A 288,358-nucleotide genomic window follows, 5' to 3' on the forward strand; every position below is an offset into this window, starting at 1 on the left:
TGGGCCTGCTTGTGGGAGTAGGTGTCGTAGGTGTTTAAGTGGAAAACAGAGCAGGCGGCAAGGGAAATCTGCTGGAGTGTGTAGGGGCGCTGGAAGTGGTGGATGTTCTGCAAAACAATTGTGAGGAGCCAGATGATGTCTTCTGCTATAGGGGGAGGACGGAGGGAACTGTGAGGGTGGGTGGTTGAGTAGACAGGGCGAACAGGGACAGTGAGTTCAGGGTTGGTGGGAGGGGGTTTGGCTTTGCATTTGGAGGAATAGGTGTGTGAGGTTCATTGCAGGTGTTGCAGGAAAGGGGGAGGCGAGGTTGGGACACTGTTTAAGGAAGTGGGAGGCTTCACAATGGGGCAGGTCTGTCGGTTCTTGCGGTTTTGGGTGAGGTGGTCGTTGTACAGGAGACAGCGCTGGCAGCGGTAGGAATGAGGAGGGGAACGGGACAGGTCAACAGGGTGGCAGCAGTTGAAAATCAGGGCTCCCTTCGTGAGGAGGTGGTCAGTAGTGGAGGTGGACTCGGTAAATATACGCATGATGAAAGTAGGGCCAGAGGAGTTGTAAATATGGCGGGCCAAGCGGACTTCCAGGGCAGGGTGGGCGTTCAGTTCTGCCAACACCTCAGCCTCCGTGACCACAGCGCTGAGTTTTGTGATGGCGGCAGTGAGGGTCGGTGGACGACGAGGCGGTTGGGGCTGATGAGGAGAGGAGGATGTAAGGAAGGGGGTGAGGGAAGCATGGGGCCCAAAGGTGATGCAGGGAAGATGCTAGAGGAGATCAGTATGGAAAGAGGGAGAGGGAGACTTGATGAGAACAGAGTCTCTGCGAGGGATAAGTTGGGTGATGGGTGCAGTGGGGATGATATTCTGGATTTCAAGGGTGAGGGTGCGAGCATCCAGGAATTTCGGATCAGGGTTGGCTAGGACGAAGGTATACAGGGAGGGGGCTGGAGAGGAGGGAGGTGGTGTGGTATCCATGGTGGGGTCAGAGGGAGGTGGGGCAGGCAGTGGTTTTTTGGAAGATTTTTCTGCAGGTGTTGCCTGGGAGGAGGGATGAGGGACTGGATGGATGTGGAGATTGTGGAAGGCAGGGCCCTCCCGTGAGGCAATAGCACCAGGCGAGAGGGGAGGGCACTCTGTGGTGGCGACTGTGGTGTGGCGGGCAGCGGCTTGGGCAGGGGAAGCAGTGGTAGTTGCAGGGGGCAGAGGGGGAAAGTCGTCTCGGTGGGCGACAGGAGCAGAAGGGGGTTGGAGCAGGGACACGGGCAGGAGCAGGTGTAGGAGCAAGGGTAGGAGCAGGAGTGACATACAGGTGGGGATACAGTGATGAGGCAGAGATAGATGGGGAAGAGACTGTGAGTAGGGGAGGTGGATGAGACAGGTTAATCCCAGAGGAAGCACTCCATGATGTTACAGTGGGAGCAGGTGAATGGGAGATGATGGTGGTAGTTGGGGTGCCCATGATTGCAGGCAGTCCCCAAGGGCAACAGGAGACGCCGAAGTACAAAAGGAACTAAAAGGTGGGGTGGCGACGAGCACTGGGCGGCGGCGAGCACAGGGAGACGGCGACCCGGCGGCGGCGGTGGCGGCGGCGACCGGACGGCGGGCAGCAGTGACAGCGTGCAGACGGGCAACAACACGACAGGTGCGGTTGGGGATCTTCCACGTCGAAGATACACCCTGAGTGTAGCCCAGGCAGTGTGAGTCCTCGATCTGGAAGTGAGGGAATCCAACCCTCGAATCCGTCTAAGCACCTGTGCTCCAGGCTTTGTAGCACAGCTGCGGGCGCCGATAGGCTTCCCTATGGGGTGTGGCCAGCACACAGCGCCAAGCTGGCGGGAGCGGCGCTCGCGTATATCAGGAGTGCCGCCTGGCCGCTGTCATCTAGGCATGTGTGTTCTGGCAGGCTTCCGAACTTGACGTGTCGCGATGCCAGAGTTTGGAACTTTACTTGCTAATTAATACACATGAGGGAATAGTCACACTTGATATGTCGAAGTATGCTATGATTGTGTTTACCATTCGCAATAAACGTAATTTAAATTCTACGTGGCTAATTTCGGTTGCTGATACACTCCCTGGACTTACCTAAAAAGATCATCTGACATGTGGCTATTTGCTGGATTCACATTAGAAACTACAAGGAGGAAGGACACTCCTTGACCTCGCTACCTACCCGCTTTCACAGGTAGTGATTTGTGCACACGTGAGTAAGTGTAGCCTATGATTGTCTCAGAAGGGCTCATTTATCAGAAATGTTGCTCCAAGGCTTTGATAAAAACAGGAGCCACAATTCAATTTTTTGCAGCTATGGCTTTTAATTTCTGGTAAGTGTTATGGTACATGTTGTTAGTGACTGTGAAACATCCAAATGTTCAAATGTGTGTGAAATCTTATGGGACTTAACTGCTAAGGTCATCAGTCCCTAAGCTTACACACTACTTAACCCAAATTATCCTAAGGACAAACACACACACCCATGCCCGAGAGGGGACTCGAACCTCCGCCGGTACCAGCCATACAGTCGAGTGTTAGACCGCTCGGTTAATCCCACGCGGCTGTGAAACATCCCCTTAGAAAATTATGTATTACTGTGGTGATAAACCTCTTACGTTATTTGATTTTCAATCAGCTGAGCAAAACTGAACGTATTCACACTTTTATCTCTTTACTTATTCTCATCATCACTATACTGACACACAATTTTTTTAAGCACAACGCAATCTGACTTTCAATAAGCCCTACAAAAGTCCGCCCCCAGTAGCTGAGTGGTCAGCGCGACAGACTGTCAATCCTAAGGTCCTGGGTTCGATTCCCTGCTGCGTCGGAAATTTTCTCCGCTCACGGACTGGGTGTTGTGTTGTCCTAACCATCCTCATTTCATCCCCATCGACGCGCAAGTCGCCGAAGTGGCGTCAAATCGAAAGACTTGCACCAGTCGAGCGGTCTACCAGACGGGAGGCACTCGTCACACCACATTTTTTTTATCCCTACAAAAGAATGGCCCTGACTGACAGTAACCTATACCTTTCATGAACTTAACTCACAAAAATCTTCGTTACTTAAACTACTGTATTACAGCGTGCGCCAATACTTCAGCTGAATAAAAGATTCTAACTACTGAAGGCACAAACTACTGATAGGCATAGTTAGCAAACGAAAGATTTTGATAGTGAACAAACAATGTATATAACTTAATAATGTTGAAAAGTCATATATATATATATATATATATATATATATATATCAGTTCATGATATGCAGTATTAGGTATTTACTCTTTCTGATGGACACACGTCCAGATTTTCCGCTGTCAAAATTCTGCCATCTCTCTCCCCACATCCACCACTGCTGGCGGCTCACCTCCAACTGCGCAACGCTACGTGCGGTTCACAGCCAACTGCCCAACACTACAATAGCAAATATACCAACAATGCAAACCAGCCACAAACTGCACACAGTACAGTCAGTGATTTTCATACAGAGCGCTACGTGGCGTTACTAACATAGAAACCTAAACAGCCTACATACAACTGTAACTCGTGACATAACAACAGTCGTAAAAATATCCAGAGACGAGTAGTACGGATTGTCAATGACAATAATTTTCACATCTGACATGAAATTCACCTGTCAGAGAACTGAGGTCCATCTCAACCAGTTCCCAAGTGTACATTTCGTAAGGAGCTGTGTGCAGTGCAGGTGCGGAGTTGAATACCTCTAAGAGTGTTACAGCTGACATCGGCACATAATGCTGCACGCCTCCAGAGGGCCAAACAGCACAGGAACCGGACAGTAGGTGACTGGGTGTGTGTGTGGTGTTGGCTGAAGGGTCGCCATTTCCCCAAACTAAGTGTGGCGTCGAGGGTACGGTGGTCCAGTGAGCTGTGTGGAGGAGGTTACCATCAATATAAACAAGGAAGCTTACTTCAACGTATTCATGATGTGTGTGCTATGACCAATCACGTTTTCCCACAAGAGATTGTACATATCCACAAGACACATTCCTGGTTTCGCAGTCATTCACGCACTCTATCACCTCTCGAGTGGGCCACTAAGGAACCAGGTCCTAAACAGCGGAGCTGTTGATAACTACTTTTCATCTGTTATAGTCCAGTCGTCACCTGTAATGTCTGGACTACACCAGATGAAACTTAGCAATCAACAGCACCACTGTTTTGTTAATCTGACAGATATGACCATCAACAATGAACTCTTACTGGATATGACACATCTGAAGGAACTCGTGGATCTTCTTCGTAGACGAACTAAGGCTATTATCTAGGCTAGAGTCGGTGTTACAAGGTTTCACGGTCATGTCCTCCAGGAACGACAGATTTTTTGTTCGTGGTGCTTAAAATTGGCGGCCTGTCGTAGTTTGCGCTAGTTTCAACATATGAATTGTGTAGCCTTTAATGGCATTCGCTTGGCTCCACGGAGAACATAGGGCGAGGGTTTTTCTGCTAACTAAAATGGTGTCCCTTTATCCCGAGATCTTCATTGAAATCTGACCATCATTATTTATTAGTGGTCAACGGAGATTGAACGATTCTGATTTATTTGATCGGACTATGATGAAGCTTTCGCGCTATTGCTTCACACCAGGCGATAGTTCAGTACAGATAGTAAAATACTCACATACCTTGAAGCTTTAAACACAGCAGTGTTACGTATGTGGTTTCATAGTTTACCGCAGTTATAGATTCAGAGGTAGCTTTTGACAATACTGACTGTAACAACATCTTTTCAGTTATCTACAGTTCACACATAAACCAGAAACAATACTGACGTTTCAAGATCGAATGAGATGAAGAGAGTGAAGCATAGTTGTAGCGTACCCCTATGCTATTCAGTCTGTACATCCAGAGAAACGTAAAGGAGTAGGAAGAGGAGATTAGTGAGGAAATGAAAGTTCAGCGTCCAGAAGTAAATCTTGATGATCTGTATATGACATTGTAATTCCGCCAGAGACGCCAAAAGTCATGGGACAGCAGCTGAACGGTGTAGAGCCGTGTACTGCAAGGAAGCAAGAGAGAAATGGTTCAAATGGCTCTGAGCACTATGGGACTTAACATCTTAGGTCATCAGTCCCCTAGAACTTAGAACTACTTAAACCTAACTAACCTAAGGACAACACACACATCCATGCCCGAGGCAGGATTCGAACCTGCGAACGTAACAGTCGCGCGGTTCCAGACTGTAGCGCCTTTAACCGCATGGCCACCCCGGCCGGCAAGCAAGAGAGAGGATGTTGTTGTGGGTACCCAGTCTCCTCTTTCTACAACGCAACTGCACACATGGTATTAAAAGAGTTATTTATCTACATGAGATGGAAACATTTACGTAACTTGAATGCTGTTGTGGACTTCATTCGTTTGATGCAGCTCTCTATTCTACTCTATCCTGTGCAAGGTTCTTCATCTCCCAGTACCAACTGCAACCTACATTCTCCTCAATCTGTTTAGTGTATTCATCTCTTGGGCTCACTACGATTTTTACCCTCCACGCTGCCCTTCAATACTAAATTGCTGATCCCTTGATGCCCTAAAATATGCCCTACCAACTGATCCCTTCTTCTAGTCAAGTTGTGCCACAACTTTCTCTTCTCTCCAATTCTATTCTGTACTTCCTCAGTATTTGTGTGATTTACCCATATAATCTTCAGCATTTTTACGTAGCACCACATTTCTAAATCTCCTATTCCCTTCTTGTCTAAGCTATTTATCGTCCACGTTTCACTTCCATACATGCCTAAACTCCATACAAATACTTTCAGAAACGACGTTCTGACACTTAAATCTATTCTCGATGTTAACAAATTTCTCTTCTTTAGAAACGCTTTCCTTGCCATTACCACTCTACATTTTATATCCTCTCTACTTCGACCATCATCAGTTATTTTGCTCCCCAAATAGCGAATCTCATTTACTACTTTAAGCGTCTCATTTCCTAATCTAATTCCCGCAACATCACCCGATTTAATTCGACTACATTCCATTATCCTCGTTTAGCTTTTGTTGATTTCTATCTTATATCCCCCTTTCAAGACACTGTCCATTCCGTTCAACTGCTCTTCCAAGTCCGTTGCTGTCTCTGACAGAATTAAAATGTCATCGGATAACCGCAAAGTTTTTATTTCTTCTACGTACATTTTAATTCCTACTCCGAATTTTTCTTTTGTTTCCTTTACTGCTTGCTCAATATACAGATTGAATAACATTGGGGATAGGCTACAACCCTGTCTCACTCCCTTCCCAACCACTGATTCCCTTTCATGCCCCTTGACTGTTATAACTGCCATCTGGTTTCTGTACAAATTGTGAATAGCTTTTCGCTCCCTGTATTTTACCACTGCCAGCTTCAGAATTTGAAAGGGAATATTCCAGTCAACATTGTCAAAAGCTTTCTGTAAGTCTGCATATGCTAGAAACGTAGTTTTGCCTTTCCGTAATCTATTTTCTAAGATGCGTTGTAGGGTCAGTATTGCCTCACGTGTTCCAAAATTTCTTCGGAATCCAAACTGATCTTCTCGGAAGTCGACTTCTACCAGTCTTTCCATTCGTCTGTACAGAGTTCGTGTTAGTATTTTGCAGCTGTGGCTTATTAAACTGATAGTTCGGTAATTTTCACATCTGTCAACACTGGAATTATTATATTCTCCTTGAAGTCTGAGGGTATTTCGCCTGTCTCACACATCTTGCTCACTACATGGTAGAGTTTTGTTAGGCCTAGCTCTCCCAAGACAGTCAGTAGTTCTAATGGAATGTTGTCTACTCCCAGGGCCTTGTTTCGACTTAGGTGTTTCAGTGCTCTGTCAAACTCTTCACGCAATATCATATCTCCCATTTCATCTTCATCTACATCCTCTTCCATTTCCATAATATTGTCCTCAAGTACATCGCCCTTGTTTAAAACCTTTATATACTCCTTCCACCTTTCTGCCTTCCCTTCTTTGCTTAGAACTGGGTTGCCATCTGAGCTCTTGATATTCATAAAAGTGGTTCTCTTCTCTCCAAAGGTCTCTTTAATTTTCCTGTAGGCAGTATCTATCTTACCCCTAGTGAGACAAGCCTCTACATCCTTACATTTGTCCTCTAGCCATCCCTGCTTAGCCATTTTGCACTTCCTGTCGATATCATTTTTGAGACGTTTGTATTCCTTTTTGCCTGATTCATTTACTGCATTTTTATATTTTCTCCTTTCATCAATTAAATTCAATATTTCTTCTGTTACCCAAGGATTTCTATTAGCCCTCGTCTTTTTACCTACTTGATCGTCTGCTGCCTTCACTACTTCATCCCTCAGAGCTACCCATTCTTCTTCTACTGTATTTCTTTCCCCCATTCCTGTCAATTGTTCCTTTATGCTCTCCCTGAAACATTGTACAATCTCTGGTTCTTTCAGTTTATCCAGGTTCCATCTCCTTAAATTCCAACCTTTTTGCAGTTTCTTCAGTTTGAATCTGCAGTTCATAACCAATAGATTGTGGTCAGAATCCACATCTGCGCCAGGAAATGTCTTACAATTTAAAACCTGGTTCCTAAATCTCTGTCTTACCATTATATAATCTATCTGATACCTTTTAGTATCTCGAGGATTCTTCCAGGTATACAACCTCCTTTTATGATTCTTGAACCAAGTGTTAGCTATGATTAAGTTATGCTCTGTGCAAAATTCTACAAGGCGGCTTCCTCTTTGATTCCTTCTCCCCAATCCATATTCCCCTACTATGTTTCCTTCTCTCCCTTTTCCTACTGACGAATTCCAGTCACTCATGACTATTAAATTTTCGTCTCCCTTCACTACCGGAATAATTTCTTTTATCTCGCCATACATTTCATCTATTTCTTCATCATCTGCAGAGCTAGTTGGCATATAAACTTGTACTACTGTAGTAGGCATGGCTTTGTGTCTATCTTGGCCACAATAATGCGTTCACTATGCTGTTTGTAGTAGCTAACCCGCATTCCTATTTTTTTATTCATTATTAAATCTACTCCTGCATTACCCCTATTTGATTTTGTATTTATAATCCTGTAATCACCTGACCAAAAGTTTTGTGCGTCCTGCCACCGAACTTCACTAATTTCCACTATATCTAACTTTAACCTATCCATTTCCCTTTTTAAATTTTCTATCCTACCTGCCCGATTAAGGGATCTGACATTCCACATTCCGAACCGTAGAACGCCAGTTTTCTTTCTCCTGATAATGACGTCCTCCTGAGTAGTCCCCGCCTGGAGATCCGAATGGGGGACTATTTTACCTCCGGAATATTTTACCTAAGAGGACACCATCATCATTTAATCATGCAGTAAAGTTGACCAAATACCCGAGCATAACCATCTCTAGCCAACGATTGATTCAGCTGGGCCAGAGAACCCAGCCTGTTTCATGGAAGACAGCCCACACCAAGATGGAGCCACCATTTCTATTGGTGGACGGCCGAAATGCCACTCAGCTGCTCTGTTTCCATGTTCTTCTGCATACGGTATTACTTTCAGTTTATAGCGCACATCATATGAATACCTTTTATTTTTTCCATTAAGAAACTATCTGAACACCTGGCTGAAAATGATTCACAAGTTCGTGGCACCCTCCATCGGTAATGCTGGAATTCAATATGGTATCAGCCCATCCTTAGCCTTGATGACACCTCTCGCAGACATACGTTCAATCATGTTCTGGAAAGTTTCTTGGGGAATGGCAGCCCATTCTTCAAGGAGTGCTGCACTGAGGAGAGGTATCGATGTTGGTCGGTGAGGCCTGGCACGAAGTTGGGCTCCAAAACATCCCAAAGGTGTTCTATATGAATTAGGTCAGGAATCTGTGCAGGCCTGTCCGTTACAGGGATGATGTGTTAGTCCAACCACTCCGCCAAAGGCCGTGCATTATGAACAGGTGATCGTGTTGAAAGATGCGATCACCATCCCCGAATTGCTCTTCAACATTGGGAAGCAAGAAGGTGCTTAAAAGATTAATGTAGGCCTGTGCTATGATAGTACCAGGCAAAAGAAGAAGACGTGCAAGCCCCATTCATGAAAAACACGACCGCACCATAACACTACTGCCTCCGAATTTTACTGTTGGCACCACACACGCCGGCCTATGACGTTCACCGGCCATACGCCATACCCACACCCTGCCATCGGATCGCCACATTCTGTACCGTGATTCGTCACTCCATACAGCGTGCTTCCACTGTTCAATCATCCAATGTTTACTTGACGGGATTCGTGGCAGAACAGTCTTCTTTTGACTGTAGTAAATCAGCTGGAGGACGTAGTCTAGACTTCCTTCCCTAATTCTAAAATTTCAGATGCTACTCAACTGCGTTGAACTGAATGTTTCCAGATCGTAAACAATGTGTTACGAGAGAGCCATAACAACGCAGAGCGAAGTTCCATGAAAACTGAGACACACTAAATTCAGTGTTCTCACTGATGAGTCAACAGATGTAGAATATGTTAAAACCTCGTGTATCTGGTTTGATATTTTGATAAGGACACAAATAAAACTGAAAGTAATTTTGGAACCTTTGTGAAATTTTAAAACATGGCGAATATGATAAGGTGAGACAAGTAAAAATCTTTATAGTAATATAATGCTTCCATTTTCTGAGTACAATGTTTCTCAAAACAATCTTATAAGATTTACTTCTGCTGAGTGCAATTGTATGATGCGATCAACTGAACTACTCACTTAACTGAACAATGTCCTGGACTAATTATACTCAGATGGATATTTCACATATGTGTCAGTGAAGCTGGTAAATGACTTTCCAAACCTAGCTAGGAATATTCGTAACAATTTTAAAACTAGTGTTAAGTGCCAGGACGTGCTACACACAGGCTTCCATACAGTATAGACGCACTTGCCTTCTAAAGACATGTTTATCCTTTAGTGGGAAGCCACTGACGCAGGAACGCGTATTTGCGTAACGAGATCATTGCAAATGTGCGCCAGTAGTACTCCAGCTTCTTACGTGCGTGTGTGCGGGAAGAGCAGGCAAGAGTGCTGGCGTCATATCCCAGCTGTGACCGCAGGCGGCTAGCGGTTTGCGGTCAGCTGAAATCCTGTTTGTGCTCCAAACTGAGTCCCGGTTGCGACAGCGCGGCTGTGGGCGTTATAATGCAGGGCGTGCGAGGCCAGCGACACGGACCGAGACCGTACAGTTTGGGGCCCACCGTACGGGCCAACCCAAAATCACTACAGCGGTGACACATGACTGCAGCTAACACTTATCAGTACATTGATAAGCATTACAGAGAATGTAAAATTAACTTCAGAATTTCCATCGTTATGCAAGAGCTGCGAATCGGAAGCCGCTGCACACTTTAGAATCATCACCTCCCAAAACGTTGAATCCGTCGTCCTTGCCACGACGGTACTGCGTTCCCTGCCCGCTAGACTTCTGGCCCTGACACCAACTCATTTCTTTTCCAGCGGTTATGTGAAATACCTATGTCTAAAACCATTACACAACACAAATCGCTCATTTCTGATGCGACAATTCATCCACAGATGCATCTAAATGTATGATACGAAATGTTCTCGCTTACATACTGTCTGTGTCGACAAGGGCTTCATACAAAATATCTATAAAGAATTTAAAATAAATTTGCTCCGTACGGAATATCTACAGCCACTGGCAATCGCTTCATTCTGTTTTATCTGTATACCGAGAGATACAAATACGTAATTTATAAATTTTACATAAGAATATGAAGAAAGACTCAAAGACTAAAAGGATTCAGTAGACGTCTAGACAATCTTACCCGGCGATTATCAGTGCAAGGGACAATATAGAGAGCCTGTGATATCCTCATGTCATTTATGAACCAAGGAAAATATTGGACAGCATAGGCTACAATAGTCTAGTCCCACCTCCACCTCCACTGTTTAGCAGCAAGTCTATGCAGGAGTGGGGTGGCCTGCGTGCCTCAGTGATGCAGACAGCCATACTACAGGTGCAACAACGTGGAAGAGGCGTCTATACAGCAGCCAGACCAACATATGGTTCACGAAGAGGAGGGCAGCCTGTTCTTTAGTTAGAGGGGGCCAGTCCAGATGAGTGTCAGAAGGTCTGGCCCTGCAACATTAGCCCACCGGCCCTCCATACGTTGGTGTTATGGGCGGATGATGGCAAGCAGAAAATACAACTGTCATGCTCCCATCGTAGCAAAATCTGAAATGTGATACAGAATAATTCTGAAGATAAGATGACGAAATAGAATATATAATGAAGAGGTACAGGATCAAACTGATAGGAAACGATAGAGGCACTGTCCGACTAATAGAAGGAATCGATTGACAGGATACATCCTCAGATATCAAGGAATCGTTAAGTAGGTAACCGAAGGAAGTGTGAGCTAATGCAAAAAAATCGGAAAAGCAAGCAATGAATGGTTGGAGGTATCAGAAATTCCTTACATCACTATGTACACCTGAAAGCATTACATACAGATATTAGCGTCCATACGTTACATCCTGGTGCGCAAGTCAATTTGCGACACATTGTTCATAATTTCCAGTCCTGCTGATGACAAGGAACTATACAGACTTTCCCTCAGACCACAACTCAAACATGTCCTACGGACGTAAACAAACTAAAGAGTGTGACTAAAATATTGGTCAATATTTTTGTTTCGCACGAGAGCTGTTCGTGGGCCAGTACTATACTGCTCTACCTGTGTTCTTCAGAAGTACACTGTAATGTTCTTTCGGACATGCATGCAAATACGGACGCATGCATGTCCGAGGAAACATTCCATCGTATTTATGAACAACACAGGAATTGCAGTATTGCATTTATCCGCCAATACCGGACAATTAACATGTCTCACCTGTTGGGGAATATGTTTAGTCTAAGCACGAGTGCAAGGGGTTGCAGACATATGGTTGACGACATATGGAAATCATGGTCTGGTCTTGAAGAAAAGCAAGTGAATTTACGCTAGTGGACAAGATTTTATGCGCCATATCGTTACATAAGTATTTGAATGTCAATTAAATAGTTGGTAGAACACTGGCATTTATTCCCGTGTTTGATTGTGACTGAAGCTTCACATTTTTTTCATTTCTTTCTCTGTGCGACTAGTTCGTACTTCCTGTTCCACTTTCTCCTGAACGTGAATGTGGCGTTCCACGTTCGCTCCAAAAACAAAACGCAAGTACACACTCTCAGATGAGAACAGCAGACAGTTAAGCGGTGTACCATCTGCAGTTCGATAGAAATACAACACAGTGACAAAGAAAGAAATAAAGAATTATTTACTCATTGCGTGATAATGTAATGACTACTGGAGCGATGAAAATTTATACATTGCGCTGGGTGAGAGCAGTAACAGGCGGTAGTGTTCTGTCTATGCTAGTGGTACAGACACTAGTCCCTGCCCCTCTACATACACACACTCACACACACACACATAGTCAGAAGGTTAACAGCTGCAAAGACGAAAAATTTGTTCTTATTGAGGTAGTGGATAAGTTGCAGAACACAGTCAATGATGGAGAAGTTCCAAGTGAACCCTACTCTTATTGACAAGAAGATGTACTGTTTATGGAAACATTAGGAGCGGCTGGGTTCTCACATCCTGTCCATTTCCTCCAATGTGTTGACCATCACACCTCAACCATGCTAACCAGACAAACCTTGAATCTAGCCATTCCAAAAGCCAGGCAATTGTATAAGAGAAACAACCACTCTTCATCCTCATAACTACTGCCTCTTGGAAATATGCTGTCCAAATTACTAACTCACTAAAATACACAGAGCCGGCCGGTGTGGCTGTGTGGTTCTAGGCGCTTCAGTCTGGAACCGCCTGACCACTACGGTCGCAGGTTCGAATCCTGCCTTGGGCGTGGTTGTATGTGATGTCCTTAGGTTAGTTAGGTTTAAGTAGTTCTAAGTTCTAGGGGACTGATGACCACAGATGTTAAGTCCCATAGTGCTCAGAGCCATTTGAACCATTTTTTTAAAATACACAGAACTACGCCTCGACTGTAAAGATACGTGAAAACTGCAAGTACAAATCATACAAGAAAAGTGTACAACAGAAGGATACTTCTGTAGCTACTTACTGACCAAACATGGGAACTGTATCCCTCTACTGTACTCCACACCTTCAAGCCTGGGAATTGACTTGTCTCGTTTTCCAGAGCTTGTATTTCCTATGAACGCTCCCTGTGAACATCAAATGAATGACTACTGTCGAATAATGTTCAGAGAAATTTGTTGCCAACGCATTCGTCTGCCGCATTCTATAGACAAGTGGCGTAAATAGTCACTCAGAAATTCGTGAACAGTTCCAGTGCAACACACTGACCAGAGAAATCTGATTTGCAAATACGACGTCATAAGGTATAGATTCTTCTATGATATTTCTGCAGCCGTGGTCCAAGGGTAGTTCCGCATCGAGCACCAGGTGGGAGGGTCGCCAGTTTAGTGCCTCACCACAGAATGTGCATACCTGGACAGCTTTCCCTCAGCGTTTTCGTGTCCTTGTGTGTAACAACAGTTTACTTTGGTCTCTTAGAGTGATGTGAGGGGTATACGATGTGAACGCTAATCCACTCAATATCCTTCACAGAGTTACAGTAGGATCCGTTCAGTGGAGATGGTAGTAAAGAACAACACTCCTTCCCATCTACAATTTTGTGAGTACCGCATTCATACGACATATAATGGGGAAGTAGCGACGTTCTTTCTCATCACCTAAAGTGGCCACCTCTGATCTAATATGGTAGTGGAGGGTATTTGTGTTGAAGTCCTCCTTGGAACAGCGTCGAAATTGGCGTTAGCTGATCTCGTTTCTACTGCCCACGAGATTGTTGCCACGTCTTGGCCAGGTGCAATGGAGCAACAGATGAATGCGCATCTACCTGCTCCTGACTCTTCAGTTTGAACTTCGTTGCAGGGTCGTGAAACTGTTGTTAGCAGACTGGCTGTGTCCGCAGTGCAACACAAGAGATGTCGTATACAGGACAGAGAGCAGTTGGGTACATCTACTCCTCACACAGCGCTCCCTGAAGAGAGTCTGTTGGTTGTTATATACTGTATTGCTGACTTCTGCTCTACTGGTGGGATCGATGGTGCGAAAAAGGAAGCTGAGATAACTGGTGTGTGTCCTAGCATCTTCCATAAACATACAGGCGTGGGGAAGTCGTTGGGATTTCTGGTGTAATGATTAACAAAAGAAAAACTGAAACGCTTCTAAATTTGTCGGTTCCATTTAAGTCACCCTTTCCGATGACCTCTTAACGACCTCCTCCTGTTACTGCCATTAAGCCGATTGGTGGCCAGGATGTCCTACCTCTTTATCCAGATATGATGCCTGATTCCTCTCACGTGTGCCGATCAGAATCGCCTCTGGTTCTAACTGTTTTTCATATAATCTGGCTAACGTTCAAGAACAACCTACGTACCTGACAGCAGTCGCTCTATTGCCTCATAGTCGCTATAAGCAACGCATCTACCCTGAGCGGGTGGCAACTCGTAAAAGGAAGATAATGGGGTCCTGGCTCCAAACTAGCTATCAAGTGAATAAAAAAGTGAAATGTGCCACATTGTACTGATATTTTGTTTAAGCCAGTATGTTGCTTCCAGGAAGCCGAAGACCTCGCATCTAATGACTTAACTAGTGTCATAAACTTAGTATTATCAACCAAAGAAAATGAAAGGTAAGAGTTGTATCGAGCGGATGGATGTGTATAGGTATAGAAGCAACCTCATGAATCCGAGGACTCTGCATGTCAGCAGGGGCTGTTCATGCTGGTGGAGGCTCTGTAATGGTGTTGGGTGTGTGCCGTTTTTGGCTGATATGGGACCCCTCATACGTCTAGATTCGACTGTGACAGGTGACAAGTACATACGAATCCTGTCTGATCACCTCATTCATGTCCATTGTGCATTCCGACGGATTTGGACAATTCCAGCAGGGCAATGCGACACCATACACGTCCAAAATTGCTACAGAGTGGCTCCAGGAACACTCTTCTGAGTTTAAACACCTTCGCTGGCCCAAATGTCTCACGAACATTATTGAGCATATGTGGTGTGCCTTGCAACGTGCTGTTCAGAAGAGATCTCCAGCCGCTCGTACTCTCACAGATTTATGGACAGCCCTGCAGGATTCATAGTGTTATTTCCTCCAGAACTCATTCAGACATGAGTCGTGTTGCGGCACTTCTGTGAGATCACGGGGGCCCAACATGATATTAGGCCGGTGTAGTAGTTTCTTTGGCTCTTCAGTGTATAACGTAACAATTCATATATGATGATACAGAAATGCACGACGTTTCAATGTATAGATATGCTGATTTTGAACGACATGAAGAACCTGAACCTGGATGTGTACGCCGACCTACATATGAAGAAACGATCACCATAATAAAATGAGGGAAATCAGAGGTCGCACGGAAATGTATAAGCGCTGTTTTTTCCACGCGCTATACTTGATTGAAATAGCAGAGAATTGTGAAGGTGGTTCCATGAACCCTCTCACAGGCACTTACATGGGACTTGCAGAGTATCCATGTAAATGTAGATGTAGATGTAGACTTCTGCTGCAGCACCTGGAGACCTGGTCAAGTCGGCATAACAGCGGGTATGGAGCAAAATCAGAAGGAGTGCTAGGACTGAGCATACGCAGAAGTAACAGAGGTGGTTGTGGCATTCAAACCGGAGTGTTTGGCAGAAGGGCGAAGTTGTTTTCGTGAAATTCTCAAAAAAATGGTTCAAATGGCTCTCAGCACTATGCGACAACATCTGAGGTCATCAGTCCCCTAGACTGAGAACTATTTAAACCTAACCAACTTAAGGACATCACACACATCCATGCCCGAGACAGGATTCGAACCTGCGACCGTAGCAGCACCGCGGTTCGGGAGTGAAGCGGCTAGAATAGCTCGGCCACAGCGGCTGGCGTGAAATTCAATTAGGTAAATTTACAGAAAAGGAATTCGAGGCAAAATGTGCTACATTTACATTGAAACTATTGCATGTCTCCAGTAGGAACCTCGAGAACGAAGTAAGAGAGCTGTCATCATCCAACACAGCCCAGTATTAGACAACAGCCCACATGCTAGTACAACAAACAGTGTCATGCCCATACAATAAGGTCTTTCATAACAAATACTACAGGAAAGCACTGCTACCAGCGCGATGCAGCTGCAGGCAGCACAAAGAGCTGTGGGAGCAGACCCAAGAAGAGTGTACCCAAACTTAGAACTTGACATGCACGTCGTATGCATAGGGTACAAGTATGGTAGAAAGGTCACCCTCTCAGCAGTGGAGTCTATGGACAGGATACAACTCAAGTCGATGAATCTCCCCATTGACTTCAGAGCCCTGCGTGACCTCATTGAAAAGGTTGTTGAAAGACGAGATGAAAGATTTGATTTGGAGGAAATTTAAATACAGTGTGTTCTAGCAAATGGACACATTGCGTTACACTGGGAAAAGATCTGACCTGATTATAACGTACATACTTACTTTCCATAATGTCAAGTGAAATAATGATTGGACAGATAAACACACACAATAGTCGCTAGGTCATTCAGGAAGTGCCAAGGGCAGTAGAGGAGTGGAGGCTGGATATAATCTCTTTGTAGGAGCCATACTCCAAAGCTGGACAAATCACCTTTATGGCTGCCACTTGCCACGTAATGTACACTGGGGAGGAGCCAAAAGCAACTATAATTGTAGCAAATAAGGCCTTACGAGTTGCTACCATAGCACAATTATCAAATATCCACTGCAACATCGTGGAATTACAATCACCTGTAGGACTAGTGTACAACATTAACATGTACTTCCAATATAGAGGTAATTTTGACGACATCTTGGATCATCTCACTCGAGTCACCACGGCATTGTGGGGGCAAAAGGTTATTGTAACCGCCCCTATGGTACGGCAGCACTAGAGATGCAAATGGGGAGAAGGCTGAAGAGTTAATCATGGCCTCGGAACTAGCTGTGGCAAACAGATGAGGGAATCCCCACACCTATAGAGTTGGAGGTGGATTTGGAAAAAAAAATAGATGTCATCCTGTCAACACCCAGTTCGATCAGCAACATCGAACTGGAGAGTCCTAGACCAAGTCACAACGACCATAATCTGATTGTGTTTAGCCTTAGTGACAAGGAGTGCCACTGGGACCTGGGGTGTCAGATTAAATACAACTTCAATAAGACATGTTGGTAATGCCTAGCTCTGGAGTGTGACATTCATGTGTTGCCTGAGGGTGATGTAGACACTGATAGGTATGCTGAAACGTTGGTGGAGTCTGTAGTTAGAGTGGTGAAAGCTGCTGTACCACCCAGGAGGAGAGCCATTGCGGCCTCCCCATCACCATGGATTGCCAAACTACAACGTATGCACCAGTCTGTGAGACAGGCAAGGAAGTATTACCAGCGAAGTGTCGTCTGGCAAGAAAAACAGTTCTGGCTGCAGCGGTACAGGGCAGCCAAAGAGGTCTTCCAGAAAGAACTGAGGAGGTTAGGGTTAAAAGCCAGGAAAGATATGTGCTGCACCAAATGACCACTGCTCCTTGGGGAGTGCCCTATAAGTTGATCAGAGAAAACAAATAAGATCTCTCAAGGTTCTCTCGACAATTAGAGATGGCGGCCAAATGACAGAGTCCTGACAGGAGTCTGCCAAGGTCCTCCTACAGATTCTGTTACCAGATTATGAGGAGAATGAGAACAATGAGATTCAGTGCCAGATCTGTAGGGAACATCATGTAGAGTAGAGCAACAACACCATTGTGTACCCCTTTTAGAAGGAAGAAGTGGAAGTACAAATTAAATCTTCTGAAGGGGGAAGGCTCCAAAGCCAGATGGCATAGTAGCAGAGGTAGTACAATTCCTCGCCCCTCAGCTAATAGGACCTCTTACAGGGCTCTTCAATGAATGCCTAAGGCTTGGTAAATTTCCGAAAATTGGAAAAAGGGCAAATTTGGTAATTATAAGGAAAAGATAAGGACCATAAGGAAGCCAATTCCTGCAGGCCGATATGTCTCCTAGATATCCTGGGGAAATTAATAGAGAAGTTTTTGGCTGACAGTCTGGCGATAAACAGGATGCTGCGCGGGATGAGTGACAGGCTGTTTAGCTTTTGGCTGGGGCAATCAGTGTCTGACGCAACTGTCCTGGTGGCTGAAGTCTGCAGCTCAGCCCCACGCAAGTATGTGCCAGGCATCTTGGTAGACATCAGTGGCGCCCTCGACAACCTGTGGTGGCCTTCGCTCTTCTCCCCCTTGTGTGAGAAGGAGTGCTCAGGGCCCCTCTGTGGCTGAGGAGCTGTTAAGAGGACAGGGAGGTTTGGTTATCATCACCCAGCGGAAAAATAAGTAAAAACATCACGAAGGGTTGCCCCATGGATCTGTTCTGCGGACACTCTCTTGGAATGTAAATATAGAACCGTTGCTAGAGAAATTATATCTCAGCTAGGACGTACTAGACGTGACAGCCTACGCAGGTGACCTCCTGCTGGTTGTGGCCATAGCCGTGAGGACCTAGGACCGAAAGTGGAAAAAACAATAACATCACTTTTGGAATGGTGCCACGAAGCGAAAATAAGGATTGTACCACACAGATCCACGTATCTATTGCTGAAAGGTAGCCTGATTAGAAATCCAACCGTTAGAATCAAAGGAACACCAGTTCTACGGCGCTGTGAGGCCAGATATCTAGGGGTTGTAATTGATGAAAAGTGGAATTATACATCAGATATAGATACTATATCTCAATGAGCCCTACAAGTTTTAAACAATCTCATCAACATAGGTCATAAAAGATTCCATCTGAAACCCAATCTCATTAAACTGTATCACAATAGTATTTCAACATCAATAGTAGGATACATGTGTGGGGTCTGGACACACAAGCTCACGAGGCCTGCCATAACCGTGAAAAGGGTGCAGAGGAATATGCTGTTACGCTCTGTTGGGGCATATCGAACTCCTCCTGGGGGGGGGGGGGGCATTGTTGGTGTTAATGGGGCTGTATCCATTAGACATCAATATACAGGAGCAGCCAGCATGGTACTGGATAAAGAAACGAAAGATCAAAAAGACCAGGGAAATCATGGGGGTACAGTTAGGTGACAAGTTTGCTATCAGAGGAAGAGGGGAGGAGCTATGGCAGGAATCACGGGAAAATGAAGAAAAGGGGAGAAGGGTATTTCAACTGCTCACTGATAACAAGGAAAGATTAGAGAGGGGTTACTTTGAGCCAAGTAGAGGACTGCTGCACTTTGTTACAGGGCATGGGCCATATCCGATATACTTACGTCGATTTGGTAGACGGGCTCCACCCGCGTGTGACTGTGGTGTTCGTCGGGACGGCACACCTGAACATATCATCTATTACTGTCCAACATATGACGAAGTAGCGTGTGATTTAAGACAACAATTACAGAACAGAGACATCTTCTCCATAATATGACGTGCTGACACCTATCATATCCTAAATAGTTTGGTAAACGAGGTATCACGCAAGATTATGAGGGAATTTATTAGGGACCAAAATAGTCAATAAACAAACCAACAAAGGCTGAGTGGCACCTACCTAATACCGCCGGACGCGGAATGGGCGCGCTCCAGGATCAGGCAGGCAGGTGTATCAAATCTCATCACCAGTAACAGCACTTCCAATTTAGAATGTAGATTCACTAACAATACTAACAAGATTAGGGACTCCAGCGAAACGCAGTCTTTGGTTCCTTTTCCGACAACATTTTCTGTAACATCGTTCAAATTCGAATAGTTCGTAATTCCTAGGTATTTAGTTGAACTGACAGTTTTTATATTTGTGTGATTTATTACATATCCGGTACGTGAAGGATTTCTTTTCGTATTCATGTGCATGACCTACCTCTGTGCATTGTTTGGAGTCAGTTATCACTTTTGGCTAAATAAATTGGCATTTGGCGAATGGTTTTGATCTTATGCCAACTTTACCATAGGGTTAACGGCAGAATAATGTGCAAACACTCTGACAAAGCTGTTCAAATTGTCTCCTAAATCGTTTATACAGATTAGGGACAGCAGACGGTTTATAACCCTTCCCATCCGTACCCCTAATGCCATTTCTGTTTTACTCGATGACTTTCGGTCAGTTAGTACGCCCAGTGACCCTTCCGCCAGGAAATGACGGATCCAGTCGCACAACTAGGACAAAATTCAATGGGTTTACAAAATGATTACAAGCCGTTTCTGAGAAATGGTATCAAAAGCCTTCTGTAAATCAAGAAAAGAACCAGTTCAAAGTCCGTTGTCGATAGCACTCGCTACTATGAAAGCTAGGTGTGCCTCACAAGAACGATATTTACTGAATCGGTGGTGAGTATATCTCAATAGACCGTTTTCCCCGAGACAATTCATAATGTTCGAGCCCAGTGAATGTTCCAAATCCTACTGCAGATCAACGTTACTAGTATGGGGCAATAATACAGGGAATTACTCCTGACTGTTGGTGTGACGTGTCGGACCTTCCAGTCACTAGGGGCTGATATTTTGTCGAGTTAGCGGTTGTAGATGATTTCTAAATATATGCCACCATAGTCGTAAGGGGACGTGACTGGTATCCAATTCGGCCGGAAAAGTTGCGTTTATTAAGTGGTTTAAGTTGCTCCTCTACATCGAGGATATCTACTTCTAACTTACTGAAGTCGGCTGCTGTTATTGACCGAATTTTGTAATATTTACCGCATTTCGTGACTCCACTTATGCGGCACTTTGATCAGTAACATAACCACTGTCATCATACTGAGGTGGCACAGATTGTGTATTGCCTCTGATGTACTTTACATACGACCAGAATCTCTTTGGGTTTTTCTACCAGATGTGTAGGCAAAACTCCGTTGTGGACACTATTGAAAGCATCTCGCACTAAAGTCCGCGCAAAATTTTGAGTTTTTATAAAATATTGCCAATCTTGGTGATATTCCATTGTTTTAAGTTTCCCGTGATTTTTTTCCTTTCTTCATGAATAGTGGCCTGTCCTGTGCGCAATAGGAGATTAATACCGTCGCTTATTAATATATTTGGTATAAATCTCTCGATCTGCGGGAAGCTACTAAAGCAGGATCGCGATTTCTCGCCTCCAAGTAGTATTTGCGTATTTGGACCATTACGGATGTGCGCCAGGAATACTCGACGCGTTTACGTGTGTGTGTGTGTGTGTGTGTGTGTGTGTGTGTGTGTGTGTGTGTGTGGGAAGTGCGTCATGTCTTCACTGCGATTGCATGCGGTTAGCGGTCAGTGGGCAGCTAACATCCCGTTTGCGGTCTGAGCCGCTTCCAGTTTCCGACAGCCCGGCTGTGGGCGTCACAGCAACACATGGCGAGGGAGGCCAGCGGGGGACACGGGCCGCGTCCACACAGTAGGGGGTGCAGCGTACGGCCCAACCCAAAATCACTGTAGTGGTGATAAGTTACTACAGGCGACTCTTGCCGGTACGTCGATAAGCAGTACAGAAAACGAAAAATAAAATTCAGAAATTTCATCGTTGTGGAGGAGTAGGGAATCGGAAGGCACTGCACACTTTTGAATCAGCACCCCCCCAAAACGTTGAATCCGTCGTCCTTCCCATGGCGGCACTGTGTTCTCTGCCACCTAGACCTCTGCGCCGGTCACCCAAGGATTTCTTTTCGTGGGGTTATGCGAAATACCTTGTGTATATGCCACATTCGCCGAAAACTATTCGCCCATTTCTGAAGCGTCGGTTACTTTACACACACTCCTAATTGTATGGCGTGACATGGTTTGTCGCTTACATGTTACACGTGTCATCATGTGCTTCGTGGAAAATACCTATAAACAATCTAAAATAAATTTGCTGTGTTTCAAATAGCTACACCTATTGGTAACCGCTTCATTAAGTTTTAACGCTACATCTACAAATACAAATACATAATTCAACAAATTTATACAGGAATATGCTAAATAATAAGGAGAAGATAAATGGAATCAAGTAGACATATAGATACCAGAGTTGCAAATCTTACCTGGAGATTATCACTGCAAGGGAGAGCCTGAGAAACTGTCGTACCCCAATGTCATTTGTGCACTAAGTAAAATATTCAACGTTGTAAACTAAATTAGACCAACCCCGCCTCCACCTGCATTGTTTAGCGAAAAGACCGCCGTGGGGTGGCGTGATTACCTCAGTGATGCAGTGTAGATGCAACAACATGGAAGAGGCGTCTATGCAGGAGCCAGACCAACATGGGGTTCCCATGAGGGGCAGCAGCCTATGGTGAACAACACTGAAGATGGGTACATCGAGTACTTAATGAGCAGATGCTGAATCGACACATATAGAAGGAATCGATTTTCAGTACATGACCGGAAGTATCAAGGAATAGTGAATCAGGTAATGGAACGAAGTGCGTGGTACATCAAAAGGGAAGACGCTAAACACTGAATGGTTGGAGTTATCAGGAATTCTTTACGTCATTAGCTACAATTTAAACAATTACTTGTAGATAGTAGCATCCATATATTTAATCCTGATACGCAATGCAATTTACAACACATCGTTCATTATTTCCAGTCCTGTTGATTACAAACAAATAAACAAACTTTACCTCAGACCTCAACCCAAATGTGTCCTACGGACGTAACCAAACCAAAGAGTGTGCCTAAAATATTGGTTTTCCTCATCAGGATCGACAGCAAACCAACACCTACAACGATAGCTCAGGTATACTTGCCAATGTTTCAAGCGGAAGATGAAGATATGGAGATCACATATGAGGGTTTTGAACTGGTAATTCAGTATGGAAGGGGAGGGGAAACAAAATAGTCATGAGGAACTGGAATTCGGTTGTAGGGGAGGGAGTAGAACGAAATGTTAAAGACCAATATGGGCTTGGCAGTAACAATGAGAGAGGACAAAGACTAATTGAGCTCTTCAGTAGATTTCAGGTAGTAATAGCGAATGCTCTGTTCAGTATTTACAAGTGGTAGGGGTAGGCCTGTACTAGGAAAAGACTCGGAAATATGGGAAAAGTCCAGTTAGATGACATCATGGTCAGGCAGAGATTCCGAAATCAAAAGAGATATGGAATCCAGTACTAGAATCAGGTACACGCAGAAGCTGATGTAGACTTAGATCACAATTTAGTAATGACGAAGAGTAGACTGAAGTTTAACAATTTGGGCAGGGAGAAATAATGCGCTAAGGACTGGGATGCAGAAATACTCATGAATAAAGATATATGGTTGAAGATCTCTGAGGCTATAATTACAGCGCCGATGAATAGCTCAGAAGGAAATTAAATTGAGGAGGAATGGACATTTATAAAAAGAAGGACTACACAATTTGGAAAGGGAAACATAGCTAAAAAGAAGGTAATTGAGAGGAAACAGAAAAACGGTAACAGAAGAAATACTTCAGCTGGCTGACGAAAGGAGGAAGTACAGAAACGTGCAGGCAAAATCAGGAATAAGGTAATACAAGTCATTTAGGAATGAAATAAAAAGGAAATGCATGAAAGCTAAAGTGGAATGGCTACATGAAATGTGATGAAATCGAAAAAGAGATAAATAATTTGCAGAAGGAGTGACCCAGGAAATAGAAAAGTCAAAACAGCCTTCGGTGAAATTAAAAGGAAGGGCGGTAAAATTACGAGTCCAATGGGTATTCCACTGTTAAATGCAGAGGAGACAGCTGAATACAGTAATAGAATCACAAACAGCTATGGAAGATGTAAGTTTGATCTCCCATTTTCGCCAACTAATCTATTTCAGAATTTCGCTACCAGAATGAAGATGATGGTCTCAGATTAGTGTTTGGAGTAGCAAAACAGAGGATGTAGACAGACTGAATGTCAAGAAATGTAATTTCCAGGTCGCTGTTCGGTAATCGCTCTATGGTGAACGATTGGTTTGAAAAAACTAAGACCTCTTTTTTGAACGATTGGAGGAGCTGCTCATGTAATCTATAAGAAAGAACATTTTAAATTAGGAATAAAATCACGCCAATATCGGATGAGTACCACATTGAAATGTGGCGTCTTCCCAGCTAGATATGCTGAAAATTAAAATTGGTGACACAGTGAATAATGAAATTAAACATGTGGACTGGAGTACTTAAGTAACTCAAGATAAGCTAGTATATTTTAATATCACTACAATTGCAGGCCGTAAAGATTACGTTATGGAAGTAGACTGCAGAAAGACAAGAGTGAACACCCAGGTTTTTACTATCTGCTCTTAAAAATTTTAGGAGGACACAAATAAAGGTGAACGTAGATTTTGGAACCTTTGTGAAATCTCTAGGCACGGTGAATATGATAAGGTGCAACAAGTAAAACGTTTTATTCTAATCTTATTCTTTCATTTTTTAATACAACTTTTCTGAAAACAATATTATAAGATTTGCTTCTGCTGACTGTGATCGCTGCTGCTACTCGGTTAACTGAAAAACTTCCTGAACTAATTATTTCCTAATTCATATTTTACTCTCTTCACAAATATGCTAGTGAAGGTTGTAAGCCGGCCGCGGTGGTCTAGCGGTTCTAGGCGCTCAGTCGGGAACCGCGCTACTGCTACGGTCGCAGGTTGGAATCCTGCCTCGGGTATGGATGTGTGTGATGTCCTTAGGTTAGTTAGGTTTAAGTAGTTCTAAGTTCTAGGGGACTGATGACCACAGATATTAAGTCCCATAGTGCTCAGAGCCATTTGAACCTATTTTGAAGTTTTTAAATGTTTCCCAGAGATTGGGCTACCTGGCTAGGAACATTCATAAACATTTTAAGACCAGTATTAGGTGACAGGAGCAACTGCATGAATTTATAAAGTTTTTAGATATCAAAATTCATAAATTGTTGCATCCATCATAGACAAGATGGCTATCTTTGCAGGGCATGGTAGTGAGAATTTTAGAAGAGTGGAATACGTTGGAGGTGTCTCCTTTGATTCTAAGTACAACAGTTCTCTGCCAGTCAATCGAGGTCCAAGTCAACCAGTTTCCAAGCGAACATCTTGTATAATAGCTGCACATAGAGAGGAGATGTGGAGCTCGGTACCTGTAAGAAGGCCATCGCTCACAGTGGCACATAACGCTGCACGTCTCCAGTGGGCCAAACAGCACAGGAGAGTGTGTGTCTGGGTGATGGGGTGGGGGGAGGGGAGGGGGAGGCGAGTGCAGTGTGCTCTGAGCGGTCGCGTCCTTCAGATGATGTGAGGTGTCAAGGCCACTGACAGTCCAGTGAGTTGTTTAACTCGCCCTGTGTTGAGGGCACTGCTCAGGTTGCAGACGCTTCTGTGATGTTATAATAATGTACCATGAATATCCCGAATATAAATCAGGTCGTTTATTTCAACATTCTTGGTGACCAATTGTTGTCCTTCATCCTACCCATTCTTGACGAGTGTGCTGTGGACAGTTACATCTTCCAGGTCTGTACACAAACGTTCCTGATAAGGAACCTTCAAGCACTCTATCGCGCCTTGAATTGTTCACTGAGCAAACAGATCCTAATCCTGCAGATCATGCAGGGGTCATTTGGAATGCCACACCAAACTAGAAACAATACTGAAATGGAAAGTTGCAGCCTATCTCCACGTTGAACTATCCGTTTACTAAGCAACAAGTAAAGGAACAGGAAGAGAAGTTTCGTGAGGAAATGAAAGTTCTGTGGCGAGAAGCAAAACCCTTAAGCATTCTGCATGACACAGTTCCGCCAGCGACGCCGAAACTCATGGGACTGCAATAGAACTGAATGGATAATATCTTGAAAACCGGTTGTAAATGATTTTCTACCAAAGTAAAACAGTGATAATGGAATGTAGTGAAATTAGATGAGGCGCTGCTGATCGAATTAATTTACGAAATTATGTAGGCATGAGCTTTGCTCTATGGGCAACAGAAAAACTGAAGATGGAGGAAACAAAGGGCGACAAAATAAAAAAGTAATAGCAGGAAACGGGATTCTGAAGAGCAGAAAAGCGTATCTGAAAAGGAGGAATATACTACCATTGAATGTAAATAGAAATCTTACGAACTTCTCGCGAAGCTATTTGTCTTATGTTGAACAGCAGTTTAGGCAAGAAGGGAACAGAAGCTTTTAAAAAGTGGCGCTACAAAATACTGTTGAATATTTAATGCGTAGATCGAGTAACTAATGTGGAAGTACTACATTGGCATGGGAAAAACGGAAACTTAGCGGTAACTTGCTTAAAAGATTGGTTGGGTTGAGAGGTCAGACTGAGACTTCAAGGAATTGTAGAGTTTCTAATGAGGGAATTACTGATGGTTGAAATTGCAGAGTGGGACCAACGCTCGACTACCGTAAGAAGGCTGAAATTCATATCACGGCAGTGGCTGTACAGAAGTGCAAAGGACATACCAGCCGGTAAAGTACCATCAGACCACTGCCTGTACCACAAACAAGTGTTGACCAGATAAAGTGTGTAGGTGGACAACACGTGTACATGGCCACTGCGTAATTGACTCTAAAGTGCCTGGCATAGGGTCTGTCGAACCACCTCCAGCCTATTTCTATACACTTCCGCTCTCGAACATCGTGCATGAGAAATGACACTTGTATCTTCCCATGCTACGTCCGATTTCTTGTACTTTATTACGACCATCGTTCCTCGCTATGTGGATGGACATCCACAAATTATTTTTATATTCGCAGGAGAAAGTATTTGACTGAATTTGTCTCGCCGCAACGAAAAACATCTTTGTCTGACTTATTGCCACCCCAAACCCGCAGATCATATGCGTGACAGTCCTTCCTCTACATCGCGCTGGTACAAAACGAACTGGTTTTGAGCTTATGTTGACTTTACTGGCCGAAACACGATAGCATAATGTGCATACACACTCAGAGGGCTGCTCAGATAGACTCCTAAATCGTATATACGGATCAGAAACAGCAGACGGTTTCTAACACTTCCGTTCCGTACACCAAATATAATTTCTGTTTTACTCGATGACTTTCCGTCAGTTATTATTAACTGTGTCATTTCCAACAGGAATACACGATTACAGACGAACAACTGGGACGATACTCCTTAGGCACGCAATGTGACTACAAGCCTTTTGTGAGCAACAGTTTCAAAAGCCGTCCAGAAATGTGGAAAGGAATCCGTTTAAGGTACCTTGTCGATAGCACTCATTACTTTGAGTGAGTGAAGAGCTGGTAGTGTTTCAGAGGAGCGGTATTAACTGACTGAATCGGTGCTGAGTAAGTGTCGGTAAGCCCGCCCGGCTAGCCGCTCGCTCTAACTCGGAAGTGGACCCTGACACAATCTGGTCACGTAATTAAGTCAGCCATGAGATCGAATTTATCCTCTTGTTTGTTAAAGTGTGCTGGCTCATACGCTTCTTCCTTTGAATATTGATAGGGTTGTGTCGGATTTGTGGCTAGCTTCTTCATGTAAATTGTTCTGTGTTTCCTTTGCAGGTACCGTACTCCTGCAAGAAGTCGAGTCTACATCTTTTTCTGTCTCGGTTTTTAGCATGTGTTTAATGTGGTTCCCGTGTGTTCTATATGTTTTTTTGTGGAGGACATTTCCATTGAAGGAATTGAAATCCTTTATAATGGTAAAGGGATAAGATGGACTTTTCTTCACGTGACCATTCTCCTTTATGCGTCATCCAGTACGTGACGCACTTTAGATCTATCCGAATTTTTTAAGGAACAGGTGATTCATTTGTTACACAAATGTTTGGATACTATTTTGACAGGTGGTTGTTCTAACTGTGTGTTGCGTCCTGTAGACCAGTTTCCTGATTTTAATTCTGTCGGTAGTAGTTAAACTCCAGAATGAGATTTTCACTGTGCAGCGGAGAGTACGCTGATATGAAACTTCCTGGCAGATTAAAAGTGTGTGCCGGACCGAGAGTCGAACTCAGTCCGGCACAGTTTTAATCTGCCAGGAAGTTTCACTAGTTAAATTGTCCGTTCTTTGCGTCTGTAAATATCCGACTATTGTTAGTTTTACTTATTTTACTGTTGCAACAGGTGTCACATATGTCAGGCGTGTAAAGGCGCGATCATTAGGAGTGAAGCGGCGTCAAGTGGGAGGGTTGAGGTGGTGTTCCGTACCACGTCCGCTGGGCTGTCGACCAACTGACTCCTCTGTATCATCTGATTCGGCATCAGACTCGTCTTCCTCATGCGTGTAACACGTCTCTCGAGATCGACGGGGGCAGTGTTGTGACGGCACAAAAGGACATGCTGCATGCTCTTCACCATTTCTGCGTTTGGCTGAATGATGTACCCATTAACTTTTTTTCTTTAAAGTCAGTACCGCCATTAGACTGTTGTTTATTTACAGTGTTACATTTACACTTACACAATCATGATATCGTCTTCAAAGTGCCATTATCAAGTGTCTTTTGAAAGTAGGTTAGACAATAACAGTGAAATACATAACAAATGACATGACCATATAAGAATCTATATTTGTAATGATTACTTACAAGTGTTGTAAATTTCGTAAGATGGCATACTGTCGAATTAAAATGCACTATTAGACACAGAGTCTACTGCTTTGCTTCATTACTGAGTACACCATCTTGACTGAATGACAGTTGGCTAAGTGTCAAATTGTCTTGGTCAAAGAAATTGGTGTTACAAGCAGGTGACTTTTTTTAAATGTTTGGACTCAGTGTCCGGTAGGATAGGAAAGGTTAGGAGCAATTTATTTTCTTTTGTAGCTGTTACATCTTTGCAGTACCTGTTTATCTCAGTATACCATGAAGTTGCCTGCTCATAAACATAAACAGTAACATACCTGTCGATAACATACGCTGCATCCATAAATATAGCAGTCCAGCTAGTCATTGATGTTGTTTGAAGTACCCTTTCCTCCCTCTGAGATATACTACTTTAATGAGGAATCAATATACCTCACCTCAAACATCAGTCAATAACCAAAGGACAAACTAACTGTCTCTATAAAAACTTTTATTTTATTAAATTTACGGAATAAATTTTAGTATCACAACTATTTAACACATAAAATACTATGATACACGAATCCACACAGAGAATATACCGATACACACTCAAGGCATACCTTCACTTTGGACACATCATTCCCACACAATGACCTAACATATGCTATATTTGATCCTAGCTTTAACATTTAAAAGTGCCCATTTACCATAGATGTATCTTAATTTTAAAAAAGTCAGTCACTTCCCATTTTTATTCTTATTCCTTTATTAGTTACCCTTTTGTCCCCCCCCCCCCCCCCCACTATAATAGCTTCTTCATTTTATTAGTCATTTTATAACCCGCCCCCAATCCATCCTTCTATACCCTCCTCCTTTACATTTACACTCCATATGCCTACAAAGTCAATGAATGATTCGTAGTATTCTTGACCTTGTGTTTCTTCTCAATTGTTTATTACCTCTCTAAGAAGTAATTATGATCAATAATGTTACATTTGTCTTTGTTGTTAAGAAATACGAATTAACCCATTTGTTCGGTATTCTGTGTTCACTCAATCCACAGTTCATGTCTCTGTTATTGTGCTGCCTGCAGCTGGGGGAGTGTTGATCCGTCTGTCGATGTTGGTCTATTGTCGATACTCCATAGGCACGTAATGTGAGTGCAAGCAGTTTGTGAAACACGGTATCAAAAGGCTCCCAGAAATCTGGAAATTAATCGGTTTAAGATTGCTTGTAGATAGCTCTCATTACTTAGACTGAGAGAGGACCTGGTTGTGTTTCATAGGAATTATGTGCGCTGAATCGGTCCAGAGTAAGTGTCGATATATCGTTTTCTTCGAGATAATTCATAATGTTAGAACACAGTGGGTGTTCAAGGTCATAGTGAAAATCGATGTTACTCGTATCGGTTTCCTTTCTTCACTGTAGGTGTGGTGTGTGGAATATTTCAATCTTTAGGTGCGGACATTTTGTCGAGCCAGCGGCTGTACATGATTCCTAAATATGGAGATATTTGACCAGCGTCCTCTGTAGTTGATCCAACAGGTATACTTATTAGGTAGTTTCAGTTGCTTCTCTACATCGACGGTATCTACTGCTAATTTACTCATGTTGGCAGCTGTTGCTGATTCGAATTCTGTAATATTTACTCCGTCTTATTTGGTGAAGGACTTTCGGAAAACCGTGTTTAGTGACTCCGCCGTAGCCGCACTTTGATTAGTAACATTACCACTGCCATCGTGCAGAGATGGTATTGATTATGTCTTGCCACTGGCGTACTTTACATACGACCAGAATCTCTCTTGGTTTGCTGCCAGATGTAGAGACAAAGATTCATTGTGGGAAATATTAGAAGCTTCTCACACTGAAACCTACTCTAAATTTTGTGTTACTTTAAAACATCGCCAGTCTTGGAGATACTATATTCTTTTAAATTTCACAACGTTTCCTGTTGTTTCTTCTTCGAAAGTGACCTGTTTTGTGCGCCATGGGAGAGCAGTTTCGTGTCATACTCATCTATTGCTATAAATCTCTCGAATGCTGTCGATAATATCTTTTCTTTTAAATTGAAGTGACAACCGGTCTAAGCCTGCATAGGTTTGAAAGCTTATGAAGTCATGAAGCTAACGTTTGTCTCCTTTTTTTTAATAGATATATTTTTCTTTGATTATCAGTGAATTTGGGTGTTAAGTTGTTCAGTCTAGCTGCAACAATCCGTGTAAGCGTCATGATGCTCCCAATGTTGTCAGAATTATTTGTTACTGAATGGTCACTGAATGTTTTCGCAGACGTTGGCTCCGGAACCAATTCCTTGAAATAAATTTCGGAAAAAGCATTTAGTGGATTTTCGGGCAGTATTTTATGCCTATCACCGACTTTAATATGCACTGTCGCAAACATATCGAGGGTAGACTGGAGTCACCACCATTTACAATGGCTCTGCGGAGAGTAGGGTGCGATCGGCCTCGAAATGGAAACCACAGTGATAATATGAAGTGTTTTGTTTGTAACAGTTAGCTACGCGATCGCGATACTTCACTACACACTCGGCACCCCGACTTAGATATTTGTCGTTGCGTTGTACCAACTTTCCGACATCCTTGTCACAGAAAGCAGCCACCTGTGCTCTCCGCCAATTCTCCAAGCTCGTCTGAAGCTCTCTGTGTGTTCCAACTGGGTGTACTGAAAGCGAGCAGGTCTTATGAGCAGAGATAAAATTCAGAGGGAATCAAGTCCGGGATGTATGGTGGCCGATCAAAACTGCCCATCCAAAACGCTGCTGGAGCGTCTTCGTTGCTACAGCAGAAGGAAACGCACGACAGGTACGTTAGGCAGGGTTGCATGAAATCAGGCGAAACACAGGGCACGCACCCATACTTGACGGCAGACACTATATTCGAGTCATCTTTACGTGCTCACTGTGCTGTCAGAACTGGAAAGAGTGACATGACGCGATCGATTACCATACTAGACTCACTGCCAATCACATACGTGCAAAGCATCATCGGATTTTCGCTGTGCTTTCCATTTTACACCTGATCGGATCTTACTTCCCAAATAGGGCTTTACGTGATTGTGTTAGTGGGGTACCTGTCTGACATGAGGATCAAAATTTCCTTGAACCTTTTAAAAACTATAGATTCTCTATTCGGAGGTCGATGTGAAAATGTATTTTAGGCATAAACTATTAAATAGTATTAGGAGCTTGTGACACATGGCCTTGGTGGCTATCGACAGTTGTGAGTAACCATTACACATTACAATTCAGTTTGCGTAAATCACGTGGGAGAGAACAGCACACTAGTCCACCACAGACAGGTCTCCACACAGTATCGATGCAGTTGCCATTTAAGGACATGTTATGTCTTATTTGCGTAACGAGATCACTGCGGATGTGCACCAAGAATACTCCACATGCTTACGTGTGTGTGTGGGAAGTGCGGCCACGAGTGCTGGCGTCGTATCCTAGCTGTGACCACAGGCGGTTAGCGATTTGCGTGAGCTGAAATCCTGATTGTGCTCAAACGGTTCCTAATTTTGACAGCGGGGATGTGAGCGTCATAAGCATTATAGGCTATGTAAAATAAACTTTAGAATTTCCATCGTTGTGCAAGAGCAGAGAATCCAAAGCCGCTCCACATTTTTGAAGCTGCACCTCCCAAAACGACGAATCCGTCGACCTTGCCATGGCGGCGTTGCGTTCTCTGACTCCTATATCTTTGGGCGTGACACCCAAGGTTTTCTTTTCGTGGGGTTATGCGAAATACCTTGCGTGTACGCCAGCTTTGCCGGAAACCATTGCAGAACACAAAACACACATTTATGCTACGCCACAAACTCCACATACGCATCTAAATGTGTGGCGTGAAATGGTTGGAGGCTTAAATGTTGTACATGTCACCAAGGGCTGCATACAAAACACCTATAAAGAATCAAAAATTAATTTCCTCTCTGTTTTATATCTACAGTCACTGGTAATCGCTTCATTCAGTTTTAGCTGTATATCCTCAGATACAAGCATCAAATAAAAAAATTTTATATAAGAATCTCAAAAAAAAAAAAGATTCAGTAGACATATAGACGTCTGAGCAGCCAGTCTTACCTGGCCATTATCAGTGCAAGGGAGAATACAGAGAACCTGTGATACCCTCATGTCTTTTATGAACCAAGATTAATATTCCACACTGTTGACTACAATACTGCAATCCCACCTCCACCTCCACTGTTTAGCAACAAGGCCATACAGAGGTGGGGTGGTGTATGTGCCTCAGTGATGCAAACAGCCATACTGCAGATGCTACAATGTGCAAGGGGCGCCTACGCAGGAGCCAGACCAACATATGGTTCCCAATGAGGGGCAGCAGCCTATTCCTTAGTTAGAGGGGACCAGTCCAGGTGACTGGCAGAAGGTCTGGACTTGCAACATTAGCCCACATACGTTGGCAAGCGGAAAAAAAGCTGTCATGCTCTCATCGATTCAGCATCTGAAATGATATGCAGAACAAAGCTGAAGATAAGATGGCTAAATCGAATACGTAATGAAGAAGTATTGGGTCGAACTGATAGAAATCAGTACTGGTACAATCTGACTAATAGGAGGAATCTATTTGTAAGATATATCCTCAAGTATCCAGAAATCGTAACGGAAGGAATTGTGTGGTATTACATAAAAATCGGAAAAGCTAAGCACTGAACGGTTGTAGGTACCAAAAATTCCTTATGTCATTAAGTACACCTAAAAGCATTACTTACAGATATTAGCATCTATAGGTTACATTCTGATGCACAAGTTAATTTGTTTATGATTTCTAGGCCTGTTGATTACAAAGGACTATACAAACTTTCCCTCAGACAACCCGGACGTGTCACACAGGATCTACACAAAGTAAAGAGTGTGACTAAAGTTTTGGTCAAAGTTTTTTCCTTGGACGAGAGTATAAAATTACACTTGCTGTGTTCTTCAGAAGTACAATACAATATCGTTCTGGACATACATGCATATATGCATGCATGCATGTTCGAACATCACGCCACCACTCGGCTGATAACCCGTGAAGAATTCATCAGTGGAATACGCCAAGAAAGACTGAAATCACATATACGTCTGGATCAGTGTTAGCCCAGCACCTGACCACGTTATACACCATCACACCGACGCTAGCAGACCACACTGAGAGCGCAGTGAGAGGGCTTGTGAGCTGGCCACGTGGCAGTCAAGAAAATTAGTCGAGAAGAAGCTGACGGCAGCGCGACGGCACTGTCGTAGCGGCTGCGCGGAGCGCAGGGACGCTGTCTTGTTGTCAGCACGGAAACAGTGGGCCGGCTGAGTAACGCCTGTCGGTGCTGCAATATCCTCCTGGAAAGGGTGCAGGCCAGTACACAGTTGTTGCAGTTTAGTATTTCTAGCCACGTGCTACTTCAAAAGAATGGCGCTGAGCACTATGGGGCTCAACTGCTGAGGTCATTAGTCCTGCAGATGAGGAACTGTGCAATGCTGTTCTAGGGGCACAGACACTAGTCCCTCACCCTCTACGCACACACACACAGAATGGTAAGAGCTGCAGAGATGACGAATTTGCTAATATTGAGTTAGTGGATAAGCTGACAAGAAAATGTACTCTTTATGGAAATGGTAGGAGTGTGTGGGTTCAATCGCCCTGCCCGTTTCCTCCAATCTGTTGACGACCCTACCTCAACCAGGTGCGACCAAAGACACCTTGAAACCAGACATACCAAGATCCGTACAATTGAATATGACAAATCGCCGCTTTTTACCCCCGCAACTACTGCCTCATGAAACCATCCTATCCAGTTTAGTAACTCACTAAAATTCACAGGACTAACCATTGACTGGAAACTAACATGAAATCTGCACATACAAATCTTACAGGAAAATTATACAACAGAAGAATACTTCTGTAGCCATTTACCAATCAAACATGAGAACTTGATCTCTTTAGTGTACTCCACACCTGAAAAGCTGGAAATTGCCTTGTCTCATTTTCCAGGGCCTGGAGTGTCGCCGATATTCCTATGACACCCCCTCCAAACATCAGATGAATGACTACTGTCGATTGCTCAGCACCATAAGATGTGCCTCAGTCCTACTGGAACTACAAATTCTTGATGTTGACACAGATTAGGCCAATAGGGGCTGTCTAAGGAAAGTGGCAGACGTAAATTAACGGTTACGGCCGAGATGAACATTCTTGGGCACTAATATATATTTTTAGAAAACTGGGGTCGTCTGCATCAGCCGACATGTCTCCACAGGCCCTTACATAATCTAAGCACTCGTATACTTAGTTTGAGCAGGACCCTCAGCTGATATCACGATTACTAAGTGCAGCTACCTCAGCGAAACCGTATTGCCTGTGACAGGTATCGAACGAAACAACGAGACGTGTTCCTGAAGAAAAGGAGGAAAGTTTGAACTTTAAAGTTCTCTTGTCATCAAGACCATTCGAACAGTGACATGGGCTCTCACTAGACAAGGATGGGGGCAAGAATCAAGAGAACCCGCGTTCAAGGAATAGCCACGCTGGTTGTCTACAGTGGTTTGCCGAAACCACAAAAATTTAAATCTGGTAAGGTGGACCGCGATTTCATCGTTACCTCTCGTAAACGCGGCGCCGAGTATACCACGGCTATTGGTCCACATTTGTGGTCTCTGTCGACATTCCGTGTATGGTCATAGTATGGGAATGTCAGGCGCCCTAGCTGTATACCTCGCTTGGAACATGCACACAAACGCGCACAAAAGAAATATTTGTGGAATAATGTTTGGAGAAACTGTTTGCCAAAGCATGAGGTTGCCACATTCTACAGGCTAGTAGTGTAATTAGTCATCCAGGAACTCGTGGAAGCTTCAATGCAACAGTGTGACCAGAGAAATCTGAGTTTAAAATGTGATGTCATAAGATACAGAATCTTCTACGATATTTCTGCAGCCTTGGTCCAGGGGTAGTTCCGCATCGAGCGCCGACTGGGAGGGTCGCCAGTTTACTGCCTCACCACAGTACGCGCGCACCTGGACAGCTTTCTCTCGGTGTTTTTCGTGTCGTCGTGTGAAGCAGATCGTCGTTAGGACGTTAGTGTCAGTTGTGTGAGTCCACTGATAGCAGAGTAGTCCGCTCATAATAACGGCCATGGGTGTTCTGGGAAAAGGTAAAGACACCTTCAGTTTCGACAAAGCCACTGGTTCCTTCCAGCCTGGGTCTTTGGAGATTCACAACTGGCTCTTTGATACAATTCATGAAAGATCTGATCACGTTCATACTGTCTATTTTCATTCTGATAGGTTGCTTTAGCCTTCATGTTTTCAGGTTCCGTTTAAGCACTGAGATGGTTCCAGAAGTATGCTGCTTCCTGGTAACGAGGAACTGAAGTATACTAATGTCTGAGTGTTTAATCTCCCGCCAGAAGCTAACAACAGTCGACATTTCTCTCTTATAGTCATGTGAGGGGTATACGCTGCGAAGCTAGTCCATTCAATACCGGTTGTAATGTTCTAGAAGGATCCGTTCAGTGGTCATGGTAGTCAAACAAAACATTCCTTCTCATTTACAGATCTCTGATTACCGCACTCATGCAACGCATAAGGGCTAGTAGGGACGCGCTTTCTCTGCAACGAACCTTAGACCTAACGTTCAGGGGGAGGTATTTTTGTTGAAGGTCTCCTCTGAACAGCTTCGGAAACTGGGGTTGGCTGGTCTAGATTCTACCGCTCGCGAGGTTGGTGCCACCTGTTCTCCGTGGGCAATGGAACAACACTTTGCAGCCTCACCATCACAGCACAGCCCTGAAATTGCTGTGGCCAAACTGGCAGTGCAGAGAGTGAACACGAGAGATGTCGTGTGCAGTACAGTGAGGAGTCGGACACATCTACCCCTCACACACCGCCCCCTCAACTGAGTCTGTTGGTTGCTGCATCCTGTAGTGCTGAGTCCTGCACTACTAACAGGGTCGATGGTGTGAGAATGGAAGCTGAGGTGGCTAGCGTCTCTCCTAGTATCCCTCCCACAACTGCAGTAACTCCTGCAGAAACATACAAAGGTGGGGAAGTCGTTCAGCCTTCTGGTGTTGCAATGACTAAACAGCAGAAAACTCAGGCGCCCCTAGATTTATCTGTTCCGTTGACGTCCCCCATTCAGGCGACGTGGGAACGACCTTCTGTTGTTACTCCCATCGAGGGTATTTGTTTACAGGAAGTCCTGCCTGTCGACCAAGATGTACCCTCTCTTGTGCGTTGATCAGAATTTCAAGCCATTCTAATTGTTTTTCACCTACTTTGGTTAATGTTAAACAACTATAAATCAATGAGAAGGCGTTATATATCGTGATACCGTTTCCTTCTTTCTCGTCTCAACATGTACCTATGGCACAAGAGTAACATAATCTGCCTGACGTTGTCGTCTACTTCCAGCAATGATAAGGATAATGCGCCGGGACAAATAGGTGCTAACAGTTTCTTATCACCAAAAGACAACGGATATGACACGCTCTCGTACATGAAGTCAGTGTATTGAACAGAAAGTAAAGTTTATAATAGTAGACAGTAGTTGTAGCATAGCAATTGTCATTGCCCTAATTTTGTCATGGTTTTCAAAGATTAGGTTCACTTCAGTTCCTAGTAGTTTTCTATCATGTAGAATTCAAACGCGCACATCATATTCCCCTTGAGTAGCTACTAATGACAGATTTCTCCTCTGTCGTCATCAAGTCTACTCCGGTGCTGCTTAAGTACGAGGCCGAAGGGTGAACGATGTCGCAGTCCTACTTCACTGAGGAAGAAACAACTAGAAAGAAAACACTTTGGCAACAGAGGTTGCTCGATTCGAATGCCGAGCAAAAAATAAAGCGAAGGAAATCCCAACGTTTGTCGCTTGTAAACCACCCTGCCCCTAACGATCGATTAAATGTTCACCATTTAAATGTTTTAATTGCGTATTAGGGCTTGTTTCAGTGAGAAGGGTGTAAGGAAAAGCTCTGTCAATTGTAGGGGCCACGTATGTGGCGTTGCAGAGTCGGTCGTACTAAACACGACGACAGCGTCCATCTTATGACGACTCGGCTTTGTATCACACGACGAGATCTGCCGCGTAGTGTGGAGTTGTATGTGTAAATGTTCTAAGGTAGGTGACTGCATCTCCATACGCGTTTCCGGGGCTGGGTTTACAGGGGTGAGTTGTCGACACTGCTAAAGGTGCGAGTGCTTGCCGACCATCAGAAGCACCCGTGTATCATAAGTGATTACAGTTTGCCCAGTGACGAAGCACTGGGGAAAAATTTGGTCACTCTCTTTCAAAAGGGAGAATTTCGAGCTAAATGACTGCACGAGCTACGCAGCCACCATATTCCAAAATCCTTGCTTCGATGAAAGTAGGGATCTAGGCTACGTCGGTCGTCGGAACTAAAACTCTACGAAAGGCGAAAATTTTTGACACAACAGAACGTTAATCTCTAACCCAGTATTATGAATTCCCTCTACAAGTAACGTATCCTGGCACATCTTTCTTATCTCGATATTATATCGTTAGCCGTATTCGATTAAGGAGAAGTCATAGCCTTTTATTCCCCGTAAAAATAGGAGATTACGGATATTACTTCACAAAGCATAATAAAACACATCACACGTGCTCCTCAGTAAATGGCCAGAAAACTACGTGCTTCCCGTCAAACCGATATTCAGTCTCCTGTGAAAACGGCCAGCTAAATGAGCCACAGCTCAACAAGAACAGAAAATCGTCGAATTACTGCAATTCTATCGTTTGTGTAAAAAACGAATTGTCGGGACAGTGTTTGAAACGTTTGCTGTCGTTACACCTAGGCAAACGTAACAAGGATAGTTATCGGACTAATACTGCGACTCTTGGGGAAATTCGGTTAACTGAATTACTACATGTGTGACACTAATACAACGACGAGATCAGTTGTCGAAATCAGTTCTTGATTCCAGGTACAGAGACTACAACTGTCTGATCTATTTGCTTTCAGATACCATCAAGCAGTGATTGAAGCATGCGCCGTCTGTTTCTGTATCTCTATGGTCCATGGCATGAAGGGTGGTGTTTGTCCACATACGAGAACGCAGTCAAGCACCGTAAAATAAAGCTTTGGTGGCCTTCGTTCTCGCGACCGCTGCTGCCCAGCTATACGACCGAATAATATCGCTGACACAAGTTTCTTTTTCTTTTCATCGCCTTTTCAGTGAATTAATTCTCGACTTGGATGCGGTCCTCCTCCATTGTGTAAAGGCCCTCGACGCATCGTTTTTATCTGTTGCCCTTCGACGAATGCTGTTTATAGAATCAGAGGGAGAATAGCGGGACATATTGCCACGAAGTGAAACTGGTTCTCACACTGAGTTTATATTTCGCATCGATAAAAAACAGACGATACTGTTATCTTTTTTGTTGTGTCTAGACAAGCGTTAGCTGGTGACAACATATCCACTAATTCTACATACTTGATTAAGATATTGGCTTGAATCGAGAGGGATATTTCTAGCCACTTCAAACATCAAAACCATGGAGTGTGAACACGTTCCCCCTTTTACCGCTTCGCACAACGCATGTCATCCAGGTGCGCATTATAAAACAGTATCACGTGAGTTAACTGGCTTGGATAAAAACGTTTTAAAGGTAGTGTTGACGATTTATTTACGTGTTTTCCGTAAGGTTTTCGCATACAATCGCCTCCTTCTCATGAAAGTTAACATCAGCAGGAGGCAGCTGTGTCAGAAAGCTATCCATGAATGTGTGGAGTACGAAACAGCACCCTCCGGATCCATTAAAATGGTACAACTGGCCAGCGACTAGGAGTGTGATTCCGTGTGGAAACGGACACGCATCTCGCAACTGTAGGGATACGGGAGCTTCTCATATGGGAAGATATTAAAAATTAAGTCGCTGCACCATGTAGGGATTCACTCTCATTTCGATGATGAACACCTGCATGTGAACTATATTTCCGTTTTTCTTTAGTTCAGAAAACTGCCATTACTCACGAGAAAATTAAAAACTGCCATCATTCCGCGGTGCTTGTAGCAACAATCAGTCGCTGAGGCAGCAACAATGCTGTGTCAGTTGAAGGAGACATAAGATTAACTAAAACTAAATTCAGCATCTACATTATTGCTATCGGCTTTCGTGATTAACGTATAAATGTGCTCAGTCAGTACAGTGTAATTATGCGGATCAGATGGTGCTTTCGTGATTCTGAATTTCGCGTGCTGGCTTTGCAGTGACGCTGCGAAATATAGGCGGAGGACCGGGCTGGAAGACATTCAATGACGTATGTGTACCGTACGAAAAAAGTGTATAATTTAGGCAGTGGTGGTGGAGCAAGGTTTGCCATCCAGCATCGTTATACCGGGTGCTAAAAATCAATCTGCCCAAAAGAGTAGGGAGGAAAGACAGTATGAAAGACATGAATTCGAGTGCAGCAACTCGCGGTTGGAAATCCATATTTACGGCGCTACAGGAACGCAATTAAAATCTGACGTACTGACGTCTTTTCTCAAAATGAAAGTTAATTCACAAAAAATATATGTGTAAACACACTCTAACCAGTCTCCAGGATTATATCAAGAAAAACTTGAAACATCACATACTCAGCCGACGTTCCAGACAGCACTTCTTTAGAAACAACCACATGTCCATGTTTTATGTTTCAAGATGTCTTAAAAAGCTCGAAGTAAATAATAATTAAGCGGCTACCTAACTATGTTGTAACAAAGGTTGATACAGACTACCACTTTCTTGCTGGCATAGCGCTGTAAATATTCAACTGCGACATCTAGTTCCCATACTCAGATTATTATTATTATTTTTGATGCCATCTTTCTGCCTACTCCTTTGGTCACATTGTTTTTCCGCACACTGCATATCCCAGACAAGATCTTACAGAATGACAGTCGAATGGTCAGGAGTCCATAGAAAGTGCTGGAAACGGCAAAATGACAGAATGCGTTCGGGCCGATTTATAACTTTGAAATTTACCAGATGGTAACTACGTGACAGAAAATGAGATACTTTTAACCAAGGTGCTACGATGTAAGATGTAAAATATGTTTCTTCATTACAGAAAGTTATCAGCTGAAATTGTGAATGTATAAATGTCGTGTCAAAAGTGTGCGTTATGCTACTATGGGGCAACATATGAGACCCTAAAGCATCGATATTAATGAAGGGAAGGACTATGCACCGTTGGTCAGTTATCAAAGCATTGAAAATGAAACACAATTTGTGTTGGTAGCATTGCTGCTGTGATTCCGAGTAAAGACGAAATAATTTTATTGCATCTGTGATGTGGAAGTGATGACGCAGAGACTGATGCATAGTGTGATATCAACTCCTCAACTCCTCTTTGTATCTGGATATCTATCTGGGATACAGCAACCTAGTGAGTAAGCCTTGTGTGCGTAGTCATCCTTGTGCACAATGACTCTTGGACATGCAGTAACTCTTGTGGATGTAGTAACTCTTGCATGCACAATAATTGTACTCTTGTGTGTGCAGTAACTCCCATGGGTGCAGTAACTCTTGCATGTACAGTAACGCTCGTGCATGTAGTAAATCTTGTACATACGGAAAGTCTTGTATGTGCAACAACTGTTGTGCATGCAGTAGCTCTCATACATAGTTACTCTTTCACATGCCATAACTATAACGAAATCAGTAACTGTTGTGTGTGCAGTAACTGTCGTATTTGCAGCAACTTATCTGTACACAGTAACACTTACATGTAGAAATACACTGGAATGTGCAGCAACTCTTGCACATTCAGCAATTCTAGCTAGTGTAGCAACCATAGTGTGTGCAGGATCTCTTGCATGCACAGTATTTCTAATGTGCAGTGTAAGCCACACTTGTGCAGTAGCTCCTGCATACACAGTAACTCCTTCATGCACAGTGACTCTTGCATGTACAGTAACTCTCTTTTTTCAGCAAATGTGTGTGCAGTAACTGAGGAGCTTGCATTAATTGCTTTGCATGCTGTAATGCATAAAGAAATAGATGGAGAGCGAGAAAAGTAGTAGTTAGAAAGAATGAGGGAGGGTGGGAGGGAGGAGGGCGTGATGGAGGGTGGGAGGGAGGGAGGTAGGGAGGGTGGGAAGGAGGGAGGTAGGTAGGGAGGAAGGGAGAGAGGAAGAAGAGGTGGGAGGTTTGAGACAGGGAAAGTGACAGAGCACAGAAATAAGGGGAGGAGGAGGGGAGGAGGATGGAGATATGGTGAGAAGATGGTGGAAGGGCACAGGGCTCAGGGCAAATCCATTTTATACTGTATTTCTTTTCCATTGTCTATAATTACAAGGTGTTTCCAAACTTATGGAGAGTAGTATGGAGGGTTATATATATATATATATATATATATATATATATATATATATATATATATATATACTACCCTCCATTACTTTGGAAACTTCGAAACACCTAGTAATTATAGACAATGGTAAGAAAAAACAGTATAAACAAGCAATTTGTTGTTTCCCAAATGTGTATTAAGCTCAAATAATACACAGGAAAGTGCAACCATTAAATTTTCGTTTCCTCCAATTAGCCGCCCTTTGCTTTCATCACTGCACGCTCTCGGCATATGCTGCATCAGTTTTGGCAAGATTTCAATTGGAATTAATCTCCATTCTTTCTGCAGGACCTCCCACAATTGTGACCCACTCATGATTTCCTATTTTAGGCTCCTCCTGTCCAATTCATCCCATAGCAGTTTATTGGATTACAATAAGGGGATTGTGGTGGCATTTCCATGTTCTTCAATGTTTTATGAACCCCTAGAGACTTCACATAGTTCTGACACAAGCGAAACGTATGTTTTGGATCGTTGTCTTGCTGCAAGTCAAACCCTTTCACAGACGCAAACCAGATGTCTTAGCATGTCGCTGGTAAATGGCATGATGATCCTTTTGGTTCATTTTTTCCATATATTTTCACCAAATATCCCACTTTATTCCCTCCATAGGATCCCCATACCATCACAGAACCCCCTCCATGCTTTACAGTTGGAACTACGCACCGTGGATTCAAGGACCTAATACATAAATTGGACCTATTTCCATTGCTGTCATAACGCCTAGGGGCTGTGTCTTCATGTGACTGGCCAATCACTGAGCATGTGGTTTTTATGTGAGGGTTAAGCGACGAACATAATATGCGAAAGTTTCAACACTGCTAGCTAGTAGGGGGCTTCAGTACTTAATGTGACTGGTATTGCCTTCTTCGTCCAGTTCCCCTGCAATAATGTTTCATGGTAACTGTTTTATTTATCTTTTGGAAGAGTGAGGTGTTATTAAACAATTGTGTGAATTTACTCATGCTTACCTTACATGACAATAAATGTAACGTTTGTATCATACATTCAATTCAAAGTTCAGTAACTATTAGACTATCGGAATTCGAAGATAACGTCACCAGGAGAAAAAAACTGCTGGACATGTCATTACAGGGGATATGCTTATTATCTCTTGGTACCTTGGGTTTGCTTTTAATTATTTTAAGCCATGATTTATTAATACATTCATCTACATAAAAATATCTTAGTGGGAATGTCATTAATACTTCATACAATTCTTCTAATTGTTAGTCCTATGTCTTTCAGAAAGGCTAATGATCAGGCAATACTGACCTTACGACTTATCTTAGAAGAAAGATTAAGGAAAGGCAAACCTACGTTTCTAGCATTTGTAGACTTAGAGAAAGCTTTTGACAATGTTGACTGGAATACTCTCTTTCAAATTCTGAAGGTGGCAGGGGTAAAATACAGGGAGCGAAAGGCTATTTACAATTTGTACAGAAACCAGATGGCAGTTATAAGAGTCGAGGGACATGAAAGGGAAGCAGTGGTTGGGAATGGAGTAAGACAGGGTTGTAGCCTCTCCCCGATGTTATTCAATCTGTATATTGAGCAAGCAGTAAAGGAAACAAAAGATAAATTCGGAGTAGGTATTAAAATCCATGGCGAAGAAATAAAAACTTTGAGGTTCGCCGATGACATTGTAATTCTGTCGGAGACAGCAAAGGACTTGGAAGAGCAGTTGAACGGAATGGATGGTGTCTTGAAGGGAGGATATAAGATGAACATCAACAAAAGCAAAATGAGGATAATGGAATGTAGTCGAATTAAGTCGGGTGATGCTGAGAGAATTAGATTAGGAAATGAGACACTTAAAGCAATAAAGGAGTATTGCTATTTGGGATGCAAAATAACTGATGATGGTCGAAGTAGAGAAGATATAAAATTTAGACTGGCAATGGCAAGGAAAACGTTTCTGAGGAAGAGAAATTTGTTAACATCGAATATAGATTTAAGTGTCAGGAAGTCATTTCTGAAAGTATTTGTATGGAGTGTAGCTATGTATGGAAGTGAAACATGGACGGTAAATAGTTTGGACAAGAAGAGAATAGAAGCTTTCGAAATGTGGTGCTTCAGAAGAATGCTGAAGATTAGATGGGTAGATCACATAACTAATGAGGAGGTACTGAATAGGATTGGGGAGAAGAGGAGTTTGTGGCACAACTTGACCAGAAGAAGGGATCGGTTGGTAGGACATATTCTGAGGCATCAAGGGATCACCAATTTAGTATTGGAGGGCAGCGTGGAGGGTAAAAATCGTAGGGGGAGACCAAGAGATGAATACACTAAGCAGATTCAGAAGGATGTAGGTTGCAGTAGGTACTGGGAGATGAAGAAGCTTGCACAGGATAGAGTAGCATGGAGAGCTGCATCAAACCAGTCTCAGGACTGAAGACCACAACAACAACAACAATGATCAGGCTGACTAATGATTTGCCCATTTACTCAGATGTGTGCCATGTTTTGCATAGTGCTTTCTTTCAGATAAACTACTCTGGGAAAGGAAACATTTGAAATGAATTTTTGAGTAATTTACAGTTTATGGATGGTAAATATTCGCGATTTACATCAAAATCAATACACTTCACAATTTTTCTACTGTAGTGCTGTCATCTCCATTCCTGTGTATCTGTGTCCATCATGACAGTGAGCTATTTTGAACATCTGCCAGATGGCTGTGGCGCATTGGGGAACTGTACAGTACGACCTCTCTGCAACTGCTGTGTTTAATTAAGTAACAGGTTTCGGCATGAAGGCATTTAAAGGTAATAAGGCACCTTGAGTACAGGTGCTACTTAAGGCGTTGCAAGAATCGACATCGATCACGGATGGGTATGGCGATGGCTATGCTTTACCATGGGACCAACTGGTGGCAAAATGGGCCCGTTGAGTGACAATGCCGTCGGCATCATTAATTAAATTGGAGATGTCACTAAAAACTTTGTAAATACAACCTGAAAAAGACGTGGTAAACACGCCCTAGGAGGTATACAGCCACCAATGAGCATGATGGAAACCCAACACGGTAACCTGGCCATCGGGAGTTGGTAAAGGAATAAGAGAATCAATGGGATGCGGTCGCTATTGCAGAGGTCACCGTGCAGCGACCAGTATAATGAAGGGAGAAGCGGAGTGGGATTGAACAAAACATCAATCACACAATAAATTCCATTATAGGCACCAAAATGGGACGGGGGACCATAATTAAGAAGATGCAGATCGTAGGCTGTAAGGAACTTCTATGAGGAGAGCCTGTGTAGATAAAACAGCACCTCCCTACAAGTGATGAATGGCTTTAAAATCCTCAAGCTGAAGGAAGGGAGTGTGGAGTTACTAAGGGAGGGCGGTTAGGACAGTGGACATAGACACCACTGTCAACCATCTGTTACTAACAAGGCCAGAGCGACGTCAATAAACAAGAGGTCAGACTGTTTGAGAAGGGATTCAGCGTCTTTGGGGCACTATAGGGGCTTTGTTCTTGGAACTTAAGTTTCCTCTTTTTATCCTTCTTCGTATTTTCCTCCTAAACCTCCTCTCTAATAGGGTAAAGATCGCTGGACCTGAAAACAGAGCAGGCTTCAATGAGATCTGGAACTGAGTGGGGGGGGGGGGGGGACACTTCTCCAGCCAGGTAGAGGGCAGCACCCAGAGGTAAGGGCGTGGGATTCACAGGGATGTGGGAGAGAAGTGGTGGCAGGACTGGGATAAGGAGGTGGGGAAGGGGAAAGGGTGTCCAAAAGACAAAGTTGGATATCATAGACACTGGCCATCTTTCTGATGAGGCACAGCACAGGAAGAACATTGAAGGGATTTACATTACAGTATCTTCTTCTCCTACTTATAAACTGGGCAAAGCAGTGAGTGTGGAGGGTTATGATCATGGAAATTAACACACATGGGCGGTGCACACAGGGGCTTCCCCCATGGAGTGAGTGTCCACATTCCCTGCATAAAGGATCTCCTGTACAGTGGGATGACAACTTGGCAAAACACAATCACCAAAAACAGGTGGTCGCATGTAAGGCTTCACACTGATAAACCATAACCTTGACACTCACTTGAAGGGTATCCCCTCAAATGACAAAGTAAATGTGCCAGTATCAATGTTATTGTCCTTATGGCTTTTGTTAACACTCTGAACAAAACGCATACCACGCTCTTCCAGATTGACCTGGAGGAACGAGTTCCCTGTGAAAAATGGTTAGTTGACTATATTCAAAGACTGGTAAGGAGTAATGGGCTCTGGGCTGACATCAAGGTGGTCACAATCTTGAATGGCCACAGAATGGATGGCAGAAGAAGTTTTGATCAACAATGAACCAGACTACATGTTACTCAAAGACTCCAAGTCACAGGACTTGTCTTTGATAATTCTCATGGAAAATAATTGTTTGGTGGCAGTAAAAGTGTCCCCATCAGTCCTGGTACAGACCAGGTAAGAGTTAAAGTGTTTCACCCCATGCTGACATACTTGGCACTCCTCCCAGAGGGTAGCCAGGGACAGTAAGCCCTCAAGAAGCATCATGAAAACTCCATTGGCAATAAAGAAATGACCTCACAAGAATGGCAAGCTTTTTTTGAAAAGTTAATGTCTCTCATACCTAGAGTGTCCACCTCTATACACCCACTCCAATGATGGGCTCTGCCCATTTGTGCCACACAACCACAGCAAGAGCCACCTTGCACAGTGGACATTATTGTCAGGTGCCCAACCAAACTGCAATAGAAATGTACCACTACATGGCCTGGCTACTATGCTGGCTATATAGCATTATAGACAATGGAGTCAGGGGAATGATGGGAGAGGTGGTAAAGTCATGTGACAAAGACGCTAACTAGGGTGTTCTTCCCCAGTTGTCTCACATTATGGTGACAAAATTTAGAAATAATGGTAAAACCCCAAAGGGGACCAAAACCGCCAAAAATGGAAAGTGATAGTAGATATGTGATAGTAGAAACCAGGAGGATAGCTAGGCCAATCTACATGAGGACACCAAGAGAGAGGAAGGGGAATTGAGAGGGGAAGGAGTGACAGCAGAGAGATAGACATTCAGGGAAGGAAATGCAGCTTCGGAAGAAAGAAAGGGCTGCATTATCTTGAGGCCCCATGTGCATCAGACACAAACTCAAGAAATCGGTTCAAGCCCTCTGGATGAATGGGTTTATGTAAAATCAGAAAATAAAAAACGGTGATAAACACCAGCCAGAGTCCTGATAATCTTCTTCCTTTTCCTCTTCTCAGATAACCTTCTAAGCAGCTACCTGAAGGTTCACCTCTGATGGTGCCTTCATCGTGCTGTCAGTTTCCATTGCAGAATGTCTCTTGCACTACATGGAGCGTCTCCTTTGCAGTTTCAACAGTGCGATGCCAAAAGATGGCCCTGGCACTGATTAACTTGGTAGATGCAAAGGAAAGGATTTTGAGCATTGTTTCTTGCTGCACAGGGGTGAAAGGGTAGGTAGGGATGAAGGTGAAAAGTGGTCTTGGTTGATTGGGAGGGTGAAAGCGTGGGGACTGAGGAGAGGGGGATAAATGCCACCATGCAGGCATGAGAAAATCTGGTCAAGCACTGGTCCCACACTTCTGATGCCAGGAAGAAGGAGGAAGGTGGATGGTGCTGCTGCAGGCCATACTCCGGAGAGTGAGAATAAAGCTTTGTGGCTCCACGAGTGGTTTTTGGTGATGTTGTTGGCTCATGGATGCAGACAGAACATCAGGGCAGCCAGCTGAGTGGTCACTGGCCTCTACTTCGGAAGGTGTGAGTGGCCCCCTCCAGTACTCTCTCTTCACGGCAACTAATGCTCCATGTGGATAATACCAAGCTGTTAGCATGTAGTATGTGGGTGCAACTGATGTGGCGGTGCTTGCAATTGGCCTGCAGCAAGGTGGGAACTTGGACATTGGGCTACCAAGATAATACAACCAAGAGATTGAAAGGGTCCTGTAGCCACCTTTCATTAGTCCGGTAGCCCATTTTCATTACCATTTCTCTTTCTTTTCCTTGTTTATCTATTCTCTTTACTCTCATAGTAGTGTGATTGAATGAATGTGGTTGTGTGTCACGTTGCTAGACGGTGGCGTAGTCTGCTGCAGAAAGTCTGCGATAGTCGTACAGATTCAGCAGCAGTTGCGCAGAATAGCCAACTCTCGTAGTGGTCAAGTCGGCAAAGAGGATTCCGTTACTTGTGAGAAATCCACCTGCCTTAGGTTGGTGGCGGAAATGGCATATTGGGGTTTTCCGGTCCACGCAGAGCGTGGAAGAGGCTGGAGAAGCGGGAGGCAGTCTGCCGCCAGTACGGGAAGCGTCCACAGCTGTGCTCCAGTCGAAGAAGGGTGAGTTAGACTGACTGCGTGGCGCGTTGTTACTTGGCGAGGGGAGAGCTGTTAGCCTTTGGTCTCGCTTTTCAAATCTGGAAGATTGCTTTGCCTTGTCGCAGCAAGGAATGCAAAACTTTGGCAGATTTTTCTTTTATCAAATTTCTGTAGCAGACATGGATCCGCCGGAAGAGCGCCACACAAAGGTGTCGATAAGGAGTGAGCACTCGCTTCTGTATGAATGTCTGTTTGCCTTCAGCTGTGCCTGTATAAGCTTTCACCTTTCTAAATATGTAGAGCCTTGCCTTCTCGTAAATTTTCCTTACTTTCCATGTCTTTCGTCTGTGGAGAGCCAACCACGTGGTAGAATATTATCGTTGTTGGGCTACCGGCATCACTAACTGTCCGATAGCATGTTTATTTTAGAAAATGTTAACATGATTGTATGATGTGATATTGTTGGAATTTGGCACTATACCTAGAAATTGTGCCTCCACAAACCACGTGTTATCAGGAATCGTGTACATGCCTCACATCCTTAGTTTAGGAATAAATGATTTTATCTACAATTTTCTCTTGTGTTCCGAGATTACGTTTTTGTGCCTAATCCACTCACCTCATAGCTTTCCCATTAGCACATCCAATGCGTTTCCTTATGTACAGGTCCAGTGATTAGTCTCCTCTTGTACTTTATAACAAATGCCTTACATTAAGTCATATTTTCAGGTGTGTTGCTGGGAGCTGATCTTATGCAGTGTTCATGCATTTTCTATTTTATTTTAAATGTTTGATTGTCGTGAACATCGCATGGGCAATACTATTAATTACATCGTATCCGCTGTGAGCGACCTCACAACGTATGCATTTTTGTGAGTTTTTGGTCTGTGATCAAATTAATTTATTTTCCGACTCGACCAAATCTTTGATTAGTTGTATGGTTTGAGTCGGTGGCGACCCTATTCTTCTTACGTTGATTTCATAAGCAATAAGTATTTCCATTCCCAATAATAAGGAATAACCCGTAGTAACGTGGTTAGTTACACATGGCGACCCTGCCAGGATTTCGGTAAACCAGAGATCTTCTGATGCGCAGTGAGGATTAGTTATTTTCGGTTGGATGTGCTAATTGGTATATTGTCTTTCTGTGATACAGAATTTACGTGAATTTATGATATAGGTGTGCATTTTTTTACATGTTTTATCTTGTATATGTACTACTGTATAGACATTGTATTTTGGATTCAATTGTGTTACAAGTTTGGGTTGATTCTTGTCCTGTGGCGGGTACCAGTGTCATATAGTAAATCTTGGGTGCTTTGTGGGGATTGTGAGTCCATTAGGAGACTTTGGCAATATTCTTGTTGTATTTTGGAGCACGGAGTAACTATCCTTATGATGGAGATGTGTAGCTGTTCAGGGAGCCGTGATCAGAGAAACCTGCCAGACAATAACCCTGAACAAGGACGAGGTCAAAACGTCGAGTCCGACCAGGAACGAAACGCGGAAAATGCAAGTACAAGTGTTGTCCATCCTGAGCCCGCTGTAGTGATTTCGAATCATTCAATAGATGCAAATTCATTACAGGCTATGCTACGATAATTACTAGACAGTAATAGGAGACATATCGAGGAAGTGAATAAAAAACAAGCCGAAGAAAATAGGAGGCATATCGGGGAAACGAATAAAAGATTGACTAGTGAAATAGTACAGGGTGTTGGGGAGAAACTGGCGATCATTGACCAACGCATCTCCGCCTTAGAAGAGGGGCAGCAAGTCATTAGCAAGCAGGTGATGGAGCAAGAAGAAAGATTTGCTGGGAATATACGTATACTAGCAGAACAACGCCAGAGTGAACAAGCGGCTCTTGAGTCCCGAGTAGGACAAAATTCCGCCAGGGATCTCCGCGCGTTAGCAGAACAATGCCAGAGTGACCACGCGGCTCTTGTGTCCCGAATAGAGGACACTGTGGCTAAGTGCCCGGTCCACCTTAGCGCGCAGGTAGAAACCCTCAGCCAGGCGATAATAGCTCTCGAGCGAGAGCAAGGGCTTACGCAAACAAAACAAGACACGGCCCACCGAGAGATGCGAGAAAAAATAGCCAGGATCTGAGACGCAGTGGCGCGTAAGTCTGACAATAATAGGGAAACGATTACCTCGTCATCAGCGGATGCAGACGAAATACGGTCGATAACGAAATGTCCGTGTGGACAGTGTGAAATAAAAATACAACAAAGAGGGGTTACCGAGAGAATATGTGAGCACATTGCCCGTTTAGAACTTCACCTAAAAGGGTTAAAGGCCCATGAAGTTGAAAGAAATGAACGAAAGGGCCATTATTCCGACGATGATTCCGGGAACGATGGCGAATTAGATCATCGTCATGATCACGGATCTCGTACCAGGTGGGAACGGCGCGGATCCCCTCAGGAACGTTCGCCAAGGGAAACTTACGAATTTGACTTTAAACATTATCTGACGGTGAGGAAGTTTGAAGTCTTCCGTAACTCGGCTATGGGGATTCACCCGTGGGCCTCCCTTCCTCCTACGTGGCCCAGTGCGCACAAGATGGAGTATATGTGCGGCTACCTCGAAGGTGAGCCAGCGGCGCGGATGAGGTCAATTGCACGCAATTGCTACACTGTTGGGGAGTTTCGACAACACTTCCTGTCGATCAATTGGTCAGTGGCAGCGCAAAGTCGTGTAAAACACGGACTCATTATGCTACCAGAGTTAAACAGGTCAAAATTCTCCAGCCCTGTGCAGATGTTCGAGCACATGCTGCAGGCGAATGATCATCTTGACGATCCTTATGGACGTGCGGAAATTATTCGTATTTGCCTGGGAAAGTTTCCAATGCAGTTGCGGCACGTTATCCTTGCAGGGCGATGTAAGGATGACGTAGAGGGCTTTCGCAATTTCCTTTTAGAGCTTGAGTGCGATGCGAATGGCACCACGCAGAATTACGGTCAGAGCGCCTACGAGCAGCGGCCGCGCGAGCGAAGCCGCAGCCGTAGAGACAGGTGGCACTCCAGACGTAACGGGTCGCCTCAGAGTTACAGGGCGCGCGAGCGTTGGCAGCGTCGTGACTCCTCACGGAACGCGGGCAGAACAAACGATACCAATGGTCATCATTCGCCGAGAGTAAATCAGAGACACCCCGAGGTGTTTAGAAGATACGGTAATGGGCAGAGATTTAGGCGCAATTATAGTGGAGCTAGGAACGGTAGTCGTGATCGACCACAGAATAATTATCGAACAAGCAACAACAGGGGTGCCGTAAACAGTACGGGTGGTCCGCCAGTGGGTGTTGAAATTCGTCCCGCAAACCCGCGTCACAATCCGCCACATGACCCTAATCAAAGGGATCAATGACTAGCGGCTGACTCGGTTGGCGTCAACTTAATGAGGACCAGTGATATTGATGTGCATTTGATAGAGGATGGCGATATTAGGGAAGATTTGTTGAGGGAGGGCCACAGTATTGGTGTGCCCGCGGTAAACCCAGTCGCCTCTGTTTCGTAAAATTACAGTGTATATTTTCCAATGTTTTGATTCACTCTGGTGTGATTGAAATTAAAGTTTATATTTTCTATGAATTGTAAAGGGTCCCCCAATATGTGTGTAGTTATTTCTTCCTGTCAGCAGAAAGGATTAGTGTTGTGCAGCTTCAAAACATCTGAATGTGAATGATTATGAGGCTCATATGAAGCGTTTCCTATTACAGTAAGATGGCTTTCGTTCTTTGATGACTAAAAAGGTATCGGGTGTGTTGGCGTGGCGAGTCAATGGTAGTAAGGTAATTCTTGATGATAAATTACAGTTTTAGTGTTCTTATTCCCCTTAGGTGAGCATGATTCAGTGAGATTTTTCAAATGTACTGCGATGTTGATGAAGCGACTTGGTGACTTGTAGGTGAAGGATTTGTGTACGAAGGGAGATTAATAGTGTTTGATTTTCAGAGTTGCCATCTTATAAGATATTTGGAAAGTGTAACTTGCCGCCACATACTACTAGGTACGGCACCAGAATGTGAAACCCCAGAGGGCGTATATGGAAACAGCTTATAAACTCAAGCAGCTTGATATTTAATAGAGAATCAATGCGACTACCTCCAAGCTGAAATAACATGACGGTAGGTGAGGACCCCTGGGGACATGTGGTAAGTAAGTGTGTAATCATTATGAGTATCTTATGACAGCAGTAAGTTGGGTACTCATGGCCCTGGACAATGGATTTCTTTTGACAGTATTTTATGTACTTATAGGACGAAGTGTTTATGTGTTTGCTAATAGGATAGGATGATTTTTATTTCCATTTTTATGCCCACTGACCTTTTGCATTAGTCTGATGAATAGATGTTGAAACATTTACCATTCCAGATGTGACTTGAATGAACCTTGTGTCTCATTAATCATAACTTTTATTATGCAATGTCCATAGAAAAGAAGTCTCGGAAATTTTTCACAGATCAGCAAACATGTTCTGCAAACCTTGGAGGAGCAGTCAATGAACAACGATATGGGTATTGGTGTTGAAAGGAATATTTTGTTTATATGTGGGAATTGTAGTCGGGCTATATGGTGATGGTGACTAGTACGAGCTGTGTAGATTGTGTGTGAGAGCGTAGTTAGGAGTACGTAGAGTTTTGTGTCTGTAGCTAGCAGCGGCGCCAAATCCTATCCAAATCCTGACCAAACCTTGTACAAGATCTACCCTGAATGATTGACAGCAGATGTAATGCTAAAACTATATTTTATAAAAAGGATATTTTTGTTTGAATATTGGTTACTTAATTTTCTTCATTTTTTTTTATTAGTAATGTTAAGAAGGCCCTTTTTGTCAAGTTAATTTTGGGCACTATTCCATGTATTGATCAGGAGTGAGAAACTCCGATGATTTTGTGGTAATCTGTACACATGATATTTTGTAACGATCTCTGTGAGCGCAGTTCTCAAGTGGGTGCAAGGCCGCCTAGGGAGCCTCCGCATCAGAAAGCACAGGGCTTGGTCCACCGGCAGGCGTTGCAGAACGCTGCTATCAACGGCGAGGCAGTGGTGCGGCGAGCGGTCACAGTTGTTTCTCCATCAGAGGGGAGGGGATGCTGGTCTTCCCCCAGGCACAGGCTCACACCGGAGCCCGCAGACGTGTCACCACGGCAGCGCCAGCTGATGGCCGGCGTTCCACCCCATGCGCTAGTCATCTGACAAGCGAAAGGGAAAGTATGACGCACACCAGGCGAGGCCGCCGATCCCTGAGCGCCGCTAGTCCAGACGGCTGCTGCGGTGAGGTAACGCCCACTGCCCGGAGGGACACGGGTCCCACCACTGACGCATCAGCTGAGACGGTGCAAAGAGGTGATAAGCGGGTCTCAAGCCCGACACCCGCACGAGTTTACGTCGACCTCGATGCGACGCAGAAAAGCGCGTGTCTCCCCATTGACACGACAGGAGACGGGGGCGCGTGTCGGTAAAACACATTCCTCCACAACACACGGACGACGACCGCCAATCCGCCTTCTCGATGATGAGGCAGGGCCCACAAGTGGCGATGTCCTGCAAATCTGCAACGCCGAACCATCCCACAGTATGGACGCAGAGGGTGGAAACGGGCACGAGGCAACGTCGCGGGGTGCTGTCTAGGATGAACAACCTGGGTTACAACGGACGTTACAATCTATGCCGCCGCGAACTCCCCAATTCAGTGTTGTGGTCCCCTAGTAGCTTATTCTCCAAGTCGCCTTTAGAAGAGACGCCCACCCCAGCACCTAAAGAGAATACCCAGTGAAAATACCATGTGACGAAACTGCAAAATGACAGCGTGTCAACGAGCTGGTTTCTGGGTGTGTTTTTGTACTCATGTCTTATTTTCCATAGGTGGTTATTTACCAGCTGTCATTCCATTGGGTACATTAATGATTTTGTATCACTGTATTTGTTGTGAAAATTGTATTTTGCACTTTCACTTACATGTTTTTATTTATGTCAGCACCAGCTGATACTGCTTTGGTTCGTGATAATGATTTTGCAACATTGAATTTGTTTATATATGTATATATTTTGTGTACCTGTTCATGTCTCCATGTTAACTTTTGATAATAGGTTTAAGTAATTTTAAGATAATATCTCATGTTTGTTGTCGTTGTAGGTCAGATGACATGATTTTAGCGTACAGTATACACTTAATTTAATTTGTTTTGCTAGCCTTGCGGACCGCATGAGGTCACAATTATTGACTAAGGTCAGATAAAACTCATTTGGATCTAAGAGATCAATCAATTCTTTTGTGCTGCTGTTTGCCTGTTGCAATTGTTGCTCGTTAGGGTATGTTTGTTTTGAAGACTGTTGGCGAATCTCCTAGCATGGCGAGAAAATTCGCGGCACAGTCTTCTCTGGGACGTTTCGAGTGATGAAAGGGTCCTGTAGCCACCTTTCATTAGTCCGGTAGCCCATTTTCATTACCATTTCTCTTTCTTTTCCTTGTTTATCTATTCTCTTTACTCTCATAGTAGTGTGATTGAATGAATGTGGTTGTGTGTCACGTTGCTAGACGGTGGCGTAGTCTGCTGCAGAAAGTCTGCGATAGTCGTACAGATTCAGCAGCAGTTGCACAGAATAGCCAACTCTCGTAGTGGTCAAGTCGGCAAAGAGGATTCCGTTACTTGTGAGAAATCCACCTGCCTTAGGTTGGTGGCGGGAATGGCATCTTGGGGTTTTCCGGTCCACGCAGAGCGTGGAAGAGGCTGGAGAAGCGGGAGGCAGTCTGCCGCCGGTACGGGAAGCGTCCACAGCTGTGCTCCAGTCGAAGAAGGGTGAGTTAGACTGACTGCGTGGCGCGTTGTTACTTGGCGAGGGGAGAGCTGTTAGCCTTTGGTCTCGCTTTTCAAATCTGGAAGATTGCTTTGCCTTGTCGCAGCAAGGAATGCAAAACTTTGGCAGATTTTTCTTTTATCAAATTTCTGTAGCAGACTTGGATCCGCCGGAAGAGCGCCACACAAAGGTGTCGATAAGGAGTGAGCACTCGCTTCTGTATGAATGTCTGTTTGCCTTCAGCTGTGCCTGTATAAGCTTTCACCTTTCTAAATATTTAGAGCCTTGCCTTCTCGTAAATTTTCCTTACTTTCCGTGTCTTTCGTCTGTGGGGAGCCAACCACGTGGTAGAACATTATAGTTGTTGGGCTACCGGCATCACTAACTGTCCGATAGCATGTTTATTTTAGAAAATGTTAACATGATTGTATGATGTGATATTGTTAGAATTTGGCACTATACCTAGAAATTGTGCCTCCACAAACCACGTGTTATCAGGAATCGTGTACATGCCTCACATCCTTATCTTAGGAATAAATGATTTTATCTACAATTTTCTCTTATGTGTTCCGAGATTACGTTTTTGCACCTAAGCCACTCCCCTCGTAGCTTTCCCATTAGCACATCCAATGCGTTTCCTTATGCACAGGTCCAGTGATTAGTCTCCTCTTGTACTTTATAACAAATGCTTTACATTAAGTCATAATTTCAGGTGTGTTGCTGGGAGCTGATCTTATGCAGTGATCATGCATTTTCTATTTTATTTTAAATGTTTGATTGTCGTGATCATCGCATGGGCAATACTATTAATTACATCGTATCCGCTGTGAGCGACCTCACAACGTATGCATTTTTGTGAGTTTTTGGTCTGTGATCAAATTAATTTATTTTCCGACTCGACCAAATCTTTGATTAGTTGTATGGTTTGAGTCGGTGGCGACCCTATTCTTCTCACGTTGATTTCATTAGCAATAAGTATTTCCATTCCCAATAATAAGGAATAACCCGTAGTAACGTGTTTAGTTACAAGATATTTTGCGATATTTACGAGAAAGAAGATTCCAACGAATCCCCATTCAGTGCAGATAATGGGAGGTCTCATATACTGGTCCCACACTGGAAAGTACCTCGGTATCGCCTTGGACAGCAACCTAGCTTGGAAGGCACACATCTGGAGGAAAGCGCTAAAGCACTGGGCAGGATGCACTTGCTACACCCCCCCCCCCCTTTCTCTCTCTAGTTAAATGTGATGATGATGCTGCCCGCACACTGTGGCATTACGCTGTACTCTGCTACTTATCAGACCACTGATGGAGCATATCACCATAATGTGGGAAAAGTTCCCCGATATGTCACTGAAAAAACTGTAGGTAATTCACAGCATGCACTGCACCTCCCCTGAGCTGCACCAGATTACGAGAATTCCGATACCAAAAGATCAGAACCAGCAATCAGCAACTGCTACAAGTAGCATGAGATCAGAAGAAACGAAACGAGATGTCACAGCAAAATAAGTCTGGAGGATGTAAGCGAAGCAGTAAAGCTGCTCATCCTACGAAACAGCAAAGCCAGGGATCCTTGAGAACAAGTCACGGTGGGATGGTGCTGTTGGAGCTGGTGTATTTTCTCCGTGTTCTTCTTCTTATGGGATCACCTCCATGGCCTCTTGTATCTCTGCAGTGTCCAGGGGGGATCCATCTGTGTGGTGACGTCCACCCTCAGCCCCTCGTGGGAAATTATGGAGCTAGGCAACTCTCGTTTCACAGCTCAGCATACACCAGAAAATTTCTGTTTATGATGGCGAACTTCTGCTAGGCTCTCAGAGCTGCGCCTTCTCCCATAGTGCTTTCGAGACTGCTCCCCCATCAGCAGTGGCAGCACACAGCGTACCATCCTTGACATCGCCAGTGTTTTGATAGTGGCCTCCCTCCTCATCTCCTGCCAGAGACATTGAAGTGTGGTGTGGCCCTGCACCACAAGGCTGCATGTCTCCTCATGACGTCACAGACAGGTGACTGAGTCTCTATCAGAACTGCACATTGATGCACACTGCAGCTAGAGTATATGGACTTCAAGAGTTTCAGATCTAAAACTGCTACTGTTTTTCTATGCTTTCTTCTCCTAGATAGCATTGTGATTTAACTAAAGAAATTCATGCCATTACATAACACAATGGTACGAAACTGCTCGATGATTTTTGAGCATTCAAAATAGTCTTGTCAATGTACTGCAAATATGCATCTGTAGGTCTAAGGACAAACTATAATTTTAATTTCGTTACTGCTCCCTCACCTTGGAGTTTACCTTTTCTTGGATATAAAAACATTCATATGAACAATAGCAACAGGACTCCTAAAGAATATAAGAATTTATTTTCCAGATTATTTCAGTAAATTTTGATCTCCACTTATACTTCATAACGTGCTGTATGCACATTAGAGCCATAATATTTAACAGAGTAATATCCTGAGAAACTGTTCATTAAATCAGGAAACATGACAAACATCTTTTATTTACCTGACGTTCCCCGTCTGTAGGACTTCAAAATAGAAAATTTATGTGGTTTTTATATTCTTCAGTGAAAATGCTGCCAGATATGCTATCTATTTAATCAAAAGGCACTTATTTCCTATTTTTTCTTTCCACACTGCTTAATGTGTGAAATACAGAGTCCATGGAAACAAGTTTCAGTAGGTCGTTTAAGTTCAAAATCTTTTCAGAATTAACTATATTTGTATAAATCACCAAAATTATTGTGTAGTTAGTTGTGTAATTCACCAGCACTAGCGTGTATCGCACTGAAATAAAAATCTAAATATGTATCGAAAATGATAAAAAGAATAATAAATATTTTTATATTTTCGAGCCACAGAGTGCATGAAAATTTATTCTTCAGCACAGAAAAGTTGTATGACAATATGCATCAGTAAAAGATTACAAAAGACAGACAAATAAACAGAAAACACTACAGTACAAGATTTTGAGATGTTTGTCCCACTATAGAAAGAAAGTTAATTTTTTGTATCAGCTGAAGAGATTTGTGCACGAATTACAACCGAAGGTAAACTGTCTTGACTGTTAACTATGTGTTAATTCTCTCGGAAGTCATAGCTTGTGCCTATTTCAATATTTTTTATTTTATTTTGGATAATACCGATTGTACTGAAGGTACTGGTTGACGTCATTGTTGTCCAACTTTGGTTTATTACCCATAGCAACAGTCCCAACTAAGAAAGGGCATAGAATAATTTATTCATCGTTGCACTAATTCCTGTTATTTGTCACGAAACTGATGTGAACTCCATAGCAAATGGTTTATTTGCCTATAATGGTTATAGGGCAGAGATAAAATAATTTCATTGGTGATGTTTAGTTAAAGGAGAAGAAAGTACAGTTATTAGAATCATGAGTGCAGACTCAGCTTCACCATTCAAAGAGAATTTACTACATGAATAACAGGAGAAACTTTACTGAGGGCACACAGAAGATGAGAAATCTCTCTCCACAAAAATATTCTTACAATTCCAGAGATAAATTAATCGGAAAAATATAAAAAATTTCCAGCATACTTTCACTAAGAAATCTATCTTGCCACTGAAAGACATCAGGCAGAAAATCAGAAATCTCAAGATATTCAGAACAAACCAAATGATTACCTCACTAGCCACTTCAGTACTTTATCAGAATCCTTGTACTCAGGTGCGTAACTTCCAGTTCAAGCTATTCTTCGTATTAACTAGGCTTTTATTCCAGGATCTAGGCTGATGATGATCTCTAAAATTAATAGTGCAACATAAATGCTTAGCATAAAGTACAAGGATAAAAGCGGCAACTGGATATTATAACAGGAAAGCCAAAACTATTTTTCTATTTCTCTCCTGCCACAATTTATTGTTTGAATATGTCACATGTTATTCTATAGCGCCACCTTCTGGGTGTTAACATATACCTCGACATGTTCAGCGGAATGGGATTTATAGAATGTGATGCATCAATGAATGAATAAAGAAAATAGCAAAGAGCACACAGAAAAACACTTAATGCACAGTAGTACAAGAAAACCAATCAGGAAAACCAACCATTCCTCCCTCAGTTTATTTTCATCACAGCAAGGTCTGTATTAGCTGCAGTTGACCCAATGAATTCTGACTAGTTCTGGAACTTTATACTTTACACTTTATAGCATATGCTTTATACTTCATTGCTCTCAGTTATTTCCTGACATTATGATTATGTACTTACAAAAAGCTTGTAAATAAGGAAATGTTAGGTAATTTTCAAACATTGCTATCTGCAGTTGAATGGCAGCCTGGGTTACAATAAATGGCAGCACCTGATGAATGTAAAGGTTTATTCCAGACCATAAAATACATATTTGATTATATCTACCCGCATAAGACCAAAAAATGTCCTGCAAACATGCCATAACACAGGCAAAACTGGTGAGAGAAAAATATAGTGTATTTGTGAAGTAAAAAAATTAAAATGCTTCCTAAGAGAATTACATGATCTCTTCAGAGCTCGAACAGGTCCCAGCTCAAGGGGAATGTTTTACTGCAGATATTTAAAGGTAACAAGAATTATTAGAACAGATGTAGAAGAAGTCAAAAAGAAGAACAATGATAGCTTCTTTGAAGGAACTCAGAAACCATACAAAGCAGTCAGTTCCATAGCAGCATTACGGCGAGAGGCAGATGAAAAGGAATAGTGTTTTTATGGGACATTAAGCACAAAGTTTTCAGATTGTATCACGAACCTCCAGAGGGCTGGAGAAATAATTTGCACAAGAGAGAAAATCTTTAGGTCGTGAATTAGCTAATGTAACTAAAAGATCCTTCAGGATAGTGGGTGGCAAATGAAAATACGGTTTCTCCAAGAAGGCATAGTTGACAGTGCAGGCAGAGGATATCCTGAGAAAATTGTAACTTTCGTGAGAAATAGTGTGCTAAGTATTCGACATGGAAATGTCCTTTGATTCGTGGAAACCGCTTTACTTTCTGTAAGAAAGACCTGATTTTAGTGGATGATAATACATTGTTCAGCATTCGATTAATTTAACGAAACACAAGTGTATTCCTTTTACATTTTTCATTGTGCAGGTGTTGTTTCGCTAATGACAATAGAGTTCAAAGACCTTTATTATATGTTCCCAATTTCATTCACAGGATGTTTAAATGAGTAGTTTTCCACTGTAATTCCACTAAGTAATTCTGTGAAGTGGTTTCATCTGAATCATTACAAACAACATCATCTGGGACGGAAGTTTTTTAATGTCTCTGTGTTTCTTCAACGGACTTTACGTTCTGTTGCATGTGGCGTGCTATCACTGGCGCTACTACCACAATGAAAATTACGCGACGGAAATTCGTTGCTTTTAAGCGCCCGTTTGCGCAGTAAATTAAGCGATACCGAACGCAAGTTTCTAACATAATCAGTTGCTTTGAAATGGCGGGAGCATATTCTAGCATTTGCAACAGTCGCAGCGTCTTTTCTACAGCACTTCGACAGGCAAATCCTCTGCAGACGTGCATCGCGAGGGAAACCGTGAAGCACTACTTCAGTCGCTTTAGTATTGCGATTGTGACAGTTAGAGCCAACAACATCACAACCTGGCACTCCTTGAACACACTCAGAACACTTATAGTTGGACATCATTCACTACACAAAAGAAACTAAGCGAAAACGAAAACACGCAGCCTACAAATATGGCCACCAAGTGGTCCTGTCTGACTTCATGCACATACAGGGTGTTTCAAAAATGACCGGTATATTTGAAACGGCAATACAAACTAAACGAGCAGCGATAGAAATACACCGTTTGTTGCAATATGCTTGGGACAACAGTACATTTTCAGGCAGACAAACTTTCGAAATTACAGTAGTTACAATTGTCAACAACAGATGGCGCTGCGGTCTGGGAAACTCTATAGTACGATATTTTCCACATATCCACCATGTGTAGCAATAATATGGCGTAGTCTCTGAATGAAATTACCCGAAACCTTTGACAACGTGTCTGGCGGAATGGCTTCACATGCAGATGAGATGTACTGCTTCAGCTGTTCAATTGTTTCTGGATTCTGGCGGTACACCTGGTCTTTCAAGTGTCCCCACAGAGAGAAGTCACAGGGGTTCATGTCTGGCGAATAGGGAGGCCAATCCACGCCGCCTCCTGTATGTTTCGGATAGCCCAATGCAATCACACGATCATCGAAATATTCATTTAGGGAATTAAAGACGCCGGCCGTGCGATGTGGCCGGGCACCATCCTGCATAAGCCACGAGGTGTTCGCAGTGTCGTCTAAGGCAGATTGTACCGCCACAAATTCACGAAGAATGTCCAGATAGCGCGATGCAGTAATCGTTTCGGATCTGAAAAATGGGCCAATGATTCCTTTGGAAGAAATGGCGGCCCAGACCAGTACTTTTTGAGGATGCAGGGACGATGGGACTGCAACATGGGGCTTTTCCGTTCCACATATGCGCCAGTTCTGTTTATTGACGAAGCCGTCCAGGTAAAAATAAGCTTCGTCAGTAAACCAAATGCTGCCCACATGCATATCGCCGTCATCAATCCTGTGCACTATATCGTTAGCGAATGTCTCTCGTGCAGCAATGGTAGCGGCGCTGAAGGGTTGCCGCGTTTGAATTTTGTATGGATAGAGGTGTAAACTCTGGCGCATGAGACGATGCGTGGACGTTGGCGTCATTTGGACCGCAGCTGCAACACGGCGAACGGAAACCCGAGGCCGCTGTTGGATCAACTGCTGCATTAGATGCGCGTTGCCCTCTGTGGTTGCCGTACGCGGTCGCCCTACCTTTCCAGCACGTTCATCCGTCACGTTCCCAGTCCGTTGAAATTTTTCAAACAGATCCTTTATTGTATCGCTTTTCGGTCCTTTGGTTACATTAAACCTCCGTTGAAAACTTCGTCTTGTTGCAACAACACTGTGTTCTAGGCGGTGGAATTCCAACACCAGAAAAATCCTCTGTTCTAAGGAATAAACCATGTTGTCCACAACACACTTGCACGTTGTGAACAGCACACGCTTACAGCAGAAAGACGACGTACAGAATGGCGCACCCACAGACTGCGTTGTCTTCTATATCTTTCACATCGCTTGCAGCGCCATCTGTTGTTGAAAATTGTAACTAATGTAATTTCGAAAGTTTGTCCGCCTGAAAATGTACTGTTGTCCCAAGCATATTGCAACAAACGGTGTATTTCTATCGCTGCTCGTTTAGTTTTTATTGCCGTTTCAAATATACCGGTCATTTTTGAAACACCTTGTAGCAGCAGTAACGCGTTTGGTTCTGCACAGCGCTTAGTGAAGCCCCTGGCCCGAAACAGGAAAAACCAATTGGATTTCACGACATTCAGGTCTGTTCACATGACGTTGTTTGTTTTCAAATGCAGAAAATTTCATGCTAGATTTCATCGTATTCTGTCTCTTCCTTCCTTATAACTTGCATTTCATAATCGTATGGCATCTGAAGACATTTTCACATCAAAGATTCTTGGTTAAATTTGTTACAGTTCAACAGCTGAGTAGAAAAAGGATAACATACTTTTTACCAAGTTTTTGAGAGTACGAGAAAAACTTTTTATTGCCCAAACCACACATCATACTGAAACCTTCACTATTAAACAATTGTAGTAGTTTTAACAATGGTTATGCCTCAATTCAATTCAATTTATTGCTCGTAATACGTAATTTTACAGGCATGTGGGTTTCCAACAAGTATAAAGTTTTTACAGTTACAATTATTCAGTTTACATTATTTCTTATTACATTTTAATTAATGATGAATTCAAGTTATAAGAGCATTTTTGGATAAGCCACTGCTTGACTCGCTTTTTAAAAGCATCCCCTGTCAGTATCTTAACTTCATCTGGTAACAAGTTATTAAAAGCAGCTCCTTTGGCACAGGGGCTTTTCAGTGGTAATCTTCTGTTAACCATCTGAAAATCTTTTCTATAACTTGTTTCGTAGCTAAGAATATTCATGTTCCTTTTTGTGATCTCAGTGTCTTCTTTCGCTAGCATTGTAGTTTCTAAAATATACATGGCATAAACTGTGAGAATATCGTGTCTAATGAATAGGGGTTTGCTTTTGCTTTTGCTGCGATCCTCAAGGCTTGCTTCTGCAGTATGAAAACTCATTCCATATTAGTTTGCCATGCCGCACCCCACAATACTGTTTTATAAGACAAGAAAGGATGCACTAATCCATAATATACAGTCCTTAGAGCTTCAGAATTAAGATATGGTGATAATCTTAATACAAATAGACTGGGTGTTATTTTGTTACAGACATAATCAGCTTGCTGCTTCCATGAAAGTCGGTGATCTATGCATACACCCAAGAATTTACCATCTGTACAGGTTTCTGGTAGAATTTCATCGATCACAGTATTTTCTGTTTGGACCATTTGGTTTAAAAGGAATAATATTAGATTTTTATGTTTACTTTTTGGTTCTCTCTTTCAATGTTCTCTTGCCTTCTCAATAAAGTTATTTGTCTGTTCAGCTAGGATGGGCTCATCATCTACATAGCAGACACCAGATGTATCATCTGCATACATAGTGATCAATTGCTTATTGTCAAGAGAACTTGGGAAATCATTTACATAGCATATGAATAGGACTGTACCTAATATAGAGCCCCGAGGAACACCAAAAATGTATGTTTCCTTACTTGACCTTCTCTGCTCCAGTATTTCTCCATTAAACAATCTCCATACACTGTTGTCTACCCTTTAAATATGTTTCTAGCAACTGTATGCGTGTTCTAGTGACACCATTCTTCGCAATTTTTGATAAGAGCACATCATGATGTTCTCTATCAAAAGCCCTTGGGAAGTCCAGGAATACTGCTGCTGCTTGGGATTTTTTGTTTATTTTTTCGAGTACATTATGGGCAATTTGTAGTGTTGCTGAAGTGGTACTTCAACTTCTTCTGAAACCATGCTGGAGATCATTTAATATGTCAGCATTGTAGTAATGTTCCAAGATTTTTTTTTTATTATTTTCTCTATCAGTTCGCTGAAAGTTGAGATTAGGGCAATGGGTCTGTAGTGCTGTACATGCTTTATTTCCCCCTTTTTGTGTATTGGTTTCACTACAGATAGTTTAAAATTGTCATGGAACACAATGTCTTCAGGAACACAGTTTATTAGATGAACTAGTGGTTTCATTAGTTGATGTTCACATTTCTTCGATAGATATGGAGAAATTTCATCTAATCCTGGTGATTTTTTCTTTCTGAGGTTATCAATAAGCTGCATAATGTCATATGAGCTTGCTGCATGTAGTGTACAGCAGTTTTGTTTGTTACAGGACTCATATGAGTGCTGTATATCCTGTTTCATAGAGACATCGTTTTTGACAGAATCTATGAAGTAATTATTAAGGACATTGCCGACTAGAAGGGGATCAGACATATCTTCATTATTCACAGTTAATAGTGTATTATTAATTTTGGTTTTTGTTTCATTGTTTCTGATTTTATTTGCAATTGACAAGCAAATCTTTGAATTGTTATCTGAATCACATATCTGTTGGCTTATTGTTTCTGATTTTAATCTCTTGACTTCTTTGTGATACTGATATTTCTATTGATTGTAGAGTTGTTTATGTAACTGTGACTTAGTCTTTGTACACTATACATGTTTCCCATTTTTTCTTTCAGATCTGTTGTTTTAAAATCTAATGGCACAGGTTTTGTTTTGAAGGCTGATTTTTTTGGACGCTCACTTTTTTTAATGGCATGGCTTTATTTAAGTGTTCAGTCATAATTTCTGTGAATATGTTCCATTTATTGTTGACCCCAATGGTACTTATAAATGATTCCCATGATTACCAGCCTAAACTGTGTCTTAGCGTAGCAATGTTGTTTACAGATAATATTTTCCTGTACTCGTACATTTTTATTGGTTTGATTTTTGTATTACATTTTAATACTAGTGTTTGGCGTAAATGATCTGAGGGGTGACCATTTATTATGTCTGGTGAGATGATGTGGTCATAATTTGCGATAACATGATCAACTGAACTACTATGTGTGTTAGCTATTCTGGTGGGTATAGTCCAAGAAGATCTTTAGCCCCTTAAGACAGATTACAATCTGTAAAACGTTTGTTTTCCTATCATGTAAAGTGTTGATGTTCACATCTCCCCAGTACAACAAGATTTACTCTTCTACAGCCTGACATTAATTTCCTTAAAAATCTATCAAGTGATTTCAGAAAAGCATCTTAGTTTCCATGGGGGGATCTATATACAAGTATGACGTGGAAAGGAATAGCGCAAAATGTGATTTTCAGAATTGCAATTTCGAAATGTTTGTCAACACAGAAATTGTTCCCCCATAGCACTTTATCCGAGGTAGTTAAGGTCTTACATTTTTTTTGAGTAGTTGGCAACACCACCACCTTTCTTGTGTCTTCTGCAATACAACATAGCTAGGTTGTAGCCTTCTAATTTTCAATACTGAATGTTGTTCACTGTTTTCTGGTGTTCTGCCACTATTTCTACATGTGGAGATAGTCTTGTGATAAATGATTCAAAAGCATCTGTTGTGTTTCCTAAGCCCTGTTCATTATAATGCAAAAGCGATAAATTATTCTCGTGTTGACTGACGTCTGCTTGAGGCACATATGAAACACATACACTTGCATCTGGTGTTGCGCTGGTGGAAGGTTTTATTGTCTTAAAAAAATATCACTCTTCTCCTGCCGATGTATTGTTTTACTGACTTAGTGTTTCGTGGTTGATTCTCCCAAGTATTCGTTAGTTTTGTTCTTGCGAGGGATGGCCTCTGTAGCACAACACTGCACATTCAATTTGCTGGTCACTATTTCTTGGATCCGTTATATAACTAAGTACTTCCCTAGTCTGTTGAGATGTAAGCCATGGAATGTGTGGAATCTTCTTCCTTCACAGCTTATGTCTACAAATGTTTGAATCTCATGCATATGTTTAGCATATGTTTATTTGTGCTTCGCTCTTCTTTATTAACACATGACCAGGCACGTCATGTCGATGTGAAACAGAGAAGACCATCACGTTTGAACTTCTCTGCTTATGTAGCCTTCTTTTAAGTGAGATCACTATGTCTTTCGTTTCATTTTTTGCTAAGTTATTTGTTCCCCCTAAGAACACGAAAGAGTCGTTATTTGTTGTTGCCGTTTTCATGTCATGATTCATGGAAGCGACTGCCAGAAATTTCTGCACCTGGCTTCACTATGCCAGTAATTTTGTTACTGCTTCTAGACTGAAATTTGGCTGCTAGGTTCCGTCCTTCAGTATGTGCAAATAGGTTTATTTTATAATTTTTTGCTGGTTGATGATAATAGTTTTTAGGCCTGCCAGTACTTGGATGTTGCGTGGCGGAACTGCTTGTTTTGTCTTTTTTGTCCATATTAGTCGATAATCCAACTACAGGGAAACTTGATTTTGATTCACTGTCGGTGACTATACTCACTGTTGCATTGTTTTTTTTTTCCTGTGATTGAAAGCGACTCTGTCGTTCTTTGTCTCTGATGTCCATTTTCTTACCATTTGGTTCGACACAGCTCGTTGGGATATCAGTCTACAGCTGAAAGTACTTCAAAAGGGTTCTCGTGCACAAAGATTATTTCACCAGTATCTTTACTGTTTACACGATTTTGTATCTCTTGCGTGCTGTTTTTGTAAGTGACTTCAATCAATTTTTTGCTAGCAGGGGCGACGCTTTGCGGAATTTGTCGACTATTAGGCTCACTTTTTCCAAGCTGAAAATTCGAAATTTCCACTTTCAGAGCACTGATTATACATTGTAAGCTGGACACATATTCGTTTAACTTTGTGATTTCGTATTTACAACTTGCACATGCCTCCTTTTTAATGGCAAAATTAACACTTTTCCTCGAAGAACCACATCTAACTTTCACGTTGATCGCCATGTTGAAAATCAAAATGTCGTAATAGGAGTGTCAAAAGTTAGTTAGTAATTAATGATTAAACATGACAGAATACTTTCCTTTTTCCAATTACTGTTTAAACACCTCTTTCAATAATGATAAGGAAGGCTATTGAGAAGGCCTAAAAATCATTCTTTTGATTATAAATTTGAAGGTTATTACTTAACTTTTCCTTTAATTATAAATTTGAAGGTTATTAGTTTAATTAAGTTAAGTCAGAAAATAGTACAAAACAAAACACTCAAGACAATAGCTATTATTTACAGCTGTTAATGGACAATATATTTTCTGATAGAACAAAATGTGGACCTACTAAAATTTACAGAATCATTTCGAGATGCTTCACTCATCAATGTCACTGATCCTTGTGACAGAAGTATTTCGCAGAACGATCTCATCACAAAATGTCCTGTCTTTTTCAGGCACATTGTGTTTGAACCTGTAGACATCCTCCAGCTTCTTAGAACTGATCGTGTTTTTTTATTACATACGTTATGTGGTGTCACCGCCAGACACCACACTTGCTAGGTGGTAGCTTAAATCGGCCGCGGTCCATTTAGTACATGTCGGACCCGCGTGTCGCCACTGTGTGATCGCAGACCGAGCGCCACCACAAGGCAGGTCTCGAGATACGGGATAGCACTCGCCCCAGTTGTACGACAACTTTGCTAGCGACTACACTGACGAAGCCTTTCTCTCATCTGCCGAGAGACTGTTAGAATAGCCTTCAGCTAAGTCCATGGCTACGACCCAGCAAGGCGCCATTAACTGTATCTGAAGATAGTCTTATTTGTATTATCAAAAGCGATGTACCACATCAAAGAATAAAAGATAAGTATTCGAGGAGCTGCATACTTTTCTTATTAGAATTCACTACTTATCCTGTTCCAGAATTCACGCTCGTCTGCGTTAGATAGCGTGCATTTCGGCCCCGTATATCTACAAGGTGTTGGCACATTTACCAACACATCATGTTATTTCTTTCAGGAGCTCTACATCCTCTTCCTTCTTCAGTTCAGATGTCCCCCCATCTAGGCCATCGATGGATGAATATGTGGTAAGAATGGAAGTATATTACGACTCTTGTTTGGGAAATGAATAGATATGTTCATAAATTTTAGCTGTAGTCGTTGCAAGAGTATTTCCACGGTTTGAATGTTTTTCTCTCATGTCAATAGACGACTGAATACTCTATAAAACCTTGTTTAAACGTTGTACCACTTTATTTTTACCAGCATGCAAACTAACATACGCCTTACAACAAGTTTCCACCTGATTTCTTTCAACACGAAGTATCAGCAGTATGACGTGTTTTGTTTGGATTTTCTGTGGTTGGCCTCTGTCTAACAATATCGTGTGTTTCTATCACTTCTAACAGATATGTGTCTCCTACATTTTTCGGGCATCGACTGTACAAATTTTCGATCACACTCCGTTTTTATGCAGCTTTCAAACCAGCCATGCACTTGTTACAACATAAACAATTTAAACCAGTTCTTTTAGCCTCCCCCAAATAATTCTTTCTTGTGACAAATTCTTCACCCCTTTCTCCAGCTGGTTTCTCCATTTACTTTGAATGATTATCTTATTTCAATTTACTTAGCTTTCGTCTACACTACTTTCTCACCTAATCCAGTAATTTTTCACAGAACACAAAAGAATGCTTCACTCACTGTGAAATATCTACTACCTGCTGAATATAAACACACCCATGCAATAAGCAGTTCGAACTTACATTGTTACAGAAGCTGTCAATAGATCTAGCTCTCATTGTCAACCTATTGTTCCACAATTTCTAAACATCTATAACAATTATGCACCTATGAGTGAAAAAGGATAACATTCCTGGAATATAATCTCTATTCCACTCAACTAAATTTGGAATTTCTATTATATCATTGAAATTCGACTGTAATATTCCCCTTCGTTCATTCACTGGAGAGCATTTGGCCACAAAATGTCTACCACAATCTAGCTTCCCTTTTCTTGTCACTACAGTATAAAGATATAACCTTGCCCTAATTGATCCCAACAGCCTATTTGAGAAAGGGCCCACCACTCCCACCAGCGATTGAATGAAAAAAAAAAGCTTTGGTTAGTACCAATCAGCTAGTGTACGCTCTACCACTAATTCAGTTGTGCTAATTTGGCGTGGTATAGGCAAAGCCCCTAGGCTTTGGATCTGTTCAGCAGCTCTTCTGTGTGTGTGCCCGTTCATCGTCAGTCTATTCTGCCTTCAAGATTGCCTGTTCATCGGCACTCTGTTTTGTGCACCATTCTCATTACTGTCCCCATCTCCATTTCACTGCTGTTTATTCACTATTCTAACATCGTTACTACCATCACTGCTACCATCACCGCTGCCTTCACGCTGCTACCATCGCTAATGCTGCAGAATACGTCAGCCATGTCAAATGATAACCCTACTGCCACCATACCTTTTCCAACCACTACCTTAATAGTAGGAAAAAAGGAGTGTCATCCCAAAGTACTGTTATCGAAGATGGCGGCCGTGACATCAGCTGTTATCCAAATACACCCTGCTGATGGCTGTAGCTCTCGAAATACAAATATCTTTACCATTCTTATGACTTGACATATGCCTCCCCTCGTCATCACAGTATTGCACGTCAAACCCATACCTTCATTATGACTGGACATAGGCATTTCCGTTGCAAATTTCGGAACACAAACACATAGTTTATGAGCCTCAGGCTCAAGGAGAACCTATCAGACATCCCCTACTACTAAGTATAATACATTGTCAATAACTGATTGCCTTCGATACGAAGTAATACTGCCCAAAAATCAATCATGTGTCGACATGTCTAATACGTTTTCTCGCGAATGGTTCCACTGTGTCCTACAAAGAGAGACTTAATCGTCTTACAAGCAGCTAAATGTGGAAAAAAAGCACAACCAGCACAAAAGTCTTGGTTCTACATGGAATATACACAGTGTACGCTGGAGCATACTGGGATTTGGAATTGAGTCCTCCCATTCAAGCACATACGTGCGTAGGATCCTGTGGAGAAGACATTTATTGATTACAACGACTACCGAATCATATTTCTAACACCCTCATATCTCAAAACGAATCACCTTTCTCGAACCTATCTGCTACAGTAAAATTCGATCCTTGTTTTAGTTAGCTCCCATGCATCTTGCAACTGCTGTGATTTCTTCAGCTTTAAGAAATTGATTGTTGCAATTTAAGTCGGAACTGAGTAGGAGTTGGGGGAAAATATATTTACCACCTTCTGCAACCCAGTAGAAACAAGCTTAGCTGGGTTACTGTGAGAGGACTGTGTTTTGACCAACATCCCTGTTTGGCCATAATCCCTCTACACTACTCCTACCAAACACCTTACTCTCACTCTCTTCATCAAAATGACTGTTACCTGTGCCACTATCTTTATCCACGCAAATAACCCCATTCTATACCACTTCCTACCACACACAGGCCATACCTTTTCAAACCGTATTAGTGTTGACCTTAAGATCCATAACTGGTCCCCCGTTGAACTCCAGTGGTGGCATCGTTTTACTGACTACCTCCATGGTGATATAATCCCTCTCCCACTGCGTCCTCACCCTGAAAGCAGTTCCACTCCGGATGTTGTCCTCATGCCCCCTAACCTCCATGAGTGCATTACTGAGGCAGTCCTGATCTGTCACAGCTTCAAGTTGCAGTTCACGAATTCACAACTTGTGTCCTTCAACACCCTACCAAATTTAAAATGAAGTTTACTATTGTAGATATTACATCATAAATAGTTACAGGTAGCAACTAACAGGCACAGGCAAGTATGTGTTCTAACAGCTACTTCTGGTCAGGTGACCTTTTTCCATGTAATGGAAGTGACATGTTGTCGCCTGTAATGGGTGCAAATTGATTATTTCATTGCTGTAGCTTTCAAGTGGTTGCACGTTTCATACCAATGATAATTAAATGTAAACTCTGAGTACACAATGAAATTTCCACTCTCCCCTTGTTAAGGCCCTCCTATAGACGAAAATTCTCCGCCAGGTTATTATACATGAAGACTTGGTTATGTCTTTAGGGTTGATGTTATGCAAGCAAAACGAATCAGAAGTGCAGATATATTAAAAGCTGAAATCGGGAATGTTTTAACTTCAGTACCTGATGACACATGCAAAAAGTATTCATGTAGTGTTGAAGAAAGTATTCATAAGTGGGTCTCTCCCCTCCCCCCTTGCAGTTTTGCAGTTTATGTACTATATATTCGTATAGTACACGTCGAAATACTTGTGGGAACGTTGTCCATTACCCAAAACACATTTTCTGAATTTACCTTGCACTTTCAATTTGTATGATGAAAAGTGAATCGCTTGTATTTAAATGTGGCACAAATGAAAATATAAGGTTAACTATAGGTCCGTCTGTTACCATTACCTTTATTAGGCATTCGTCGATTCTCAACTGAATTATCATCTTTCACCCTAAACTAGACCTCGAGCTACGCTACCGATCAGTCTGTCGCCTCAACCAAGATTACAAAAGTGTGTGTGTGTGTATGTGTGTGTGTGTGTGTGTGTGTGTGTGTGTGTGTGTGTGGGAGGGGGGGGGGATAGTCCAACATCACCCTACCCAACAGTGGTACAATCCTATGTACCTTCGCCAACGCAATTGACAGTCATTTGGAGAATAATTGCATCTACATCTACATGAGTAGTCTGCAGTTCACAATCCCGCCTGATGGAGGATTCATCGAATTACTTTGCTACCCTTTCTCTACCGTTCCATTCTCGAAGAGCGCTAGGAGAAAACCAACACTTAAATCTTTCTGAAACATCTCTGCTTTCTTATTATAACGCTCCTTTTTCGCTGACAAAATATTTTCGCATTCAGAGGAGAAAGTTGACGATTGAATTTTCATGAAAAGATACAGCCACAACGGAAATGACGTTGCTTTGATGAGTGTCACAGTCCCTTGCGTATCAAATCTATGACAGTCTGTACTATCATTTTACGATAACACAGAACGAGCTGCTTTTCTCTGAACTTTTTCGATGTCCTTCGTCAATTCTGTCACATAATAATCCCAAACTGCACAGCAACATTCCATATGAGGACCAACAACTACAGTGTAGGTAGTCTCTTTAATAAACTTGTTGAAGGGGTTATTCTGCTTGATGTACTCCCTCATGATGCAAAGATCAGTTCTGGAGTGTATTATGCTACCCTCAGCAAACTGAAGAATTGTTGTTCCATCATCTTTCGGGCGTGCACTCGGGACAGTGACAATTCTTCTTGCGATATTTCGGCTAGAAACCTCCCAGCCATTTTCAAGGCGAGTCAGAGAATGAGTTCATAGCGTTTGCGCGTGCCTATTTATACGGAGAGTCCTGGAATCTATCCTCACCCGCCGCATCCACCAGCATCTCCACCAGCACCGCCTCCTACCCAGTGTGGCTTTCGGCCGTCCTTCTCTTCCGACGACCTTCTCCTTCACCTCACTCATTTCCTTTCCGAACAGCTTAATTCCCGTCACTCGGCAATCTTCGTCTCCCTGGACCTCGAACGTGCTTATGACCGCGTATGGGATTCCGGTCTCCTCTTCAAGCTCCAAACCTTCGCCCTTCCCATTAACTACGTCCGTCTGACCGGCTCCTTTCTCTCCCACCGTCCTTCCTACGTCACCATCCATAACACGGATTCCTACACTTCCTTTCCCTCCGCCGGTGTGCCCCAAGGCTCTGTCCTCCCCCACCCTTCTGTACCTTTTGTATACGGCGGACATGCCGCCGCCGTCACCCCCCGTCCACCTTCTCCAGTTTGCCGATGACACGGCCTTCCTTGCCCTTGCCCCCATCCTGCAGCGCTCCCAACACCTTCTCCAATCCCATCTTGGCCGGTTCACTGCTTGGTGCAACCAGTGGTTGCTCAAGGTCAATCCCTCCAAAACTCAGGCGATCATTTTAAGCAAAACCACCCCTTCCTTCCGCCTCCTTGATTTCTACCTCACTATGGCCGTCATATCGCCCTCACCCCCACCCTCAACTACCTTGGCATCACTCTCGACCGTCGCCTCTCCTGGGCCCCCCATCTCCGGACAATCCAAGCCAAGGCACACTCCCGACTCTGTCTCCTCAAGCTCCTTTCCGGCCGTACGTGGGGTCTGGACCCCTCCACCATTCTCCACACCTATAAATCCCTCATCCGTCCCATCCTTTGTTACGCCCATCCACCCTGGATCTCTGCCCCGCCTTTTATAAATCCCTCCAAATCCTCGAACGCCATGCTCTCCGCCTCGCCTATCGCATCCATCTCCCCTCCCCCACGTGGATCCTGTATGATCTCATTCCATTCCCCCACCTCCTCCTTTTCCTTCAAAGGATACGGATCCGGTACACCTCCTGTACTCGATTCACCTCACCCACTTGTCTCGCCCATCCTCTCCCAGCCCACCTGCTGCCACACCTGTATTCCCACGTCCCACCCAGTCTCCATCTCTCCACCTTCCTTACCAAGGTGGCTTCCGCCAGCTCCCTCTCCCTGATGATATCCTCCTCCCCTCCATCTATCCCTCCTATCAACTTTGATCCTCCCCCCCCACTTTCTTTGTCTTTTCCTTTAGGCACCATCCCTCCCTTCTTTCTTTTCCCCCGATGCCCCTTCCACCACCCTTCTTCACCTGGGCTTCCCCTTCCTCCCTTCCCCCTATCTCCCCTGCCTGTGGCATCTCTGCTCTCCCCTCTCCCTCTCCTACCCCCTCCCCTCATCTCTTGGCAGGTCCCCGGAGTCGTACACGTTCACTGGACTTTCGCGCGCCGCAGCTCATCGCCATCAGTGTCTCGTGTTTGTGCCTTCGTTTTGTGTTTAGTGTTCTTTCGCCGTGGCAAAACCACTGTTCACGTGTGCCGTCCCCGTCATCCGTGTTCTGTGCGCCGTGTCAACAAATGTTAGTGTTTTTTCTTGTCCAGCGTGAATGGCTTCATGTTTATTGTTTTTCGTATCTACATTTTTTGCCCGCTGTTTTTATTGTATTATCTGTGCCACCTATATGTCATGTTATTGTACCACTCAACGCTGAAGAGCAGTGTAATATGCTGCTGCCAGCCCGCCTTGTATGAGGTGATTAAAATTATAATAAAGACAAAAAAAATAGAAAGTGGTAGGTTGTGTGAGAGGTATCGGTAATTTTAGAAGGGCTTGCTTTGCAGGTTGGCAATTACTGGATGCTCTCGCGATTAATCGTAACTTTGTATTTAAAAGATCAGTATGTTGAGAATTGGAAGTTGGCAATTACCGGATGCTCTTGTGATTAATTGTAACTATGATTTAAAAGATCAGTATGTTAAAAATTGGTCAGTTATACTTGCAATTTTACAAAATTTTATACTGTGAGATGACCCTTTGAAATATATTTTGTATTTAGTTATTTATTTAGAAAAATAGAAGTTTGAAGTTTTAACCATTAATTGAACATATTTCATACAAAAAAGGTTTTATAAAATTGTAGGTTGAGAAAGTACTGTTCATATATGGTACTTCAAAATATTGTTTGTATCAGTGTTCTTGCATATAAGCGCATGTTTTAGGTAAAATTTTAACTTTAACTGTACAAAAAAAATATTTTAAAATTTAATTGTTTTTGAGGTACTATATTTAACTCATTTTCTAAAGGTATGGTGTTCGCGTACGCAATTACTGCAGTAAATATTAGCATGCTCTTGGCAGAGGAATGACAACTGTCACACTTGCGCGTGGGGGCTCACTTGCGCAAACTAAAGCAGACATTAAGATCCGAGAAGCTTAGTGATGGTAAGACCCTTGGAGGAAGAGGAAGATTGACAGATGATGCAATTGATAGATTGCAGAGGTATTATGGGTGTGCAATTAGGCAAAATACAAGAAGCATTGAGCATATGAGGACAGCAGTATGGGCATTATTTTTTCATACTGCATCAACAAATGAGTACCCACAACATGCGCTGTGCCCCACAGGGAGTGACTCATGGTGTAACTACCAATCAGGAAAGGAATATGCCCATAAAAACAGTCTACCAAATGCTGTAATTGATGTAATTAAGTCCATATTCATAGATTTATCACCGCCAAGTTTATTGAGAAAGTGTTTACATGGGAAAACACAAAATCCAAATGAAAGTGTAAATTATTTAATTTGGATTAGGATTCCCAAAATAGTATTTGTACAGACAAAAACATTGAATTTTGGAGTGTATGATGCAGTGGCAACATACAATGAAGGAAACATTATCAAATGAAGGGATACCAGTTCTATTTTACACAGAGTACGCAAAGGAACTTGCCCCCTTCTTGCAGCGGTGTACCGTAGGTCTCTAGAAGAGCGTAGCATTCCAAAGTATTGGAAAAGGGCATAGGTCATCCCCGTTTTCAAGAAGGGACGTCGAACAGATGTGCAGAACTATAGACCTATATCTCTAACGTCTATCAGTTGTAGAATTTTGGAACACATATTATGTTCGAGTATAATGACTTTTCTGGAGACTAGAAATCTACTCTGTAGGAATCAGCATGGGTTTCGAAAAAGACGGTCGTGTGAAACCCAGCTCGCGCTATTCGTCCACGAGACTCAGAGGGCCATAGACACAGGTTCCCAGATAGATGCCGTGTTTCTTGACTTCCACAACGCGTTCGATACAGTTCCCCACAGTCATTTAATGAACAAAGTAAGAGCATATGGACTATCAGACCAACTGTGTGATTGGATTGAGGAGTTCCTAGATAACAGAACGCAGCATGTCATTCTCAAGGAAAGAAGTTTTCCGAAGTAAGTGTGATTTCAGGTGTGCCACAGGGGAGTGTCATCGGAACGTTGCTGTTCACAATATGCATAAATGACCTGGTGGATGACATCGGAAGTTCACTGAGGCTTTTTGCAGATGATGCTGTGGTGTATCGAAAGGTTGTAACAATGGAAAATTGTACTGAAATGCAGGAGGATATGCAGCGAATTGACGCATGGTGCACGGAATGGCAATTGAATCTCAATATAGACAAGTGTAATGTGCTGCGAATACATAGAAAGATAGATCCCTTATCATTTAGCTACAAAATAGTAGGTCAGCAACTGGAAGCAGTTAATTCCATAAATTATCTGGGAGTACACATTAAGAGTGATTTAAAATGGAATGATCATATAAAGTTGATCGTTGGTAAAGCAGATGCCAGACTGAGAATCATCAGAAGAATCCTAAGGAAATGCAATCCGGAAACAAAGGAAGTAGGTTACAGTACACTCGTTCGCCCACTGCTTGAATACTGCTCAGCGGTGTGGGATCCATACCAGATAGGGTCGATAGAAGAGATAGAGAAGATCCAACGAAGAGCAGCGCGCTTCGTTACAGGATCATTTAGTAATCGCGAAAGCATTACGAAGATGATAGATAAACTCCAGTGGAAGACTCTACTGGAGAGACGCTCAGTAGCTCGGTACGGGCTTTTGTTAAAGTTTCGAGAACACACCTTCACCAAAGAGTCCAGCAGTATATTGCTCCCTCCTACATATATCTCGCGAAGAGACCATGAGGATAAAATCAGAGTGATTAGAGCCCACACAGAAGCATACAGACAATCCTCCTTTCCACGAACAATACAAGACTGGAATAGAAGGGAGAACCGATAGAGGTACTCAAGGTACCCTCCGCCACACACCGTCAGGTGGCTTGCGGAGTATGGATGTAGATGTAGATGTAGAAATGTGATGTACTGAAACATTTAGGTTTCCAATCAGAACACAACACCATTTCCACAATGCGTCTAATTGATGAAGAAAGACTAAAAGGTGCAGGAAGAAGAGACAAAAGCCTACAACATGTGGAAAAAGGGAAGAAAAGACCAGTGAAAAGGAAATTAACACTGAAAAAAGAAGAGGATGCTGATAATCCATCATATGGGGCAGGTATGTATTAAAAACTTTAGAAGCCATTTCCTGCGACTTTAAAATTTTCATCTTCAAGGAACATTTCCTCAAAAAGTGCTAACAGTATATCAATGAAATTTATACTAATATTGTTTACTTCTTTTCCTTCATTTTTATAACAAATTGTAAAAAAATATTGTTTAATTAAAGAGTTATAGAAGAAAAAGTGCAAAATTTTAGAGAAAAAATAAGCATATGTTTAAAAGAATTGTAAAACAAAAACCAATAAATATTTCTTAACATGGAACTATAACTTTGTAGAGAAATATTCACTGAACATGTAGTCCAAATTGGAGAGTAATATGTTTAATGGTTTTAGAAAAAATGTTCCTTCTATTTGCTAAAATTAACATGGAGGACATGGATCGTTCTGGGTCTCCTTAAGGGAGAGGCATGTGTTAACAATGTCCATATGGACCAACATGCAAACGCCACCAGAAGCCATCAAAGGGCCAACTGGGTTTTGACAGACGAAATAGAACCCTGAAGGGTTAGAGAATGACCATCAGTAAAATGAGATTCCTGGAGAATAAAACAAGTTCCAAAATAAAAGAAATTAAGGGACTGGAAGACAGGAAGGTGAGAGCAGTAGCTACTAAAGTCCCATTGAATAAGTACAGAACAGGAATAAAAATGAGAGGCAGACAGACCAGAGCCAGTCACGCCACTGGGTCAACATCCATCACTAACAAGGGCAGGGTGACATCAATAAACAAGAGGTCAGACTCAGGTTGCGAAGGGAGAGTCAGCTCCTCTGAGGGCAGAGGAGGGGCCTTGTTCTGGGACTTAAATTGCTACACCTTCTCCTCTGACCCTCCTCCTCCTCCTCCTCCTCCTCCTCCACCACCACCTCTTTCATAATCCAAAGAGGGTAGGGCCTGGAGAGAGAGCAGGCATCAACGAGATCTGGAACTGAGAGTGAGCAAGCAGAATGCGGGTCCTTCAGCTAACTTGTGGCAGCAGGCCTCTAGTCTAGGAGACACCGGTAGAACAAGTCCCAGGAGCAGACCCAATCACCATTAGGTGCCAAAGAAGAGGGACACTTCTCCAAACATGTAAGGGAAATGGCAACTAGAGTGAACGGTGTGGGAACCACAGGGAAGGGGGAGAGGAGAGGTGGTGAGGGAAAGGCGAACTTAGATGTTGTAGATGCAGGGTGAAGATTATTTCTGACAAGATTTGCTGTAGGACAAATGAGCAAGGGACTTGCACTGCTGGATTTTCTTTACCTTCTTATAAACAAGGAAATCCAGTGAGCATGGAGAGTGATGATCATGACAATTAACACACATGGGCAGCAGCACACGGGAGCTACTCTCATAGAGTGGGTGTGCATGTTCACAACATGGAAAGTCTGCTGTACAGCGGGAAGACGGGGATAAAACGCAATCGCCAAAAACACCTTAAATGGTGGATAATGTATGACTTCACATCACACCAATAAACCATAATCTTGACCCTCTCTCAGAGGGTATCCTCTCAAATGACAGAAGAAATGGTTCCAGTTCTGATGCCATTGTCCTTTCTGAATTCACTGAATAAAACGAATGCCTCTCTGTTCCAGATTGGCCCAGAGTTCTACATCAGTTTGAAGGATGAGTACCCTCGAAAAATTACTATGCGAACCATATTCAAAGACAAGTGACGAGTAACGGACTTTGGGATGTTGCCAAGATGAACAGAGTCGTGGAAGCGCATAGATTGGACGGCAGAAGAAGTTTTTATCAACAGTGAACCCAACTGTATCTTACCCAAAGTATTCATATGTCACTGAGAAAACTGTAGACAATTCAAAACAAGGCACTGCGCCTCCCCTGAGCTGCACCAGATTAACGGAATTCCGATGCTAAAAGATCGGAACCAACAAGGTTTGGAGCATGTAAGTAAAGCAGTCAAGCTGCTCATCCTACAAAAGAGCAAGGCCAGGAAGTCACGTCGAGAAGAAGTCGTGGCGGAATGTTGCTGCTGAAGCTGGTGTATTTTCTCCGTCTTCTTATGGAATCCCCTCCATGGCCTCCAGCATCTCTGCAGTGTCGAGGGAGGGTCCATCTGGGTGGTGGCATCCACCCTCACCCTCAGCCCCTCGGGTGAAATTATGGTGCTGGGCTACTCTCGTTTCACACCTCAGCATACACCAGCCAGTTTCTGTTTATGATGGTCTGCTTCTTTAGCTGGGCTCTCAGAGCTGCGCCTTCTCCCATCATGCTTTCAGGACTGCATCCCCGTCAGCAGTGGCAGCACACAGCGTACCATCCTTGTCATCACCAGTGTTTTCATACTGGACTCCCTCCCCATCTCTTGCCAGAGACGATGATGTGTGGTGTGGCCCAGTACCACATGCACCACGGGGCTGCGTGTATCCCCGTGACGTCACAGGCTTATCAGAACTGCGCTGTGATGAACATTGCAGCTAGAGTGTTTGGACCTAAAGACTTTCAGATCTAAAAAAGCCGCGGTTTTTCAATGCTTTCTTCTCCTAAATAGCCTTGTGATTTAACTAAAGAAATTCATGCCATTACATAAAACAATGGTACGAAACTGCTCGATGATTTATGAACATTCAAAATAGTCTTGTCAATGTACTGCAAATATGCATCTATAGGCCTGAATACAAACTATAATTATAATTTCTTTATTTCTCCCCCACCTTGGAGTTTACCTTTTCTTGCATATAAAAACAGGACCATAAGAATTTATTTTCCAGATTATTTTAGTACATTTTCATCTCCACTTATATTTCACAACGTGCTGGGTACACATCAGAGTCATAATATTTGAGAGAATAGAGTATTTCCTGATACACTGTTCATTAAATCAGAAAATATGACCAACATCTTTCATTTCCCTGATTTTCCAGGTCTGTAGGGCTTTAAGTGCCAAACATTTATGTGACATTATATTCTTCAGTGAAAATTCTGCAGATGTGCTATCCATTTAATCAAAAGACACTTATTTCCTATTTTTCTTTCTACACTGCTTAATATGTGAAACACATAATCCATGCCCACCTGCGGGTTCGGGGGTTAGAATAGGCCCGCGGTATTCCTGCCTGTCGTAAGAGGTGACTAAAAGGAGTCTCAAACGATTTGGCCTCATGTGATGGTCCCCTCTCGGATTTGACCTCCATATCTCAAAATTTTTCTGAAGAGCGAGGCGGGGTAGGGCGCCTTACTTGGTGCATTGTGTCCTTCTTGCGTTGAGAACTTTCACCAGCTTATTCTTCGTTGCATTGCAGTCCTGCCCGCTCTCCATCTCTTGGGCATGGACCCGTTCCTGCGTGCACTTTCCGCCATGCGATGAGCAGTGCCAGTTTCTGCACAGATGAAAACCTTGGACGACATGTCACCTAAAATCCAGCACGTTAGCCAGTCCGTTGTGGTGGGGCTGCCATGTACCCTTTTGGTTGTAGCCCCCTGACAACACAGGGATCGCTCTACTGATGCCTGCGCCGTTAACTCTCCACGTATGCCAAGGAGTAGATGCCCATCTCCCTGGGGCATTGGGACTCCCGGCGATGGCCATCCTGCCTGGTGGCCTTTGCTGTGGCTGGGTGGCGCCCGTGGGGAGGGCCCTTGGTCGGAGTAGGTGGCATCAGGGCGGATGACCCGCAATGAAGCTTGGTACATCATCTCTCGCTGGCAGCCAGCCGTCAGCAGTCTCTAAGCGTTCCAAAGCTCACTTTAAGGCTAATGTGTATGACCCCAAATCGTTCCCCTCCCTGGCCACACCATGGGAGCAACGACAGGCTATGAATGACAGCGAAAGGTATTCGCCTCGGTATCTCGTCTGTACCAGAGCTGACGGGGAATCGTTTGAGTCTGTGAAGCCTCAGTTCTTTGTAGAACATTCGGAGGACAAGTTCAGGGATGTGGAGGGCTTGTCCAAAATGCGGTCAGGGTCGATCTTAATAAAAACAGCATCCTCTGCCCAGTCACGAGCCTTGCTCGCTTGTACGAAGCTGGGGGATGTTTCTGTTACTATCACCCCACATAAATGCTTAAATATGGTTCAGGGCATTATTTTTCACAGAGATCTCCTATTACAGTCCGATGCCGAGCTGCACGCCAACTTAGAGTGACGAGGGGTCCATTTCGTCTGGCGCGTCCACCGGGGTCCGAGGGATCGCCTAGTTGCCACCAGTGCCTTCATCTTGGCCTTTGAGGGTGACACGTTACCTGAGAAGGTCAAGGTGATGGTATACCGTTGTGATGTCAAGCCATATATCCCTCCCCTGATGTGGTGCTTTCAATTGTTGGAAGTTCAGCCATATGTCTTCTCGCTGTGCTTCCAGCCTCATCTGTCGCGATTGTGGTCGACTGTCCCATCCTGACACTCCATGTGCCCCACCTCCCATCTGTGTCAACTGCGGGGAGCACCATCCCCCTTGCTCGCCGGACTGTAAGATTCTCCAGAAGGAGCGGAAAATAATGGAATACGAGACCCTGGATAGGCTGACCTACACTGAGGCTAAGCATAAGTTTGAACGACTGCATCCAGTACTAATGACATCCACTAATGCCGCCACTGTCGCTCCTGTTACAGTTCCTATAGCTGCATCACACACCATTAGCTCTCAGAGCCAGAGAACCACGCCTGCCCCCTTGATGGTGGGGGGCACGCCACTCCCTGTTGCTCCTGCTCCATCTACTTCATGAGCAACGCCCCCTCAACCATCAGGGACATCAGTTCCCCCTTCTCAGCCGAAGATACGTAAGACTTCTTCGGCTCCTCTCGCCAGGAAGGGGTCCCTTGGGGACCTCCATTCACAAGTTCCGACCGATAGAAAAGCAGACAGCAACAAGTGGCTCAAACAACCACCGGCGTCACATGCCCTCCCAGCCTGAACCACCAAAGGCAGAGCGAATTAAGCTGACAAAGAAAAAGGTACCCAAGAATCCCGACATTGCGGTGGCACCCGTCCCACCGCTTCCAACAAGCTCAGTGTCTGAGGACGAGGTCGAGATTCTGGCGTCTGCTGAAGACCTGTATCTCGCCGGTCCCTCCGACGCCATGAATGTCACTCGTGCGGGTTCTGAATCGGTGGCAGCGAGTGAAAAAGCGGCGTGTATTGCCTTCCTAGTCCCTGCACGCCTTCTCCGCCACAGACAATTTCATACTCCTGTGGAACTGCAGCGGTTTCTTCCACCATGTAGATGAGCTCCGCCAACTTATCAGCCTTCACCCTTTCTTCTGCATTGCAATGCGAACCCCCACCCTCCGTGGCTATCGGGGTTATTATAAGAACCGGGCAGCTTATGAAAGGGTGTCTGGTGGCATCTTCATATATGTCCTTAACTCTCTTCACAGCGAGTCTGTCCCTCTACAAACACATATAGAGGCTGTCGCTGTTTGGGTGTGGATGCCACAGGCTGTTACCATCTGCAGTCTTTACTTTCCGCAGGATGATGATGTTGTGCAGCATGTCCTGGCTGCGCTGATAGCCCAATTGCCGCCCCCTTTCCTGTTACTGGGCGACTTCAACGCTCCTAACCCTATGTGGGGTGGGTCGGTGGGGACAGGTCGAGGCGCCACCATTGAGCATTTATTAGCACAGCTCGATCTTTCGCTTTTAAATGATGGTTCCTTCACACACTTCAGCGTGGCGCATGTCACGTACTCCGCCATTGACCTTTCGATCTGCAGCCCTAGCCTCTTACTGTCTGTCGACTGGAGTGTGTATGACGACCTGTGTGGTAGTGACCAGTTTCCGATTTTTCTGTCACTACCACAACGTCAGTCTTCTGGGCGGCCTTGCAGGTGGGCCATGAATAAGGCTGACTGGGACTTGTTTTCCTCCACTGCCGCTATTGAGCCTCTCTCTAGTGATGATATTGATGCGGTGGTTCAATCGGTCACCACCGGCATCGTTACTGCCGCAGAATCTTCCATTCCCGGTTCTTCTGGGTCCCCTCGAAGGAGGACTGTGCCTTGGTGGTCGCCTGAGATCTCTGAGGCGATTAAAGATCGCCGGCGGGCGCTACAGCGTCACAAGCGACATCCCTGCATTGAACACCTCATCATCTTCAAACGACTACGTGCGCGGGCCCGCCGCCTTATCCGCCAAAGCAAGCAGGAGTGCTGGGAGCGGTATGTGTCCACCATTGGCCTCCATGTCTCTCCATCGCAGGTCTGGGCCAAGATCCGACGCCTCTATGGCTATCGGACCCCTGTCAGCGTCCCTGCGCTCTCACTGAATGGAGCAGTTTGTACAGACTCCAACGAAATTGCCAACAGCTTGGCAGAGCATTTTGCTCTGAGTTCCGCTTCTTCCCATTACCCACTGGCCTTCCGCTCCATTAAAGAGCGGAGCCTTTCTCTTCGTACCCACCATCCTGAATCGTACAATGTTCCATTCAGTGAGTGGGAATTTCACAGTGCCCTCGCCGATTGTCCTGATACCGCTCCTGGGCCAGATAGCATCCACTGTCAGATGTTGAAACACCTTTCAGTGGACTACCAGCGACGGCTCCTCGACCTTTACAATCGCATTTGGGTAGACGGTGAGTTTCCGTCGCAATGGCGGGAAAGTATTGTTATCCCCATTCTGAAACCTGGGAAGAAACCTTTGGAGGTGGTCAGCTACCATCCCATTAGCCTCACCAACGTTCTTTGCAAGTTGCTTGAACGGATGGTGAGCCGGCGGTTGAACTGGGTACTGGAGTCACGGGGCCTTCTGGCTCCATCTCAGGGTGGGTTCCGTAAAGGCCGCTCCGCCGCCGACAATCTGGTGAGCCTGGAGTCGGCCATCCGTACTGCCTTTGCCCGCCGTCAGCACCTGGTCGCCGCCTTTTTCGACATGCGGAAGGCGTACGATACGACATGGCGTCATCACATCGTTTCTACGCTTCATGGATGGGGTCTTGGGGGCCTGTGCCGATCTTTATCCACAATTTTCTGTCATATCGTACCTTTCGCGTGCAAGTCGCGGCCTCCCATAGTTTCTCCCGAGTACAGGAGAATGGGGTACCACTGGGATCTGTCCTCAGAGTCTGCCTGTTTTTAATTGCAATAAACGGGCTCGCTGCAGCGGTGGGAAATTCTGTTTCCGCATCCCTGTATGCTGACGACTTCTGCCTTTACTACAGCTCTATTGGCATTGCAGCTGCTGAACGTCAGGTACAGGGCGCTATCCGTAAGGCACAGTCTTGGGCTGTAGCTCATGGGTTCCAGTTTTTGGCAGCCAAGACCTGCGTTATGCATTTCTGCCGGCGACGCACTGTTCACCTGGAGCCGCGGCTTTATCTTGACGGCGAACTTCTTGCTGTGGTGGCGACACGCAGGTTTTTGGGTGCAGTTTTTGATGCCCGGTTGACTTGGTTGCCTCATATTTGGCAGCTTAAACAGATGTGTTGGCGGCATCTAAATGCTCTGAGATGCTTGAGCCACACCAGCTGGGGCACTGACCGATCTACCCTGTTACGGCTCTATCAGGCGTTAATCCAGTCCCGTCTGGATTATGGGAGCCTGGCTTATGGCTCAGCATCCCCATCTGTGTTGCGGGTGCTGGACCAAATACTACACAGCGGGATACGACTTGCCACTGATGCCTTTCGCACCAGCCCTGTGGAAAGCATACTTGTGGAGGCAGGTGTCCCTCCACTGCGATCGAGGAGCCAACATTTATTGGCCGCTTATGCTGCCCATGTTTCTAGCTTGCCCGGGCATCCTAACTATCGTCTACTATTCCCAGAGTCACACGTCCATCTTCCAGGGATCGTGGATGTAAGATCGTGGTCCGCGTCCGAGTGCTTCTCTCTGGGCTTGGGGCTTTACCTCTTCCGCCTCCTTTTAGGGCATCTCTGCGTACACCCCCATGGTGTGTGCCTTGCCCTGGCCTTCAGCTGGAATTGGCACAGGGCCCGAAGGACTCAGTCTCTCCGGAGGCCTTCCGCTGCCGCCTGCTTTCCCTCCTCGCAACGTATCAGGGCTCTGGCATTGTTTACACTGACAGCTCGATGTTTGCTGATCGTGTCGGTTATGCACTAACTCTAGGGGACCATTCTGAACAATGTTCATTGCCGGCTGGCTGCAACATTTACACTGCTGAGCTGGTCGCCATCTTTCGTACCCTAGAGTATATCCGCTCCTGCTCAAGTGAGTCCTTCATCGTCTGTAGCGATTCCCTGAGCGGTTTATGAGCTCCCGACCAGTGTTTCCCTCGTTCTCGTCTGGTGATGGCTATCCAGGAGTCCCTGCATACTGTTGCCCGTTGCGGCCGCTCTGTGGTCTTTGTGTGGACCCCCGGTCATGTTGGTATCCCGGGCAATGAACATGTTGACCCCCTGGCGAAAGAGGCCACGAGTAAACCATCTGTGGACGTTGGCCTCCCAGAGACTGATATGAGGGCAGTCTTACACCGCAAAGTTTTTGTGCTATGGGACGTTGAATGGCGGGAACTGGCCACGCGTAATAAACTCCGTGCTGTCAAGGAGATGACAGCTGCGTGGCGGTCATCCCTGTGAGCCACTCGCAGGGAATCAGTAGTCCTTTGCCGTCTCCGCATTGACCACTCCCGACTGACACACAGATATTTACTGTGGCGGGAGGACCCTCCTCTATGTCGCTGCGGGGTGGCTTTGACCGTGGCCCACATTTTGTTGGCCTTCCCCCTTTTAGCTGTGGTCAGGCAGGTATTTCCGCTGCCTGATACGCTCCCTGCCCTTTTATCTGATGACCCTGCTATAGTTGGCTTAGTTTTACGTTTTATTCGGGCAGGGGGTTTTTATCGTTTAATTTGAGTGTTCGTTACGTTCTTTTGTGTTGATTCTAGCCATTGGCCTACGATTTTAATCTGAGTTTTTCATGTGTTTCTTGGTGGTTGGCTTTTCCTTTTTTGTTTCTATGGTCGGCCAACCACCGTCACACTCTGTGTGATTTTAGTTCGTCTTGTCTGGTCTTTGTCTAAGTCTCTCTTGTTCTGTGTCGTCTGTGATCTATTCTGTTAATCGCTTTTATTCTCTGTGGGTGTTTTTAGTATTTGGAAAAAGGGACTGATGACCGTAGCGGTCTAGTCCCTTTACTCCCACAAACCAACCAACAACAGAATCCATGAAAACTAGTTTCAGTAGGTTGTTTAAGTTCAAAATGATTTCAGAAATAGCTATATTTGTATAAATCACCATAGTTATTCTGTAGATAGTTGTATAGTTCAATAACATTAGCATGTATCACATTGGAATAAAGATCAAAATATATATCAAGAATGATTAAAAAAAATAGTAAATATTATCGAGCCACAGAGTAAATGAAAACTTATTTTTCAGCACAGAAAAGTTGTATGACAGTATCCATCAGTAAACTATTACAAAAGACAGTCAAATAAACAGCACACACAGCAGTACAATAGAAGATACTGCGATGCTTGTCTCACTATTGAAACAAAGCTATTTCCTTGTATCAGTGGAAGGAAGCTGTGCACAGATTACTATGAAAACTTCACTGAGGTAAACCTATGTTCGATCTTTGTATCAGCTGAAGAAAATTGCACACGAATTGCAATGCAAATTTCCTGAAAGTACACTGTGTTCGCTGTTAACTATGTGGAATACCTTATCGAAATAAGTATGATTTTTCATTAATACATACCAAGCATGAGACATAAGAAATACGGGCTCCTCATACAACTACACGTAAGTGATGAACCTGAAAGTAGTTGTACAGCTGCCTTGTGTGCAACATAACATCATTTGGAAGTCACAGATATTGAACAAGTGCACTAAAACGATGATAGTCATTATCAAATTACTGGATGCATATTATAAGGAAAGGGGAATTGGCTGCATATATGAAAATTGGAACAAAACTGCAGGCCACAGTTATAATTGAGTATCACAGTTAAGTTATTTTCGCTCTCACAGAAATTTTTTAAACTTTATCGAGTAATTAGAGTGCTAATATTTAGTAGAAATAGTTAGGATGTCATTGTTTGTGACTATTTCAATATTTATTTCATTTTGTATAATACTGACTGTACTGAAGGTACTGGTTGAGGTAACTGCTGTCCAACTTCGGTTTTTCCCCATAATAACAGTCCCAACTAAAAATGGCATAGAGTAAATTAAGCATCATTACACTAGTTCCTGCTATTTTTCATGAAACGAATGTGAACTCAATGGTAAACGGTTTATCTGCCTATAATGGTCATAGGGCAGAGATAAACTATCTTCATTGGTGATGTTTAGTTAAAGGAGAGAGAAAGTTCAGATATTAGAATCATAAGTGGTGACTCAGCTTCACCATTCAAAGAGAATTTACTATATGAGTAACAGGAGAAAGTTTACTGAGGGCAGACAGAATAAGATAAATCTCTCTCCAAGAAGATATTCTTATAATTCTATGAATCCACTTATCCTTTAAAACATTCCAGAGATAAATGAAGTGGAAACAGATAAACATTGCCAGAATACTTTCACTAGGAAATCTAGTTTGCCAATTAAAGACATCAGGCAGAAAATCAGAAATCTCAAGATATTCAGAAGAAACAAAAGACTATGTCACTACCCACTTGAGTATTTTATGAGAATTCTTGTACTTTCAGTTAACGCTATTCTTCATATTAATCAGTTTTTTTAATTCCAGGGAGTAGACAGATAATCTCTGAAACGAATAATGCAACATAAATGCTTAGCATAAAGTAGTAGACAAAAACGGCAACTGGATATTACAAAGGAATGCATAAACTTTTTTCTACTTTTCTCCTGACATAATTTATTATTTGAATACCTCACATGATATGCCTTCTGGTTGTTAATACATATCTTGACTTCTTCAGCAGCATTGGATTTATGGGACGTGATGCATCAATGAATAAATAAAGACAATAGCATAAAACAAACAGAAAATTATATTTAACCCAGCAATAGAAGAACATAGTCAGGAAATCCAACCTTTCCTCCTCCAATTTGTTCTCATCACGGCATTGTTTCTAAGAGCTGCAGTTAATCCAATGAACGCCGGTTACTTGTGGAACTTTATACAAGGTTAGTTTATAGTCAATCAGCTGTTTCCTGGGATTGTAACTATGTATGTAAAAAGAGGTCATAAGTAAGGAAATGTTGTGTGATTTTCAGACAATACTATCTACATTAAAATGGCGCCCTGGATTACAGTAATTGGCATTAAAACCAAATTTGATTACATCTATCCACAGAATACCAAAAAATATCAAAACATAAGTAAAAGTACCGATAGGAAAAATTGAACTGAGAAAGTAAAATGTGTTTTATGGCAATTGCAAGAACTCTTCAAAGTAGCGACACATCCCAGCTCAAAGGAAATGTGGAACAGCAAATATTTACAGGTAACAATAATTTTTAGAATGGATGTAGAAGTAAGCATGAAGAAAGTCAATGGTAGCTACATTGAAGGAACTCACAAACCATACAAAGTAGGCAGTTCTGTTACAGCATTACAGGAAAAGGTAGATCAAAAGGAACTGTGCATGGATGGCAGATTATGTAGCGGGTTTCCAGATTCCATCATGAACCTGTAAGCAGCTGGATAAATAATTTCCGTATGAGAGAAAACCTGCAAGTTGTCTTGTTTGTATGTTAGTCTGTGCCTGTTACACACAAGATGTATTTGAAGCTTTACAAACTTGAATAAAAGCCTTTATCATCAGCGTCTTCAATAAGCATATATAAAGTACCAAGTATTATCTCACATAAGTGCTCCATATCTTCAAAATCTGGAGATGCGCAGTTTTCAACAGAGTTCAGAATACTTTTGGTATCGTGTAAACAATTTACTTTCATAGGAAATTTATACACTACAGCACCAAAGAAACTGGTATAGGCATGCGTATTCAAATACAGAGGTAATGAAACCAGGCAGAACACGGCGCTGCGATCGGCAACGCCTATATAAGACAACAGGTGTCTGGCGCAATTGTTAGATGTGTTACTGATGCTTCAATGGGAGGTTACCAAAGATTTAAGTGAGTTTGAACGTGGTATTATAGTCGGCACACAAGCAATGGGACGCAGCATCTCAGAGGTAGCGATGAAGTGTGGATTTTCCCGTGCGAGTATTTCACGAGTGTACTGTGAATATCGTGAATTCGCTAAATCATCAAATCTCCAACCGCTGCGGCAGGAAAAAGATCCTGCAAGAAAGGGACCAACGACGACTGAAGATAATCGTTCAATGTGACCAAAGTGCAACCCTCCCGCAAATTGCTGCAGATTACAATGCTGAGACAGCAACAAGTGTCGACATGTGAACCACTCAATGAAATATCATTTATAATGGCTTTCAGAGCCACTCGTGTATCCTTGGTGACTGCATGACATAAAGCTTTACACCTTGCCAGGGCCCGTCAACAGTGACATTGGACTGTTGATGACTGGAAAGCTGTTGCCTGGTCGGACGAGTCTCCTTTCAAATTGTATTGAGCGGACAGACATGTTCAGGTATGGAGACAACCTCAGGTATCCATGGACAATGCATGACAGCAGGGGACTATTCAAGCTGGTGGAGGCTCTGTAATGGTGGGCTTGTGCAGCTGGAGTGATATGGCACCCCTGATAAGTCTTGATACGATTCTTACAAGTGACAAATCTGACCACCTGCATCCATTCATATCCACCATGCATTCCGACGGACTTGAGCTATTCCAGCAGGACAACGCAACACATCACACGTCCAGAATTGCAACAGAGTGGCTCCAGGAACACTCTTCTGAGTTTAAACACTTCTACTGGCCACCAAATTCCCCATACACGAACATTTATTGAGCATACCTGGGATGCTTTGCCACATGGAGTAGCAGCGCCATCTTGGGCGCCTTGTCACAGTCAGTGCGGCTCCAGCCGTCGGAGGTTCGAGTCCTTCCTCGGGCATGGGTGTGTGTGTTGTTCACAACGTAAATTAGTTTAAGTTGGATTAAGAAGTGTGTAGGTTCAGGGACCGACGACCTCAGCAGTTTGGTCCCATAAGACCATACCATAAATTTCCAAATGGGATGCCTTGCAATGTGCTGTTCAGGAGAGATCCTCACCCCCTCATACTGTTACGGATTTATGGACAACCCTGCAGGATTCATGATGTCAATTTCCTTCAGCACTACTTCAGTTATTAGTCGAGTCTATGCCACGTCGTGTTGTAATAGCACTATCCTTTGACAATGCTTTTACTCTAAAGCCTAACATTCTACAGCCAGCATGGTATTAATCTTTTAGGCTATGGAGTTAAATTAAGAAGATATAAAGATATGACACAATTGTTTTTAAAAACAGCTGACATATGTGATGTGATGGAAACAAATAACACATTACAAATTTATCGTCATTTACTCACATGATGTGCATGCACAAAATCCTTTCTGGGTACTACAGCTAGCCAGCGATTTCTCATTTTCTCGCATTTGGGAAATCGGTACATGTACACTTTCATTTCGTATACATGTTGTCCTCTTTCTTTCTCGGCCTCATTTTTCTGCAGGTGCAGATACGCAAATTTTATAGATTAATTGCTGTTTTTTGCAGCTGCAGTGAAGTCTATTTAAGACAGACGCATTTCGCTTTATTCTAAACCATCTTCAGTTGCCACTGTGACAATATGGCTTTTTTTCTTTACAATTTTGTTTGCTAGGATAATGAACAGTTCCTATGGTTTACTTACTACTAAAACAGTTTCAATTCTTATGGTTACTAACGGTTTTTGTTATTGTTAACTTTATTCTTGTTGTTCATCCACGTGTATATTTTCGGTATTTAGTACCCAGCGCTTTCACTATACTAAATATTCACGTTTCTGTGTTGAGAAGTACTAGTGTCGTCTCACCATTTTGTGTGTTTTGTTTTGTTATTAGGAGATGCGTTCTTCTTTTGTTTGTTTTGGTAACGGTGGGAGTATCTGCTATCGCGCTGTTAGTGTTTATATTTTACGACTAGTGTGTGTGTGTGTGTGTGTGTGTGTGTGTGTGTGTGTGTGAAGGTATCATGTCTCGACTACTGAGTGTGTAAATTATTGCTTTATTATGGCACAGTGGTGTATGATCCAGGGTGGGGGTATTGTCTAGTTTGTGGTATTATTTTGTGGTGTCTAGTGGGTTGTTCTTTCCCTACAATATGTTTTATCCGTTTAAATACAGCCTGGTTGCTGATGTTTGTCTGGTCATTTATTATGTATTTCTTCTCTATTTGAGATGTAAGCTTATGTGAGAAATAAAGTTCTTTTTTTGAAAAATATAAGCTAGTAGTTAAAAAATCTTTAATAATAAGCCTTTAATTGCTATATGTGGTGATTTCAACGCAGAAATGGCAAGCACAGAGGGGCTAGTTACAAGAACATTTCTGAATAAGCTAGTATCATTGGACCTATATTATACAAATCCACACATCAAAAAAAGGTTTGCATCACCCCAGTTCCCAGAATTCCTGTTGACGGTGGATATTTTGTCACAGACACAGTCCCTTTGACTGTTTGGAGATATCACTAACCCTGCCCAAAGATGTAAACAACCGTGCATGAGCACCACCTATTAGACAGATGGGGATCTGACAGCTGATCAGTTCCTGTCATTCCATCAGGAAGGAGGTACACAGCTCATGTTGTCAGTAGTTCAACCATACCTAGATGGCCGCGTCTGCATTGTTACTTCGTGCCAGGAAGGGCTCTCAACAAGGAGAGTGTCCAGCTGTCTCAGAGTGAACCAAAGCGATGTTGTTCGGACATGGCCGAGATACAGAGAGACAGGAACTGTTAATAAGCCTTGCTCAGGCCGCTCAAAGGCTATTATTCCAGTGGATGACCGTTACCTACGGGTTATAGCTCGGAGGAACCCTGACAGCAACGCCACCATGTTGAATACTGCATTTCATGCAGCCACAGGACGTCGTGCACAATAGGTTGCATGATGCGCAACTTCACCCCCGACGTCCATGGCGAGGTCCATCTTTGCAAACACGACACCATGCAGCGTAGTACAGATGGAACCAACAACATGCCAAATGGACCTCTCAGGATTGGCATCATGTTCTCTTCACCAATGAGTGTCGCATATCCCTCCACCAGACAATCAGATACGTGTTTGGAAGCAACCCAGTCAGGCAGAACGCCTTAGAAACACTGTCCAGCTAGTGCAACAACTTGAAGGTTCCCTGCTGTTTTGAAGTGGCATTACGTGGGGCCGACGTACGCCGCTAGTGATCATGAAAAATACGATAACGTACGATACGTGAATACCTTCCTCCGACCGATAGTACAACCATATTGGCAGCATATTTGGGAGGCGTTCTTTTTCATGGACGACAATTCGCGGCTCCATCTAGCACATCTTGTGAATGACTTCCTTCAGGATTACTACATCGCTCGACTAGAGTGGGCAGCATGTTCTCCAGACATGAACCCTATCGAACATGCCTGGGACAGATTGAAAAGTGCTGTATATGGACGATGTGACTCTCCAACCTCTCTGAGGGATCTACGCCGAATCGCCATTGAGGAGTGGGACAATCTGGACCAACAATGCCTTGATGAACTTGTGGATAGTATGCAACAATGAATACAGGCATGCATCAATGCAAGAGGACGTGCTACTGGGTATTAGAGTCACTGGTGTGTACAGCAATCTGGACATCCACCTCTGAAGGTCTCGCCGCATGGTGGTACAATATGCAATGTGTGGTTTTCATGAGCAATAAAAAGAGCAGAAATGATGTTTATGTTAACTCTATTCCAATTTTGTGTACAGGTTTTGGAACTCTCTGAACTGACTTGATGCAAAACATTTTTTTATGTGTGTAATTGTACAACACATAAGAATGTGTGCATAGACATTATTGTAGTGAATTTCCATAGGGGAGACCTCACACTCAGGCTTCCAGGAGAGGGTCTGGCAGATCATGAGCCTATGCTCCTCACACCATATAACATGTAACCAATTCAAATCGAGCAACTTGAAGTGGTACTGGTAAGAGGTCAAAAGGAAGAGTACATAACAGAGTTTATTGAAAGTCTAGGTAGTGCAAAGTAGGACTTGATAAGTAATAGTCAATAGGGGAAGAGGGGAGCTGAATTGAGCTTTGATAACTTTCTAAATAAATGTACAGATTTATGGTATTCTTAGTCTCCAGAAAAAAAGTCCAAGTGCACCTAAAAATAAAAGGCTGAACAAGCTTTCTCAAGAACTTTTGAAAACCAGAGAAAGCATACTCATTCTGTACAAGGCGCATAAGAATGTCTGTACCCAAAGGACAGAACAGAGGTAGAATATTTATAGGACCTGTCTTAAATGCAAAAAATTCTGCAAAGCTAAGCTCCTCATGGCTAAAAGTGGGAGTGGAAAACTAAATGGAAATGGTCCCAAATAAATGCAAGGCAGCATGGCAAATAATAAAACAAGGGCACACTAAAATGCACACAAGCAACTCCGATAGAAGCAGAGGAGTGAAATCACTACTTTTTAAACTCTATTTAAGAAATAGAAAACAATATTAAAGCAACAAGTTCATGAGCAATGTACCTGATTAAAGCCCCACTGTCAGGTGATCAGGTATTTCAATGGAATATTATCACATTTGCTGATATTATAAAAACTATCCCCAAATTTTCACATTCTAAAAGTACGAATTGCTATTGGTTGTCAAATTACATCATTAAAAAGACATTACTCTCAGTCTCTACACCATTAGCTTTTATTTTTAATAAATGTGTACAATTTGGAGTATTTCTGAATCATTCAAGGTATCAAAAGTTATTCCAGTGGACAAAGAGTATCCCCATAGCTACAGAGAAGTCTGAATTGTGCCAATATTTTCAAAGATATTTGAAGTACTGCAACACGCACACAAATAAGCAGCTACTTTGAAAAACCCACTCTCCTGTGTAACAATCAGTTTGGTTTTCACAAGGTGAGAAACACAGCAGAAACCTTTTTGAAAACTGAGACAAGAGATTAAGACACAGATTCAACATGTTAAAATCCAGATGGAAGAAAGGACCGCCAGAATTGGTAGTCAGATCACTCAGATAAATGAAGACGCGAAAAAATCTACGGAAAGAATCCAGGTACTAACACAAAGTCAGCTGCAATTACGCACTGACGTGGATAAGGTCCAATTGGACATTGTCAACGTTGACAAAAAGATGGAAAAGGCGAAAAAGGCCACTCGAACAGCAATACAAATTTCGGAAGAACAAGTGATTCAAAGCAAGGTCGCACAAGTTGCACTGAAAAAGTGTGACCAGCGGATCAATAAAATAAAACTTAAAAACAAAGATTAGTTTGAAAAGCTTCGAACGAAGTTGATACAAACTATCGAAGAAAAGATCGAAACCGATTACACCTGTAGCGAAACAACCGATACGTCAAGCATTTATTCAGTACAGTTCTAACAAAGTTCAAGTAGAACAAAGACCAGAAGTAACAGTTCCACAGAAGTCGAAACAGAAGGCCCCGACTAAAGTGACGCATGACACGCCACAGAACCAGGCACAGCGTCTAGAAAAACGGGACACATACAGTCAGCCGATACCAATGGAAAGACAAGCGACTGAACCAGTAAACCCGATGACACAATATAACAGTAGCGCAGGTACAGTACCGCGAACGACGAGAGTAGAGACAAACGAACAACATTGTTCACCAGTGCTACGATATAATGCGAATATGGGTCAGGAAATTGAGAATAGGCAGACAGGAAGTGGATTGCCTGAGAATAGGCAAGACAACACAAGGAATGGCAGATTATTTGAGTCTATGAATCAGGGAAAACCCGGATTTATGAGTAGATACAATACAGATCACTTTCTGACATAAAATTCCAACATTTCAAGGAACAAGGCGGTAGCTTGCATGCACGCAAATTGATCGATCAGTTCCAGGTAGGCTATTTTTTTTTTAAATTCTTTATTGACATAACAATAATACAATAATAATTATACATATGTGGCCCACCTCCTAACATGATTAGTGGACCATTAATTGTTACATGAGACTGAGTTTTTTGCAGCTTAGATTACAGTTTTGTTGTTAGTGAGCTACTATTAAGTTCCTAAGTTAGTGTTAGATTCCTACAACAAAAATGGGCAGTTTAGTTTTACCTACTTCTAACCTAGAAATGACTACTAACTGCAGCGTCACAGGTGTGCCAGTAAAATACAAACCTACTTGGAGTGGCCAGGCTCCTCGAGCTAACCCCGAGGAGCATGCCCCTGGCACCGGGCCGGCCAAGGTTAGTAATCGCTGCAGTTTCCTATGTTAATATTCTAAACTACGTCCTACTACTACTAGCTTAACCTACGTCATAGTTGGTGCTTGTCGTAATCGGTGTGATTGATCCCACCCCCCTAACCCCATGCGTGGCGGTTTCCAACTAATGGAAGTCGGCCATTCCACGCACAGGCGGAATGGGATTGGGATCAGGTCATAATCGGTTGATTAAAGAGTTCGGTGTTTATTCTTGATCCCTCAGGTATTCTATTAAGACCTTTCGTGATACCTCTTCTGCCAGAGCGTTTAGGGTGTGGAATGTGTCTTGTCTGAGAAGATTGTATGTCTCGTGGTTTGGTAGTCTCTCTCTGAGTGTCATTGCCACGTCATTGAAGAGAGGGCACTCGAAAACCACATGATCAGGAGTTCCCTCTGCCGCGCCACAGTCACACTCGGGGGTTGCCCTTTTCCCAAACCTACTTAAATACACTCCTGGAAATTGAAATAAGAACACCGTGAATTCATTGTCCCAGGAAGGGAAAACTTTATTGACACATTCCTGGGGCCAGATACATCACATGATCACACCGACAGAACCACAGGCACATAGACACAGGCAACAGAGCATGCACAATGTCGGCACTAGTACAGTGTATATCCACCTTTCGCAGCAATGCAGGCTGCTATTCTCCCATGGAGACGATCGTAGAGATGCTGGATGTAGTCCTGTGGAACGGCTTGCCATGCCATTTCCACCTGGCGCCTCAGTTGGACCAGCGTTCGTGCTGGACGTGCAGACCGCGTGAGACGACGCTTCATCCAGTCCCAAACATGCTCAATGGGGGACAGATCCGGAGATCTTGCTGGCCAGGGTAGTTGACTTATACCTTCTAGAGCACGTTGGGTGGCACGGGATACATGCGGACGTGCATTGTCCTGTTGGAACAGCAAGTTCCCTTGCCGGTCTAGGAATGGTAGAACGATGGGTTCGATGACGGTTTGGATGTACCGTGCACTATTCAGTGTCCCCTCGACGATCACCAGTGGTGTACGGCCAGTGTAGGAGATCGCTCCCCACACCATGATGCCGGGTGTTGGCCCTGTGTGCCTCAGTCGTATGCAGTCCTGATTGTCGCGCTCACCTGCACGGCGCCAAACATGCATACGACCATCATTGGCACCAAGGCAGAAGCGACTCTCATCGCTGAAGACGACACGTCTCCATTCGTCCCTCCATTCACGCCTGTCGCGACACCACTGGAGGCAGGCTGCACGATGTTGGGGCGTGAGCGGAAGACGGCCTAACGGTGTGCAGGACCGTAGCCCAGCTTCATGGAGACGGTTGCGAATGGTCCTCGCTGATACCCCAGGAGCAACGGTGTCCCTAATTTGCTGGGAAGTGGCGGTGCGGTCCCCTACGGCACTGTGTAGGATCCTACGGTCTTGGCGTGCATCCGTGCGTCGCTGCGGTCCGGTCCCAGGTCGACGGGCACGTGCACCTTCCACCGACCACTGGCGACAACATCGATGTACTGTGGAGACCTCACGCCCCACGTGTTGAGCAATTCGGCGGTACGTCCACCCGGCCTCCCGCATGCCCACTATACGCCCTCACTCAAAGTCCGTCAACTGCACATACGGTTCACGTCCACGCTGTCGCGGCATGCTACCAGTGTTAAAGACTGCGATGGAGCTCCGTATGCCACGGCAAACTGGCTGACACTGACGGCGGCGGTACACAAATGCTGCGCAGTAGCGCCATTCGACGGCCAACACCGCGGTTCCTGGTGTGTCCGCTGTGCCGTGCGTGTGATCATTGCTTGTACAGCCCTCTCGCAGTGTCCGGAGCATGTATGGTGGGTCTGACACACCGGTGTCAATGTGTTCTTTTTTCCATTTCCAGGAGTGTATGTCGGATAGGGCCCATGACCAGTGAGAAAGTGGATGAGTCCTCGTGTGGGTTCAAAATATTTCATGGTCCCGCGTTCTTTAACATCAGGTAGAAACTGAAATGTTCTTCTCCCCGTTTCATCTTCCTCCCATATCCTCTGCCACAATTCCTCCCCTCTGTTTCTTATTCCCCTTTTATCCTCTACTCTCACACCCATGATATCTGTTATTTTTTCCCCATTCCCTTTTTTGGCCCAATACCATGCCGCTTGCTCACGTATTTTAATGTCTAATGGGCAGAGCCCCATTATGACTAACAGGGCTCCCCCTGGTGATGTCCTGTAGGCCCCTACTGATCTTAGAATCATATTTCTTTGGACTCTTCTCACTATCATGGCGGGCACGACCCGCGTGAGCCTGTGCACCCAGACTCCCGAGCCGTAACCCACTACTGAAGTCAAGATGCTATTGTGATATAGTCTGATGAGATGAGGGGGGAGATGAAATCGCTTATGTCCAATGGAAATGAGATTATTTAGTAGCTGGAGGGCTCTCTGAGTCACGGCTTCTATGTGTTTTCCAAAGTTCCATCTCTCGTCAATTATAACTCCCAGACATCGCGCCTCTCGTCGCCGAAGAACTGGTGAGCCTTCAATTCTGACCGTGGGATTCCTGACAAGCTGACCTTTTAGCAGTAAGTACGTGGATTTGGTAGGAGATATTTTCATTTTCGTTTTTAGGCACCATTGGTGCAGTTTTTCAATGGCCCTTTCGATCTTTGGCTCGATGTCCTCTCGGCTACGACCGCCGACCAGCAGGAGGAGGTCGTCTGCGTAGGCTATCACCTCTAGCACTTCCTCACTTTGTTGCAGTTCGTCCAGTAGTGGTTCCATGTGGATATCCCGGAACAGGGGCCCCAGAACAGAGCCTTGGGGACATCCCTTTGTGATTACTTTTCCAATTCTCCCGCTAGGGGATGATAGCCAAACCTCCCTGTCTTTACAATAGCTCCTCAGACATCCAAAAAGCGGCCCTGGACACTCTTTCTCCCGTAAACAGGAGAAGAGCGAAGGCCACCACAGGTTGTCAAAGGCACCACTAATATCCACCACGATGCCGGCGACGTACTTATGCGGGGTCGAGCCACAGACCTCAGCTGCCAGTGCGATGGCATCAGATGCCGACCGCCCCGGCCTAAAGCCGAACTGCCTGCTGCTCATCCCCCACAGTACCCGGTGGGCCGTCAATCTGTCAGCCAGCAGTTTCTCTAGGAGCTTCCCGAATAGGTCCAATAGGCAGATTGGCCTGTAAGATTTAGCTTCGGTTGGATCTTTCTCCGGTCCTTTTTTAATTATTATCACGTTCGCGGTTTTCCACCTCATGGAAAACTGTCTTAGACATTCGTTGAATAGGTGGGTCAACGGCGCGACTAACTGGGGTGCCAGGAATTGCACCACCTCAGCCACAATGCCGTCTGGTCCTGGAGCTTTCCCTCTTATTTGTGCAGCTACCTCCTCTTCCGAGAATGGGTAGACTGCCTTGTTGTTGTTATAGTCCACTAGATATGCGTCACGCAGTTGCTTCTGGACTTCAGTTTCTTCATCCGCACTGTCGTCAGGCAGCAGGGACTGGAGAAGGACCTCAGCAGTTTCCTGCCAAGACTCCGTCATCCCGTCCCCTCGCCTGACTGTTGATAACTCCAGGAGAGAGCGGATTTTTTCCCTTACTAATTTATAAGGGAGACCCCATGGATCTAAGGCTAACTGGTTCAGCACGTAGGTTTCCCAGCTACGCATTCTCACTTCGCGTAACTCCTTCTGGAATCTTTGTTTGGCCTCCCTGTATTGCAACTGCCATCTTTGTCTTTCCAGCCAGACGACACTGCGCTGGTAGTTTCTCCTTATCCTTCTGACAGATTGCCGTAACTCCGCTAATTCGGGCGACCATGGTGATGGCGAGGCCGCCACGGCCTTCCTCCTGGTTGGTACAGTGACCCTCACCGCTCTATGTACTGCACCCACCAGTTCCTCGGCTCTGTCGTCTACGTCTAGGTCTTGATATGCGTCACCTTCTGGTAAGGCAGGAATGTCGCACTCCCTTGCTAAGAGTTCCCAATTTGCTTTGTTATAGTTAAATTGCACCTCCCATCCCATGGTCCAGCGGCACTCTCTTTCACTTAGAGTGAAGGTTATCAAGTTGTGGTCACTCGTGGTGGCATTGCTTACGACTATCCAATTTTTTATTAGGTTAGCTGCATTGTGTGATGTAAGGGTCACATCTATATTCGTGCCTTGTCCTCCTGCTGTGTATGTAGGAGGATTGCCCGGCCTGTTGGCCACCACGAGCTGCAAAGCCATAAGAAATTCTTCCACTTTTTCGCCGTTTGCGTCTCTGGTGCCACTGTACCACAGGGGGGATTTTGCATTTATATCAGCTGTTATGATTATCTTTCGTCCTCGCAACGCCGTGGTAACTCTTGCTAGATGTTCTAAGTGTTGTTCTATCTCATCTCCGTATTGAAAATACATATTTATGAGAATAATTACTCCCATCGGGGACTGAAGCTCAACGACGTTGCAGTGACGATTTGCAAATTGTGTGAGCGTAGTTACCCTCAAAAGTTTGTTTGTTACTACTATTGCTGCTCTTGGGTCCTCACCTCTGCTGATAATTTGCCAAGTAGTGGCAACAAAAGATATTTTCCCAGCTTGGGAGTACGGCTCCTGTAGGCAGAGCACTTCCAGTCTCCTCTCCTCCACCTCTTTACGGAGCTCCTGCATAACAAGTCGACTGTTGTGCGTATTTAGCTGTCCAATTATTATCTCATTCGTCATGGGAAGTATGTATGTATGTGGTCGTCCGGCCAGGTCTTACTCCAGTCAAAAGCAATTCGTCCGTTTGCCAGTACGGCCTGTTCGTAAATGTTCTGGAGGTCAAACTTTTCGCCACGTCTCTCAAAAACTTTTTTCAGTAAGTCCCGCAGGGCTCCGAAATCAGTGGGGAGATTCACTGACTTGAGCTGTATTCTGTCCACAGCCTCCATTACCGAGAAGGTTACCTTTTTACCCTCTTCGTGTCCTACACGGACCACATGCTGTAAGGCAGTGGCCAGGGTGATCGGCTCTTCCAGCCTGGCCAGTTGCATCGTGTACTCGATGTTGGGATATACCCTTACCGGGTCCACGGGTGGCAATCTGACCACTGGAGTATTCTGCGTTGTGGACTTTAGGCTTGTACTGGTAACAGCACTTTATTGGATGGGTCGGTTTTCTTTGGGTTTTGTCTGGGATATTGCAGTCATAGGATTCCCTTGCCGTTTCAGGTGGATTGTCGGCTTTGTCTCCCAGCGTTGAGGGGCGGGATCTGTGTTCTGTACGGGAAAATCTGTTTGTATGCTTATGTCAACCATGTAAGGCTCTGTTTGTATGGCCTTGTCTATTATTTCTGTTTTAGTGGCACCCGAAAGCGCCAGCAGGAAGTTCTTGAACCTGGTTGCCCTCATAGCGTCCCACCTCCTATTACTTGGGGATTTATGTTTTGGCATCCTGTTTGGTGGGCTGTGATCAGCCATAGTTGATTTTAGAAATTAGTCGTTGCTCCAACATTCTGTATGTTGGGCAATTGCGTCCTGAGGCTCCGCATGACTTTTTCCCGCAGTTTTGCAGGGAATGCAGACCGCTGCTGCTTTGCAGTCTTTGCGGTTGTGTCCACTTGTGCCACACTTCGTGCAGGCCGACTCCCTGGTACACAGCCTTAGGATGTGATCCAAGTCACCGCAATTGTGGCAGCAAGGTACCACGATGTAGTCTCTGACGTTAATAGAATGAAATCCTACATATAGTCTGCCCATTGCTGTGATTTTCCTTCACATTGGCGCCGCGACCTCAGCAACGTGATGAACCACATCACGCCCCCGAGGCCCCGTCCTGAATCTCAATTTGAAACTCTTTCGAAATTCCTCCTCATTTATGTCATCAAAATTTTGCTCTTTTATTGTGTTTGTCAGTTCTTCATCCGTCATAACAGTTGGCACGTCATAGAGGATTACTAAGGGATTCCTCTTCTTTGGTGGTTCACATTTGATTAGCGCGTTTAGTTTCTGATTGTTTAATATTTTATCCTTGTCTTCCTCTGAGGCTACTTCCACAATTACAGAATTTTTGCTGGGTTTTATTCTCTTTATTTTAATTTTGTCTTTAGCTGGGTTGACAGTTTTTGTAAACAATTCCTGGATTTTCTTCACACTGGTGTCTTGCCCAGGTAGTGTCCTGAGAAAGACCGCAGTGTCTGTTCTTTTGGCTGCTTTATCTATTGTTTCCTTTGTTGTGTGCGGCTTGGTTGGCGCTTGCGCAGCCACCGCCGCCCAGGTCTTGGTCGGTTGGTTTCTCAATCTGTTGTTTTCTTTTTCTAACTCCTCCACTCTGCCTTCAAGTTTTGCGTGGGCAATGGCCCATGCAGTAAGTTCATTTTTTATAATTGTTAAGGCTGCTTGGCTTATTTTGCCGTTTTTGACGTTCTGCTCTAAGAGCAGTGAGATTCTACCATGCCTTTGTGTCACGGATTCACCTTCTGCCTATCCCAGCTCGTCCTGGGGAGAGGAATCAGTCGCAATAGAAGCGCGTTTAGACGCGCAAGAATCACTCGTTTCGGTTGCCGCCATGATGAGTAACGAGTGAAAAGAAATGGGAGCCCGTCTCTTGCCCTGGACCGGCTCCTCTGGCATGGGGGGGGGGGGGGTGGGTCATGAGGCAGCTCGTCCACCGGCCTTGCCCCAAGACCAAGGGCACTCTTCGAACTGCAGGGTTCAGCGCGCCGTTGCCAGCGCACTGGTCCCCATCGGTGGCTCCGTCATCGTCGATTTCACTCGACGCTCCTCGGCAAGTGCACCCCGCACTCCGGAGAGGCGGATGCACCTCTCGCCCTTCGCCGCCTACTAGCCCGAGCTTCCACCTGTCGGCCAAGGACCCACTCCTACTCAGGTGGTGGGTCGGTCACCCAGTCGTTCAGCGGTCTGGACCCATCTAACCTGGCCCAGGCGATGTCACCACCTCCTGGGTTTGGCAGAACACGCCCCGGTTACCCAGGGGCGCGGCGAAGCACCCTTGCCGAGTCGCGCCTCGATCCCACGCCGACGAACGAGGTCTCCGACATGCAGGACACCTGATGGTCTGTGCCCTGCGAACAGAAAGGGACTGGTGTTCGGTCGCTTGACACAGCTCCCCTTGTGCCACGCACCCTTCGCTTTCACATCGGGTTGGGTCGCAGCTCTCCCTTTTGTCGCAAGGCAGAATGCCAAGCTTAACATCTGGCACCACGGGAAGGCGGAAAGAGCCATTTGGGAAGGAGAGGCTATAAGAGACGCTTCACTTCCCCTGTGAGGACTGCCGCGGCACACCCGACTGGGAGGCGATACGCCCCAGTGCGAGCCTCCGTGCCTTACGGCGCGCCGGCAACGGGCGGGCCCGCGCCGAAACGCGCCGTCAAGCGACTGACCTCACGCCAAAGGTAGGCTTGCCAAATCATAGGAGCTTGGCTCACACACTTCATTTTATTTGTGCACACATGTCAGGGACAGTAGCGGAGGTGATGCAAAAGATCGCTGCTACCTATACGTCTTACCTACAATTCAGAACAGCGTTTCTCGAAAGATATTGGTCTAAGGAGGCGCAAAACAAAATGAAATACGAGTTACTGCAGATGACACCATATGAAAACTCAGGGAAAAAAAGCGTTGTAAAATTCTTTGACACAATGGACAGAAAGAATCAATGCTTAGATAAACCATACAGTAACGGAGAGATGATACGTCTATGTAGAATGAAGTTACCGATAAAGTATCAACAGGCGACTGTAGGAAAAAATGAAAATACCGAGGAATTCAAAGAGGTCTTAAGGGAGCTCGAACTCATGTTTAAAGAAAACGAGATGAAAGAAAAAAGAAAGGAAAGGGAACAGCAAAAGGAGAGGACTAGGAACGAATATTATAATAATAATAATCGTAATCCTAGTAATACTAATTTCAGGCAATTTAACAGCTCAGGACAGTGGCATAATGGAGGTAATTAGCATAGAAACGGGAACCAGAATAATTAGTACCGGAATAGGAATGGTAATGGATACTCATACAGTGGTGAATATGGGTTTAGGAACCAAATGCCAACGGTCAAGGGTACTTTGAAAGCGGTCACGATGCCAGAAACAGCATCTGGCAAGACCAGGGTGCGAATAATTACAGACATAATCATGGTGCACAGAGACAAGAACAACACAGCAAAGGGAAACCAGAAGTAAGGCCACAGAATCCTGAAAATCGTAAAGACTGACAGGAAAATACGGAAGAGGTTAGGCAAACTAACGTCCACCCATTAACACAATCAAAACAGAAATTCGTTTCCTCCAAGTAGATAAATCAAAATTAGAAAAGACTGACAATAGCCACAATACAGATAAACAGGGACTTACGAAAATTTCCGATAAAGAGTCAGCACCAGATACACTCGAATTACGCTACAGAGCCTGGGAAAACAGCATAGAGTGGGAAAATTCTGAAAGTGAGGATGAACTGCCACCACTTCCGTCTGCTGAAGAATTGGGTGATGAAGAACTGTTGACGGGACTTAGCGATATATTTGACGAGAATCAAGGGAAAGATCATGATGGAACAGAGCAGAATATCGCAAATGAAAACAAAACACAGACAAATCATCGTTTCTGCCTTACGGAACATTCGCTCAGCAGCAATGAGACGTAAGATCACCCAAGGCAAGTTTGCACAAAGAAACGCTTCACCTTGGGTCAGAAAGTATTCGTAAAGACTCATTACCTTTCACACAAGAGCCAAAATAAATGCCGTAAATTTTTTCCAGACTATAAAAAGCTGATGGTAATTTCCAGAATCGCTCACGAAAATGCCGTGGAGCTAATGAACCCAAAAACAGGTAAGTGTATTGGCATCTACCACGTGAGTCATTTAAAAGCATGCGAATGGAAAGAACGATAAAAGAAAAGAAAAGACACAAAGGGGCAAAAGAAACCTCATATCTTATACTAATCACTAAATAAAAGATAATTAAGTAATCAACAAATTACCACATTAATTAAAAGAAAGAAAGAGAGATAGAAAACTGGCTAACAATTTTCTTGTATCATTGAGTACACTGCAACATGCACACAAACAATAAATGATGCACAACTAATAAAAGAAGGAAGGAGTGGTAGGCTACAAAAAAAATACACACACACACACACACACACACACACACACATATATATATATATATATATATATATATATATATATATATATATGTGTGTGTGTGTGTGTGTGTGTGTGTGTGTGTGTGTGTGTGTGTGTGAAACCACAGTGAAACTAGGAACAATACTATAATTAAATAATTACAAAAATTGTTAAGAATGGCTGAGAAAGTTAATTGGAAAATCCGAAAGAACAATTTTTGCCTGACTTTGTCAATGTTTTCCTTGGCATTGACAAATCGCAGACAAAAATTTTGTCACAACGGGGGGATATGTAACGTGGCATGGTCTCCTGACCTTCATTTCTTGCATATTCCGACCTTACCATCGTGTTCTGCATATCAAGATGTTTCATTCGAGCCCAAACTCGATAGGGCTGAGTCAATTTTACATATTTCCATTTAATCAATACTCAAATCTAATAAATAAATCGCAAGTGCGCACCGAGATTAAAAATTCGAGGCTGGCATACACAGACATTCAAGACACAATGGCCACAGGAGTTGGGGTTCAGCGGAAGCAACCAGCCCTCTGGAAAGTCCATAGGAGGGTGAGTTAGCACACTTCTATGCCTGCCGGCCGACTGCCCATGGCCCAAACAGTTTTTGCCAGAGAAAAGGAATAATGGCCTGCATGTTCACCTTAAAAGCAAAACCCACTGTATTGCTTAGGAGAGCCCCAGCATACGATTTTTTTGATGGACCTAATGCGCAGTTTCAGAGTTCTCATAAGTGGACAGTAAATGCCTAACACAGATGCTATATATTTCCGGATTGTTCGGCTTAGCCATTCTCCCATTTGTAAGAGTAACGCTGATTGGCGGACTATTTCTGACGCAATGAGCTGCAGGAGTGAGGGAAAGACAGTAGATGATTTTTGTGTGCACGGAAGTCTGTTCGGTGACGCCCTTGTAGCGGGAACACGTAGCGGGAACGACTGCGCTCGTGCGTGTACGGAGAGCGAGGAACAAAGTGTCTGCTCAGTACTGCACTGGGACAGCACCTCTGTCGCTAGCGAATCGGAGTGATACTCTATACTGAGTCACTCGCGATTAAGAATTTGTTCACTGTGTTGGCCGTGACATTTAATGTGCAGTGTGAACACAGACAGAGTATTAGTTAGCGCCTGCGAGCAAACATTGAGTGGCATCACAGTGGACTGGTTATCTGACTGGTGCACCACGCCAATAGCTAGACTGGGGCCAGATAGGAATCCTTGACTTCATGAAGGCGTAGTGAGAGTTCGATTGGCGAAGAGCAAACCAGATAGAAAGAGATAGTTTTGTTATTTTTCAGTGGCAAACGACGCAGGAAGCAGTCGTCGCAGCTCACGGTATTCTGCGCGACAGCGTAGGTGAGACCCATCTTTCCTCCACTAGATATAGCATACTTCATTCATGTCACTCCATTACATTTCTGGAGCGACAGCCTCGACTGTACTTAGAAAAATTCAATCGGATAATTATTCAAGTTGAGTAGGTGCAGTTCTCAGCCATTCTGCCAAGTAAATAAGATTCTTAAGGAAAAGGGATAATAGAGCTTTCCCACACTTTGTATATAAATGTCATTAACAGGTTTCCTATCCATAAGAGGTAACCTCCTGTTCCGAAAAGAACCCGGAAATTTGTCTATCAGTTTATAAATGAAAGTTTCATTTGATTTTTCTTAAGTTCTTGCAATAAATAATATTTTCCGTTCATTTAATGTTTTCTTACACTAACTATCAATACTCTAGTACCCAAGTATCCCACTAGTTACGTTAGAAAATAGAAAATGTTTGTGTCTTTTCCTTACAGTGGACGACTCCAGAAAATATTTATTGCTGAAAGTTTTTCTGGCATTTCTTTTTGGTACATTAGGAGCGTCTGTCTGACTTCTGTAGTAGTGTGGGGTGAAAATTGCTTCTTGCAGGAGCCAAAGGGTACTTGTCAGATCAATCCGTTGTGCAACTCGTCAACACAACACCGACACACTGACACAGTTTGGTTGACTATTCACATAAAGCTTTGATATGTTATTACATTCATTAGACAGATATGCTGTCGGTCCAGAAGCGTTCTTAACACTGAAACAAACTAACAGATTTTCTATGGGAGTCTAGTTGTACACACTCTCGACCATATCCTTTATTGGCACTTCTCAACGTCGCCTTTTCTGGGGGTCCCCTCATGCAGTTGGAATCTCTGTGTGGCAATTGCTGTGACATAAAAGCCTCTGATAGCGAACTTCAGCCGCTTCTCGTCGCCCAAGAATTAGCTCAATAAATGATAATAATACAGCACAAACAAATATTTGTACTAGCACATAATATGGTTCGCAATAATACGCCATCCACGAAGTCTGCAACTGTGATTTATTAAAAAAGAAACACAGTGTTAACTGACTACAAGTTTTCTTATTTATAGACGACCAGGGTACAGAGAACTTCGCACCTCTAATTGTTATTGGAAATAGTCTCGCGCTTAACTACAAAGAAATCTGTGCCCTCGCAAGGCTCACAGACGTGGGACAGAGCTGCTCACGCATGACATAGCATGCATTCGACTCGTATGCCGCCATGTGTCCTGTATTTGCTTTAAAGCACTGTCTACTTGCGATCGTTAATGGTAATCCTGTCGGTCATCATAGTACTTCCATCTCGTGTGCGATGAAACGTGGCACATTCCTCTAAACGAGCTATGATTTATGTGATGAACTCCATCCCCCTGTCGCATCTTGAGTGTATAATGGTGACTTCAGCTTTAGAACTAAGTTAGTCATAGGTGCTTTTGAGGCGCTGCAATCACTGTGTATACATTTGCCTGGCAGATGTGCTGCTTACAGAGTTAGTGAGGGAATGACTTGTAATTTCCACATGTCGGACGCTGCTGCTATGTGTTTATCTGTTTCCTTGTAGGAGGTATCCCCTGCTACTAACGATCATTTTATATAGGCCTGATGCAGGCATCATATAATTTTTGAACCGTGATCGGATGTGAACAGCAGACACTATACGTCTCCGGAAAGGTACATTGTGTTCGTATTACACAGAGCTAATGTTTTACGGAAGTAGTTTTTTCGGTTTACGGTTCGATAACATAGTTTATTGTAAAGAAACCGGAAAGAAGGATGTATGTCATCCGCTTGAAATATATTTCTTACACTGGAATATTAACAGCGCTACATTCCATACGACTGATAGGTCGGAAACGCAAGCAATCTAACATTATAGCCCTTTTAAGTGCAGTACGTTTTTGCCTTAAGAATGTGTGTGTTTATGTTCTCTCTTGCTAATACCTTCCAGATCCTGATCCTAGACTCTGGAATAATATTACGGTATATTAATAATCTTTACTTATGGACCGTCTGACAGCAACTGAATAAAACACAATTTTAGTGCCATACGCGTTTCGCCTTTATTTTCTGCAAGGCATCATCAGTGCCTGGGAATATGTACATATGTTAGCTATTTTATATACGTTTTTGTCATTGTGCCTATAGGTTATAAACAGTTCTGGTGGTTGGTATTTCCTATTAAGTAGTTATATTTTGAACTGTACTTACAGGTTGCGTGGACAAATTCCTACATATTACGTTCCTGTTGCATTTTTGGTGTTGTTCTTCTTCTTGTGAACGCCAATTTGCGGTTTTTTTCCCCATTCCACAACACTATGCACTGAACGCTTGTTTTAAAGCAATGTTTTGGTTTCTGTTGCCGACTGTCAAATGTTTTTGCCAAAGATCGAATGTTATTGCCAAACTTATGAGTGTAACTATTGAAGTATCTGTGGTCTGTTCGTGTATGCATTTGTGCGTGCGTTTGTGTATGTGTGTGTGTGTGTGTGTGTGTGTGTGTGTGTGTGTGTGTGTGTATGTGTGTGTGTGTGTGTGTGTGTTTTGCTGTGATATATATTTTTTGTGCTGTGTGTGTGTGTGTGCGTGCGTGTGTGTGTGTGTGTGTGTGTGTGTGTGTGTGTGTGCGTCTCCAGATTATGTGGGGAGGAGTTTTCTTTTTTTTATTATTTTTTGTTTTATGTTATCATTTCCTTTATTAAGTGTAGTAGGGAGCCTGTGCTGATGTGTGTTTGTTCATTTATTACATGTTTATTTTCTGCTATGGCTTTCTGGATGTGGAAGTTTTCTTACATTTGTATAAGATGTTTGTCATGGTTGCTTATTCTCATTATTTTCATTTCTTGATCCATGTTTGTAGGATGATGGTTGTTGTGTTTTAAATGCTCTGCAAATGTGGAATGGTTTGTTTCATACTTCCAACATCTGATATGTTCTTTGTATCTTGTTTGAAAATTCCTGCATGTCATACCTATGTATACTGCATCACAACTTTGACATTCAAGTTTATATATTCCTGATTGTTGGAATTTGTCTCTCTTGGTAGCTGGCTGGCTTAGGTGTGATTGAATGGTTTGCCCAGGCTTATATGCTATTTTGAAGCCCTGTCTCTTTAGGATGTTTGCAACTCTGTGTGTTAGTTTATGTGTGTAGGTCATGGTGTACCATCTGGTTCTTTTCTGTGTGGTGTTGTCATTGTGTGTGTTTATAAGTTTTCAGCTTGTGAGTTCTTTTGTATTGTGGAACTGTTGTGTTTGTTTTTTATTTGTGTTTTTATTTTTTGATTGAGCTTGTGTACCACATGTGTGTCATACCCGTTGTTCCTAGCTATTTGTATGATTGTACTCATTTCTTGTTCATAGTTTCTCTTGCTGAGTGGGATCCTGTTTAATCTATGTAACATGTGTCTTAGTGCTGCAAGTTTCTGGCTGTGGGGGTGGTTGGATGTGGAATGTATTATTGTGTCTGTGGCTGTTGGTTTTCTAAAGATGTTAAATATATGTTTACCATTTTCTTTTTTAATTGTAATGTCAAGAAAATTTATTTGATTTTCTTTTTCTTTTTCAAGTGCGAATTTTATGTTCTGATGAGCTTTGTTTATTTCTGAATGGAGTTCATCTATTTTTTCACTTGGCTCATCTACCAGACAAATAATGTCATCCACATATCTGTACCAATAAATGATTTTGAAACTTTCATTTGTGGTTATCTTATCAAATATCTGATTTTCTAGGTGACTGATGAAAATGTTTGCTAGTGTTACTGATATTGGGGATCCAATGGGCAGTCCATCAGTTTGCAGATAATATTCTTCCTCAAACTGAAAGTAGTTTTGTTCAGTTGTCAGTCTGAGCATATCTGTTATTTCTTTTATTGCATCTGTGGTGAGGTTGCTGTGGGATGAGAGATTTTGTTCTATGATTTCTATTGTTTCTGTGGTAGGGATGGAGGTATACATATTTTCTATATCGAATGAAATCAGTGATGCTGTGTGTGGTACCTGTATGTTCTGTATTTTTTCTATTAGGTTTCCTGTGTTTATCACTGTTCTGGTGTTTTCTACTTTATAGTGTTTTGTAACTAACTTTTGGAGGTGTTTGGCTATGTGGTATGTTGGGGCTTTCTTGAAGTTGATAACAGCTCTCATTGGCATTCCGTCTTTATGTACTTTCGGTTGACTGCGAGTGTCGGTGCTTGTGGGTTTTTCTGTGTTAAATAGTATTTCTGTTTGTCTGTGAATGTGTGTTCAATGTTTTTCAGTGTTCGTTTCACATTTGCCTGGAATCGTGTAGTTGGATCTGACTTCAGTTTTTGTATGGCGTTGGTGTTTATGTATTCCTTGGTTTTTGTGATGTATTGCTCTTTATCCATGAGTACTGTTACATTTCCCTTGTCTGCTCTTGTTATTAATACGTTATTGTCTTTTGACTTTTGTTTTAACCTTTTCATAGTAGCTGCTTCTGTTTGGTTGTTCTTATTGTGCGTCTGCTGTGTTTGTTTTATTATGCCTTTTATTTCTTCTTTTACTAGTTCTCTTGTCAGTCCTATGTTTATTTCACAATTATTTTGTTGTTCTTCACGTGTAAGGATGTGTTCGGTTTCTACTATGAGATTTTCTATGTATTGATTGTTCACTTTGCTATTGGTGCTGTGTTTCAAACCTTTTTCCAAGGGCATTTTTTCGTTTTCGTGTAGTTCTGTCTCTGTTGGGTTAACTAAGCGTGGATGGAATGTGTGTTGGTGTTCATGTGGTTACACATATAAAATGTAAATGTGTTTTAGCGTCTTTTTTACTGTTAGTTTCATTATCTTCTGTTTATGTTTGGTTTGTAAATGTTTCATTGCTGTGTATGTATTGTGTTCAGTTTTTTCTACTAGTGCCATGAAAACTGCGGCGTTTCCTACGTTTTTTGCCAATTCTAGATGAGTCTCATAGAGCATCATGTTTAGGTGCTGTTTTTTCGAATAGAGCATCTTAATTTCATGTAGTAACCAATATCGTTCTGCAAATGATTTCGACTTTTGTGCCACTGTAGAACTGTTTTTAACATTTACATTAATGTAACTTGGAATTAAATCGTTCTTTTTGCGTGTTTTGTTGAATTTTATATGCTGTATCGTCGTATGGAGTCTCAGATGTATTTTCTCGAACCTGTTGTACACGTTGACAGGGAATGCTTGACATAGCTGTATTGACATCTTCAAGTTTTATAGTCCTGTCTTCCTCAGTTGCGTGTAATATTACGGTATATTAATAATTTTTACTTATGGACCGTCTGACAGCAAATGAATAAAACGCAATTTTAGTGCCATACACCAAACGCGTATGGCACTAAAATTGTGTTTTATTCAGTTGCTGTCAGACGGTTCATAATTAAAAACTATTAATATACCGTAATATTACACGCAACTGAGGAAGACAGGACTATAAAAGTTGAAGATGTCTGGAATAATATTTTAGAGTTGATAGTTTGGTTTATTTACATAAAAATGCTTCGAACTCCATCTGTCTGGAGCTCTATTGCGCATAAAAATCATCCGTTTCTTGTTCTTCTTAACGATCTGCTATTACATCACAACACTTTGAAATCTGTTATTGTACTACGATAAGGAGTTCTGACCTTTTCAAGATGGGTGCATCTCGATAAATCTTGTGCACTTAAATGGGTGAGCACTCGGCGAGCTCCATTCCTTCATGAGACGTGGAATGTGGTGGTCTTCATCTGGTCGGTTGCAGATTAAATTGGTAACGGTGCTGCAGGGCGGGTTGGTCAATGACGGTGTGATGTGGACGTTTCACTGTCTAATTTTAACCTAAAACAGCGAGATTGCTCTGTGACTCCCATACACAGAGAGACAGAGAGATAGATCATAAATTAAGCACTATGCTCAATGTGTTAGAAATATGTATAGTACAGTCTGATGTACTTTGACAGTTTATGTGTTCGAGAATTAACAATGAATGGATGTACTGCACAGTCATCTATCCATGTTCGCAATGATACTCGCAAAGTGGAGAAGGGGTGGTTTAGCTATGGTATTGAAATTGAGAAACGTGCTGTCACATCATTGGTCGGTGTTGAAATTACTGTAAGAGTGTTTGCACTGTCAGCTGCGATGCTTATTATTGGAGTACATCGATGGTGTCTTTTCCATCCCATCCATGAACTGGCACGCTGTTGGTTACTACATAACGATTGACTGATATCACTTGTTTGAGTTTGAGAAAGAGCATTGGTGGATGGACAGCACCTTCTGGGGTGGATAGCACCCAAACATTGATCGCATACATGACTGCAATATGATGAATTATTCGAATGGAACATAGAGTCATTAGCTAGTCTGTGACTATGGAAGATGAGTTTAAATAAAGAGCTCATGAATCAATTTCGGACTGTAGTTTGGAAACTCTCCACAACGCCGCAAAAACTCCGCTAGTTTGCTTATGTTGTAACTCGCTTTTATTTAAAATCATCCAGTGTGTGTGGCGTGTTATGGTAGCCTCAATAGCAATATGATTTACCCTGTGCGAAGTCTAGTTTTCTGTGAGAGGCTGTGGATCAGAAAGTCTTAATGTCAGTTTAGAACCTGATCAGACCTTGAATTAGTGGCAGAAAAACAAAATGTAAGGCAGTGTACAAAGTGCGCTACAGCTGAAAAAAATATTGTTTCAAGCAACGAGACAGGGCCACAGGTAGCGTCTCTTGCGATTTACAGTAGAGTCCATGGGATACAATCTTCGTCCTACAGTGCAAGTGACGAAACTTTAAACCCGCCTCTGGAGTGGATCAGTACCTGCATATTTAATAGGATCGTCCCACACCAGCAGCAGGTGTAAATTCAGTGAGGGATGGAGTGTTCCATTAGAAATGCTAGGAGGGATGCACGCTGGGCAATTCTGGGAAGCATAGCGAAATCTCTCTCTCCGTGCTGGAGCACACCACAGCTATGCGTCATCGTGCTAGTAACGGTGGCTATGTGAGCTCTATATCAGATGTGGTTAGTGGAGCTTCTATGTTCGCGGGTGGAGAATAACGACGATAGCATGTCGGGCTGATAGATTTGAATGGACACAGATCTGATTTGGCTGCAGTATCTGTATCCAGTTTGGAGAAGCACCACAATGCGCGCATTTCCACCAAATGGTCAAAACACCGTCCTGTTGCACTAATTCAGGTCGTTCTGTTTCTAGACGGGTTGCAGAAGGTGATGGATATGTCTTTCTCCGACTTCTGCTCAGTTCCGACTCAAATTGGAACGATCACATGCGCAAAGCTGTAGAAATGAGAGCAGTCGCAAGATGCGTAGTGGGTGACTAAAACCAAGCCAGGCTCGAGAAAGGTGACTCGTTTCAAGATATGAAAGTGCCAGGAATGAGATTGAGTAGCGGTTGTAATCATTAAAAGAGTTGTCAATAGGATCCACTGCAGGTATGTACTTGAATGGAAAGACTTGATTCCAAACCATGGATATCATTTCTAGCAGGTAGCGAACACTAGAGATCTGATAAGCTAGTGTACATTTCCTTATGACCTCAATCAGCACATCATCTAGTACTTCTGTTTTTGATCTTTCTCAATCAGTCATCGCCTATAACTCAGTGAATATATTGCAGAACCTCTGACATGGTATCGAGACAGAACACGTTACAAGTACTATATAAATATCTAGCTGGGGTGGCGTGCGGGAGTCGCAAATACCGCTTACATACCACGTTCCTTAGCCGAATCACTTTCAAAATTCAGCGATTTTATCCCGAGGTTGCATCGTGGGCTACGTTTAACCTGACTGCTGGTCTGATAATACACGTTCCTATGATCACCGTCTCGGTATTTGTCCGGAAAGACCACCTCATTCCGAGGTAATGTCGTACCTCGATTTATAAAGCCCACATAGCTTTTCACGTGGATACTTGTGTGCGCCTTATGAACTAAGACCGTTTGTGACAGTAACATACAGCAGTTGTTGCGATCGGGTTTTTTAACATCTGACCGACTATGTCTCTCTTTCTAAGACACAATGGTAGCAGTCGCAAGAAAAACTTATGAGACATGTCCACCCATTGCTGATTTTCTCTCAGTATTATTTCGTAGCGTAGGCAATCAGTTAGTAGTAGTGGGGGATGCATGGTAGATTCGCCTTGAGCATCAGGCTTATAAAGGATGTGTTTGTGTTCCTACATCTGCAAAGGAGATGACTGTGGAATACTCTGATAGCAGAGGAAAGAGTATGTCAAGTCATACGAATGGTACAGATATTTCCATTTCCAGAGCCACAGCCGTCATGAGGGTGTATTTCCGATACTTCGCTCATTGTCAAATGCCATTCAATTGAGACTGTGGTTGAAACATTTAATTGTAAGTACAATGATAAAACATATATGTGACTGGTTTTCTAGGATGATTCCGTGTATGCATGGACTGTGGTGGGAATGATTCATGTTTCCCGTTACTGGTAGGAGTTGTCAGAATGGAGAGGCATATTGGAGTGTAGGAATGTAGATGCATTAACTGTGTTGTCCTCTAGACGAGTGAATAGCCAACTAATACTTAGTATGTGTTGGACGGCTTTCGTGATCAAGTGGAAATCTGAGAGGATTGAATATGGAGGTGCATTTGCGCTGGACCGTTATTCCCTCCCGTGTAAATTGTTTGGTTGACTGCTTCTGCACATTTCGCGCCATTATTTAGTTGAGAGATGATCGATTGTGGTGTGGGAATCTAGCACGTGGAAGACTCATTTGCCGGTTCTCTAGACATGAGAAACACCTTAGTTGACCTTGTAAGTTACAGGGATGATTTGGAATCTGTTACATCACCGACATCAGTATTCGAGAGTGGAAATATTAGTTTCCTGTGAGTTCTCACGTAAAGGTGCTTGCAAATTGGATAAGTGCTAAGATTTCGGATTCGTAGATAAATACTTTCCAGTCTGTATCTTCGGAATTATGTTCCGCAAGCGATCGGAAGGCTACTTCTGTGTGCTTGATATCGAGAAGTACCACGAAAATATGGACAGATGATTAGTTAATTATCTAACACGAAAAAATATCTTTTCTCTTTTTCATCAGTTATTTGGTTTGTGTGTACGTCTTATGAACTGTTTTTCCCTGGAACAATTTGGTGTATCAAGCTCAAATTTATGTCACAAACTGAAGTTGATGGTCTGTTGGCGGTGTAAAAGTTTCATGCTCCTAAGTGAAGTCAATCAGATGTGACTGCCACTTACGTTACATGTTTTAAAACACGAAGAGACGCGCCATCGACGCCAGTAGTGTGTGAATGAGACATGGATAGAATCAAGTGTTCACATTAAGGCAAATAATGGAAAGTTGTTAGCTTGCAATTATAGAAGACACAAAAGCCGAGTGTGGGCATGTCGCATACTTTGTCATTAAAAGTTGTGGTGAATAGTCTCTACGGAATGCAACGTAGAGTTGAGATTGTGTTGTGAAGTGCACTAGCTGCGAGGTGTTTGAGACATGAGTTCCCCTCGCAGTCAGTTGCTTTTGGCGATTACATTGTTAGGGGGCTGGTATCAAGCAGAGCACAGGGGACAAGTCGCATGACAACTCGAGAATCTGTGAAAGGAACACTTCCTGTGCTGGGTAGCATGGAGTGCAACTATGAGCAGGCAGCACAATACACACACTGAAGGCCGGAGGGACCACCACACATCCTGCCACACACATACTGTTGGCTGCAAAACTCTATTATGCTTATATAGCAGAGCTGGCATATTGTGCTCATTGTTGGACACACAATACCATTAGGCGTATCTAGCAGGGCTGGTATGTCTCGTGGACTGTTGGACACACAACATCATTAGGCGTATCTAGAAGGACTGCTATGCCATGCAGACTGTTGGACACACAATACCATTCGGCATATCTAGCAGGGCTGGTATGTCAAACACACTGTTGGACAAACAATGCCATTAGGCACATCTAGCAGGGCTGGTATCTCATGTGCACTGTTGGATGCACAATGCATTAGGCGTATCTAGTGGGGCTGGTACACCTCTCGCTCACATCCCACATTAGAGCAAATTGCTTACCATCGATTCTCTTCTGAAAACTTCTCCACTGGCGTCACACAGCAGTGCATGTGGTTTAAATATTGTAATGCTCCAATCTACGGCGATTTGTGCGTGTTTGATCTGTAAATTTCTGTTGCTGTTGTGACAGATAGCAGTTTCCAGTTTGGCACAGCTCCTATTCTACAACTTGGTGTCAACACTTTGTTAATCGATGTCTCCCAACTTCATGGAAGATAATACTTTCGTATCACCAGAGAATTGGTGTCTGTTTGCTCCTCATCAGTCTCCATTTAATTGCCTGAAAAACATGTTGGCGTGATCGCAATTATAGTAAACATATTATTATTTACACTATATAAAAATATATATAGAAACACAATGTGAGTTATTTTTTAGAATACGGAATAGCAATCTCATATAACGGTTAATAATGGCATGTACAGTATTGTACACTTAATCATTGTACATATACATACATTTTGCAACATACTAGTATCGTTCCTATTTATGTAAACCAACGTTACCTGTCGAAGCAGTCCTACTAAACACCCCAGGTGGCGCGAGTAGACCGCATGGCTATGGAGAGGTACGTTGTTTATATTTCTGTTCACTTGTAGATGTGTTTGCATAAAGGTATAACACGCTGCGAAAGTAATGACCACAAAGTGCCAGATTCCTCATGAGCCGGAGTGACCGAGCGGTTCTACGCGTTACAGTCTGGACCTGCACAATGGCTATGGTCGCAGGTTCGAATCCTGCCTCGGGCATGGATGTGTGTGATATCCTTAGGTTAGTTAGGTTTAAGTAGGGACTGATGACGTCAGAATTTAAGTCCCATAGTGCTCAGAGCCATCTGAACCATTTGCACCTTATGAATAATGGGTAATGATTATCACATTCCACCAAGATGTCAATCGTGTTCGGCAAATAGCAAAGAAACTGATGATTTCCATCACCGGAGTTGTCAAACCCATACACCAGCGTCAAGAAACAGGCTCCTATGGAGAACGTCCTCGCACACGAGCACCCAGGAAGATATCAGAAAGCCAAGGAAAGTATTTGGTAGTGACCAGTAAACGTAACAGATTAGAAACTGTCCCTGAATTGACTGCTGAATAAACGTAACGAGAGATACTCCAGTAGATGAGTCAACAGTGAGACGACAACTGGCAGGTGACAAGGTTATGTAGCAACAAGGAAACCACTGTTGCGCCCTGTTAACAAGAAGAAAAGGCTTCAGTGGGCTAAGACACCCCAACATTGGACAGCGGAGGATTGGGAAAGAGTCTCACTAACTGATGAATCCAAGTTCCAAATATTTGAAAGTAAACTCCGTCAGTTTTTAAGCCATTTACCCCATGAACGCTTGAATCCACAGTGCGTAATTCCAACTGTAAAGCATGGAGGGGATTCTGTGATGGTATGGGGATCCTATGGAGGGAATAAAGTCGGATATTTGGTGAAAATAGATGGAAAAGATGAACCAAAAGGATCATCATGCCATTTACCAGCGACATGCTAAGAAATCTGGTTTGAGTCTGATTGTGCAAGGGTTATCCTCCAGCAAGACAACGACCCAAAACATGCGTCTCGCTTGTGTCAGAACTATGTGAAGTCTCTATGGGTTCATAAAATATTGAAAAATATGGAAATGCCGCCACAATCGCCTGATTGTAATGCAATCGAACTGCCATGGGATGAATTGGACAGGAGGAGCCTAAAATGGGAAATCATGAGTGGATCACAATTGTGGGAGTTCCTATAGAAAGAACGGAGATTAATTCCAACTGAAATCTTGGTAAAACTGATGCAGCACATACCGAGAGTGTGCAAGGCAGTGATGAAACCAAAGGGTGGATAATTTGAGGAAACGAAAATTTAATGGTTGCACCTTCCTGTGTATTATTTGAGCTTAATAAACATTTGCAAAACAACAAAATGAATTTTATACTGTTTTTTCTTTATGTTGTCTATAATTACTAGGTGTTTCCAAGTTTCTCAACTAATGGAGGGTAGTATATATATACACATACTCCCTCCCTAAGTTCGGAAACACCTAATAATTATAGACAACAGAAAGGAAATACGGTACAAAATGCATTTGGTTATTTTTTTCTCTATATCCCTCCATTCTGTCCCCCATCTGTCTTCCTGCTTCTTTTCCTCGCCCATTCCCTCCTCTACATCTACATCTACATGATTATTCTGCAATTCACATTTAAGCGCTTGGCAGAGGGTTCATCGAACCACAATCATACAATCTCTCTACCACTCCACTCCCGAACAGCGCGCGGGAAAACCGAACACCTAAACCCTTCTGTTCGAGCTCTCTTATTTTATTTTGATGATCATTCCTACCTATGTAGGTTGGGCTCAACAAAATATTTTCGCATTCGGAAGAGAAAGTTGGTGACTGAAATTTCGTAAATAGATATCACCGCGACGAAAAAGTCTTTGCTTTAATGACTTCCATCCCAACTCGCGTATCATATCTGCCACACTCTCTCCCCTATTACGTGATAATACAAAACGAGCTGCCCTTTTTTGCACCTTTTCGATGTCCTCCGTCAGTCCCACCTGGTAAGGATTCCACACCACGCAGCAATGTTCTAACAGAGGACGAACGAGTGTGGTGTAAGCCGTCTCTTTAGTGGACTTGTTGCATCGTCTAAGTGTCCATCCAATGAAACGCAACCTTTGGCTCGCCTTCCCCTCAATATTATCTATGTATTCTTTCCAGCTGAAGTTGTTCGTAATTTTAACACCCAGGTACTTAGTTGAATTGACAGCCTCGAGAACTGTACTATTTATCGATTAATCGAATTCTAACGGATTCCTTTTGGAACTCATGTGGATCACCTCACACTTTTCGTTATTTAGCGTCAACTGCCACCTGCCACACCATACAGCAATCTTTTCTAAATCGCTTTGCAACTGATACTGGTCTTCGGATGACCTTACTAGACGATAAATTACAGCATCATCTGCGAACAACCTAAGAGAACTGCTCAGGTTGTCACCCAGGTCATTTATATAGATCAGGAACAGCAGAGGTCCCAGGACGCTTCCCTGGGGAACACCTGATATGACTTCAGTTTTACTCGATGATTTGCCGTCTATTACTACCAACTGCGACCTTCCTGACAGGAAATCACGAATCCAGTCGCACAACTGAGACGATACCCCATAGGCCCGCAGCTTGATTAAAAGTCGCTTGTGAGGAACGGTGTCAAAAGCTTCCGGAAATCTAGAAATACGGAATCAACCTGAGATCCCCCGTCGATAGCGGCCATTAATTCGTGCGAATAAAGAGGTAGCTGCGTTGCACAAGAACGATGTTTTCTGAAACCATGCTGATTACGAATCAATAGATCGTTCCCTTCGAGGTGATTCATAATGTTTGAATACACTATATGCTCCGGAACCCCACTGCAAACCGACGTCAATGATATAGGTCTGTAGTTCGATGGATCACTCCTACTACCCCTCTTAAACACTGGTGCGACCTGCGCAATTTTCCAATCTGTAGGTACAGATCTATCGGTGAGCGAGCGGTTGTATATGATTGCTAAGTAGGGAGCTATTGTATCAGCGTAATCTGAAAGAAACCTAATCGGTATACAATCTGGACCTCAAGACTTGCCCATATCAAGCGATATGAGTTGCTTCGCAACCCCTAAGGTATCTACTTCTAAGAAACTCATGCTAGCAGCTGTTCCTGTTTCAAATTATGGAATATTCCATTCATCTTCCCTGGTGAAGGAATTTCGGAAAACTGCGTTCAATAACCCCGCTTTAGCGGCACAGTCGTCGGTAACAGTACCATCAGCACTGCGCAGCGAAGGTATTGACTGCGTCTTGCCGCTTGTGTACTTTACATACGACCAGAATTTCTTCGGATTTTCTACCAAATTTCGAGACAACATTTCGTTGTGGAACCTATTAAAGGCATCTCGCATTGAAGTCCATGTCAAATTTCGCGCGTCTGTAAATTTTAGCCAATCTTCGGGATTTCGCGTTCTGAACATCCCATGGTTTTTCCGTTGCCTCTGCAACAGCGTTCGGACCTGTTTTGTGTACCATGGGGGATCAGTTCCATCTCTTACCAATTTATGAGGTGTGAATCTCTCAATTGCTGTTGCTACTATATCTTTGAATTTGAGCCCCTCCCTTCCTATCATCCTCTTTGCCCTGTACCCTTCCTCCATCTTCTCACCATACCTCCGTCCTCATCCCCTCCTCCTCCCCTTATCTGTCCTCTATCACTTTCCCTCTCTCAAACCTCTCACCTCCCTCTCTCCCTTTCTTCCTACCTCCCTCCTCACCCTCCCTTCCTCCCTCCCTCCCACCCTCCTTCACGCCTTCCTACCCTCCCACCCTCCCTCCATTCTTTCTACTTCCTACTTTTCTCTCTCTCCATCTATTTCTTTCTGCATTACAGCATGCAAAGCAATTAATGCAAGTTCCACAGTTATTGCACACACATTAGCTGAAAACAAGAGACTTACTGTACATGCAAGAGTCACTGTGCATGAAGGAGTTACTGTGTATCCAGGAGCTACTGCACAAGTGTGACTTACACTGCACATTAGAAATACTGTGCATGCAAGAGATCCTGCACACGCTATGGTTGCTACACTAGCTAGAATTGTTGAATGTGTAAGAGTTCCTGCACATTCCAGTGTAATTCTACATGCAAGTGTTACTGTGTACAGAAACGTTGTTGCAAATGCAACAGTTACTGCACACCCAACAGTTACTGACTGCATTACAGTTATGGCATGCAAAAGAGTAACTATGTATGAGAGTTACTGCATGCACAATAGTTGTTGCACACACAAGACTTTCTGTAAGTAAATGATTTACTGCATGCACAAGAGTTACTGCAAATGCAAGAGTTACTGCACCCATGAGAGTTACTGCACACACAACAGTACAATTATTGTGCATGCAAGAGTTACTACATCCACAAGAGTTACTGCATGTCCGAGTCATTGTGCACAAGAATTACTATGCACACAAGGCTTACTCCCTAGGTTACTGTATACCAGATAGATATCCAGATACAAAGAGGAGTTGAGGAGTTGATATCACACTATGCATCAGTCTCTGAGTCATCACTTCCACATCACAGAAGCAATAAAATTATTTCGTCTTTACTCAGAATCACAGCAGCAATGCTACCAACACTAATTGTGTTTCATTTTCAATACCTTGAGAACTGACCAACGGTGCATAGTCCTTCGCGCTTCATTAATACCGATGCTGTAGGGTCTCATATGTTGCCCATAGTAACTGGACTTACCCTTTTGTCGCGACATTTATACATTCACTATTTCAGCTGATAACTTTCTGTAATGAAGAAACATATTTTACATCTTACATCGTAGCACCTTTGTTAAACGTATCTCATTTTCTGTCACGTAGTTACCATCTGGTAAATTTCTAAGCTATAAATCGCCATGAACGCATTCTGTCATTTTGCCATTTCCAGCACTTTCTTTGGTCTCCCGACAATTCGCCCATCATTCTGTAACATCTTGTCTGGGATATGCAGTGTGCAGAAAAACAATATGACCAAAGGTGTAGCCAGAAAGACGGCATCAAAAATAATTCTAATAGTCTGAGTATGGGAACTAGAGATCGTAGTTGAATATTTATGGCGCTATGCCAGCATAAAGTGGTAGTCTGTTTCAACCTTTGTTACAACATACTTAGTTAGGTGGACGCTTAATTATTATTTACTTCGAGCTCGTTAAGACATCTTGAAACATAAAGCATGGACATGTGGTTGTTTCTAAAGAAGTGCTGTCTGGAACGCCAGCTGAGTATGTGGTGTTTCAAGTTTTTCTTGATATCATCCTGGAGACTGGTTAGAGTGTGTTTACGCACACATTTTTTGTGAATTAACTTTCATTTTGAGTAAAGACGTCAGTATGTCAGATTTTAATTGCGTTACTGTAGCGCCGTAAATATGGACTTGCAACCGCGAGTTGCTGTACTCGAATTCATGTCTTTCATACTGTCTTTCCTCCCTACTCTTTTGGGCAGATTTATTTTTCGCACTCTGTATAACTTTGCCAGATGGCAAACCTTGCTCAACCACCACTGCTTAAATTATACATTTTTTACGTACAGTACACATACGTCATTGAATGACTTCCAGCCCGGTCATCTGGCTATTCGTCACTGCAAAGCCAGCACGCGAAACACAAAATCACGAAAGCGCCATCTGATCCGCATAATTACACTACTGACTGTGAGCACATTTAGACGTTAATCACAAAAGCCGATAGCAATAATGTAGAAGATGAATTTGTTGTTGTTGTTGTGGTCTTCAGTCCTGAGACTGGTTTGGTGCACCTCACCATGCTACTCTATCCTGTGCAAGCTTCATCTCCCAGTACCTACTGCAGCCTACATCCTTCTGAATCTGCTTAATGTATTCATCTCTTGGTGTTCCTCTACGATTTTTACTCTCCACGCTGCCCTCCAATACTAAATTGGTGATCCCTCGATGTCTCAGAACATGTCCTACCAACCGATCCCTTCTTCTAGTCAAGTTGTGCCACAAGCTCCTCTTCTCCCCAATTCTATTCAATACCTCCTCATTAGTTATGTGATCTATCTATCTAATCTTCATAATTCTTCTGTAGGACCACATTTCGAAAGCTTCTATTCTCTTCTTGTCTAAACTATTTATCATCCATGTTTCACTTCCATACATGGCTACACTCCATACAAATACTTTCAGAAACGACTTCCTGACATTTAAATCTATACTCGATGTTAACAAATTCCTCTTCTTCAGAAACGCTTTCCTTGCCATTGCCAGTCTACATTTTATATCCTCTCTACTTCGACCATCATCAGTAATTTTGCTCCCCAAATAGCAAAACTCCTTTACTACTTTAAGTGTCTCATTTCCTAATCTAATTCCCTCAGCATCACCCGACTTAATTTGACCACATTCCATTATCCTAGTTTTGCTTTTGTTGATGTTCATCTTATACCCTCCTTTCAAGACACTGTCCATTCCGTTCAACTGCTCTTCCAAGTCCCTTGCTGTCTCTGACAGAATTACAATGTCATCAGCGAACCTCAAAGTTTTTATTTCTTCTCCATGGATTTTAATACCTACACCGAACTTTTCTTTTGTTTCCTCTATTGCTTGCTCAATATAGAGACTGAATAACATCGGGGATAGGCTACAACCCCGTCTCACTCCCTTCCCAACCACTGCTTCCCTTTCATACCCCTCGACTCTTATAACTGCCATCTGCTTTCTGTACAAATTGTAAATAGCCTTTCGCTCCCTGTGTTTTACCCCCGCCACCTCCCAAATTTGAAAGAGAGTATTCCAATCATTATTGTCAAAAGCTTTCTCTAAGTCTACAATTGCTAGAAACGTAGGTTTTCCTTTCCTTAATTTTCTTCTAAGATAAGTCGTAGGTTCAGTATTGCCTCACGCGTTCCAACATTCCTACGGAATGCAAACTGATGTTCCACAAGGTTGGCTTCTACCAGTTTTTCCATTTGTCTGTGAAGTATTTTGCCGCTGTGGCTTATTAAACTGATAGATCGCTAATTTTCACATCTGTGAACACCTGCTTTCTTTGGAATTGGTATTATTATATTCTTCTTGAAGTCTGAGGGTGTTTCGCCTGTGTCATACATCTTGCTCACCAGACGGTAGAATTTTGTCAGGACTGGCTCTCCCAAGGCTGCCAGTAGTTCTAATGGAATGTTGTCTACTCCGGGGGCCTTGTTTCGACTCAGGTCTTTCAGTGCTATGTCAAACTCTTCACACAGTATCGTATCTCCCATTTCATCTTCATCTACATCCTCTTCCATTTCCATAATATTGTCATCAAGTACATCACCCTTGTATAGACCCTCTATATACTCCTTGCACCTTTCTGCTTTCCCTTCTTTGCTTAGAACTGGGTTTACATCTGAGCTCTTGATATTCATACAAGTGGTTCTCTTTTCTCCAAAGGTCTCTTTAATTTTCCTGTAGGCAGTATCTATCTTACCCCTAGTGAGATAAGCCTCTACATACTTACATTTGTCCGCTAGCCATCCCTGCTTAGCCGTTTTGCACTTCCTTTCGATATAATTTTTGAGACGTTTGTATTCCTTTTTGCCTGCTTCATTTACTGCATTTTTATATTTTCTCCTTTCATCAATTAAATTCAATATTTCGTCTGTTACCCAAGGGTTTCTACTAGCCCTCGTCTTTTTACCTATTTGATCCTCTGCTGCCTTCACTATTTCATCCCTCAAAGCTACCCATTCTTCTTCTACTGTATTTCTTTCAACCACTCCTGTGAATTGTTCCCTTATGGTCTCCCTGTAACTCTGTACAACCTCTGGTTCTTTCAGTTTATCCATGTCCCATCTCATTAAATTCCCACCTTTTTGCAGTTTCTTCAGTTTTAATCTACAGTTCATAACCAATACATTGTGGTCAGAGTCCACATCTGCACCTGGAAATGTCTTACAATTTAAAACTTCGTTCCTAAATCTCTGTCTTACCATTATATAATCTTTCTGGTACCTTTTAGTATCTCCAGTATTCTTCCAGGTATACAACCTTCTTTTATGATTCTTGAACCAAGTGTTGGCTATGATTAAGTTATGCTCTGTGCAAAATTCTATCAGGCGGCTTCCTCTTTCATTTCTTAGCCCCAATCCATATTCACCTACTACGTTTCCTTCTCTCCCTTTCCCTACACTCGAATTCCAGTCACCCATGACTATTAAATTTTCGTCTCCCTTCACTATCTGAATAATTTCTTTTATCTCATCATACATTTCATCAATTTCTTCGTCATCTGCAGAGCTAGTTGGCATATAAACTTGTACTACTGTAATACGCAATTAAAACATTTAAATGGTGAACATTTAATCGATCGTTAGGGACAGGGTGGTTTACAAGCGACAAACGTTGGGATTTCCTTCGCTTTATTTTCTGCTCGGCATTCGAATCGAGCAACCTCTGTTGCCAAAGTGTTTTCTTTCTAGTTGTTTCTTCCTCAGTGAAGTAGGACTGCGACATCGTTCACCCTTCGGCCTCGTACTTAAGCAGCACCGGAGTAGACTTGATGACGACAGAGGAGAATTCTGTCATTAGGAGCTACTCAAGGGGAATATGATGTGCGCGTTTGAATTCTACATGATAGAAAACTACTAGGAACTGAAGTGAACCTAATCTTTGAAAACCATGACAAAATTAGGGCAATGACAATTGCTATGCTACAACTACTGTCTACTATTATAAACTTTACTTTCTGTTCAATACACTGACTTCATGTACGAGAGCGTGTCATATACGTTCCCTTTTGGTGAGAAGAAACTATTAGCACCTATTTGTCCCGGCGCATTATCCTTATCATTGCTGGAAGTAGACGACAACGTCAGGCAGATTATGTTACTCTTGTGCCATAGGTATATGTTGAGACGAGAAAGAAGGAAACGGTATCACGATATATAACGCCTTCTCATTGATTTTTAGTTGTTTAACATTAACCAAAGTAGGTGAAAAACAATTAGAATGAAAGACTTGAAATTCTGATCAACGCACAAGAGAGGGTACATCTTGGTCGACAGGCAGGACTTCCTGGAAACAAATACCCTCGATGGGAGTAACAGTAGAAGGTCGTTACCACGTCGCCTGAATGGGGGACGTCAACGGAACAGATAAATTTAGGGGCGCCTCAGTTTTCTGCTGTTTAGTCATTGCAACACCAGAAGGCTCAACGACTTCCCCACCTTTGTATGTTTCTGCCGGAGTTACTGCAGCTGTGGGAGGGATACTAGGAGAGACACTAGCCACCTCAGCTTCCACTTCCGCACCATCGACCCTGTTAGTAGTGCAGGACTCAGCACTACAGGATGCAGCAACCAACAGACTCACTTGAGGGGGCGGTGTGTGAGGGGTAGATGTGTCCGACTCCTCACTGTCCTGTATACGACATTTCTCGTGTTCACTCTCTGCACTGCCAGTTTGCCCACAGCAATTTCAGGGCTGTGCTGTGATGGTGAGACTGCAAAGTGTTGTTCCATTGCGCACGGAGAACAGGTGGCACCAACCTCGCCAGCGGTAGAATCGAGACCAGCCAACCCCAGTTTCCGAAGCTGTTCAGAGGAGACCTTCAACAAAAATACCTTCCTCTGAACGTTAGGTCTAAGGTTCGTTGCAGAGAAAGCGCGTCCCTACTAGCCCTTATGCGTTGCATGAGTGCGGTAATCAGAGATCTGTAAATGAGAAGGAATGTTTTGTTTGACTACCATGACCACTGAACGGATCCTTCTAGAACATTACAACCGGTATTGAATGGACTAGCTTCGCAGCGTATACCCCTCACATGACTATAAGAGAGAAATGTCGACTGTTGTTAGCTTCTGACATTAGTATACTTCAGTTCCTCGTTACCAGGAAGCAGCATACTTCTGGAACCATCTCAGTGCTTAAACGGAACCTGAAAACATGGAGGCTAAAGCAACCTATCAGAATGAAAATAGACAGTATGAACGTGATCAGATCTTTCATGAATTGTATCAAAGAGCCAGTTGTGAATCTCCAAAGACCCAGGCTGGAAGGAACCAGTGGCTTTGTCGAAACTGAAGGTGTCTTTACCTTTTCCCAGAACACCCATGGCCGTTATTATGAGCGGACTACTCTGCTATCAGTGGACTCACACAACAACTGACACTAACGTCCTAACGACGATCTGCTTCACACGACGACACGAAAAACACCGAGAGAAAGCTGTCCAGGTGCGCGCGTACTGTGGTGAGACAGTAAACTGGCGACCCTCCCAGTCGGCGCTCGATGCGGAACTACCCCTGGACCAAGGCTGCAGAAATATCGCGGAAGAATCTGTATCTTATGACATCACATTTGAAACTCAGATTTCTCTGGTCACACTTGCATTGAAGCTTCCACGAGTTCCTGGATGACTAATTACACTACTAGCCTGTAGAATGTGGCAACCTCATGCTTTGGCAAACAGTTTCTCCAAACATTATTCCACAAATATTTCTTTTGTGCGCGTTTGTGTGCATGTTCCAAGCGAGGTATACAGCTAGGGCGCCTGACATTCCCATACTATGACCATACACGGAATGTCGACAGAAACCACAAATGTGTAGCAATAGCTGTGGTATATTCGGCGCCGCGTTTACGAGAGGTAACGATGAAATCGCGGTCCATCTTACCAGATTTAAATTTTTGTGGTTTCCGCAAACCACTGCAGACAACCAGCGTGGCTTTTCCTTGAACACAGGTTCTGTTGATTCTTGCCCCCATCCTTGTCTAGTGAGAGGCCATGTCACTGTTCAAATGGGTTGATGACAAGAGAACTTTAAAGTTCAAACTTTCCTACTTTTCTTCAGGAACAGGTCTCGTTGTTTCGTTCGATACCTGTCACAGGCAATATGGTTTCGCTGAGGTAGTTACACTTAGTAATCGTGATATCAGCTGAGGGTCCTGCTCGAACTAAGTTTACAAGTGCTTAGATTATGTAAGGGCCTGTGGAGACATGTCGGCTGATGCAGACGACCCCAGTTTTCTAAAAATATATATTAGTGCCCAAGAATGTTCATCTCCGCCGTAACCGTTAATTTACGTCTGCCACTTTCCTTAGACAGCCCCTATTGGCCTATTCTGTGTCAACATCAAGAATTTGTAGTTCCAGTAGGACTGAGGCACATCTTACGGTGCTGAGCAATCGACAGTAGTCATTCATCTGATGTTTGGAGGGGGTGTCATAGGAATATCGGCGACACTCCAGACCCTGGAAAATGAGACAAGGCAATTTCCAGCTTTTCAGGTGTGGAGTACACTACAGAGATCAAGTTCTCATGTTTGATTGGTAAATGGCTACAGAAGTATTCTTCTGTTGTATAATTTTCCTGTAAGATTTGTATGTGCAGATTTCATGTTAGTTTCCAGTCAGTGGTTACTCCTGTGCATTTTAGTGAGTTACTAAACTGGATAGGATGGTTTCACGAGGCAGTAGTTGCGGGGGTGAAAAGCGGCGATTTGTCATATTCAATTGTACGGATCTTGGTATGGCTGGTTTCAAGGTGTCTTTGGTTGCACCTGGTTGAGGTGGGGTCATCAACAGATTGGAGGAAACGGGCAGGGTGATTGAACCCACCCACTCCTACCATTTCCATAAAGAGTACATTTTTTTGTCAGCTTATCCACTAACTCAATATTAGCAAATTCGTCATCTCTGCAGCTCTTACCATTCTGTGTGTGAGTGCGTAGAGGGTGAGGGACTAGAGTCTGTGCCCCTAGAACAGCATTGCACAGTTCCTCGTCTGCAGCATAGCGACGTGCAGATGCATGTGCCTCAATGACTCCCCATCACGTGTTGTCAGGTGTGGTGGGGTCATGACTTCTTGGTGGCCATTTCAAGGGAGCAACTGTTGCTGATGAGCCACGACCTGTCCAACCAACTGAGAAATTGTTCTATATACACTTGTACTCGCAAGAGTAGCACGTGGCTAGAAATACTAAACAGCAACAACTGTGCACTGGCCTGCACCCTTTCCAGGGGGATATTGCAGCACCGACAGGCGTTACTCAGCCGGCCCACTGTTTCTGTGCTGACAACAAGACAGCGTCCCCGCACTCCACGCAGCCGCTGCGACAGTGCCGCCGCGCTGCCGTCAGCTTCTTCTCGACTAATTTTCTTGACTGCCACGTGGCAAGCTCACAAGCCCTCTCACTGCGCTCTCAGTGTGGTCTGCTAGCGTCGGTGTGATGGTGTATAACGTGGCCAGGTGCTGGGCTAACACTGATTCAGACGTATCTGTGATTTCAGTCTTTCTTGGCGTATTCCACTGATGAATTCTTCACGGGTTATCAGCCGAGTGGTGGCGTGATGTTCGAACATGCATGCATGCATATATGCGTGTATGTCCAGAACAACATTGCATTGTACTTCTGAAGAACACAACAAGTGCAATTTTATACTCTCGTCCAAGGAAAAAACTTTGACCAAAACTTTAGTCACACTCTTTACTTTGTGTAGATCCTGTGTGACACATCCGGGTTGTCTGAGGGAAAGTTTGTATAGTCCTTTGTAATCAACAGGCCTAGAAATAATTAACAAATTAACTTGTGCATCAGAATGTAAGCTATAGATGCTAATAACTGTAAGTAATGCTTTTAGGTGTACTTAATGACATAAAGAATTTTTGGTACCTCCAACCGTTCAGTGCTTAGCTTTTCCGATTTTTATGTAATACCACACAATTCCTTCCGTTAAGATTCCTTGATACTCGAGGATATATCCTACAAATCGATTCCTCCTATTAGTCAGATTGTACCAGTACTGATTTCTATCAGTTCGGCCCAATACTTCTTCATTACGTATTCGATTTAGCCATCTTATCTTCAGCTTTGTTCTGTATATTATTTCAGATGCTGAATCGATGAGAGGATGACAGCTTTTTTTCCGCTTGCCAACGCATGGAGGGCATGTGGGCTAATGTTGCAGGGCCAGACCTTCTGCCAGTCACCTGGACTGGTCCCCTCTAACTAAGGAACAGGCTGATGCCCCTCATCGGGAACCATATGCTGGTCTGGCTCCTGCATAGACGCCCCTTGCACGTTGTAGCATCTACAGTATGGGCACATACACCACCCCACCTCTGTATGGCCTTGTTGCTAAACAGTGTAGGTGGAGGTGGGATTGGAGTATTGTAGTCTACAGTGTGGAATATCTTTCTTGGTTCATAAAAGACATGAGGGTATCACAGGTTCTCTGTATTCTCCCTTGCACTGATAACAGTCAGGTAAGACTGGCTGCTCTGACGTCTATATGTCTACTGAATCTTTTTTTTTTTTTTTTTTGAGATTCTTATATAAAATTTTTTAATTTGATGCTTGTATCTGAGGATATACAGTTAAAACTGAATGAAGCGATTACCAGTGACTGTAGATATAAAACAGAGAGGAAATCAATTTTTGATTCTTTATAGGTGTTTTGTATGAAGCCCTTGGTGACACGTACAACATTTAAGGCTGCAACCATTTCACGCCACACATTTAGAAGCGTATGTGGAGTTTGTGGCGTAGCATAAATGTGTGCTTTGTGTTCTGCAATGGTTTCTGGCAAAGCTGGCGTACACGCAAGGTATTTCGCATAACCCCACGAAAAGAAAACATTGGGTGTCACGCCCAAAGATATAGGAGGCAGAGAACGCAACGCCGGCATGGCAAGGTCGACGGATTCGTCGTTTTGGGAGGTGTAGCTTCAAAAATGTGGAGCGGCTTTGGAGTCTCTGCTCTTGCACAACGATGGAAATTCTAAAGTTTATTTTACATTGCCTATAATGCTTGTGACGCTCACATCCCCGCTGTCAAAATAAGGAACAGTTTGAGCACAAACAGGATTTCAGCTCACGCAAATCGCTAACCGCCTGCGGTCACAGCTAGGATACGACGCCAGCACTCGTGGTCGCACTTCCCACACACACACGTAAGCATGTGGAGTATTCTTGGCGCACATCCGCAGTGATCTCGTTACGCAAATAAGACATAACATGTCCTTAAACGGCAAGTGCATCGATACTGTGTGGAGACCTGTCTGTGGTGGACTAGTGTGCTGTTCTCTGCCACGTGATTTACGCAATGTAATGTGTAATGGTTACTCACAAGTATGGGTGCGTGCAGTGTTTTTCACCTGATTTCATGCAACCCTGCCTAACGTACCTGTCGTGCGTTTCCTTCTGCTGTGGCAACGAAGACGCTCCAGCAGCGTTTTGGATGGGCGGTTTAGATTGATTCGGGACTTGATTCCCTCTGAGTTTTTATCTTTGCTCATATGACCTGCTCGCTTTCAGGACACCCTCTTGCAGAGAGAGAGCTGCAGACCAGCTCAGAGAATTGGCGGACAGCACAGGTGGCTGCTTTCTGTGACAAGGATGTCGGAAAGTTGGTACAACGCAACGACAAATATCTAAGTCGGGGTGCCGAGTGTGTAGAGAAGTATCGCGATCGCGTAGCTAACTGTTACAAACAAAACACTTTATAATATCACTGTGGTTTCCATTTCGCGGCCGATCGCACCCTACTCTCCGAATAACCATTGTAAATGGTGGTGACTCCAGTCTACCCTCGATATGTTTGCGACAGTGCATATTTAAGTCGGTGATAGGCATAAAATACTGCCCGAAAATCCACTAAATGCTTTTTCCGAAATTTATTTCAAGGAATTGGTTCCGGAGATAACGTCTGCGAAAACATTCAGTGACCATTCAGTAACAAATAATTCTGAGCACACTGGGAGCATCATGACGCTTACACGGATTGTTGCAGCTAGACTGAACAACTTAACACCCAAATTCGCTGAGAATCAAAGTAAAATATATCTATTAAAAAAAAGGAGACAAACGTTAGCTTCATGACTTCATAAGCTTTCAAAGCTATGCAGGCTTAGACCGGTTTTCATTTCATTTTAAAAGAAAAGTAGTATCGACAGCATTCGAGAGATTTATAACAACAGATGAGTATGACACAAAACTGCTCTCCCATGGCGCACAAAACAGGTCACTTTCGAAGAAGAAACAACAGGAAACGTTGTGAAATTTAAAACAATACAATATCTCCAAGACTGGCGATGTTTTATAGAAACTCAAAATTTAAAGTAGGCTTCCGTGTGAGAAGCTTTTAATATTTCCCACAATAGAATCATTGTCTCTACATCTGGCATCAGACCAAGAGAGATTCTGGTCGTATGTAAAGTACGCCAGTGGCAAGACACAGTCAGTACCACTCTGCACGATGACAGTGGTAATGTTACTAATCAAAGTGCCGCTACGGCGGCGTCACTAAAAACGGTTTTCCGAAAGTCCTTCACCAAATAAGACGGAGTAAATATTACAGAATTCTAATCAGCAATAGCCGCCAACATGAGTAAATTATCAGTAGATACCGTCGATGTAGAGAAGCAACTGATACTACCTAATAAGTATACCTGTTGGATCAACTACGGAGGATGCTGGTCAAATATCTCCATATTTAGGAATCATGTACAGTCGCTGGCTCGACAAAATGTCCTAAAGATTGAAATGTTCCACACACCACACCTACAGTGAAGAAAGGAAACCAATACGAGTAACATCGATTTTCACTATGACCTTGAACAACCACTGTGTTCGAACATTATGAATTATCTCGAAGAAAACGATATATCGACACTTACTCTGGACCGATTCAGAGCACATGGTTCCTACGAAACACAACCAGCTCGTCACTCAGTCTAAGTAACGAGAGCTATCTACAAGGAACCTTAAACCGATTAATTTCCAGATTTCTGGGAGCCTTTTGATACCGTTCTTCACAAACTGCTTGCAGTCACATTACGCGCCTATGGAGTATCGTCAATAGACCAACATCGACAGACGGATCAGCTCTCCTCAGCCGCAGGCAGCACAATAACAGAGACATGAACTGTGGATTGAGTGAACACAGAATACCGAACAAATGGGTTAATTCTATTTCTTAACAACAAAGACAAATGTAACATTATTGATCATAATTACTTCTTGGAGAGGTAATAAACAATTGAGAAGACACACAAGGTCAAGAATACTACGAATCATTCATTGACTTCTGTAGGCATATGGAGTGTAAATGTAAGGGAGGAGGGTATAGAAGGATGGATTGGGGGCGGGTTATAAAATTACTAATAAAATGAAGAAGCCATTATAGTGGGGGGGGGGGGGGACAAAAGGGTAACTAATAAAGGAATAAGAATAAAATTGCGAAGTGACTGACTTTTTTAAAATTAAGATACACCTATGGTAAATGGGCGCTTTTAAATGTTAAAGCTAGTATCAAATATAGCATATGTTGGGTCATTGTGTGGGAATGATGCGTCCAAAGTGGAGGTATGGCTTAAGTGTGTATCGGTATATTCTCTGTGTGTCATAGTATTTTATGTGTTAAATAGTTGTGATACTAAAATTTATTCCATAAATTTAATAAAATTAAAGGTTTTATTGAGACAGTCAGTTTGGTTATTGACAGAAGTTTGGGGTGAGGTATACTGATTCCTCATTAAAGTAGTATATCTCAGAGGGAGGAAAGGGTACTTCAAACAACGTCAATGACTAACGGGACTGCTATTTTTATGGATGCAGCGGATGTTATCGACATGTTTGTTACAGTATATGTTTATGAGCAGGCAACTTCATGGTATACTGAGATAAACAGGTGCTGCAAAGTTGTAACAGCTACCAAAGAAAATAAATTGCTCCTAACCTTTCCTATCCTACCGGACACTGAGTCCAAAGATTAAAAAAAAGTGACCTGCTTGTAACACCAATTTCTTTGACCAAGACAATTTGACACTTAGCCAACTGTCATTCAGTCAAGATGGTGTACTCAGTAATGAAGCAAAGCAGTAGGCTCTGCCAGAACCATCGACTCTGTGTCTAATAGTGCATTTTAATTCGACAGTATGCCATCTTAGGAAATTTATAACACTTGTAAGTAAGCATCACAAATATAGATTCTTATATGGTCATATCATTTGTTATGTATTTCACTGTAATTGTCTAACCTACTTTCAAAAGACACGTGAAAATGGCACTTTGAAGACGATATCATGATTGTGTAAGTGTAAATGTAACACTGTAAATAAACAACAGTCTAATGGCGGTACTGACTTTAAAGAAAAAAATTGATGAGTACATCATTTAGCTTAACGTATAAATGGTGCAGAGCATGCAGCACGTCCTTTTGTGCCGTCACAACATTGCCCTCGTCGATATTGAGCGATGTGATACACGCATGAGGGAGACGAGTCTGATGTCGAATCAGATGATACAGAGGAGTCAGTTGGTCCACAACCCAGCGGACGTGGTTTGGAACGCCACCTCAACCCTCCCACTTGACGCCCCTCCACTCCTAATGATCGCACCTTTACACGCCTGACGTCTGCAATACGTAGCAGAGCCTGATGCGCACTTTCTTAAAGGCCACATAAGAGAGAGTTGTAAAATTCTTGCCTGCTCCGAAATTTCCGCGCTCTATCAGCGCACAGTCGTGTCAACGCTTGTCAGAACCTCGTGTTTGCCCTCTGAACTCAGCATTCCAAAATGGAGGCTTATAACGCAGCTGACCAGAGACTATGGTACAACACTTCTGGGTTCACCTCATATGGTAAGGATCTCCATTTGGGCCGTATTCAACACCCAAGGGAATCAAAACATTTTCATCGACTGTCGTTCATGACTTAATGTGACAGTCACTACACTGTGGTCCATGAAGTCGGCGGCGTTAGCATCGATTGCCAAAGTCCTTTCACACGTCCGGCCAGACTAAATATGTGACACCTGTTGCTAGAAGAAGCAGTAAAACAAGTAATACTGACAAAAGTCGGAAATTTACAGACGGACTGAATTTTACTACTACCGACAGAAATAAAAATTAGGAAACTGGTCTACAGGACGCAACACACAGTTAGAACAACCACTTATCAAAATAGTATACAAACATTTCTGTAACAAATGAATCACCAGTTCCTTAAAAAAATTATGATAGATCTAGAGTGCGTCACGTACTGGATGGCGCATAAAGGAGAATGGTCACGTGAAGAAAAGTCCATCTTATTCATTTACCATTATCAAGGATTTCAATTCCTTCAATGGAAATGTCCTCCCCAAAACCACATGTAGTACACACGGGAGCCACATTAAACACATGCAAAAAAAGAGACAGAAAAATTTACATCAAGAAGCTAGCCGCAAATCCGATACAACCTTATCAATATTCAGAGGAAGAAGCGTATGAGCCAGCACACTTTAACAAACAAGAAGCTAAATTCGATCTCATGGCTGGCTTAATTACGTGACCAGATTGTGTCAGGGTCCATTTCCGAGTCCGGTGACGCGTCCACGTTAGACCGAGCGGCTAGCCGGGCGGGCTTATCATCACTTACTCAGCACCGATTCAGTCAGTTAATATCGCTCCTCTGGAACACTACCAGCTCTTCACTCACTCGAAGTAATGAGTGCTATCGACAAGGTACCTTAAACGGATTCCTTTCCACATTTCTGGACGCCTTTTGATACCGTTGCTCACAAAAGGCTTGTAGTCACAGTGCGTGCATATGGAGTATCCTCCCAGTTGTTCGTCTGTAATCGTGTATCCCTGTCAGAAACGACACAGTTAATAATAACTGACGGAAAGTCATCGAGTAAAACAGAAATTATATTTGGCACGCGGAACGGAAGTGTTAGAAACCGTCTGCTGTTTCTGATCTGTATATACGATTTAGGAGCCTATCTGAGCAGCCCTCTGAGTCCGTATGCACATGATGCTATCGTGTTTCGGCCAGTAAAGTCAACATAAGCTCAAAACCAGTTCGTTTTGTACCAGCGAGTTGTAGAGGAAGGAATGTCACGCATATGATCTGCGGGTTTGGGGTGGCAATAAGTCAGACAAAGATGTTTTTCGTTGCGGCGAGACAAATTCAGTCAAAAACTTTCTCCTGCGAATATAAAAATACACTCCTGGAAATGGAAAAAAGAACACATTGACACCGGTGTGTCAGACCCACCATACTTGCTCCGGACACTGCGAGAGGGCTGTACAAGCAATGATCACACGCACGGCACAGCGGACACACCAGGAACCGCGGTGTTGGCCGTCGAATGGCGCTAGCTGCGCAGCATTTGTGCACCGCCGCCGTCAGTGTCAGTCAGTTTGCCGTGGCACACGGAGCTCCATCGCAGTCTTTAACACTGGTAGCATGCCGCGACAGCGTGGACGTGAACCGTATGTGCAGTTGACGGACTTTGAGCGAGGGCATATAGTGAGCATGCGGGAGGCCGGGTGGACGTACCGCCGAATTGCTCAACACGTCGGGCGTGAGGTCTCCGCAGTACATCGATGTTGTCGCCAGTGGTCGGCGGAAGGTGCACGTGCCCGTCGACCTGGGACCGGACCGCAGCGACGCACGGATGCACGCCAAGACCGTAGGATCCTACGCAGTGCCGTAGGGGACCGCACCGCCACTTTCCAGCAAATTAGGGACACTGTTGCTCCTGGGGTATCAGCGAGGACCATTCGCAACCGTCTCCATGAAGCTGGGCTACGGTCCCGCACACCGTTAGGCCGTCTTCCGCTCACGCCCCAACATCGTGCAGCCCGCCTCCAGTGGTGTCGCGACAGGCGTGAATGGAGGGACGAATGGAGACGTGTCGTCTTCAGCGATGAGAGTCGCTTCTGCCTTGGTGCGAATGATGGTCGTATGCGTGTTTGGCGCCGTGCAGGTGAGCGCCACAATCAGGACTGCATACGACCGAGGCACACAGGGCCAACACCCGGCATCATGGTGTGGGGAGCGATCTCCTACACTGGCCGTACACCACTGGTGATCGTCGAGGGGACACTGAATAGTGCACGGTACATCCAAACCGTCATCGAACCCATCGTTCTACCATTCCTATACCGGCAAGGGAACTTGCTGTTCCAACAGGACAATGCACGTCCGCATGTATCCCGTGCCACCCAACGTGCTCTAGAAGGTGTAAGTCAACTACCCTGGCCAGCAAGATCTCCGGATCTGTCCCCCATTGAGCATGTTTGGGACTGGATGAAGCGTCGTCTCACACGGTCTGCACGTCCAGCACGAACGCTGGTCCAACTGAGGCGCCAGGTGGAAATGGCATGGCAAGCCGTTCCACAGGACTACATCCAGCATCTCTACGATCGTCTCCATGGGAGAATAGCAGCCTGCATTGCTGCGAAAGGTGGATATACACTGTACTAGTGCCGACATTGTGCATGCTCTGTTGCCTGTGTCTATGTGCCTGTGGTTCTGTCAGTGTGATCATGTGATGTATCTGACCCCAGGAATGTGTCAATAAAGTTTCCCCTTCCTGGGACAATGAATTCACGGTGTTCTTATTTCAATTTCCAGGAGTGTAATTTGTGGATGTCCATCTACATAGGAAGGAACGAGGGTCGTAATAAAGTACAAGAAATCGAACGTAGCATGGGAAGAGACAAGTGTCATTTCTCATGCACGATGTTCGAGAACGGAAGTGTACAGACATAGGCTGGAGGTGGTTCGACAGACCCTCTGCCAGGCACTTTAGAGTCAATTACGGAGCGGCCATGTACACGTGTTGTCCGCCTACACACTATATCTGGTCAACACTTGTTTGTGGTACAGACACTGGTCTGATGGTACTTTACTGGCTGGTATATCCTTTGCACTTCTGTACAACCACTGCCGTGATATGAATTTCAGCCTTCTTACGGCAGTCGAGCGTTGGTCCCACTCTGCAATTTCAACCTTCAGTAATTCCCTCATTAGAAACTCTACAATTCCTTGAAGTCTCAGTCTGACCTCTCAACCCAACCAATCTTTTAAGCAAGTTACAGCTTAAGTTTCCGTTTTTCCCATGTCAATGTAGTACTTCCACATTAGTTACTCGATCTACGCATTAAGTATTCAGCAGTATTTTGTAGCGCCACTTTTTAAAAGCTTCTGTTCCCTTCTTGCCTAAACTGCTGTTCGACATACGACAAATAGCTTCGGGAGAAGTTCGTAAAATTTCTATTTACATTCAATGGTAGTATATTCCTCCTTTTCAGATACGCTTTTCTCCTCTTCAGAATCTCGTTTCCTGCTATTACTTTTTTATTTTGTCGCCCTTTGTTTCGTCCATCTTAAGTTATTCTGTTGCCCATAGAGCAAAGCTCATACCTACATAATTTCGTAAATTAATTCGTTCAGCAGCGCCTCATCTACTTTCATTACATTCCATTATCACTGTTTTACTTTGGTAGAAAATCATTTACAACCGGTTTTCAAGATATTATCCATTCAGTTCTATTGCAGTCCCATGAGTTTCGGCGTCGCTGGCGGAACTGTGTCATGCAGAATGCTTAAGGGTTTTGCTTCTCGCCACAGAACTTTCATTTCCTCACAAAACTTCTCTTCCTGTTCCTTTACTTGTTGCTTAGTAAACAGATAGTTCAACGTAGAGATAGGCTGCAACTTTCCATTTCAGTATTGTTTCTAGTTTGATGTGGCATTCCAAATGACCCCTGCATGATCTGCACGATTAGGATCTGTTTGCTTAGTGAACCATTCAAGGCGCGATAGAGTGCTTGAAGGTTCCTTAGCAGGAACGTTTGTGTACAGACCTGGAAGATGTAACTGTCCATAGCACACTCGTCATGAATGGGTAGGATGAAGGACAACAAATGGTCACCAAGAATGTTGAAATAAACGACCTGATTTATATTCACGATATTCATGGTACATTATCATAATATCACAGAAGCGTCTGCAACCTGAACAGTGCCCTCGACACAGGGCGAGTTAAACAACTCACAGGACTGTCAGTGGCCTTGACACCTCACATCATCTGAAGGACGCGACCCCTCAGGGCACACTGCACTCGCCTCCCCCTCCCCTCCCACCCCCCCCCCCCCACCACCACACACACACACTCCAGTCAGCCCCCGGACAGTTCCTGTGCTGTTTGGCCCACTGGAGACGTGCAGCGTTGTGTGCCACTGTGAGCGATGGCCTTCTTACAGGTACCGAGCTCCACATCTCCTCTCTGTGTTCGCTTGGAAACTGATTGACTTGGACCTCGATTGACTGGCAGAGAACTGTTGTACTTAGAATCAAAGGAGACCCCTCCAACGTATTCCACTCTTCTAAATTTCTCACTACCATGACCTGCAAAGATAGCCATCTTATCTATGATGGATGCAACAATTTATGAATTCTGATATCTAAAAACTTTTTAAATTCATGCAGTTGCTCCTGTCACCTAACACTGGTCTTAAAATGTTTATGAATGTTCCTAGCCAGGTAGCCCAATCTCTGGGAAACATTTACAACCTTCAAAATTGGTTCAAATGGCTCTGAGCACTATGGGACTTAACATCTGTGGTCATCAGTCCCCTAGAACTTAGAACTACTTAAACCCGACTAACCTAAGGACATGACACACATCCATACACGAGGCAGGATTCGAACCTGCGACCGTAGCAGTCGCGCGGTTCCGTACTGTGCGCCTAGAACCGCTAGACCACCGCGGCCGGCTTGCAACCTTCACTAGCATATTTGTGAAGAGAGTAAAATATGAATTAGGAAATAATTAGTTCAGGAAGTTTTTCAGTTAACCGAGTAGCAGCAGCGATTCTTGGACGCTTCATATAATTACAGTCAGCAGAAGCAAATCTTATAATATTGTTTTCAGAAAAGTTGTATTAAAAAATGAAAGAATAAGATTAGAATAAAACGTTTTACTCGTTGCACCTTATCATATTCACCGTGCCTAGAGATTTCACGAAGGTTCCAAAATCTACGTTCACCTTTATTTGTGTTCTCGTAAAGTTTTTAAGAGCAGATAGTAAAAACCTGGGTGTTCACTCTCGTCTTTCTGCAGTCTACTTCCATAACGTAATCTTTACGGCCTGCAATTGTAGTGATATTAAAATATACCAGCTTATCTTGAGTTACTTAAGTACTCCAGTCCACATGTTTAATTTCATTATTCACTGTGTCACCAATTTTAATTTTCAGCATATCTAGCTGGGAAGACGCCACATTTCAATGTGGTACTCATCCAACACTGGCGTGATCTTATTCCTAATTTAAAATGTTCTTTCTTATAGATTACATGAGCAGCTCCTCCAATCGTTCAAAAAAGAGGTCTTAGTTTTTTCAAACCAATCGTTAACCATAGAGCGATTACCGAACAGCGACCTGGAAATTACATTTCCTGAAATTCAGTCTGTCTACATCCTCTGTTTTGCTACTCCAAACACCAATCTGAGACCATCATCTTCATTCTGGTAGCGAAATTCTGAAATAGATTAGTTGGCGAAAATGGGAGATCAAACTTACATCTTCCATAGCTGTTTGTGATTCTATTACTGTATTCAGCTGTCTCCTGTGCATTTAACAGTGGAATTCCCAGTGGATTCGTAATTTTACCACCCTTCCATTTAATTTCACCGAAGGCTGTTTTGACTTTTCTGTTTCCTGGGTCACTCCTTCTGTCAATTATTTATCTCTTTTTCGATTTCATCACATTTCATGCCGCCATTCCACTTTAGCTTTCATGCATTTCCTGTTTATTTCATTCCTAAATGACTTGTATTACCTTATTCCTGATTTTGCCTGCACGTTTCTGTACTTCCTCCTTTCGTCAGCCAGCTGAAGTATTTCTTCTGTTACCTTTTTTCTGTTTCCTCTCAGTTACCTTCTTTTTAGCTATGTTTCTCTTTCCAAATTGTGTAGTCCTTCTTTTTATAAATGTCCATTCCCCCTCAATTTAATTACCTTCTGAGCTATTTATCGGCGCTGTAATTATAGCCTCAGAGATCTTCAACCATCTATCTTTATTCATGAATATTTCTGTATCCCCCTTCTTAGCGCATTATTTCTTCCTGCCAAATTGTTAAACTTCAGTCTACTCTCCGTCATTACTAAATTGTGATCTGAGTCTACATCAGCTTCTGCGTGTACCTGATTCTAGTACTGAATTCAATATCTTTTTTGATTTCGGAATCTCTGCCTGACCATGATGTCATCTAACTGTACTTTTCCCATATTGTCGAGTCTTTTCCTAGTACAGGCCTACCCCTACCACTTGTAAATACTGAACAGAGCATTCGCTATTACTACCTGAAATCTACTGAAGAGCTCAATTAGTCTTTGTCCTCTCTCATTGTTACTGCCAAGCCCATATTGTCCTTTAACATTTTCTTCTACTCCCTCCCCTACAACCGAATTCCAGTTCCTCATGACTATTTTGTTTCCCCTCCCCTTCCATACTGAATTATCCGTTCAAAACCCTCATATATGATCTCCATATCTTCATCTTCCGCTTGAGACATTGGCAATCATACCTGAACCATCGTTGTAGGTGTTGGTTTGCTGTCGATCCTGATGAGGAAAACCAATATTTTAGGCACACTCTTTGGTTTGGTTATGTCCGTAAGACACCTTTGAGTTGAGGTCTGAGGTAAAGTTTGTATAGTTGTTTGTAATCAACAGGATTGGAAATCATGAACGATGTGTTGTAAATTGCATTGTGTATCAGGATTAAATATATGGATGCTACTATCTAGAAGTAATGGTTTAAATTGCAGCTAATGACGTAAAGAATTCCTGATAACTCCAACCATTCAGTGTTTAGCGTCTTCCCTTTTTATGTACCACGCACTTCGTTCCATTACCTGATTCACTATTCCTTGATACTTCCGGTCATGTACTGAAAATCGATTCCTTCTATATGTTGCATCACTTCGATTCAGCACCTGTTCATTAAATACTCGATGTACCCATCTTCAGCGTAATTCACCATAGGCTGCTGCCCCTCTTGGGAACCCCATGTTGGTCTGGCTCCTTTATAGACGCCTTTTCCATGTTGTTGCATCTACACTATGACTGTCTGCATCACTGAGGTACGCACGCCTCCCCACGGCGGTCTTTTCGCTAAACAATGCAGGTGGAGGCGGGATTGGACTAATTTAGTTTACAACGTCGAATATTTTACTTAGTGCACAAATGACATGGGGGTACGACAGTTTCTCTGGCTCTCCCTTGCAGTGATAATCTCCAGGTAAGATTTGCTACTCTGATATCTATATGTCTACTTAATCCCATTAATATTTTCCTTACTCTTTTGCATTTTGTTGTTATATAAATTTGTCGAATTATGTATATGTATTTGTAGATGTAGAGTTCAAACTGAATGAAGCGGTTACCAATAGGTGTAGCTATTCGGAACACAGCAAATTTATTTTAGATTGTTTATAGGTATTTTACATGAAGCCCATGATGACAAAAAATGGTTCAAATGGCTCTGAGCACTATCGGACTTAACAGCCGTGGTCATCAGTCCCCTAGAACTTAGAACTACTTAAACCTAACTAACCTAAGGACATCACACACATCCATGCCCGAGGCAGGATTCGAACCTGCGACCGTAGCAGTCGCGCGGTTCCGGACTGCGCGCCTAGAACCGCGAGACCACCGCGACCGGCTCCATGATGACACGTGTAACATGTAAGTGACAACGCCATACAATTAGTAGTGTGTGTAAAGTAACCGACGCTTCAGAAATGGGCGAATAGTTTTCGGCGAATGTGGTATATACACAAGGTATTTCGCATAACCCCACGACAAGAAATCCTTGGGTGTCAGACACATAGGTCTAGGTGGCAGAGAACGTAGTGCCGCCATGCAAGGACGACGGATTCAACGTTTTGGGGGGTGCTGATTCAAAAGTGTGCAGTGCCTTCCGATTCACTACTCTTCCACAACGATGAAAATTCTGAATTTTATTTTTCGTTTTCTGTACTGCTTATCGACGCACTGGCAAGAGTCGCCTGCAGTAACGTATCACCACTACAGTGATTTAGGGTTGGGCCGTACGCTGCACCCCCTACTGTGTGGACGCGGCCCGTGTCTCTCGCTGGCCTCCCTCGCCCTGTGTTGCTGTGACGCCCACAGCCAGGTTGTCGGAAGCGCGAAGCAGCTCAGACCGCAAACGGGATGTTAGCTGCCCGCTGACCGCTAACCGCATGCAATCGCAGTGAAGACATGACGCACTTCCCCCCCCCCCCCCCCCCACACACACACGTAAACGCGTCGAGTATTCCTGGCGCACATCCGCAATGGTCCACTTACGCAAATACTACTTGGAGGCGAGAAATCACGATCCTGCGTTAGTAGCTTCCCGCAGATCTAGAGATTTATACCAAATATATTTATAAGCGACGGTACTAATCTCCTATTGCGCACAGAACATGCCACTATTCAAGAAGAAAGGAAAAAAGCATGGGAAACTTAAAACAACGGAATATCACCAAGATTGGCAATGTTTTATAAAAGCTAAAAATTTTGCGCGGACTTTAATGCGAGATGCTTTTAATAGTTTCCACAACGGAGCTTTGCCTACACATCTGGTAGAAAACTCCAAAGAGATTCTGGTCGTATGTAAAGTACATCAGTGGCAATACACAATCAGTGCCGTCTCAGTGTGATGACAGTCGTTATGTTACTGATCAAATTGCCGCTAAAGCGAAGTCACGAAATGCGGTAAATATTAGAAAATTCGGTCAATAACAGCAGCCGACTTCAGTAAGTTAGAAGTAGATATCCTCGATGTAGAGGAGCAACTTAAACCACTTAATAAAGGCAACTTTTCCGGCCGAATTGTATACCAGTCACGTCCCCTACGAGTATGGTGGTATATATTTAGAAATCATCTGCAACCACTAATCCGACAAAGTCTCAGCCCCTAATGAATGGAAAGTTCGACACGTCACACCAACAGTCACGAAACACGAGTATTTCCCTGAATTAGTGGCCCATACCAGTAACGTCGATCTGCAGTAAGATTTGGAACATACACTGGGTTCGATCATTATGAACTGTCTCGAAGAAAACGGTCTATTGAGACATACTCACCACCGATTCAGTAAATATAGTTCTTGTGAGGCACACCTAGCTCTTTACTCATTCAAAGTAACGAGTGCTATCGACAAAGGACTTTAAACTGGTTCTTTTCTTGATTTCCAGAAGGCTTTTGATACCATTTCTCAGAAACGGCTTGTAATCATTTTGCAAACCCATTGCATTTTGTCCTAGTTGTGCGACTGGATCCGTCATTTCCTGGCGGAAGGGTCACTGGGCGTAGTAACTGACGGAAATTCATCGAGTAAAACAGAAATGGCATAAGGGGTACGAAAGGGAAGGGTTATAAACCGTCTGCTGTCCCTAATCTGTATAAACGATTTAGGAGACAATTTGAACAGCTTTGTCAGAGTGTTTGCACATTATTCTCCCGTTAACCCTCTAGTAAAGTTGGCATAAGATCAAAACTAATAGCCAAATGCCAATTTATTTAGCCAAAAGTGACAACTGCCTCTAAACAATGCACAGAGGTAGGTCATGCACATGAATTCGAAAAGAAATCCTTCACGTACCGGATACGTAATAAATCACACAAATATAAAAACTGTCAGTTCAACTTAATACCTAGGAATTACAGTTACGAACTATTCGAATGTGAACGATGTTACAGAAAATGTTGTCGGAAAAGGAACCAAAGACTGCGTTTCGCTGGAGTCCCTAATCTTGTTACTATTGTTAGTTCATCTACATTCTAACTTATATTTCTAATACCCAGTGTCATAGATGATATGTTCAGGTGTGCCGTCCCGAACACCACAGTCCCACGCTGGTGTAGCCCGTTCACCAAATCGACGTAAGTATATGGGATATTGCCCATGCCCTGTAAGAAAGTGGAGCAGTCCTCTACTTGGCTCAAAGAACCTATCTCTAATCTTTCCTTGTTATCAGTGAGCAGTTGAAATACCCTTCTCCCCGTTTCTTCATTTTCCTATAATTACTCCCATTGCTCCCCCCCCCCCCCCCCCCCTTCCACTGATAGCAAACTTGTCACCTAACTGTACCCACATGATTTCCCTGGTCTTTCCTTTGGTTATCCTGTACCATGCTGCCTGCTCCCGTATATTGATGTCTAATGGATACAGCGCCATTGACACCAACAACGCCACCCCCCCCCCCCCCTCCCCAGGAGGAGTTCGATATGCCCCAACAGAGCGTAACAGCATATTCCTCTGCACCCTTCTCACGGTCATGGCAGGCCTCGTGAGCCTGTGTGCCCAGACCCCACACCTGTATCCTACTATTGATGTTGAAATACACTCCTGGAAATGGAAAAAAGAACACATTGACACCGGTGTGTCAGACCCACCATACTTGCTCTGGACACTGCGAGAGGGCTGTACAAGCAATGATCACACGCACGGCACAGCGGACACACCAGGAACCGCGGTGTTGGCCGTCGAATGGCGCTAGCTGCGCAGCATTTGTGCACCGCCGCCGTCAGTGTCAGCCAGTTTGCCGTGGCATACGGAGCTCCATCGCAGTCTTTAACACTGGTAGCATGCCGCGACAGCGTGGACGTGAACCGTATGTGCAGTTGACGGACTTTGAGCGAGGGCGTATAGTGGGCATGCGGGAGGCCGGGTGGACGTACTGCCGAATTGCTCAACACGTGGGGCGTGAGGTCTCCACAGTACATCGATGTTGTCGCCAGTGGTCGGCGGAAGGTGCACGTGCCCATCGACCTGGGACCGGACCGCAGCGACGCACGGATGCACGCCAAGACCGTAGGATCCTACGCAGTGCCGTAGGGGACCGCACCGCCACTTCCCAGCAAATTAGGGACACTGTTGCTCCTGGGGTATCGGCGAGGACCATTCGCAACCGTCTCCATGAAGCTGGGCTACGGTCCGGCACACCGTTAGGCCGTCTTCCGCTGACGCCCCAACATCGTGCAGCCCGCCTCCAGTGGTGTCGCGACAGGCGTGAATTGAGGGACGAATGGAGACGTGTCGTCTTCAACAATGAGAGTCGCTTCTGCCTTGGTGCCAATGATGATCGTATGCGTGTTTGGCGCCGTGCAGGTGAGCTCCACAATCAGGACTGCATACGACCGAGGCACACAGGACCAACACCCGGCATCATGGTGTGGGGAGCGATATCCTACACTGGCCGTACACCACTGGTGATCGTCGAGGGGACACTGAATAGTGCACGGTACATCCAAACCGTCATCGAACCCATCGTTCTACCATTCCTAGACCGGCAAGGGAACTTGCTGTTCCAACAGGACAATGCACGTCCGCATGTATCCCGTGCCACCCAACGTGCTCTAGAAGGTGTAAGTCAACTACCCTGGCCAGCAAGATCTCCGGATCTGTCCCCCATTGAGCATGTTTGGGACTGGATGAAGCGTCGTCTCAAGCGGTCTGCACGTCCAGCACGAACGCTGGTCCAACTGAGGCGCCAGGTGGAAATGGCATGGCAAGCCGTTCCACAGGACTACATCCAGCATCTCTACGATCGTCTCCATGGGAGAATAGCAGCCTTCATTGCTGCGAAAGGTGTATATACACTGTACTAGTGCCGACATTGTGCATGCTCTGTTGCCTGTGTCTATGTGCCTGTGGTTCTGTCAGTGTGATCATGTGATGTATCTGACCTCAGGAATGTGTCAATAAAGTTTCCCCTTCCTGGCACAATGAATTCACGGTGTTCTTATTTCAATTTCCAGGAGTGTACTATTGTGATAGAGTTTAATGAGATTGGGTTTCAGATGGAATCTTTTATGACCTATGTTGATGAGATTGTTTAAATCTTGTAGGGCTCATTGAGATATGGTGTCTATATCTGATGTATAATTCCACTTTTCATCAATTACAACCCCTAGATATCTGGCCTCGCGGCGCAGAAGAACTGGTGATTCTTTCATTCTAACGGTTGGATTTCTAATCAGGCTACCTTTCAGCAACAGATACGTGGATCTGTGTGGTACAATCCTTATTTTCGCTTCGTGGCACCATTCTAAAAGTGATGTTATTGTTTTTCCACTTTCGGTTCTAGGTCTTCACGGCTATGGCCACCAACCAGCAGGAGGTCATCTGCGTAGGCTGTCACGTCTAGTACGTCCTAGCTAAGATATAATTTCTCTAGCAGCGGTTCTATATTTACATTCCAAGAGAGTGTCCCCAGAACAGATCCATGGGCAATCCTTCATGATGGTTTTACTTATTTTCCCGATGATAACCAAACCTCCCTGTCCTCTTAACAGCTCCTCAGAGAGCCACAGCGGGGCCCTGAGCACTCCTTCTCACACAAGGGGGAGAAGAGCGAGAGCCACCACAGGTTGTCGAATGTGCCACTGATGTCCACCATGATGCCTACCACATACTTGCGTGGGGCTGAGCTGCAGACCTCAACCGCCAGGGCAGTTGCGTCAGACACTTATTGCCCCAGCCAAAAGCTAAACTGCCTGTTACTCATCCCGCGCAGTATCCTGTGTATCGCCAGACTGTCAGCCAAAAACTTCTCTATTAATTTCCCCTGGATATCTAGGAGACATATTGGCCTCTAGGAATTGGTTTCCTTATGGTCCTTATCTTTTCCTTTCTTTATAATTACCAAATTTGCCCTTTTCCCAATGTTCGGAAATTTACCAAGCTTAGGCATTCATTGAAGAGCCCTGTCAGAGGTCCTATTAGCTGAGGGGCGAGGAATTGTACAACCTCTGCTACTATGCCATCTGGCTTTGGAGCCTTCCCCCTTCTGAAAGGTCCACATCTCGTGGTCGTGCGGTAGCGTTCTCGCTTCCCACGCCCGGGTTCCCGGGTTCGATTCCCGGCGGGTTCAGGGATTTTCTCTGCCTCGTGATGGCTGGGTGTTGTGTGCTGTCCTTAGGCTAGTTAGGTTTAAGTAGTTCTAAGTTCTAGGGGACTGATGACCATAGATGTTAAGTCCCATAGTGCTCAGAGCCATTTGAACCATTTTTAGCCTTCTGAAAGATTTAGTATGTACTGCCTCTTCTTCCTTCTAAAAGGGATACACCATGGTGTCGTTGCTCTACTCTACATCATGTTCCCTACAGATATGGCATTGAATCTCATTGTCCTCATTCTCCTAATCATCTGGTAACAGAATCTGTAGAAGGACCTCGGCAGACTCATGCCAGGACTCTGTCATTTGGTCGCCTTCTCTGATTGTCGAGAGAACCTTGAGAGATCTTATTTTTTCTCTCTGACTAACTTATAGGGGCCTCCCCTACGGGTAGTGGCCAGTTGGTGCAGCACATATCTCTCCCAGCTTTTAACCCTAACCCCCTCAGTTCTTTATGGGAGACCTTTCTGGCTGCCCTGTATCGCTGCAGCCAGAACTGTTTTTCTTGCCAGATGACACATTGCTGGTAATATTTCCTCGTCTGTCTCACAGACTGGCGCATACGTTGTAGTTCGGCAGTCCATGGTGATGGGGAGGCTGCAATGGCTCTCCTCCTGGGTGATACAGCAGCTTTCACTGCTCTAACTACAGACTCCACCATTTTTTCAGCATACCTATCAACGTCTACATCATCCTCAGGCAACAGATGAATGTCGCACTCCTGAACTAGGCATTACAAATATGTCTTATTGAAGTTGTATTGGATCTCCCACCCCAGGTCCCAGTGGCACTCCTTGACACTAAGGCTAAACACAATCAGATTATGGTCGTTGTGACTTGATCTAGGACTCTCCAGTTCGATGTTGCTGATGGAACTGGGTGCTGACAGGATGACATCTATGTTTTTTCCAAACCCACCTCCACCTCTATAGGTGTGGGGATTCCCTCATGTGTTTGCCACAACTAGTTCTGAGGCCATGATTAACTCTTCAGCCTTCTTCCCATTTGCATCTCTAGTGCCGCCCTACCATAGGGGCGATTTGGCATTCATATCGGCGGTTACAATAATCTTTTGCCCCCACAATGCCGTGGTGACTCGAGTGAGATGATCCAAGAAGTCGTCAAAACTACCTCTATATTGGATGTTAATGATGTACACTAGTCCTACAGGTGATTGTAATTCCACGATGTTGCAGTGGCTATTTGATAATTGTGCTATGGTAGCAACTCGTAAGGCCTTATTTGCTACAATTATAGCTGCTTTTGGCTCCTTCCCAGTGTATATTACGTGCCAAGTGGCAGCCATATAGGAGATTTGTCCAGCTTGGGAGTATGGTTCCTACAAGCAGATTATATCCAGCCTCCATTCCTCCACTGCCCTTGGCACTTCCTGAATGACCTAGCGACTATTATCTGTCCAATCATTATTTCACTTGACATTATGGAAAGTAAGTATGTACGTTACAATCAGGTCAGGTCTTTTTCCAATCTAACGCAATGTGTCCGTTTGCTAGGACACACTGTATTTAAATTTCCTCCAAATCAAATCTTTCATCTTGTCTTTCAAAAACCTTTTCAATGAGGTCACGCAGGGCTCTGAAGTCAGTGGGGAGATTCATCGACTTGAGTTGTATCCTGTCTACAGACTCCATTGCCGAGAGGGTGACCTTTCTACCATATTTGTACCCTATGCATACGACGTGCATGTCAAGCTCTAAGTTTGGGTACACTCTTCTTGGGTCTGCTCCCATAGCTCTTTGTGCAGCCTGCAGCTGCATCGTGCTGGTAGTAGTGCTTTCCTGTAGTATTTGTTATGAAAGTCCTTCTTGTATGGGCATGGCACTGTTTATTGTACTAGCATGTGGGCTGTTGTCTAATACTGGGCTGCATTGGATTATGTCTGGTCAGCCTACTGCCACTGGTTGCCCACCATATCTTTCCACTTCATCAGTTTGAGTAGGCCCCCAGATGAGGGAGGAGGAGAAACCAATAGGAGCCTGAGAGACTTTCTATTTTTGGCTCTCCTGGTCTCAGTGACACCATCAGCCATAATCTATTCTGGAAATTAGGTGCTGTTCCAACATTTTATATGTTGGGCAATTTGTACCAAATGCACCACAGGTCTTTTTGCCCCTATGCATGCATGGTATACAGATGCCTGGTTTATTGTAGTTTTTTCTTAAGTGGTCCTCAGCTTTGACTTTGAGCATGCAGGCTCCCTGCTACAGTATTTGTGTATATGATCTATGTCTCCGCAATTGTGGCAATGAGGTACCACGAGGTATACCAAGAGGTAATTTCTGACGTGTATGGCATGGAACCCTACCCAATCCAGAGCTGTCAGTTTCTTCCACAGGGCCCCTGAGACCTCCGTGACACGATGGACTACATCTCGGTCCCTAGGTCCTGTCCTCAATCTTAGCTTGAAATCTTTCATAAAGGTATTTATGCCCATGTCAGCTAATAACTTGTTTTTATCATCTTTTGTATCAACATCAACAATGATTACATTTTTAGTTGCCTTATTAATTTTAAATTTTTCTCTGACCAGATTTACTGTAGTGGCGAATATCTCCTGAACTTTCTTGACATCTTGGCCAGGCATTGGTCTTAAAAAGACTGCCGTGTCTGGCCATTTGCAGACCTTGACCATGGTGTCCTCCATTAACTGGGCCTTTGGTCCTGCTTGTGCAACCATGCCAGCCCATGTTTTGACTGGTTGAGTTTTTAGTCTTTCATTTTCCTCTTCTAGCTCCTCAAATCTGCCTTCAAACTTGCATTGACAATTGCCCTTGCTGCCAGCCCATTTTTGATGGACTGCGTCCTGAGTAATTTGACGTTTTTAATATTTTGATCTAGGAACTGAGTCTTCCTTGTATGCCTATCCGTGATGCTATCCTCCGTCACCTGACCCAGGCCATCTTGTGGCGAGGTAGGGGCTAGCATTGAAACCCTTAAGGAAGCACCAGAATCCCTTCTCTCTTCAGTAGCCATCATATCTTGGCAAGTGAAAAAGATTGGGAACCACTTCTCTTAACCTGGAACGACTCCTCTGGCACGGCCGGGGGGGGGGGGGAGACTAAACTGCAGCTCCACCGCCGGCCTCGCCCCTAGACCGAGGACCCCTCAGCTGCCGGGTTCAATGCCTCATTACCAGCACACTTGTCCCTTCAGTACTTGGTCACCGTCGATTTCACTCGTCCTGTATCGGCAAGTACAGCCCGTAGTCCGTAGAGGCGGACGCACCTCATGCCCTTCGACCCCTACTGGTCTGAGCTTCCACCTTGCGGCCAACGACCCACTCCTACTCAGATGGTGGGCTGGTCACGCAGTTGTCCGGGGGTGTGGACCCATTTAGCCTAACCCTGGCTGTGTTACCACCCCGTGGGCTTGGCAGAACACGCCTGGGGACAGAGGAGTGGCGAGGCACACTTTCCGACTTGGGGTAAGATTTCACGACAGCAAACCAGGCCACCAGCAGCAGGGACACAGATGGTGGCACGTCCCTGCGTTCTGTGGAGCAGCAGCGCCTGGGAGGCGCAGCACGCCGCAGCCAAGGTCAGCAATGTGCTGCACCCGCCACTCAGCCCAGAACCCAGAAATGACAGATGTTGTGTCCCTTTTCGCAGCTCCCTCTCCTCCATGCACCCTTTGCTTTCGCCTCAGGTTGGGGGCGCTTAACGTCCCACCATGACAGGAGTTTTACATCCTTCCTTGATATCTCCTGAAATTTTGCTTTGCGGTATGGGAGCATCTGCTGACTGAGTTGGTGGAAGACATCGTAAAAGTTCAATGAAGGACAGTTAGTGTTGTACTGTCGCAAAATAGTGGAGAGTGTCGTGGATATGATCTAAGAGTTGGGATGCCAGTAATTTGTATAAAGATGATTTTTCTTATGGCGAGAACTTCTTAGAAAATTTCAGTCACCACCTTCCTCCTCTGAATATAAAAATATGTGTATGATGCAGCTGTCTGCAAAACCACAGAATTACACTAGGAAAAAGTAAAGAACGTTACAAAACTAAAATATATTTAATACAGATGAAGAGAAAGAAACAGACAATTCTCAGAAAACGGACGTAGATGTTCTACATAATGATAAATGCGACACACCATTCATGTCTTACATTCTCTGCTGTGTAAGAGGCTGTAGACATCAGAATGCAGAGCAATAACTTTCACCAGAATGACGGTTATTATCTTATCCGTAGGAGACAATAAAGGAATTCGCCAAATTACTGCCGGCCGCTTTGGCTGGCCGGTTCTAGGCGTTTAAGTCTGAAACCGCGTGATCGCTACGGTCGCAGGTTCGAATTCTGCCTCGGGCAAGAATGTGTGTGATGTCTTTAGGTTAGTTATAAGTTGTAGGGGACTGATGACCTCAGATGTTAAGTCTCATAATGCTCAGAGTTATTTAAACCATTTTTGAGCCAAATTATTAACATCTCAACTTCTGGAAACAGCATTCGAGATTGGTCGTCAATGTACAGGGTGGGGCAGCCATCGACCCCTTGTCTAGTAGCGCAGTGGTAGTCAGTTGTTTCTGAAAACGACGATGGAGATATTTCTTGTGAACTGGAACTTTTTTTTTCCAAAAATGAACATGTACGGAATGTCGAGAACGTATGACACAAGAACGTCATCGTCAGGAACTTGGTTGCACGTTGTAACGGAGTTTGAGGCCCAGAGCAGTTTTCGTGGCACAGCATCAACTTTCTATCACTTTAATTGTTAGGCATGTCATGCTGTTGGGCTAGAAACTAGTGATCTGAGGATAAATGTGGTTACGATGAGACTCGATGAAGAATTTAGCCTCCAAGATAGTTCAGCAGTTTACATGGTGGGGCAAATAAAAGTGGTCCACAGAACGGAGTTCCAGGGTAAAAAGAAACACAGCAGGTGAAAGGAAATACAGCACTAACCAGACTGTAGTAGATACCACGAGTGACCACCGTCCACCTCTTGGCACTTGTGGGTCCTCGTCATTCAGTTGCTGAAGGTGGACCGAAGCTGGACGGCTGGGATTGCTGCAGTATCACCTCAAATGCTATCCTGCAGTTCTTGAAGGCTATGAGGGTTGTTGCGACACACCCTAGACTTGAGGGCTCCCCACACAAAATGACTGCACAGTGACAGATCAGGTGAAATGGCTGACCTCCGCTAACAACTCTTTCACACGTGACTCCTAGAATTGGATGGCTGTATGGGCAGCTGATCCATCCTGTTGAAACTATTTGTATGTGTTTACCTCCTCCGTTAGTGCTGCCTGAAATGATTTCAAAATGTTGGCAATGTAACGCCCCGAAGTGAGACCCTGATGAAAGCAGATGGGGGAATAACGTGGCGTGCAGACACTGCACACCTAACCCCATCGTTGTGATAAGGCGGCTGTGTTTTGTGGACATTGTGCGGATTCTCCGCTGCCCAGAACCTGTGATTCTGTGAGTTGACATAACCACTCGAGTGAAACTCGGCTTCGTCAGACATAAAGAACGGATCCATGTCCAAGCCATTCATTGTTATCTCATCCAGTGACAAAACTGTAGGCACTAAGGAACGAGTGCTGGTTATCATGCGCGACAAACAGATACTTAGTAAGGATGCATGTGCCGAGACAGGTAGAATATTCGTCAGCATGGTCGATGTGTCATTCCAGTCTCTTGCAACAGACGCCGTATTAATTTGCTAGATTATTAAAGTATTTTCTGGTGCATTACAATCACATTTCCAGGTGTCCAGGCATGTTTCAGACTGTTTTTGATACTGTCTGACGCCATTTTTGGACTACGCTTAGCGTGGCGTTTCTTGCTGGCACTTTGACACTATTAAAGTTCTCGACAAACAACTGACCACACCATTCCGCCGCCTTTTATGTCACGTAACTTTCCACAACGGACACCAGCTGCTCTTCTGTGAGCACCGTCGTCTCTTTTGCACTGCTCCACTCTCACTGACACAGCTCGCACTGCGCTCTTAACTGGTCTGGATCACGTGGCCGGCATATACGTCACAGGGTGTTGTTATGTTTACACATTCACGTCCAATCGTATCCATTTGTCCTTGCTATTTTAATTTGCCCCTGCCTGTATATTACTGTGCCTGCTAGCATTTCACGTGTGATGCCCAGACTGGAATGGAATGACGTTAACTCGCGGCTTGAGGATGAAGAGAGATGGAACAGCTGGAAATTCACGGCCAGTGATTGAGAGAAGGACATATGGAGACCGCAGTTTTATGTCGATTTCCTCCTCCAGTTTCCAGTTCTGGAAGTCACGCCGTATTACTCTGTCTCCCCCCATCCCAGACACAGATTTCTTACTTGCCGTACTTTTCCTATTGTGTGGGACATTATTGACAATATTCGTTGCAAGAGTCTGATATGAAAGATAACTTTAAAGGTGAGAGTGAATATTATTAGTTTTTTTTTAAATTTACTATCAGATCAAGGGCAGTACTGCTATTGGATAAAGTAAATGAAACAAATTTTACTTCTGTTTACGTATTGAATGGAAAGAACTTGCGTCCTCATGCGTTACCTTTTGTGTGACAGTATCGTGGTGCTGTTTTCCAACAGGACAATGCTCGCCCACAAGTTGCACGTGTCCCTCTGAACGGGCAGTGTCGTGTTGAAGTATTCCCCGACCCTGACGGAATGTGTGTGGGGCAGCCTCGGACGCCGGCTTCGTCCCAGTGTCAGCTTCAACAGCTGTGCACCTGCTGGCCCCAGGTGGGTACAGAGCGACTCCATGACACCCATCCCAGCAGAGGCGGTGGAACGTCACACTGATAACTGGGCTCATATGCCCACATCCCTGTAAATCGGACTCGATCTTGCAATTACGTAAGTTACACCGATTATCTCCCTCTACCGCTGAAGTTTCAATTCGTTTTCTCCTCCCCTTCTCGACATTTAATGTTTTTTTGTCAGGTAGTGTATTTTATTATAATTATCATTATTAAAAGTGCAGGCTTCTGTGGCACATTAAAGGTGAGCACAGATACGGTGTGATGCTAATGGCAAGTAATATATCCAGGGCTGTGGAGGGGGCTAGAGACAGTAGTAGGGTACGACCTTTAGAACTGCAACCTGGGGGATGTAATCGATATAAATTTGTTGTGGGAAAGAGAAGGAATAGTTAAGGTAATAGCGCAAGTTATCGCCTTATTTATTTAACTATCAAGAAACTGGGCATGGTGTATTTTAAAGTACTAATTAGACCTTAAGTCTTAGATATAATTGATTTGCATATTCAGGAAAAATTAGTAAGGTTAGCGACATGTGGTGACATCTACAACTACATGTACATCTATACTGCAGAAGCCGGCTTGCGGTGTGTGGCGGAGGGTACTTTGCGCAAAGCTGTCACCTCCCCCTTTTCTGTTCCAGCCGTGTATGGTTCGCAGGAAGAGCGACCACTAGTTACCCTCCTTCTGTGCTAAGATCTCTCTACTTTTATCTTCGTAGTCTTTTCGCGAGATGTATGTAGGAGGAAACAGTACGTTGGCTTCCAGCCAGTCTCACTCTGGCGTCTCCCTCACCCGAAAACTATTTTGTGTGCTGTTCCACTTCAAATCACTCCATAAACATAGCTCCTAGATATATTACGGAAATAACTACTTCCGGTTATTGTTTCGCGCTCATGTCGTCATACGATAAAGAGTCTTTCTGTTTACGTATTGCCAGTACACTACATTCGTTTATGTTGAGCGTCAGCTGCCACTCCCTGCACCAGGCGTCGATCCTCTCCAGGTCTTCCAGCACTTCCCAGTAATTGTTTGATTAGCGACTTCTCTGTATACAACAGCATCATCCTTGGAAATGTCATGGAAATTCTGACGTTATCTACTAGGTCATTTATGTGATAAAAAATAAGTTATTTAGCACTCTTTTCGACCATACTCGAAATTACTTTAACGTCTGATGATTTCTCTGCGTTTAGAGTTTTTGTCATGTTGTATTATGTTTGCTAGAAACTCTTCAGTCCAGACACACAGTTGGTCTGATAGTCTGTACGAACGTAAAGCGTGGTTATAACTACAGTGCAATTACTCGTAGAGGTCCAGTGTGGGATGTAATTACCGTATGGTCACGAAAGTTGGTAGACATTTTAATGCCTTAACGCAGAAATGATTTACGCTGGCAAAAAAAAGTAGTTCCAGTTTTGGCCATCAGGTGCAGCTCTGGTGCTGTGAATGCTAGAAAGAAGTATAGAAGTTTTTCTTTTATTTTCTTTAGGGCTAGCAGCATAACGAATGTCTGATAACGACATGATTATTAGAGCAGATGCACCGAATAGCTGCTAAAAATCAGTAATCTTTATTTACGATAGTCTGTTTCGGCCCTGTCGCATTTTCAAGTACGTCTAGATTGACGTGACGTCCATATTGCGTCGTTAGTGAACTGTTTTAACTGCAACTGTTTTATTAAGGTAATAAATGATGTCAACACGTTGAAAATAAAATGTTAATAGAGATGACAGTGGTTTGACATTTCCACTCTTACGCTGATATATTAGCCTCATACAAACCATGTAAAGCTGATTTGCACCGGGTGGGCAAAATCGGAATTCCGGAGACAGCGTTAAGCAGATCTTTCATGGGTTCAACGACTTGAGTTGTTGTCCCATCTTGCATGAAAAGAGTGGTTTCCGCATTAATGGATTAGCATATCTACCAAATTTCGCTGCCATGGCATAATTACAGCCAGTACTCGCCTCCATGAGCAGATGCACGTCAATTATAATCCCCTGGGATATTAATTTCTACTGACACCCACTGTGCAGAACTGTGGTGCTGGAGCCAAGTGTGAAGTTTACAGGTTGTAATAAAAACCGCGAAATTATTATCGTCAAACCAAAACGTTAAGAAAAGCTGTTACGATGTTTGTTATTGTAATATATACTCTGAAACCATAAAAACTAAGTGATATGCATTACAAATTCATTCTTTTATATCAAAAAATAGTCGACCCACCATATCCGTGCGGTACCCAAATGGCGAAAAATGCAAACAATTATAGAACACGCACGTGTTTGTAACTTCATATGGTACTGATTATATATAACATAGAAATAAAAAATCACATTGGCAAGAAAGAACAAAATTAAGTATTTCACTTGTAATGCAGTATTATTGTGTTACATACTGTGGTGTTGCGTCACAAGTGGCACGTGTTTCTCCAGCAGCACAACGCTCGATCACTCACTGAACACATCACACAGCTCCAACCTTCCGCTGGTTATTCAGTTTCCTGGACAATGTACAAAACATAGAGGGGACACCACAAGCAAACGTAACCCAAAACAAGCCTTATCGTCTGTTGAGGGATCCTTATGGTGCAGGATGAAACAAAGTCCATTCAGTTTCCTCATCTACTACGTCGTCGCTGGATCGTATGCTTCCAGCAAGACATCGCGACTGTACTCACTGCTTTCCACCTCTGCTCTCACAAGTGTTCATTACTTCGGCTGGCGGTGACATACCCAACCAAGACTGAGTACCGTGCTGTGCGAAATCACAACCTAAAATTGCACCAGGCTAATGTTGAAATGATACGGTAGTGTGCTGTATACATCCTGTCGATTCCGCTGAAGATTCTGCAACACGTTTACTTTCAGCAAGACAACGCGCTTTTACTAACATACTGCGTGAAACTGATTCTCCCTCCCACAAATTCCGAAGATTTTATGGCACAGAGATAAAAGATCAGTCTTTGGAATCAAATAGTCAGCACCTCCTAACATAATATGTATACGTACTGATTGTGGATGAGACGGCAGGAACCTTACTGAGTATATCTGTAACCGACAGTCACATATCGTGGTTGTTGAGGTAAAACGGAAGTCAGTATGAGCATCCAGCCTGCTCTGCTGCCGTTGGTACATTATCAGCTTTACCTCATCTCCCATACTCTGTTGCAGTGATACAGCCGACGTAATGCTCATTGTGCCCCACCCTGAAGATATGCAATGCCAGTTTAATATATCCTGCTGTGCGTAAACGTAAGGTGAAACGAAGGCTGGCGTTTGTTAAGGAGGCGCTGAACTGTGGAGAACATAAGCGTTAGCCTGTACAGACCCTGCCACACTGGTATCTACCAGCACGACAATGCGCCTCACTCATAGGTCCAGTCGTGCTGAAGTAGCTCAACCAACCTGGTTGTGACATCTAAGAGCTAATCCAGGTAGCATGTCTTGTTCAGTTGTAGCCACAGGTAACCCATGAGGCTTGTTCATGGCACCCAGAAGAGAGCAGGATACACCAGACCTGTTCCGACTCCATTCCTACAAAACCAGCTGATTTAATCTTTGAACGGGACGACACCCATCTACACAGTTATTGTGTTACACAGATACGTTCAGCAAGGCGTTCACCTGACCCAGACATACTGATATATTGGCGTTTCATGCTGACAGAATCATAAGCCAAAATAACCAGTGGTGTTTGGTCGGGAATCACAGAATTCGCAAAGTACAACAAGCCTGGTCTGCTGCCTTTTGCTCAACTTTACTGGGATGTGTTGATCCAGCAAGACAGCGCTTACTGACTAACTTCATGAAGACACACGTTCCTCATATCCTGTGTTACTGGTTAAAGGGTCAGTTTCTAAATATCCTTTGTGGCCAACTGCTACTTTAAATATCCCATGCTGTTCTGTGAGGGAAAACTAAACTGTGCTGGATTCCTCCAGGCTGTAGTACTGTGCTGCTTTGCGCGTGACCTTTCAACAGCACAAGACATTTATTCACTTTTACCACAGGGTCACTCTCCAATACGTACCACAGTTCCCTCGGAAGTGACGAGTCAGATACACTCTCAGTCGCATGGCTTGGGGAACTTTAACATGAAACGATCCTCCTGTGTCTGAGGAGTTACTGAACTCTGCAGGTGTCCAGAGTGTTGTCCTGCCTCTGCTGGGTGAGTAGGAGACGATGTTCCACAAGAACACCGCCCTTTCAGTCCCATTCTGTGATAAGTGGCACAAGTTGTTCTGAGGTTAATCAGTTCCCCTGGAAGTGACATACAACCTCACTTTTCACTCTCAAGTTTTAGGGGAACCATTAAGGAAACAATCCCTGATGATTGAACAATGAATAATAAAGCATGGTCAATGACACTTGGCAACAACGATATTTCTTTGCCATCTTTACCGGCTGTATGTGACTGATTAGATACCATTGTACGCACATTAATCTCTCTTACTTCGTCGTCGATGTTCCTGCTTGAGACATGCAATAGTTTCAACATAAATGTAGCACACTGTGCCTCGAATTCCGTTTCTGTAAATTTACCGAATGGAATTTCACGGAAACAACTTCGTCCCTCTAAATACTCCCGTTTGAATTCCACAACCACCGCTGTTACTTCTGCGTGTGCTCAGTCCCAGCAGTCCTTCTGATTTTGCTCCATGCCCGCAGTCAAGCCGTCTTGACCAGGTCTCCAGCCTCTGCAGCAGAAGTCTAGATCTGCATCTGCATGGATAGACTGCAAATAACATTTAAGTGCCTGTCAGAGGGTTCATCGAACCCCATTCACTGTTATTCCAGTCTTGTACAGGGCATGGAAGAAACAAACACCTATATATTTCCGTGCGAGCTCTGGTTTCCCATATTTTATTATGGTGATCGTTTCTTCATATTATGTTGGCGTATACTGCTTGAACATCCCCCTTCAAGTTCAGGTCCTTCCTGTCGTTCAAAATCAGCATATCGATACACTGAAACCTCACGTATTTCTTTATCATCCCTATTACATTTCTGAATTGTTACATTATACACTGAAGAGCCAAAGAAACTGCTACAATGCGATTTTCCTTGGCCTATTTCTAGACACAGATTACAAACGAGACATTAACATGGAGCTACCTTTGGGGCCAAAAGTTATGTAACTTCTTCTGGTTGGCCCTGAGAACCTCGGGCTTTGCCTCAAACAAGACTATTTAAGGGTATGGAGACAGCCTTATGAATCCATGGACTGTGCAAATCAGCAGGAGACGGTTTAAGGTGCTGGAGGCTCTGCAGTGGAGTGGGACACGTGCAGTTTGAGTGACATGGGACCTCTGATACGTCTAAATACAGCTCTGATGGGTAACACTTACGTAAGCATCCTGTCTGACCACCTGCATCCATTCATGCCCATTGTGCAGTCCGACGGAATTGGGCAATTCCAGCAGGACGGTGCCACGCTCCACACGTCCGGGATTGTTACAGAGTGGCTCCTGGAACATTCGTCTGAACTCAAGAACTTCCGCCGGACACCGAACACCCCAGATGTGAACATTAAAGGACACCGAACCCTCAGATGTCAACATTATTGAGCATATCTGGGACGCCCTGCAACGTGATGGTCAGAAGAGATCTGCAACCCCTCCTACTCTTACGCATTTATGGACAGTCCTGCAGGATTCATGGCGTCAGTTCCCTCCAGCAGTGCTCCAGACATTAGTCGAGTGCGTGCCACATCGTGTTGCGGCACTTCTGCATGTTTGCGGGGGCCCTATACGGTATTAGTCTATATATGTGTGCATGTGCCTATCACTGCCTTTTTTAACCTACTGGTGCTAGTGCACCAATATCATTTTTACACACAGAAACGAAGCAGAAAAGAAAAAATGGTTGACTGGGAAAACAAAGTCCTTATTATTAGTTTTTAAGTTGTACGTGGAATTAAATGCATGTATGGTAGACATTTAAATGGACCAAAAAATTGGTTATTAGTTTAAAACTGTATATGGAATTAAATGTGAAGTATTGTATGTGATTAAGTGATATAAGAAATGTGCATAATAGAAAATACACATCGATCATTTTTTTTACAAAAAAGGAGTCTTAACTAAAAAACCATTAGTTATTGTTTAGTTATATCATTGTTATTTCATAGAAAAGAACCTAATCAATACAAAGGACTAGCCAGATGTAAATGATGAAGAAGGAGGATTTCCTTAAATCAGTACTGTAACATATGGCTTGTTATTTACAGTGTACTGCATTACACATGTATTTTCTTCTAGAATAGACACTACTTATTAGTATAAAGTGTGTTCAGTAGCAAACTTCAAGGTAAAGAAATAGCAATTAACAATTTTATGTACAGTCACAGCAGCTTCGCAAAACATTACCCCTGAGTTAGAGTAACTATATATAATTCAGCATTAACATCAAAGTGCTGGCTGCCGCGGGCCACACGCTGTGGTGTGCCACCCCCCTGGCTGCCCTCATGCGTGCACCACCAGCTGCGGCGCCAGCACTGCTGTGGAGGCCGTGGCTGGCTGGCTGGCTGGCTGGCTGGGGAGCTGGCTGCTGGCTGCTGGCTGCGGCCCCGCCTCTGCAGGTCTCCTCTGGAGGCGGGCTGGCGGCTCCCCACCCAGCCAGTGGCCACGTGGGGCCCGCGGCGGCAGCTCGCCACAGCACTGCCCGGCCGACACGTGCGCCACAGAGGCGTCTCGCGCCCAGTGCTGGAGACTCCCGAGTAAGCACTGGCTCATCGCACGTTTGTGTGCAGTACACTGGTGGGGATTGGTACGCAGTGCGGCAGGAAGAACAATTTATTTTGTATTTTCTTTATTTACATATGTACGCTTTATACTTATTGTGGCCGGCGTGGGTGGCCAAGCGGCTCTAGGCGCTACAGTCTGGAACCGCGCGACCGCTACGGTCGGAGGTTCGAATCCTGCCTCGGGAATGGATGTGTGTGATGTCCTTAGGTTGGTTAGGTTTAAGTAGTTCTGTGTTCTAGGGGACTGATGACCTTAGAAGTCCCATAGTGCTGAGAGCCGTTTGAACCATACTCATTGCGTAGGGCAATGTTTTTCGAGAAGTTGCTTCATATGAACCTTATATTCAGCTTGTATAGTACTCTGTCCAACAAGTGCGTCAACACATATATGAGTAGACATACATACCATACCTAAATTCTGCTCGAACGGACCTCATACTAATAGACTCTCCTGGCACAGTGACAATACATGCATTCATACACTGCTCCTCTTAAACTCAGATACCAGCACGTCTGTCTGTCTGTAGCAGTCGCTAAGATGCAGTATAAATCATCCAAATTCTCCACACTCGAATGTTTTATTTAAATGCGCATATCCCCTGAAGTTGATTCAGTCATAGCTTCCCTGTACATATGCACTGTTGAAACCCTCCTCCCATACATTTTAATGTTGGTTGGTGATTGAAATGCAACTTAATATGTTGTCATCTACTTCTTTGTATACTCCATCACGCTACGCAGCACGTCTGTCTGTCTGTAGCCATCCCAAACTCACTGTCGCGTTCTCGACCTACATTCACGCATTTGAGTAGACTAACAGTAAAACTATATGTCTTGGTGATAAGCAGTACACTTAACTGAGACTTGCCGCCTTGAGGAAGCTCTGATGTCTAAAAGTAGAAAGACTGCAGGTCTGATAAATCTGGAAGGTAGGCCGTGGCTTGCTCCTGCATTTCAGCTGGAGTTCATTGGCCTGGTGTAAAAATACGTAGGTATAATCCAATATATCTGTTTTTTGGCCCATCCCTGGTGACAACACTTTGCGATGTACTTTTCACTACTCTGTACTGACCTGAAAAGCAGTGTTGGGAGGGGAATGGAGGGGTATTGGAGTGGGGAGGGAGGGGTGAGCGAATGGAAGGCGACATAAGCAGCTGTGTCTGCTGTAAAACAAAAAAAAAAAAACAAAAAAAAATTATTGACAGATCGTGAGGCAACGATTTGCTCGCAGGCCACAGTGATCCCGTGGTATGGTCCCTCACTGCAGTCTGTTAACGAACGAACAAGCATACAGAATAGGTTTCTAGATATGTGAGTGGTTGTAAAATTCCTTAATAAGAAAACCCCTTACATTGCACTCGACAGTGAGTGTTCATGAGAGACAGACATATCGCCTTGAGTGCCCCAGAACATAATCTGAGAGACAGGATGAGCTGATGATGCTGTGGTGTACAGGGAGATGTAATTGTAGAATTACTGTAGGAGAGTGCAAGTTGACATAAGCAAAATTTGTTGGTAAGATGAATGGTAGTTAGGTCTAAATGTAGAAACATTCGAATACAGCAGTAGCCGTGCGCTACTTGACAGTCACGTCGATTAGATGTCTAGCTGTGTCGTTGCAAAGCGATATGGAATGGAATGAGCATGTAAGGGTACAGCACAGAAGGTGAATGCTCGACTTCGATTGGGGGAATTATAGGAAAGTACGGTGAATGTGTAGAAGACATAGGACACTAGTACAACCCATTCCTGAGTACTGTTTGGGTGTTTTGGATCTACACAAGGCCATATTGAAGCAAGACGTCGAAGCAATCGAGAACTGTGCAGCCAGATTTGTTACCTCTAGGTTCGAACTCCATGCTAGTGTTATGAAGGTGGTTTGGGAGCCCAAATAGGAACCCCTGCAGGGAAGACGATGTTATTTTGGAGGAACACTACTGAGCAAATTTAGAGAACCGACATTCGAAGCTGACTGCAGCACGATTTCAATGGCGTCAAAGTCCATTTGCTATAAGGAGCACTAAGATAGAGGAAATAGGGTGTCTGTGGAGGCATATATATAGTCGCTGTATATACGAGCGTTATACGAAAGGAAATGACTGGCGGTTGTGCAAGGCAACTTCCGCCATGCACCATATTGTGACTTATAGAATATGTATGTAGATGCATATGTACCAGTACTCAGCATGCCACCTGGCTGTGTGTGGCGGAAGGTTCTTCAAGCATCCCCAAGTGACAGTCTCTTTACTGGGCTTGCCGCATCGTCTAGGTGTTGTGCAAACAAAACACAGTCTTTGGCTCGTCTTCCCTAGAAGATTTTCTATTTGATCGTTCGTATTTAAGTTGGTCCTAATTGTAATACCTTGGCATTTAGCTGAAACGGCACCCTTTCGATTTGTGTGACTCGTCGAGTAAAAGAAATATAACGGATTCCTTCCAGTTCTCCTGTGGATGACGTAACACTTTTCATTATTTAGAATCAAGTGCCACTTAACGCACCGTGCCGGTAGCCTCTCTATATCATTTTGCCACTGTGTCTGATCCTCCGATGACTTTACTAGATGCTAGAAGACAGCATCATCTGCAAACAATGGCTGCTCAGATTGCCTCCTAAATCGTTTTTATAGATTAGGAACAGCACAATGACTACAACACTTCCTTGGGGAAGGGCAGATACCACGTTTGTTTTAGTCGACGACTTTCGCGAACTCTCACCAGGCAGACAGGAATACGGCGGGCATCCGGATGAGAGGCGTCACGCCCCGCTTCCCGTGGTTTGGCCGTCCTGCGGCAGACTTCCGCTGCGCCCGCCGTCATATTGAGCGCGCGCTCCCTGCGGCGCGCACTGCTTCTCTTTGCTCCCCAGTGTCGACAGCGGACAATGCAGCCGGCGGGCGTAATTGCCACAGTGGCAGCTCTGCTTGCAGCAAACGGGACCTCCTCGGTGCTGGACTGCGTCTGCAGCCACCTCAAATCTGGCAGAATCTCTGGATTCAGTTTCCGGGAAGCTATCATACTATGGCGCTACTGTGACTATAAAGGTAAGTGCTTTTTCGTGCAGTACAGACTGACAGAACGTTATGCACAGTGCTGTTTTCACTCACGCACAGGCGCCTTGGCTTACATATGCTTTTATCAAAGGTTATACGTTTTCTCCCTGACAGTGAAGGACTGCCTTGGGGACAAACTGCACTTCATTCCACCCTTTTCGGTCAATGTACTTTGTAACACCCATTTGCAAGTTGAAAAATATCATATAGTACGATTTGGAAAGACGGTAAATTAAGCATCTATATTTCCGAACTGAGCCCAAAATGTTTTTCATAGGTGTGAAAATAGAGGGAAGTAAGATGCTGCGAAATACGAGTAGATTCTTTAAAACCAAAGCACCTTCTTGCATAATTTCTGCCGTACCTCGTCATAACAGCACCCTTTACGTATTTTCCGTAGTTCTGTATTCTACATAATCGTGGACATTGATATTACAATAAAAAAACTATTCACAATGAATATAGTGATGTCAAACGGCTCTTAACTACTTAACGTACAGCGATACATCGATAAGAAAGAGAATGAAATACAAACTAAGTACAAAATTTCGATCGTTGCTAAGCACAGTCAAGAGTGGAAAGTTCCGAGTGATAAGTGAAAATAGTGGGCTGCATTCTGCGCTTCAGAAATTAACATTCGCCGTTGTGTCATCGCGGTGCAGAGGACGTATCCCTAGCGGTACAGCACAGACATCGGTGGCTGATGCCTGAAGTGGCTGGGACGGAGTTCACTTCCTTCACTGCACTGTACAACTTACCTTTCCGAACAGTTTAATTTCCTAAATTAAGTAAAATATATTTGTAGTTCTTGAATTACCTTACAATGAGCCTGACAACGTTCGTAGGGTTGAATCGGCTGTAGACGTATAGAAAAAGACCATCCTCCTTTCCTTTTTCCTGATGGATCTATGACTCTGTCGTTGAAATTTGGAAACCTGTGAATCGTTTTCTTTGCAATAGATAGCATGGCAAGACGAGACAGCCTATCTTCATCTCTGGTACTTCTAAGAAACTGTTTGATCCGCGACAACGCGCGGAAACACGTCTCTGCTTCACAGCTTCTCATGGGACAGCAGCCGCTAATTTCAGCAGATTCCTGACGTCGCCAAAAGGTTATTGCAGAATATTTTCAATGACAAACTTTATAAGGGCTCCTGCGTTTTTTTTTTCTTGAAACCTAGTTCGAGAATAAATGGTCTGTAGCTCTGTTTTTAACTCAGCTTTACTTAAAAAATTGATAGGACTGCGTAACAGCAGATAGAACATTTTCAGGACACTAATTTTTCAATGTCATGTCATGGGTGACTGGAATTCGTCAGTAGGAAAAGGGAGAGAAGGAAACATAGTGGGTGAATATGGATTGGGGGGAAGGAATGAAAGAGGAAGCCGCCTTGTAGAATTTTGCACAGAGCATAACTTAATCATAGCTAACACTTGGTTCAAGAATCATAAAAGAAGGTAGTATACCTAGAAGAATCCTGGAGATACTAAAAGGTATCAGATAGAGTATATAATGGTAAGACAGAGATTTAGGAACCAGATTTTAAATTGTAAGACATTTCCAGGGGCAGATGTGGATCCTGACCACAATCTATTGGTTATGAACTGTAGATTAAAACTGAAGAAACTGCAAAAAGGTGGGAATTTAATGATATGGGACCTGGATAAACTGAAAGAACCAGAGGTTGTACATAGTTGCAGGGAGACCATAAGGGAACAATTCACAGGAATGGGGGAAAGAAATATAGTAGAAGAAGAATGTGTAGCTTTGAGGGATGAAATAGTGAAGGCAGCAGAGGATCAAATAGGTAAAAAGACGAGGGCTAGTAGAAACACTTGGGTAACAGAAGAAATATTGAATTTAATTGATGAAAGGAGAAAATATAAAAATGCAGTAAATGAAGCAGGTAAAAAGGAATACAAACGTCTCAAAAATGATATCGACAGGAAGTGCAAAATGGCTAAGCAGGGATGGCTAGAGGAGAAATGTAAGGATGTAGAGGATTGTCTCACTAGGGGTAAGATAGGTACTGCCTACAGGAAAATTAAAGAGACCTTTGGAGAGAAGAGAACCACTTGTATGAATATCAAGAGCTCAGATGGCAACCCAGTTCTAAGCAAAGAAGGGAAGGCAGAAAGGTGGAAGGAGTATATAGAGGGTTTATACAAGGGCGAAGTACTTGAGGACAATATTATGGAAATGGAAGATGATGTAGAAGAAGACGAAATGGGAGAAACAATACTGCGTGAAGAGATTGACAGAGCACTGAAAGACCTGAGTCGAAACAAGGCCCCGGGAGTAGACTACTTTCCATTAGAGCTACTGATGGCCTCGGGAGAGCCAGTCATGACAAAACTCTACCACCTGGTGAGCACGATGTGTGAGACAGGCGAAATACTCTCAGACTTCAAGAAGAATATAATTATTCCAATGCCAAAGAAAGCAGGTGTTGACATATGTGAAAATTACCGAACTATCAGTTTAATAAGTCACAGCTGCAAAATACTAACGCGAATTCTTTACAGACGAATGGAAAAACTGGTAGAAGCGGACCTCGGGGAAGATCAGTTTGGATTCCGTAGAAATGTTGGAACACGTGAGGCAATTCTGACCTTACGACTTATCTTAGAAGAAAGATTAAGAAAAGACAAACCTACATTTCTAGCATTTGTAGACTTAGAGAAAGCTTTTGACAATGTTAACTGGAATACTCTCTTTCAAATTCTGAAGGTGTCAGGGATAAAATACAGGCAGCGAAAGGCTATTTACAATTTGTACAGAAACCAGATGGCTGTTATAAGAGTCGAGGGGCATGAAAGGGATGCAGTGGTTGGGACAGGAGTGAGACAGGGTTGTAGCCTCTCCCCGATGTTATTCAATCTGTATATTGAGCAAGCAGTAAAGGAAACAAAAGAAAAATTCGGAGTAGGTGTTAAAATTCATGGAGAAGAAGTAAAAACTTTGAGGTTCGCCGATGACATTGTAATTCTGTCAGAGACAGCAAAGGACTTGGAAGAGCAGTTGAACGGAATGGACAGTGTCTTGAAAGGAGGATATAAGATGAACATCAACAAAAGCAAAACGAGGATAATGGAATGTAGTCGGATTAAGTCGGGTGATGCTGACGGAATTAGATTAGGAAATGAGACACTTAAAGTAGTAAAGGAGTTTTGCTACTTAGGGAGTAAAATAACTGATGATGGTCGAAGTAGAGAGGATATAAAATGTAGACTGGCAATGGCAAGGAAAGCGTTTCTCAAGAAGAGAAATTTGTTGACATCGAGTATAGATTTAAATGTCAGGAAGTCGTTTCTGAAAGTATTTGTATGGAGTGTAGCCATGTATGGAAGTGAAACATGGACGATAACTAGTTTGGACAAGAAGAGAATAGAAGCTTTCGAAATGTGGTGCTACAGAAGAATGCTGAAGATAAGGTGGGTAGATCACGTAACTAATGAGGAGGTATTGAATAGGATTGGGGAGAAGAGAAGTTTGTGGCACAACTTGACTAGAAGAAGGGATCGGTTGGTAGGACATGTTTTGAGGCATCAAGGGATCACTAATTTAGCATTGGAGGGCACCGTGGAGGGTAAAAATCGTAGAGGGAGACCAAGTGATGAATACATTAAGCAGATTCAGAAGGATGTAGGTTGCAGTAGGTACTGGGAGATGAAAAAGCTTGCACAGGATAGAGTGGCAAGGAGAGCTGCATCAAACCAGTCTCAGGACTGAAGACCACAACAACAACAACAATTTTTCAATGAAATAAAGAAGCGGTGTTTGAGTAAATTAGGGGGCAACAAGTGGCTGCAGAATTCAAACCTCTGTTTCTTCTGTGATATCATTAACAATGTCTCTAATTTTAAAAATTTCGTTTCGGAATGATGCTGCTGCTTGTTTTATTGAGACGCGACCAGTGGGATATTTTTGAAATTGGCTGTACTAGATGTTCACGTAGGGCATACATACATATTATATAAATGGATATATGTATGTATAAATGTATGTATGTGTGTGTGTGTGCGTGCGTGTGTGTGTGTGTGTGTGTGTGTGTTTGTGTATGTGTGTGTGTGTGGTTTGCACATGTTCCACATCCCCTCGTGAACCGATTTCAACCAAACTTGCTACACACATCCCTTACTGCCAGCAATGAATTGCTGTGCGGGTAATAACTACTCACCTCTCAGGACACATAACGTCATAAACAGTGAGATGCGCGACAAATTGCTTCATAGTGCATGACATCTAAATTTACTGCTTCTTCCCTACCACCTCTGTTCGCAGCACATTCTGCACACAGCACCGTCGTACACCAGCGAATGTACCTGCAAAGTCGTGTCATTGCATGACGCTACGACCAGGCGATGTGGCGTCATGAGTGATGAGCTGTGTGAAGAAATGCCGCGTCAGTATGAATTTTTAATACATTTATTCGTTAGAGCTGAGACACACACAGAGTCGAGTCCACTTAAGAGAAATCCCCGATACCTGGCAGAGCTTTCAACATCTTTCAGCTGCGAAGCGCAAACGGTTGTAGGCGAAAACATTAGCCACCTGTAGGGCTGTGAAGAGTCTATGCAGACGTTTACAGAATCGCGGTCTAGACATGAGAATAAGCTGTGCTTACACTTCTGTAAATTATGCATATTTCTTTGTGCGACTGTTTCGTAATTTTAAAAGTGTTTGCACGAATACATATAAATGAAATTTTTTCGATATTACAGAAAAACACAGTTCAATTTTTGTTCTCATTTCTCATAGAAAATTGCCAAATGAACACCTGTACATTGCTGGGTTTGTCAGCTAGTTATTTTTATAAGATATCCCTAACCGAAAGGAAAATTTTGTGTGATAGAGTTTTATCCTTAGACCACATGTTTGATTTACGTTTGTTGTCTGTCTGCTGGTATCTTCAATGTGTTTAAGACATTCTGGAGTGTCCTCTCCGTTCTCATTAACTGTGAGCACTTTTCACGATTTAAAGTTCCATGTAATGGCCGATCCGTGTGAGATTCTTTGTTTCACAACTGCATCTGGAACAGCCACTTTTCGATGTGAATGACAGAAAAGTATTGCTACCTCCGCAGTAGTTCTGAAAAACGGTTTGATTTGTTTGTTTCGACTTGTCGCTTGGGCAAAAATTAAGTTCAGTGAATGTTCATAACAATGTACGTAATACACGAAATTATGCCCTTATATTACAGTTGATTGGATTTCTGTATGATGGTCACGCATGACGCTGGCGCCATCATAAATTTGAGATATTACGTTTTCTTTCGTTTCTTGGACAACATCGGCGAGTACATCTTTAATTGAATCAGCCAAGGAGGTAGCACTGATAAGAGATTGATTTGAAAACATGCAAAATATTTCAACCGGCTCTTCAGCAGATAACAGAAAACGAAATACTACCAGTAACTGAAATTTAGAAGCTACATCAGATGTTTCATCTGCTAACAGAGACACAAAAACTGTCTCCGCTAGTTCTGCATTATCTTCGTCCAGACACACATGTAACGTACAGTCCAATAAATTCTTCTGTATACCACTGGGTGCACCTGAAAGACAGCAGAATTGTTCACGTGCTCTTTCACATCCGCAGCTGACGCGGAAGTGAAGGTTACCCGTTCTCTAAGTATTCTAGGTCTGTTAGATTCTACTGTTTCAGCATGTACACGTAGCGCAAGTTCAGAGTCACTGCAGAACTTTATCTTGGAAAGAACATAGCGAGTTTGTCTTATATCGCAGTTCTGTCTTCCTGTGTTTTGCCTGAAAGCTAAGATGTTGCATAATTTCTGTTTTTCCAACGACTGATAAAGCTAAAAAAGCATTCTTATGCCCAATAGATTCCCCACGCTTCTTAACCTTCTCTGTTAGATGACTTACAAGGAAACTGTTAAGTGCGACGTCGCAGGAACAGTCTTTAGTAAGGCTTATTCGAAAGTGAAAATTATGACCAGAAAAATATTAACTGGTGATGACGCACCATGTCCACAGAAAACGAGAGTCTGGGATGCGCAGAGATCATCCTTCTATGGGGTGCATGTATTACACCTCACAAAATGGACATCGTCGACATCCAAGAAATGTTAGAAACAAACCATTAACTTGGACCATGGAAACCGAATAAAAATGGCGCGTCTCAATGATCACAAAGATTCGCACCATCGAGATCAAAGACGAACTCCTTGGCAGCTACGAAGCGTGCAAGGCATCCACTCTTGAAGAATGCATACAGAAATCACATTGGAGTAACAGGGTGACGAGAATTGATGGAAAGTGATGGCGTGCAACCGAATGCAAAACAGCCTGTCGTGGAGCTTATCATGAAACTGGCTGTCCTTTAAGGCGTTGATGCAGATAGTGCAATAACATGTTATATACGCACAGAAAAGACAAACATGTGGAGGTTGAATTCATCTGGTGGTTCCAGGTGGTATGAACTGCAATGTCACACACTTTCCAGGAGCGATAGTTTGTTCTTTAGGAGTATGACTTTTATACGCAGACTACGAATCAAACAATAGCAACTTACTTTGACGAGCTATTAGCCAAATGCAGTGTTCATACCACAGTTGCAGTTATCTAACGTACATTCTCAGACTCTTCTGGCTATGATGTAAATATCCCCTACTGCCCTTGCCAAAATCACCCACATGAAAAAGAATCAAGGGGCGCAAAGCAACTCTTAGTTCTTGCAGAGCAATGAATAGCGTTCCAGCATATTTACCATCCGGTTAAAGAGTCAGTTAATTGTATACGAATTGATATTCCATAATCTTGATAGAATTCTCTTGATACCTTTAATTTCCAGGGTCCCTTTCATATGTGTTTCCTCTTCAAATGCAGATTGGTTGCAGTTGAAAACAAATTCCTTACTCAACGATAGGATAAGTTTGAATACATCCTCTACAAATTTCTGGCCCGATTCCGTAGTATGCTGTGCATCGTCAAGCTTCGTTTGAAATTTCATTGTCCTACAATTCTGTAGCACAGTTTGACGTTAAGCAAGCATCCACTGCTTCTCTTGAAATCACTACATGTATGTCGCGCGCAGTTTGATGTGGATAAAGCGCCCGAAATCCTCAAACCAAACACACTTGATGTGGATAACGTAGTAGGTCACCAGCATCTACATTCCGTAAATTGTATCGAGCATACTTGAAACGCGAAAACGTCAGTATTTGTGACAAGTGCGTCTTATCCGTTCAATAACCGTAGTTCTTGTTATGCACTAACGGTTATATTTCTGCCAACATCTTCAAAATACACTACTGGCCATTAAAATTGCTACACCGCGAAGATGGCGTGCTACAGACGCGAAATTTAACCGACAGGAAGAAGATACTGTGATATGCAAATGATTAGCTTTTCAGAGCATTCACACAAGGCTGGCGCCGGTGGCGACACCTACAACGTGCTGACATGAAGAAAGATTCCAACCGATTTTCATACACAAACAGCAGTTGCCTGGTGAAACGTTGTTGTGATGCCTCGTGTAGGGAGGAGAAATGCGTACCGTCACGTTTCCAACTTTGATGAAGGTCGGATTGTAGCCTATCGCAATTGCGATTTATCGTATCGCGACATTGTTGCTCGCGTTGGTAGAGGTCCAATGGCTGTTAACAGAATATGGAATCGATGGTTCCGGAGGGTTATACGGAACGCTGTGCTGGATCCCAACGGCCTCGTATTACTAGCAGTCGAGATGACAGGAATGGCTGTAACGGATCGTGCAGCCACGTCTCGATCCCTGAGTCAACAGGTGGGGACGTTTGCAATACAACAACCATCTGCACGAACAGTTCGACGACGTTTGCAGCAACATGGACTATCAGCTCGGAGACCGTGGCTGCGGTTACCCATGACGCTGCATCGCAGACAGGAGCGCCTGCGATGGTGTACTCGACGACGAACGTGGCTGCACGAATAGCAAAACGTCATTTTTTCGGATGAATCCAGGTTCTGTTTACATCATCATGATGGTCGCATACGTGTTTGCCGACATCGCGCTGAACGCACATTGGAAGTGTGTATTCGTCATCGCCATACTGGCTTATCACCTGGCGTGATGGTATGGGGTGCCATTGGTTACACGTCTCGGTCACCTCTTGTTCGCATTGACGGCACTTTCAACAGTGTACGTTACATTTCAGATGTCTTACGACCCGTGGCTCTACCCTTCATTCGATCCCTGTGAAACTCTACATTTCAGCAGGATAACCGTATGTTTCTGGTCCCATATGGGCCTTTCTGGATACAGAAAATGTTCGACTGCTGCCCTGGCCAGCACATTCTCCAGATTTCTCACCAACTGAAAACGTCTGGTCACTGGTGGCCGAGCAAGTGGCTCGTCACAATACGCCAGTCACTACTCTTGATGAACTGTGGTATCGTGTTGAAGCTGCATGGGCAGCTGTACCTGTACACGCCATCCAAGCTCTGTTTGACTCAATGCCCAGGCGTATCAAGGCCGTTATTACGGCCAGAGGTGGTTTTTCCGGGTAATGATATCTCAGGATCTATGCACAGAAATTCCGTGAAAATGTAATTACTGTCAGTTCTAGTATAATCTATTTGTCCAATGAATACCCGTTTATCATCTGCATTTCTTCTTGGTGTAGCAATTTTAATGGCCAGTAGCGTATATTCGTAATTCTTGTTTTCCTATGCCACGGATGATTTTCCAAATACAAAACTACGTTTAGTACCAATTCCTAGGACAACGACTGTCCTTCAGTACGTTTCACTGGAAACGGCAACTGGGGCTCCCTGTCCGACAGCGTCGATGCAGTGCCCCACACCTGTCTCAGTAACACTTTCTTTCTATTGCCGTGCACATATCATCAACACTATATGCCTTTTGTACATTGTTCGCACGACACCACCCATTCCACTGCCTCATTTGCACAAAGGCTAATCCTTCATCCGCCACTTCTTTCTCACTCAGCGAAATTTCTTGGGATTCTTTCTGACGGAATCTCAAGTTCGGCTACTGTTACTGAAGATATAACGCAATGCTAGCTTTGTTTATCGTTTCCATTGCTCTGCTTTGTATCAACACCATTAGCACTGTAGCACTATCGTGAGTTACTCGTCGACTAAGCAGTTCACCTACGTTAGCACGGTAGGCAAAATGTGGGTCGTCGAATGACGTTAGATCTAACATGTCAACGCATGTACAGCTTGTGCCTTTACCTTTAGCTAACAGCAAACACGGAAAACAAAATGGGTTATTGGTAGGAGTGAAGCAGGAAATGTAAATGTTGCTTTTACGTCCATTTACATTAACACACCTGGAGGATGCCTTACCTCGGCTTCTTTACGGTTGCCTTAACTCGAGCTGAGGCGGCGGCATCTGAATTTCATAGTTCCCTTCGAAACTTTAAGGTGTTTCATCTAGAGAGGTGTACTCCCGCAATTTCATTATTTCACACTAATTATATTTTTTGCGCTGCTATTTTTTCCGCCAGTATATTACTGGCGATCTTTCCCATCACTCCTGTCTGCTGTAGGAATGCCCATAAACTTCTTCACGGAGGTTCAGAAGAGAAAGTGAACTTTGGCAATCCCAGGTAATGCTTTCAGTCATACACTTGCTATTTGAACAAGATAAAATATCACACGATAAAAACTAAAGATGCAGAAAAAATGATCTCATACGAGGCAGAATCGAAGTACGATTGTTTCATTACATATATTTGTAATCTGCAGAACCAGCTCTTTTCTGGGGCTTGTAGAGTTTCCAGACTTATAGAGGTTCCAGGCTGTGGCTGGAGTGTGTTCCCACGGCCGGAGAACGCGAGCGGCCCGCGGCGCGAGTCGCCCAGTGCGGGGGTGGGGGCCGTGGCCCGCTGCGTGGGAGGCCAGCCTGCCTGCAGCCAGACACACAGGTCGGGGAGTACGTGGAGGAGGCGCGCCAGTCGGCCGTAGACACACTTTCGCTTAATCACAATAGTAGTAGTTTCCTTTCGTTACAGTGATTGTCAGGGAAAGTCCCTGAGGCATTGGCCGTAACTGAGGCATTATTCCAGTACGGGAAGCTTCAAGTATCGTTACACAGTTGACGGGGACAGGCTCTCGCGAGAATACATCGCAGGTTACGGAGAGCGCCAAGTGAGTCAGTCGGCCCTCAGACACGACGAGGTGGAGGTCTCCGTGTTGGGTCAGGAGCGTGGACTTCCCTCTGTACGAGTCAATTACGTTCATTGATATCAGGTGTGCATTACTCGAACGTTCGCAGTGGTTAATTACAATAGACATACCGCAATGGCATCCCGATTTTTTGGTTAACACTAGCAGCTGCCCACAGTCCTATCAGAAGCGATTGTTTGTATGTTTAGAGCCCGGTAGCCACACCGACGGCGAGTGACGTCATCAGGGCAGGTACGAAACTTTTAGAATGTTTACCGGCGAGGTCAGCTCACCGCCGAGGTAGCCTCAGCTGGGCTGCCTTAGCGAAGCGGATCTGACGAGTGTAGCTGCGCGGGCTAACCGTCTGTTCCTTCACAGAGACATTACGCTTTCTTCTTTCCTTTTGCTTCATTTTGAACTCACTGAGGGTTTTATCACGCATTTGCTCAAAAAGACGTGAGTCCCTCGTGAGGGAATGAAGAGGCAGAATATCTTTTGTGTGTCCAGAGATTCTGCCGTATACTTTCTGGCCGGTGAGAACAGATCAGCGCTTTTTAGTGCAAAGCCACTCTCTGCCACTCAGTGCCTTCATTGCTGCTTTATTTGCGGCGAGGAACCGTATGTCAACCACACTTGCATATCGGTCGACAATTTCAGTTCGATTATTTCAAAAATGATCTCAACATTTGATGAGTACTTAGCTATTACATTTGTTTTCTCCCTGCTCCGTAAGCGCTGAACGTTCCCACACAAGTACAAAGGGACAGAAGTGCAACTACTGCCTCCGAAGTGTACAGAACAACGAATAGTAGCGCCTCTGCTGCTTACGTAACGAGATACCCTGGGTAAACACGGCTACAGCTAAGAGGAAAATACAGCTCAGAGGCGGATCCCAGTGAGAGGAGAGTGGTATGCCGATTACATCATTGGGAATTCCAGATTTTCAGGCTGCAGTTATTTGACTGTGACGCAGTACTTGGCAGGTAGACTGTGATGAGACAGGCTAAGTGTGCGGCGCTCCAGGAGATGAGAGTACAGAATGCCTGGGGTCGTCATTCACGGCCCAGCCTGGACTGGAGATCTGAAGTCACCAGGAAAGGCTCCCACCGGCTGCCGCTCCAGTCTGGAGCGCCCTGCCGCCTGCAGTCCGGCTGCCTCTCGGTCAGCCTGGAGTCTCCTCTCCAGCCCCGCACTGCCAGCTCTGACACCAACGTAAGACTGTATCTGCTCTGGCGTTCTGCAAAGATCTATGAGCACGGGTCCATATGTCTTATTCCCAATCTCGCCAATCAAACCAGTTAACGATAAGTGTGATTTTCACTTAAATATTACTGTCTGCGCCTAGCCAGGTACATCGCACGTTCCTGTGGTAGCGGTGCTAACTCTGTCAAGCTGGGGCAGAACAGCATGGCTGGCATGCGACATTAAATTATTTTGTTGAAAGGATGTCGAAAATATCGCAAGCGAGCTGTCTCAAGGACTCAGAAATGTAACAGCTGCGATCAGTGTAACCAATTACGTATTGTATACCGAGTGACTCCCCGTGAGATGGGCGAGAGTGCAACGTGGCATTCTCCGCTCTGCTCAGGGCCTCGATGCACGGATCCTCCACACCGATGCGGCAGTCAGAACTTCGGGTCATACGGAATGACGGCACAGCGTCCAGTGTTGTACTGTCGGCGCAGCTCTTCCCGCTCCCTCGTCAAGGGGAGCCGCAGCAGTGGCCGCCGTGCTGACAGTCAGCTGACTTGTTGACGTTTTGCTTGTAGAAGTGTGCAGCACACCTCACGCCGTGTCCATTATCGTTGGCTGCAGCTCTCTTAGCGTTTCAGTTTCAGTAGCTGCTAGTACTGATGTGCATATGAGTAGCCCATGGAAGCTCGTGAGTCAGAGTGCAGACCTCGAGGTGACTGAAGAACGTTTTGCAGATTGGTCACCGGGGTTCGCAACGTGCGGCGGCCTGAAGCAGCCGCCCCCCGCGTGGTCAGCTGCGCGGCGCCTGGCAGCCCGCATCTCGGACTCCGGACTGCCGCCGCCGCCAGCAGGTGGAGCGTTGGAGGGAGGGGGGTGCGCCGGCGCCCTGGCGCAGCTCCGCAGCCTCACGTTGGACGAAGCCTGGGAACTCGTCGAGGAGCTCGACTGCCGGGTCGCTGACGACTGTATCGACTCCTGCTCTGTACCGTGGTATGTAGACCACTCGACGCCATTACTACTTACCTTACAACTAATTATTTCCTTAAATATATTCTCAATGCTGTCACCTACTTTTCCTATTTTGCGATACTAACTATCTGTCAATAAGGGCACATTTGGGAGACCCAAAGAGGAAGCGCGCTAATACGTTCTGGCGCCGCCTCTTCTGTTGACACTTTCCACCGAGCAGTCAATGGAATGTGCCTCGCTGTCTCCGCATATAGCTACAGCAGACAGTAAATCATCTGATGATGACAGTCAAAGACTGAAAGCGGTAACTAACAACAAAAGCTTTTCATCGAGACTGCTTGCCTTACTAAAATTGAATTTATATCCCTATTTCCCAACCGTATTATCAAAAATCAATAAAAGTATAGCGTCGTTTGAGATGACGACAGCTGTAGCTCGATATCGTTGTTACTTGTAAATTAGTTCAAAAGTGAACAATAAACACTGCAACTGGCTAAATTAATTACTTTTCGAAAGAAGCAATTATAGAGCCAACACCCTGCACCACCTGGCTTACATATGCTATAGAGTAATCCTCAACAACATTTGCTGTATATACGTAATTAAAATCTCTAACATGGCAGCAGTCAGAAACAGTAAAATTATGGAAGCCATAGGAATCGTACAGCCAACCAGTGGCATGTCACATGTTTATTCACACTTTTACCTTGCTTTACTGTTCATTAAGCCATGTGGCTATACCTTAGCATTTATATGGGTCATTTTAGTGTTGACTGAGCTTTATGACCTGTTTTCTCTTTTCACACAATAAGTTTACACACGTTACTACTTCTTCCAAGGAAGAAATGTTTATATCTGTTTAAACTTAGGTAAGGATTCGAATAAACTTGTGAAGTACAACTAGCTGGTGCATGATTTCCATTCTTTCCATACATCATTAACTTATAGTAAGACAGTCACATGCAAGCCAACTTTTGCTCCAAGCATCATGAAATGGCATCACGGTATTACCGCCTCTAGCCTCGAAGACTTCGTCAACTCGGCGAGGAAGAGAGTTCCGAAAGTTTCTTCAGATACGCAGCATCTGCCCGAGGCCTCCCACAGACGCATCAGATCCCCTCAGAGCTACCAGTGTGTGGGGATGTCGGCTGCCACGTCTCAGCCGCTGTTCCAGACAGTACCGTACAACGTGTGCGGCTCTGAGACCGGGTTGTCTAGTGGTCGCCTCGATGTGCGGTAGGGCGCTTGAGTGTTCGTGAAACCGGGAGTGTATGCACGCAGCCCTGGGAACGCGACTGTGTGTGTCATCTTCTATAACGCAAGTGTCCAGAGAATAGGGCAACACTTCGTCACCGAGAATGTTGAAATAAACGTGCTAGTTCAGGTTCACACTGACCGTAGTGACTGAATCCAAGTCGCGGTGATAGTAACACCCCTATGACACCATGGAACCACCAGTGGCTTGAACTGCATCCTCTATAGGCCGTCGATCCCATCGCCACCTCCATAATTTCAGAAGAGGCGAAATCGCGCGACTCGTGTGACGCACCTCCACCCAGCCACTGTCCGTCTCTGTGTGGTTTGGCCCACTCAAGACGCGCAGCTGTGTGTGTCTGTGTGAGCGGCGGTCGCTGACTCCAAATGTCGAGCCTGTGCAGCTGCCTTCCGAACGATTGCTAGGCAGCTGGTTCAGATGGAGCTGCTTTGCCAGGCATTGGCAATTTGCGTCTCGTTTCAAACCGATCGCCAGTCACTTGGAGTGACACTCGTCAACAGCCCTGTCGGCTAGGATCTTTTTACGCCACTGCCTCACATCACTACGAGTGGTTCACCATTCGTTCAGATACTTGGACAGTCCACATTGATAGACCAACAGATCGTGTAACTTTACAAGTGGTGTGGTCGTGGACATGACGAAACGCAAAATTCCTTTCTGCCAATTCTCGACATCTCCATGCCGACGCAGGTGACCGCCCAGATCCCACGCGAGCGACTAGCACGTACACACCGCGATTGTCACCTCACCGTCACCACTGACGTCAACGGTGGAGCGTCACGTGACCGCCTGGTTCCTCCCCTGCAGCACGGCATCCAGCCCTCCAAAGCGACCTCTGTGTTCAATTAAGTGGAGGCATAGCATTTCGTCTGATGAGATTACTTCATACTTTCTAGAAGGTCTGCGTTTTGTACACTTTTAGCCAACACTTAATTCGTCTATGATAAGCATCAGGTGAGAAATAACTTTGTAGTTGGCGACTTCAAGCACACTTTGTTCGTTTTTAATTTCACTCATAAATGGTGTACCATAATCGGTGGATTACTTTCATTCTACAAAAGACATATCGTTTTACGATCGCCACCCAAGTGTTGTTATTGCTGTTAGAGGCATATGTGTACTGTTCACTGAACATACGCAAATTTCCAATCTTAGTTCCTCATTTGCATATAATGCCACTTTAATATCATAAAGGAAAACGTTCCTGATGTTCTGCAACTACTATTTACATAATCACGGACTAGGATTCATATTCTTATGCTGAGATATGATGGGTTGCGATTAAATTCGTAACATCTGCACAACATTGGTAAAATGTTTCCGTTCTGACATTATTTTCATGCTATGTCAATCATCGAACGATAATTCATTTACTTAGTGTCATTTTCTGTCAAATATGGTTATGTCTCCGTCATACACACATGAAAAAAGTTTTGCATCACCCCAGTTCCCAGAACTGCTGAAGATAGACGTTGTTTAGGGTTATTGTATCACAGTTACAGTCCCTTTGACTGTTCAGAGATGTCACTAAACCCGCCCAAAGACGTAAACAACCGTGCATGAGCAGCGCTTATTAGACGGAAGGGATCCGACAGTTCCAGTCGTTCCACCAGGAAGGAGGTACACGGCTGGTGTCGTCTGTAGTTCAACCATGCCTATACGGTCAATACCTCGGTTCGATCGCGTCCGCATTGTTACTTTGTGCCAGGAAGGGCTCTGAACAGGAGAAGTGTCCAGGCTTCTTGGAGTGAACCAAAGCGATGTTGTTCGGACATGGAGGAGATACAGAGAGACAGGAACTGCAAATCACATGCCTCGCTCAGGCTGCCCAAGGGCTACTACTACTTCAGTGGATAACCGCTACCTACGGATTATGGCTCGGAGAAACCCTTACAGTAACGCCTCTATGTTGAATAACGCTTTTCGTGCGGCCACAGGACGTCCTGTTACAACTGAAACTGTGCGCAATCGGCTGCATAATGCGCAACTTCACCCCCGACGTCCGTGGCGAAGTCCATCTTTGCAACCACGACACCGTGCAGCGCGGTACGTGACCCACCAACCAATCTGAGGGATCTACGCCGATTCGCCGTTGAGGAGTGGGACAATCTGGACCAACAGTGCCACGACGAATACAGGCAAGCGCCAATGCCAGAGGACGTGCTACTGGGTATTAGAGGTACAAGTGTGTACAGCATCTGGACATCACCTCTGAAGGTCTCGCTGTATGGTGGAACAACGTGAAACGTGTGGTTTTCTTGACCAATAAAAAGGGCGGAAATGATGTTTATAGAGATATCTATTCCAATTTTCTGTACAGGTTCCGGAACTCTCGGAACCGAGGTGATGCAATGTATTCTTTGATGTGTGTATTAAGTAGTGAAATACATCTCAACATATCCATACCTTACTAAGCGAGCTAATAAGATTGCTGAAACGTTGACCTGTCACATTCAAAAGGGTAGTTAGGTTAGGAAGGAAGACTCTAAAGCAGTAGATGAGTTGTCCTATTCAGGCAGCAACATAATTGTTTGCAGCCGAAGTAGACAGGACATAAAATACAGACTGGCTAGGGCTTGGAAAACATCTCTGGAAAAGAGTAATTGTTTTGCTGTTTAACATAAATTAGACCTTTACGCTGTCATTTCTTAAGGTACTTGTCACGAGTGTAGTCTTGCATGCAAGTGAAACATGGATGGTAAGCAGCTGACACAAGAAGAGAATATGAGGTACTGAGATGTAGTGCTAGAGCAAACTGCTGAAGAATAGGTGTTTATATCGTTTAATTGATGAGAAGATACTGAATCGAATTAGAGACAGTAAAAAATATGCCACAATTTGACTGAAAGAAGGGATCAGTTGACAGAACACCTGCTGGGACGTCAGCGAATCGTCCGTTTGGTAATGGAGAAGTAGTGTGGGGAGAAAAACTTGTAGAGGGACACCGAGTGATGAGTACAGTAAACAGGTTCAGATGAATGCAGGCTGCAGTAGTGGAGCGGCTCGCACAGGATACTGTAGCATGGAGAGCGGCATCAAACCGGTCTTCGAACTAACAATGACAGCGACAAATAACTGCGACAATTGTAATGATAACAGAAATAACGTTATTTCTCACTAATCTGAAACCTGAATCTTGCTGACAGATGGAAACTGTGTGTCAGGCCGGCACTCAAACCCAGTCCTCCTCCTTCTGCGGACACTTCTCACACCAACTGTAGTATCGAGATATGAACAACAACGTGGGCATTGTCGGTCTGCCTTGATGCAAAATATTTTTGTTGTTCATTTATTTATTTATTCATTGCCCATGTTAGTTTCAGAGACAAATATCGCCATCAATGTAAAACATGCAGAAAATAGCACAGTTATAATACGGTGTAAATCGTTATTACATGTTTACTGTTTGTTTTTTAAATATTGTGTTCTGTGGGTACTTTAATAATACCTTATTTATTATACATTACAGCGTGGTTTTAAGATTCTTGTTGGTGTTTCGGGCATATTTTCTGTGTTTTTCTGTTGCCGTTTTTCTCAACATAAATCATGTCATTTGCAACTGTGTGAGCGACTATTAGTAAACAAATACGAAAACTTGAACTTACGTATGTCAGCGTTATGCAGTTGGGATTACGGTACTGTTGTGGATACAGTTTTGGTGTGTACTAGGTTGTTACATAGTTTCTCGTGTACTCATGTTCGCTGGACGGCTTGCAGCTAGTTCTATACACAGAAAAACATAACCGTCGCACTTCGTTCATAATGCATAACGTTACGCCAACTTGCCGCTGGCGTGTCTCGTGAGAAATGTATCACACGTTGCAAGAAGAAAATTTAAGCGCAAGTTCTAACGACTTCCGTTCCTCATTTATGTGTCTCTGTCTGATGGGCAAGTGGTCCTTTTGCAAGTGTGTGCTTTCTGTCGTGTGTCGTGCGTCAGTTCTCTCAGAGCAGTGAAGATTGTGTCGTTGAAAAGTGTTGTTTCTTCGTTTATTACGTTTTTTTCCTTCCACTATTGCTTTTTGTATATAATAATTTTCTTCTGTTGTTGTTGGTATAAACAGATAAACTTCTGGGATAGAATAAAATGACCAACCTAAGTGATTACCCAACACAAAGATATCAAAGGAACCCAGAGACACTAATAGAAAGCATCACACGCATCCTCACACAGAACCAGACAAAAAGAATGATACAAAGGAGTCCTAAAGCTCCACTCTTAACAGGCCTCCCAAAGGTCCACAAACTTCTCATTCTAGTCAGGCCAGCGGTGGACTTCAGAGAGACACATGTACACATTCCTAAAGAAAACATACACACACACAACCAACAGAAGCTTCAAAACGCCAGAAGACATAATAGAGCAAATTAACAACATCCCCCCAACAGCAAAACTTGTATCTTCTGACATTACATCCATGTACACACACATACTCACAGAAGAAACTATAAACACTATAGAACAACAGCTAAAGTACAAGAAATTCCCAGAAAGACATATAAATGAATGAAAGGAAAGTTTTACAAGTCTGCGGTGAGGCCTGCGATGCTGTATAGTGCAAGAACTTGCCCAATTACAAAAGGCCAAGAGAAAAAGATGAAAGAGGCTGAAATGAGAATGATAAGGTGGATGAGTGGGGTGACACGAAAGGATAGACTAAGGAAAGTGTACACCAGGGGAACAGTGAAAGTGGAGCCCGTAGGGAAGAAGATCCAAGGAAGTAGGCTGAGATGGTATTTACACGTGCAGAGAAGAGGAGAGTACTATGCGGGGAGAAGAGTTGAAGACCTAGAAATCGAAAATTCGAGGAGAAGAGGAAGACCGAAACTGAGGTGGAAAGACAAGGTAGCAGGAGACCTACGGGAGAAAAGATGGCTCAGAGAAGAAGCACTGGATAGAAATTTATGGAAGAGAAGGATCCAGCAAAACAACGCCGACCCCACATGATGCGGGAAAAGGCTGATATGACGATTATGAGGATGACAATGATGTTCCTGTCATTTCTTTAGAATGATTTGGGCAAACAGTAGCAAGCGTAAGTCACAATAGACGGATCAGGTATCCTTGTTTGACAAACAGTTTACGGGCTTTTCAAATCGCTGCTTCTAACACTCTGGCCTTGTATACAGGATGATGCTGGCTGTGTAATTCCCACCAGATGTTCTGATTATGTTACTTCGTGATCTTCCTAAATTACTTCAGGCAAATGCCCAGGTGATTCCTTCCAGGACCTCACGGCCAACTGTCTGCTCATCCTCGTTAAACTAGACTTACGGGTGTCCACATGCCTCTACATACATGTTTTCAGTTGTCAACCTGTGAAGCAACCGATGCCCAGTTTTCATCAAAGATGGATCCTCGAAGGAATAAAATTGCACTGCACCTGCTACACGAACCGGGACGAGGGTGCTCAGACCGCCTGATGGTGTCAGAACCCTCTCCACACTCGTCACGTGAGCTCGCGAGGGCCGCCTTCCAGGACTGTGGTGGTACAGGCCCGAGGAGCGACGGCTCGGCCATGTGTGGGCAGCACGACGAGGGCAGGCGTGTCGTGGGGGAGCTGTGGGGCTCCTGCTGCACATGTCGGACATTAATGATCTGGCAGACGTAGTTAACAGTCACTGCACAGACGTTGTAGTTGTCTGTACCAAAGTGAACATGGTCAGGGAAGGAGGGGAAATGTTGGATTCTGCTCGCGACGACAACGCACAGGAGGTCGCGCAGTCAGGATTTATAAGTGGGCATCTGAGGCTGCCGTCGAATGACAGTACAGGAAAATAGCTAAAATAAAGAGGATATATTTCAGTGCACACTGTGCAAGGAGCGCGCCCAGAGACGGAAGTTACCAGGTTTAGGCCATTCTAGGAGGCCAAACTACTAATTGAAGATGGCAACGGAAGGGGAGGCGATTCACATTAACTGATGTTGGTGGCCGTTCGTGGAACGTCTCCCAAGAAAGACGTCTGTTCTGCTCGAGGTCTGGATCACGAGAGAGAGAGAAGCAAACGTGTTCTGCATTGCAGAGTGCTCCAGTGTCCACACACGTGACCTGTATCCCACACACGCTACTGGGTAGAACCGATGGCGTGAATCCACTAGCAGTCTCAGCACAGGGCTCAAGGCGCCTCTTGTCAGCGGCTTCAACTGGACGGAACTGCCACAGGCAGGCAACTTCTGTCACGTAGGCACAGCGTAAGTTACTCTGGGAGAAAACTTTTAAGGATTTCATTGAGCCTTTGAAGTAAATTCTTTAAATCATTTCACTAAAATATTCCTTTACTGGCTACCAGCACGTCCAAAAGTACTACCTCAAAGCAAAAGCACCGCATGTACCTAATCACATCTGGATAAGATCTTAACCTTCGAGCTGGACAGTGTCATTTATCACAAATTTCTTTCTATATGCATTGTTAACTGTCTTACGCATTTTCGAGAACTACTTGAAACTTTTCAGATGTAAGCGCTGTTCTCCCATGCCTTTTACTAAAGAAAGCTGCGGTCTGAGCTGCAACTTAAGGTAGTAGAGGAGCTTTTCCTTTTTCTCTCGTCCACATGTCACATGCCGTCCTCTTTTCTTGGTGGCAGGCTACCCAAGTGTTTCAACCCACGGATCTTTGAATTTCTCTAGGAAAGTTGCTACGTCGACAGGAAGTGAGGCAACCTTATCTGTTTTGACTAGCTGAAGCCTCGCAAGGGAAAATGCTAAGTCTTTCAACGAAAATGCTCCTTTTCTGAATTACCTCATTTTCGTCGAAAATGATTTGAGCTCTTATTCCAGCTATATCCATTACAGAATAGGATACGACCAGTGGCCATCTTCTTGTGACTCATGCTATGGAATACGCTCTTCCCATTTGATCGACTATGTAGACCCCTCCATTTGTCACATTGTAATAACTGCCTTATTGCAACAAGTTTATCAGTTGCTCTCCCTTCTTGTCTTTAGCTTTTGTCGTCAAAACGGATGCAACGTAAAAGGAACAGCAGTCCTCTATAGCTCATCACAGCTCCCGTAATATCCATATTTCTGCCATCTGCTTTCCACAGTTCGACAACATTAGTGTGGCTGGCTTGCGTAATCCCAGAGAGGTAAAGCAAACCCAGTAATGCCATTATTTCTTCTTCTGTAGTGTTTTTAGCACCCCTTTCTCTTGAAAACTGTACACTTTCTTTCTTAGACTGAGTACAGAAGAGTGTGTACTTAACATTTTGTCAATCGTTTCCAGGCTAAGTACTGTCCATTTCACTTATGACCTTTCTGGATACACTTTCTGACCCAGGAAATATTTTTAGAATATTCTTTCCTTCTGTTTTTATGACTACATTAGCGCATAATTGATTCCATTTTCATTTTTCTCTGTCCTAATAAAAATATAAACAGTGGAGAGCGTCTGTTCGCGGTCATCGTCTGAATTGTGTTCCCGTTCGGGATCCGAACCTCGGTCACGTCGTGTGGCCAACTGTTCCTCTTCTTCCTCAGCGTCATTGCCAATTTGCTGGCCTGATTCGGTGTCGAACCCTGGGTCCTCGTCGAGTGGCCACGCAGCCTCCTCGTTGTCGGCCAGCTTTGTTGTGGCCTGTACAGGGTGGCAGGGCCCGCTTGTGGATGAAAGGTAACGAGATGAGAGAGAAAGGAACGCCACTTACACGACTGGGCGCGTTGTGTACCTTGTATTCTAAGACGGCACACGCGTTGTTTATTTTACGTTTCTGCTGCTCACTTGGACTACACAACTTATCACTGAGCTAGCTGAAGCTATAATGAAGGTATAGGTACGGCTGGCAATTTTATAACAACAATGCAATTTTTTTATTTATTATGCAGAGAATTGGACAAGACAATGCCATTTGCGGGTGGCGCATGATATGCATAGTCGCGCTCAATCGAGAGTTAAACTGCAGTGAAGACTGAAAACTTCCTTTACTTGTTTGTAAACGTAAAACTGTGCACTTAAAAAATAAGTAGATAATAGTTATCCTACACCTGCCATACCAGTGAGTAATATTTGGAATCAGTCGGTTTACAGAAACACGTAGATGTACGAAACACAGAAACCAACACAGAAACCTGTACCGGCAGTCGCAAATATTTCCCTTAAAGCCAACATGTAAATAAAAGTTATTTGAAAACGTCCTGCCTTCAACTAAACACAGTTTCTTCTTTTTCACCCATACATGTTTCGGCGAAGCTTTACCGTCATGAGAGGTTCCCTTCATTTTTCTGTCGAACAAAGAATATATTCAAACTTCCTGGCAGATTAAAAATGTGTTCCGGACCGAGACTCGAACTCGGGACTTTCGCCTTTCGCGGGCTACCCAAGCACGACTCACGCCCCGTCGTCACAGCTTTAATTCCGCCAGTACCTCGTCTGCTACCTTCCAAACTTCACAGAAGCAGGAGAGTCCTGCCAACCTTGCAGAAACTAGCACTCCTGGAAGAAAGGATATGGCGGAGACATGGCTTAGCCACAACCTGGGGGATGTTTCTAGACGAAATTTTCACTTTACAGCGGAGCGTGCGCTGATATGAAACTTCCTGGCAGAATAAAACTGTGTGCCGGACCGAGACTTGAACTCGGGAACTTCGCCTTTCGCGGACAAGCGCTCTACCAACTGAGCTACCCAAGCACGACTCACGCCCCGTCCTCACAGCGTTAATTCGCCCAGTACCTCGTTAAGTCGTGTTTGGGTAGCTCAGTTGGTAGAGTGCTTGCTCGCGAAATGCGAAGGTCCCGAGTTCTAGTCTCGGTCCGTCACACAGTTTTAATCTGCCAGGAAGTTTCATATCAGCACACACTCCGCTGTAAAGTGAAAATTTCGCTGTAGAAAGACCCCCCAGGCTGTGGCTAACCCATGTCTCCGCAATATCCTTTCTTTCAGGAGTGCTAGTTTCTGCAAGGTTCGCAGGAGAGCTTCTGTGAAGTTTGGAAGGTAGGAGACGAGGTACTGGAGAAATTAAAGCTGTGAGGACGGGGGGTGAGTCGTGCTTGGATAGCTCAGTTCGCGTGGCCAGCAGTCTGGCTTTAGCTGTCGCCGCGGTCGCACGCTCCCCAAGTTTGCTCCGTGAAGGTTCAGTGTTTACGCCAGTGTTTTCGTGTTTCGTGACTGTTTATCTGCTTTTTGCACGTGAATTAAGTGTTACAAATTAAGCTATTGGTCTTCGTTCATGTCGTCTTTCTACGTAGTGCTGTTGGGATTTCGGCGTTGTCCGAAATTTCTTCGCTGCAGAACACCATGGCAAACTCCGTGAGAAAAAACACCGTGATTTTCACCTTCGACAAGTACACCCGTCCAGTACAGCCCTCTGCACTTGAAATACACGACTGGATTACCGAGTTATTTGGAATTCATCTTGAATCTGTTCATACCATGCAGCTAGACTCATGAATACTGCATTTTTGTTAAGTTTAATGATTCCGTGAGTGTAGACCGCTTTCTGGAAAAATTTGGTTATGAAACGGAATTTATACACCGTGATGGTACTACTGTAAAACTCAGGAATTCCGAGTCTGTAATTAGAAATGTTAGGGTTTTGAATATTCCCATAGAAGTAGACAACTCCAAAATTAAAGATGTCCTTTCAAAGTGTGGGGTTGTCAGGCAAATAGTCAACGAAAGGTGGGCTTCGCATTTCAAGCTGCAGTGCTTTAACGGCATTCGCTCCGTGGAGATGGAAGCGAAGGCAAACATTCCCTCCCACATCGTTGTTAACGGGCACAAGGCGCATGTTATTTACTCAGGGCAAACCCCTACATGTCATGTATGTAACGATTCTGGTCACCTCCGTCAGGACTGCCCTCGCCGTGTTTTTGTGCTAAAAAATAACCTTACGCAACGCCGGAAATTAACATTCAACGATTTGTTGCCAGCCAGTAATACAACAGATGCGGCGGCTGTCGTGGATCCTGTTACTACCTCTGAAAATGTTGCACTTAATGTTAACGACTTTCCATCTTTAAAACCTGCATTAACTGCTGAAATTCCGTCCCGTGACAGCGAGACTCCCACTAAAAAGCGTCCTCTAGAGGACACTGAAAAAAATGTTGATGAGGAATCTTCCAGTGAAACACCCGTTGCCAGAAAGTCGAAGCCAAGTCCTGTTGGAAGTGGTAAAAGGAGATGAAATGCAGGTCGATGTGGCTCCCGCACAAGGAATTATACCGCCACGAACAGATAGTGACGCAGCTCGTAGTGACCTTTCACAGAAACGTGACCCTGAGCCTCAGGTCACAGCTGCAATAACCGCATCGAGTGCACAGCCCATACAGTGCGAACAGTACGAGGAAGTACCAAGCAAACAACCTGCTGGCTCCGAAGCGCAACACCGCGCCGAAGGAGGAAATAAACAAGCATCACCGCCTCGCCAGCAAGACAACGCAACCGACAACACCCCGGAGCCAAACAAATATTGACGACTCGCAAGCTACCGCCGTTGCGCAAGACGGCCACCGTCTGAGGCTGCAACCGAAACCAGGTCTTGCTGTCACGCGTCATCAAGCGAAAGTCACACCAGAGAAGAAAGACGTCAAGAAAAAGAATATTAAATATGAAGTCATCAGGGCCAACACTGACGAGGAGAAAGACCACAGTGACTTATAGCGATGCATTGTCAGGATTTCAGGATAATTTTCTTTTCAAGCACTTTGTTTCAAAGCAGTAAAAATTTTTCTATGAAGTTAGTGCATGTAATGGGCACACAGCTTGTAAAGATCGTGACTTGTAGAGAAGCATGTTGCTGCTATAATCATACCGATCCTCATCCCAAATAGCTTCTTCAGGTATGTCTGTGATGCAAGTTTATATCATTACTACTATTAACATTAATAAAATACAGTCACCCTTCAAATTGGCAGAATCAGAAGATTTCTTGTTCCAGTCTGGGACAGATATCGAGTTGCTACAAGAAGTTGCGATGACGGCATTTCGGATCCCAGGCTTTTTTGGAATTGTCAGTGTTTCTACGCAAGCCATATCGGTACAGCCATTCTTATAAGGGAAGGCATTCCAGTGACTGAAATCGAACGACTAGAATCAGGAAGAGCCGTAGGCATAAAAATTTTCGATATGACCGTGCTTAACCTTAACACCCCATCAGGAAATTCCCATAAATTGGATGGTGCGATGCTTTTTAAGATGAACTAATTTATTTATTGAGGAAAAATCCGTGTTCTCTTATATTAGGTGGACATACAGTGTGTTTCAAAAATGACAGGTATATTTGAAACGGCAATAAAAACTAAACGAGCAGCGATAGAAATACACCGTTTGTTGCAATATGCTTGGGACAACAGTACATTTTCGGGCAGACAAACTTTCGGAATTACAGTAGTTACAATTTTCAACTACAGATGGCGCTGCGGTCTGGGAAACTCTATAGTACGATATTTTCCACATATCCACCATGCGTAGCAATAATATGGCGTAGTCTCTGAATGAAATTACCCGAAACCTTTGACAACGTGTCTGGCAGAATGGCTTCACATGCAGATGAGATGTACTGCTTCAGCTGTTCAATTGTTTCTGGATTCTGGCGGTACACCTGGTCTTTCAAGTGTCCCCACAGAGAGAAGTCACAGGGGTTCATGTCTGGCGAATAGGGAGGCCAATCCACGCCGTCTCCTGTATGTTTCGGATAGCCCAAAGCAATCACACGATCATCGAAATATTCATTCAGGAAATTGAAGACGTCGGCCGTGCGATGTGGCCGGGCACCATCTTGCATAAACCACGAGGTGTTCGCAGTGTCGTCTAAGGCAGTTTGTACCGCCACAAATTCACGAAGAATGTCCACAAAGCGTGATGCAGTAATCGTTTCGGATCTGAAAAATGGGCCAATGATTCCTTTGGAAGAAATGGCGGCCGAGACCAGTACTTTTTGAGGATGCAGGGACGATGGGACTGCAACATGGGGCTTTTCGGTTCCCCATATGCGCCAGTTTTGTTTATTGACGAAGCCGTCCAGGTAAAAATAAGCTTCGTCAGTAAACCAAATGCTGCCCACATGCATATCGCCGTCATCAATCCTGTGCACTATATCGTTAGCGAATGTCTCTCGTGCAGCAATGGTAGCGGCGCTGAGGGGTTGCCGCGTTTGAATTTTGTATGGATAGAGGTGTAAACTCTGGCGCATGAGACGATATGTGGACGTTGGCGTCATTTGGACCGCAGCTGCAACACGGCAAATGGAAACCCGAGGCCGCTGTTGGATCACCTGCTGCACTAGCTGCGCGTTGCCCTCTGTGGTTGCCGTACGCGGTCGCCCTACCTTTCCAGCACGTTCACCCGTCACGTTCCTAGTCCATTGATATTTTTCAAACAGATCCTTTATTGTATCGCTTTTCGGTCCTTTGGTTACACTAAACCTCCGTTGAAAACTTCGTCTTGTTGCAACAACACTGTGTTCTAGGCGGTGGAATTCCAACACCAGAAAAATCCTCTGTCCTAAGGAATAAACCATGTTGTCTACAGCACACTTGCACGTTGTGAACAGCACACGCTTACAGCAGAAAGACGACGTACAGAATGGCGCACCCACAGACTGCGTTGTCTTCTATATCTTTCACATCACTTGCAGCGCCATCTGTTGTTGAAAATTGTAACTACTGTAATTTCGAATGTTTGTCCGCCTGAAAATGTACTGTTGTCCCAAGCATATTGCAACAAACGGTGTATTTCTATCGCTGCTCGTTTAGTTTTTATTGCCGTTTCAAATATACCGGTAATTTTTGAAACACCCTGTATTAACTGTGTTTTAAACGAGAAAGATCAACAACCCAATTTCAACTACTCGCCACAGTTAAAAAAGTTAGTAAGGAACTTCAGGACCCGACATCAGTCGAGTTCACGTATATAACCAGCCACTCCCGCAGCAGACTATATAGAATTTACGTGCCACCACATTTGGAAATTTTTTTATTAAACTTTGAAACAGTTCCCGTGTATTTTAGCGATCACAGTACACTTTTAACTTGCTTTAATTTAAGTGTACAGCCAACCCGTCGATTCAGAGGGCAATGGAATTTGAATATATCTGTCTTAACTGACGAAGAACTGGAACAGGAAATAAGAGTAGCGTGGACTATGTGCCTCCGCACAGCAGACAAGCACCCAACAGTCATTGACTGGTGGACTAGGAGGGGTAAACCAAGGCTGCTGAAAGTTGTCTTGCAGTATAGTGTAGCGAGGCGCAGGGAGTTGAGGAATACAATGGAGTTTTATTATAAAGTTTTAAGAGACTTATATCAAGAGGCACATGATGACATAATTCGTCTGAATGATATCAAAAAATAAAAGACAAGTTATTAAGCATTAAACAGCAACAGATGGAGGGACTAAAAATTAAATCGAAAGCCACATCAGTAGTAGCTGATGAAACTGCTTCTCTGTATCACTTGGTGCAACATGCTAAAAACAGACGTCAAGCTTTTATTGATGAAGTCCAGACGCATACTGGTACAAGGTTCACATGCCAGAAAGAAATACTGGACCAAGTCCACAGGTACTATGACAACTTGTATGCCCCTACCACAGTGGACGATGCAGCTCTCGAGGACTTTCTCATTATTTTAGGTCCACAGTTGTCGGGAACAGAAAACGCTGACATCCTGTCACCTATTACTAAAGATGAAGTGCATGAGGCAGTGCGTAACTCACCTCTCAAAAAATCTCCGGGACTTGGTGGCCTCCCTGTGAATTTTTATGCCCTCTACTGGTGTATAATTGGGGACAAGATCACTTCAATGGCGAATGTGGTCTTGACCGGAAAAGCGGTCCCTGAAGAGTTTAAGGAAAGTAAAATAGTACTGATTCCTAAGAGTGAAGGCAAAACCAACTTAAACAAATTTCGGCCTCTTTCGCTAGTAAATTCTGATTGCAAAAAAATTTCGCTTATTATCAACAAAAGACTCCCTGCCTTTTCCAACAAAATATTGAGTCATCATCAATCTTGTTCTCCAACCAGAACGATATTCGAAAGTCTATCTGCATACAGAGACGTCGTTGCAATTACGTCAGTGGCAAGTATAAAATGTGCTTTAATCTTTATAGACTTCAACAAAACCTTTGACCGCGTTAGTCATAGATACCTCTTTGCGACGCTGTCAAGAATGGCTTTCCACCCTCAGATTGTCAACATGCTAAGAAATATTGCAACAGGTATAAATGCGAAAATAGCAATCAATGGCCAAACATCTAAACCCATACAGATAAGGCGAGGGGTTCCACAGGGCAGTCCCTTATCTACGTTTTTATTTTCCGTACCTTTATAGCCCTTTCTCCGCAGTGTCCACGCAAGACTAACAGGCATAACATTGAGTGGTGAGAAAACCGTCATACGAGCTTATGCCGATGACGTGGGTGTTGTAATAAGGAATAAGGAGGAGACAGTTACACTGGAAAGAGAAATCCAAAAGTATTTTCTAGCGTCGGGAGCGACAACCAATGAAAACAAAAGTAAAATATTGAATCTGCGGGGCCTAGATCACCTCTGACTGTCATGGGCAAAACAAGACAACAAACACAAAACTTTGGGAATAACCTTAATGACATGTCCGATGAGGATGGCTGCTTTTAACTGGACGGAAGCTAGGAGGAAAGTTCATGGTGCTGTAATGGAGAACATCCATCGAACTGTGGACCAGGTGCGAAAAGTCAGATTCATGAACTCCTGCATTTTGTCTAAAGCGTATTTCACTGCACAGGTATTTCCAATCCCCAAGCTAGTAGCGAAAGGGATCGTGTCCACTGTTACCAATTATTTATGGCGAGGAGACATATTCAGTGTTGGTGCGACTACCGTTATACTGGATGTCAGAAACGGGGGCCTCGGTTTGGTGGACATTCGAAATAAAGCGTCTGCTCTGTTCCTCAAACGGACTTTCCATGTACTCAGAGAACTGTGACGCCCCATAGCCTGCAAGCACAGATTGATGTGCGAAGGATTAATGCCCGTCTGCAGTATGTGAGGAACTTTTTCGTCGAAGCAAGTTACCTTAGTGACGAAATCAGAAGCAACACATGTACCACAGTGCGTGACATCATACTTGAAAGGAAGTTAAATGAGGGCAGAAACAAAGTTGAAAAGAAATTCCCTAATTGTGACTGGAAAGCTGTATGGCGAAACATCAACTATCCCGGGCTATCTGCAGACGCTATTTCCGCATGGTACAAAACAGTTAACAGTGTCATCAGCACCAACGAGAGACTGTATGGGATCGGTTTAAACCAGACACACCTTTGTGGAAAATGCCGTCTGGTGGATACACTCATCCACAGATTCACCTGTGGCGGCAGTGTGAATAACTGGAATTGGATCAGGCAACAAAGCGCCTTTCTCACCGATCCTCGACCGAATATATAACGCCATCGCTCCTTCTGAGACCAGACATGACATACATTCCGAAATTAAAAACGAACGCCATAAGCTGGTTACTGGGAAAATATGTTAGTTATGTCATCAACAAACTTGGGTCGGACAACGAGATACAATTCCGCGTTTACATGAAGTGTGAAGACGCAGAAATCAGCACGTATCGCAACCACAAGAAGCACTGCGGCAACATGCTGAAGATCATTTTTGAAGGAATGGGTGTCGGTTAAATATGTGGAACCACTACAACACCTTGAACGAGAACGAACAGAAGAAAATTAAATGTCACTTGTGTTCTTATTGTTATTTACTTCTATGTTACACGAAGAGGTTTCTCAAAATTTTCAGAATTACTCGTGTTCGAATTCCAAAGTATTTGTGTGATTCAAGAAGAATTGTTAAGTTTTTGTCAGTGATCAGTTTCTACTCAGAGAAGAGGTTTCTTTGTCTTTCTTACATCGGAGAATGGGAATTTTGTGTTAAGATTTCTGCACACTTAGTGCTTAGTGCTATGACCCAACTGGGGACATGCAAAAAGGGGTGGGAGGGGTTTGGGCCTCGACGCGCCGGCAGTGCCGTGAAGAGACCCCACTGCTAGTGCGGCGTGTACCACGCCCTGTGACCTTCCTAAAAAAAAATAAAAAAAATGTTTTTAGCGCGCGGGAATAGGATACGGAAGGTCATGGGTTCGCGCGTGGGTGGATGCGAAAAATTTTTTTTCCTCTTCATAAAAAAAAAGGAAAAAAAAGTTGATAGAGCACTTGCCCGTGAAAGGCAAAAGTCCCGAGTTCGAGTCTCGGTCCGGCACACAGTTTTACTCTGCCAGGAAGTTTCATATCAGCGCACACTCGGCTGTAGAGTGAAAATTTCATTCTAGAAACATCCCCCAGGCTGTGGGTAAGCAATGTCTCAGCAATATTCTTTCTTCCAGGAGTGCTAGTTCTGCAAGGTTCGCAGGAGAGCTTCTGTGAAGTTCGGAAGGTAGGAGACGAGGTACTGGCGGAATTAAAGCTGTGAGGACGGGGCGCGAGTCGTCCTTTGGTAGCTCAGTTGGTAGAGCACTTGCCCGCGAAAGGCAAAGGTCGCGAGTTCGAGTTTTAATGTGCCAGGAAGTTTTATATCAGCGCACACTCCGCTGTAGAGAGAAAATTTGAGTCTAGAAAGAATATATTGTTACACGGGGAAACTTATAATTTTAGAATTTTACATTTGCATTCGGAACATTCTAAGAAGTTTGTATGCGTTAATGGCACATGCTGTTGCTGATGTCCCTGTCTGCTATTTCCAGTTTGGCTGGTATCTCGGTATTGCAGATGACGTGCAGCGACATGAACAACAGCATGTGCTACTATGGTATACATGTCTGTTATAACGTTCTGAGCAAAAATAACACATTCCCAAAAATATGCGTATCCCAATGCGATATTTTACTCTTTACTCTGCAGATGAATAAAGGAAACTCGCTGGTGATAATGAAATATGGCTGAAATACGTATCGGTAAAAAGAGAAGAAACCGTGTTTGTTCAAGGTTGAATCTTTTCAAATTTTTGTTCTTAAATCAAAGACGAGATAACAAAAAACCTGAGATTTCATGTAGAGAAATCACCTCAAGATGAATACCTACTCACAACATTCCAAGAAGCTGTATGAAGCGAAGAATCTGAGAATACAAGACGGACGCCTGGCTGTCGCTCTCGTAGGGCCGGCAAAGACGAGGTCACACTAATTACAGGGCGCACAGGAGCGAAGTGGCCGGGGAGACGGTCCAGTATGTGCTACTGCAGGAAAAACCCTCTACCACGCACTTCGCAGGGGTTTGTGGAGTACGGAAGTGGAAGTTGATTTAGATATTACCAACATGTTATTTTTACACCCTTATGACTGAATATTTACTTTCGTACAGGAAAAAATAAATTTCACGAACTGGGTGACTGACGCAAAAGCGGTAGTGCATGATATGGAAAAATATACTGTCCCAAATAATATATGATCTCAACCACATGCACTCTTATTTATTCTGTAATTACTGCTTCCATTTCCTTACAGTTTGCATCCTTCAGCTTTACCTTTAGTTGCCCACATTAAAAATGGTGTTACAAGCAATTTGAGTGAGTGAGGCGCAGGAGTTTGAACTTTCTTCGACGTACAAGACTTTATTGTTTAAACGTTTGCAAATCCCGTTAACGCTAGTAACGTCTTCACTCTACGACAATCTGTAAACAGATAACCGAAGATTTCCGCTGCTCGCCTGGCATTGTCCTCGTTGTATACCAGCGTAATTTGATGTTATTCTCAGATATGTACATACTACTCACACAGCTGATCCTATCAGCTGGTCTAATGACATTTCTCAAAATATTGCAGTCTTCTCTGTAATTATCTCTAGTTGATGGCTCTTGATACTGCTGTATTCCTCGGTAATATTATGCTTTTAATATGTTTTATTCTGATACATTGTGTTTTACACGCTTGCTGTTTGTCACTTATAAAAATGGACATCTTTTTCCTGGAAAATATGAAACGAACATACGTGAAGTATTACATCTTGCATCCAACCTGTGGCCACCGGTGACGCCTCAGGAGTTGACTGAATGACTTCGCCGCAGCTGGGTAGGGGCTCATAATGACGGCCGGCCGCGCCGTGCCACAAGTCACGCGTGCAGCGTGTCTGGCCCACGGGCCCGGCCTGCCTGCCGCTCGGCTCCGCTCGGTCCTTCACGGAGGCGCCCGGAAGAGCGCGGCGCTTCACCCGGCGTCGCGGTGCGGCGTCTTCCGGCCGGCAGGAGTCTCTCGAGTCCGGCAGACTCGCGCTGTCAGCGCTGTTTACCCTTCGCTGTGTGATCTCGGTACGATGGAGGTTCACTGGGCCAGTGGCTGTTTGCACGAAGCAGGCAGTTGAGCAATCTACCGTCGCGATTCTTTAAAATGAGTGGCAGTGACAGAAGAGAGCGAAGAGGTTTCTCAATTCATATACGTTACAGGTAGTGCATATCTACTGTGAAACGACATTAGATGTACATATACATGGATGCTCTGCAGATCACACTTAAGTGCCTGGCGGAGGGTTCATTGAATGACCTTCACAACAATTCTCGATTATCCCGATATCGAACAGTGCTAGGAGAAAACGAATGTCTATACTTTTCCCTGATAGCTCCCGTTTCCTTTATTTTACTACGACGATAGTTTCTCCCTAAGTATGTCTGCGTTAGCAAAATATTTTCGCATTCGAAGGAGAAAGTTGGTGATTGAAATTTCGTAAGATGATTGTGCCACAATGAAAAACGCCTTTTTGATGTCCACCCCAAATAATGCATCATGTCAGTAACACTGTTTCCCCTATTTCGGGGTAATACAGAACGTGCAGCTCTTCTTTGAACTTTCTCAATGTACTCTGTTAACCCTATCTGCTGAGGATCCCACACTGTGCAGCGGTACTCCAAATGAGGGCATACAAGCGTAGCGTAGGCAGTCTCTTTAGTAGATCTGTTACATTTTCTAAATATTCTGCTAATGAATCGCAGTCGTTGGGTTGCCTCCCCCTCAACATTATGTGTTCTTCCCAATTTAAGTCGCGTCTGCCCATTCTGATTTAGGTTTTCCGTGATTTCCCTAAATCGCTCCAGGCAAATGCTGGGATGGTTCCTTTGAAAGGGCACGGCTGACTTCCTGCCCCATCCTTCCCTAATCCAATGATACTGATGACCTCGCTGTTTGGTCTCTTTCCCCCAAACAACTCAACCCAACCCGACCTCAACCCCCAATCTATGTGGCTCGTAATTATGCAGTAATGTTCGTATGTTATACTTTCAACAGGTGGTGAATACAATGTATGTCCAAATCGAAAACGACATTTTTATGTGATATATTTAAAGTTAACAAGTTTCAGATTTTTTGCATTACTTGTACCGGAAAACTTAGTTGTTACCAAATCTCATGATTCCAAGTCAATGGAGAGCACCCTATAGGTATCGATGAGTGAGTTTTCGATTATCAAAACACGAGACATAAACGGCCGTATCTATTGACTGGAGTGAGTTATAAGTTTACAGTTTTTACGCCGCCAAGGGTCGATATACCTTTGTATGTGACATAATTTGAACATGATACCCAGAACGTATCCAGAGAAAAAGATTCCTAACAGATGGACAGACAAATAGACAGACTGATAAAAAATAATACGAAAAGTATTTTCTAGAGTTATACAGTTACCAATTATGGATTTTAAGATTTTTTTCCTTTATTTGCACTGTGAAATCTGGCTTCTTCCTAAATGTCATGATTCTAAATCAACAGGGAGCACCTTGTAGATTTTTGTGAGTGATTTTTCAAGTATGAAAATATGTAATTTAAATGGCCATATCTTTATTGCAGTGACTTAGAAGCCTACAATTTCTACAACGTCAAAGGAGCATAGACCTTAATACGTGACAGAAATGTGAACTTCGTACCCGAAAATGGTCCAGAAAAAATGATCTTAACACTCGGACAGTCAATACATTCCTTCAAATCTGCAATATTCGAGGCGTTTTCAGATACAGACGACATCGTGTTAGATGACGAGCTACAAACGCAAATTTTCGGCAAAAGCGATCAGCCAGGCAACAGACAAACACTACAACATTTTGAGTCAAACTGACATTTCGTGGGTGCACAATTAACTCAGATAATGTTTCAGATATGGAGCGGCAGCTGTCTATCATTGCGTTTGTAGAAGGTCATAACATGTGTTCAGGTTTCTCACAGCGTAGGATTTTGACAGATTTGTCAACAGTCTGGCCATTCTATTTTCGAAAACCGTTCAAAAGTTTGAATAGAATCTCCTCAGAGTTCCAGCCACGCCATGTGGCTTTACACGTAGGAACTGGACGCTGCTGGCAGCTCCAGAACGTTTCAGTTGGATACATCGGCACGGGAGTATACACTCATACATTCAGACGTCTGTAATGTCAACTACCAAGAAATGTCTGCACCTCTCCTATCTGATGTCACAGTTTGAGAAATGTATTTATTTAATAAAACCCCACTAGGCATCTGCTGTGAATTAATGTTTTTATGCCTGTACAAAACTGAATGTACTACACTCATGCGCTGGCAGTAATTTCAGTGTCATGTAATAGTGCTACATGTAACTGTATACTAAGACAGGCTGCTGCTTGTGGATGTTATGAAAGTAATTTGAACTATTTTCTGTGTGTCTCAGGGTAACCACGCAAGTGATCAGCAACTCCACGGTTGGATTAAGGACATGGAACGTGTGAAAGACATGCTGCGCACGGAATTAACCGGATGGGTACAGGACTTGCAATTAGCCAGCAAACAGGTGGAGCACTACGAGGTGGAAGAAGACAAGGACGGGCCATGGGACCCGACACTCAGGTATAAACCATTGTACACTCAAATGTCTGTCGTACTCACTATGGTTTTTTGGAGTTTATCTCACTTTTATCCATGGAAGTATTCATTAAAGTTATAGAAAACACAGGGATCATTTAATTCAAAATGGAGTAAAGAACTAGCACTAATAGAGAGTAGTGAAGGACATGGTTAAAGAAACTCGTGATTTACAAAGGTTTTTGTCTCCGTTTAGCCTTCGATTTTTTGATTCGTATTGTGTCTTAAAATGTGCCACGTATTACGTAACAGACCAGCGGAGAAAACTGACACAATAAACGATGTTACTGCATTTACTAGAGAAAGTATTGATGGTTACAGACACTTCTGAAGTTTTCATAATTTGTGGAAACAATGATGTGGAACCTGACACGATAAGTGAGCGTGTCCTCGTCTTATTCGGGGGAAAAAACCACTTCGGGAGTAATTACGGTAATACCGTGTAGTTGCGACTCTAGTCCAGATACTGGCATCCAGTCGGTGAGGAAAAGAGGCCACAAGTCATGTTCATCTCAATAGATGGAGGAAAAATCTAAGCAGCGATGAGGGCAGGAAGCGGATAGCCATCGTTCTTATATTTTGTCCTGTGGTTTGTGTGTTTAAATCAGTCCGTAGCATAGAGCGTAAATACTGGAGGTTGTGAGCGGGAGGAAAGCGGAATAGTCTCTCGAGTGGTTGGCATATGGGGCCGTGGAATGGAGTATTGTAGGAGATATGTTGGCACTATGGAGGGTGACCAGGTGGCTTCCTGTGTGGGAATGGGCAAGCTCCCAGCAGACACCCCAGGTTTTGTGGCGGTGTTGTTGGATTCTTTTATGTGGCTTATTGTGGGGTAGATATGGAGGTGGAAGACGTTGATTAGGATGGACAATTAGACTCAGTCGTGATTACTATCAATAGGATGAAAGACTTCTGCAGTTACGTCTGAAGAGGTCGCTAGAGGAGTCACTTTGGGATGAGTGTGTCTGGGAAATGGACTAGGTCTTCTGAAACGAAAGTGATCAACCGACATCCACAAGTAAGTTCATCATGGGAATTGATGTGGATAAACAGCTGTGGAGAGGCAGTGGTCAGTGTGAAGAACGAAATTACGTGCTATAGGATGGCTCGGACAGAGACAGGCAGTAGCACAGACCACGGTCAGGGTGGTAAAATACACACTCAGGATAAAGTATTATGCAGGATGATTGAACATGATTTGTAGCCAACTGGAGCTGTTTTTGAGGACCGGTATTGTTACTCCACAATGTTTATTGTGTGGGGATTTTTGGTTTGCTACTCCACATCTGTCATCAGAACTGTGAGATTGTTACTGGTTCACTGTGTACGGACACATGCAGATAGTGTGACGGGATAAAACTATGGATATTGTGTCAGGCAGTGGGAATGAAGGTAACAGTGGTTGGGAAGGTGAACTGAAAATCGGAGATGGGTAGATTTCAAGACAGGGGTGCACTATACAAAGGAAGCAGCTGATCGGATAGCAGAGTACTTGTGGAGTGCACATGGGGGGTTTCAGGCTAGCCAGTAGTTTGAGGTACTCTCATGAACACTCGCCAGTTGGTACACATTTAGGGAAATCAGATAGCTTTCAGAGTAAAGTCAGTTCGACTCTGAAACTTTTATCAGTCAGCTGTCGAAGTATTTGTAACATAGTTCCAAATTTACTCTCCTCCATGAACGTTCTCAGCCTCAAATTATTCTTGAATTGAGAGCTGGCTAAGACCCTAAGTAAAAAAACTCTGAGATATTTAGCGAGTCTTGGAATGTTTATCGGAAAGACATATTCGACGCCGTAGGAGGGGAAGTGTTCATTGCAGTTGACCAAAAATATACTCTTTACTGAGGTTGAATTTGAGTGTAATAGTGAGGTTACGTGGTCGCACATAACAGGACTAGGTGAAACCATATTAGTTGTTGGCTGTTTTTACCACCCACCCGACTCCGCTGGGACAGATGTGGAACCATTCAAAGAAGATAAATAGTCAGCATTGCATAAATATCCAGATCACGCGACACTAGCTGGCGGTGACCTTAACCTACCGAGTATAGACTGGGACGTCTATGGATTCACTGCAGGTCGTGCAGACAGACAGTCTTGTGAAGGACTCTCGAACACATTTTCCGAAAACTGTGTTGAGCAGCTAGTTCGTCAGCCAGCACAAACAGGCAGGACCTTATCGATGGCGTCAGCATAGTGATGGGGATTAGTGATCATGATGTTATCATAACAACTATGGTTACGAAAGTCAGTAAATCAGTCAAGAACGCTAGGAGAGTTGATATGCAGTTGTCAGCGTCTCACGTAGACAATAAAATACAGTCATTTAATTCCAGAATTATGGCCATAGAGGAATTATGGCTAAAGTTTAAAGAGACTGTAAATCGTGATCCGGAAACGTATGCGCCTACTAAGTGGATCAATGGCGGAAAAGACTCATCGTGCTTTAATAACATAATTCCTAAAATGCTGAGGAACGAAATGCTATTACATTCTCGGTTCAAAAGAGAACGCGCAAATGAGGACAGAAAGATTTGTAGAGATTGAAACGCGTATGTATTCAGTAGCAGCGATTGCGAGGCAACAGAATCTCTGACCAGACAGTTATTTATCGTTGCTAGTCTGCGCTTGACCGCGCGAGAGTTCAGTTGCGAGAAAGTTGTTGTACGTAGCGAGTCGCGAGAGCTTGTAGTTGCGAGTTAGCAGTGTAGAGAACCTGGCTGCAGAACGATCCTAATGACGCCAGCATACATTTCTGGTAGGGACCACGAAGACAAGATACGAGGAATTACGGCTCGTAAGGAGGCATATAGACAGGCGTCTGTCCCTCGCTCTGTCAGCGAGCGGAACAGGAAAGGAAACGACTAGCTGTGGAACAGGGTACCCTCCACCACGCACTGCACGGTGGCTTGCGGATTATGTATGTAGATGTAGACACAAAGGACGATAGTTGAGAGGAATTATTGGTTTCATGTCCGTAAATTTAGTGAAATCATTTTTGGCTTGGTTTCATTTGGAATCGTGAGGTTTTATCTATTCTATTTCATTTGTTTGGTCTTATGAGTGCATGCATGAGGGTTGTGGTGTAATAGGTGGTCCCAGTTGGGTGTAGATGAGGTCACTGACAGGAGTTTATGACGGCGGTGACGAAACTACAGTCGTGGCGGATGTGGTTGGAACTTCTGGCTCCGGCAGTGGTGGCGGCGATGGGGCGGGCCGCGGTTAGGGGCTGGCGACGGTGTTGGCGACAGAGCCAGCGACGCTGCTGGAGAGGGAGTCGACTGTGGCGCAGGTGGCGGCGACGGTGGTGGAGTATTTGACGGAGGCAGTGGCGAAGGAGCTGCCAGACTACGGCTCTCTGTGAGTGGTGAAGCAATGAGGACGACGACGAAGGGTGGGAGATGATCGGCGAAGAACCACTGGGAGAGTCCAGGTGAGAGCTAAGGTGCTGGCGAAGTATAGTGGGGCGTGTCAGTAAAACGGAGGATATACTTCGTACTAGAAATATTGAGAGGACATTTTGGGGTTAACATGAGTAAAGCGAGTCAGAGAATATACTCCAGCCGAGAATGTGCTCATCGCTAGTAAAAGGGTGAGGGACGTTGCTCAAAACAAAGAACGTTCTCCGATTTCGTGTGAACAAAACTAGAGGTGCTTCTCACAACCGGAAAATATTGATGCGAGATCTGTAGCATTCTTCGGGCTGAGTAAGTTAAGTTTAACCTACTTTTTGGCAATGATGGCAGAATTCATATTGCTTGGGAGACAAAAAAAGAAATATATAGCCGAACGAAGTGCTGAATTGAGGAGCTGTAGAAGTTTATATCGCTTTGGCAATAAGAACATTATCTGCGGACTACCTCTCAAAAGAAGTGAAAATTGAAACATTTTTATTGCTATTTAGTAGACCCAAGTTTTCAGACTAACGTACGAGAACATTTAGCTGTAGGCCTACACCAAACAACCGTGTCGCTGACGTTTCGAGACGTTCACCTTCATGTCATCTCACAGCATAAGTCTTATATAGTGTGATGTTAGAAATATGTAGGGTTACCAGAAAAATTAATAACTGGTTTATTGCACACCTATCGACCTGTTACTCGTAAGCAACGCATGGTGGGGCGCTTACGTGCTTGCCACGCGAGCGGACAGTTGTGCGCCGTATTTAACCAAAATTATCTCGTGTTGGAGAACTGTGGCAGAGTTCCGATTTGGTGTCATTTAATTTTAAGATTTCGTTCGCATAATGTGTTCACCTAACATCTATAACTGAAAAGTTTTCCACATGTTGTAAATTCGGTAACATCGCAAGTAAATACATTTTCGTAAACTGTACGTAGTTGTCTCAATAATTTGTTGGCTAATGGCTCTGAGCACTATGGGACTTAACATCTATGATCATCAGTCCCCTAGAACTTAAACTACTTAAACCTAACTAACCTAAGGACATCACACACATCCATGCCCGAGGCAGGATTCGAACCTGCAACCGTAGTGGTCGCTCGGTTCCAGACTGAGCGCCTAGAACCGCTAGACCACCGCGACCGGCAATAATTTGTTGCTACACATAAAATAAACAAAATGAAACGTAGTGCAACTCTGCCTGAACACACTGATGCCGGTTCCAGACATGTCGCCCGTTTGAGCGAGCTGAATGAAACGTGACACTGCGCGTGCTTTCTGTGCCGGACACGGCAGACCACACACACCGAGAACTCCGCAGGGAGCAGAGGTAGTGAGAAAAAGGAACACTCTCGTCAGAGATTATGGCTTCGAATGTTTTGCTCGTAAGAGCTTTCGCAAAGGATGTCCTTTTGCTCCGAGAATCTTCTCCAGAGAACTTCGTCTTGTTTATTCATACGACCCAGCGTGTTTACCTTCTGTTGGATGTCAGTACAAAGTCGAAAACCGGTGATGCAAGAGGGGAGGGGGTCACAGAGCTCCAGCGGCAGTGGTGCAGCTTAGGTACCGCCCTCCTAGTTCAGGCAGCGCACCATTTCGTGTCTCTTCTGTAGTTCACGTATCGCCATTTACAGTCGGTCATTTCTAAATTCCGCCAATCCACTTCATTACTGGACTTGCATGGTACCTTCAGTAATGGCTCCAGCACTACAGGCCAAAGCCGCCTATAGCACACTGACCCTCTCTCTGCACGCAAATTGTCGACGATTGCCTTCCGTGGCAGCGGTCTGCCCCGCTTGTCGACACTCCAGCTCCATGTGGCGAGTATTTATTGCGTCCTCTGTTGATTCGCCACTTTGTGTTGCAACGCACTTGCTCCTAAACTGAATATGGTAGTCAGTGTTGTATCATTATAGCAGTGTAGTACATTCGCAACTGTCCAGAAGTTTCGAGATTTTCTTTAGAGCTTGTTTCAGTGGATATTGTTTGTTCACTTCCTTGCTGCATTTAAATCCGTTCTTTCGCTGCCTTATGGAATGAAGGCTCCATTACGTTAAAAACAGCCCTTTCCCGAAATTCTTCCCCAACCAAATCTCCGTATAATGTTTATTCAGATCATTGTCAGTATGCACGTACATCCTCCATCTGTGGCGTAGAAATGATGAGTTTCATCACGGCACGGATTCTGAGTCCCAGCTTGTCAGTGGAGTCGGTGTGGTACTGTACCTCCAAGCAGAACAGCGTGCTGGTGTACGTAGCGTGGAAATGATTTGCGAGCCTTAGCACCATGGCACCACTTGTCTTATGGGAGGGACAGCTTTCCGTTCAAACTGGGGACCCAGACATCACACGGAACTCATTATGATCCAGCTTCATGCTTTAATTGACAACGTCGTCGTCAAGTAACAGTGATAACCAAGGACCATACTACAAGGAGTACAGGGAGTACTGATTGTCCTGCATTGTATCTGGCAGTATGGAAACTTTCCATCGTTGATGGGCTATAGGGAATGCAGTTGTAGATTAATCAGGAAAAAAATTGTCTCATACCCGATTCTGAGGGCTCCATTCTCATCACAACATGTACCTGACACATATGCATCGAATCGATGTACGGAACACTGACCTTAGGACAAAGTTTTACGGCCAACAATTTCTGTATGATAATTTTCACTGCCAAACTAGAGACCCGCGCCAACCAATCACGAAGCGAGACGGAGCGAATGTTTCAGAGCCAAGTAAGCAAACATTTTTATGCAATATTACGTCAGCAAACATGTACTTCCGCACGTCAAGCATAGCAGTGTGAGATGGTGGGATGCACACTGCCGGATGTAAGCTGAAACATTATAAAAATTGCACAACTGATAATGAGTAAAACAAAACACGTATTGTGAAATAAAAACAAATGTTTGGTATTTGCAAAGACGGATTTGAAATAGTTTAAGTCATCGTATCGCGCTGTCCTTAGCCGTTGGATCAGCTGAAAGGGACTGAATAAGTGGACCTGCTTGACGGTACATTCACGTTTGTCCACTGAACTCATCTTCCCGTGTCATACAGTCTTTACGGAAAATTATCGCAGATGTCACATCACCTAAAGCATAAAGGAAACTCCCTGGCAGGTCAGAGCCGTGTGTCGGATCCGCTACGTGCACTCTCCACTGCAGAGTGAGGATTCGTCCAGGGAGCAACTCCCGAGGCCTCTGGTCACTGCAGTGCCCATCCTTCCGGGAGCGCTGGTCCCGCCAGCCGTGCAGGGGAGCTTCTGTGACGGCTGGAAGGCGGCGGCTGAGGTACTGGCGGAAGTAAGGCTGCGACGGCGGCTCTCGGTTCCTGCCTGTCCAGCTCGATGTCTATTTTTTTAAGGACGTCATATTTGACTTTAGAAATTGTTTTACAATTGCAGTTTCGGCCTTTTGAGCCATTTTCAAGCGGTAATGAGGACGATTTTGCTTCAGCTCATGACAGACATGTCCACATGTCATCGTCTACAATCATCTATAACAAATTTGAACAAGTCATTCATATCCTTAACATAAATATCACATGTTCACTCTCTTGCAATGCATACGAAATTCTTCTTTAAAGAAAAGAGGTATTCTGCGGCAAGCGCTGCAGCTCTGCTGTTTGATGTGTCTGAAACCAGTTAAAACGATATAGCAGCACAGAACGGAGTGGATGATCTGCAAGAAATAGTTACAATCGGTATCTCACTCAAGTGATCTGAAATCTAAAGATGAAATCTCGAAGCGCTAAAATGCTAAAAAGACCAATGGATTTGCGATTGTTTGCTGTGTTACTATGCATCCTTTAAAGAATGAAAAAGTTCCAGGTTTTTGTCCCAGTCTGGTACATAGTACTCATCTATCAGGAAGTTTCTAATCCACTGCTGAGTGGAAATCCGCTCGGGATACTTTTAGCCGCGCGGGATTAGCCGAGCGGTCAAGGGGCGCTGCAGTCGGGCTGTGCGGCTGGTCCCGGCGGAGATTCGAGCCCTCCCTCGGGCATGGGTGTGTGCGTGTGTGTGTCCTTAGGATAATGTAGGTTAAGTAGTGTGTAAGCTTAGGGACTGATGGCCTTAGCAGTTAAGTCCCATAAAATTTCACACACATTTTTCGATACTTGTACGTTCTTGCTAGACTATACATGCTTGGTTTTTAACTTTTAACCTGGCACCTTGTGTGCTACAGGCTGCCGCTGTTGAGTGAACGCCTGCTGCGCTATCAGCCGTGGAGCCTCTCCTTTGACGACGACTTCAGTGCGCTGTGCAAGGAGCGGCAGCCAGAGGCGTCGCAAATGTTCAGCCTCGCTGACGAACTGTACGCCCTTTATCGTGTCTCCTGGTACACTACAGCTGAGTACATCGATTCAGTCTACGGAGATGATTTCAAGATTGTAGGTAAGTTTAATACTGGGACCCGGCCACTTCACGGTTATGCGCTGACAACTGTTCAGTTGTTCGAGGAATGAGATTCTAATACCCTTCTGAATTTGTAGTTTTAGCTCTTGCGTGATTTTGCATGCCAAGCAAGATAATCTCTGGTGCTCTTTCCAAAGTCAGTGTTTAGATTCCTCGGCAACTCTCCGTCTGGATCTATGACAAGCTAACTACTTCATTTCGATGTATTATTGACTTCTTCATTATGCAGGGACTAAAAAAGACTACGTAGACAAAATTTTGGAGTGTTTAGAGAAGATTAAAAAGAACAAATTTTATGTGACACAAATGTCACAGGTGTCATGTTTTCGAGGCGTTACTCAAGTGCCAGCTGGGTGCTAACGATTGCGCAACACACTCGAAACAAGTGGGTGTCTCACAAATAATGTTTGCAGCCTCAGCCTAACAGGCAACCACCTCACCTGGGGTGTCTGCCAGTGTCTGGTACACTGAACAACTCGTCTCCCTCCCGTAGGAGGCACGCAACACCTCTAAAACAGGGCCCATCCCACAGCACTTTGAACACCGTCTCTGAACGCCAGTGCAGATAAGACCTTCATACGTGTGCGACACGTGCCTCATATAAAAATGTGTTCCTTCTTATCTTCTATAAACGCTCTAAAATTGTGTACACGTAGTTTTTTTTGAGACCCAGTCTAAGGCTTGTTTTAAAAATAGCGAATGGTTTCTGCAACTTAACGGCTACAGACAAGCTAATGTTTCGTCAATACTGTAACTTGTGTAGTGTTCTACATTTCTCATCTATGATGCTGGCATGATACTGTTCGTATTTACTAATTTTCTTTGACGAATAATATTTCGATTTGTAACTGAACAGTTAATTTTATCAGATACACTGTTAATATTATCCTTAGAAATGTTAATACTATGAACTGTAGTAGGACTGAGGAAACACAGCTATCGCATCTGTCTGCTAAACAACTCTATTTGTTCGAATCACTATATTTTTTTAAATTTATTATTTTACTCTCGTTGCTGGGCTTTATCTCTTACTCGATCATCTATCTATCGTGCACCAGACATGAAACGAGTTGCAGGGTTTTCATTGGTAGTAAGCTGACTAATTAAGAAACTAAGGTGGTCGAAAAGGGTTACAACAGATAAGGAAGTAAGTTATCACAAAAATATCCGTATAGTAGAACCAGGAACTGTAATACTGAGAAGAAAGGCCTTTCCAAAATTTCGGCTGTCGCCGATAATTTACTGCAGGCACTCACAAGAATAATACTGGCACCTAAAAGGAAATACGCATTGTTAGCAAGTTACTAAACAAGCGGACTCTTACCCCATCTGTTGCTAGACTGAGCTGCACTCTGCAGCATGTCTATAATGATGACTGAAACTGTTATGGACACCGAGAACAAACGTGTGAGCTGTAGTTGATGTTTCAATTCATCACGAGCCGCTACAAGATATTAAAGAATGAGCAGCGACAAGACCTTACAGAGTTGTGGACCACTAGCCGTTTGTCTGGAAGCTAACTTTAAGCCCGACATTGAAGATATCTTCAGGGGCCGACCGGTGTGGCCGTACGGTTCTAGGCGCTTCAGTCTGCAACCGTGTGACCGCTACGGTCGTAGGTACGAATCCTGCCTGGGGCATGGATGTGTGTGATGTCCTTAGGTTAGTTAGGTTTAAGTAGTTCTAACTTCTAGGGGACTGATGACCTCAGATGTTAAGCCCCATCATGCTCAGAGCCATTTTATCTTCAGGGGAAAGTGGTCGTGATAATCCAGAGAGATCGGAGAGGTCGTGGCAGTTCGGTCGAGATTGGGGGGGGGGGAGGGGGAGGGAAAGAATAAAGTCGTGCGAATCTCTTCTGAGCACGTGGCGATGTTCGAAATGGTTTGCACCATCCAGCAGGCTGCTACAACGGCCCTGTCTGAAAGAGTTGCCCTCGCCACTATTAAAACCGTGGCGCTTCTCTGCCGGCTTCTTTACGCATCACTGTCCAGCAGAACTAGATGCTTGCGCACAACAGACCAACGTATCAAGAACCGAGCCCTGATCTGTTGTCGCTGCCATTGTGTAAAATCAACTAAATCGCAAATCCAAGCCTACAGATCTCACAAATACTTCCAGTGTGACGACTATCTGACCCAGTATTGCAGAACCACCTGGCCTATCCCAGTTACAAACAAGACCAGTCCAAGTTGCAAATTTTTATTTTTTATTCATTCGATGATTTGTTTCGGAGCAAGACCAATTTTCAAATCACCATAACATAGTCGAAAATGGCATTTCTGAAGATGTCAAAAACGTGCAATGGACATTTACAGTGCATAGAGATAACTCACCGAACGAACAAAAACTTGGAACGGTTTTTCGTTCACTGATTACCAGAAGTTGCTGACACAAACTACTGCAGCATACTGGAAGTTCGTTAAACCTCCCATATTAACTGTGCCCAAATGTACAATCCTTGCACAACTGCATCATCTACACAGCCTCAACTCGAATGATCTAATAAATGTAAAGTAAACGCATTATTCACGACACTAAACTTACATTCCGCATCCCAACAGCTACATGCATTGCATCCTCACCATCAAAGATATTGAGTTCAGATCCACAGTTTTCTACACCGTCAGTAGAGCTCACCGTCATCATCCCAACAGTTTCTTGTGTCGCATCCCTAACATGAAAGACATCCAGTTTAGAACCACTGTTTCCCACAACAGTCTTTCAGCGTCCCCATATCGTCCAACAGATGACCATAACAGCCACAGTCACCTTCCATTTTAACATCCAAGTCACCTGTTCCAAAAAGCAATCCAACTTTAACTTCAGCCACACCAAAACATCAGCTTAAAACCTATACCTAACCTTGTTTCGCCACATAAAACATCAAGACAAAGCAGCAGCATAGCATTCCATCCATATGTCTGTTCCCTCAGCTCCAACGAGATCTTCATCACTCACATGTTATCTCAATGCTACAACTATACTTTAATGAAAATTGTTACAGTAACGTAACATAGTCCCAGTCATTCTACACTCTACAAAGCACAGATAATTGCTACAACATACAATCAGATGGTACTGCCAATGGGTGCTTGTGAGATATCCTGATACCAGCACCTCATTCTGCAGATCAGAAACCCTGGGATTGGTGATACACATGAACAAAAACACTGCCACATTTTCCATAAACTGAACAATCTATTGAAAAAGGATTCATTCTCCTCTCATCCATAACAACCACACGTTACCAAACAACCTCAACAAGGCAGACTCAGTGCTTCATATCTTAAAGATATACTCACTGTATCTAATGACTGTTCGACAATTCGGTACATACAGTGTCACACAATTACGACCACCATATCTCTTGGTCCCAGTTTAAAATACCTGTCTATAATGCCACAAAACGAATTAAATATAGCATTTACAGCACAACACTATAAAGCCACACATTTTGTGAGCGTGTGGGTTGGTGCTATTCTGTCATTCTGCGCAACAGATTAAACTGAGATGTTCCCTTTACCCTTTGGCCCCTGCAAGATGCAGTTTCCACCCCCACACTACATAGAAGTCAGACGGACAGTCTTGACGTTCCAAAGAGAAATGCCTAAAAAACTTTCAGCAATAAATATCTTCTGGAGTCATCCACTGTAAGGAAATGACACAAAAATTCACAAAATGTCTTACGTAACTAGTGGGATACTTGGGTAGTGGAGTAGTGCTAGTTAGTGTAAGAAAAACACGAAAGTAACGAAAATTATTATTTATTTTGCAAAAATTCTGAGAAATCACCATAGCACTTTTAGTTATGAATTGAACACGTTATTTGCAGGTTCTTTTCAGAATGTGAAGTTACCTCTTAAGGATAGGGTTCGGTAATTAAATTTCTATACAAAGTTTAAGATTGTTATTGACTTGGCAGAATGGCTGAGAGCAGCACCTACCCAACTTGAATAATTATCGGTTAGAATGTTGCTAGGTACAGTCGAGGCTGTCACGTGTGATATGCAGTGAAGGGTACTGTTGTGGAAGAAATGTGGGGGTCGCAAGAGCTGTAGCTGTGATGACTGCTGTCTGCACTGCTCGCTGCCGACAAATAAGATAACTCTCGTTCTATAACTTGACCTTCGCCAATCAAACTCTCCCTACGCCTTGATGAAGTCAAGGACTCCTATTTGCCCCTAGTCTATTGGCGTGGTACACCGGTCAGATATCCAGTCCACCGCGATGCCACTCAAAAATTCACTCACAGGCGTTTAACTATTACTCTGTCCATTCACACCGCATAACAAGTGTGGCGGCCAACACAGTGAACAATGCTTAATCGCAAGGACTCAATATACAGTTGCACTTCGATTCGCTCTCGACAGAGGTGCTCTCCCAGTTAAGTACTGAGGAGAGACTTGTTCCTCGCTCTCTCGAGTACATGTACGAGCGCGCACGCTCTCGTTACATGTTCTCGCTCCAAGAGCGACAATGGAACGGCCCCTCTGCACGCCAGACGAGAAGCGGTATACCTTTCGATCTCTCCCATTACTCCTTCAACTCAAGGCGTCAGAAATATCGTCTGCCAATCAGAATTGCTCTTCTAAAACGCGAGAATGACGTTTTGTTTAAGGCGACCAATCGGGAAATCTGTAGTATCGGTGTTTGGCGTTTGCTGTCTCCCTGTGAAACTGCGTGCTATGTGTAAAGAATGCGTAGGCTAACCGCTCCCACACAATGTAGCGCAATTTGCTTTTAAGCCGAACACGAGATCGTCCTTTCACTCGGGCTAACGCTGTCTGCTCTACAGGCGGTCACTGGCCGACGTAGATAACTTGGGACCGGCCTCCTGGGGTGCAGTTGCCTCTCTCGAGCTAAAAGCTCCTGTAACCGGCGTGTCTGGAATGTATGTGTGTACGCCAGCCTCGAGTATTTCGACCACGGTGCGCACTTGCGATTTATTAGTTATTTGCATATCGTTTACATGAATTCATACAATACTGGCTTTATCTTATCGAGTTTGGGCTCGAATGAAGCGTCTTGATGTGCAGAATATGATTGTGAGGGCGGAATATGTAAGCAATGAAGGAGACCACGACGTCTTACAATTTCAGGAAATTCTTATGAGAGGCTGCTCATGACTCCATTACTTTAGACCTTCTTAAAAAAAAAAAGAAAGAAAGAATGCTCTTATTTCCTACTACCTATAGTCAATTTGTGTGATATCATACTGTATGCAAGTTTATATCCCACAGCTCACCTATACTAATCAAAACGTCATGCAACCCAGGTTTGAACCTCGCTGCTGCTTAAATTTAGAATAAAAATCATCAGTAATGATGGATGGGCGGATAGAGCTTCAAGGAACTTTTTCCCCTGCTCCTAAAACCCTGAAGAGTCAGCAGTGCTCAAAGGCATGAGAATGCAGAAGGTAATGGGAACCACTGGTGTCTGTCCACAGGACATGTGGCCTGATGTTGAAAAGTGGTACGATGACTCCTCCACTGGCGAAATATTCCGCACTAGTCGCACATTCGGATCTCTGGGAGGAAACTGGCAAGTGCCAGGTGTCCCAATGAATTATGTTTCCTGTATAGCTCCTTGTCTGGCACACCATGCTTCTTTTGTTACTCTAAATCTTACTCAACAGCATATCTCCATCTGCCTCGATAACTTAACCTCTTGGTGTAGCCTCTGCTACATCAAAAACACTTTTGTTAAAAACCCAAGGAATTATTACAGTAAATACCACCAATCATTTCTCTCTCCCTAACTTCCACCATGACACACATAAACATGACTGTGTGGTGGTACTCTGTTCAAAGGTAAGCTGGTTCGAATCCAGGTGATGGAAGAAATTTGCATTGCTGGTATATCCCCAGTAATGGGAGGGGAAATTGAAGCATAAAGTTTCTCATCACCAGACCTCGTGTCAGTGTTCTACATTACATTACCTCTCCTCAGTGTATCATGATACACTGATGACGCCTGTGACACTGTTGAAGGTGACACATGTGGTGTCGACGATAATCGCCTGCAGCAAATCGTCAATCGACCACCGCAGAGATGCTGTACACCTAGGCAGCATCGCCACCGCCTATGAGAAAGAAGTAGTAAGCCACTCCTCCTGTAGCTTCGAGGCGCCACACACGACAAGTAATTCCAGTTCTGCCAGTGCCTGGTACGAGTTCTGCCAGAGTCCAGCCTGAGTTCTGTTCTGTCTACGAGGATATCAAAGTTCCATGACGACTGCAGAGAAGCGACGAATTTCTGCCTTCAGAGTGCAGTGTCGGCGTAACGTCACTCAGTCAAGCCTAGGCCAAGCATGCACGTACAGAGAGTCGAGGGCCAACAACAGACACATATTTGGCACAGTTGTAGTAAACGTTCAGTGCTCATCATCTGCAGACTTGCACTGTAATGCCTCTCAGTGTTTTCAGCAGCTCCTGTGTATTTGGACCCCAATTAATACCACACGTGCTCACACAGCCACAGCCACGAGGAGCTAAAGATAAGTGTATTGCTTTCCAAACAATAAGGCGTTCTGATCATTGACTGTTTCATCTATCTACTTGTAAATTTATTAAAAGCATGACACAACAACATGTGTGTCAGATGTGGATGTTAAGCTCTTAACACATCCATTACAGTCATGTACACTCAACAGATAACTCCGAGTCACAGTTCTCTCACAATGCAAGGACAGTGCCCAATTATGTGGAGGAAGATAAGCGCTTGCAGTAAGGCGGTGGACCTGCTGCTCCATTCCTCTGTGCTGACATGGGCAGAGGACTCTCACTTTCTCATATCTTGGAATAATCACGCATCCCCAGCTTACAACAAACTCAAATTAAGAAGACAGGAAACACGACAATGTGGGGATTCCATCACTCAGCCATCCTCTGTACTTGGGTAAAACCCACTGAACGAGGCGATGCTGTGGTAAGCTGTTGGCTCCAAACTTGGTTTTCGACCATATTTAGTTTCTCTGTGATGTCCCTACACAGCTTAAGGTGAATGACACGACGGTTCCTATGGATGGACGCCGCTGTCCTGCTTCCCCGTTCTTCCCAATTCTGGGTTATGCTCTAATAGCTGTTTCACCAACAGGACGTTAACCCCTGATCTTGTTTCTTCCTTCGTCTTTCCAAAAGCCTTAGTGGCCTCAGTGTTACTTTCGCCAATATAGCTTGGATCTCAGCAGTCTCAAAAATTTACCATTCCTTACAGTCTTAGAACACCTTGCACTCTGTATCATATTTGCCGTCTCAGACGCAACCTCTACCAGCTGATTAGATTGCCCTCTCTTCTGAAGTTCCTCAGACTTTGTCACAAATTGTAAACGTCCCATAAACGTGGGGAACAAAAGCAATTTTTCTCGCCTATCCTCTGGATACCTAGGCTTCTGGTGCGTCTATACCAACATGTCATATCCACCCTCCACTTGCCACCCTTCTGTATCCTATTCGAGCGGAACTTCAGCTGGCTGGTTCTTCCTGTTCCAGAATAGTATGTAGACACTTACTCCTCCAACCATCTATAATCCTAGCGTATATGCCTCTTCAATATGTAGATGATCCCGCTTCCAGCCTCCTGACCACTGTCATCCCTCCCTCACACCTCCCTCTACCCACATCAACTTGTCAATCATACTTCCCAGCCCACTCCAACACCTTGAATACATACACCCTTTCTGGCTGGCACTTGCATCATACTGTATTACCCTCGTAGTAGTTATTGGGAACTGACTGCCAGTGACTTGCCAGAAGCACGAGACTTATCTTCACCATAGCACCATCATCAGCTTCAATGTACATGTGTTTATGTAGAGACGCTATGGCTTTTATTTTTTTGAAACCTATCATTTTATTCATTCTCCCATAAAAGCTATACTGGCCTAACTTCGATAGGCTGAAGAGCAGCAAAGTGTCTGAAGCTTGCGCACCACACGATAATGTGGTGGGAGTGGAATGAATAACAAAGAAAATGGAGTGTTTACGACAAAGTCGTGCATTCGGCCTTTCACAGAACATGCCGGTGTATAAGAATCTTTCAGAACTTATTCGTCTTACTGGGTATACATTTGCGCTCAACACGCCAATGAACTATACAGGGTGAGTCACCTAACATTACCGCTGGATATATTTCGTAAACCACATCAAATACTGACGAATCGATTCCACAGACCGAACGTGAGGAGAGGGGCTAGTGTAATTGGTTAATACAAACCATACAAAAATGCACAGAAGTATGTTTATTAACACAAACCTACGTTTTTTTTTTAAATGGAACCCCGTTAATTTTGTTAGCACATCTGAACATATAAACAAATACGTAATTTGTTGCATTGTAAAATGTTAATTACATCCGGAGATATTGTAACCTAAAGTTGATGCTTGAGTACCACGCTGTTCGATCGTGTGTATCGGAGAGCACCGAATTACGTAGGGATCCAAAGGGAACGGTGGTGGACCTGGAACAGCACATTACGTCCACATGCTAACACCTTTTTATTGGTCTTTGACGCACATGTACATTACAATGAGGGGTGAGGTACACGTACACACGTGGTTTCCGTTTTCAATTACGGAGTGGTATAGAGTGTGTCCCGACATGTCAGGCCAATAGATGTTCAATGTAGTGGCCATCATTTGCTGCACACAATTGCAATCTCTGGCGTAATGAATGTCGTACACGCCGCAGTACATCTGGTGTAATGTCGCCGCAGGCTGCCACAATACGTTGTTTCATATCCTCTGGGGTTGCAAGCACATCACGGTACACATTCTCCTTTAACGTACCCCACAGAAAGAAGTCCAGAGGTGTAAGATCAGAAGAACGGGCTGGCCAATTTATGCGTCTTCCACGTCCTATGAAACGCCCGTCGGACATCCTGTCAAGGGTCAGCCTAGTGTTAATTGCGGTATGTGCACGTGCACCATCATGCTGATACCACATACGTCGACGCGTTTCCTGTTGGACATTTTCGAGCAACGTTGGCAGATCATTCTGTAGAAACGCGATGTATGTTGCAGCTGTTTGGGCCCCTGCAATGAAGTGAGGACCAATAAGGTGGTCGCCAATGATTCCACACCATACATTTACAGTCCACAGTCGCTGTCGCTCTACCTGTCTGAGCCAGCGAGGATTGTCCACGGACCAGTAATGCATGTTCCGTAGATTCACTGCCCTGTGGTTTGTGAAACCCGCTTCATCGGTAAACAGGTAGAACTGCAACGCATTCTCTGTTAATGCCCATTGAAAGATTTGCACTCGATGATTAAAGTCATCACCATGTAATTACTGATGTGGCGACAAATGAAACGGGTGAAAGCGGTGACGATGCAGTATGCGCATGACACTACTTTGACTCAGTCCACCGGCTCTCGCAATGTCACGTGTACTCATGTGTGGGTTTATGGCAACAGCAGCTAACACACCAACTGCACCCGCTTCTCCTGTGACGGGCCTGTTACGGACCCGTTTGCGTGCTACGACCATACCTGTTGCATACAGTTGGCGGTAGATGTTTTGCAATGTGCGGCACGTTGGATGCTCTCTGTCCTGGTACCGTTCTGCATACACCCTGCAAGCTTCAGCTGCATTTCGTCGACACTCGCCATAGATGAGTATCACTCTCCGCCTTTTCAGAGTTCGAATACACCATGGTCACAGTTCCTAGAACACCACACTATCACAGACGTCTGGTAACACGGTGTACTACAGTTGGTCTGCGTGCGGAGACGAATGCAGAATAACAATAGCAGCAAGCGCTACATGCGGACATTGCGACAGCTAGACCAAACCACAACAGTGCACTACAGCCACACTCGTAAACACGGTCGTCATCGAAACATGTCCCTGCAGATGCTGCTCGCCAACCGTGGCCCGTGTTTGTTACAAGACGCAACTGAGTGTTGGAGGTTTCAAGCGTCAACTTTAGGTTACAATATCTCCGGATGAAATTAACATTTTACTATGCAACAAACGGCACTGATTACGTATTTGTTTATATGTTCAGATATGCTAACAAAACTAACGTGGCTCCATTTAAAAAAACGTAGGTTTGTGTAAAAAAACATACTTCCGTGCATTTTTGTATGGTTTGTATTAAACAGTTACACTAGCCCCTCTCCTCATGTTCGGTCTGTGGAATCGGTTCGTCAGTATTTGATGTGGTTTACAAAATATATCCATCGGTAACGTTAGATGACTCACCCTGTATACATTGGATGATGTGTAGCATATCAGTATCATTCTCCTTTGATTTGTACTCTGAACAGGAATAGTGCTCGAGGAAAACGACCATCAGGACTTCTCAGAATGCAGTAGGTAAAGCCGTCATCAAGCTGAAGCCTGGTTTGGTCACCACAGTGCTTCGCGAGCCATTGTCCTACTGCAGGTTGTGGTCACTCGCCGTCTTCCTACTTCTGAACTAACTCACCCAGTTAATAATTGTGGGACACAGTTAATTATTGGGTCTCTGAACAATTCTACAGTTCCAACATTTTCGATTTCCATAAATCAATGTCAGAGGTGAAAGAAGAGATAAGTGACAGAAGGAATCTCGGGAGCAATGCCTGAATCCCAAATCTCTGGAGTTGTAATCCCACATTCATCCACTCAGCAGCTGAGGCATATATGTCCTAATTGCATTTATTGCTGCATTATTATCATTACACAAGGTACGAGTCAGACGAAGTAATTACATTTTTGTGCGTGTTTTTGAATGTATGCAAACAGAGTATTAACAGTAAATCGTTCATTGTGGTAAAGGAACTCCCAAAATCGTCAGTTACTGTATTTTGTTGTGCTTTTTCTCGACAATCTCGTGCTAACGACACAAACTGGTGACAAATATGCTCCATCACTTTTTTTACGCTGCGTGATGGGGTCACTAAGTTCACGGAGGAAAGTGAAATATCACAAAGACGAGAATTCAGCCTGCATCCTATTTCTTTGTACAGGACGCCTATGGAGTTATGTCAAAAGAGTAGATTCTATATGGACGTAGTTAGATATAAAAAAAATACGTATCCAACGGATCAGTGTATGGGCGATCACAACTTCCTCAGACATCTACGTGTCTCGCTGTCCCCCGTTGCTTTATTACGGGTCGTCCTAGTAATTCTGCTTAGAAAGACTTCCTCAACACTTGTGTCAATTTTCCATTAATCTTTCAACGTTGAGCCACATGAGGCTTTATTATTCTTCATATTCAGTTATTTGCGTGGTAAGATCAAAAGTTTGTCATGACGATTTCAAAAGGTTGTTGAGGTGGTAATGTTGGGATTTCGTGGTAACCATTTTAATGTGGCTTTAAATGCTGCAGAACCAAATAGAATCCGAGAATAAGTTGTTCATTAAGAAACCCACACATCTGAACAACAAAATGAGACTCAAGCTCCTTCCTTCTACAACCACACAAGATCCGTGATTGCCTTGTCATGGAGGTGAGATACTGAAAACTTCTGTTGTACAGAGAATTGGAAGTTCCCATTCATGCAAGCTTCAAAAGAATGTGGTCCTAACAGGTATTCTGATCACACAATGGCCCACATAAGGTGAGGTAGGTTCCTTTCCAATTCTGGCCCACATAATGTGAGGTAGGTTCCTTTCCAACTCTTGCTGATAATGGGTACTTTCCTTAGACAAAAAAAAATTTTTTTCCTTATCAAATAGTGGTATATGGGACATTTATAGGTAAATAACATTCTTGAGCGAGACATGGCAGAAGTCGCCACAACGAAGTACAGTAGGTTACAAATCGTTTCTCCACACCATTGTCAGATAATTCAGTAACAAACATGGGCCTAAATCCTTTCGTATTCATATTTTTTCAGAGTGGTCGTGCATTGTTGAAGAAGATGCTTGAAGTCCAACTGCTCTTCTGCAAATGATTTTCATTGGTGACTGCTCATCTGATTAAGAGTGGGTGACACACGCTTCCTGTCACTTTTTATTGCTTCCAATATGTGGTCTGTCTTTGAGACAGCCTAAAAATACAGGACATTTATCTCAATCAGGCATGGCTACTTTACGAGGGGGACTGAGGCAAATGGTCTCATCATACCTTACATAGTTTTTCCTATCTGCGAATGTTCATGCACCCACGAATCCTCCACTAATCTCTCCTTTACAAGATAACTGTTGGTCCATGGATTCGGAACTCAAAGACCGCAGTTCTGGAACAAAAATATAATTCTGACAACATTGTTTTTTTAACATCATCAGTGCAGGACTATCAATAAAACCTATTTACTTCCTTATTTTTACTACGTCAAGAGCGATGCAGGGACTTCTTGGACACCCTGTAGATGAAATAGACGCGCATAGTAACATGATATCTGTCTTTGTTAATACTCTTACTTTGTGTTGACATGCCGCCTTACATAGTTCTGGGTAACTGAACCTGGGTAATGTGGGTAAACAACGCCCAGGCTCCTCATCCAGAGAAGACTTTGGATTCAGCTGCCTGCAGTGTACGGGCACCACCTACTTGCTGTCGTTTTCTTGCAGACGAGGAGTGGCAGCTGGAGGACAGAAGCCACGATACGCTCTCCGTGAACACTGACTGCGTGCAGCTGTTGGTGAACGCCCTGGACCACCCCACGTGTCCGCTGGAAGACCTGCCACTGGAAGCCGTGAAGCAGCGCGAGCAGTGCCGCGAGCAGCTGTGGGACGACGTGGTGCAGAGGTCGCCCCACATACCTGTCACCAGCTACCTGGCCTACACGCAGAGGATAAACGTCAACCTCTGTCTTCTGGCCTGGATGGCGGTCAACTCGTACGGCATTTGTCAGGACGTCCCGTTTAGTATGATACAGTCCGTACACGATGCTCGCTGCTATTTCGATAGTCCTCATGATCAATCATGTCTGCAGTCGAACGCTACAGACGCCATCTGTTCTGTTTCCAGAGCTATTCTGTTGCTGAAGTGTCGCGATTTTTCCTCCTTTAATGCTTCTGATGATTGTACGCTCTTTTATTACCCATTTCAAAGTTTCCCAGTTGGATTTACTAAATCTATCCGCATACTGTATCAAAAGTTAACAGAAGAAACCCTGAACTACAGAAACAGTTTAAACAACGCTACCTTGAGATACAAGGATTTCAAAATTGACAGCTTGAAGCCTTTAGAAATCTCATTTATACTGATAAATATCATTTTCCGTTTCTCGACTGCCGGAGTATACATGTATCTTCCCCAGTTACGTAACTTGCCTGGGAAGATACTCTTGTCGTTTCAGATCACGTGCATAGTCCAGATCCTGTGTTCTGAGGTCGTGTATCGTATGGCAGGCGTCCCTGACTTACCTACAGCAGTGCTGATAGACAGCGCCCTCACACTTCTCAGCTGTATCTGCCTGAACTCATTCTGCTACCACATGTATTCTTGTGTTCGCCATCTCAGGCTTCCTAACCAGCTACTACCTGCTAAAGTAAGCCAGTTATTCCGTCGTGAGCTGCTGTGTGTGTTTATACCGTGGAGTATAGTATGTGTGGCAGCTGTTGCTTTGGAAAAGACGAGTAAATATTACCTCATCCACAGTCGCATAGTAGTCCTTGCAGGGATTTCAGTGTCTGTGGCATTCAACTTGGTTTGTCTCGGACTGATTGGATACATGTACCTATGTAATCGGTGCTCCATGCGGCAACTCAAAATTGTTGATAACAAGAAATTTGCCTCAAAGAAGCAATGTCTTTTTATGTCAGTTAAGGCCGTTATATTAAGTGGAATAGGAATTATTATTAGAATTGGGTTCCACCAGGCTCAGGGAATAGCGCAGTTAGTGTACTATGTACATCTAGCTACGATGGCGCAAGGACCAGTGCTCTTCGTCTGTTTCGTTTGCAATGGAACGACGCTCCCCATGCTGAAGAACAGGATACTTCTTTGGTGGAACCCAACCAACATCCCTGCAGGTCTAGAGCTGTGTTCGGCAGCCGAGAGGAATCTGGCCAGGAGAAACAATGAACAGTCTCCCTTTTCAGAATCCTCGCTGTAGCCTCCTTCAGTATTTTTCGCAAATAACTGTTTCCACACTACACTGCATTAAACTCAGCAATAAAATGGAGTGTACCTGATATGACAATATCAAACGTCATTAAATCTCATATCGTACAGCCAGTACTTCTCTTTCCTAACGTCTCCTTCATTTATAACTGTGTGCTTATTTGTGAGTGGTAGCCTCTGTCTACCTATTCTAATGCACTGAGACTACTTACTAAAATTGTTGGGAAATGCTTCGTGTATACAATAGGCTGCGTCAATCACACGGCCTGTTATATACAAGGAGAACGCAGCATGTTGTCGGAGAAATTCCCGTTCGTCAGGGTCATCTACCATGACGATGGTGCATTTCTGGACACATGTACGTAGGACGTTTTATCTCCGTTTTCCGTCGAGGATCTGTCTTTGCAGTTTGTCGGTTTTATTAATGTATAATGTATGATATTAGTATATAACATTATGTCTGAAACAAGGAAATTTTCCATATGTGTGTGAAAGATGTACTTTTACATGATTTGTAATTCAAGTACCATGACAAGAGACATTCAGATACTTATAAAATCAAAAGAGAGGGGCCAATGACTGAAGTGGTGTGGTCATGAAAGTGTAAATGGGTTTGTTCAGCTTATTAGTGGCTCGATTACATAGAGTGGCTCAAACAAGTATTGTAATAAAGTAACACATGACTTGTTGTGTGAAATGTGGCTTGAAGTGAACGCAAAGTGTCGAATGGCAGAGTTATATGAGATTAGCATTATTGGGTTTGGTGAGACAAGATGGTGATTTGTTAAGCTAGAGGTTTGTAAGGGTACTATGGCAGATGTTAATAGTTAGAGTTCCATGTGCCACTCTTGAGCAAGGAAGAACATTACTTAAAGGCGTTTTTACAGAAACAGTACTGTGGAAGGATAAACTTGTGCCAGTACTGTGAGTCCTGGAAACATGTGCCATAGTAGCTTCACTAGAAGCACACAGTACGCCGAAATTGTTGTGATTCGTAATCAATAGAAGATCTCCCATTTGTTCAAATAAAACCTGAGTGAGCAAAGTAAAGGAGTGTCTGTGTGAATTTAGTACCCAACCCAACGGAAAATCCTGTGATAAATAGTACTACGTGGAGTGATTTTCGTGAATTGTGAAACTACAGGACTCATCGCGAACTTAGCAGGCACCCGCAGTGTTAACCGCGATTTCCGTGCTGGACGCAGTGGAACCAGAGGCCGCAGCGCCACGAGGGAGGCAGGTGTCGGGTGCGGCCCGCCTGGCCGCAGGGGGGCGCCGGCAGCTCAACACATTCTGTAAAACCGTTTGACGAAGATTTTCAGGCCGTGCGCCTCGATTCTGTCAGCGCAGCGCCAAGCCAACCCTGGCCCGCTTTGCGTGACGTCACAAGAGCGCGCCGCGGCCTTCTCTTTAGGTGGTGGCGGCCAGAGCCGACACGGCGCGCACTGGGGGCGCTTAGCGGCCCACCCAGACAAGCGTCCTGCACCACCGGGACACGCGTAAAGTCGGTCCGACACAGTGGTCGCCAGCCGAGCCTCGACCCGCTGGAAAGTATCGAACCTCATCGCTCGAAAGCCAGTAGTTAACGGCCCTCATGCTACCTACTTACCCCCAGGCAAGATCCCGAGTTCCGACCGCAGTACTGGGAACATTCACAGCCGAGCCCGGGAAATTACTTTCGACTGGCTGTACGAAATACACAGTTCAAACTCAACACGAAGACGGTCACAAAAAACATTACTCCCAAATTTGGATAACAAACTGAGATTATCGCTATCCAATTACCCCAGCCAAGTCAGTCTGAATCGGAGGACCACTACCACTTCGCTAACATCACCGAGTTTTCCCTGAGCTACAATTCGCCGTAAACGCCCACACTAATTACTATTTCAACATCCGCAGATAACGACAGGAAAGTTCTTAACCGGTAATCGATGCGCGCAAACGAGAGGGCGTTTGGAAACTCGAGAACACTGTGCGTCGCGACACAGAACTCCGCTCCAGGGAGCCCGCGACCAGCCACGTCGGCCACACGGGCGCCGACGGCCAGCTTTCGATTCCCCGAACTCCGAGCCTCTCCACGAAATCCTTCTACACGTGGGCCTTTCAGCCAATCAGGAGCAGCAGAGGACTGCAAGCCCCACAACTGGTCACTCCCTGCTGCTGCTTACAGCCGCTGCTGTCACGTTCTGGTCTTCAAAAAGGCGAACCAGCGAGCAGATATGGGTGGTCAGGGAATCACCTGTTACAACCCTTTGACTCGTGGGGTATCAAGCATTAACTTCTGCAACCGATATACCTATTAAGGGCTTTCCTCTGATATATCTGGAGACAAGCATTCCCGCAGCCGAAACTGCTTGAACTGTTGTTACATGTACGTTGTTCGACAGCACACATGTTACTCAGACGATGTCCCCTGCAAAGTGCATCATGCGTAACTCGCGCCACTGTCGCCAAATGCAGCATTGTCAGAGCGACTCAGACTTGGGATCGGCAGTCTGCACAACCGCCACACTTTGAGACAGGGACGACCAACTCGCATCTGCCGAGCCTAAAGGCACAGAACTCAACGCTGACTGCGAGCGTTCTCTAGCAGGGCGTGGGGACTATGGATCGTCCTGTTTCCGATATGCAACAACAGTTTTCAGCGCACCAGACTGAAGTAGAGAACTCTGTCTCCACCAGATCTCCAGAAACGCAACGCTACGCCGAAAACCCAGACAATAAATCCGAAGTAAACAGGCAAAGCCGCCACAAACACGATACTCCAATTACATAATGTTTACACACATCCAAATACATCTCACGAACAACAAGGTTTACAACTGGTTGGGTGCAGATGGAATTAAAGCACATCCAACACAACTTATGGCACTTTAGCAAACCCTACAATTAACTATAAACTAAGAAGGTGGCAAAGAAACCGCCAAATCGTTGTAACCTGCACTAAAACAGTTTCCTGGGCCACCAAGTCGTTCACAAAAAAAAATTCGAAAAAATCTGCCAACATCACAACACACCCATCAGATTTCGAAACCCAAGAGAACAGTTTGAGTTACTTACCGATCTGAAGCAACAGTAACAGAAATCACACTGCACGCCAAACACTAAGCAAAAGAGAAACAACACAGACTTACGCTCGCCTTTGTGATAACCAATTTTGAGCGTGATACAACAAACGAAAAAACTGAAGGGGACCTAAAGGTACCGGAAAACTAAATCAAAATTCCCCGCTATTCCTTCCAGTCATCTATAGTTACCAACAACCAACTAACAAGCCACTTGTTCACCATTTCAGAATGCACTGTGTACCTCACAAGGTTGGACTATTTAAACACTACCTCCTCAATAACAGCAACGTCCATATTGCAACACTTTCCAATAAGACACGAAAAGCTGCGATATAAAGAGAAATGTGAAGAACGGAGTCGAGCACATCCAATTTTTAATTGCAAAATAGACCCGAAACAAGAAGCACCAAAATGCAGGAGCTGCAACACTGATAACGTTAATAGTGATGAGAGTCGCAAAGAAAGACCAAAACAGCCTATCTCAGTAAACAGAACTGAAAACATTAAGCGCATTGATGAAACTATCACGGTCTTCGTCCAAGAATGACACGAAAACAATCAAACGGAAAACATACTCTGAGTCTTCACTACAGCCCCTCCCAACATGACATTTGAAAGAAGGGAAATAATAACAGCAGTTTCTAAAAAGCTCCTACTACGTTCTTTGGCGAACACGGATCCACGTCTATATCGCCATATTGATAGACAAGGAGGCCTATGCCCAACCTAGCCTGAGACACCAGGAAGCAAGAATTAACTTTCAAATTCAAGCCTAAGAAAGATATTGCCACTATCTGCATTAACACGCTGGGTTTCTGCTCTAAAAACAAACTCCCTAAAGGAATAATAAGAGAAAAAGAAGTTGGTATTATAGTCGCAGCACATACCCCATGAGCAGGTAATCAATCTAGATAACTGTATCTGTCACGCAAACCAGACCGTAGTAGAAGCTGAGATAGATGCTTCAGAGTCTTCCATATAAAACACCACAACGATGTATCTTGCCGCGGTACTGCCAGCTGATCTCGTTAGTTATATACTCTCATTTTGCCCAGCTAAAGGAACAGGAGGCTCAGTACTAGATCTGTGATATTTGCTGAAAAATTGAACAAGAAATATATTAAACTTGTTGTAGCCATTTTGACTCACGCAAGACTCAGAAATGACTCGCCGCCTTTTATCAATCACTATGGTACTTCTATCTTAGAACATATACTACGTACAACATAGCTACCCAGATTCTGAAGCTATACTGAATTTGGCGACTGCATAGCTAACGAATACCTCACATTTATTATGCTGTGAACCACAAAAACTAGGAAAAAACTTAAAACGATCATAAACTCACGAAATCGGATAGTCGAAAAATTCAGATTGATACGTTTTAACAGAAGACCTAACGAATCAACTATTCAAACCACTCCTTATAACATATTGTAATCACCAAATACAAGTGGAAGCAATGCAGCCTACTATACCTAAAACTACCCTAAGAAGAAAATAACATAACAAAGAGAAAGACTCCTGACGTACATAAGAAACAAAATTAAACAGTAGGGAAAGTCTACAGACCATACGGCACTAACCAAATCGATATGCTACGATTGACTTGAACGTTTTCAATGACCTAATATGAAGAGAAACCCACCAAATGATGCGCGTGGTAATCACAAGAATTAGGTCCCACAATAGCAGTAGTTTTTGGAAAATATTTCCAACAGGTCATAGCACACCATTTACGAACAGCCATCCTTAATAGCAGATGAGAATGTCATTCATTACTGACGACCTCAAAAAAGTTCCTCAAAGTGCTAGAAAAACATTCACGGTCATCCACGGTATCCAAAATTCGATGAAACCGACGAAGAAATAATACTCGAAAATCCGAATGCAACCGTTTAACATCCACTACTTTATAAGATTGACGAATATGAAATGGAAAGAAAGCAGCTCAGAGACTGGAGGCACTGGAAGACAACAAAATAAATCACTCCTTTCACAAGACACCTGCCTCCAACACATCAGACGTTTCTTCATCGCGGCCATGAAACTGAAAATAGTCTCTCTAAAATAGAAGCAAGATAAAATCAAGATGATTTCCCAACCCGAAAGACCAAAAAACAACACCAAATCATAGGTTACCGTGCTCTCAGTGACAGGGAAAGCTTTCGAGACAGACTAAAAATATTCAAGGAAGAACAATATAATCGCACAAGAACAAGCCGGGTTCAGCGGCAACCACAGCACAGGTGACCCGGTCCCAGGACTGAGCAGCAGAGCGACGCAGGCTGAACGCAACACGGCAGGGGCAACGCCAGCACGCTTTCTCGTGGACGGCGAACGCGCCTTCCATTGGTTGTGGCATGCTGGGCTGCTCTTTGAAACGTTACTTTTGAACTTCCCATGCCAAAGTGTGCAGCTTACTAAAAACGTTGCTGGAAACAGGTAAGTACGAGTACAAGCGCTGCTTGGTGATCACCATTCGACAACTATTAAGCCAGACGCAATGACGTCACGTGGGACAGTCACGTCTCCACTGCTACACACCAACAACACGGTTGACATCGCTAAAGATCGAGGAACGAAAGAAGAGGCCTGTACAAAGATGACACTGCGTACTGCTGTCAGGGCCCGACATGTGGCAGAATTAACGAGCAGGTCAGCCCGTTCACAAACAAGCAGGAATCATCGCTAAGCAAGTCGAGTAGATTAAAATACAGTGGATCCACGAAATCTATCCTTCATCGCCAACCTGTGATTTTCAACTACCCCTACTTTGAATAAATATGCATTCCTCACGTTATCTTCAGAGGTACTCTGACAGTCAGTTATAAACAATGAAGAAATACGCCAACTGGAAAATAAGATGTTATAACACAGAGAGATGTTGTTGCGCCCCTCAGTGTCAAGACTGGTTTTAAAAATAGCTCTCCATTCTACTGTATAACATGCAGTCCTCTTCATCTCCAAGTACATACTGCAGCCCACATCCATCCCAATCTCCTTACTGTATTCACCACCCGGTCTTCCTCTACGATTTTCACCCACACTTCACTTCAAAATTAAATTGGTTACCTGTCGACGTCTCGGAACGTGTCCTACCAACCGCCCCTCCATTTGGTCAAGTTGCGCCTCGCATGTTCCCACGTTTCTCGGGAATCCAAACTTATCTTCCATGAGGTCGGCGTCTACCAGTTTTCTCATTCTTCTGTAAAGAATCTGTGTTAGTATTTTACAACGATCAGTTATTAAACCGATAGTTTAGTAATTTTCACACCTACCAGTAACTGATTTCTTTGGAACTGATAACATTAAATTCTTCTTAAGGTCTGTGGGTACTTCGCCTGTCTCATACGCCGGGCACAACAGGTGGGAGAGCTCCGCCGTGGCCGGCTCTCCCGAGGCTGCCTGTAATCCTGCCACAAGACTGTTTACTCCCCGGGCCTCGTTTCGACTTAGATGTTTCAGAACACTGTCAAATTTGATCTCGCACAGTTACATCTCCCACCTCATTTACATCCATGACCACTTCTCTATCTGTAATATTACCTTCAGTATGATATATATCTGACATAACTACATTAGCAAACAACAAACCTATCTGATGTCATGACAGCAGAAATTCTAAATATGATGTAGCTATGCTATTGACTATACAAAGACATAGACCACTACACCATTCAGAAGGACTCCAGTTTCTTCTATATAACATGGCACTTCCCTCTGACTTACACAGTTATGTTACAAATCCCTTCGTATCATACTACAGATTAGTTCCTAAGCATTAGTCTTAAAGACTACTAGTACAATGTAACAGGACACAAAGTGCCATAACGATCGACAAACAATCGCAGGTGATGCTTTTTTAAAGGAAGGTTTTAACCCACTCATAAGGCGAATGCCAGGACTCAGCTGTAAGAATAACATCGTCCTCCACTCCGCCAGGATTACACGCTGTGTCCAAACCAAATAAGAGCCTCAGATTTAAGATGGACAGCGTCACTACATCATTAAGCGCATTTCCGTTCAAAGAGTAACACGTTTGGTAAGGCACATTGCTGCTTGTACTAAACTTAAATATTTTCATTTTCACCTCTCCCCTGTCAACAGTGACTGTAATTGGGATCAGCAACTCAGAAACAGACATTTTTTAACAAAGTCACTCTGAAGTAGTCGACGAATGATCTTGAAATTAACCACATTTTATTAAGACCTGACTTATTAGGCGCTGCAGATAAGTGATCTTACGTATTTCTAAAACATTAAAACTTAATTACGAAACCTTTTAATTTTCTTGATCGCAAAAACACATTGCTTTACCATCCATTACACGTTTTGGTGGCCAATCAACTATTGTTAGCTTGTAAAAGAAACAATAAACAGGGAATTGCCTTAGATTTAACCAAATTTAACAAAGTTACGTAGTATTGCGTGATGATATGCCAGTCATGGTAAATACAATGTGGCTATGAATTCTGTAGGCTTGAACGCCATCATCTAATAGCATATCTTGGAACTGTGTAAGTAATTGTAAAGTACCTATAAGGTGAATGTGAATAGTAAACTGTTTTCAGATATTAAAGAAATAAGCAAATAGAAATAATGAAAACATACCATGCTGACTAATGAACCACATTTTCCATGGACTATTGGTTACACCAACGAAGTTACAGAGTGCAACTCTCAACATATAGTAACAATCGAAACACACTCTTTCGTTAAGAATAAAGGCGCTAGCCCAGCTTAAGAAGCGAAAGTAATTTAAGGAAGAGACACTCTCTCTAGTTACTTATATCGAAAATGAGTATGAGCAGAAATTAGTAAGTGTAGCTGCCTTTTTGGCCCTGTCAGCTGTTCTCGACACTGCTTGGTGAGAAGCACTTCTTTAGAAATTCACGATTGTGTCGTAAATTTAAGGAGTTACTTAGCAACATGCTAAGCAATAGAGCATTTCATATCCATTCTCACAATGACAGATGCAGGGTACGTAAACCAAATGATAGTTTACTTCAAATGCCTGTTCTGAGTCCACTACCACTTTGGTCTGTACATGCACAGCTTACCAAAAGTCTTCAAAAAATTTATTTATGCTGATGGCATTTGCTTGGTGGCTCAGAGCCTCAACGTTTCTGATACTGAAACCTCTTTAGCCACTGATATGGAAGTCTTAGATGTATACATCAAGAAATAGTGGCTCCACCTAAATCCACAGAAAATAATTGTATCTACATTACATCTATGCAGAAGACAGTCAGAGTGCACACCAGAAGACAGATTCAGAGACCAAGTCTCGTTGTACTGCATTACACCATAATACATAGGAACAGCGCTAGATAGAACTCTTGACTTACAAGTAGCACCTAAAGTCAAAACGAGAAAGAACAGTCTTCAAAAATTTGGTGGTATCTTATGGGGAGCTAATGCTCGTGTTTTGAGATCCATAGCTCTAACCCTATCATAGGTGCTCTGTTGCTGAAGATTACTGTTCGACCAGGATCAATAGTGCTCATACTAAGAAGATAGCTGTCCAACTGAATCAGGTATTATGGAATGTATTCAGAGTACAATCGCTCTAAGACTTCCTGTTCTCAGCATCATCCTACCCCCAGCTCTAAGAAATCAGCGCTCCTAAAGGTCTGGAAGAACATTCTGAAGAATCCTCAGCTGGCCAGTCATCGAGATGCTCCACAGGCAGAACATCAACACTTGAAATCAAGGAAGCCCTCATCATGCACAGCAGAAAACCTCGTTGTGTCCTCTTTGATTGTCAACCATTTACGGAAAATTCAGTGGAGTCCGTCATCAATAGTCAACAAGCATCTAGTCAGGGACTCATTCATGCAGACAGGATTCGATCTCCCCAGACGTCAGTAGAGGATCTTGAAATGGATTAGCAGTGGAGAAGGCTGATGTGCTTATCTCAAGCATGGGGTGAGTGTTCTATTTACAGACAATTCAATGTCGCTTTCTAAATATTCCAGTTTAAACGGCCTCAGTATTATGATAACAGAAACAGGGTCACATGTTGCAGCACGCTTGAGGCAGCTGCATGTCCTGCCCGCTGCTGTGACGTCACATGATGATCAAATCTAATGCTAATTCCAGAGATCTCTTTATCCTCACACGTGCTGATTCGATTATGTGCATGCTTAATCATCAGGATATGTAATTACCCAGGGGCTGTCTTCTGGATCCTGAGGTGTATGTCATAATTTCATCAAGTAATTACATATGATTTATCAGTTATTCTTCTCCCATGGTCTTGGTCTCTGTATCCTGAAGTGAACTGGACTGTGGATACTGAAATAGTACTTACCGACGAGAATCGTGGCACAGTGTCATTTTCACTATGTCTTCACTGCTTAGAAAGTGTGTTAACTGCCCTGTCGTCGTGCTATATAATTTTTTCATGTTATTGCATTAAGTCTTGGGATTTCGAGGTCATCTGTACAGCTCTATGATATTATCAGTTCATTTCAGAATGCTACTATTTACCAGTACATACATGTTAGCTTATGGTTCAAAACATGTATATGTAGGATTACCATGAGATCGTGAGTGTGAAGTTATAGTAGAAACTGAGGATGTCCGTCGTAATGTAAAACACAATTTACAGATATGAGTTAGGGCGAGCATTGTTAGCCGATGAAGCACACTGAGAAGTTGATGACAACAGACTACAATCCTTTTCAACTTCCTCTTCACATGAACATCTGTAGCAATAAGGCAACCATCATCGACCTGTATAAAAGTGTCATGAAGTTGTATTGGTTATGCAGTGCACTACGGATTGCAACAGACAAATACGGTGGCAAGTAATGTGAAAGCGTTACTAAACGATGTTGTATGTTATGTAAGTGAATGTTGCATACAAGATGATTTATAACAATATGTAAACATATGTATGGTTGCAGCATCAAGGGCTGCTACTATAATCCCATAAATATTGAAACTGTAGAGCCTGGTTTACAGACAGAGAACGGAGATACGTCGTTGCTCCTGTTGGATTGAACACAATGGAAGCAGAATTTGTAGCATAAAAAAACAGTTATTTAAAGAATAATGTAGGGATATAAGATAGAATGAATAATAAAAAATGTGTCAACAATTGTTTTTTTATTTTGTGCATGTATAAAACGTTAATAAACAAAGTTATTTAAAATGTGTATTTGTCCTTCATTGAAAGAGCACCAGTGCAAAACAAATATTATGCAAGATATTTACAGATATGATAAATACGTCATACTATTCTGCAAACCCTCAATCATACATACAGTAAATATATTCACTCATTGAGTGAATAGAGCCAGTATGGTACAGTGTCAAAAAATTTCGACGATTTAAACACACATATAAACAGCTTAAGAAGAGTTCACGTTACTTGCACATACTTAAAACAGAGATATGAGCAACTGAAGACGGTATTGACTTTGTAAGTGGAGGTCCAATTGTATTACTTTCAGGCTTTCTGTTAGGACAATGCTTAGCATTTGATGCTAAAAGGTTTGCAAATCCTATCTGCCTGTAGATACACGCATCAAAATGTATTACATCACCTCGGTTCCGAGAGATCCAGAACCTGTACAGAAAACTGGAATAGAATCAAGATAAACATAATTTCCGCTCTTTTTATTGGTCATGAAAACCACACATTGCATATTGTTCCACCATACAGCGAGACCTTCAGAGGTGGTGGTCTAGATTGTTATGCACAACGGTATCTCTAATACGCAGTAGCACGTCCTCTTTCAATGATGCATGCCTGTATTCAACGTGGCATGCTATCCACAAGTTCATCAAGGCGCTGTTGGTTCAGATTGTCCCACTCCTCAACAGCGATTCGGCGTAGATCCCTCAGAGTGGTTGGTGTGTCACGTCGCACATTAACAGCCCTTTTCAATCTGTCCCAGCCATGTTCGATAGGGCTTATGTGTGGAGAACATGCTGGCCGTGAGATAGAGGAGGATTCCAGTTACATTACATTATAGTCAGGCAGAAGTTCCGAAATCAGGTATTGGATTGTAAGGCATACCCAGGAGCAGTTATAGACTCAGCTCACAATTTAATGGTGGTGAAGAGTAGACTGAGTTTGAAACATTAGTCAGGAAGAAACGATACGGAAAAAAGTGGAATACGTAAGTACTAAGTAATGGAGAGGCAAGCTTAAATGTCTCCGAAGCTACTGATACTGCAATATAGCGCATTATCCAGTTCAGTAGAATAAGAAGGACACTTTTATAAAGGGCGATCAGAGAGAAACGGTCCAGTAAACGAAGTACTAAAATGCATACCTTATGAGCTATGAGCACTTTTTCACGTTCGATACTGTGGAACGAGCACTAAATAGTTTACCTCTCACCCTTGTTCATGTGTCAGTCCTTTTGTATTTCGTTCTTTGTACCTTACGAATATGTCTATAGTAGTGGAAGAGGCCAGTCACTTGTGTGCTGATAGCAAAATTTAATCATCCTCCGCTCGACCGTCATTTCAGCATCGTCAGGGTTCTGAGGTGCAGCGATCATGGTTCATTAAGTTACTTCCTCAGTTTGCAGACATACCTGCAAATCCATCGCTATCCTCCGGTGGAAATGATGAAAGTAACTGTGACTGTTCACATGTATGAGCTACGGTTCGGCATTATCGAGGCATTTCGAGCCACGGAACAGAGAATAATGTTAGGAACTGGAAAATATATTTTAGAAAATGCTGCTTGTTCCAGATACAGGCACAGAAGCTCAGGACGACTCACGAGAAATATGCACAGACAGTCCAGTTACGCTGGATTCCCTGAAAAGTTACAGCAATCTTAGATAAATAAGGGCATAAATGAGAACTGCGCAAGGGGAAGTGGCACCTCATCTTGGAACGATCAGAAGTAAAAGTCTGCAGTCCTGCGAATGAATTAGGACATAAGCCGGCCAAAGAGCGAGCCTGAGAAAGTGCAACAGGAAACTAGAGCGGAAATTTTGCGTCAGTGAGGAAATGACAGATGCAACGCGAAAGAGATGTGAGAAAGAGTGGTCTGAAACCATGAAAGAAACTATGACAAAAAAATTTTTTTTCAGCTGTTCAACATCGCCATTCTACCATTTACCACTGTCGCCTAGTCTTACAGCTGTGTCGGCTGTGCAGGGGAGATTAAAGGCTCTCTCCAGCTTGCTGAGACAGTTGAGTCTGGTGGGCCTGGCGGAGGGGCGCGAGCCCGGAAACCGAGGCGTCACTCGAAGAATTCTCCTCGGGTTATGAGCCGAGTGGTGGCGTCGTCTCGTCCCAACACTCTCTTATACTATGGCTAGCAACTCGCGATCGCGTAAAAGCAGTGAAATTTGGGGTTTCTTCGCCGATTTAGGTGATGGGAAAGCAAAGTGCAGCTGTTGTTCTAAGTGTGTTTCATATAAAGAAGGAAATACATTTAATCTAGCACGTCATGTTCGAGTGCTGCATCCAACAGGGTCATTGTCAGTCAGGCGCTTAGCGCCCCCTGCTCCTGCATCTTCCGATATTTCTTGGACAAATAACCCGGACAATCCAGAACCAACACCAGCAATTGTCAGAAGCGAACAGCAGTCGGTGCCAGAAAATAACAGTATCACTTCATTATCAGACAGCAGGCATCAATAACACAGGACATTACCTACGAATTTTTCGAAACCTCTTTCGAACAAAAGAAATCAGGAGATAGATTTCACACTTCTGGAGATTGTTGTAAAGGATTATTTACCCTTCAACATAGTGGAAAGCAAACATTTCCAAAGTTTTGTAGGCAAACTAAATGGTGCTTACAGAATGCCAGATCGGAAGACCATTTCCAATACACTACTACAACAACAGTACACCATGATGAAAGAAATTGTAAGAGTCAAAATAAATTCTGCGGAAGCGGTTGTGCTGACAATTGATGGGTGGACCTCAACCACAAATGAGAGTTATTTGTCGGTGACAGCACACTACGTTAAAGACCTGGAGCTGGCATCTTCCCTCCTACAGTGCCTTAAATACGACGAAAGGCACACGTCAGAAAAACTCTCCGAAGAACTGCGACATGTCACAAGGGAATGGGGCATTCGAGAAAAAGTCGTGTGTGTTGTTAGCGACAATGCTGCTAATATTGTGGCAGCTATAAGACTCACAGCCTGGAAACACATCCCCTGCTTTGCGCACACACTCAATTTAATTGCTCAGAATGGGCTTCCACACATTCGATCCATTCTGAATAAAGTAAAAAAAAATGTTCAGTTTTTAAAAGAAGTTCACAGGCCTGCACGAAACTGAAAATGATGCAGGAACAGTTAAAAGAGCCAGTTCTGACACTAAGACAGGACACAGTTACAAGATGGAATTCAACCTATGATATGCTGCGAAGAACAATCGAGGTTAAGAATTCCCTAATGACGGTTATCACTCTGAATTATCCGGATCTTCCAAATCTGGCTGCAGAGGACATTGCAAGTGTATCACAGGCCTATGACCTGTTGAAAGTTTTCAAAGACTGCACGGAGAAAAGGTCAAGTGAAAATGTTGTCACTGCTTCTAAAGTTATACTCCTTAGTCGCTTGTTGAAAAAATGATGTTGCAGGTTTGTTAATAACACTGAAATTCATGTAGATGTGCAGCAAATGGCCGAAAAGACAGCTAAGGACCTAAAATGACGGTTTCGAAATGTAGAGGAAAATTCCATTTTCGCAAAAGCAACTTCATTAAGTCCCCGGTTCAAATTACATGGTTTTTCTGATAAAAATTCTGCTGAGAAGGTGAAATTAAACCTGATCAGGCGCTGTGAGAAATTTGTGACGAACACATCCACTGCTACTGCAACAATCTCAGTTCCAACCACTGAATCTACTTCTAGTCTCTGGCTCGAATTTGACGACGTGTTTTCCAGGCTGCAGAGTAGTCCACACCCGAGAGCTGCTGCAAAGTGGAAGGGGACAAATATTTACAAGACCCCTGCTACAGAGACAAGGCTGTCGGTATACCCCTCGCTCTTTGAACTTGGAAAAATACGACTGTGTTTTGTTGCAACCTCCACGCCGTCTGAAAGAGTGTTCTCGAAGGCAGGACACCCTATAACAGAAGAAATCGCCTAACAGGAAAAAGTGGAACAAATCATGTTATCAAACGGAAGTCTCTGAACATTCGCCAAATCCGTTGACGTTTATTCATAAATATATATGTATTTTTTAAAAATATAATTAGGACAATCCTTAAATTGACATTTAGTGTAATTATTTCAATAATGTGTACAAGATAAACAATCCAACATGAACGAATCTTTCAAGCGTGGATTCGACTGATGCTTCAGTTTCAGACTCAGAAGGTATGCATTTTACTTTCATATTGGCTGTGCGTGCTCACACAGCCAGCCTCTTCGTTTGTATCTTTAATATTCATTTGTCTGCAAGCGCTGCCAACGGTAGGCTACCCGTAGACGCGAAGTATAACTGCACAAAGAGTCACGGGTAATGTTGTCAGCACTGCAAGAAGCAGCTGACGCTGCCTTCCCCTCGCCCCTCACCTCGCCAACCCCTCCTAACCCTATCGTTCCCCACAAACGCCGCGCGATTCGTCGACAGGCAGTAGAGGGAGGACTGAAGTGAAGGGAGGATGAGTGACGTAGCGCCGATGTAGTGGGAGAGGGAAAGGGGATGAGAGTGAGTGAACTAGAACAAAGTGTGGAGTGTGCTATCTGTGAAGAATTTGAAGTACCAGTTCATTGAAATTGAGTGGTTAGTTGACACTTCACTGGAGTATAGCGTTCATTTGAACGACTCATTCACGAGCTCCCCATCACTAGCCGGCAGTCAACTGTTTCGCGATGGCGATCTACCTGCCCAGTCGTCAACCGATCAGACTTTCGTGTCCTACATGAGACTTCAACCTTGAACCTTGACCCTAACTTCTTAGCGGATGAGCAACCCGGCCACATCTAACGACACTGGTCAAAACACATCTAGACGTGGAATGTTTACCTACGCCGTACGCTCATGTCTATGTGAAACGGTTCTGTACTGTGCCACGTCGGTTGTAGTTCACTGACACTGTTAACGGGTTGCCAGAGTACAGACACACTTCTACAACTATGACTGGTGCCGTTTTTACTTTGACTAACGCTTGCCCTTAACAGGTAATTTTATATAGTCAAACTCTGCTGTCTACTATTTGTAGAAATTTTGCCCTACTTCGTTTTCTGAGGCTAAAGTGTCAGTTTTTATGTAAGGGGACTATTCTGAGCAAATCCTTACTTTGCTTTTGTTTCCATTCCATCATCTGGTAGCAAGGTGAACTGATGCGACGTAAGTGACGTTAATAAAATAACAACCTATGTCCACTTGCATTTTGAAATCACTAAAAGATTCTTTTACACATGAAAATGAGAAAATATATAGAATTGTGAAATTCGCCTGTACTCCGCCTCTCCATAAACTGATGTCAACAGCGTCAGCAGATTTTTGTGAATCGAGCTCACACACTCCATGGTTAGCGGCGCCACCTGGTAGTCGGCACTTTCGTGTAGTAAAAACATACACACATATATACATTACATACGCGGCCAGTTCCCTGACGGCCGTAGTACAGCCACTCCCTGGTTCCTGCAGTGTTGCGACTGACGGGCCATACCTACATCCGCACATGGGCTGAGTGATAGTTACCTCTGTCAGAGTCTGTGCATTCCAACACAATAGTGGCATTATGAGCAGTGGACCTGTATGGCTGACGTTGCACACTGCGTATCCAGTACGACCTACTTTCGGCAAGTTCAGTGCTTGATTTGTGACGGTACACATAGGTACTCCCCACTGGTGTCTCGGTCTTGGGGAAAAAAAAAGGATCGATACTGCAAATTTTGAGGCGTGGTATGATAGAACATTATCTTTTTAGTAGTAAAGATGTTGTACTGTCACTTTTGAAATGCGCAGAAAAGCGTTAAAATACCGTCTTAAGAGGTCAATTGCAGAAACACACACCTGACCCCCCCCCCCCCCCCCCCGCCCCACACTGCCACTCTGGAAGGTCACCACAGTATCAGAACCTGTTTTTTACAAATCAAGCACTAGCTGAGGTTAAAGCTGTACACCACTTACCAAATGCACTTCATGTCATTATTTTTGTCACGGTATATAAAATTTTTCAGTGTGTGCATGGCAACAAGAGCGATTCAGCTCAACAGATTACGGCGCTGTGTAATGCCTGGTGGCTGATACGTACCAATAAATATTACTACTTGTGTGTGTGAATGGAATTTTAAGCATAAAACGTATTATGCTATAGTTGCCTTCTTTTATGCTACCTTTTTGTATTTTAGATCTGAAGAAGTCTCGTCAATGATCTGAAACTAGTAATCAGTAGAGGAGTTTTAGCGATCTTGAAATACGACTTTTATCCACACTTTTCAACATAACAGATCGCCCATCATCCCTTTTGAAAATGGGAGATAATAACGAAAAAGAACTTTAACTTTTGTGCCCAAGGGCATATTTTGCACTGGGTTGGCGTCACCTGCGACCGCTATTCTAATTCGGTCTAAATCTCATTTGGCAACCCAGAATGCCAGTTTGATGGCGCATTGTTGAATGTCTAGTTGCTTAGCTTCATTTTCATGGTTGATTTATAGACTAACCATTATTATTAGCAGTTTGTCACAGTAGAGCAAACGTGTTTCTTTTCAGGAAGATTTTCTACATTGAGTCATAGAGACCTGAACGAGGCGGATATTTTCGCTTAACATCTAATAGACGAACATGTATCAGAGTTAAGGGATTTCGAGCCGAATTATATAGACATTGAAGAGAATAAAAATAAAGAAGATACGGGGAGGGGTGGAGGCAATGAAGAAACAATGCACACGACAACACTCCCAATATACTACAAGTTCTGGTAGAGTGCATCCAGAAGCAGCTCCAAGAATATGTAAAAGTGGTTCTGCGAACTTGGTCCATAAACCTCAGAGAAGAAGTACACCTGGGAAAGAAGTATCTGAATCAATCAAAAAAATTTTCACTCCTGAAAACAGAAAAACAACTGACGATACAATTGTATCATGTGAATGCAAAAAATTGATCTCTTGTTAGCGATCCTGGACTATACGCTGTACAGTAACACATACTACAATATACTGCCCTACTTAACGTAATCTGTTACATTAGTTTGCTTTTAGCATGTAAGATCTACGTATTCACTTTGCATTTGACGATGTATTCGTTGTGACGCCTGATTTTAAACCAAAAATCTGTAGAAATCGAATGTTTGAAAATCAGAGTTACCTCCCCAAATAAGCAACCAAAAAAAAACTAACATTGGATCTTACAGCCGATACATTTGTCCGAAAATGGAATAAAAATACGTACTTCTTATGGGTAAGTCGCAATAAGAGACGTCCTAAGGGACTTTATAAATACAGTGTCCATATAGGGTTTAGATGAGACCATTAGATTCCTGTGTTATAGCCTAAATACAGCATTCATGTACGGTTTAGATAGAACCATTAGATTTCGATGTTATAGCCAATAAGTCGTTAAAAGTGATGTCGCTATGAACGGTCTCGACTGAATGTATCCACAGGACGTGTGGCATGTAATTGAAAAAGTGGCGTGCCAACGCGTCTCCTCGAGGCTTTCAGGCTTGCAGCGAAATGACCACGACGAGAAAAATTGAGGAACTGCAGCCAATATAAGAGGCCTTGCCGACGATCGCCCCAACCACGCGACATTCGCGAGCGGGACAGGAGTAGACGGGTAACAGTATGAGGAGAAATGTTGTTGAGAATAGGTTCTGGGTTCGAACCCCAGTCCAACACAAAGCTTCACGTCACGGCATTTCAAATAAGTTACATGTGAAGAAGCAATATTTAGCATCTCTCGTAGTTCGTTAACAAGGACGATAGATGCTGGGTAGGAATCCGCGTCCGTTAAAAATGTTTACGTTATGTAATTTATAGTTGATATTTGCTAACTGATACTGTCTAAAATCGAGGTATATCACTCTCTGTATGCATAGTCAGGAATGACTGTAGGTTTCCGTCAGTCACTAAATCTTTGCTTAGTCTACATGACCTGGGTTTGAATCCATATGCAGAACGAGACGGTTCATCGTGTCATTTGAAGTTCATAGATATTCTCAACTAGCTGCTCGTCAATAACTTAAATTATTAATGCCATTTTGCGTTAAATAATAAGTACGGTATGTTACTTTCAAGAAAAAATCATGAATATGACGAACTTACTACGTGCATTACCTATCCGACGTAACAATGAGAGTGGTAACATTTGAGGTATGTCATTTATTGTCATAAATGTGAGCTTACAAGCGTTAAGGACAGTTTATATGTGATAAGGGGTTCCCTGATATTAGTACTATCGTGGTATTACTTTACATCTTGAGTTACTGCGATACAGAGCAGTGTTTCATAGTGATGACTTGTTGGAAGCAGTTTCAACGGTCAAACGACTGTACTGAGAGGCTATTAGAGGACCTGCTAAACAGTTGCGTTATGCGGGTTGCATGCGATTCAGGCAAAATGCAATTCGATTCGTTCGGATACTTTTGAGCATGAATGTACGTACATAAGTTGTGTACCAGAAAGGAGTATTATGGGTCCGATACAAGTAGGCATATTCTCACCATTTACGTACGTAATCGTTCATTGCTTACGGAAAGATTCCGGACAGTAACGTACACAGTGTAAGTACTGGCATCAGAGGCGGTACCTTCAGTGTCGGCGCTGTGTGGTCAGGAATGGGCAAAGTGCAAGCACGTTCTGTGAAAGAAATATTAGGCGCTGCTGTGACTAATAGTAAGGGCACAGAAGTATTTTGTTTGTAAACATTGTAGGGGGTGTTCTTGGAGGCAGATTATCTGTGAAAATATTCCTACGTTATTCAAAGAATTCGTAAATAAAATATTGTCAACCGATCTGACTAAAAATTGAACTAACTTTGGGCATAACATAAAACCAGCAAGCGGATCAAAACCATGAGCTGAGTCGCTCAGTAACCATACTACCACAGAAACGGAAGACGACAGACAGAAGGCGAAATACAGAGCTGCCATGAATCATTCACTCGTTTCCAGAATTCTAAATTTTCCGAAATATTACATGTACAAATATGATTGGTGTATGGATATAACAGCCAACTCAGCGAGTTTAAACTGTGCCGACCACCTCACATTAACAATGCGGCGCCTTGCCAAAATGCCGACAAAGCGAGAGAAGAGTTTTCTCGTGTTGTAATATGCGGGATATTTGATCAAATGTGGCAGCTGCAACCGTGTAGGGGTGTGAACGAGATTTCTGTACGCGGTCCAAAGAAGTCAACAGCAGGCGCAAGCCGCGAACTCTAAACACCGCAACAAAGTGTGTGGAACACCGTGCGTCGGCAGTCACACATCGAACCGCGACGTCTGCATTTCTCACAATTATTAAAAGCAGAAGGCTGCGGCCGGCGCCTTCTGATTTGCGCCACAATGCACGGACCGGTTGAGGATGGACATTCCGTCCCCATGCTCATATTCAGCAACGAAGCAACCTTGCATTTATCCGAAAATGTTTATCTCCGCCATGTGAGAGTGTGGCCTACTGAGGATCGTCGTAGTTCCTTCACAGAATAACAACGGCCCATTCAAGCTTTGTCTGTGACACTGGACAGAAAACATTAACCATCGGAGAATCTGGTTGATGCGCCGCAATTTCATGAGGATTTTCAGTAGCCCACACTCACATTGCGGAGGTTAAGTTTTTCAGATATATTCTAGGTTGCTTCGTCGCTGAAGATCAGCATGGAGGTTCATCCTCCAGTGATCCCTCCGTTGTGGCGCGAATCTGAATGCGCCGGCCGCAACCTTCTGCTTTTAATTGTTGTACGGGCTGCAGACGGTACGGTTCGAAGTGTAACAGCCGACGCACGGTCTTCCACACACTTTCCTGCGGTATTTAGAGTTCGCGGCTTGTCGCTGCTGTTGACTTCTTTGTACAAAAATCTCGCTCACCCTCCTCCACGGGCGAAGCTGCCACATGTGGTAAAATATCCCGCATATTCCAACACACGAAAACTCTTCTCTCGCCTTTTCGGCATTTTCACAAGGCGCTGCATTCGTAAGATCAGGTGTTCCGCACAGTCTAAACTCGCTGAGGTGAAAAATATTTCGGAAAATGTAGAATTCTGGAAACCAGTGAATGATTTATTGGTAGCCCTGTATTTCGCCTCCTGTGTCGTCTTCCATTGCTGTGACGGTATGGTCACTGAGCGACTCAACTCATGATTTCGATCCCGTTGTTGTTTTCACGTGAGGCCAAAAGTTCTCTTAATTATTAATCGGAAAGGTTGACAATGTTGTATTTACAAATTCTTTTAATAATATAGATAATATTTGCACACAAAACCTGCCTCCAAGGATTCTCCTGATAATGTTAAGAGTCAAAGTACTTCTGTGCATCCCGCAGCGCCTAACATTTCATTCACAGAATGTACTAGCTCTTCTGTACTAACTAATCACACAGTGCCAAAACTATGTAGTGACTTCAATGCTACTACCTATACTGCGCACATTACCATCTGCCATCTTGCCGTAAGCAATCAACGGTGACGTACGTAAATGGTGAGTATATGCCTACTTGCATCCGACTTTTATTACTCCTCTCCAGTACACTATTCAGTAAGTACGAACATGCAAACCAACGCAATTTCGCACCTGACTGACGTACTCATAGACCAAGACACAGGTATCGTTAATAGGTAGCGTGTGTGGCCGGCCCTGGTGACCGAGCGGTTCTGGTGCTACAGTCTGGAACCGCGCGACCGCTACGGCAGCAGGTTTGAATCCTGCCTCGGGCATGGATGTTTGTGTTGTACTTATGTTTGTTAGGTTTCAGTAGTTCTAAGTTCTAGGGGACTTATGACCTCAGCAGTTGAGTCCCATAGTGCTCAGAACCATTTTTAGGTAGCGTGTGTTTGACTTCCGTAATTAAATCTAGAACTTCTTTCTGTGCAGCCTCAAGAATGAAAAATTAATACCCCAATGGCTTTATTCTTCCTGCAAAACAATGCTGAGAAATTTATGTATGATAGTGTTTTCTAACAGGTATGGTGAGCTATCAGTGCCGCTATTCATTAACTTTTGATTCATGTCTTACTGACAGTTTACTTATAGAATCAGTGGCGAGTGGCTGCTTTCCTTACCTGAAATACCGATTACAAGATACGAAGTGCCACAGTAACTGACCTAACGTTCTTTAAAGGGCAGATGGACCTGTACTGTATCACTGGCTTGTACCGATAATGTACATCATTTTCGTTACCACTCACGAATGATTCTGCGTCCTGTTTATTTTTCATTTAAGGCATACTGATTCTGTAGCTGATTTCACTGTTGCCTTTCATCTAGTGATGCAGTGCCCGAACACAAAGCTCCGACGTCATTTGCATGGGAAAATTTAGTCGATAATTTCACATCTCCAGACAAAAACCGATCGTAAAGGTTTGATATTTTGCACAGAAACGAATATTTTTTTAAATGGCGGTTATCGCAAGTAATGCTTTTGAAAGCCATCTAACAATTTGTTTTTGAAACTCGGAAACCGGTAATGGTTTTGTGTAAATAAACTTTCCAGATCATATTCATGGTTGACTGCTCTAATTAAGTTATAATCTTTATAATTTTACTACAGCCTAGTTTCTCATGCTGTTTGTTTTCGAGAATGCAGCGATAGATAGCAGGCACTATATAGTGTGTCTCAAATCAACATGAATGTTATTCAAAAGACCATTAGTAATTGATACGCGTTACCACTGCATTGGAAAGCACGTTTCCTCATAACATTAGCACTAAAAAGTTCAACTCGATTATCCATTATATCATTCAGAAGACGCACTGTATTCGCCTGGGACGTGTTGACTGCCCGCGCCCACGTGTCAACAGGCGTACGAGGCTGGCTGCACCGATGCCTCTTTGTGCGAAGGCTGCGTCCGTCTTGTGCACACGCAAATTTACACAGGTGTAAACGTACGTTTACACTAGCTACGAACTGTGCCCAATGCTGAAAAATACTGAACCTGCCGTTCCAATTGCATTAGGATCCATGACAACATCAAAATGGACATAAGACACTCGTCGAAATGTAACGTGCATAAAATATCTGACACAGCAAGAATAATTTTTACTGTAATACTCCATTTCTTTGGCTCTGCTAACTAACAACCATATTGGAACCTGTAAACCCAGCCGGCCGTGGTGGCCGAGCGGTTCTAGGCGCTCAGTCCGGAACCGCGTGACTGCTACAGCCGCAGGTTCGAATCCTGTCTCGGGCATGGATGTGTGTGATGTCCTTAGGTTAGTTAGGTTTAAGTAGTTCTAAGCTATAGGGGACTGATGGCCACAGATGTTGAGTCCCATAGTGCTCAGAGCCATTAGAACCATTTGAACCTGTCAACCCAGCCGAGACCTCGGGCTATGCAACACGTCACTTTTCCACCACAACCTACATTAGAAAAAATACGTAATAAAGCAGCTATGTAAACATCACTGCGTCATGGACTGTGCGGCTGATTCCGGCGGAGGTTCGAGTACTCCTTCGGGCATGGATGTGTATGTTTGTCCTTAGGATTAGGGTTTGAAATGCAGATTCACAATCTTCAGACCAATGAAATTTTGCACCCTTTTTCAATAATTGGGTTAAGGGTCGGGCAATTTCAGCAAAATTTTGAACATATTTTCGGTAATACGATGCGAGACCAATGAAACTTTGTACCTCCTTTACGCGTTGTGGTGTTGGGAAGTCCTTAACTGCCGAAATTAATCGAGGATCTGTTTTAATTCCTTTTTCACTAATGACATGCCCTAGGTATGTAACCTCTGTCAATGCAAAAGTACATTTTTCCATATTTAATGTTAATTTAGCTTTTCTAAGTCTCTGAAAAACATTACGCAGACGCACAGCATGTTCATTAATGTCTCTGGAGAATACAATAATATCGTCTAGATATACACAACATTGCTGAGTTTTGAGTCCTCGCAATACTCCATCGAGTAGTCTTTGAAAAGTTGCTGGTGCATTTTTCAAACCGAAAGGCATTCTTTTAAATTGCCAGTGGCCTCCAGCGGTAGAAAATGCAGTTTTATGCCTATCTTCAGGAGTAACTTCCAATTGATGATATCCGCTACGTAAATCGATTGTTGAAAAGTATTTACTGTTACCCAAACTATCAATTATATCTGTAATGTTTGGAAGAGGATAAACATCTGAGATAGTTTGTTTGTTAAGGTGTCTGTAGTCACAACAAAATCTATATCGTTTCGTACCGTCGGGAGACTTCTTTGGAATAATTACGATATTTGAATTATAAGGCGAATCAGAATATTCTATAATTCCATCTTTTAGATGCTGTTCTATAAATTCATCCAGTACTGGCTGTAAGTGATCGCAACTCTATAAGGCTTCCTATAAACTGGGGGGCTATGTCCTGTTGGGATCCTATGCTGTGTGATGTCTGTTGCTGGCAATGGACCTTCTGCATTAAATAAATCTTGGAACTCAACTAAAACTGCTTCTATCATGTCTCTATCCTTTCCTTTCAAATGCTCAATCTTCTGGCGCAATGCGGTTTTATAGGCGTCTGGTTTCTGACCATCATTAATATCTGACCAAATGAAATCTTCTTCTTCAAAAGTACTGACTGTAGCCACTAATATTCCCTTATGTAACTCTTTGTCCTCCACTCCGAAATTATCAATATGTACCGGTACTTTTCTTTCTCCCTCAACGTCTTGAACCCATACAACACTCCTACGTACAAAACAATGTGATACATCTAATTCCTCATTTTCCTCTAAAGGCTCTATTAGACACACTGTAGGTACTTCGTGGTCAACGGTCATCCAGAGAAGTTTTCCTGAGCCAGATGGTATCTGATCCCGCGAATCAACCTTCAAGGACGTTGCACGCAGTATAGTTGATTTCGCCTTCCGGTTAGGGAAATCTTGCGGCAGAGGGCACTTTGCAGCGGTGTCACCTAGCTGAAACACTATTCCGCTAAGTTCTACAGTTTGCTGTCTGAGGTCGATTTTAGCGTGATGTTTATTCAGGAAATCCAACCCTAGGATCGCGTCGTACCCGTCAGTTACCTTTGTTACCACTTCTACATCTTCTTGAAATTGTACACCGTGAATATAGAAAATCAGTGATGTACATCCTAATGACTTCACTGTACCTCCTCCTACTCCACTCAATCTATACCTTGGAGGGTCATATTTCTTTTCTCCAATGCATTCATTACTTACTATTGATACGTTTGCGCCTGTATCCACTAGTATCCTTGCCTCTTTATCCTGTATGGTAGCAGATAACCAGCATTCCGCCTTCACATTCGCCTTAATGGCATGAAATTTTATTGGGAACGCCTGGCGGCGGCTCCGACATTCCCGTTTGAGTTTAACTGATTTCTATTTCCAAAAACTTTCTTAGACCTGCATTCCTTGAATGTGTGACCTATTCTTTGACAATTAGTGCATTGAGGTTGTCTGCAGTTTTTTGCTATATGTCCGTGTCGATCGCACCTAAAACATCGTACTCCTGCTGAAAATATATTTCGCTTCTCCTTGTATCTGGTGGCAATGTCAATTTCTTCAAAAGCTGTCGCCACAGATACAGCTTCTGCTAAATTTTTAGGAAACTCTGCCCTGACACGACGGGACGTTTCAGGAGGTAACCCACGTAAAAATGTATCCAGAGCTCTATCTTCTGCCTCTTGTAAAATAACCTTATTTGCTTCATCACTAGTTGTCAACTGATAGGTGTTAGTATTAACTTTTCTAATCCTATCTACAAAGCTTTCTAACGACTCGTTTTGCCTCTGAGTGATAGTGTTTAATTTTTCCCTATAAAATCTACAGCTGTTCTGTTTTTGAAAAAGTTTAAGCAATCCTTTCTTCAATTCCTCAAATGTTGGAGCATTCCGTAATTCCTCATGGTATAAGACGTGTGCTTTAGCCTCTCCTGTCAATCTTAACTTTGTCATTTGTAAGAGCTGTTCATCTGACCATGATCCTAACTTTGCAGCTGCTACTAAATCATCAAAAAAGGCTGTTATGTCCTCGCCAGATTTACCTGAAAAAGGAGTTACTAAGGCTGCTGCTGAGGAATCTAGAGTGGGAGGGATTGAACTGGTTTGCCCAACCTCACACAACTGCTTAAATAATGCATTATTATCATTTTTAAGCTGTGCTATTTGTTTAACTAAGCTCTGAATAGCTTCATCAGTAGAAACCGCTTGTGGTGCTGACTCTGACTTTGTACGATTTCGTGTCATCATTTTACAAACTATTAGTTACACAATCTTCCTATACTGAATTTAAAAGATGTTTAAATATTTCCGACAAACTCTTAAAATCATGAGAGAAAATACACTTCTAAATAAAGAAAATATTACGACTGCTATGCAAACCTCTATCCCTTCACACATTAAAAAATACTAACTGGGGACCTTTAGTGACTGTCATTCACACCTCATACTGAGCCAAGGTTTTTTTTTCTGACACCAAATGTAACAACTAAAACAGCTTCTGACATTAAATGTAACTGGGTTTTCTCTTTTGATGCTGTCAATTGTCAGGATGAGCATTCTAAAGCATTCTGTCAGGGTGAAAATATTAAATAAATTAACTTTTCTCTCTTAATAACATGTGGGCAGGGTGGGTTCTTCCTTGGCTCGGGTATGAGGTCGAATGAAACATCATTTTTACATAAGATAACTTTTATTGAAGATTTGTACAACTGTATCTTACGGGATGTTCTGGTTCGGAGAGCGGCAGCTGTGTCGTTTGTGAAGTCTTCTGCTGCGGCAGCTGCGGCGGCGGCGGCGGCGGCGGCGGCGGCGTCTGATTACGCGTAGCGGTGTGAATCTCGTGTCGCCGTCTCGCCCAGCTGACGGGAGACGCGCAGCGCGAGGTGGCCGGTTTAACTATTGCGAGCGAAGTCGGGCATCGGATGATACCTTGGGTTTGGCGTCCCAGTGTTTCTCTTCTCTAAGCGGCCGCGTGTGTTGTGCGTCGACCAGCAGAGCGGCGCGGCGGGGCAAGGCCAGTGTCCCGAACTCGAACCACGGACTCCCGCTTGCCAGTCTTCGGCTGTCAGGTCTTTATCCCAGCTCACAGGTGACTGCTGAGGTGAGGCCGTCTCCTTCCCGTCCTCACGAGTCACCCGGGTACGTAAGAATCAGACTTCAAATACCTTTTAACTTCTGTCTTCTGGCGCCGCGGCTGCTGCTTGCTATTCCATTACAGCGGCGGACTTGGTGCGTCTGTGCATGATGCAGTCTCTTCTTGCATGACGGTCTTCAGCACCGAAACTGACTGAAAACTACTGCTACTCTTCTTTTCTTCCTTCGTCTCTCGTCTTCGTCTCCGTCTGTCTTCATCTGTCTTCATCTGTCGGGCCCACCGCGTCTCGCGTATTTATTCACTTCAGTTCACTGGAGGTGAACGACTTCACGGCCATTGCCTCTTCTGTCACGTTGAAAAGCTTCTCGAAGAATCTTCTTGACCTCGGTCATTGGCTCTTGGAATGTAGGCGAGGGCCTTTGCTCACATGCGACAACTGAGAAACACGTGAGCCGGTCGGGCGATGCCCTGACGGCTGAATCGACAGCGCCCGCTTATGTGGAACTGCTGACTTCATGGTCATTGTCTCTTCTGTTCTGCTGTTCTGCACGCTGAATGCCAGTATGTAACTCTCTAAACTAAACCAAGTTTTCCATTTATATTCTAATTTCTAGTTCACTTTGATTTCACTAATTTATTTACTTAATTAACACTCAACACTTGCTTCCTTGCAGTACACTGCTCTACACCGTTCAACTGCTGTCCCATGACTTTTGGCGTCTTTGGCGGAATTACAGTGTCATATACAAATCATCAAGATTTTACTACTGGTCGCTGAACTTTCATATCCTCACTAATCTCCTCTTCCTACTCCTTTACGTTTCTCTAGATGTACAAACGGAATAGCATGCGGGTAGGCTACAACTCTGCTTCATTCTCTTCATCTCATTCGACTCTTGAAACGTCAGTACTGTTTCTGGTTTATGTGTGAACTGTAGATAATTGAAAAGATGTTGTTACAGTCAGTATTGTCAAAAGCTACCTCTGAATCTATAACCGCTGTAAACTGTGAAACCACATACGTAACACTGCTGTGTTTAAAGCTTCAAGGTATGTGAGTATTCTACTATCTGTACTGAACTATCGCCTGGTGTGAAGCAATAGCGCGGAAGCTTCATCATAGTCCGATCAAATAAATCAGAACCGTTCAATCTCCATTTACCACTAATAAATAATGATGGTCAGATTTCAATGAAGATCTCGGAATAAAAGGACACCATTTTAGTTAGCAGAAAAACTGTCGCCTTATGTTCTCCGTGGAGCCAAGCGAATGCCATTAAAGGCCACACAACCCATATGTTGAAACGAGCGCAAAAAACGCCAGGCCGCCAATTATAAGCACCACGAACAAAAAAATCTTTCGTTCCTAGAGGACATGACCGTGACATCTTGTAACGCCGACTTTAGCCTAGATAATAGCCTTAGTTCATCTACGGAGAAGATCCACGAGTTCCTTCAGATGTGTCGTATCCAGTAAGAGCCCATTGTTGATGGTCAGATCCCTCAGATTAACAAAACAGTGGTGCTGTTGATTGCTAAGTTTCATCTGCTATAGTCCAGACATTACAGGTAACGACTGGACTATACCAGATGAAAAGTAGTAATCAACAGCGCCGCTGTTTAACACCTGGTTTCTTAGTGGCCCACTTGAGAGGTGACAGGGTGCGTGAATGACCGCGAAACCAGGAATGTGTCTTGTGAATATGTACAATCCCTTGTGGGAAACGTGATTGTCCATAGCACACTCTTCATGAATACGTTGAAGTAAGCTTCCTTGTTTATATTGATGGTAACTTCCTCCACACAGCTCACTGGACCACCGGTACCCCCGACGCCTCGCTTAGTTTGGGGAAATGGCGACCCTTCAGCCAACACCACACGCACACCCAGTCACCTACTGTCCGGTTCCTGTGCTGTTTGGCCCACTGGAGGCGTGCAGTATTATGTGCCGATGTCAGCTGTGACACTCTTAGAGGTATTCAACTCCGCACCTACACTGCACATAGCTCCCAACGAAATCTACACTTGGGAACTGGTTGAGATGGACCTCAGTTCTCTGACGGGGGAATTTCATGTCAGATGTGAAAATTATTGTCATTGACAATCCGTGTTACTCGTCTCTGGATATTTTTACGACTATTCTTATGTCACGAGTTACAGTTGTATGTAGGCTGTTTAGGTTTCTATGTTGGTAACGCCACGTAGCGCTCTGTATGAAAATCACTGACTGTGCTGTGTGCAGTTTGTGGCTGGTTTGCATTGTTGGTATATTTCCTATTGTAGTGTTGGGCAGTTGGATGTGAACCGCACGTAGCGTCGCGCAGTTGGAGGTGAGCCGCCAGCAGTGGTGGATGTGGGGAGAGAGATGGCAGAATTTTGAGAGCGGACAATCTGGACGTGTGCCCATCAGAAAGAGTAAATTTCTAATACTGCATATCATGAACTGATATATATACACACACACACACACACACACACATATATATATATATATATATATATATATATATATATAATGACTTTTCAACATTATTAAGGTATATACATTGTTTGTTCTCTATCAAAATCTTTCATTTGCTAACTATGCCTATCAGTAGTTGGTGCCTTCAGTAGTTAGAATCTTTTATTTAGCTGGCAGTATTGGTGCACGCTGTAATGCAGTAGTTTAAGTAACGAGGATTTTTGTAAGTTAACTTCATGAAAGGTATAGGCTACTGTTAGTCAGGGCCATTCTTTTGTAGGGATAAAACAAATGTCGTGTGACGAGTGCCTCCTGTCGGGTAGACCGCTCGACTGGTGCAAGTCTTTCGATTTGACGCCACTTCGGTGACTTGCGCGTCGATGGGGATGAAATGACGATGGTTAGGACAACACAACACCCAGTCCGTGAGCGGAGAAAATCTCCGACTCAGCAGGGAATCGAACCCGGGACCTTAGGATCGAGAGTCTGTCACGCTGACCACTCTGCTACTGGGGGCGGACTTCTGTAGAGCTCATTGAAAGTCAGATTGCGTTGCGCTTAAAAAAATTGTGAGTCAGTATAGGGATGATAAGAATAAGTAAAGAGATAAATGTCTGAGTACGTTCAGTTTTGCTCAGCTGTTTGAAAATCAAATAACGTAAGAGGTTTATCGCCACAGTAATACATAATTTTCTAAGGGGATGTTTCACAGCCGCGTGGGATTAGCCGAGCGGTCTAAGGCTGGACTGTATCACTGGTACCGGCGGAGGTTCGAGTCCTCTCTCGGGCATGGGTGTGTGTGTTTGTCCTTAGGATAATTTAGGTTAAGTAGTGTGTAAGCTTAGGGACTGATGACCTTAGCAGTTAAGTCCCATAAGATTTCACACACATTTGAACATTTGGATGTTTCACAGTCACTAGCAACATGATTGATAACACTTACCAGAAATTAAAAGCCATAGCTGCAAACAAATGAATTGTGGCTCCTGTTTCTATCAAAGCCTTGGAGCAACATTTCTGATAGAGAGCGCTTCTGAGAAAATCATACGCTACACTTACTCACATGTGCACAAAACGCTACCTGTGAAAGCGGGTAGGTAGCGAGGTCAAGGAATGTCCTTCCTCCCTGTAGTTTCTAACGTGAAACCACCAAATAGCCACATGTCAGATGATCTTTTTAGGTAAGTCCAGGGAGTGTATCAGCAACCGATATTAGCCACGTAGAATTTAAATTACGTTTATTGCGAATGGTAAACACAATCATAGCATACTTCGACTTATCAAGTGTGACTATTCCCTCATGTGTATTAAGTAGCAAGTAAAGTTCCAAACTCTGGTATCGCGACACGTCGACTTCGGAAGCCTGCCAGAACGCACATACCTGGGCGGCAGCAGCGCCCCTGTGTGCTGGCCACACCCCACACGGCAGCCTATCAGCGCCCGCTGCTGTGCTATAAGCCTGGAGCACAGGTGCCCGGACGGATTCGAGGGTTGGTTCCCTCACCTCCTGACCGAGGACTCACACAGCCTGGGCTACACTCAGGGTGTATTTTCGTCGTGGAAGAGCACCAACCGTGCCTGTCGTGTTGCTGCCCGTCAGCACGCTGTCACTGCTACCCACCGTCCGGTCGCCGCCGCCGCCGCCAACGCCGCCGCCTGGTCGCTGTCTCTCGGTGCTCGCTGCTACTGCTGTTGCTGCTGCCGCCGCCGCCGCCGCTGCCGCCGTCTCCCTGTGCTCGCCACCGCCCAGTGCTCGTCGCCACCCCCCATTTTAGTTCCTTTGTACTTCGGCGTCTCCTGTTGCCCTTGGGGACTGCCTGCAATCATGGACACCCCAACTACCACCATCATCTCCCCTTCACCTGCTCCCACTGTAACATCATGGAGTGCTTCCTCTGGGATTAACCTGTCTCATCCACCTCCTCTACTCACAGTCTTCTCCCCATCTATCTCCGCCTCGTCACTGTACCCCCACCTCTATGTCACTCCTGCTCCTACCTCTGCTCCTACACCTGCTGCTGCTCCTGCCCCTGCCCCTGCTCCCGCCCCCCTTCCGCTCCTGTCGCCCACCGAGACGACTTTCCCCCTCTCTTCCCTGCAACTACCACTGCTTCCCTGGCCCGAGTCAGCACCCACTGCGCCACAGTCGCCACCACAGAGTGCCCTACCCTCTCACCCAGTACTACTGCCTAAAAGGAGGGCCCTGCCTTCCACCACCTCCCCATCCATCCAGTCCCTCATCCCTCCTCCCAGGCAACACCTGCACAAAAATCTTCCAAAAAGCCACTGCCCTCCCCACCTCCCTCTGACCCCACCATGGATACCACCCCACCTCCGTCCTCTCCAGCCCCCTCCCTGTATACCTTCATCCTAGCCAACCCTGATCCGAAATTCCTGGATGCTCGCACCCTCACCCTTGAAATCCAAAATTACATCCCCACAGCACCCATCACCCATCTTATCCCTCGCAGACACTTTGTTCTCAAGTCTCCCTCTCCCTCTTTCCTTACTGATCTCCTCCAGCGTCTTCCCTCCATCACCTTCGGGCACCATGCATCCCTCACCCCCTTCCTTACATCCTCATCAGCCCCAACCACCTCGTTGTCCACCGACCCTCACTGCTATCATCACAAAACTCAGCGCTATGGTCATGGAGGCTGAGGTGTTGGCGGAACTGAACGCCCACCTTGCCCTGGAAGTCCACTTGGCCCACCGTGTTCACAACTCCTCTGGCCCTACTTTCATCATGCATATATTTACCACCTCCTCCATCGACCACCTCCTCACGCAGGGAGCCCTGATTTTCAACCGCTGCCACCCTGTTGACCTGTCCCATTCCCCTCCTCAGTCCTACCAGTGCCAGTGCTGTCTCCTGTACAACGACCACCTCACCCAAAACTGCAAGAACCCACCCACCTGCCCCCATTGTGAAGCCTCCCACTTCCTTAAACAGTGTCCCAACCTCGCCTCCCCCTTTCCTGCAACACCTGCAATGAAGCTCACCTCACCTACTCCTCCAAATGCAAAGCCAAACCCCCTCCCACCAACCCTGAACTCACTGTCCCCGTTCGCCCCATCTACTCAACCATCCACCCTCACAGTTCCCTCCATCCTCCCCCTACATCAGAAGACATCATCCAGCTCTTCACCATATTCCTGCAGAACATCCACCGCTTCCAGCGCCCCCACACACTCCAGCAGATTTCGCGTGCTGCCCGCTCTGTTTTCCACTTAAACATCTACACCACCTACTCCCACAATCAGGCCCACTTTACCTTCACCTGCATTGACACCCTCGTCTAGGCCCCTGTCTCCCCTACCTGCATCCTTCCCACCTCCAACCTCCTGGCGCATCAGCAGTATCGTCTCAGCATTTGCTCCCTCCCTGCAAACAAATACCTCTTCATACATACACTCTCCCAGCACCAGGTTGGCTCCTTCATCCTTAATGAAACCTTCCTCCAACCCCACCCTGTTGTCCACACCTCCCCCTATTTCCTTCACTGCACTGACAATCCCCTACCCCTAGCCGAAGGCGGGGTCACTATAGGCCACCTGAAGCTTTTCCCTGTCCAGCCACAACCCGTCCTCAATGACCTGTCCGAACTCCTCAGCCTATTTTTTCCCTCCCTCACCATCACCTGTGCCACTATCTACACTCCTGGAAATGGAAAAAAGAACACATTGACACCGGTGTGTCAGACCCACCATACTTGCTCCGGACACTGCGAGAGGACTGTACAAGCAATGATCACACGCACGGCACAGCGGACACACCAGGAACCGCGGTGTTGGCCGTCGAATGGCGCTAGCTGCGCAGCATTTGTGCACCGCCGCCGTCAGTGTCAGCCAGTTTGCCGTGGCATACGGAGCTCCATCGCAGTCTTTAACACTGGTAGCATGCCATGACAGCGTGGACGTGAACCGTATGTGCAGTTGACGGACTTTGAGCGAGGGCGCATAGTGGCCATGCGGGAGGCCGGGTGGACATACCGCCGAATTGCTCAACACGTGGGGCATGAGGTCTCCACAGTACATCGATGTTGTCGCCAGTGGTCGGCGGAAGGTGCACGTGCCCGTCGACCTGGGACCGGACCGCAGCGACGCATGGATGCACGCCAAGACCATAGGATCCTACGCAGTGCCGTAGGGGACCGCACCGCCACTTCCCAGCAAATTAGGGACACTGTTGCTCCTGGGGTATCGGCGAGGACCATTCGCAACCGTCTCCATGAAGCTGGGCCACGGTCCCACACACCGTTAGGCCGTCTTCCGCTCACGCCCCAACATCGTGCAGCCCGCCTCCAGTGGTGTCGCGACAGGCGTGAATGGAGGGACGAATGGAGACGTGTCGTCTTCAGCGATGAGAGTCGCTTCTGCCTTGGTGCCAATGATGGTCGTATGCGTGTTTGGCGCCGTGCAGGTGAGCGCCACAATCAGGACTGCATACGACCGAGGCACACAGGGCCAACACCCAGCATCATGGTGTGGGGAGCGATCTCCTACACTGGCCGTACACCACTGGTGATCGTCGAGGGGACACTGAATAGTGCACGGTACATCCAAACCGTCATCGAACCCATCGTTCTACCATTCCTAGACCGGCAAGGGAACTTGCTGTTCCAACAGGACAATGCACGTCCGCATGTATTCCGTGCCACCCAACGTGCTCTAGAAGGTGTAAGTCAACTACCCTGGCCAGCAAGATCTCCGGATCTGTTCCCCATTGAGCATGTTTGGGACTGGATGAAGCGTCGTCTCACGCGGTCTGCACGTCCAGCACGAACGCTGGTCCAACTGAGGCGCCAGGTGGAAATGGCATGGCAAGACGTTCCACAGGACTACATCCAGCATCTCTACGATCGTCTCCATGGGAGAATAGTAGCCTGCATTGCTGCGAAAGGTGGATATACACTGTACTAGTGCCGACATTGTGCATGCTCTGTTGCCTGTGTCTATGTGCCTGTGGTTCTGTCAGTGTGATCATGTGATGTATCTGACCCCAGGAATGTGTCAATAAAGTTTCCCCTTCCTGGGACAATGAATTCACGGTGTTCTTATTTCAATTTCCAGGAGTGTATATCTGCTATGCAGCTCCTCTCCTCTTTGACTTCAATTCCCATGTTGACCATACCTCCTGCACCTATGTGGTCGCCACTGACCTCAACATCCACAGCTGTGACCCTGCCACCCTTTGGCGGTGGCATCAGTTCCTTGCCACCCTCCATGGTGACCTTGTTCCTCTCCCACAGCACACCCATCCTGAAAGTAGCTCCACCCCCGATGTTATCCTCGTTTCCCCCAACCTCCTTAGTCGCATTGCCGTTTATGTCCTCGATCCCATTGGTAGTGATCATCTCCCTGTCCTTCTTACCATGTCCTCTACCCGTCCCACCCCTGCAGCCACCCACACAGCTGCCCCTCCAAAGCCTGTCCATGACTACCACTGAGCCAATAGGGATGCCTAACAGGAATCCATTGCCTTACAGGTCGAAAGCCACCCCTTCACCTTTCGCCACCCTGATGACATCACTCATGCCTCTTCCTTCCTCCAGAAGACCATAACTGACGCTGTGGAAGCTCATGTCCCTTCCAAACTCATCCACTCTCACCGCCCAATGCTTCCTCCACAGGCAGTCCTTCTTCTGCGTGAATCCTGCAGGCTCTACCGCTCCTTCCTCCGCACCCGTGACCGGGATACTCTCATCCGCCACCGGCAATTATAGCGACATATCTGGAAACTCCTTACAACAAAAAAAAACGCCGGGACTGACGCCAGACATGCACACGCCTCAACTCCACCCTCCCTGTCAACTCCTCCAAGTACTGGTCAGCCTTCCACCGCCTTTTTTTTTTTTTTTTGGTCATCAGTCTACTGACTGGTTTGATGCAGCTAGCCACGAATTCCTTTCCTGTGCTAACCTCTGCATCTCAGAGTAGCACTTGCAACCTACTTCCTCAATTATTTGCTTGACGTATTCCAATCTCTGTCTTCCTCTACAGTTTTTGCCCTCTACATCTCCCTCTAGTACCATGGAAGTCATTCCCTCATATCTTAGCAGATGTCCTATCATCCTGTCCCTTCTCCTTATCAGTGTTTTCCACATATTCCTTTCCTCTCCGATTCTGCATAGAACCTCCTCATTCCTTACCTTATCAGTCCACCTAATTTTCAACATTCGTCTGTAGCACCACATCTCAAATGCTTCGATTCTCTTCTGTTCCGGTTTTCCCACAGTCCATGTTTCACTATCATACAATTCTGTACTCCAGACGTACATCCTCAGAAATTTCTTCCCCAAATTAAGGCCGGTATTTGATATTAGTAGACTTCTCTTGGCCAGAAATGCCTTTTTTGCCATAGCGAGTCTGCTTTTGATGTCCTCCTTGCTCCGCCCGCCATTGGTTATTTTACTGCCTAGGTAGCAGAATTCCTTAACTTCATTGACTTCGTGACCATCAATCCTGATGTTAAGTTTCTCGCTGTTCTCATTTCTGCTACTTCTCATTACCTTCGTCTTTCTCCGATTTACTCTCAAACCATACTGTGTACTCATTAGACTGTTCATTCCGTTCAGCAGATCATTTAATTCTTCTTCACTTTCACTCAGGATAGCAATGTCATCAGCAAATCGTATCATTGATATCCTTTCACCTTGTATTTTAATTCCACTCCTGAACCTTTCTTTTATTTCCATCATTGCTTCCTCGTTGTACTGATTGAAGAGTAGGGGCGAAAGGCTACAGCCTTATCTTACACCCTTCTTAATATGAGCACTTCGTTCTTGATCGTCCACTCATATTATTCCCTCTTGGTTGTTGTACATATTGTATATGACCTGTCTCCCTATTGCTTACCCCTACTTTTTTCAGAATCTCGAACAGCTTGCACCATTTTATATTGTCGAACGCTTTTATCAGGTCGACAAATCCTATGAGAGTGTCTTGATTTTTCTTTAGCCTTGCTTCCATTATTAGCCGTAAAGTCCGAATTGCCTCTCTCTTCCCTTTACTTTTCCTAAAGCCAAACTGATCGTCACCTAGCGCATTCTCAATTTTCTTTTCCATTCTTCTGTATATTATTCTTGTGAGCAGCTTCGATGCATGAGCTGTTAAGCTGATTGTGCGATAATTCTCGCACTTGTCAGCTCTTGCCGTCTTCGGAATTGTGTGGATGATGCTTTTCCGAAAGTCAGATGGTATATCGCCAGACTCATATATTCTACACACCAACTTGAATAGTCGTTTTGTTGCCACTTCCCCAAATGATTTTAGAAATTCTGATGGAATGTTAACTATCCCTTCTGCCTTATTTGACCGTAGGTCCTCCAAAGCTCTTTTAAATTCTGATTCTAATACTGGATCCCCTATCTCTTCTAAATCGACTACTGTTTTTTCTTCTATCACATCAGACAAATCTTCACCCTCATAGAGGCTTTCAATGTATTCTTTCCACCTATCTGCTCTCTCCTCTGCATTTAACAGTGGAATTCCCGTTGCACTCTTAATGTTACCACCGTTGCTTTTAATGTCACCAAAGGTTGTTTTGACTTTCCTGTATGCTGAGTCTGTCCTTCCGACAATATCTTTTTCGGTGTCTTCACATTTTTCCTGCAGCCATTTCGTCTTAGCTTCCCTGCACTTCGTACTTATTTCATTCCTCAGCGACTTGTATTTCTGTATTCCTGATTTTCCCGGAACATGTTTGTACTTCCTCCTTTCATCAATCAACTGAAGTATTTCTTCTGTTACCCATGGTTTCTTCGCAGTTACCTTCTTTGCACCTATGTCTTCCTTCCCAACTTCTGTGATGGCCCTTTTTAGAGATGTCCATTCCTCTTCAACTGTACTGCCTACTGCGCTATTCCTTATTGCTGTATCTATAGTGTCAGAGAACTTCAAACGTATCTCGTCATTCCTTAGTACTTCCATATCCCACTTCTTTGCGTATTGATTCTTCATGACTAATGTCTCGAATTTCAGCCTACTCTTCATCACTACTATATTGTGATCTGAGTCTATATCTGCTCCTGGGTACGCCTTACAGTCCAGTATCTGATTTCGGAACCTCTGTGTGACCATGATGTAATCAAATTGAAATCTTCCCGTATCTCCCAGCCTTTTCCAAGTATGCCTCCTCCTCTTGGGATTCTTGAACAGAGTTTTCGCTATTACTAGCTGAAACTTGTTACAGAACTCAATTAGTCTCTCTCCTCTTTCATTCCTTGTCCCAAGCCCATATTCCCCTGTAACCCTTTTGGCCCGCAGCTCGTGGTCGTGTGGTAGCGTTGTCGCTTCCCACGCCCGGGTTCCCGGGTTCGATTCCCGGCGGGGTCAGCAATTTTCTCTGCCTCGTGATGGCTGGGTGTTGTGTGATGTCCTTAGGTTAGTTAGGTTTAAGTAGTTCTATGCTGTAGGGGCCTGATGACCATAGATGTTAAGTCCCATAGTGCTCAGAGCCATTTGAACCATCCTGTAACCTTTTCTTCTACTCCTTCCCCTACAACTGCATTCCAGTCGCCCATGACTATTAGATTTTCGTCCCCCTTTACATACTGCATTACCCTTTCAATATCCTCATACACTTTCTCCATCTGTTCATCTTCAGCTTGCGACGTCGGCATGTATACCTGAACAATCGTTGTCGGTGTTGGTCTGCTGTCGATTCTGATTAGAACAACCCGGTCACTGAACTGTTCACAGTAACACACCCTCTGCCCTACCTTCCTATTCATAACGGGTCCTACACCTGTTATACCATTTTATGCTGCTGTTGATATTACCCGATACTCATCTGACCAGAAATCCTTGTCTTCCTTCCACTTCACTTCACTGACCCCTACTATATCTAGACTGAGCCTTTGCATTTCCCTTTTCGGATTTTCTAGTTTCCCTACCACGTTCGAGCTTCTGACATTCCACGCCCCGACTCGTAGAACGTTATCCTTTCGTATATTATTCAATCTTTTTCTCATGGTAACCTCCCCCTTGGCAGTCCCCTCCAAGAGATCCGAATGGGGGACTATTCCGGAATCTTTTGCCAATGGAGAGATCATCATGACACTTCTTCAATTACGGGCCACATGTCCTGTGGATACACGTTACGTGTCTTTAATGCAGTGGTTTCCATTGCCTTCTGCATCCTCAGATTGCTGATTCTACCGCATTTAGGGGCAATTTCCCACCCCTAGGACAAGAGAGTGCCCTGAACCTCTATCCACTCCTCTGCCCTCTTTGACAACGCCGTTGGCAGAATGAGGCTGACTTCTTATGCCGGAAGTCTTCGGCCGCCTTACTGGTAGCCATCCCACCCCGCATTACCCCATACTCCATGACGATCGACACTTTCCTGATAACCTCAGTAAGGCTAGCCATTTTGCCTCCCATCTATCCGAGGTCTTCTCCATTCCTGGCGATCCCCATTTTGATTACTCCCTCTTCCCCACTGTCCTTGACCGCATGGTCACCTCTGTCCCCCCACTCGCCCCTAGCTTCCTGTACTTGGATAGGTTACCCCCCTCAGACATCAACACTCTCATCACTGCACCATCACCACAATCGTCCTCCGCTTCAACGCAACACCGCCCCTGGTCATGATGGCATCATCTAATGCCACCTCAAGGAATCCCCCACATCCTTCCTGTCTGTCCTTGCTACCTTCTACGATGTCCTCCTCGCCACTGGATTTTACCCCGACCTGTGGAAGACTTCTCATTTCCTGCTGTTCCCTAAACCTAACAAACCCCCTTCTGATACCTCTACCTATCGTCCCATCTGCCTCACCTCCATGTTCAGTAAGGTCTTCGAGGCCATCCTCTCTCACTGTATTCACCACCACCTTGACCAACACCACTTCCTTCACCTTACCCAATGTGGCTTCCGGCCTTCCTTCTCTGCCGACGACCAGGTCCTTATCTTTACCAATCTTCTTTCCCTCCAAATTAACTCCCGTTGCTCTGCTATCTTTGTTTCCCTTGATCTCCAGAATTCCCATGACCGTGTCTGGCATCCCTGGCTCCTCTTCAAATTCCAGACATATGCTCTCCCCATCAACTTCATCCATATCGTTGCTTCCTTCCTCTCCCATCGTCCCTCCTATGTGACTATCCACAGTTCCAACTCCAGTACCTTCTATCCCTCTGCCGGTGTGTCCCAAGGTTCTGTCCTTTCCCCTCTCTATCTCCTGTACACTGCTGATATGCGCAAACCTTCCCCACCGGTTCATCTTCTCCAGTTTGCTGATGGCACCGCCTTCCTCGCCCTTTATCCTACCCTTCAATAGTCCCAACATACCCTCCAAACCCACCTTGACCAATTCACCACTTGGTGCAACCAGTGGCTCCTCCGTATCAATCCCTCCATGACCCAGGCGATGATCATATGCCACACCACCTGCTCCTTCCGCCTCCATGATTTCTACATCACCATTTATGGCCGTCCTATCCACCTCACTCCTACCCTCAATTACCTTGGCCTCACAATCGACCGCCACCTCACCTGGACTCCCCATCTCCTTACCATCCAAAACAAACCTCACAACTGCCTCCGCCTCCTGCAGAGACCGGATGTGGGGTCTGTATCCTTCCACCATCCTTCACACCTACAAATCTTTGATCTGCCCCATCCTCTGTTATGCCAGTGTAGCTTGGATTTCCGCCCCTCCCCAGTTCTATAAAGCCCTCCAAATCCTCGAACGCCTTGCGCTCCACCTCGCCTTCCACATCCGCCTTCCATCCCCCACGAGCATCCTCTATCACCTAACCCCCTCCCCCACCTTCTCCTTTTCCTTGAACACATCCACACACTATGTATTGTCCACCACCTTGATCCCCCTCACCGCCAGGTGTCTCCCTTCCTCTCCACCCCCAATCAGTCGCCGCGCCTTTACCATTATGTCCCACCCTCTCTCCATCTCCACACCCTCCATCTCAACTTATACCGTCTACGCCTCCCAGATGATGAGCTTCGCCCTGACATCTACCCTTCCTACCAAATCTAACCCAATCTTCCTGCCTCCCCCTCAGGGCTCCCTCTCCTCCCCCTTCCTCCTCCTGAGCGGCTTCCCCCTCCTACTTCCCTCCCTCTCTTGTGCCCTCTTTCAGTGTCTCTGCACTCCCTCCTGCCCTGTCTTCCCTCTTCATCTCCTGCCACATGTATCTCCCGGCCTGTTCATGCACCTGCTGACACCCCTATTCTCTTCACCCCGCCACTTCCCCTGCTGCCCCTTGCTCTCCCTCCTTTTCCATCCGCCCTGACCTTTCCCTCGGCAGGTCCCACCTGGCAGTTTTATTCTTCGTCGTGTGTGCATCCTCCCGTGACTGTCCTGTCTATAAGGAAGAACGCTGTATCCAGGAAATTCGGGTCAAAGAGAAAGTGTCCACCTCGGCTGCTCGCAAGCTATTGGCTAGTAGGAAGCCCACGCTGCTCCCAGCGGGGAAATACAGTACTGTCCTCGCCTCTCCTCGGACTACCCGGGAGGTAGCAACCCAGACATGCGATCTGACCTTCAGCACCACGGTCGTCCGTTCGGCCAGTGCTAAGATCGCGCGGTCGACGTCTCCTCTTCCTCCCATCACCCCACAGACACGAGCACCTTCCTCAGCTTCTGCTAAGACGAAGACATCGAAGTCAGATGCACGGGCCTTCAAGAAGGAACCATCCCGTGCAGACTTCCTCCGTACCTCGACCTCCCAGCCTTCGACCGGTACTTCCACTACACGTCCTTCCAAAAAGGCGCATAGGAAGCACAGTTCTCCTTCTCCGCCACGGCGCTTTTCTTCTCCTGCGCCACCCAGCGGTTGCCGCCCCAGGCCGTCATCCGTTTCGCCTGGCCGCACCGCTGGTCGCCGTACATCTGGCCGTTCACTGGCAGAGGAAGCTCCCCCTCCCGGCCATCCTCCCGAGATGGCCGATGACCCTATAGACCCAATGGACGATGACTGTCCGCCTACTGATAGCGGCTGCAGTGCTCGCTCGAAGCCAGGCCCTAAGCGGCCGTCGAGGTGACCACTTCTCTCATCTTCCTTTTCTTACGATGGCACTTATTCACTGGAATATTCGCAGCATTCGCTCCAACCGAGAGGACTTGAAGTTGCTGCTCCGCTTGCACCGTCCGCTTGTCGTAGCCCTCCAGGAAACGAAGCTACGCCCATGCGATCAAATTGCCTTGGCACACTACACCTCTGTGCGTTTTGACCTACCCCCTGTGGTAGGTATCCCAGCTCATGGAGGGGTTATGTTGCTGGTCCGGGATGATATTTACTAGTATCCCATCACGTTGCACACTGGCCTGCAGGCAGTTGCCATCCGCATTACTCTCCCCACTTTTACGTTTTCCTTTTGTACCGTTTACACTCCATCGTCATCTGCCGTTACCAGAGCAGACGCGATGCAACTTATTGCTCAGCTACCTGCACCATTTTTGTTAACTGGAGACTTCAATGCCCACCATCCCCTTTGGGGCTCTCCAGCATCCTGCCCGAGGGGCTCCTTGTTAGCAGACCTTTTCAACCAGCTCGATCTTGTCTGCCTCAATACTGGCGCCCCTACTTTTCTTTCGGACACATCTCACACCTATTCCCATTTAGACCTCTCTATATGTACTCCCCAACTTGCACGCCAGTTTGAGTGGTATGCACTTTCTGATACATATTCGAGCGACCACTTCCCGTGTGTTATCCATCTCCTGCAGCATACCCCCTCTCCGTGCTTCTCTAATTGGACCATCTCCAAGGCAGACTGGGGGCTCTTCTCTTCCAGGGCGAACTTTCAGGATCAAACCTTTACAAGCTGTGATCGTCAGGTCGCACACCTCATGGAAGTCATTCTCGCTGCTGCTGAATATTCCATCCTTCACCCTCCTTCTTCTCCACGTCGCGTACCGGTCCCCTGGTGGACCGCAGCATGTAGAGACGCTTTACGTGCTCGTCGACGTGCTTTACGCACATTTAAACGCCACCCTACAGTGGCGAATTGTATCAATTATAAACGATTACGTGCTCAGTGTCGTCGTATTATCAAAGAAAGCAAGAAAGCCAGCTGGGCTGCTTTCACAAGCACCTTCAACAGTTTTACTCCTTCTTCTGTTGTCTGGGGTAGCCTGCGCCGGCTATCTGGCACTAAGGTCCACTCACCAGTTTCTGGCTTGAAGGTCGCGAATGACGTCCTTGTGGCCCCTGAGGCTGTCTCCAATGCCTTCGGCCGCTTTTTCGCAGAGGTTTCGAGCTCCGCCCATTACCACCCTGCCTTCCTCCCCCGCAAACAGGCAGAGGAGGCTAGGCCACCTAACTTCCGCTCCTCGAATTGTGAAAGTTATAATGCCCCATTCACCATGCGGGAACTCGAAAACGCACTTGGCCGATCACGGTCCTCTGCTCCAGGGCCAGATTCTATTCATATTCAGATGCTGAAGAACCTTTCTCCTGCGGGTAAAGGTTTTCTTCTTCGTACATACAATCGCATCTGGATTGAGGGACATGTTCCCGCATGCTGGTGCGAGTCTATTGTTGTCCCGATTCCTAAGCCGGGGAAGGACAAGCACTTGCCTTCCAGTTATCGACCTATCTCGCTTACCAGCTGTGTCTGTAAAGTGATGGAGCGAATGGTTAACTCTCGATTGGTTTGGCTGCTCGAGTCTCGACGCCTACTTACCAATGTACAATGTGGATTTCGTAGGCGCCGCTCTGCTGTTGACCATCTGGTTACCTTGTCGACCTTCATTATGAATAACTTCTTGCGGAAGCGCCCGACCGCGGCTGTGTTCTTTGATTTGGAGAAGGCTTACGACACCTGTTGGAAGGCGGGCATTCTCCGCACCATGCATACATGGGGCCTTCGCGGTCGCCTCCCTCTTTTTATTCGTTCCTTTTTAATGGATCGACAGTTCAGGGTACGTGTGGGTTCTGTCCTGTCCGACACCTTTCGCCAGGAGAATGGGGTGCCACAGGGCTCAGTTTTGAGCGTCGCTCTCTTCGCCATCGCGATCAATCCAATAATGGATTGCCTCCCAGCTGATGTATCAGGCTCCCTTTTCGTGGACGATTTTACCATCTATTGCAGCGCGCAGTGTACACGTGTCCTGGAGCGCTGTCTTCAGCGTTCTCGTGACCGTCTTTACTCCTGGAGTGTCGCCAATGGCTTCCGTTTTTCTGCCGAGAAGACGGTCTGTATTAACTTCTGGCGCTACAAAGAGTTTCTCCCACCGTCCTTACGGCTCGGTCCCGTTGCTCTCCCAATCGTGGAGACAACCAAATTTTTAGGCCTTACATTTGACAGGAAACTTAGCTGGTCTCCACATGTCATATTTGGCCGCCCGTTGTACCCGTTCTTTAAATGTCCTCCGTGTTCTCAGTGGTCTGTCGTGGGGAGCGGATCGAACCGTCCTACTTCGTCTATATCGGTCGATCGTCCGCTCCAAGCTGGATTATGAGAGCTTCGTATACTCCTCTGCACGGCCATCCATCTTACGCCGCCTCAACTCCATACAACATCGGGGTTTACGACTTGCGATCGGAGCATTTTATACCAGTCCCGTAGAGAGTCTTCATGCTGACGCTGGCGAATTGCCACTCACCTACCGGCGCGATATACTGCTTTGTCGGTATGCCTGTCGGCTACTGTCAATGCCCGACCATCCGTCTTATCGTTCCTTTTTTGACGACTCTCTTGACCGTCAATACGGGTTGTATGTCTCTGCCCTGCTACCCCCTGGAGTTCGCTTTCGTCGCCTCCTTCAACACCTTAATTTTTCACTCCCTGCAACCTTTCGAGTGGGCGAGAGCCGCACGCCACCTTGGCTCCAGGCTCAGGTCCGCGTTCACCTTGACCTCAGCTCGCTCCCAAAAGAGGTCACCCCCGGTTCGGTCTACCACTCCCGTTTTTTGGAACTTCGTTCGAAGTTCATCGACATGACTTTCATTTATACAGATGGCTCTAAGACCAATGACGGGGTCGGGTGTTCCTTTATTGTCGAGGCACAAAGTTTCAAATACCGGCTCCATGGCCATTGTTCGGTCTTCACAGCTGAGCTCTTTGCCCTCTACCAGGCTGTTCTTTACATCTGCCGCCACCGACATTCTGCTTATGTCATCTGCTCAGATTCCCTGAGCGCCATCCAGAGCCTCAGTGATCCGTACCCGGTTCACCCCTTCGTACACCGGATCCAACGCTCTCTTCAGCAGCTGGTGGACGTCGGTTCTCCAGTTAGCTTTATGTGGGTTCCTGGCCATGTCAGTATCCCTGGGAACGAAGCTGCAGATGCCGCGGCCAAGGCTGCGGTCCTCCAGCCTCGGACAGCTTCTTGTTGCGTCCCTTCGTCCGATTTTAGCAGGGTGATTTGTCGGCGCATCTTATCTCTGTGGCATGCCGATTGGGCTGCACTTACTGACAACAAGCTTCGGGCCTTAAAACCTCTTCCCGTGGCTTGGACGTCCTCCTCACGCCCTTCTCAGCGGGAGGAGGTCGTTTTAGCCCGGTTAAGAATTGGACACTGCCGGTTCAGCCATCGCCATCTGCTGACGGCTGCGCCGGCGCCGTTCTGCCCATGTGGGCACTTGCTGACGGTTAGACACATTTTAATGTCCTGTCCAGATCTTAACACACTGCGCCTCGATCTTAACCTGCCAAATACTTTCGATGCCATTTTAGCGGATGACCCACGAGCAGCTGCTCGTGTTCTTCGTTTTATCAATTTGACAAACCTCGCTGAGGACATTTGATGATGCTGTTTCTTAATCCTATGCCTGTCAGTCTGTCTTTTATCGTGTTTTCCCTTTTAGTTGTTGTGGTCAACTTGTGCCTCGCGGTGCATTCTTAGAGTAGTCAGGGCGCTAATGACCATTGAAGTTGTGCGCCCTAAAACCACAAAAAAAAAAGTCCCATTTCAGTAATTAGTGAAACAGCCTTTAGCAAATGCAACAAATCGAACGATTGTCCCACACTTCCGTTACGTAAGATTAAATTACAAGGTGCAATCTTTGGAGAAAGTGTAGATGTACGCCAACAAACCAACTTAGAATTCTTTTGTCAAAGCCACAGCTTCTCAATGAGCTTTCTTATTGTTCCATTATTGTCGACGGAAATTATACTGGGAGTAGACTTTTTGAATGAATACAAAGCAATCTTAAGCTTTCACGATGCTGAAATAAGTTTAGAAAAAGAAGGTAAGTCAGTAGCTTTGAAATTTGAAGATTGGCTCTCAAACCATGACGAAGAAATTAATCGGCTTTACCTCCTGTTAGACAACAGTTCGGAATTTTCAACGGAACTTGACACTAACAATCACTCTGCAAGTACTGACAGGGATGATGTCGACGGCATATTTAAAACTAATAAGTTAATTCAGAATAAAATTCAAACAATTGAGAATTGTAATGACATTGATAGGCAGGACCTCTTTGAGATCTTACAAGCACATTCCACAGTTTTTACTCACAAAACAGGAACAATCAAGGGATTTCAATACCAATTTCGTGTTCGTGAGCATACTAAATTTTGTGTTAGACCATACGTAATTCCGGCGCATTATAGGGACCGTGTTAGAACAGAAGTACAATCTATGCTTGATGAGGGCATTATTGAGCCTGCAGTAAGCTCATACAATAATCCATTACATGTTGTTGAGAAGAAAAATGGATCGATCAGACTTGTCTTAGATTCGAGACAAATCAATACTATCATTATTCCTGAAACAGACAGGCCGCAAACGTTGGAAGAACTTCTTCAAAATTTTAATGGTGTAAAAGTGTTGTCTTCCATTGATCTCAGATCCAGCTTTTATCAGATCGAACTTCATCCAGAATGTAGAAAATACACAGCTTTCCTTTGTTTCGGCGTTTGTTATCAGTTTCGGAAACTTCCCTTTGGTTTGAACATTTCTTCAGCAGCATTCATTCGCGGGCTAAATTCCATATTGCCTGAGTTCTTAAAACGTCACATCACCTTATATGTGGACGATATTCTAATAGCAGAAGCTTCATGGGAACAACATAATCGCATCCTCAACAGTTTGTTACGTATTTTTGCAGAATCTGGAATTACAGTTAACTTGGAAAAGTCTGAATTCGGTCGGACAAAGGTGAAGTTTTTGGGACATATTATTTCTTCTAAAGGCATTCAGCCGGATCCTGAAAAGTTAGAAGCAATCAGAGCCATTCCAGTTCCATCCAGAAAAAGACAAGTCCGCAGTTTTCTAGGTCTCGTAAATTTTTACCGTAGTTTTCTGAATATGCAAATTCTTGTTACACCAAAACTTTGTTCTCTCACTGGAAAAAATACTATTTGGAACTGGGACGAACAAGCACAGTTGGAATTCGATTCTTTAAAAGAAGCGTTACTTCATGCGCCAATATTAGCTCATCCAGATCTATCACAAGATTTCTGCCTTAGCACGGATTCTTCTAAAGTCGGTCTTGGTGCCCATTTATTTCAAGAAGCCATAGAAAATGACATTACTGTTCAGAAAACCATTGCTTTTGTTAGCCGAGTGCTAACAAAATCTGAAAAAAATTATTCCGTTACTGAATTAGAAGCTTTAGCAATCGTTTGGGCATTTAACAAATTCCGTTTCTTTCTTTCTGGTAAGCACGTAAAAGTATACAGTGATCATCGTGCATTACAATTTCTTATGTCTTCAAAATTAAATCATGACAGGTTAAAACGTTGGGCATTGTTTCTGCAAGAATTCCGCTTCACAATAGTCTACATTCCCGGCAAGGAGAACATTGTTGCGGACGCACTGTCACGCGCACCGGCTGGGCTTGAGAAAAGTAACACAGAAGGCAACATTGAGAAAAATTTCAGTATTCTTTACATTCAGAAAGTCGCCTTTGAAAACTTCATCACCACATCTTTAAAGGACATTGCTCATGAACAAGATAAAGATCCGATTTGGAAAGACATCAAGAGCAAATGGCATGAAAAGACACACACACAGATTCGGAATTATTACCTGGTTAGAAACAACATACTCTTCAAACGCTGGACTGTTGATGACAAGCTATGGGTACTTTGCATTCCAGACGATTTTGTTAATAAGCTCATTTGGTACATTCATTTCAGCTACGCACATTTTGGCCCACGAAAATGTTATCATATTCTTCGAACGACTTGTTATTTTAACAATATGGAAAAGCGAATTCGAAGCGTCTTGTCTATTTGTAAACTTTGTCAAAAGGCGAAACCCTCTACTGTCTCACATCGTGCTCCGTTGTTTCCTATCATTCCTTCTAAATTAAAAGAATTTGCTGCTGTTGATCTCTTGGGACCGTTTGTCAGAACATCTAATGGATTTTCGTACGTTCTAGTCGCTGTTGAACTTACTTCAAAATTTGTTTCTTTCACTCCGTTACGTAAAGCCACTGGACGATCTGTATCCAACGCCTTTGTTAAAAATTTCTTACGTGAAGTTGGACACGTTAGTAAAGTCATTTCAGATAACGGACCGCAATTCAGATCTGCTGTTTGGTCACGCATGCTTCGCAACCATAAAATCAAACCCGTTTTTATTTCATTGTACTCAACACATTGCAACCCGTCTGAACGGATTATGAAAGAAATCAATAAGCTTTGCAGACTTTATTGTCACAGAAAGCATCAGCATTGGGACAGATATTTACACTTATTTCAAAACGTGCTGAATGAAATGCCTCACGACTCCACTACTTTACCACCTACTCTTGTACTGAAGAATGAAGAACCACCGAACAGAATCAGAGAGCTTGTACCTTTCCCGAATACACGTAAACTTCGACACAAAGACATAATTGATTTGGCTCTTAAAAATATAAAATCTGCAGCAGACAAAAGGAGAAAACTACACGGTAAAGCAAATGCAAAGAAGTTGTATATTGGTCAGAAAGTTCTCATTAAAGCTCATTCATTGTCACATAAGAAGAAACACTTGAGTCACAAATTCTTTCTAGTTTACAATGGACCTTACAGAATCCAACGTATACCACATGATAATTGCGTTGAAGTTGAAACTCTGCGTACTAGGAAGAGTAAAGGTTTACACCACATTTCACATGTAAAACCATTTATTGAAAGATAATCTGCTTTTTAACTTAGTCTTTGCCATAAAATTTTTCGCTTCACATTACTAATATGCATTGTCAGACTTAGAATCTGTTAACATACAACAATGTTTGAAGTTAAACATCCAATCAAGAACCAAGAGAACTTACTTAAACAGAAATGACGAATGCATTGTTATAGTGAACAGACGTCACAGTGTTATTGTGTGTGTACATTCTTGCTTGTTAGTTGCACGATTATGGAACGACTATAAGGCTTACATACTTAGAACATTTACCAGTACTGCTAATGAGATTTTAATGCAACATTTTGGTTTACTTGAAAATATATTCTGGATTTAAAGTACTTTCAGTGAGATACCAGATGGCACAGTGGTTAGTTTATGTGACAGCTACACGATTTTATCACGACGCTACTAATGAGTGACAATTTACAATGTTGCTTTTGCAGTGTTTGTTTTATATCTGCACAGTTTTTCTGAATTCCTCTGGAAAGTAAAACATGTTTTAGTAGTAACTTTTGTGGTACAGCAACAATGAGATTCTTTTCCGTAGCACAACAATACGTTACAGCACAGTACTTTCTTCATCACGGCAATAAGCATAATAACTAAGATATCTATACATAAAGCATTTCACTTTTGTTTATCATGAGGTAAGTACATTGACTTCTGCAGAACTTGGCTTTCGGAGGACGATAAGTACGGCACTTCCACAGAATTATCTTACAGCAAGACGCACATTTAGCGCTACAGGACACGCATTTGAGAGATTTTGTACTTAAGCCATTTATTTTTCAAGATTTTTGAATTACAAAGAAAGTTTTCTGTGATATATTTCATTCTATTGCTGTAATCTGTAACACCTGAGGGTATAATTACATTAATCCTCAAGGGGGTACACGCCTACTTTGTGTACCATGTGTGTGGCAACCACAAGGAGCCTTAGCTAATATGGTATTTGCTTATACAACTTTACACATCGGTACCGTATTTCTCTAACACAAAATTACACAGCTATCTGATCATTTAACTGAGAGATAAACATTTTTTTTACTACGTCAGTGACACATGTTTACGCAATTACAGAGTTGAATTACTTCACACTTACGAAACTGTATTTTGTCTGTACTGTGTGAACTGTTCATATTTTTTCGGAACCATTGTGATACTATGAGAGCTTTGAATGATGTATTTGGTATGGATTCATGATTTTTAAAGTACATTTGAGGCAGATGACACTTTTGACATGAGCAGAGAATTTTTTTAATTATTGGAGGAAGCTACGACGATTTTGAGATTTGACTGAGGTGTTATGATGTTATTTTTACGACGACGATGTGTATTATGCTGCTGAGGTATGTTTACGATTAATAGGCTGAGGCTATATGAGTTATTTGATTATGCTTCATATTTATAATGACGAAATATTGACGAGTGTCGATAGATACGTATATGTGTAATAAGGTAAGGAGTAATGAATAGTGGGTAGGGACTCTTGACTTGTGAAAAAGGATGTTGGAAACCAAGAATCGTACTTTAAGAGTTATGAAATGTGTGTAAATGCGTGCATGTATCACAATGCCGGCGAAAATTTTTTGGACAACATTATATTCATAGGATTTTCTTTCTACAGATTTGCAACGCTAATTCTTGACCTGTGAAATATTTTTGTGTGAGACTGTCACTGTAGCGGAAACTGGTGTCATAAATATTTCCGTAAGAAAGTTAAGTGACCACCTGCACATAATGCGTCATGGGCACGCAGCTGTGTCAAACACCTGAAGAACAAGCCATTAGGGTGTGCCTTTCCGGAAGCACAGGTAGAAAAAAAAAGAAAAAAGGCAGGCCTTTATCCTCGCCATTGGCATTCCTTTGGAGAAAATATTGCAATTGCGACACCCTCATTACTTCCATTAACCTTGCTATTGACATTCCTTTGTAGAAAGCATCGCAAATATTACACGCTCATTACCTGAAAACATATGATTAATCGTACTTTGTGCTAATTACTGCAATGCTTATGAATTGATGGGAAATATTCGTACATCTGCACACCTGATTATGACAAGTGTCTTTCTATGAGAGTTGAGAGCTACTGACTTACGAAATGCCACATGACTATTGAATGATATTTTCATGCTTTGCTTTTCGTAGTTGCTTATTTCACTTGATATCTGGTTTCCAGCTGTGTTGCAGCGTTGCTTTTATAAAATAAAATGTATTTGCTAATGTGAACACTTTCTTTCAACAGATCTATTAAATAATTATTTTATGATCCACATTCTTTAAAAAAGGAGCACTTGGAAAGGAAAGAACAATAAGAAGGAACTAGTAACAGTAACACATAATTTTCTTTTCAAGTACATGGTAATATTTCTTTTTACAATCAGTTGTTGTGGTGCACCACTTTAATTACATAGATATTAAGATGTGAATATACATTTCCCTTATCTGCATTGTTGTTTTTACTGTAATATTTTTTCTGCTTGAGCTTTGTCATGTATAGATATAAGTTTTATATTTTTTATATTTGCTGCTGCTGTTTGCCAGGCATAGTGCTACTGAATTTTAAATTGTGTTACTCTGTTAAGCTAATTTTACTACTGACTTATTTTTCTTGCTACTGTACATTGGCTCATGTTAGTTGTAATGTTGCATTGCTTGGTAATTTATATTTACTGTAGCTTGCTTTGCAATTTTCCATTTTTTTGGCATTGCTGTTTGTGTTAATTTGTTATGTGCTGCTGCATTGCCTCGTCCCTTAGTTTAGTATCTGAGCTTAGTAGATTTAAGTTAGCTTAAGAGGAGACTATATAAGAAACTAACTATTATAAATTTATAAGAAATGCATTGAGAAGCTATCAGAAAATGGTCTGGCAAAATAAAAAGGATACTGTACAGTGGAGAAAAACTATTATTGACAGAGGATGTGAACAGAATAGAGAAAGCAGAGAGAAAAACTATTTTCGACAGAGGATGTGACCGAAATACAGAAGGCAGGCTTAGATAGGACTTTTGGGAATAATGATGAATGAAGGGAGATCTCCAAGAAGCAAAGAAAGTTTTGTTTGCAAAATACTGCAATGAAACAAACCCTGTCTTTTCCTTTTGTGTTATCCCACTATGTGTTTGGGTACCCTTGTGTATATATGTTCTTCCTGTCTTTATATGTTTACCTCATCAGACTTTTGTTGTAGAATTTTTCTCATACTCAGCTACATGAACTATGATGAGGAATACTGTTATCCTCAAATATAATTTGCATTAATAATGTTATTTACTTTGTAAAGATGTTAGACATTATTAATTCTGTTTTTGTTTTAATGCTCATGTGTAAAGTTGATGTTTCAAAAGTTATTCTGATCTTTTATGTATTTACTTATGTCATAATTCCTGTAACACTGATGTATATGTTTATTTCTATTCTTTTGTAAAGCCCCTATTACTACAAACGTTATCTGTATTATTATGTTTTTAATGATGTGTTTTGTACCTTTGTTATTGTATTCTTATGTTATAAAATTGTAATTGTCACCAGTTCATGATATTATTAACTTGTTAGTTACATTTCACTGCACACGTTTCTGTTGGTCATAGTATATGGACAATATGTGAGAAGTAGGGACTGATAGTGTTTGCACGTGTGTTAATGATTCAGCAAGGGACTGGATAAGAGCATTGCTGGTTCTAAGGACAATTTCAAAAACTTTGTGAGTGCACAAGTGGTGGTTTATGGACTTGCTATATTATCCGCAAGACTCTTCAATGGTGATTGTGCACCTGCACAGTCACAACAGACGGCTGCTGGCTATCTCTCCAAGAACTACAGTGGGTCTGCATCTTTGATGACCCACCAGTACCATTATCTCTACAAGGACTGCAGTGGGTCTGCACCTCTGGTGGCCCACCAATACCGTAATCTCTACCAGGACTACAGTGGGTCTGCTCTGTGATGACCTACCTACCAATACTCTTCAAAATTTCGACTGACTCTGCTGTGGGTTTGCTCTGTTGTGGCCCATTACCTGTCTGCATGTCGAGAGTCAGCACTGTCTTTCCATTGGAAGGACAACACTACTTCTTCAAGACTGCATGGAAATCCACTACTTCCGTGTGCATTTTCTTTTACTGCTCAGACTTTGAGAAAAACACTGCTATTCTCCTGTTATGTACGATTAGGACTGTCTTTATGGACTGTGAGACAATTTTAGCTTTTGACCAACATTGTATCAATAAGTGTGTGCATTTGATTTCTTTGTTATTGTAATTATGAAAAAAAATTTTTCAAATCTGTATTGGCCACTGCCCAATCCAATTTGTAAAATTTTTTGTGGGGAGCATGGGGGCTATGTAAGTAGGCTGTTTAGGTTTTTTTATTGGTAACGCCACCTCTGTATGAAAATCACTGGCTGTGCTGTGTGCAGTCTGTGGCTGCTTTGCATTGTTGTAATACTCGCCATTGTAGTGTTAGGCAGCTGGCTGTGAACAGCGCGTAGCGTTGCGCAGTTGGAGGTGAGCCGCCAGCAGTGGTGGATGTGGAGAGAGAGATGGCGGAGTTTTGAAATTTGTCATGAACTGCTATATTTATATATGATGATATCAAGGTAAATACATAGTTTGTTCTCTATTAATATCTTTCATTTGCTAACTATCCCTATCAGTAGTTAGTGCCTTCCATAGTTTGAATCTTTTATTTAGCTGGCAGTAGTGGCGCTCGCTGTATTGCAGTAGCTTGAGCAGCGAAGATTTTTGTGAGGTAAGTGATTTGTGAAAGGTATAGTTTAATGTTAGTCAGGGCCATTCTTTTGTAGGGAATTTTGAAAGTCAGATTGCGTTGCGCTAACAAAATATTGTGTGTCAGTTTAAGCACAGTCATGTATAATTGTTCAAAGGGGACGTTTCAACTTCCTATTAACGATACCTGTGTCTTGGTCTATGAGTTCGTCAGTCAGGTGTGAAATTGCGTTGGGTTGCATGATCGTACTTACTGAATAGTGTACTGCAAAGGAGTTATAAAAGTTGGATGCAAAGTTGGATGCACCATTTACGTACGTCATCGTTGATTGCTTACGGCAAGATGGCAGATGGTAATGTACGCAGTATAGGTAGTAGCATTGAAGTCACTACATAGTTTTGGCAGTACGTGATTAGTTAGTACAGAAGTGCTAGTACATTTTGTGAATGAAATATTAGGCGCTGAAGTGATTAATTGGAGATGCACAGAAGTACTTTGATTCTTAACATTATTAGGAGAATTCTTGGAGGCAGGTTTTGTGTGCAAATATTATCTATATTATTAAAAGAATTTCTAAATAAAACATTGTCAAACTTTCCGACTAATAATTAAGAGAATTTTTGGCGTCACATGAAAACAACGGGATCGAAATCATGAGTTGAGTCGCTCAGTGACCATACCGTCACAGCAACGGAAGACGACACACGAGGCGAAATACAGGGCTACCAATAAATCATTCACTGGTTTCCAGAATTGTACATTTTCCGAAATATTTTTCGCCTCAGCGAGTTTAGACTGTGCCGAACACCTGATCTTACGAATGCAGCGCCTTGTGAAAATGCCGAAAAGGCGAGAGAAGAGTTTTCGTGTGTTGTGATGTGTGGGATATTTGATCAAATGTGGCAGCTTTGGCCGTGGAGGAGGGTGAGCGAGATTTTTGTACAAAGAAGTCAACAGCAGCGACAAGCCGCGAACTCTGAATACCGCAGCAAAGTGTGTGGAAGACCGTGCGTCGGCTGTTACACTTCGAACCGTGCCGTCTGCAGCCCGGAAGGTTGCGGCCGGCGCCTTCAGATTCGCGCCACAACGGAGGGAGCACTGGAGGATGAACCTCCATGCTGAACCTCCATCCTGATCTTCAGCGACGAAGCAACCTAGAATTTATCTGAAAAACTTAACCTCCGCAATCTGAGTGTGGGCTACTGAAAATCCTCATGAAATTGCGGCGCATGAACCAGATTCTCCGATGGTTAATGTTTTCTGTCCAGTGTCACAGACAAAGCTTGAATGGGACGTTGTTATTCTGTGAAGGAACTATGACGATCCTCAGTACGCCACACTCTCACATGGCGGAGACAAACATTTTCAGATAAATGCGAGGTTGCGTCGATGCTGAATGTGAGCATGGAGACGAAATGTCCATCCTCAACCGGTACGTGCATTGTGGCTCAAATCTGAGGGCGCCGGCCGCAACCTTCTGCTTTTAATAGTTGTGAGAAATGCAGACGCGCGGTTCGATGTGTGACCGTCGACGCACGGTGTTCCACACACTTTGCTGCGGTGTTTAGAGTTCGCGGCTTGCGCCTGCTGTTGACTTCTTTGGACCGCGTACAGAAATCTCGTTCACCCCCCTACACGGTTGCAGCTGCCACATTTGGTCAAATATCCTGCATATTACAACAGGAGAAAACTCTTCTCTCGCTTTGTCGGCATTTTGGCAAGGCGCTGCATTGTTAATGTGAGGTGGTCAGCACAGTTTAAACTCGTTGAGTTTGCTGTTACATTCCTACACCAACCATATTTCTACATGTAATATTTCGGAAAATTTAGAATTCTGGAAACGAGTGAATGATTCATGGCAGCTCTGTATTTCGCCTTCTGTCTGTCGTCTTCCGTTTCTGTGGTAGTATGGTCACTGAGCGACTCAACTCATGGTTTCGATCCGCTTGCTGGTTTTATATTATGCCCAAAGTTAGTTCAATTTTTAGTCAGATTGGTTGACAATATTTTATTCACGAATTCTTTGAATAACGTAGGAATATTTTTACAGATAATCTGTCTCCAAGAACACCCCCTACAATGTTTACAAACAAAATACTTCTGCGCCCTTACTATTAGTCACAGCAGCGCCTAATATTTCTTTCACAGAACGTGCTTGCACTTTGCCTCTTCCTGACCACACAGCGCCGACACTGAAGGTACCGCCTCTGGCGCCAGTACTTACACTGTCTACGTTACTGTCCGGAATCTTTCCGTAAGCAATGAACGGTTACGTACGTAAATGGTGAGAATATGCCTACTTGTATCGGACCCACAATACTCCTTTCTGTTACACAACTTATGTTCGTACAGTCATGCTCAAAAGTATCCGAACGAATCGAATTGCGTTTTGCCTCAATCACATGCAACCCGCATAACGCAGCTGTTTAGCAGGTCCTCTAATAGCCTCTCAGTACAGTCGTTTGACTGTTGAAAATGGTTCCAACAAGTCACCACTAGGAAACACTGCTCTGTATCGCAGTAACTCAAGATGTAAAGTAATACCACGATAGTACTAATATCAGGGAACCCCTTATCACATATAAACCTTAACGCTTGTAAATTCACATTTATTACAATAAATGACATACCTCAAATGTTACCACTCTCATTGTTACGTCGGATAGGTAATGCACGTAGTAAGTTCGTCATATTCATGATTTTTTCTTCAAAGTAACGTACCGTACTTATTATTTAACGCAAAATGACATTTCAAATTTAAGTTATTCACGAGCAGCTAGTTGAGAATATCTATGAACTTCAAATGACACGACGAACCGTCCCGTTCTGCTAATGGATTCAAACCCAGGTCATGTAGACTAAGCAAAGATTTAGTGACTGACGGAAACCTACAGTCATTCCTGACTAGGCATACAGAGAGTGATATACCTCGATTTTAGACAGTATCAGTTAGCAAATATCAACTATAAATTACATAACGTAAACATTTTTAACGGACGCGGATTCCTACCCAGCATTTATTGTCCTTGTTAACGAACTATGAGAGATGGTAAATATTGCTTCTTCACATGTAACTTATTTGAAATGCCGTGACGTGAAGCTTTGTGTTGGACTGGGGTTCGAACCCAGAACCTATTCTCAGCAACATTTCTCCTCACACTGTCACCCGCCTACTCCTGTTCCGCTCGCGAATGTCGCGTGGTTGGGGCCATCGTCGGCAGGGCCTGGTATATTGGCTGCAATTCCTCAATTTTTCTCGTCGTGGTCATTTCGCTGCAAGCCTGAAAGCCTCGAGGAGACGCGTTGGCACGCCACTTTTTCAATTACATGCCACACGTCCTGTGAATACATTCAGTCGAGACCGTTCATAGCGACATCACTTTTAACGACTTATTGGCTATAACATCGAAATCTAATGGTTCTATCTAAACCTTACATCAATGCTGTATTTAGGCTATAACACAGGAATCTAATGGTCCCATCTAAACCCTATATGAACTCTGTATTTATAAAGTCCCTTAGGACGTCTCTTTTTGCTACTTACCCATAAAAACTGCGTATTTTTATTCCATTTTCGGACAACTGTATCGGCTGTAAGATCCAATGTTAGTTTTTTCTTGTTGCTTATTTGGGGAGGTAACTCTGATTTTCAAACATTCGATTTCTGCAGATTTTTGGTTTCAAATCAGGCGTCACAACGAATACATCGTCAAATGCAAAGTGAGTACGTAGATCTTACATGCTAAAAGCAAACTAATGTAACAGATTACGTTAAGTGGGCACTATATTGTAGTATGTGTTGATGTACAGCGTATAGTCCAGGATCGCTAACAAGAGATCAATTTTTTGCATTCACATGATACAATTGTATCGTCAGTTGTTTTTCTGTTTTCAGGAGTGAAAATTTTTTTGATTGATTCAGATACTTCTTTCCCAGGTGTACTTCTTCTCTGAGGTTTATGGACCAAGTTCGCAGAACCACTTTTACATATTCTTGGAGCTGCTTCTGGATGCACTCTACCAGAACTTGTAGCATATTGGGAGTGTTGTCGTGTGCATTGTTTCTTCATTGCCTCCACCCCTCCCCGTATCTTCTTTATTTTTATTCTCTTCAATGTCTATATAATTCGGCTCGAAATCCCTTAACTCTGATACATGTTCGTCTATTAGATGTTAAGCGAAAATATCCGCCTCGTTCAGGTCTCTATGACTCAATGTAGAAAATCTTCCTGAAAAGAAACACGTTTGCTCAACTGTGACAAACTGCTAATAATAATGGTTAGTCTATAAATCAACCATAAAAATGAAACTAAGCAACTAGACATTCAACAATGCGGCATCAAACTGGCATTCTGGGTTGCCAAATGAGATTTAGACCGAATTAGAATAGCGGTCGCAGGTGACGCCAACCCAGTGCAAAATATGCCCTTGGGCACAAAAGTTAAAGTTCTTTTTCGTTATTATCTCCCATTTTCAAAAGGGATGATGGGCGATCTGTTATGTTGAAAAGTGTGGATAAAAGTCGTATTTCAAGATCGCTAAAACTCCTCTACTGATTACTAGTTTCAGATCATTGACGAGACTTCTTCAGATCTAAAATACAAAAAGGTAGCATAAAAGAGGTCAACTATAGCATAATACGTTTTATGCTTAAAATTCCATTCACACACACAAGTAGTAATATTTATTGGTACGTATCAGCCACCAGGCATTACACAGCGCCGTAGTCTGTTGAGCTGAATCGCTCTTGTTGCCATGCACACACTGAAAAATTTTATATACCGTGACAAAAATAATGACATGAAGTGCATTTGGTAAGTGGTGTACAGCTTTAACCTCAGCTAGTGCTTGATTTGTAAAAAACAGGTTCTGATACTGTGGTGACCTTCCAGGGTGGCAGTGTGGGGCGGGGGGGGCGGGGGGGTCAGGTGTGTGTTTCTGCAATTGACCTCTTAAGACGGTATTTTAACGCTTTTCTGCGCATTTCAAAAGTGACAGTACAACATCTTTACTACTAAAAAGATAATGTTCTATCATACCACGCCTCAAAATTTGCAGTATCGATCCTTTTTTTTTCCCCAAGACCGAGACACCAGTGGGGAGTACCTACGCGTACCGTCACAAATCAAGCACTGAACTTGCCGAAAGTAGGTCGTACTGGATACGCAGTGTGCAACGTCAGCCATACAGGTCCACTGCTCATAATGCCACTATTGTGTTGGAATGCACAGACTCTGACAGAGGTAACTATCACTCAGCCCATGTGGGGATGTAGGTATGGCCCGTCAGTCGCAACACTGCAGGAACCAGGGAGTGGCTGTACTACGGCCGTCAGGGAACTGGCCGCGTATGTAATGTATATATGTGTGTATGTTTTTACTACACGAAAGTGCCGACTACCAGATGGCGCCGCTAACCATGGAGTGTGTGAGCTCGATTCACAAAAATCTGCTGACGCTGTTGACATCAGTTTATGGAGAGGCGGAGTACAGACGAATTTCACAATTCTATATATTTTCTCATTTTCATGTGTAAAAGAATCTTTTAGTGATTTCAAAATGCAAGTGGACATAGGTTGTTATTTTATTAACGTCACTTACGTCGCATCAGTTCACCTTGCTACCAGATGATGGAATGGAAACAAAAGCAAAGTAAGGATTTGCTCAGAATAGTCCCCTTACATAAAAACTGACACTTTAGCCTCAGAAAACGAAGTAGGGCAAAATTTCTACAAATAGTAGACAGCAGAGTTTGACTATATAAAATTACCTGTTAAGGGCAAGCGTTAGTCAAAGTAAAAACGGCACCAGTCATAGTTGTAGAAGTGTGTCTGTACTCTGGCAACCCGTTAACAGTGTCAGTGAACTACAACCGACGTGGCAGAGTACAGAACCGTTTCACATAGACATGAGCGTACGGCGTAGGTAAACATTCCACGTCTAGATGTGTTTTGACCAGTGTCGTTAGATGTGGCCGGGTTGCTCATCCGCTAAGAAGTTAGGGTTAAGGTTCAAGGTTGAAGTCTCATGTAGGACACGAAAGTCTGATCGGTTGACGACTGGGCAGGTAGATCGCCATCGCGAAACAGTTGACTGCCGGCTAGTGATGGGGAGCTCGTGAATGAGTCGTTCAAATGAACGCTATACTCCAGTGAAGTGTCAACTAACCACTCAATTTCAATGAACTGGTACTTCAAATTCTTCACAGATAGCACACTCCACAATTTGTTCTAGTTCACTCACTCTCATCCCCTTTCCCTCTCCCACTACATCGGCGCTACGTCACTCATCCTCCCTTCACTTCAGTCCTCCCTCTACTGCCTGTCGACGAATCGCGCGGCGTTTGTGGGGAACGATAGGGTTAGGAGGGGTTGGCGAGGTGAGGGGCGAGGGGAAGGCAGCGTCAGCTGCTTCTTGCAGTGCTGACAACATTACCCGTGACTCTTTGTGCAGTTATACTTCGCGTCTACGGGTAGCCTACCGTTGGCAGCGCTTGCAGACAATTGAATTAAAGATACAAACGAAGAGGCTGGCTGTGTGAGCACGCACAGCCAATATGAAAGTAAAATGCATACCTTCTGAGTCTGAAACTGAAGCATCAGTCGAATCCACGCTTGAAAGATTCGTTCATGTTGGATTGTTTATCTTGTACACATTATTGAAATAATTACACTAAATGTCAATTTAAGGATTGTCCTAATTATATTTTTAAAAAATACATATATATTTATGAATAAACGTCAACGGATTTGGCGAATGTTCAGAGACTTCCGTTTGATAACATGATTTGTTCCACTTTTTCCTGTTAGGCGATTTCTTCTGTTATAGGGTGTCCTGCCTTCGAGAACACTCTTTCAGACGGCGTGGAGGTCGCAACAATACACAGTCGTATTTTTCCAAGTTCAAAGAGCGAGGGGTATACCGACAGCCTTGTCTCTGTAGCAGGGGTCTTGTAAATATTTGTCCCCTTCCACTTTGCAGCAGCTCTCGGGTGTGGACTACTCTGCAGCCTGGAAAACACTTCGTCAAATTCGAGCCAGAGACTAGAAGTAGATTCAGTGGTTGGAACTGAGATTGTTGCAGTAGCAGTGGATGTGTTCGTCACAAATTTCTCACAGCGCCTGATCAGGTTTAATTTCACCTTCTCAGCAGAATTTTTATCAGAAAAACCATGTAATTTGAACCGGGGACTTAATGAAGTTGCTTTTGCGAAAATGGAATTTTCCTCTACATTTCGAAACCGTCATTTTAGGTACTTAGCTGTCTTTTCGGCCATTTGCTGCACATCTACATGAATTTCAGTGTTATTAACAAACCTGCAACATCATTTTTTCAACAAGCGACTAAGGAGTATAACTTTAGAAGCAGTGACAACATTTTCACTTGACCTTTTCTCCGTGCAGTCTTTGAAAACTTTCAACAGGTCATAGGCCTGTGATACACTTGCAATGTCCTCTGCAGCCAGATTTGGAAGATCCGGATAATTCAGAGTGATAACTGTCATTAGGGAATTCTTAACCTCGATTGTTCTTCGCAGCATATCATAGGTTGAATTCCATCTTGTAACTGTGTCCTGTCTTAGTGTCAGAACTGGCTCTTTTAACTGTTCCTGCATCATTTTCAGTTTCGTGCAGGCCTGTGAACTTCTTTTAAAAACTGAACATTTTTTTTTACTTTATTCAGAATGGATCGAATGTGTGGAAGCCCATTCTGAGCAATTAAATTGAGTGTGTGCGCAAAGCAGGGGATGTGTTTCCAGGCTGTGAGTCTTATAGATGCCACAATATTAGCAGCATTGTCGCTAACAACACACACGACTTTTTCTCGAATGCCCCATTCCCTTGTGACATGTCGCAGTTCTTCGGAGAGTTTTTCTGACGTGTGCCTTTCGTCGTATTTAAAGCACTCTAGGAGGGAAGATGCCAGCTCCAGGTCTTTAACGCAGTGTGCTGTCACCAACAAGTAACTCTCATTTGTGGTTGAGGTCCACCCATCAATTGTCAGCACAACCGCTTCCGCAGAATTTATTTTGACTCTTACAATTTCTTTCATCATGGTGTACTGTTGTTGTAGTAGTGTATTGGAAATGGTCTTCCGAGCTGGCATTCTGTAAGCACCATTTAGTTTACCTACAAAACTTTGGAAATGTTTGCTTTCCACTATGTTGAAGGGCAAATAATCCTTTACAACAATCTCCAGAAGTGTGAAAACTATCTCCTGATTTCTTTTGTTCGAAAGAGGTTTCGAAAAATACGTCGGTAATGTCCTGTGTTATTGATGCCTGCTGTCTGATAATGAAGTGATACTGTTATTTTCTGGCACCGGCTGCTGTTCGCTTCTGACAATTGCTGGTGTTGGTTCCGTATTGTCCGGGTTATTTGTCCAAGAAATATCGGAAGATGCAGGAGCAGGGGGCGCTAAGCGCCTGACTGACCATGATCCTGTTGGATGCAGCACTCGAACATGACGCGCTAGATTTAATGTATTTCCTCCTTAATATGAAACACACTTAGAACAACAGCTGCACTTTGCTTTCCCATCACCTAAATCGGGGAAGAAACCCCAAATATCCCTACTTTTACGCGATCGCGAGTTTCTAGCCGTAGTATAAGAGAGTGTTGCGACGAGACGACGCCACCAAACGGGTGATAACCCGAGGAGAATTCGTCGAGTGACCCGTAGGTTTCCGGGCTCGCGCCCCTCCGCCAGGCCCACCAGACTCAACTGTCTCAGCCAGCTGGAGAGAGCCTTTAATCTCCCCTGCACAGCCGACACAGCTGTAAGACTAGGCGACAGTGGTAAATGGTAGAATGGCGATGTTGAACAGCTGAAAAAAATTTTTTTTGTCATAGTTTCTTTCATGGTTTCAGACCACTCTTTCTCACATCTCTTTCGCGTTGCATCTGTCATTTCCTCACTGACGCAAAATTTCCGCTCTAGTTTCCTGTTGCACTTTCTCGGGCTCGCTCTTTGGCCGGCTTATGTCCTAATTCATTCGCAGGACTGCAGACTTTTACTCCTGATCATTCCAAGATGAGGTGCCACTCCCCCTTGCGCAGTTCTCATTTATGCCCTTATTTATCTAAGATTGCTGTAATTTTTCAGGGAATCCAGCGTAACTGGACTGTCTGTGCATATTTCTCGTGAGTCGTCCTGAGCTTCTGTGCCTGTATCTGGAACAAGCAGCATTTTCTAAAATATATTTTCCAGTTCCTAAAATTATTCTCTGTTCCGTGGCTCGAAATGCCTCGATAATGCCGAACCGTAGCTCATACATGTGAACAGTCACAGTTACTTTCATCATTTCCACCGGAGGATAGCGATGGATTTGCAGGTATGTCTGCAAACTGAGGAAGTAACTTAATGAACCATGATCGCTGCACCTCAGAACTCTGACGATGCTGAAATGACGGTCGAGCGGAGGATGATTAAATTTTGCTATCAGCACACAAGTGACTGGCCTTTTCCACTACTATAGACGTATTCGTAAGGTACAAAGAACGAAATACAAAAGGACTGACACATCAAAAAGAGTGAGAGGTAAACTATTTAGTGCTCGTTCCACAGTATCGAACGTGAAAAAGTGCTCATAGCTCATAAGGTATGCATTTTAGAACTTCGTTTACTGGACCGTATCTCTCTGATCGCCCTTTATAGAAGTGTCCTTCTTATTCTACTGAACTGGATAATGCGCTATATTGCAGTATCAGTAGCTTCGGAGACATTTAAGCTTGCCTCTCCATTACTTAGTACTTACGTATTCCACTTTTTTCCGTATCGTTTCTTCCTGACTAATGTTTCAAACTCAGTCTACTCTTCACCACCATTAAATTGTGAGCTGAGTCTATAACTGCTCCTGGGTATGTCGTACAATCCAATACCTGATTTCGGAACCTCTGCCTGACTATAATGTAATGTAACTGGAATCCTCCTCTATCTCACGGCCAGCATGTTCTCCACACATAAGCCCTATCGAACATGGCTGGGACAGATTGAAAAGGGCTGTTAATGTGCGACGTGACACACCAACCACTCTGAGGGATCTACGCCGAATCGCTGTTGAGGAGTGGGACAATCTGAACCAACAGCGCCTTGATGAACTTGTGGATAGTATGCCACGTTGAATACAGGCATGCATCATTGAAAGAGGACGTGCTACTGCGTATTAGAGATACCGTTGTGCACAGCAATGTAGACCACCAGCTCTGAAGGTCTCGCTGTAAGGTGGAACAATATGCAATGTGTGGTTTTCATGACCAATAAAAAGAGCGGAAATTATGTTTATCTTGATTCTATTCCAGTTTTTTGTACAGGTTCTGGATCTCTCGGAACCGAGGTGATGTAATACATTTTGATGCGTGTATCTACAGGCAGATAGGATTTGCAAACCTTTTAGCATCAAATGCTAAGCATTGTCCTAACAGAAAGCCTGAAAGTAATACAATTGGACCTCCACTTACAAAGTCAATACCGTCTTCAGTTGCTCATATCTCTGTTTTAAGTATGTGCAAGTAACGTGAACTCTTCTTAAGCTGTTTATAGTTGTGTTTAAATCGTCGAAATTTTTTGACACTGTACCATACTGGCTCTATTCACTCAATGAGTGAATATATTTACTGTATGTACGATTGAGGGTTTGTAGAATAGTATGACGTATTTATCATATCTGTAAATATCTTGCATAATATTTGTTTTGCACTGGTGCTCTTTCAATGAAGGACAAATACACATTTTAAATAACTTTGTTTATTAACGTTTTATACATGCACAAAATAAAAAAAACAATTGTTGACACATTTCTTAATATTCATTCTGTCTTATATCCCTACATTATTCTTTAAATAATTGGTTTTCTTATGCTATAAGTTCTGCTTCCATTGTGTTCAATGCAACAGGAGCAACGACGTATCTCCGTTCTCTGTCTGTAAACCAGGCTCTACAGTTTTAATATTTATAGGATTATAGTAGTAGCCCTTGATGCTGCAACCATACATATGTTTACATATTGTTATAAATCATCTTGTATGCAACATTCACTTACATAACATACAACATCGTTTAGTAACGCTTTCACATTACTTGCCACCGTATTTGTCTGTTGCAATCCGTAGTGCACTGCATTACCAATACAACTTCATGACACTTTTATACAGGTCGATGATGGTTGCCTTATTGCTACAGATGTTCATGTGAAGAGGAAGTTGAAAAGGATCGTAGTCTGTTGTCATCAACTTCTCAGTGTGCTTCATCGGCTAACAGTGCTCCCCCTAACTCATATCTGTAAATTGTGTTTTACATTACGACGGACATCCTCAGTTTCTACTATAACTTCACACTCACGATCTCATGGTAATCCTACATATACATGTTTTGAACCATAAGCTAACATGTATGTACTGGTAAATAGTAGCATTCTGAAATGAACTGATAATATCATAGAGCTGTACAGATGACCTCGAAATCCCAAGACTTAATGCAATAACATGAAAAAATTATATAGCACGACGACAGGGCAGTTAACACACTTTCTAAGCAGTGAAGACATAGTGAAAATGACACTGTGCCACGATTCTCGTCGGTAAGTACTATTTCAGTATCCACAGTCCAGTTCACTTCAGGATACAGAGACCAAGACCATGGGAGAAGAATAACTGATAAATCATATGTAATTACTTGATGAAATTATGACATACACCTCAGCATCCAGAAGACAGCCCCTGGGTAATTACATATCCTGATGATTAAGCATGCACATAATCGAATCAGCACGTGTGAGGATAAAGAGATCTCTGGAATTAGCATTAGATTTGATCATCATGTGATGTCACAGCAGCGGGCAGGACATGCAGCTGCCTCAAGCGTGCTGCAACATGTGACCCTGTTTCTGTTATCATAATACTGAGGCCGTTTAAACTGGAATATTTAGAAAGCGACATTGAATTGTCTGTAAATAGAACACTCACCCCATGCTTGAGATAAGCACATCAGCCTTCTCCACTGCTAATCCATTTCAAGATCCTCTACTGACGTCTGGGGAGATCGAATCCTGTCTGCATGAATGGGTCCTTGACTAGATGCTTGTTGACTATTGATGACGGATTCCACTGAATTTTCCGTAAATGGTTGACAATCAAAGAGGACACAACGAGGTTTTCTGCTGTGCATGATGAGGGTTTCCTTGATTTCAAGTGTTGATGTTCTGCCTGTGGAGCATCTCGATGACTGGCCAGCTGAGGATTCTTCAGAATGTTCTTCCAGACCTTTAGGAGAGCTGATTTCTTAGAGCTGGGGGTAGGATGATGCTGAGAACAGGAAGTCTTAGAGCGATTGTACTCTGAATACATTCCATAATACCTGATTCAGTTGGACAGCTATCTTCTTAGTATGAGCACTATTGATCCTGGTCGAACAGTAATCTTCAGCAACAGAGCACCTATGATAGGGTTAGAGCTATGGATCTCAAAACACGAGCATTAGCTCCCCATAAGATACCACCAAATTTTTGAAGACTGTTCTTTCTCGTTTTGACTTTAGGTGCTACTTGTAAGTCACGAGTTCTATCTAGCGCTGTTTCTATGTATTATGGTGTAATGCAGTACAATGAGACCTGGTCTTTGAATCTGTCTTCTGGCGTGCACTCTGACTGTCTTCTGCATAGATGTAATGTAGATACAATTATTTTCTGTGGATTTAGGTGGAGCCGCTATTTCTTGATGTATACATCTAAGACTTCCATATCAGTGGATAAAGAGGTTTCAGCATCATAAACGTTGAGGCTCTGGGCCACCAAGCAAATGTCATCAGTATAAATCAATTTTTTTGAAGACTTTTGGTAAGCTGTGCATGTACGGACCAAAGTGGTAGTGGACTCAGAATAGACATTTGAAGTAAACTATCATTTGGTTTAATTACCCTGCATCTGTCGTTGTGAGAATGGATATGAAATGCTCTATTGTTTAGCATGTTGTTAAGTAAGTCCTTAAATTTACGACACAATCGTGAATTTCTAAAGAAGTGCTTCTCACCAAGCAGTGTCGAGAACAGCTGATAGGGCCAAAAAGGCAGCTACACTTACTAATTTCTGCTCATACTCATTTCCGATATAAGTAACTAGAGAGAGTGTCTCTTCCTTAAATTACTTTCGCTTCTTAAGCTGGGCTAGCGCCTTTATTCTTAACGAAAGAGTGTGTTTCGATTGTTACTATATGTTGAGAGTTGCACTCTGTATCTTCGTTGGTGTAACCAATAATCTATGGAAAATGTGGTTCATTAGTCAGCATGGTATGTTTTCATTATTTCTGTTTGCTTAATTCTTTAATATCTGAAAACAGTTTACTATTCACATTCACCCAATAGGTACTTTCCAATTACTTACACAGTTCCAAGATATGCTATTAGATGATGGCGTTCAAGCCTACAGAATTCATAGCCACATTGCATTTACCGTGATTGGCATATCATTACGCAATTCTACGTAACTTCCTTAAATTTGGTTAAATCTAAGGCAATTCCCTGTTTATTGTTTCTTTTACAAGCTAACAATGGTTGATTGGCAACCAAAACGTGTAATGAATGGTAAAGCAATGTGTTTTAGCGATCAAGAAAATTAAAAGGTTTCGTAATTAAGTTTTAATGTTTTAGAAATACATAAGATCACTTAATGCAGCTCCTGATAAGTCAGGTCTTAATAAAATGTGATTAATGTCAAGATCATTCGTCGACTACTTCAGACTGACTTTGTTAAAGAATGTCTGTTTCTGAGTTGCTGATCCAAATTACAGTCACTGTTGACAGGGGAGAGGTGAAAATGAAAATATTTAAGTTTAGTACAAGCAGCAATGTGCCCTAGCAAACGTGTTACTCTTTGAACGGAAATGTGCTTAATGATGTGGTGACAGTGTTCATCTTTAATCTGAGGCTCTTATTTGGTTTGGACGCAGCGTGTAATCCTGGTGGATTGGAGGACGATGTTATTCTTACAGCTGAGTCCTGGCATTCGCCTTATGAGTGGGTTAAAACCTTCCTTTAAAAAAGCATCACCTGCGATTGTTTGTCGATCGTTATGGCATTTTGTGTCCTGTTACATTGTACTAGTAGTCTTTAAGACTAATGCTTAGGAACTAATCTCTAGTATGATACGAAGGGATTTGTAACATAACCGTGTAAGTCAGAGGTAAGTGCCATGTTATATAGAAGAAACTGGAGTCATTCTGAATAGTGTAGTGGTCTAAGTCTTTGTATAGTCAATAGCACAGCTACATCATATTTAGAATTTCTGCTGTCATGACATCACATAGGTTTTGTCTTTTGCTAATGTAGTTATGTCAGATATATATCTTACTGAAGGTAATATTACAGATAGGGAATTGGTCATGGATGTAAATGAGGTGGGAGATGTAACAGTACGAGATCAAATTTGACAGTGTTCTGAAATACCTAAGTCGAAACGAGGCCCAGGGAGTAAACAGTCTTCTGGCAGCATTACAGGCATCCTCGGGAGAGACGGCCACGGCGGTGCTCTCCCACCTGTTGTGCCAGGCGTATGAGACAGGTGAAGAATGTAATGTTATCAATTCCAAAGAAAGCAGTTGCTGGTAGGTGTGAAAATTACTGAACTATCGGTTTAATAACTCGTCGTTGTAAAATACTAACTCAAATTCTTTACAGAAGAATGAAAAAACTGGTAGACGCCGACCTCAGGGAAGATAAGTTTGGATTCCTGAGAAACGTGAGAACATGCGAGGCGCAACCTGACCAAATGGAGGGGCGGTTGGTAGGACAGGCTCTGAGACGTCGACGGGTAACCAATTTAAACCTGAAGGGAAGTGTGGAGGTTAAAAATCGTAAAGACCGGGTGGTGAATACAGTAAGAGGTCGGATGGATGTGGGCTGCAGTATGTACTTGGAGATGAAGAGGCCTGCAAGCTATACAGTAGAATGGAGAGCTGTTTTTAAAACCAGTCCTGACACTGAGGGGCGCAACAACCTCTCTCTGTGTTATAACATCTTATTTTCCAGTTGGCGTATTTCTTCATTGTTTATAACTGACTGTCAGAGTACCTCTGAAGATGACGTGAGGAATACATATTTATTTAAAGTAGGGGTATTTGAAGATCACAGGTTGGTGCTGAAGAATAGATTTCGTGGATCCACTGTATTTTAATCTACTCGACTTGCTTAGCGATGATTCCTGCATGTTTGTGAAGGGGCTGACCTGCTCGTTAATTCTGCCCCATGTCGGGCCCTGACAACAGTAGGCAGTGTCGTCTGTGTACAGGGCTCTTCTTTCGTTCCTCGACCTTTAGCGATGTCAGCCGTGTTGTTGGTGTGTAGCAGTGGAGACGTGACTGTCCCACGTGGCGTCTCTGCGGCTGGCATAATATTTGTCGAATGGTGATCACCAAGCAGCGCTTGTACTTACCTGTTTCCAGCAACGTTTTTAGTAAGCTGCACACTTTGGGGTGGGAAGTTCAAAAGTAACGTTTCAAAGAGCTGCCCAGCATGCCACAACCAATGGAAGGCGCGTTCGCCGTCCACGAGAAAGCGTGCTGGCGTCGCGCCTGCCGTGTTGCGTTCAGCCTGCGTCGCTCTGCTGCTCAGTCCTGGGACCGGGTCACCTGTGCTGTGGTTGCCGCTGAACCCGGCTTGTTCTTGTGCCATTATGTTGCTCTATTCCTTGAATTATTTTGGTCTGTCTCGAAAGCTTTCCCTGTCACTGAGAGCACGGTAACCTATGATTTGGTGTTGTTTTTTGGTCTTTCGGGTTGGGAAATCATCTTGATTTTAGCTTGCTTCTATTTTAGAGAGACTATTTTCAGTTTCATGGCCGCGATGAAGAAACGTCTGATGTGTTTGAGGCAGGTGTCTTGTGAAAGGAGTGATTTATTTTGTTATCTTCCAGTGCTTCCAGTCTCTGAGCTGCTTTCTTTCCATTTCATATTCGTCAATCTTATAAAGTAGTGGATGTTAAGCGGTTGCATTCAGATTTTCGAATATTATTTCCTCGTCGGTTTCATCGAATTTTGGATACCACGGATGACCGTGAATGTTTTTGTAGCACTTTGAGGAACTTTTTTGAGGTCGTCAGTAATCAATGACATTCTCATCTGCTATTAAGGATGGCTGTTCGCAAATGGTGTGCTATGACCTGTTGGAACTTTTTTCGAAAAACTACTTCTATTGTGGGACCTAATTCTTGTGATTACCTCGCACATCATTTGGTGGGTTTCTCTTATTACGTCATTGAAAACGTTCAAGCCAATCGTAGGATATCCATTTGGTTAGTGCCGTATGGTCTACAGAATTTCCCCACTGTTTAATTTTGTTTCTTATGTACGTCAGGAGTCTTAAGGAGTGGATTGAATAGTTGATTGGTTAGGTTTTGTGTTAAAACGTATCAATCTGATTTTTTCGACTATCC

This window comes from Schistocerca americana, chromosome 11, assembly GCF_021461395.2.
Source record: "Schistocerca americana isolate TAMUIC-IGC-003095 chromosome 11, iqSchAmer2.1, whole genome shotgun sequence".
Lineage (NCBI taxonomy): Eukaryota > Metazoa > Arthropoda > Insecta > Orthoptera > Acrididae > Schistocerca > Schistocerca americana.